Source organism: Callithrix jacchus, chromosome 5, assembly GCF_049354715.1.
Source record: "Callithrix jacchus isolate 240 chromosome 5, calJac240_pri, whole genome shotgun sequence".
Taxonomy (NCBI): Eukaryota; Metazoa; Chordata; class Mammalia; order Primates; family Cebidae; genus Callithrix; species Callithrix jacchus.
In genome coordinates, this window is record NC_133506.1 from 71,113,003 (window position 1) to 71,356,795 (window position 243,793).

Here is a 243,793-nt window from a genome sequence, read left to right on the forward strand (position 1 = left end):
CCAGAGGTCCAGGCTACCTCTCTGCCACTCAGACTGGCAGCTTCCAGTCTCTTGGCCTCAGTTACCCCATCTGTATAATGGGAGGGCCTTCCCGCCAGGGTTCTGAGACATCAGTGAGAAAGAAGAGGGGAGAACAGAGGTGCCTTGACCTCAGCTGGAGATGAACAGGGTACACCCATGACCCAGATTGCCACCTGCCAGCCCGGCTGCCCTCAGCTGCTGGCCTTGTGCTGCCTACCACTGATAAGGGTCTGGACCCAGATCGCTGCCCCAAGTTTGGAAGTGCACCAGACACCTGGCTAGCCAGCCAGCTGGCCAGGGCCAGGCCAGATAAGGGTGAGCAGGACATCTGAGCCTTGAAGGTATAGCACAGCTAGGAAGACCCTGGGTGGGGGTGGTGGTTAACCAGATGACAGGGACAGCTTCCTAGTGGAGTGACACCACCTTTGTGTAATCAGCCTGAACCACACAGAGAACTGTGCTGCCTTAACTTTTAGAATCCGCAAAGCTCTCTGTGAAGTGGTTTGGGTATTCTAAGAGGAAGAAGAGTAATGTCCTTAGTCCATTCTCCAGATGTGAAAGCTGAGGTTCAGGGACATTTGCCTGTTTTGGCCACCCAGCAGGGAGGGATCAGAGGCAGGTTACAGCCTGGCCTAACTGACTCCGCCACATCCCTAAGCACTATGCTGAGTCGCTTCCCAGAAAACAACTGTTAGCCGGTTTAGAGTTAGTGGTTAAGAGCACAGATTCTGCAGCTGGACTGCCTGGGTTCAAACCCAGCCCTGTTGTTTACTAACTGCAAGTGACTTCAACTCTCTGTGCCTCAGTATTCTCATCTGTAAAACGGGGGTGATAATAATGATGGCCACCTGATAGACCTGTTGTAAGCATTAAGGAAGTTTACATCTGTGAGGCGCTCAGACCAGTGCCTGGCATCCAAGGAGGTCCGTGACAAATGTTGCTGTCTTCATCCTTCCTGCTGGGGTTAGGGGCAGCCTTGCCATCTTCATTCCCCCTCTGATCTGGCCTCAGTTCCCATGGAATTAGCCTGAGCTAAGGGTTTTGAGATTCTCAGGTGGTGGGAGGCTCCATAGTTCCCTCCAATATTGATTGCTCTGGACATGGAGCCAGGTGCCCAGGTAGACCCCTGGAAGTGTCCCAGAGGGGATGCTGTGTCAGCTGACATCCTGTTTCCTAGGTGGGAGGTGGGGTGGCCTGAGGACCCCGATGAGGAAGGAAGGAGGAGTCTGGGGTGGATGAGACCTGAGCCTGTGGGATCCAACAAGCTGACAAGGACCCACACCTGGAGGGTATCAGATACCTCGCCCCCTACAACACACACACCAGAGCCCCACACACCTCTGCTGCCGTGAGCCACCTGCCACCCTCCTCCCTTCAGGTACCAATGGACCTGTTCCCCCTTAGGGCCAGCATGGGAATGGTAAAATTCTCACCCCACCCACCTGCACCCTTTTGGACGCCAGGAGCCTTGCCCACCTGGGCATAGATTCAGGCTGGGCACCTGCAGAAACCCTCAGGGCAGGCACCGAGGGACCCTCCCAGCCCTTCCCTGCCCTGCCCACCTGCTCACGAGCCTTAGGGTCCCTCGGCGAAGTCCTGCAGCCGCCAGTGCCCTCTGCGACCAGTTACGTTCCCACTGGTTCTGACAGCACCAGAGCCCTGGGGGCAGCTCACAAACCCCTGACTCATTCCCCCGCCTCCTAATCTGCCCGCCCCACTGGCCCTGGGAGCCCCTTCCCACCCCCCACCCCCCGCCCCACTCCCACCGGGTGCCCAGTAAACAGAGTTATCTCTCACCCACATCTGGACAGCTGTGAGTGTGGCCCACCCCACCCGCCTGGCCAGCCCCCAAGGCCTCCCGGGGCCCTTCTGGTCCCCAGGGTTCTCTCCGCTCTTCCTTTGCGGAGGAAGGTTTTGATCACTGTGTCCTCAGAGCTCCCAGTTCCCCGGGCAGGAAGGCATCGGCCTCTAGAAGTCCCTGTCCTGCCTCTGTCCATCCTCCACTCTGGCCAGGCCCTTCTGCTCTGGTCCCAGGGTGCAAGGGCACCTGCTCCTGTCACCTCTCTTGGTGTCTATGCTAGGACTCACTCCTCCACTGCAGTCTTCTCCACAAGGACCGGCTCAGCGCTCACGGGGCACAGGCAGCCCCTCCCCTCCTTGATCCAGACCAGGACTCCCTGGCCACACTCTCCCCAAGACCCTGACTGGCTCTAAAGAGCTGGCTCCTGGACACTAAGACACTGACATTCAGTCAACCTGAAACAATGTCAGCTCAACAAAACAACCATCCCCACACCGAGCCCTTCAGCTCACAAAGCCCTAATGTCTGGGCACACTGGCTCCTCTGTAGGCAGCCCAGCCCAGGCCCCCGGGCCAGAGCAGTGGCATTCTCAGCCCCTGCCGTGCCCCTCCCCTCCAGTCTCCACCCCCACACCCCCAGTTTCTCTGCTCCTGGGGGGTGACCAGGGCCTGGTCACCTCTTCATAGGCTCTGGTTTCCTTTTTTTTTTTTTTTTGAGACGGAGTCACTCTCTGTCGCTCAGGCTGCAGTGCAGTGGCGCGATCCGGCTGACTGAAACCTCTACCTCCCAGGTTCAAGCGATTCTGCTGCATAGGCTCTGGTTTCTAAAGAGGCAGAGACTGAAAGATGAGCACAGACCAGCAAGAATGAAGAGGGGTTTCCAAGCAGACAGGAAGGGGAGTTGTGGCCATGAGTCTGGGCACACAGAGGAGAGTGTCCCAGCACAGCTCCGGCATGGACGGGCTGTGGGAACCTGGGCAAGTCCCTAGCCCTCTCCAGACTTCGGTTTTCTCATTTGTAAAGCCAGAGTGTTGGGTTCTATGGGCACCAGCCTGAAGTTCAGACTCAAGTAAAAGAGACTCAAGGACAGGGACACAGAGGTGGGCATATTCCGCCACCGCAAAGCCATTCACGGTCTCTGATACAAGCCTGAAGGGGGCTGAGCCCTGTGAAAAGAGAAAAGGGCAGGGACTCAGAATCCGAGCCAGAATCCTGTTTAGGGAAGACCTCGGTTCCAGGAACTATGCTGAGGCCTTCACCTGGATCCCTACAAACCCCCACTTTGCAGAGAAGAAAGCAAAGCCACAAAGAGACTTTCCCAGGAAAAAGAATGCCCAGCGGACCAGCACCTGCCCCGGGCGGCACACTGCCAGGGCTTCACGTGCACTCTCTCGCCAAGCTCCCTGCGCCCATCTGAGGACAACACTCTTTATGATGTTTATTCACTTCTCACAGAGAAAGGGCAGTAAGAGGAGAACAGCGACTTCCCCAAGGCCTCTGGGCTGGTACAGCCAGAGCAGGCACTCCGACCTGGCAAACTGCCTTCACAGCTGGCATGCCGCCAGATCTGAGCCCCTTCTGCCACCCAGGCCTTCGTGCTGGTCAGGAACAGAGAGAGGCCCTGGCCAGAGGGGGCTAGAGGTGCCTTCTCCTGCTCCAGCCGGTGGGATCTGTCCCAAACCCTGGGCCCACACTGGGTTGGCTTCCTGTGACCTGTGGCGGTGAGTGCCAAGTGAAGGCCTTGACTCTCTGACCCAGCCATTGCGCCCTGTTCCCTTGCCCCTTTGTCTGCCCCAGGAGTCAGAGGCAGCTGAGTGCAGGGGGCACTAATGGGGCACCTCTCCTGGGGAAGCACTGACAGCTGGCTGGGGGTGGGACAATAGATGGCATCATCTAGCTTAGGAGGAGAATCTGGCCAGCTGTTTGGCTCTTCTGCAGGCACCACCCCCTGGCAGCCCACCAGATACCCAGGCAGAGGCACAGCAGCTTGGATGCTGGTCCTTTCCACTCACACCACATGTTCTAGATCATTCTTGTTGCCCTGGCTGCATGTGGATGTTTCTTTCCTAACCCTGCCCAATGTCACTTTTTTTTTTTTTTTTGAGACAAAGTTTTGCTCTTGTCACCCAGGCTGGAGTGCAATGGCACGGTTTTGACTCACTGCAACTTCTGCTTCCCAAGTTCAAGCAATTCTCCTGCCTCAGCCTTCCAAGTAGCTGGGATTACAGGCACGCACCACCACACCCAACTAAATTTTACATTTTTAGTAGAGATGGGGTTTCTCCATGTTGGCCAGGCTGATCTCAAACTCCTGACCTCAGATGACCCACCTGCCTCAGCCTCCCAAAGTGCTGGGATTACAGGCATGAGCCACTGCACCTGGCCTCTTTTATTTTTTGAAATGGAGTCTCACTCTGTCACCTAAGCTGGAATGCAGTGGCTCAATCTCAGCTCACTGTAACCTCCACCTCCCAGGTTCAAGCGATTCTCCTTCCTCAGACTCCTGAGTAGCTGGGATTACAGGTGCCCGCCACCATGCCCAGCTCATTTTTGTATTATTAGTAGAGTTTCACCATGTTGGCCAGGCTGGTTTTGAACTCCCAACCTCAAGTGATCTGCCCACCTCAGGCTCCCAAAGTGCTGGGATATCAGGTGTAAGCCACTGGACCTGGCCTGACTTTCTGAGTTTCAGTCATCCTGGATGTAGTCAGCCCTCAAGTGAGAAGTGAGGACTTGGCAGTGGCCTTAGAGGGGCCAGCTGCTTTCTGTCTCTTAGTCTAAGGAGCTGAAGCTGTGGGACAGGCGTTCAGTGGTGGTTAGGGGAGCAGTCTTTTGCAATGAGCTTGGCAATGAGGTGTCAGCTTGGCCTGTGCTGAGTGAGGGCAGACCCATCCCATGTGAGCAGACCCTCATATTCGCTCTTCCATGTCCAGCCGGTAATTCTCAGCTGCTATCCTGAAGTCCTCAGCAAAGCTTGCTGGACTGAATCAGCTGCCTCTGCTACCCCATGGGATGGCGGGGAGGGTCTCAGACCATGTTTGGGGCAGAGCAGGCCATGGTTTGTGGTGGTAGCTAAGGTGAGTGGATGTCCAGATGGCATGGGAGAGCCACTGAAGGGAAGCTTGGTGACTGGAGCCAGGAGGCTGGAGGAGGGGATGTGAACTGGCCAAGGTGGCCTGGGGGACCTATGTCCATTGCCTGGTGAAGATACGGCTTCCTGTGCTCTCGTAGACTAGGGCCTCAGACCCCTGGGATTTTGCATTAAAAGAAAGTGTCCTGCCAGGTGTAGTGGCACATGCCTGTAGTCCCAGCTACTGGGAAGGCTGAGGCTGGAGGATCGCTTGAGCCCAGGGGTCTCTCTATGTTGCCCAGGCTGTAGTGCACTATGCTGACCGGGTGTCCACACTAAGTTCGGCATCAATATGGCGACCTCCTGGGAGCGGGGTACCGGCCCCAGGTTAGAAATGGAGCAGGTCAAAACTCCCATGCTGATCAGTAGTGGGATCGCGCGTGTGAATAGCCACTGCACTCCAGCCTGGGCAACATAGAGAGACCCTGTCACTTTAAAATAAATAAATAAATAAAATAAAATAATAAAAAAAGGAAAGTGTCCCAAGGCTGGGACACATGGACTCTAGAGGACCTACTGGGGTTGGAAGCCCTGTCCCTGGGCTGTGTGACCTTGGGCTGACTACACCCTCTCTTGGTCTTTTTTCCTCCCTGGGCTGTTGTGACCAAATGGGATGACAGGTGGGAAGGTGCTTGAAAACAGCGTTCTCTGGATGCAGGCAAGGGGCTGAAGTGAAATGGGAGAAGGAGCCACAGGGCTCGTGCATCAGGCGGCCTGCGTCAAGGCAGCAGGGCAGGGGCCACACAGCGATAAGAGTTTCATGTTCAGCGGGGAGCATATACAAACCTCAGAGGGAGGATAAGGGATGTAAACAAAGGATGGGTCTGGAGGGACAAGTAATGCCGGAGGCGTGAGATGTCCCCAGGGAGGCCATGCTGGTAGAGGGCCCAGAGGTGTGAGGTGCAGTGCTGAGCAGTCCGGTGGTGGATGGAAGTGGGGCAGGGTGCACACACTTTAGGAATAAGCCAGTCATCACTATCACCTGGTGAGGGACTGGGGAGCTGCAGTGTTGGGCAGGAGAGCCGGGGTTTGGGGCTGGGACTGGAAAGGCCCTCAGAGCTGAGCCAGTCCAGGCCCCCTACCCTCAGAACCCTGTGCCCGGTGATCCTCATCACCAGCACCCTCCACTGGGCCCTGGGGAGTCCTGGGAGGGAGGCTTCTACAGTCTGGGGGCAGCCAGGCCAGATCTGTGCAAAAATAACTCACCCTGAGCATCCCTCCAGAGATGCACACTGGGAGTTCCACAGGGTCCCCTGAGAACTGAGGAGGAGGAGAGGGGAAGTGGGAGTTCCAGCAGGGCTTTGAAGGATGCGGGTGGTTTCTCCAAATGGGAGGAGGAGGGAGGTCAAAGAGCAGATTTGGGCCAGTGTGGTAGCTTAGGCCTGTAATCAGCACTTTGGGAGACCAAGGTGGGAGGATTCCTTGAGGCCATGAGTTCAAGACCAGCCTGAGCAACACAGCAAGACACCATCTCTACGAAGAGTAAAAAAATTTTACTTTTTTTGCTGAGTGTGGTGACACAGGCCTGTAGCCCTAGCTACTTGGAAGGCTGGGATGGGAAGATTTCCTGAGTCCAGGAGTTTGAGACCACAGTGAGCTATGATGGCACCACTGCACTCCTGCCTGAGTGACTGAGTGACACCTCGGTGGTCCATGCCTGTAATCCCAGCACTTTAGGAGGCTGAGGCAAGCAGATCACTTGAGGTCAGGAGTTCGAGACCAGTCTGGCCAACATGGTGAAACCCTGTATTCTACTAAAAATACAAACATTAGCTGGGTATGGTGGCAGGGATCTGTAATCACAGCTCCTCAGGGGGCTGAGGCAGGAGAATCGCTTGAGCCCAGGAGGCAGAGGTTGCAGTGAGCTGAGATCGTACCACTGCACTCCAGCCTGGGCAACAGAGGAAGACCCTATCTCAATAAATAAATGAATAAATAAAATAATTAAACAAAATAACAACGCAGGTTTGGAGAGCTGTGGGGTGAGCTGGCCCTCCGGAGAGTTGTGTATGGGATGTCCTGGGAGGAGCATCTGTTTGAGGGGCTCAAGGCAGGCTGTGAGTCTCTGAGTCTTGACGCAGCCCTTCTCTGAATGTTCTCTGTTGTCTTCATTGCTGGGTCTTTCCACACATGGTTCCCTTGTCCTGAGACGCCTTTCCTTTCCAAACTTGCTGGACCAAAGCTTTGACCTTCAAGGTTCACTGTTTGCATTCTCAACACTGTGAATTCCTTCTCTCACACCAGCCTTCCACCCCGTGAGGATTGAGAGGGCTCAGCCCAGCGCCCGCCTGTGTCACTGTCTCTCTGTGCCCTACTGGGATGGCCCATGGTCCTGTGTGTCTCCTCCACAGATCATGTTCCCAAGGACAAGGACCATCACTCAGGCCCTTATACCTGACCAGGGCTCTGACAATAGTTGATAGTTTATATGGTTTGTTGACTTGTGTGAAATCAATACAAAAATCCTTTCCTTGGCCAGGTGCAGTGGCGCATGCCCGTAATCTCAGCACCTTGGGAGGCCAAGGCAGGAGGATCACTTGAGCCCAGGAGTTTGAGACCAGTCTGGGCAACATAGTGAAACCCTGTCTCTGTTAAAACAAACAAACAAACAAAAAACCTCTGTCCCTTACCCCACTGCCAAAAGTATAGGTGAGAAAACTAACATTTGGGCAGGACGCAGTGGCTCACATCTGTAATCCAGCACTTTGGGAGGCCAAGGTGGGCAGATCACTTGAAGTCAGGAGTTCAGGATGAGCCTGGCCAATATGGTGAAACCTCATCTCATCTCTACCAAAAATACAAAAATTAGTCAGGCATATTGTCACACACCTGTAACCCCAGCTACTCGGGAGGCTGAGGTACGAGAATTGCTTGAACCTGAGAGGTGGAGGTTGCAGTGAACCAATATTGAACCACTGCACTCCAGCCTGGGTGACAGGGCAAGACCCTGTCTCAGAAAAAAAAAGAAAAAGAAAAAGAAAACTAATGTTTGAGAAAGGTCATACAAGTGATACATTAACAGTCTTATTTAATTCTGATCCTTTCCCTAAACACAAGCAAGCAAAGAAACAAGCCCGGAGCCTCCTCCAGTCCTGTCCATCCACCTGGTTCCTCAAGTCCCCAAACCCAGTTGCTTCCTTGGTTCTTATTTTTCCCTCACTCCCAATCCCCACATTCAGTCACAGCCCATTCTACTGGATCCAGCTCCGTGCTTCCATCCTCTTCTATTTCCACTGCCCACCCCCAGAACCCCCATCATGCTCCTCCATCATCCCAGGAGTCTCTCACCTGGCCTTCTGGCTTCACTGAGGCCCCCTACAATGCCGTTGCCACAGAGCAGAGTAGTGATCTTTTTTTTTTTTTTTTTTTTTGAGATAGAGTCTCACTCTGTCGTCCAGGCTGGAGTGCAATGGCATGATCTCAGCTCACTGCAACCTCTGCCTCCCAGATTCAAGCGCTTCTCCTGCCTCAGCCTCCCTAATAGCTGGGATTATAGGCACGTGCCACTGTGCCCAGCTAATTTTTGTATTTTTAGTAGAGATGAGGTTTCACCATCTTGGCCAGGCCGATCTCAAACTCCTGACCCCTCAATCCACTCGCCTCAGCCTCCCAAAGTGCTGGGATTACAGGCATGAGCCCTCGTGCCTGGCCCAGAGTGACCTTTTAGAAACATAAATCAGGGGCCAGGCGTGGTGGCTCACGCCTGTAATCCCAGCATTTTGGGAGGCTGAGGCAAGTGAATCACCTGAGGTCAGGAGCCTGCTAACATGGCGAAACTCCATCACTACTAAAATACAAAAATTAGCTGGGTGCGGTGGCAGGTACCTGTAATCCCACCTGCTCGGGAGACTGAGGCAGGTGAATCACTTGGACCTGGGAGGCAGAGGTTGCAGTGAGCCAAGATCTGTGCAAGATCGTCTCTAGCCTGGGCGATGAGAGTGAGTCAGTCTCAAGAAAAAAAAAAAAGAAGCTTTTAGTCTTGGAAAAAGCCCCAGCCCAGAGTGAGAGGCTGAAATCTCTCCCCAACTAGCAACATCTGACCCTCAACTTCCTCATCAATACGAAAGATTTAATCACACAGCACAAAGACCATCCTCAGTAAGGGGCTCACTGTCTTTGCTCATTAGCCTGTACTCAGTTAATCTTCCTAAAACTTGAAGAAAGTAGGGTACAGAGAGGTGAAGTAACTTTCCCAAAATCACACAGCTCATAAGCAGCAGGATGGATTGGGACTGGGGATTCGCTCACTGAAGCGTGGGATGGGGGTAGGGAGGGGAAACTCTCCAGGAAATGGCTTTTCTCAGTCGGTGAGAGTTCGAGGTCAAACCGGCCAGAGGGAGCCAGGCTCTGGCGGGGCTGCAGCAGCCCGGAAACCGCAGCCGGCTAAGACTGACCTTGGCCTGGAGGGCTGGCTGGCTAGGGCGGGGTGGCCTTGGTTCCCAGCCTGATTCACTACATCATCGGAGTCCATGACTGAAGGCCTCATCTTTGCCGACTCTGGCTTAGGTGGCTGGGACGAAGGCAGGGTGGACAGCTGGGAAAGGAGGGGTCCTGGAAGGACCTGCATGCAGGTGAGAGAATCTGAAGGGCGTGGAACCTGCGTGGGGAGAGTGGCTGTCCTATCTCTGGGAGGATCTATGCTGGGGACCCCTGTGGAGGAGGACCTATGGCCAGTGGCCCCCTCTTCCTGCCCCTGATCCTGCACTCCTGGCTCCCTCCCACTGGTGACCCTTCCAGCTATTCCATGTGGCTTCATGATAAAGTCCAGATTCCTCCTTCTGACCTGGCCCCAGCTGTAACTTGCTCTTGGTCCCCAGCCTGCCCTGCTGGTCCTGTCTCGTTGCACTCCCTTAGCTTCATTCACTTTAGAATTGAGCTCAGTCCTCTCTGCAGTCCAGCTTCCACCCCTTCTTTAACTTGGCCCTGGTGTTGATGACTGACCCTCCTCTCCTTTCTCCTGAAGCCACAAAGGCCTCCCCTTCCTCTAGGTCCTGAGGACCCACTTGTGACTCAGTCACCCTCTGCTTTCAGGTCGGCAGGCACACAGTGGCTCAGGACAAGGTGTAACAGGGGCTGCCTGTGGCCACAGCTGGGAAAGCTGCCTCTGCCCCGCCCCCGCCCCCAGCAAGGCATGATCCTTTGAAATACCCAGAACCACAGAGCAACCTCCTCTGCTGTGGGGTCCGGATAGAGGTGGCGGGGGGTCAGCCCCAGGCAGCATTCCAGGGGCCATCAGAGGGCCCCTGATGCCTGGAGCCAGAGTAGGGAGCTGCTGTGTCTAGGCACTTGGGCTCCCCTAGACAACACTGGCTGTGTGAAGGGAACCCCACCATTAAGGAGGGGTTCCCCCACCCCTGCTCTGCACTTTATTTAAAGCCAAACACTGTTAAAATATGAATCACCAGCTAGGCACAGTGTCTCACGCCTGTGTTCCTAGCACTTTGGGAGGCCAAGGTGGGCAGATCACTTGAGGTCAGGAGTTCGAAACCAGCCTAGCCAACATGGTGAAACCCCATCTCTACTAAGAATACAAAATATTCTTATATTTTGTACAATATAATGCAGGCGCTCAGTGGCAGGCGCCTGTAATCTCAGCTACTCAGGAGGCTGAAGCAGGTGAACTGCTTGAACCCAGGAGGTGGAAATTACAGTGAGCCGAGATCAGGCCACTGCACTCCAGCCTGGGCGACAGAGCAAGACTCCGTCTCAAAATAAATAGATAAATACATAAAATAAGATAAAATATGAATAACTGCAGCTGTGAATCCACATCAACCCAAAACAGCAACAAGTGACTGGACCACCCACTCTCCCGGCGAGGCCTGGGCTGGGCAATGGAAGGGTGGAGGTAAAGCGAGAGTTTCTCTCGCATCTGTGCCCGACGTGCCTGTGTGTCCTAGGGCATGTCTACATGAAAAGGCAGGGGCTGGTGCACCCGAGGGGCGAGGAAGGCGTTGCGGGCAATCAGCTCTCATCTTCCCTCTGGCTGGCCCCTATCTTATCTCCTCTACAAATCCCCTGGTTCCTGGTTCCCTGTGACTGACCACCCTTCCTCAGGGCAGGTAGCTCCTCTTGACAGTCCTGGCCTCCCATTCCAGTCCATGAGAGCCCCTTCTTTGCTGGGAAAACTTTGTGACAGCCCTGGAAGAGGGAACAGATGGTTCTCCTGTCCTCCTCCCTTGCGGAGAGGCTCCAGCCTTTCTTGATCCCTCCTATCTGCTAAGCCAGATGTTTGGGGCCTCCACCTGACAGCTGATGGCAGGGTCTGTCACAAGGCCAGGGCTATGGGTGTGTCCCTCACTGCATATGTGTTTGGCGGGGTGCGGGGGGAGTTAAGCCAATGGCTTTGAGAGGGTCTGATGTCTTACTAGCTGTGAGACTTTGAGTAGTTGCCAGAGGTCTTTGAAGTTCTTCATCCTTATGGCCGGGTGCGGTGGCTCATGACTGCAATCCCAGCACTTTGGGAGGCTGAGGCGGGTGGATCAGTTGAGATCAGGAGTTCGAGACCAGCCTGGGCAACATAGCAAAACCCTCTGTCTACTAAAAATACAAAAAAATTAGCCGGGCGTGGTGGCAGGTGCCTGTAATCCCAGCTACTTGGGAGGCTGAGGCAGGAGAATCGCTTGAACCTGGGAGGCAGAGGTTGCAGTGAGCTGAGATCATGCCACTGCACTCCAGCTTAGGTGACAGAGAGAGACTGTCTTAAAAAAAAAAAAAAGTTCATCCTTTACATCTGGCTCCTAGAGAGGTTGTGCTGGTAAGATGATGATGCACAGGCAGCCCTTCGCTCTGCTCCAGGCACACAGTTACACTTGATAAATAGTAGCTCTTGTCACTTTTAGGAGAAAATCCCAATGAGCATGGGGGCTGCTGTGGGACCCTACCCTGAGCTGGGCCCTGAGACTGGGGGCCTCTGCCACTGTCAGGGTGCTCCCGGCAGGAAGTTAGAGGCCCAGAGGCCTGGCAGATGGAGCAAAATCCCCTCTGCGCCCCACACCCCTGACCCTGGCTTCTCCTCCTTTGTGGACTGTCCCAAGTGGGGGACTTGAGATGTCCACTCCCAACCCCAGCAGGAAGGTTGAGCTCTGGGGAGAGCTCACAGGGAAAACCCCTGAAACATCTATCCTCCTCTGTGCCTCAGTCTCCCTGTGCAGTGGGAGGCCAAGCAGGCCCCAGTTAACTCCACTCAGACTCAGCCATCCCTCCAAGAGCTTGAAGAAGGACAAGGAGCCCCCAAGTCCAAGCTCCCCTTTCCTCTGGCTCCTTGTTTCTTTCTTTCTTTTTGTTTTTAGTGACAGGGTCTGGCTCTGTCACCCAGGCTGGAATGCAGTGGTGCGATCACTGCTCACTGCAGCCTCGAACTCCTGGCCTCAAGTGATCCTCCCACCTCAGCCTCCCAAGTAGCTGGGCCTACAGCCACACACCACCATGCTGGGCTAATTGTTGTTGTTGTTGATGAGATGGGGTCTCCCGATACTGCATAGGCTGGTCTGAAACTCATGGATTGAAGTAATCCTCTCTCTTCAGCCTCCCAAAGTGCCAGGATTACAAGAGTGAGCCGTCACTCCCCAGCTCCTCTTGTGTTTTCGGTTTTTGGGTTTTTTTTTTTTTTTTGAGATGGAGTCTCTAACTGTCACCCAGGCTGGAGTGCAGTGGCATGATCTCAGCTCACCACAACCTCTGCCTCCTGGGTTCAAATGACTCTCCTGCCTCAGCCTCCCAAGTAGCTTGGATTACAGGCATGTGCCACAATACTCGGCTCATTTTTTGTAGTTTTGATAGAGAAGGGTTTTCGCCATGTTGTCCTGGCTGGTCTCGAACTCCCAACCTCAAGTGATCCGCCGGCCTAGGCTTCCCAAAGTAATGAAATTACAGGTGTGAGCCACCGTGCCCAGCCACCTCTTGTTTCTTTTTGAACAGACCTTGGAGCAGCCAGTCGGGACCCAGAGCCACAGGCCTGTCACCGCACTGGTTAATTCCAACTGGCTGTGGTCCAGTGGTGTTGAAGGAGCCCTGGGTGGAGTCGGGTGGGGAGTAGAGAGTGGTATCCATGGGGCCCAGGCCTCTATCTCAGAACCCAGTGCTGTCAGCTGAGAGACTTGGGAGGGGCAACATTAACCCATCTTGCTTTGGAGGAAACATACTGGTTCTGATATCAGCCTGGAGGGGGTTGGGGTTGCCAGTCTGTGCCTCAGTTTATCCTTTGGAAATAGGAAGAATGGAGTTTCAGAGCCTGCACTTCGAGAAGGTGGGGAAGTTGGTTAATGTATTCATTCAGGTAGTCAATCGACAAACATTTATTTTGTACCCACTCTGCACCATCCATGTCAGGCACCATGCTAGCCACCTGGGGAGAGAGAAGTTGGAAACCCAAGCTGAGGGACCTGGAAGCCTCCAAGTCTAGGGGAGAGTAAACACATTCAAGCCTGGCTCTGTGCAGAGAGAAGCCTGGCTCTGTGCAGAGAGAAGCAGCGGCGCGGAGCCTGCAGGAGCCTCCCGTGCACCGAGTTACAATGTCGTTTTGGCCAGAAAACCCCAGGAGTGAGCAGGGATTTCCTCCTGTGATTTAGCAGAGAGGTAAATGCGCTGGAAGCCTGGTAGCAGATGTGTCAATGATGAAATAAGCTGGCAGTTTGGTGGCTCCTGCCATTCCTTCTTCATCTCAGACAGGAAGGCTTGAAGGGCAGATGCCACGAAGGACTGCCAGTAGGTGCGATGTATAAACACCTCAGTCTTCTGCCTCATCGGCCCAGCAGACCCTGAATGTACAGGACCCCACATAGGGGTATTTGCTCACACCAGGATTCTTTGCTACTGGAGGCCACTGTTCAGACTAAATGTGACCCCACTTCCAGATGTTAATCTCTAATACATTTCCCACTCAAAGGAAATAAGATTCTCAGGATGATAATGGATTCTCTGTCTTGGGATGTGAAAAAGAAAGTCAAGTAGGTCCTGGGGCTATGGCTCACGCCTGTAATCCCAGCACTTTGGGAGGCTGAGGTAGGAGGATTGCTAGGAGGTTGAGATCAGCCTGAGCAACACAGTGAGATGCTGTCTCCACAAAAAAAATTTAAAAATTAGCTGTGCGCGGTGGCTCATCCCTATAATCCCAGCACTTTGGGAGATCGAGGCTAGTGGATCACGAGGTCAAGAGATCGAGACCATCCTGGTCAATATGGTGAAACACCTTCTCTACTAAAAATACAAAAAATTAGCTGGGCACGGTGGCGCGTGCCTGTAATCCCAGTTACTCAGGAGGCTGAGGCAGGAGAATTGCCTGAACCCAGGAGGCGGAGGTTGTGGTGAGCCAAGATCGCGCCATTGCACTCCAGCCTGGGTAACAAGAGTGAAACTCTGTCTCAAAAAAAAAAAAAATTTAAAAATTAGCTGAGCATGGCAGGCACAGTGGCTCATGCCTGTGATCTCAGCACTTTGGGAGGCCAAGGTGGGTGGATCGCCTGAGGTCAGTAGTTTGAGACCAACCAGCCCAACATGATGAAATCCTGTCTCCACTAAAAATACAAAAATTAGCTGGGCGTGGTGGCAGGCACCTGTAGTCCCAGCTACCCGGGAGGTTGAGGCAGGAGAATCTCTTGAACCCAGGAGGCAGAGGTTGCAGTGAGCCAAGATCACTCCACTGCGCTCCAGCCTAGGCAATAGAGGGAGACTCCATATCAAAAAAAAAAAGAAAAAAGAAATGGCCAGGTGCAGTGGCTCATACCTGTAATCCCAGCACTTTGGGAGGCCAAGGCGGGCAGATCACAAAGTCAAGAGTTGGAGACCAGCCTGGCCAACATGGTGAAACCCTGTTGTATTCTACTAAGAATACAAAAATCAGCTGGATGCGGTGGCGCGTGCCTGTAATCCCAGCTACTCAGAAGGCTGAGACAGGAGAATCGCTTGAACATGGGAGGTGGAGTTTGCTGTGAGCCGAGACCGTAGCATTGCACTCCAGCCTGGGTGACAGAGCAAGACTCCGTCTTGGAAAAAAAAAATTGTTTAAGATGTTTAAAATGTTCAGATAAATCATCCATAATTTCATTACAGTGTGTAATTGAAGCAGCGTCTCAAGGGCCCATGGGACTGAGTTCAAATCCCAATGCTAACATTCACCAGCTGCGTGACCCTGGGCAAGTAACTTCACCTCTCAGGGCTTCAGTTTCCTCAGCTGCAAACTGGGAACTGGATGATAATAATCACGTGTTCTTTCTGGGGTGGTTGTGAGAATTACATGAAGAATATGTTTAAAGCACTTCATATAGTGCTTGGTGCATAGTAACTGCAGGATAGTATTTTTATTGTCATTGTTTAGGTAATTCATGCTTTTTAAAATACAAATATAAACATGAGTTCTTTTATTTATTTATTATTATTTTTTGAAACAAAATGTCAGTCTGTCACCCAAGCTGGAGTGCAGTGGCACAATCTCAGCTCACTGCAACATCTACCTGCCAAGTTCAAGTGATTCTTGTGCCTCAGCCTCCTGAGTAGCTGGGATTACAGGCATGTGCCACCATGCCTGGCTAATTTTGTATTTTTAGTAGATGGGGTTTCTCCATGTTGGTCAGGCTAGCCTCAAATTCCCAGCCTCAGGTAATCCACCCGCCTCGGCCTCCCAAAGTGTTGGGATTAGAGGCTTGAGCCACCATACTCAGCCAGGATTTTATTTTTATTTATTTCTTTATTTTGAGAGAGAGTCTCACTTTGTTGCCAGGCTGGAGTGCAGTGGCACGATCTCGGCTCACTGCAACCTCTGCCTCCCAGGTTCAAGCGATTCTCCTGCCTCAGCCTCCCAAGTAGCTGGGACTACAGGTGTGTGCCACCACACTCAGCTAATTTTTTGTATTTTTGGTAGAGATAGGGTTTCACCATGTTGGTCAGGATGGTCTTGATCTCTTGACCTCATGATCCATCTGCCTTGGCTTCTCAAAGTGCTGGGATCATAGGCATGAGCCACCGCGCCTGGCCGATTGGCAGGGTCTCACTCTGTCATCCAGGTGGGAGTACGGTGGCACCATCAACAGCTCATTGCAGCCTTGATTTCCTGGGCTCAAACAATCCTCCTGCCTCATTTTTTGATTTTTGGTAAGGATAAGATCTCACTATGTTGCTGGTCTTAAAATCCTGAGCTCAAATGATCCTCCCACTTCTGCCTCCCAGAGTGCTGTGAGTATAGGCGTGAGCCACCGTGCCTGGCTCCCAGCTGGATTTCTCTGCAGCATTTGACAGTCGCAGCCTGTGACTTCTTGGAAATGTCTGCACCCAGGTCCTCTCCTATCTCTTCGGTGGTTTCTTCTTTATCTTCCAGGCTAGATACTTTTCCTCCTATCACCTCCCCTACTTCAGTGCTCACCAAAATCAGTCCCTCCTGAGCTATCTTCTGCCTCCACTCTGTGCTTCTGTAGTGCACTCATAACCTGGCTCTCCTCCAGGGTGCCCTATCTCAGCCAGCTATGCCCTTCCAGCCATCGCTCACGCCAGAAACCAAGGAGTGACTGCCAAACTTCCTCCTTATCTGGCCAATCACCAAAGAGCCAACCATTGGCTTTTCTATAAGCGGATGACCTTCTAAAGCTCAAGCAGGAGCTTGCCACTTCCTACTAACCTTCACATGCTGATGCTCACATTCTTCTAACTTCCTGTTTCCTTCCTCTTCTTTATTCCATCCCATTGTGTGTCCATCCTGTATGATTAGCACAGGACACAGTACACAGTAGGTTCTTAATTTTTTTTTTTTTTTGTGAGACGGAGTTTTGCTCTTGTAACCCAGGCTGGAGTACAGTGGCACAATCTCAGCTCACTACAAACTCTGCTTCCTGGGTTTAAGCAATTCTGCATCACCCTCTGCAGTAGCTGGACTTACAAGCATGTGCCACCATACCTAGCTAATACTGGTGTTTTTAATAGAGCTGGGGTTTCGCCATGTTGGCCTGGCTGGTCTTGAACTCCTGACCTCAGGTGAGCCACGCACCTCAGCCTCCCAAAGTGCTGAGATTACGGGCTTGACCACCCCACCCAGCCTCAAATGTATGTTGAACATGTATGCTAAAAGATAAGAAGACTGCAGAATATATACCATGCAGTTCCCAATGGCTAAAGGTAGAACAATTATACAATTTAAAGTAAAATAACACTACAGTAGCCCCTCCTTATCTTCAGAGAATATGTTCCAAGACTCCCAGGAGTTGCCCGAAACTGTGGATAGTGTGGAACCCATATATACTATGCTTTTTCTTTTCTTTACTTTGAGACAGAGTCTCGCTCTGTTGCCCATGCTGGAGTGCAGTAGCACGATCTTGGCTCACTGCAGCCTCCGCCTCCTAGGTTCAAGTGATCCTTCTGCCTCAGGCCCCCTAGTAGCTGGGATTACAGGCACATGCCACCACAACTGGCTAGTTTTTGTATTTTTAGTAGAGACAGGGTTTCACCATGTTGGCCAGGCTGGTCTCAAACTCCTGACTGCAGGTAATCCACCCGCCTACAGTCGTGAGCCACCGTGCCCAGCCTATACTGTTTTTTCATATGTACACATACCTACGATAAAGTTTAATTTATAAAGTAGGCACAGTAAGAGGTTAACTACAGTAACTAATAATATGATAGAACAATTATACTGTAATAAAAGTTATATGAATGTGGTCTCTCTCTCTCAAAATATCTTATTGGGTTGGGCATGGAGGCTTATGTCTAACCCAGCTAATCAAGAGGCTGAGGTGGGAGGATAGCTTGAGCCCAGGAGTTCAAGACCAGCCTGGGCAGCAGAATGAGAATCCATCACTTAAAAAAAAAAAGAAGAAAAAGAAAGAACTGAAGTGTGGTAAGCCACAGAATGTTAGAAGATACTTATAACACATATAAGTAACAAAAAATTAACATCTGGACCAGTGTGGTGGCTCACACTTGTAATCCCAACAACTTTGGGAGGCCAAGGCAGGAGGATCCCTTGAGACCAGCCTGGGCAACATAGCAAGACCCCATCTCTACAAAAAAATATAAAAATTAGCAGGGTGTGGTGGCACTTGCCTGTTGTCCCAGCTATTTGGGAGGCTTAAGTGGGAGGATTGCTTGAACCCAGGATATCAAGGCTGCAGTGGGCTATGATGGCACCACTGCACTCCAGCCTGCATGACAGAGGGAGATCTATCTAAAAAAAATTAATATCTGAAATATACAAAGAACATATGAAGAACTACAAAGCAATGAAAAAAACAAAGCAAAACAAAAAAACAGCTCAATAGAAAATGATGAAAAAACTTTGAAGAGGAACTTCACAGCAGAGAAAACCCAAATGACCAATATGCATTTGATTAACTTTATTATTATTTTTTTAGAGACAGGGTCTTGCTATATTGCCCAGGCTGGAGTGCAGTGGCTGTTCACAGGTGTGATCCCACTACTGATCAGCACAAGAGTTTTGACCTCCTCCATTTCCACCCTAGGCTTGTTCACCCCACCTTTGGCAGCCTGGTCCCCTGCTCCTGGGAGGTCATCACGTTGATGATGAACTTATGGCTCTGCATTACAGCTCAGAATGGGCCTCAAGCATTCCTCCCACTTCAGCCTCCCAGTAGCTGGAACTACAGGCTCACGTCACCTCACCTGGGTCAATAAGCATTTGAAAAACCATCCAATCTCATTAACACACATGAACACGCCAACTACAATAAAATGTCTGACAACAACATTCAAAGTCAGGGACAGAAGAAGTGGGAATGTACAACATCTTTATTGAAGTGTAATTCACATGCCATAAAATTCACCCATTGAAAGTGCACACTTCAGTGGCTTTTAGTACTCCCAGAGTTCTACAACTGCTGCAGTCTAAGTTTAGAGTATTTCCATCACTCCAAAAAGAAACTCCATGCCCATCAGCCATCACTCCACATCTTGCCTCCAGCCCTAGGCAACCATTAACATCATTTCTGTCTCTATAGGTTTGCCTATTCTAGACACTTCGTGTAAGTAAAATTATACAGTATAGGCTGGGTGCGGTAGCTCACTCCTGTAATCCCAGTACTTTGGGAGGCCGAGGTGGGCAGATCACCAGAGGTCAGGAGTTTGAGACCAGCCTGGCCAACCTGATGAAACCCCATCTTTACTAAAAACACAAAAATTAGTTGGGCATTGTGATGGACACCTGTATTCCAGCTACTCGGGAGGCTGAGGCAGGAGAATCGCTTGAACCACGGAGGCAGAGGTTACAGTGAGCAGAGACTGTGCCATTGCATTCCAGCCTGGGCAACAAGAGAGAAACTCCGTCTCAAAAAAAAAAAAAAAAAAAAAAAAAACCCAATATAGGTTTTCTGGTTGCTGGCTTCTGGCTTCTTTCACTTACCATATTTTCAAGGTTCATCCATGTTGTAGCATGTATCAGTATTTCATTCCTTTTTATTGCTAAATAATCCATTGTATGCATATAACAACTTTTTAAAAAATAAAGATGGGGTTTCACTGTGTTGGCCAGGCTGGTCTCAAAGTCCTGACCTCATGATCCATCCGCCTCGGCCTCCCAAAGTGCTGCGATTACAAGTAGGAGCCACTGCGCCCGGCCATATATAATACATTTTGTTTATCCATTCATCAGTCGGTGGACTTCTGGGTTGTCTACACTCTTTGGCTACGGTGAATGATGCTGCTTCTGGGGTATTCCTGAAGAGTCTGAGCCCTGCTTTCCACATCCATTCAGATCATGGTTTTGCTGCAGTGGTCCATCAGTTAACATCACTTATGGAGTCAAGAAGAGGTGACCAGTCAATCCCGAGGTGTAGATTTATTCTTCCTGCACCCATTATATCATTATATAGCAGCAACCCTCTCTCCTCATGATAATCAGAGTTGGTTACCCTACCAGGAAAATAGCTTCTTTTATTTTGTCTGCTGATCTACTGGCCCGAGGAGCTCAAAATGATCATAAGGCAGTCATAGCTTCAGTTTTAGTGGAATCGTTACTGAATGGCCTGGTAGAAGCATCCCCATTCACCTGCCCTTAGGAATCAGGATCACTAGTCATGATCTCTAGTCTACCAAAGTATAAAGTGGCAGGAGGTGAAGCTGGACACCGTGGTGCACACCTGTAGTCCCAGTTATTCTGGAGGCTGAGACAGGAAGCTCACTTGAGCCCAGGAGTTCAAGGCTGTTTTGTGTGATGATCCTGCCTGTAAACAGCCACTGTAGTCCAGCCTGGGCAACACAGCAAGCGGCTGTCTCTTAAAAAAAAAAAAGGCAGGGCTAAGTGGCTCATGCCTATGATCCCAACACTTTGGGAGGCCAAGACAGGAGGATTGCTTGATGCCAGGAGTTCGAAATCAGCCTGCGCAACATAGTGAGCCCTTGTCTCTACAAAAAAAAAAAACGTAGTGTGGGTGAGAAACACATATTTCCCAGTGGGTCACTGGGAATGATTGGTAAGAGGGATCACTCCAATTCTACTCCTGGGTTCCTGGAACCATGTATTCTAGCTATAGGAGACACAGCACCATATAATGAGCACTGGTTCCAAGTAGATACTGTATCTTTATTTATTTATTTTAGACAGAGTCTTACTCTGTCACCCAGGCTGGAGTGCAGTGGCATGATCTCTGCTCACTGCAACCTTTACCTCCCAGGTTCAAGTGATTCTCCTGTCTCAGCCCCCTTAGTAGCTGGAATTACAGGTGAGTGCCACCATGTCCTGCTAATTTTTTGTATTTGTAGCAGAGATGAAGTTTCACCATGTTGGTCAGGCTGGTCCTGAAATCCTGACCTTGTGACCCGCCCGCCTCAGCCTCCCAAAGTGCTGGTGGTGTCACCGCATCCGGCCAATACTGTATCTTGAAGGACAGTATCCAACTCCTGGCCAGCAGATTCCCAGTGATGTGGCATATGGTAGGACCACTGTATCTTGTGGTCATGTGCCCACTGTCACATCTCCTTTGTTATAAAGTGAGTCCCTTCATCCAAAGTGGTATTATTCAGGATCCCATGTTGATAAGTCAGACCTTCTGTGAACTCTTGGATAGTGGTGTTAGCTCAGATACCGTAGGCAGAAAAAGCAAACTCATGTCCCGATTACATGTGAATCCTGGAAGGACAAATCAGTGCCCCCATCTGAAATGGAGAAGATTTGAACTCGGTTTGTCATCTCAGGAAATGGGCTTAGAGTTGTCTCTGTTGCGCGCAGGTCAGATCTGCAGCTGAGGCAGCACTAGAGCAGCTTTCAGCAGGAAGCCGGGCTGCTGCTGAACCCATGCTGAGCCTCGGTCCTCCATACTATGGCTGCTCTGCTCACAGGCACACTGAGTATGTGCTAGGGTGGCTGAGAATCGAAGCCGGATGTTGAGTGCAGTGGCTCATACCTGTAATCCCAGCACTTTGGGAGGCCAAGGTAGGAGGATCACTTGAACCTAGGAGTTCAAGACCAGCCTGGAAAACATAGCAAAACCCTGTCTCTACACACGCGCGCGCGCACACACACACACACACACTCACACACACTAGCCAGACACAATGGAGTGTGCCTGTTGTTCCAAGCTACTCGGGAGGCTGAGGTGGGAGGATCATCTGATCCCAGGGAAGTCAAGTCTGTAGTGAACCATTGACAACAGAGCGAGGACCAGTCTCAAAAAATAAAGAAAAGAAAAGAAAAAGAAAAAGAAACTGAAGGACATCTACTGGCCAGGCTATCCTGTCCACCTGGTTGCTTAGTACTCAGATCTTCTAGCCTTGCTCCTTCTAGGTCTCTGACCTAACAGAGAAGATACTGGCCTCTGCCTAGCCGTCTATGTATATCCTTGGCTCAGAGCCCGTCTCCTTCCACCTTAGTTGCTGACCAGGTGCGAATGCTGGCAGCTCTGTCATTAAGAGTGTTTCCTGGGCCGGGCGGGGTGGCTCACGCCTGTAATACCAGCACTTTGGGAGGCTGAAGCGGGTGGATCACGAGGTCAAGAGATTGAGACCATCCTGGTCAACATGGTGAAATCCTGTCTCTACTAAAAATACAATTAGCTGGGCATGGTGGCACGTGCCTGTAATCCCAGCTACACAGGAGGCTGAGGCAGGAGAATTGCCTGAACCCAGGAGGCGGAGGTTGCAGTGAGCCGAGGTCGCGCCATTGCACTCCAGCCTGGGTAACAAGAGCGAAACTCTGTCTCAAAAAAAAAAAAAAAAAGAGAGTGTTTCCCTCAGCACCACTTTTCAGGGCCACCCTTGACTGTGGCTGTGATGTGGCTGCAGTTCATTTTCAGTCCACACCAAATAGGAAGCCATTAGTGAATCAGATCTGGAGCTTTTTTCCTCCTCTGTCAACTGGTGATAGAGAACACCCCATCAGGCCAAAGGTGTGAGTTGAGGGAGAGGCATAGGTGCAACAGGAGTGGGTGACCTGGTGGTCTGGCTGCCTGTTCCTATAACTTACTTGCACCCTTTAGGCTGAGTAGTCCTCGTCTGGAATGCTCCATTTCCATGGTAGGATGGATTATTGCTGCACCTGCTCAACCATATGACTTGGTATATTTCAATAGGCAGCTCTGATCATATCATCATACTTGTCCAGTGGTTAGGTCTCTGCAGCACAATGGAAGATTTTTTTTTTTTTTTTTTGAGATGGAGTCTCGCTCTGTCATTCAGATTGGAGTCTAGTGGCGTGATCTCAACTTAATGTAATCTCTGCCTCCTGGGTTCAAACAATTCTCTGCCTCAGGCTCCCAAATAGCTGGGATTATAGGCGCCCACCACCAAGCCTGGCTAATTTTTTTGTGTTTTTAGTAGAGATGGGGTTTCACCATCTTGGCCAGGCTGGTCTTGAACTCCTGACCTCGTGATCCAACCGCTTCAGCCTCCTAAAGCCCTGCAGCACTTTGGGAGGCCGAGGCGGGTGGATCACGAGGTCAGGAGTTCAAGACCACTGTGCCTGCCTTTTTTTTTTTTTTTTTTTTTTTGAGACAGACTCTTGCTCTGTCGCCCAGGCTGGAGTAAAGTGGCAGAATCTCGGCTCACTGCAACCTCTACCTCCCTGGTTCAAGCCATTCTCATGTCTCAGCCTCCCGAATAGCTGAGACTACAGGCACACGGCATCACACCTAATTTATATATATATATATATATACATAATTGCATTTTAGGTTCTGGGGTACATGTAAAGAACATGCAGCATTGTTGCATAGGTACATACATGACAAGGTGGTTTGCTGCCTCCATCCCCATCACCTACATCTGGCATTTCTCCCCATTTTATCCCTCCCTAACTCCCTACCCCCGCTGTTCCTCCTCTAGCCACCCCCACAGACCTCAGTGTGTGATGCTCCCCTCCCTGTGTCCATGTGTTCTCATTGTTCAACACCCACCTATGAGTGAACATGTGGTGTTTGATTTTCTGTTCTTGTGTCAGTTTGCTGAGAATGATGGTTTCCAGGTTCATCGATATCCCTACAAAGGATACAAACTCATCGTTTTTCATGGCTGCATAGTATTTCATGGCATATATGTGCCACATTTTCCCTGTCCAGTCTATCATCAATGGGCATTTGGGTTGGTTCCAAGTCTTTGCTTTTGTAAACAGTGCTGAAATGAACATTCGTGTGCATGTGTCCTTATAGTAGAACAATTTATAGTCCTTTGGATATATACCCAGTAATGGGATTGCTGGGTCAAATGGAATTTCTATTTCTAGGTCCTTGAGGAATTGCCACACTGTCTTCCACAATGGTTGAACCAAATTACACTCCCACCAACAGTGTAAAAGTGTTCCTATTTCTCCACATCCTCTCCAGCATCTGTTGTCTCCAGATTTTTTAATGATCACCATTCTAACTGGTATCTCAATGCAGTTTTGATTTGCATTTCTCTAATGACCAGTGATGATGAGCACTTTTTCATATGTTTGTTGGTTTCATATATGTCTTCTTTTGAAAAGTGTCTGTTCATATCCTTTGCCCACTTTTGAATGGGTTTGTTTGTTTTTCTTGTAAATCTGTTGTAGTTCTTTGTAGATTTTGGATATAAGTCCTTTGTCAGATGGGTAGATTGCAAAATTTTTTTTCCCATTCTGTTGGTTGCCGGTTCACTCTAATGATTGTTTCTTTTGCTGTGCAGAAGCTCTGGAGTTTAATTAGATCCCATTTGTCTATTTTGGCTTTTTGTTGCCAATGCTTTTGGTGTTTTAGTCATGAAGTCCTTGCCTATGCCTATGTCCTGAATGCTTTTGCCTAGGTTTTCTTCTAAGGTTTTTATGGTGTTAGGTCTTATGTTTAAATCTTTAGTCCAACTGGAGTTAATTTTAGTGTAAGGTGTCAGGAAGGGGTCCAGTTTCTACTTTCTGCACATGCCTAGCCAGTTTTCCCAACACCATTTATTAAACAGGGAATCTTTTCCCCATTGCTTGTTTTTCTCAGGTTTGTCAAAGATCAGATTGTTGTAGATGTGTGGTGTTGCCTCCAAGGCCTCTGTTCTGTTCCATTGGTCTATATCTCTGTTTTGGTACCAGTACCGTGCTGTTTTGATTACTGTAGCCTTGTAATATAGTTTGAAGTCAGGTAGCATGATGCCTCCAGCTTTGTTCTTTTTGCTTAGAATTGACTTGGCTATGCGGGCTCTCTTTTGGTTCCATATGAAGTTTAAGGTGGTTTTTTCCAGTTCTGTGAAGAAGGTCATTGGCAGCTTGATGGGGACAGTGTTGAATCTATAAATTACTTTGGTCAGTATGGCCATTTCACAATATTGATTCTTCCTAACCATGAGCATGGAATGTTTCTCCATCTGTTTGTGTCCTCTCTTATTTCGTTGAGCAGTGGTTTGTAGTTGTCCTTGAAGAGGTCCTTTACATCCTTTGTTAGTTGTATTCCTAGGTATTTTATTCTCTTTGTAGCAATTGTGAATGGCAGTTCGTTCTTGATTTGGCTCTCTTTAAGTCTGTTATTGGTGTATAGGAATGCTTGTGAGTTTTGCACATTGATTTTATATCCTGAGACTTTGCTGAAGTTGCTTATCAGTTTAAGGAGATTTTGGGCTGAGACGATAGGATCTTCTAAATATACAATCTATATTGAATAGGAGTGGTGATAGAGGGCATCCTTGTCTAGTGCCATTTCAAAGGGAATGCTTCCAGTTTTTGCCCATTCAGTATGATACTGGTTGTGGGTTTGTGGTAAATAGCTTTTATTATTTTGAGACACGTTCTGTCGATACCTAGTTTATTGAGAGTTTTTAGCATAAAGCGCTGTTGAATTTTGTCAAAGGCCTTCTCTGCATCTGTTGAGATAATCATGTGGTTTTTTTCTTTGGTTCTGTTTATGTGGTGAATTAAGTTTATAGACCTGTGTATGTTTAACCAGCCTTGCCTCCCTGGGATGAATCCTACTTGATCATGGTGGATAAGCTTTTTGATGTACTGTTGCAATCAGTTTGCCAGTATTTTATTGAAGATTTTTGCATCTATGTTTATCATGAATATTGGTCTGAAGTTTTCTTTTCTTATTGAGTCTCTGCTGGGTTTTGGTATCAGGATGATGTTGGTCTCATAAAATGATATGAGGAGGATTCCCTTTTTTGGATTGTTTGGAATAGTTTCAGAAGGAATGGTACTGGCTCCTTTTTGTATGTCTGGTAGAATTCAGCTGTGAACCCATCTGCACCTGGGCTTTTTTTGGTTAGTAGGCAATTAATTGCTGCCCCAACTTCAGCCCTTGTTATTGGTCTATTCAGGGTTTCAACTTCTACCTGGTTTAGGCTTAGGAGGGTGTAAGTGTCCAGGAATTTATCCATTTCTTCCAGGTTTACTAGTTTATGTGCATAGAGTTGTTTATAGTAATCTCTGATGGTGGTTTGTATTTCTGTGGTTTGTATTATGTGGATATCCCCTTTATGGTTTTTTATTGCATCTATTTGATTATTCTCTTTTCTTTTTTATTAATCTGACTAGTTGCCTATTTTGTTGATCTTTTCAAAAAACCAGCTCCTGGATTTATTGATTTTTTGAAGGGTTTTTTGTGTCTCCATCTCCTTCAGTTTTGCTCTGATCTTAGTTATTTCTTGTCTTCTGCTAGGTTTTGAGGTTTTTTTTTTATCTTGCTCCTCTAGCTCTTTCAATTTTGACGATAGGGTGTCAATTTTAGATCTTTCCTTGTTTCTCATGTGGGCATTTATTACTAATTTTTGTATTTTTAGTAGAGATGGGGTTTTATCATTTTGGCCAGGCTGGTCTGGAACTCCTGACCTCAGGTGATCCACCCCACTTGACCTCCCAAAGTGCTGGAATTACAGGCACGAGCCAATGCACCTGGCTGGAAGATTGTTTTTTAAAATTGGAACAGTCCCCAGCAGTAGATTAATGTCCTTGCTCCAGAACCTTCTGGGCTTGCCAGAGACTCCTCAAATCATCCTATGAATCACAGATAGATGGCATCTGCTAGGCTATATGAGCCCAAGTGGCAGAGAACTTTGCATTTCGGCCTGGACCAAAAAAAAACCTCTTCTTGTGGGCCCCACTCAAAACCGGCAGCCTTTAGAGTTCCCTGAAAATCACTGGAGCAGTATTTCCAAGCGCGTCGTGTGCCATCTCCCATATCTGAAGGGGCCTGCCAGGCTTTGTGCATATTTCCTAGGGATCTGACACACATGGGGGTGCCAGCGTACTGGCACATTTTGCAAAGATCCTTGAGTCTTTGTAGGATTTGTCCTCCAACCTCTGGCAAGCAGGTGCCTTGCCACTTTCTGTTCACCAGGTTCCATTAGCTCAGTGTCATCAGTATGGAGGATCATGGGATGTTGTGTGGAATCCAAGATGATCAGGGTCCGCCGCTCTATTGTGACAGAAAGCAGGAGAGTTAACATAGCCCTGGGGAAAGGGGAAAGACTGTGGACGTGCACTTTTGTCTGTCTCCAGGGAAAGGAATCTCCTCCTCCTCCTCCTCCTCCTCCTCCTCCTCCTCCTCCTCCTCCTCCTCCTCCTTCTTCTTCTTCTTCTTTTTTTGAAGGTGTGTTTCACTCTATTGCCTAGGCTGGAGTGCAATGGCACAATCTCGGCTCACCGCAACCTCCACCTTCCCCGGTGAAGTGATTCTCTTGCTTCAGCCTCCCGAGTAGCTGGGACTACAGGCATGCACCACCACTCCCGACTAATTTTATATTTTTAGTAGAGACAGGGTTTTTCCATGTTGGTCAGGCTGGTCTCAAACTCCTGACCTTGGGTGATCTGCCCACTTCAGCCTCCCAAGGTGCTGGGATTACATGGGTGAGCCACTGTGCCTGGCCTTTTTTTTTTGACACTTTTTTTTTTCTGTCACCCAGGCTGGAGTGCAGTGACATAATCTCAGCCTCCTGAGTTGAAGTGATTCTTGTGCCTCAGCCTCCCAAGTAGCTGGGATTACGGTGCCCACCACCACACCTGGCTAATTTCTGTATTTTTAGTAGAGATGGGGTTCACTATCTTGGTCAGGCTGGCCTTGAACTCCTGACCTCAAGTGATCTGCCTGCCTCGACCTCTCAAAGTGCTGGGATTACAGCTCACCTGGCAGGAATCTGCTTCTAATCTTACTTCCTTCATCAAACTAACAGCCATGGACTAACTGGCGGGGATTCTGTTGATCTGCTCTAAGAAAGCTAGCACATCTGGCACAGCACTCAATTGGGGCGCCTCTTGGTTATGTTCACCCTCATTTACAATGATCCGTCTGGTTTTTGCAAGAGCCAGATTGATGAGTTAAATGGGGATATCCTGGGAACCACCACGCCTGTATCCTTTACAAATGATTCCAACCACTGCCATTCCACCTGGGCTGGTGAATTGCTTCTGATTTACTCTCTTGGGAGGGGGATGAGGAAGCAGTTTCTATTTGGCCTTTCCTATCCTAATTACTCTTATTTCATTCTTTTTTTGGAGACGGTTTCATTCTGTCACGTAGGCTGGAGTGCAGTGGTGAAATCTCAGCTCACTGCAATCTTAACTTGCCCGGTTCAAGCAAACCTCCCCTCTCAGCGTCCTGAGTAGCTGGAGCTACAGGAGTGTGCCACGATACCCAGCTAATTAAAAAAATTTTTTGTAGAGATGAGGTTTCACTATGTTGCCCAGACTAGTCTCAAACTCTTGGACTCAAGCAATCCTCCCACCTGGGCCTCCCAAAGTACTGGGATTACAGGTTTGGTAACGGCTCTTACTTCAGGAAACCAATGTGAGAGATCTGCTCTCTGCTAAGTCATGTGTTCCACTATGTATTCAGGGGCCATGGCAATAACCATCAGGCAGGCCCACGGGCCAGATCTCCTTTTCTCTCCTGGCCTCTGTATGTCCCACCCTAATACATGTCCCTAATATTAGTGTCAGCTCTGACTCTGTATCCAAAAGCCTTAAAAGATCTGAGTATTTTCCTTTCCCCAGGATGCAGTTGCTCTGATAAGCAGCTGTAAGTACCTTTGGGGGAATTCAAGACCAGCCTGATTAACACAGAGAAACTCTGTCTCTACTAAAAATACAAAATTAGCCAGGTGTGGTGGCACGTACCTGTAATCTCAGCTACTCGGGAGGCTGAGGCAGGAGAATCGCTTGAACCCAGGAGGCAGAGGTCGCGGTGAGCCGAGATCGAGCCACTGCACTCCAGCCTGGGCAACAAGAGCGAAACTCCGTCTTTAGTAAAAGGCGAAAGATTTATACTATTTGAAGAGAAACTAGAATATCGAAACTCCACCTTTTTTTTTTTTTTTTTAATGGAATGTCACAGTGGAGTTTAGGATACTGGTTTGCAGAGTCCCAGCCCACCTCCATCAGAGAGGGATCCCTTTGCTGTAGAGACTTTGCATCTCCACTTTTGGGGAAGGGGCCCCAAGCGTCTTCTTTTAAGCAAAAGATGATTGCATCTAGTAGGCAAAGGCATGAAGCTGTTGTTATTCAAATGTGATAGAAAGATGTGTAACTACTGAGTAGAACAAAGCGATAGGCTCTGCCATTTATTTGCTTATTGACTTTCAGCTTCAAATTCACTCTTGTTTTCTCTGCTCTCTGATGTTGGAAGGGGGCTGGGGCTCTGCAAACTCCTAAACTCTATTGCTGTCCTTCTGTTAGGTTCTGCTCATAGGGGCACTTGATGGAGACTGGGAGGCCAGAAGAAGGGAGAAGGGAATAGCTTCCCATTATTTTTGGATTCCTTCAGTCACTCTATCATTACAAGTTGGCTCCAGTCTTCAGCTTTTTTCTGCATTCCAAGAACCTGCCTTGAAGATGGCTCTTCAGAGGAATGAACAGCATTCCCAGTGGCGCTTCACTGAGTCTGAGCCTCAACTCTGCAGGGCCCCACCTCCCGGCTCACAGGTCCGGTAATTCCCGCTATTCCCTTTTGTCCCTCAGCCCTCCTTGCTTCTTGTAGTTACTAGTTCTGCCTTGTCTCAGGGTTCTTTCCCTTTTTCCTCTTTAGTCCTCCACCTCCTGTGCGACCAAGTTCCTGTAGGAAACTTCCTCCATTCGTTTGTTTGTTTGTTTGTTTTTTGAGATGGATTCTTGCTCTGTCGCCCAGGCTGGAATGCCATGGTGTGATCTCGGCTCACTGCAGCCTCTGTCTCCTGGGTTTAAATGATTCTCCTGCCTCAGCCTCCCGAGTAGCTGGGATTACAGGTGCACGCCACCATGCCCAGCTAATTTTTGTATTTTTAGTAGAGATGGGGTTTCACTATGTTGGCCAGGATGGTCTCGATCTCCTGACCTCGCAATCCGCCCGCCTCGGCCTCCCAAATGTGAGCAACTGCAGCCTAAATTTTTTATTTATCTTATTTTCTTAGAGATCAGTTTTGCTATGTTGCCCAGGATGGACTCAAATTCCTGGGCTCAAGAGATCTTCCCACCACACCTTCCTGAGTAGCTGGTATCACAAGTACATACCATCATGCCTGGCCTATGATCACATTATTATTTTTTTTTGAGACAGTTTCACTCTTGTTGTCCAGGCTGGAGTACAATGGCGCAATCTCGGCTCACTGCAACCTCCGCATCCCAAGTTCAAGTGATTCTCTTGCCTCACCCTCCAGAGTAGCTGGGATTACAGGGGTGCACCATCACACCCGGCTAATTTTGTATTTTTAGTAGAGATGGGGTTTCTCCATGTCAGTCAGACTGGTCTCAAGCTCCTGACCGTAGGTGATCCACCCACCTTGGCCTCCCAAAGTGCTGGGATTACAGGCATAAGCCACGGCACCTGGCGATTTTTTTTTTAAACAGATAGGGTCTTGCTCTGTTGTTGAGTCTGTAGTGCCGTAGGGCAATGCAGCCTTAAACTTGATCAGGTTGGGTGCAGTAACCCATGCCTGTAATCACAGCACTTTGGGAGGCTGAGGCACGTGGATCACCTGAGGTCAGGAGCTTGAGACCAGCTTGGCCAACAGGGTGAAACTCCATCTCTACTAAAAATACAAAAATTAGCCGGGCATGGTGGCACACAGCTGTAATCTATCTACTTGGGAGATTGAGGCAGGAGAACAGCTTGAACTCAGGAGGCGGAGGTTGTAGTGAGCTGAGATCGTGCTACTGCTCTCCAGCCTGGGTGACAGCAAGACTCTATCTCAAAAAAAAAAAAAAAAAAAACTTGGTCAAATGATTTTTGCCAAGAGTGCTAAGACCATTCAATGGGGAAAGGACAGGTTTTTTTTTGTTTGATTGATTTTTGCTTTTTAAACAAATAGTGCTGGGAAAACTGGATATCCACATGTAAGAGAATAAAGTTGGACCCTTACCTAACACTATAACCAAAAATTAATACAAATGGATCAAAAACCTAAATGTAAGATCTAAACCTTTAAAACTCTTAGAAGAAAGCATGCAGCAAAAGCTTCCCAACATTGGATTTGAAAATAATATTTTTGGATCTGACACCAAAGGCAAGGGCAGCAGCAACAACAAAATAGACAAATTAACCTTGATGAAAATTTAAGAATTTTGTGCATCAAAAAACAATATCAACAAATTCAAAAGGAAATTGACAGAATGGGAGAAAACATTTGCAAGTCATATATCTGATAAGGATTGATATCCAGAATATATACAGAGCTCCTAAAACTCAACACCAACAACAAAAACCAAGCAACCCCAAATGAACAAAGGACCTGAATAGGTGTTTCTCCAAAAAAAAAAACCCAAAAAACAAAAAACAAGCTGGGCACGGTGGCTCACACCTGTAATCCCAACACTTTGGGAGGCCGAGGCGGGTGGATCTTGAGGTCAAGAGATTGAGACCATCCTGGTCAATATGGTGAAACCCCATCTCTACTAAAAATACAAAAAATTAGCTGGGTATGGTGCCGTGTGCCTGTAGTCCCAGCTACTCAGGAGGCTGAGGGAGAATTGCCTGAACCCAGGAGGCGGAGGTTGTGGTGAGCCGAGATCGTGCCATTGCACTCCAGCCTGGGTAACGAGCGAAACTCCGTCTCAAAAAACAAAACAAAACAAAAAAAACACCCAAATAGACAATAAGCACACAAAAAGGTTTCAACATTACTAATCATTAGCAAAATGCCAATAAAAACTACAATGAAAGAGTATACTTTCAGGGATCATTTCCCTTTTTCTGTTTTTTGAGACTGAGTCTCACTGTTTCTCAGACTGGAATACGGTGGCAGGATCTCGGCTCACTGCAACCTCCGACTCCCGGGTTCAAGTGATTCTCCCCTCAGTCTCCTGAGTAGCTGGGATTACAGGCACCCACCGCCATGCATGGCTCATTTTAGTATTTTTGGTAGAGATGGGGTTTCATCACTGGTCTCAAACTCCTGACCTCAAGTGATCCACCTGCCTTGGCCTCCCAAATTGCTGAGATTACAGGTGTGAACCACTGTGCCCAGCCCATTTCTCTTTTTTATTTTTTTGAAACAGAATCTCACTTTGTCTCTGGAGCTGGAATACAGTGGTGTGATCACAGCTCACTGTAGGCTCAACCTCCGGAGCTCAAGTGATCTTCCCATCTCAGCCTTCCCAGTACCTGGGGACTGCAGTTGCGCATCACCAGCTAATTTTTTTTTTTTTTTTTTTGAGATGGAGTTTTGCTCTTGTTGCCCAGGTTGGAGTGCAATGGCGTGATCTTGGCTCACCACAACCTCTGCCTCCCAGGTTCAAGCAATTCTTTTGCCTCAGCCTCCAAAGTAGCTGGGATTACAGGCATGCGCCACCATGCCCGGCTGATTTTTGTATTTTTAGTAGAGACAGGGTTTCACCATGTTGGCCTTGCTGGTCTTGAACTGCTCTTGTGATCCGCCTGCCTTGGTCTCCCAAAGTGCTGGGAGTACAGGCATAAGCCACCATGCCCAGCCAATTTTTGTATGTTTTGTAGACACGGGATCTCGCCCATGTTGCCCAGTCTGATTGTTTCTATAGTCAATTATAAGAAAAGTTTCTCTGAATGTGTAGAGCACTGGAAACCATGAGGAGGTGGCACAGCATTCTCCCCTGGGCATCAGGCTGGCTGCTGGTGGTGCTTTCTACAACTGCCATTTGCCATTTTCTTCCTTCAGGAGAGTGAGAGAGGGCACAGTCTGGGTGGTTTCCCTGAAAAAAAAAAAAAAATCTACAATGAGATAACCACCTCTGACTTGTTCACACTTGTTGGGATGATTACCATCAAACAAGCAAATAGAAAATAACAAGTGTTGGCAAGGATGCAGAGAAACTGGAACCCTCATGCACTGTTGGCAGGAATGTAAAATGGTGCATGCAAAACGGATGGCAACTCCTCAAAAAATTAAAACAGAATTACCATGCAATCCAGCAGTTCCACCTCTGGGTATATACCCCAAAGAATTGAAAACAAGGTCTCAAAGAGATATTTGTACACCATATGCATAGCAGCATTATTGGAAACAGTGCAAGTGTCCATGGATGGACGAATGGATAAGTGTCTTAGTTGCTTTGTGCTGCTCTAACAGAATACCTGAGACTGGGTAATTTATAAAGAGCAGAGATTTATCTCTTACAGTTCTGGGGGCTAGCTGGGAAGTCCAAGATTGAGGGACCCACCTCTGGCAAGGGTCTTCTTGCTGTATCATCTGATGGTGGTAGGCAGAAGGGCAAGAGAGCACGAGAGAGAAGGGAGCCTGATCCTCATCCTCTTATCAGGAACCCAGTATCAAAACAATAGCATTCATCCATTCATGTGAGCAGAGCTCTTGTGATCTAATCATCTCTTGAAGGTCCCTCCTTTCAACACCATTGAATTGGAGATTAAGTTTCTTATACATGGCCATGTGTGGTGGCTCACATCCATAATCCCAACACTTCAGGAGGTTAAGGAGGGAGGATCATTTTTGCCCTGGAGTTCAAGTACAGCCTAGGCAACATAGTGATACCTCATCTCTACAAAATAAATAAATAATAAACAAATAAAAACAAAAATTAGCCAGGCATGGTAGCATATGCCTGTAGTTCCAGCTGCCTGGGAGGCTGACATGGGAGGATCGCTTGAGCCTAGGAGATCAAAGCTGCAGTGAGCCATGAATGAACCACTGCTCTCCAGCCTGGGTAACAGAGCGAGATCGTGTCTCAAAAAGTAAGAAAGAAAGCTGGGCATGATGACTTACGCCTGTAATTCCAGCATTTTGGGAGGCCAAGGCAGGTGGATTGCCTGAGGCCAGGAGTTCCAGACCAGCCTGGCCAACATAGCAAAACCCTATCTCTACTAAAAATACAAAATTTAGCTACGCATGGTGGGCGCCTGTAATCCCAGCTACTCAGGATGTTGAGGCATAAGAAGCACTTCAATCTGGGAGGCAGAGTTTTCAGTGAGCCAAGATCGTGCCACTGCACTCCAGCCTGGGCAATAGAGCAAGACTTTGTCTAAAAAAGAAATTAATTAATTAAAGAAAACAGAAAAGTTTCCAACACATGAACTTTGGGGGACACAGTCAAGCCATAGCAATAATCAAAATGTGGCAAACCCCTACAAAAGAATATTAGTCTGTCTTTAAAAGGAGAGAAATTCTGCAATGTGTTAAAACATGGATGAACTTTAAGGACTTTCATGCTAAGTGAAATAAGTCAGTTACATAAAAAATAAACACTATATGACTCCACTTATATGAAGTACTTAGAGTAGTCAAAATCATAGAGACAAAGTAGAGTAGTAGCTGCCAGGGGGTTAAGGGAGTAGGGGATGGGTAATAATTGCTTAATGAATAGTTTCAGTTTTTCTTTTTGAGATGGAGTTTCGCTCTCGTTACCCAGGCTGGAGTGCAATGGCGCAATCTCGGCTCGGCGCAATCTCGGCTCACCGCAACCTCCGCCTCCTGGGTTCAGGCAATTCTCCTGCCTCAGAATTGGCTCAAGCCTGTAATCCCAGCATTTTGGGAGGCCAAGGCTGGTGGATCACCAGGTCAAGAGATCGAGACCATCCTGGTCAACATGGTGAAACCCTGTCTCTACTAAAAATACAAAAAAGTAGCTGGGCATAGTGGTGCATACATGTAATCCCAGCTACTCAGGAGGCTGAGGCAGGAGAATTGCCTGAACCCGGGAGGCGGAGGTTGCAGTGAGCCGAGATCGTGCCATTGCACTCCAGCCTGGGGGATGAGAGCGAAACTCCGTCTCAAAAAAAAAAACAAAAAAGAAAGAAAGACGTTGGATAATGGTGATAATTGCACAAAATTATGAATGTATTTAGTACTACTACATTGTACACTTAAGAATGGTTAAGATAGGCCAGGTGCGGTGGCTCACACCAGTAATCCCAGCACTTTGGGGGTCTGATGTGTGTATGCAGCAGTTTGGAAACCCTTTCTGTGGAGAATGTAAAAACTGACATTTCCAGCAAAATCCTGGCATATAACAAATAGCAGTAAGACTGCATCTAAAACACAGAAGAAACGTGGAAGCGTTTCTGGATGGAAGCAAGCTTTGTACAGACCACCATGGCTCTGGGGCTGTCCTCCAAGAAAGCGGTGGGTGGATCACTTGAGGTCAGGAGTTCGAGACCAGCCTTGCCAAAACAGTGAAACACCATCTCTACTAAAAATACAAAAATTAGCCAGGCATGGTGGTGCATGTCTGTAATCCCAGCTGCTTGGGAGGCTGAAGCAGAAGAATCACTTGAACCCGGGAGGCAGAGTTTGCAGTGAACCAAGATCGCACCACAGCACTCAAGTGTGGACTACAGAGCAAGACTCCGTCTCAAGAACAACATAAACCCCTAAAGAACATCATGTGCCCTAATTTGGAGAAAGAGCAAAAAACTCATCATGACTGCCCCTGGCAGTCTGGAGGCAGAAGAATGGTAAGCAGGACGGCTACGTGTGAGGCAAGAGCAAGATGACGGAGGAGGGACTGAAAAGCCCGAGGTTATACTACAATTGGATTATGCTAATATGCTAAAAACTTCAAACGATACAGAGAAGATTAGCATGGCCACTGTGCAAGGATGACACACACACACACACACACACACACACACACACACACAAAAGTAAAAATAAAAATACCAAGGTTGAGGTCCCAGCAGCCAGTAATTGAGGCTGAGGCTGTGTAAACATGACATCCCATGCTAGGAGTCAGGACCTCTCACCAGTCTCCAGGGAGTCAGACCCAGCTCTTTTTGTTGTTTTTTAGATGGAGTTTCACTCCTGTCGCCCAGGCTCGTGTGCAATGGCGAGATCTCAGTTCACTGCAACCTCTGCCTCCTGGGTTCAAGCTATTCTTCTGCTTCAGCCTCCCAAGTAGCTGGGATTACAGGTGCCCACCACCACATCAGGCTAATTTTTTGTATTTGTAGTAGAGATGGGGTTTCCCTTCCCCATGTTGGCCAGGCTGGTCTCGAACTCCTGGCCTCAGGTGATCCATCTGCCTCGGCCTCCCAAAGTGCTGGGATTACAGGCATGAGCCACCATGCCCAGCAGACTAGCATCTTTCATCTCCTCCTCCTCCACTTGTGCTAACAGAGGGTCCCTGCCTGCTGATCATTTTCAGATGTGGGTGCAAATCTGAATCAGTGTAGAGATGTTGGCAATCCACTGGTAGAGGTGAACTGAGAGGGTAGGCAGAGTTGGAGAATAGGTGTGAGTGAGTCCTGGAAGGGATGTTCCTAAGGGCAGATGGAGAAATTGGGTAGAGGCCCTTTAATAAACACAGAAAGGCTTTATGTGGGAGTTGCAGATTCCAGCGGTTGAAGGGGAATGCCCGCTGAAAATCCTGGAACAGGTTGAATAGAGGAACTGAGCAGGTGGGAGTAGGGATGTGAGAGAGGAATAGGAGGCCAAGGGCAGGGGGGACATCAGACTGCCTGCATTTCCCCCCATCCCTGTGGAGAGCTGCAACCAGTTTTACAGGACACTCCTGGCTTTGCCTGAGATCAATAACCCCATTCAGAGAGGGTTGATGGCACCATGCGGCAATGCCGGCAGCCAAGGGGTTAACCTTAGGCCAGCTGGCTCTGGGGTGGTGTGAGGGGGTGGGCCGCCACCCCCTCCGGTTGCCTTGGCACCAGTGTAGGCGCTTGCTCTGCTGCTGGAAACCTCCGCAGAGCCCAGGGCCCTTCGCTGCCAGTCTGCTCCCCACTCTTGGTCCCGAGTCAGGCGCTGGGCCCTTAGGCTTGGTCCGGATTCCCATCCTCCACCCCAGGAGAGGTTTGCTCAGCCCGGCTGGTGCAGGCGAGTCCAGTCCAGGCACAGATAGACACGCAGATGCGCAGTCTCTAGGGCTGCTCCTTAGCCTCCTGGGTTAGCAGCCGGGGGCCACCTGCGCTCTCCGCACGCAGCCCTCGCCTCGCGGAGAAAGCCGAGGCTGAATGGGTGGGGGGCGGGGCAGGGACGAGGGTCCCTGAGGTGAGAACCTCCTTTCTTCAGGCGGCTGGGGAGATCAGAGACCCCACGGAGCTCAGGTCAGAAACAAGGGAATAGAGAGATCGGAGCCAGACTCGAGGCCAGGCGAGGCGAAGCGAGGAATCTCGGGCCCTGAGTGTGGGGGTGAAGGACAGGCCCCTTGCTCCTCCTTCCAATCTCTGCTCTCCTGGGGACCCCCTCCGCCCTCCCCGGGGCCCCGGCTCTTCCCCCTTCCCCGAGACCCTGCACCCTCTGCGGATTGGTCCTCAGACTGCTGGGGGCGGGGCCTGAGGGCCCTGACGTCACTGGCTGAGGTGGGGCGGGCGGCTGGAGGAGGGGGTGACAGGGCCGGGCTCAGCACCTCGGAGAGCTCCCTCCCTGGCCTTGTTTTGCTCTGGCATCGCCGCCGGGGGAGGGAAAGAGGGGGCCGGCCGGACACTGGGCGCAGAGGCAGGGGGATGGCCATGGAAGGGTCGAGGGGCACCGGTGGGCAGAGGGCCCAGCCGTGATCCAGCGACGGGTTTGGGGCGCCGGGCGGGGTGGGGGGCAGCGGGCGGCGGCAGCAGTGGCCGCACATCTGGATGGAAGCGAGCTTTGTCCAGACCACCATGGCTCTGGGCCTGTCCTCCAAGAAAGCGTCCTCCCGCAACGTGGCCGTGGAGCGTAAGAACCTGATCACCGTGTGCAGGTGGGCACCGCTGGCGGGCGGGGGCTGGGTGGTCAGGTAGCGGGGTTGGGGTGGACTGCGGAAACCCGAACTGAGCGCTACAGTGGAGAAAAGGGAGGGGAGCAAAGGGTCCAGAAGAATGCGTCCACTGTCCCTCCCAGGCCCAAACCCAAAGTAGGGCTGCAGTCTGGTCCCTATCTTTCTAGGCCAAGCCAGGCCTAAGTTGGGGCCTGGCCCTGGGGGGGCGGGGGCGGGGGCGAGTGAGGGGTGTTTAATTGGCACTGCAGCTTCCTGTGAGAACCAGGAAGTGACACTGTGTGAAGAGGGAGGGGTGGGGATGCCTGGCTCCCTTGCTGGGAGTGGGGCAGGATGGGCACAGGGGACCCTGTGGGGGGATAAATGCCCTCCAAGCATACCCTCATTGCCACCCCTGTCAAACTGGCCTCTTTGCGGTGGGGCTCTCCAATGCTGAGATTCTGGAGCAGGGATGGCCTGGGTCAACTGGGCATGGGGGCAGAGCCCATGAATCCCTCCAGGGAAGGTTGAGGGGCACCGCCCAAGACATGGGAAGGACAAGAGCCTGGGTTCCGGGTTCAAGGGGAGAATATCGGGAGGGCAGGGCCATTGATCTTTGAGGGGGGAACAGTTGCAGGGTTGGAAAGATTCTCCACATTGTGGGGCCCAGGAAGTGATCCTGTCCACTTCAGCCCTGCAGTGACTCACCCTCCCTGTCCTGCCCTAAAACCTGGGCATGGCCAGCTACTCAGCCACTCCCCCTGCAGCCCACACCTGCACTCTCCTCTGGTGCTGGGATGCTTTGCAAGCTGCAACCTCCCCTGGCCCCCATGCCTACCAGGTATTGCCCTCTCAGGGCAGGGTGCTTCTGGGGGCAGGGCTCAGTCTTCCCTCACCAGCCCCATCTGCCTACACATAGGCCTCAGCAGAGCTGAAGCCCACCTAATGCCCTGAGGTGAATTAGTGCCCACCTGATATCCTGACTCCTGGCTCCCATAGCTCCTTCCAGGTTCCTGGGCACACACCCAGCCATGCCGCATCTGTCTCTCAGCATCTTATCCCTAGGGCCCAGCACAGTGCTGTGCACATCAGACCTCTACAGAAATGCCTGAACATTAAGGAAGGAGAGAGTGCAGCAATGGCCCAGCCCACAGTGCAGGGCACTGCCGTGACCCTCATTCTCCACAACCCCTGACAGTGTGCTGTAAAACAAAAATTTCTGTCTTTGGGGCCAGATGGTCCTAGGTTCAAGCTCTTACTCTGTCAGCTTTAGCTGTGCAACCTTGGGGAGGTCTCTTAACCACTCTGGGCCTCGGGTGCCCTGTCATCCCCATTTTAGCTGTCACAGCCACACCACAGAATGGTAATGGCATCATCCATGTAAAGCCTAGCTCAGTGTCTGGCCCACAGAAAGAGCCCTGTCCTAATGACATGCTTCCTGTCCCTCTCTGCTCTTGACTTGCTAGGCTCCTCTTTTTTCTCTTGCCTGCCAAGGTAGCTGAGCCTCTTGAGTATGTGGGGAGAATGAGGGAACTCTCCTTGGCCTAGGGGGGAGAAGCTTGAGTGGGTTGAAGGTGGCTTAGGGCTGGGGGGAAGGATAGAGTTTTGGGGGATCAGGGATGTGACAGACTCCATAATCCCCAGGCCCGTCCTGCCTCATCACTGTCACATGGTTTGCCTCCAGTTCCCAGAACAGTTCCCTTTAGCAGGCTGTGGGCTCCCCTGGGCCCTGGCCTCCCTGTTTCCATGGTAACCTGCAGCAGCCACTGCACCTCCTATCAGAAAGCATGCCATGGGGCTCCCAGGGCCAATCTGTGGCACCCCTGAAGGCAGATACCGGATGGCTGCCACGCTGAACCCAGTCCAGGCCCCATCAAGGTCTGACCCAGATGACCAGGAGAAATCAAGCCGCAGGAGGGTGGGTATAGTGAAGCTGGGATAATGCCCCAAACACAGGCTGACTCTCAGCAGGGCCAGCTTTCCCAGCCACAGCCCTGTTCCTCATCATCCCTGCCCAGCAGCCTGTAGGCACCTACCTACCTTCTCCCAGCCCTGCCTGGGCTCTCAACCAAAATTTGATGAGGCAGGTACGATCATTCCCATTTGCATTTGGCAAGAGGGCCTCCAGGAGGGGCCCAAGGCCACATGAGTGTCACAGGGGAACAGGATTTGAATCCAGCAGGCCGCCTCCCTTCAGTGCAACCCCAAGACTGACCTGGCTCTGATCTGAGGCCAGATCAACTCCAAGTCCAAAAGGAAGGAGGGCAAGGGCTCAGATGTGCAATTGGCCTGATAGCCGCAGAGGTCAGTGCTCAGGGGCTGGAGATTGCAGAGTAGAGGACGAAGGGCAGTGGAGCAGGGGCTGCTCCAGGCCTTGGTGATCATGACAGCTGCCAGGAGGCCACAGATGTAGCAGAAAGAGCAGGGGCTTCAGAATCAGAATTAGACATACTTGCTTGAGTCCTCATAAGCCATGTGACTCTGAACAGATCAGTCAACCTCTTGGACTGTCAGTTTCTTTACCTGTACAATGGGGATGAGAGTGATAATAACGGGACCTACCTCTCAGGGCTGTGGTGAGCATGGGCAAGGTAATGCATGCAAAGTACTGTGCTTGGCATATTATAGGGCTTGATAAATATAAGAAGAAAAAGACATTTCCAAGCAGCTCCCATATCCCTGGACACCCCACCCCTGCTCTGCCACCCACAATAGGGAAATCATGGGATGTTAGAAACTGTCCTCTTCCCTGCCCCACTCCACTGCAGGGATGGCAGGTGGAGATTGCAGGGGTAGCAACTGCAGAGGGAGCCTGAGGTTTAGACAGGATTGGAGAAGGGGGCGCTGCATGGCTTCGGTCCTTCAGCCCCACAGGCTTCCCTTGGCTCCTTTCTCCCTGAGAAGCCAGGCCACCAAGCCCCTTCCAGGGATCTGCTGCCAGTGCCCCCTCCTGCCCAGTGTCTGTGTCAGGCCCACGCCCTGCACCTCCCTGCCCTGCCCCCGCCCAGCTCTGCACTGCCTGGTTCTGGGCAGCTGGTGTGTGGGAGGCCAAGCTGGGAAGGAAAAGGGGGAAGGGGGTATCTGTGTGCTGGGAGCCCACCTGGCCACGTGCGCACGCCCACACTCCACGTGCACAGTGCCAACTCACATGCCCTGGCACAGGTGACCCCATCCCCAAAAGGGACTGAAGGTTGTTCCAACAATCACAGAAGACAGCTCAGGGTGGGGCACACACTGGCTTCTAACATGTAGTTGGCCCTGGCCTCGAACACACAGACTCTGAAGGGCAGTCCAGGGGGAAGGGTCTCGGGGACTGCTCCCAGCTTGTGGCACCTCATCTTCCTATTTTTTCAGCCCCTCTCACCCCTTGCTCCTGAAGCTTCCTTTCTCTGGCTGTCACCTCTCCTTTCACTCATTTTGTCAATCAGTCTCCCACCTGTCACCCTCCCTCCCCACCAGCCACCCTCTCACTCCATATGACCCAGTACCTCTGTGGTCACTGTAGCCTCACCTGTCTCCCCGCACTCTCTGCCCACCCCCACATCCATGCCCTTCCTGACCTCTGCTCTGCCGGTGTTCCCTTCCTCTGCTTCCATCGCCTGTCTCCTCACCTGACATCCCACTGCCCCATCTCCCCACCATGCCACCCAGGTTCTCTGTGAAAACACTGCTGGAGAAGTACACAGCGGAGCCCATCGATGACTCATCAGAGGAGTTTGTCAATTTTGCAGCCATTTTAGAGCAGATCCTCAGCCACCGCTTCAAAGGTGGGCCCAGGTTCCCTCCCGCCATGGTCCAGCCCTCCCAACTCCCAGCGTTTATCTCCCAGCTGCCCCACTCTGATATACTCCATGGACTCTGAACCCTCTGATTGACCCTGGCCCCCACCTGGGCCATGCAGAGAAGCTCGTGTACAGATCTGGGAAGAGGGAGAGGCCTTTGGCCTATAATCCCCTTCAGTGGGCAAGCTATGTGCTGGGGTGCCCGCTGCATGTATGCATGTGAGTGCACATACCTTTGTCGGGGGAAGCTGCTTATACTTATGCATGGGAGACCCCCGATACACAGACCCTCTCCAAACTCCCTGGTCTTGCTGAGTCCCCTCCCTGCCCTGGCTCAGCCTGTGCCCCAGCAGGTCCAGTGAGCTGGTTCAGCTCAGATGGGCAGCGGGGCTTCTGGGACTATATCCGGCTGGCCTGCAGCAAAGTGCCCAACAACTGTGTGAGCAGCATCGAGAACATGGAGAACATCAGCACAGCCCGGGCCAAGGTGAGGGGCCTGGAGCAGGCAGCTGCTCTCTGCTCTGGACACAGGGGGCCTGCCTGATTCTTGGTCCTCACCCCCTGTCCACAGCCCAGGGTAGAAGGGCCACACCTGATGCTGGATACATGAGTCCCTCTGGGGCAGCAAGTAAAGGTGAACATACTTTCCAGGGCCGGGCATGGATCCGGGTGGCACTGATGGAGAAACGCATGTCAGAATACATCACCACGGCTCTGCGGGACACCCGTACCACCAGGTCAGACTTCCCAGGCAGCTCGGACCACAGGTCTCAGGGTGCATCTGCATTGCCCAAACACAGCTGATCCTTAAGTTCTTGCAGCATCCTTCAGTTCCTGGACTGCAAGTCCCAGCAGCAGCCTGTACAGCTGATTTCCCCCTTCCAGGCTGGCCTGCAGTCCCAGGGCAAACTACTCACCACCACCATCACTTGCAAGTCAAATCTGATGCCCATTATCCACCATCCTTGCCCAGCACACTCCACCCTGGCATGCCTCTGGATTAGCCTCAGCCATGAGCCATCACATGTGCTGGCTTGCTCCATGACCTACAACACAACCCTTCTGGCTCTCCAAACAATGGCAGCAGTTCCGTACTTGCCATCCACAGACACGGAGTCCCTGCGCAGGGAGTTCAACTCCTGCACTGCGGGTTCGAAGGGAGGTTGGCTGCCTGAGGCAGGGGGTTACAAGGTGAAATGTGCCTGTGTGTCCAGGTGCATCTGAAGCTGGGTATGGTGAGGGGCATGTACCTCCCCCTCCCAACTAGCCACACTCAGCCTGATGTTTTTGCTGCATTTGATTCCTCAGTCTACACATTTCAGGGCTCAAGTCAACACGTTTTTTTTAGGCACCTACTATATACCAAACACTAAGATTAAGACTCACTTCCAGATGTGAAGAATCTGGGTAACCCAGTACTTGATGAGGAAAGGGTAGCTCAGGGGGAGGAGTGGACTCAGGGAACACCCATTCTAGGTGATGGGGCCACGGTTCGAGCCCTAGGCTGAGGGGCGAGAGAGGCTCCAGGCCTGCAGGGTGATCAGGAAGGAGAATCAGCTTTCCTTCAAGAGGGGGTGGCAGTAAGCCAACAACAGCAACTTGAGGGGGCTCCAGCGCCTGCTGCACCATCCTCTGCCTTCCCACAGACGGTTCTATGACTCTGGAGCCATCATGCTTCGGGACGAAGCCACCATCCTCACAGGAATGCTGATCGGACTCAGCGCAATCGACTTCAGGTGGGGTCTGCCTGGCTGCGGTGGAGGAGGGGGCTGTTTTCCCCGCAAATCTCCTACCCCAACCCTTCATACCCACCCCCAATCCTGTGGCTCCTCTGCCCCAGCTTCTGTCTAAAGGGGGAAGTCCTGGACGGGAAGACCCCCGTGGTTATCGATTACACACCTTACCTAAAGTTCACACAGAGGTGAGCGGCTCCACGACTGCGGCGGGGCGGGGACCGGCCCCCAGGGACTTCCTGGGGACGTCCTGGTCCCACCGCCCTCGGGGGCCAGCGCGGACGCGCGGGGGGAGGGGAGGGACCGCCCGTGCCCACTGTTCCCTCCCCCAAGCTACGACTACCTGACCGATGAGGAGGAGCGGCACAGCGCCGAGAGCAGTACGAGCGAGGACAACTCGCCCGAGCACCCGTACCTGCCGCTCGTCACCGACGAGGACAGCTGGTACAGCAAGTGGCACAAGATGGAGCAGAAGTTCCGCATCGTCTACGCGCAGAAGGTTCGCGACACCCGCGGGCCTTGGGGGGGGGGTGGGCGGGGCGGGGGAGCCTGGCATCCCAGGGCGGGGCGGGGACGGGGGCCGCGGCCGGGATGTCCTCCCCGCCGCCCGAGCTGAGTCGGCGCTTCGCAGGGCTACTTGGAAGAGCTGGTGCGTCTGCGCGAGTCGCAGCTGAAGGACCTGGAGGCGGAGAACCGGCGGCTGCAACTGCAGCTGGAGGAGGCGGCGGCGCAGAACCAGCGGGAGAAGCGGGAGCTGGAAGGCGTGATCCTGGAGCTGCAGGAGCAGCTGTGAGCGCACGGCCTGCCCTGACCCCTGACCCCTGATCCCGGCCGCCCCGACCACATCACCGGGTGAACCCCATCTTCATCTCTATCGACTCTAACATCACCCGACACGAGCACCCACCTCTCCAGCATCAACCCACTGATCCAGCCAGCTCCACCCCGAGATGACCACAATGACTTTCTAACATTGCCCCCAGCATAGGATCCAGTGACACCAACGGCCAGAGCCCCACTTCACCCTCAGTTACTCTTCAGCTAGAGTGGCCATCTGCCCTTTACTGCAGGAACCCCGACATCACTCACCAGGACCTGCAGTGTTGCTCTGCAACCTTCAACACGACTGCACACGTCCCAGAGTTCAGCGCTTCACTCACCTGCACCACAGGCTCACTGATCGTCATCACCCACTGTGACCCCCGGCCTCACTTCTCCTTTAAGCCTTTCCATCACCCTGATCTTGTGGCACGATCCCCAAGACAACCTCACCCTTCAGGGATTCCCACACTATTCTCCACTGACACCCCCATCACCCCAACTGACCCTACAACACTGCACCATTCTTTCCAACACCCAATATTTGTGCACAAATCCCTGTCACCCCTCCACTCCAGTACCACCTCCACTTCCTCCCGGGATCCCGGGATCTGCCCCACTCACCCCAACACTGTATCCCCATTTTTGCCACTCAGAATTCATTCCTTGCCCCTCCCTCATCCCCATGTTGAATCTCCCTTCCTCACTTCTCCTACTTCCAGCCAGGCCTGACTCCTCCTCCCTCTCCCAGGACAGGTCTGATCCCCAGTGACCACGCCCCCCTGGCCCAGGGTTCCAAGGAGCTCACTACACTCCTGGTCAACCAATGGCCTTCATTGGGAACACTCAATGGGGCCGAGAGTGCCAGCAACTCCAAGCCCTACCGGAGGTAAGCCCCAGCCAGGTGCCATAGGGCCTGAGAGCGGGTCGGCCTGGGGAGGAAGGGCTTCCTCTACCAGCGCACCAGCTCTCGCTCTGCCGCAGACACAGCTTCATGAGCACGGAGCCGCTGTCAGCTGAAGCCAGTCTGAGCTCAGACTCCCAGCGCCTGGGAGAGGGCACGCGGGACGAAGAGCCCTGGGGTCCCATCGGTGAGCTCCCCAACCCAACACCCAGTACCCCTCCAGGAACGGCTAAGGCAAGGCCCTGGGGCCTGGAGGCAGGTCCTAGCCCATTTCTTCATTCATTCTCTCAGCCTTACTTTTCTTTTTAAGATGGGGGATTCACCATGTTGGCCAGGCTGGTCTTGAACTCCTGACCTCAGGTGATCCGCCCGCCTTGGCCTCCCAAAGTGCTGAGATTACAGGCATTAGCCACCACGCCCGGCCACTTTTTTTTTGAGATGGCATTTCACTGTTGTCCAGGCTGGAGTGCAGTGGCGCAATCTCAGCTCATTCCAACCTCCACCTCCTGAGTTCAAGCAATTCCCTTGCCTCAGCCTCCCAAGTAGCTGGGATTAAAGGTGCCCACCACCACACCCAGCTAATTTTTATATTTTTAGTAGAGACATTTTACCATGTTGGCCAGACTGGTCTCAAACTCCTGACCTCAAGTGATCCACCCGCCTTGGCCTCCCAAAGTGCTGGAATTACAGGTGTGAGCCACTGCACTCAGCCTCGCTCAGCCTTTCTTGAGGGATTAGCACAGCAATTAAGAGCTTGCTTTGGGGTGTCATGTAGAACCCAGCACAAATCCTGGCTGTGCCTCCTCTGACCATGTGAGCTTGCTCCATCAGTTTACCTCGATGTCTTATTTGTAAAATGGGGATATTGGTAATCACCAGTGTTGTATGTTGAGGGCTCAGTGGCTTTTTGTTGTCATGACATCCTCAGGGGGCTCATAAACTCTTGAGGAACCCCTCAAACTAATTTGCTCTTATCTCATGCACACTGTGAACTACTTGCCTGACCCTTGTTTCCCCCTTCTCTTTGGCTGCCAGGAAGCTCAGAGCCAAATTAGTGGCTCCCTTCAAGCGAATGACCAGGACTTCAACGCATGCACTTTGTGTTGACCTCATCCCTGGCTTCACCTTGGTTTTTCCCATCCTAGTTTTCTCTGTGCCTGGATTGCCTGTCTTTTCTTTTTTATAAGCAACCACACTGTATTGGATGACCCTAGATCTTCTTTGAGAAAAGGCCGGCTGTGGCCATGTAGCCCCATCACACTGTGTTTGTGATTGTCTGTGTGTCTGTCTCCCCTACCAGACTGTGAGCTCCATGAGGGCAGGGACCGTGTCTTGTCCATTCTCTGTATCCCCTGTGCTTGGAACAGAGCAAGTGCTCACTGCGTATTTAATAAATGGACAAAGAGAGAGGATGACCCTCAGGGGGAGACACAGACATTCAGTGACAATTACAATACAGTGTCCCCAGCACCATCCCTGGTCCAGGCAGGTGCTTAACCACGATATAACTGAAAATGGCAAATGCTCCCGAATAGATCAAGGCTTCCTGGGGGGTGACTTGAGGGCTGCCCTTCCACTGCCCACCCTTCTACCAACTCCCACACATGCAGACTGGCCACCCAGCCTCACCTGCCCTCTCTCCCCAGGAAAGGACCCCACGCCCTCCATGCTGGGCCTCTGCGGCTCCCTGGCCTCCATCCCCAGCTGCAAGTCCCTGGCGAGCTTCAAATCCAACGAGTGCCTGGTGAGCGACAGTCCTGAGGGCAGTCCAGCCCTGAGCCCCAGCTGAGGAACGGCATGGGCAGTGCCAGCCCCACCTGCCCGGGGCCATGGACACCTGCCACCTTTCTTCAACAACAGTCCCCCAGTCCAGGCTCCCCTTCCCGAGAACGCTGCCCGCCCAGCCAGGGCCCTCTTGGGGAAGATCCCCTCCGCTTGCCTTAGCTTCCTGCCTGTGGTGGCAGGGGCTGCAGAGGGAAACCAGCTGCGCCAGGAGGCAGGGGTGCCCAAGCCACAGGAAGCCCCTGGGGAAGTCTACTCCATTCTTCCTGTGACCCTGGCACTCCTTCACTCATCCCCCCCGAACCTCTCCACCAAGGCTGGTGGACCAGCTTCCACACCACCCATCTCCCAGTCCCTAGCCTCTCCGTCTGTCCGTGTACGCTCTGGAGTCACTCCTTCCCGGCCCCCAGCAAGAGCTCTTCGGGGGATCAGGCAAATAAAAACCAGAGGACTGAGGGCAGCCTTGTATGTGGGGGGGCTGCGGCTGGGGCAGGGCCCAGTCCTGAGGTCGGAAGGAAGTACAGCCAGTGCCTGGCCCACAAGCAAGGTCAGGCAGCATAGCGTGTCCTGTGGGGGCAGGCAGGCCAGCACTCAGGGAGTGGGTTGCTTCTGTGTTGTGTCCGAAATACTAGGTCTGCCTAGGGCAGGCCCAAGACTTGCAAGTGCCCCTGAAACCCAATGGCCTTTATGAAATCAATCAACCCCAGGCTGAGAAGAGGAGAGCCCACCGGGGCAGGATGGAGGCATACCCTGGTGGGGCCAGTGCCCTGTGCTGGCCTCAGCAATGGCCCTTTGGCCCAAAGCTGCAGACCCCTCGGTTAGGCCAGAGCCTGGCAGTTCAGCAGCCCTCACTCCTCTGCTGCCGTTTAAGGTTCCCCTAAGCAGAGGTGTCATTATCCCCATTCTAACCCTAACATGGGGGGTCCCCAAAGGGACCTCACCCCCAGAATGTCTACCTGTGGTCCCCCACACTCTAGGTCTTCACCCCGACTGACTCTCACTAGGTTGGAGGGGTCCTCTTCATGGGTGCCTCCCTCGCCAGCCACCCCAGGCCCCAGAAGCACAGGCACCAGGCAGAAGCTCATCATCTTTAGACTTAGGAATTAACAAGGGTCAGGGAGACTACACCAGGCTGAGGGTTTCTTGGCTCCTGGAGACAGGCCCACCTACAGCAAACACAAGGAAACACGAAGGGGGCAGCTGCAAGATTTGGTCTTGAACTTGGGGGTGGGAAAGTCATGATCCCCACGACCGGGAACAGCAGGAAGAAGCTGCGTCTGAGGAAAGCCAGGGCCACCCAGAGGGGCAGCCCTGCCCTTGGGCTTGTCGCCAGAAGGCTAGGGAAACCAGCCCCCTCCCTCAGTGCTGGGGAAAAGGCACTTGGCTGGGTCTCCTCCTGCCCTCTCCCCATCCGTGGAGAGCTGGGGTCCTTGCTTCCTTGCCCCTTTCAGCCCAGAGGCCGGTCCTGGTTGAGCCTCTGGAAGAACCTTTTGCCAAACTCATAGGTGCTGATCATGATGGCGCAGGAGGGGGCAGCCTTGATGATCCGAGGAAGGAAGCCTGTGGTGGGAGGGAGCCCGGGTCAGGGGTCAGGGGTCAGGGTCACAGCCCTTGCCCCACCCCTAACCCCAGCACTACACACTGACCTGCAAAGAGTCCCCTGGTACCCGACTCGGCCCGGATCCTCTGCAGCAGCAGCCAGGTGGAGTCCACTTGCAGGGGTGTCACTGCAGACACGAGGCTGGCTTAGTGAGATGCCATTCGGGACCCCGCCTGCCCCCTGCCATGCCAGTCTGGGCCCTCACCTCTCACAGCCTCCATCGCTCCTAGTGCAACCTGGCGTTGGGTCTTCACCACGTCAAAGGGTAGAGTCAGCACGGCAGCCACCTGGTCGGAGGGCAGGGGGAAAGCTCAGCTCCACTCCCAGGTGGCTCCTGCGGCTGGGAGGGACAAGGGCCTCATAGGGCCTGCTTCTGGTATCTCCAAAAACCCTCAGGCTCCCCCTGTTCCAGGGAGACCTCCGCTGGCCTCACCTCCAGCCCAGTCCACTCACCGTCCCTGAGATGCCACCAGCCACAAAGCTCATGCCCACAGAAGTCTGGTCCTTTGGCCTGAGCCCATTCAGCCATCTCTTCACCAGCTCATAGTTGAACCAGTACAGGGCTTAGGGTGGGGGGGTGCATTGATTAGAGATGGGGAGGGCAAGGAGGTGGGCCCAGACCTTCCATCTTCCACTGCCACCACTCCCTCCCAGCTGAATCTTGTCTGCTACATGCAGCTTGGGAGCAGGCTCTCTGTAGGAATTGCCTCCTCACAGCCTGGGTAAATCCTCACAGATGAGAAACGCACAGCTCAGAAAAGCTATGTGACTTCACGGTCACTAGTCACAAAGCTGGGACTTGGCCGTAGACCCTCTGTGCCTCACCCCAAGGTTTCCTTACCCACCCACTACACCCCGGGTGCCTACCTGAGAAGGGCACATCTCGAAGGGCAGTGGGGCCCCAGCCCAGCCACAGGGAGCGCCAGCCACCCTGAGCCACAGCAGTTCTAACACAGGCACCCAACTCCCGGTATGACACGTGCTGAGCCTGCAGCTTTGTCCGCATGAGCTCCAGGGGGCTGATCACAGTCACGGTGCCCACTGTGGGGGGCGTGGAAGTGACAGTGGGGAGAAGTCAGGTCACCTAGAATATTCCTCCCACCCCCAGGCTGACAGAGGTTGGGGCTGGGAGCTGGGACTGACTGGGCTTGGGAAGAGGTGGGGACAGAGGGAGGTCAAAGGCCCAAGAGTATGCTCACAGCGGGCCAGCGCGCCAGCCACCATGGGTGCGTAGAGGTCAGAGGTCAGGGCTCGACCACACAGGAAGGCCTTGAGTTGGTCATAAGCAGTGAAGTAGATGGCAGTAGCTGGCACAGTCATCACCCTGGGGATATGAAGAGAGGTTAGCAGGGACTCCCAAGGGGACCCAACCTTTTGAAGCATCGCCTGCCCCACCCAGCCATTCAGCAGGGAACAAGGGGTTAGGAGCTACCAGAAGAGAGTGGTGTGGGACCTGGCTACTCACAGGGTGGCAGGGAGGCCGCTCCAGAGGGTCCGGGTGCCCTCGTGCCTCACGATCTTCACGAAGGCGTCCTGGCCAAGCAGGCACCAGCCCAGGGGAAGAGAAGGGACACAAATGAGGTGCCTGTGATGGGGCTGGCCTGGGCTGGGCCTCTGCCTGATGCCCTCAGCCTCTGCCCACAGCCCTCAGGCCTCCCTGCCTATACATATGCAGTACCCCAGTTGGGTCCAGGTGGACACATGGTCACCCTTCAAAAACCTCATGGAGCCCAGGGATGGTGGCTCACACCGGTAATCCCAGCCAGCATTTTGGGAGGCCACGGCGGATAGATCACTTGAGGCCAGGAGTTTGAGACCAGCCTGGCCAACATGGCAAAACCCTGTCTCTACTAAAAATACAAAAATTAGCAGCAGGTGGTGGTGCACACCTGTAATCCCAGCTACTTGGGAGGCTGAGGCAGGATAATCACTTGAACCTGGGAGGCGGAAGTTACAGTGAGCCAAGATCACGTCACCGCACTCCAGCCTGGCTGACAGAGTGAGCCTCTGTTTAAAAAAAAAAAACCTCACAGAGGTGCTGCCTTCTCCAGAAGCCCTTCCTGACTGACAGGCTACCTCTGCGCGCCTTGCCCTACCCCTTCTTTCCTGGGTCTGCTGCCCAGCCAGACTCAACTCCTCAGGACACCAGCGAACCCCTATGGACCCAGCTGCTTCTCACCACGGTGCCAGTGAAGCGGGTAGGGTCTTGAAACCAGGTGGCACAACGGGCACCATTTGGACACAGGTACAGGGGCTCCAGGACACCATTGCAGTACAGGAGGCACTTCCCTGTGGATTGGAGAGAGGAGGGCACTGGGGAAAGGCAAGGGGGCATTACGACAACAGGACCCTAGAACCTTGCAGGAAGGCAGTGGGCCCCCATCCCTGGAAGGCAGTAGATGCCAGGTCCCTGTGTGGTACAGGTCACAGGACTGGCTGGCGTGACCTGGGGGTGTGTGTTAGTTCATGGCTCTGGAGCCCACTGGTGCCCTGGGGACAGGGACAGGAATCCTCTCTCCCTTGCACCCTCCCAGGCTCCCTGTGGCTTGGGGCACTCACATTTGGTATAGGAGAGGCTCCACAGTCTGGAGGAAGGCGTCAGTTCTAAAATACAAGGCAGCCCCACGGTCAGGAGAGCCCCCACCTATCCCAGGGGCTCCATCTCTGGGAGATCTTTTTATTTTTTTTGAGATGGAATCTTGCTCTGTCGCCCAGGCTGGAGCACAGTGGCACAATCTCAGCTCATTGCAATCTCCACCTCCCAGTCCAAGCGATTCTCCTGCCTCAGCCTCCTGAGTAGCTGGGACTACAGGTACGTGCCACCATGCCCAGCTAATTTTTATAGTTTTAGTAGTGACAGGGTTTCACCATGTTGGCCAGGCTGGTCTTGAACTCCTGACCTCCGGTAATCTGCCCGCCTCAGCCTCCCAGACAGAGTGCTGGGATTACAGGCATGAGCCACCTCATCTGGCCTCTGGGAGATCTTTCTTTTGCCCAGGTACCACCCCTCACTAGCCCCGGGTTCAGGTACTCACCGCTGGCCATGGAAGGCCGCTGAGACTGCAGGCGAACCTTCACCACGTCCAGGGGTGTCACTGAGGGAGGAAGTAGGTCTGAAGGCTCCTTTCAGGACCCCACCCCCAAGACCACACTGCCTCCAATCTCGGGTCTGCGCCATCCCCACCTGCCCACACCCCACCTCCCCAGGTCTTACTGAAGAGGGAGGTGACCACCGCCCCAGCGCCTGAGGCCACCATTTGCTGGAGGGGGCTGATGCCCCCAGGGTCCTGGTCAGTCATTTTGAAGCTTCAATCCTGAAAACCAAACCTTAGTCAAATGGAGCATCACTCCAGGGATGCCCTGGAAAGGAGACGAGGCCACCGTGAGACTTTTTTTTTTTTTTTTGAGACAGAGTCTCGCTCTGTCCCAGGCTGGAGTGCAGTGGCCCGAGGTCGGCTCACTGCAACTTCAGCCTCGTGGATTCAAGCAATTCTTCTGCCTCAGCCTCCCGAGTAGCTGGGACTACAAGCGCGCCACCAAACCCAGCTAATTGTTGTATTTTTAGTACAGACGGTGTTTTACCTTGTTGACCAGGATGGTCACAATCTCTTGACCTCGTGATCCGCCCGCCTCGGCCTCCCAAAGTGCTGGGATTACAGGCGTGAGCCACTGCGCCCGGCCCACTATGAGACTTAAACCCGACTTTCACCCACCGCCCTCGGAACATGCGCTGCCTCAACAACCCTGGCAATGACCTGTAAAGCAAAGACTTTCCGCCCCCATCAACAGGGAAAAACTAAGACTCAGAGAGACGAGGCGGCCTGCCCAAGGTCACTCGGGAGTGATTCCGAAGGAAGCTGGGGTTTGAGACCTACCAGGGCCATTCCCTGGTCCGCCTCGCACGTGTTCACTGCGCACCTCCTACGTGCAGGGGCCGGTTGGGCCCTCGTGGCCCCCAAATTAAAGTACCTGGGCCGCCCCCACTCCAGCACAAAGGCCCCGGGCGGGCACCTGCGAGCCGAAGTCACCGGGCGTGCAGGTGCGACCGGGCACCGAGAGTGATGTGTAAACAGATCTGATGACCACGAAGGGCCCGTCGCCTCCTCGGGACTGGGGGCTGGGGTGCTCGGCCCTCCCCGCACGGCCGGACGGGCCAGGCCCGGGGTCGGGAAAAGAAGAGCAATCTCCGGCCTCCCGACACAAAATGCAGGCCCGAGGCGCAGCCGGGAGAACGGGAAGTAGGGACAGGGAGCCAGGATCTGCTCCCGACACTCGGCTACACTCCGGGCCCCGGACCGCGCAGAGCCGCCGGGTGAGGAGAATCACCTCGGCCCGACTGCCCCCAGCACCCGCCGTGGCTCGCAAGGCCGCCGGGAGACGGCCTCGCTTCCGTCTCCGCCCCCAGCCCCGGCCCAGCCCCGCCTACCTGGCTCTAGGCTGGTGCTCGTGCGACGCGGCACCCAGCGCCGGGCGGGCCCATACCGGCTCCGCCGCCTGTGCGGGATCCGCGCGCACTCGTCCGCACCGAGGCCGACGCGGAAAGCAGCGGGGTAGGCCCCGCCCCCACAACGCGCCGCGAGGCCCCGCCCCCCGCGGGCCTACCAGCCGCATGTCCGGAGTGCCTCCGGCTCCTCCCATTCGCGCCTCCACCGGGACCTGCGGCAGTCCCGCCCCCTTGCCGGGGCCGCGCGGGTAGATTCCTACCTATCCAGCGCTGAGGCCTGCGGGCCAAGATCGCGGTCTCCACGTTGCAGCACTTACAGCATCTTTTTCAGCCTTGCTCTGTCGCCCAAGCTGGAGTGCAGTGGCGCGATCTAGGCTCACTGCAGCCTCGACTTCCCGGGCTCAAGCGATTCTCCTGCCTCAGCTTTCCGAGTAGCTGGGACCACAGGCGCGCGCCGCCATGCCCGGCTGATTTCGTGAGTTTTATTTTTGTCTCTCTATATTGCCCAGGCTGGTCTGGAACTCCTGGGATCCAGCGATCCGTCCACCTCGGCCTCGGAAAGTGCTGGGATTCCAGGCATTTTCACCAGCCCCGCCCCGGCCCCGCGCGGCACTGGGGGCCCCAGCGCCTTCCGGACGGCGAAGGAAACGCACTAGCCCCTTCCTCCGGGTGCTCAGGTGCGTGGCGGCGGCAGTGAGGGTGAATTCTTCGAGATCGCAGGGAGAACGCACAGTAACGACCAAGTTACTTGCAGGGCTCCCCGCCGAGACTTTACAACTTCGCGGCGACTTCTCTAGCCCGCCTTCGCATCACCCCCATTTTGCAGGTTACGGAACAGGCCTGCAACTGCTAAACCGCGTTATAAACCACGGGGCCCCGCGCGCGTGTGGGCCCCTGGGTTGGCCGAGCTACAGCCCGGGCCAGGCGGGCTGGGACGGGAGCAGGTGCGGGGAGCCGTGGGTAGCGAGGTCCCACCTCCGCGTGACCTTGGACAAATCACAACCCGCCTCGGTCCAGAAGAGTCCTGCCCAGGGAGGAAGAGCACAGAGAGGGCACCGACGTTTTGGTGTTGGTTGCTCTCGCGTTGTGATTTCTTCTGAGCCTCAAAACTTTGCAATAGGTTATTGTCGAAATAGATTGCCCCAGGCCGGGCGCAGTGGCTCACGCCTGTAATCTCAGAACTTTAGGAGGCAGAGGCGGGCGGATCACCTGAGGTTAGGAGTTCCAGACTAGTCTGGCCAACATGATGAAACCCCGTCTCTACTAAAAATATAAAATTAGCCGGGCGTGGTGGCGCATGCCTGTAGTCCCAGCTACTCGGGAGGCTGAGGCAGGAGAGGAGAATGGCTTGAATCCGGGAGGCGGAGGCTGCGGGAAGCCGAGATCGCGCCATTACACTTCAGCCTGGGCAACACGAGCGAAATTCCGTCTCAAAAAAAAAAAAAAAAAGGAAGGAAAAAAGAAAGGAAGAAAGAGAGAAGATTACAGAAGGTGAAACAGGATCGACGTGAGGAGCCCGGGATTCGAAACGGCGGGTGCTTTCCCGACGGCCCCACACTGCCTCCCCGTGAGACAGAAGGACTTAAATCCAGCGCTGCCGTTTCCGTTCCCGCTTGTTAGGGAGACATTTTCTGCAAGCCAGCCCCGTACCCCAGGCCCTACCACGCACCTTAGAACTTTAGCGCCACCGTACTTACTAGTCCTAACAAACCAGAGCGGAGTCCTAGCCTGCGCCTTTAAGAGGGGTAGGGCGCGGCTTCAACGTCACCGCCTTCCCCGCCCCTCAGGCCCCCACTGGTCGCGTCCGGCGCAGGCCGGGTTAGCACGTGGACTCCGAGGGGCCAACTATCAGCTTTCCCTGAGACAATGCCTTTGGCCTCCCCCACAGCTCGGAAACCCCAGCTTGGGGGCGGGGACAGTGCAATCTGTGGCCTGTAAAGTAGACGCTGGGCAAAAGTACCCGAGAGCAGGCGTCCTTTCTATTCCCTTCTTACCTCAAACTGAGTTCAGAAATGACACGACATAATTTTATAAACTACAAGTTAAGGCCGGGCGCCGTGGCTCACCCCTGTAATTCCAGCACTTTGTGAGGCCGAGGTGGGCGGATCACCTGAGGTCAGGAGTTCGACACCAGCCTGACCAACATGGCGAAACTCCATCTCTACTAAAAATACAAAAATTAGCCGGGCGTGGTGGTCTGTGCTTGTAATCCAAGTTACTCGGGAGACTGAGGCTGGAGAATCGCTTGAGCCGGAGAGGTCCAGGCTGCAGTGAGCCAAAAACGCACCACTGCACTCCAGCCTGGATGACAGAGGGAGACTCCGTCTCAAAAAATAATAAATACGTGAATAGGTCAAGGTAAGAACCTACTCTCCACCAAGGCTCTTTACAACTTCAGAGTTCTGGTTTACTGAACAGAGGAGGAAACTGAAGGCCCTTGTGTGAAGTGGCTTTCCTTGTGTAGAGTAAAACCCAGACCTTCCCCACACACAGTCTCCCATTTTACAGATGGGAAAAGAGAGGTCCCAGAGGTCAAATCGTCCCAAGGTCACTCAAAGAAAGAGTCAGCATTAGACTGCCCGTGTTGCTGAGCCAGATGGGCTTCCTCCCACCCTGTCCAGCGCAGACACTCTATCCCAGCAGCGCCCTGACCTGGCTTTCCATCTCGCCTGCCTCTTAATAGCAAATGTCTTAAGGCCTCTAAGCCTTTGTCTCCCCATTTACAAAACGAACTAATGGTGATGATAACCCACCTTCCTCTAGGGATTATGTGAGGATTTAGTGCATTAATAGCTGTGAAGTGCAACCCTGACACGTGGCAAGCATTCTATGACGACTACTACTGTTGCTCTTACTGTATCGTTCTTGTTTTTGTTTTGTTTTGTTTTTGAGATGGAGTTTTGCTCTTGTTGCCCAGGCTGGAGTGCAATGGTGTGATCTCGGCTCACTGCAATCTCTGCCTCCCAGGTTCAAGCAATTCTCCTGCCTCAGCCTCCCTAGTAGCTGGGATTACAAGTGCCTGCCACCATGCCCAACTAATTTTTATATTTTCAATAGAGATGGGGTTTCACCATATTGGCCAGACTGGTCTCAAACTACTAATCTCGGATGATCTGCCCACCTCAGCCTCCCAAAGTTCTGGAATTACAGCTGTAAACCACAGTGCCTGGCCAATATGGCTTTATCAGTGTTAAAATCTCTGGAGTGTGATAACAATACTGTGATTTTGTAGGAGAATGGGAAACTGTAGTGTTTAGGAGTGAATAAAGTGTTATCATGTCTGTAACTTACTCTTAAATGGCTCAGCAATGAAAGAAGCCAGGCATAGTAGCTCCTGCCTGTGTAAGGGAGGCCATGGCAGGAGGATGGCTTAAGCCCACGAGTTTGACACCAGCCTGGGCAACCTAGGGAGACCCTGTCTCTTAAAAAAATAAAAAAATTAGTTGGATGTGGTGTTAGGCGCCTGTAGCCTCAGCTACTTAGGAGGCTGAGCTGGGAGGATTGCTTGAGCCCATTAGGTGGAGGCTGCAGTGAGCAGTGATTGTGCACTGCACTCCATACTGGGTGACAAAGCAAGATCTTACCTCAAAAAAAAAAAGCCAATGTAGCAAAATATTAACTCTGTCTCTACTACAAATACAAAATTAGGCATGGTTGAGGGTGCCTGTAATCTCAGCTACTCAGAAGGCTGAGGCAGGAGAATCACTTGAACCTGGGAGGTAGCGGTTGCAGTGAGCTGAGATCGCAGCACCACTGCACTCCAGCTTGGGTGACAGATCGAGACTCTGTCTCAAAAAAAAAAGAAAAAAAGAAGGGGGCCGGGCGCGGTGGCTCATGCCTGTAATCCCAACACTTTGGGAGGCCGACGCGGGTGGATCACAAGGTCAAGAGATCGAGACCATCCTAGTCAACGTAGTAAAACCCCGTCTCTACTAAAAATACAAAAAATTAGCTGGGCATGGCGTGTGCCTGTAATCCCAGCTACTGAGGAGACTGAGGCAGGAGAATTGCCTGAACCCAGAAGGTAGAGGTTGCAGTGAGCCGAGATCGCGCCATTGCACTCCAGCCTGGGTAACAAGAGCGAAACTCCGTCTCAAAAATAAAATAAAGAAGAAGAAGATATATATATATATATGTGCACGTGTGTGTGTATGTGTGCATGTATATATGAATATATGTACATATGTGTGTGTGCATATATACATACATACATATATATATATAAATAGCCAAGATCAGCCCAATTTGGGAAAGTCCTCCCTGTCTCCTCCTGCCTCTGTGGCCTGAGAAGATGGGCTGGGAGAGTCTGGACACCCAAGGCTTTATTAGGGGGGGCCTGGGTGTGGGCCCCTAGAGGGAGAGGGTCCTGGCTAAGACTTTCCAGAATGTTCCCCAGCCTGGGTCCCAGAGTTCTGCTCTGCTGGGGGAGCGTGGATTAATATGGAAGGAGTTTTAGCCAGAGCTATGAAAATTTTAAATACCCAAACCCTTGACCCAGCCAGCCCCACACCTAAGCATTTCTCTAGTCGTCAGCTCGTACTAACTGTGCTAACTGATGGCACCAGCTCAGCCTTGATGGCAGTCTTGGTTGTAACAGCAAAACAACACTTGAAAGGGAACTGTTGCCGGGCGCGGTGGCTCAAGCCTGTAATCCCAGCACTTTGGGAGGCTGAGGCGGTGGATCACGAGGTCAAGAGATCAAGACCATGGTGAAACCCCGTCTCTACTAAAAATACAAAAAATTAGCTGGGCATGGTGGTGCACGCCTGTAATCCCAGCTACTCCGGAGGCTGAGGCAGGAGAATTGCCTGAACCCAGGAGGCAGAGGTTGCGGTGAGCCGAGATCGCGCCATTGCACTCCAGCCTGGGCAACAAGAGTGAAACTCCGTCTCAAAAAAAAAGGGGAACTGTTAAGTGCATGACAGTATCTCCATGTGACAAATCCACACAGCCTTGAAAGGGCAGCATTCCTTGACCTATCCGGGTGGGGTTGGGGTGAGTGCTGCAGATCTCTATATCATGATGTAAAACAATCTCAAAGACAGAGTTAAACAGCTGGCATGGACAGCGTGCCGCCGGACAGCTGTCCAAACAGCAGCGTCACTGCCCCCTAGGGGACATTTTTTGAAATTTATGAGGCCACTGTCATTTCTGGTTGTCACAAGACTGGGGCTTCTGGCATTTGATAGATGGCAGGTCAGGGACGATAAATGCCCTGGAAGGTGTGGGATGTTCTGATAGATAAAACAGGGAATTTCCAACACGAAGACATCTGTCAGTTTCCCTCTGTCTCTCTGGGCAGTTACGTGCATGAGGAATGTTTGCAATACTCAGACCTGGAAGATGGTTGTTCTACCGCACTGCCCACACTGTTTGTTTGTTTGTTTCTGGGACAGGGTCTCTCACTCTGCTGCTCAGGTTGGAGTGCAGTGGAACGATCACAGCTCACTGCAGCCTCAACCTCCCCAGCTCAAGAGATCCTCCCACCTCCCTCCCGAGTAGCACACCACCATTCCCGACTAATTTGTTTGTGTTTTTTGTAGAGTCAGGGTTTTTCTATGTTGCCCAGGTTGTAACCATACCTCTTTGGAATACTGATATTCTGCTGTGGATTGAGTTTTCCAGGAATAAAACCACCTTGCAATCATGGGGAAGGCTGAGTTTTGTCTTTAAGAACTTTTCCAAAGGTCATTTCCCATTTCATTTTTTGTTTTTTCTTGTTTTGTTTCATTTTGTTTTTTTGAGATGGAGTTTCGCTCTTATCACCCAGGCTGGAGTGCAGCAGCACGATCTCAGTTCACTGTAACCTCTGTCTCCTGGGTTCAAGCAATTCTCTGCCTCAGCCTCCCTAGTAGCTGGGATTACAGGCGTGTGCCACCAAGCCTGGCTAATTTTTGTATTTTTAGTAAAGATGAGGTTTCACCATGTTGGCCAGGCAGGTCTCAAACTCCCAACCTCAGGTGATCTGACCTCCTTGGCCTCCCAAAGTGCTGGGATTACAGGCGTGTGCCACCCTTGCCCAGCCTAAGTGTATGTTCTTTTGTGTGGCTAAGCCTGAGCTTTTGCATTCACAGATATATTATTTTGTTATAAATTACTTTCTTTTTATTTGTCCTCTATATGACAGACTGAACTTTATACAGATGTCTAAAAATGTATGTAGGACACTTATATTACCTATGAATTTCATTTTTGAATCTTAGAGGAGGGCTACAAAGCAGGTATTACCCAAAGCACACCTTGAATCTGATCTTGTTAAGAAAGTTGCAGAGGCCAGGTGTGGTGTCTCACACTTGTAATCCCAGCACTTTGGGAGGCCAAGGCAGACACTGAGGTCAGGTGTTTGAGACCATCCTGCTAACACAGTGAAACCCCGTCTCTACTAAAAATACGAAAAATTAGCTGGGCGTGGTGGCACACACCTGTAGTCCCAGCTACTCGGCTAAGGCTAGAGGTTGATGGAGCCCACTGCACTCCAGCCTGGGCGTGATCTCGGCTCACTGCAACCTCGACCTCTCAGGTTCTAGTGATTCTCCTGCCTCAGTCTCCCGAGTAGTTGGGACTACAGGCGCGTGCCCCCGCACCCGGCTAATTTTTTGTATTTGTAGTAGAGACAGGATTTCACCATATTAGGCAGAATGGTTTTGATCTCCTGACCCCGTGATCCACCCGCCTTGGCCTCCCAAAGTGCTGGGATTACAGGTGTGAACCACTGCACCCGGCCACCCAAAAAAGTTTTTTTGAGTGTTTGTCATGAGCCAAATACTGTTGTTGGCCCTGGGACACAGCAGGAAGAAAGCCAAACAAGCCACATAAAGTCCACACCTGCCGGGCGCGGTGGCTCACGCCTGTAATCCTAGCACTTTGGGAGGCCGAGGTGGGTGGATCACCTGAGGTCAGGAGTTCAAGACCAGCCTGGCCATCATGGAGAAACCCTATCTTAAAAAAATAAATAAATAAAAATAAAGTTCACACTCACACTGTCTAATGTAGGGACCCAAACAAATGAGTAAATAAAGAAGACAATTTCAGACAGCAAGATGTGTGCGGGCAATAAAACAGGGTCATGTGACAGAATATCTGGGGTGGGTTAGAAAAGGGGCAGCTAGGGAGTCCAGGAACATGATGGAGATTAACCAGTGGTGAGAGCCAAGGGAGGGTGGAGCAGGCTGGGAGGAGGGGAGCACTCATGTTAGAGGCAGGGTATGTCACATGAGCTTACATCGGAAAAGCCTTCTGAGGCCGGGGAGATGGCTCACACCTGTAATCCCAACACTTAGGGAGGACAAGGCAGGATTAAGCCAGGAGTTGACGACCAGCCTGAGCAACAAGTGAGAGCCCTGTCTCTACAAAAAATTAAAAATTTAGCCTGGTGAGGAGGCTGAGGCAGAGGATCACCTTGAGCCCAGGAGTCTGAGGTGACAGTGAGCTAATTTCACACCACTGCAGTCCAGCCAGTGATACAGCAACACCTTGTCAAAAAGAAAAAGAAGAGAAAAAAAAAAGAAAAGGAAGGAAAGAGAAAGCATAAAGAAAGAGAGAGAGAAAGAAGAGAGAAAAAGAGCCGCTGGGCACAGTGTCACGTACCTGTAGTCCCAGCTACTTGGGAGGCTGAGGCTGGAGGATCGCTTGAGCCCAGGAGTTCTGGGCTGTAGTGAGCTATGACGATCCAGTGTCCACACTAAGTTCGGCATCAATATGGTGACCTCCCGGGAGCGGGGGACCACCAGGTTGCCTAAGGAGGGGTGAACCGGCCCAGGTCGGAAACGGAGCAGGTCAAAAACTCCCGTGCTGGGCACGGTGGCTCACGCCTATAATCCCAGCACTTTTGAGAGGCCGAGGCAGGTGGATCACGAGGTCAAGAGATCAAGACCATCCAGGTCAACATGGTGAAACCCCGTCTCTACTAAAAATACAAAAATTAGCTGGGCACGGTGGTGAGTGCCTGTAGTCCCAGCTACTCAGGAGGCTGAGGCAGGAGAATTGCTTGAACCCAGGCAGCAGAGGTTGCAGTGAGCCGAGATTGTGCCATTGCATTCCAGTCTGGTTAACACAGTGAAACTCCATCTCAAAACAAAAGACCAAAAAACAACAAACTCCTGTGCTGATCAGTAGTGGGATCGCGCCTGTGAATAGCCACTGCACTCCAGCCTGGGCAACATAGCGAGACCCCATCTCTTAAAAAAAAAAAAAAAAAAAAAAAGAATAAGAGAGGGAAAGAAGGAAAATAAAAGAAATAAAGGCCGGGCGTGGTGGCTCAAGCCTGTAATCCCAGCACTTTGGGAGGCCGAGGCGGGTGGATCACGAGGTCAAGAGATCGAGACCATCTGGTCAACATGGTGAAACCCTGTCTCTACTAAAAATACAAAAAAATTAGCTGGGCATGGTGCCGCGTGCCTGTAATCCCAGCTACTCAGGAGGCTGAGGTGGGAGAATCACTTGAACCCAGGAGGCGGAGGTTGCGGTGAGCCGAGATCGCGCCATTGCACTCCAGCCTGGGTAACAAGAGCGAAACTCCGTCTCAAAAAAAAGAAAAGAAAAGAAATAAAGAAAAGAGAAGGAAGGAAGGAAAGAAGGAAATGAAATTAAAGGAAAAGTATATGGTAAGAGGTGATTACAAATTCAGGATCTGGGCCAGACCTGGATTCATTTCAGCTGTGGGACCTTCCCTTAGGGGTCTTTTTTTTTTTTTTTTTTTTTCAGATGGGGGTCTCACTGTTGCTCAGGCCGGAGTACAGTGGTGTGATCATAGCTCACTGCAGCCTTGAATTCCTGGGCTCAAGTGATCCTCCTGCTCCAGCTTCTCAAGTAGCTGGGACTATAGGAGTGTGCCACCTCACCTGGCTAATACATATATATATATATTTTGAGTTGGGGTCTCTTACTCTGTTGCCCAGGCTAGAGTGCAGTGGCACAATCACAGCTCACTGCAGCCTCTGTCTCCTGGACTAAAGCGATTCTCCCACCTTGGACACCTTCCCCGCTCCCTGCTCCAGTCACTGGGAATACAGTCATGCACCACCACACCCAGCTAATTTTGTCTATTTTTTATAGCGATGGGGTGTCACTATGTTGCCCAGGCTGGTCTCAAACTCCTGGGCTCAAGTGATCCTCCTGCATCCACCTCCCAAAGTGCCAGTATTATACCACAGTGCTTAGCCGTAGTTATTTCACTGTAAGATGGGAATAATAATTGTACCTCTCTCAAAGGATTGTGTTAAAGATGAAAGAGCCTGGCACAATATAAATCTCAATAAACATTAACAGGACCTACCTTTTAAAAACACTGAAATTGGCCGGGCGCGGTGGCTCAAGCCTGTAATCCCAGCACTTTGGGAGGCCGAGGCGGATGGATCACGAGGTCAAGAGATCGAGACCATCCTGGTCAACATGGTGAAACCCCGTCTCTACAAAAAATTAGCTGGGCATGGTGGCGCGTGCCTGTAGTCCCAGCTACTCAGGAGGCTGAGGCAGGAGAATTGCCTGAACCCAGGAGGCGGAGGTTTCGGTGAGCCAAGATCGTGCCATTGCACTCCAGTCTGGGTAACAACAGTGAAAGTCTGTCTCAAAAAAAAAACCACACTGAAATCAAGTATGCCAGCTATCATCCTAGCGGAAGAGATTGAATTAAAGTTCCCTGATATACATTTGAGTACAGGTTTCTCTGCTAATTCATCAGGGACCTTGTCTCCCTCCTGGATCTCAGTTTCTTTATCTTTAAAATGGAAAGCTGAGTGCTGTAGCTCATGCTGGCAATCCCAGCACTTTGGGAGGCCAAGGTGGGTGGATCATGAGGTCAGGAGTTCAAGACCAGCCTGACCAACATGGTGAAACCCTCTCAAAATACAAAAATTAGCCGGGTGTGGTGGTGTGTCCTGTAATCCCAGCTACTTAGGAAGTGGAGGCATGAGAATTGCTTGAACCTGGGACACAGGGGTTGCCATGAGCTGAGATGGCACCACTGCACTCCAGCCTGGGTGACAGAGCAAGACTCTGTCTCAAAAATAAATAAATAAATAGCCAAATTAAAAAAATAATAAAATTAAATGGAAAGAATAGTACTCCCGGCCCCACTTCCTTCCTAGGGCTGCCAAAGTTTAAGGTGAGAGATGAGGGGTATGGCAACAGCGGCCGAGGTGGCTGCTCCTGCCCCTCCTGTGTCTGTGCAGTTGAATTCTCTCTGCCTTCTCTGAGCTCTTGGACATGACTCTGACCCGACCTCTCTGAGCTCCCTGGGCAGGGCTGTTTCACGTAGTCCAGCCCTTTAATGTACCAGTTTACAAGATGTTTTCACCTCCATCATCCCGTTTGAACCTCACATGACTGTGTGAAGGGCGTGAGGGGGTTGTTGCCTACACATTTTACAGATCAGAAGACCGAGTCTTAGAGGAGTTGAGTAATCTATCCAAGTCAGTTGGAGCAGATACCTCCTGACTCACAAAGGGCCCACCTGGAGAAAGGCCAGGGGAGCTCAGGTGGGCTGGGAGGGAAGATGTGGGAAGTAGAAAAGTTCCTTTTTAAAGTTTCCTTTCTTGTTAAAAAATAAGTGTGCTAATAACTTTGTTAAGCCCTATCCTATGTAGCTGTTAGACATGCCGTGCTCACAGGCACATGGTACATTCTGTGTCCTTGTACTTTAACCAAGATATCTGTGTTGGATGTGCTCACAGGCATGTATGTCCCAGCTCTCCACTGCTTTTACCTGTTTAGAAAAGTTTTAAGTTATTAGCCAATCGGGTTTTACTTTAAGTTGTGAGGTTTGGCTCCAGCCAACGGAGATCAGACACAGCAGCAAGGATGACCCCAGATGTGTAAGGGATAAATTTGTCTGTTTTCCTTTGTTCATTGTATTCTCACGGCATGATGGCTAGTGAGAGTATCCTTCCTGCCATCCAGGAAGTAAAAATTGCATTGCTAAAAGATCCTTTGTCTCAGTGCTAATTTTTCTTTGCGGCACCAAGCATTCATTTCCAACAGAGGATGAGGACCATGAGCTGAGCTGGCGTCGACATCCAGTGGAGCTGGTGAAATGGACAAAACTCTGGGCTCTGATTGATTTGCACTCAGGCACCGACACTACTGCTTCCTAGCTAATGATTCTGGATAAGACTTTAGCATCTCACACGCCCATGAATGAGATCATTCTCCGTAGTGTTATAGGAACTCTGCATTTGAAACACAAGCCTGATTCTTGCCGTCTCCACTCCTGCTCCCAGCTCTCACAGCCAAAGAGTCAATAGTGCCCACAACTCAAGCTGTTCTTCCATTGACACCACCCAAACTGTCTACTCGCTGCCCTTGACAACAGCTGGGCTCCAACTCCTAGAGTCCCCAGGCAATTCAGGGACCACTCAGAGGTGAAACAACCCAACCATCCTCAACCTCAGAAAAAGGAACAAGGTGGTGAAGGGTACTCCAAATACCCAGGGACACAGGGCACCAGTCAGACCACCAAATGGGGCCTGGCCCCTCCTGGGCCTTCTTGACCCGGTAGCCATCCCCTCCCAGGAGAAGGACATAGTGTCCTTAGATGTGGGCCCAGGGGCTGTGTCATGGAGGAGCTGGGAAGGGTTTAGGGAACCTGAGGTTCTGTCTTTGGTTTGCTCAGGGATTTTTTCTTTCCACTCTAGTAGGAACAGATTTTATATCATTGGGAATTTCTTTGTGTTCTAAATGCAATTTGCTGGTCAAAATTCATTCAAACATAGCAGTGAGAGAGAAGGAAGCAGCTGTTTATTGAGGACCTGTAACGTGCCAGGCACTTCACAAGGATGTTTTGCTACATCCAGGCTTCCCGAGCACCCTGGGAGGTAGGCATTCCAATGAGCCTGTTTCACAGATGAAGGAATTTAGGGTCAAAAAAATAAGCCAAAGTCACCCAACTGGCAAGAAGCCACACTGGAATCCAAGCTCAGTGGGCAGTGAAGAGCCCTGTCTGCTCTGCTCCCGGACTGTCCTCTTGGCAAGAGTCAGAAAAGCACTGACTCTTGTCCTCTGGCACCTGCCACCTGCCTGTCTGGGGTGGGAAAGGGGAGGACAAGGGTGCTGCTTTGCGTTATAATTTGACTAAAATGCATTTGTGGGTGGCATGGTGGCTCATGCCTGTAATCCCAGCACTTTGGGAAGCTGAGGCAGGTGGATCACTTAAGCTCAAGACCAGGCTGCTCTCAAACCACAGAGTGAAACTGTCTCTACCAAAACTACAAAAAATTAGTGGGGCATGGTGGCATGCACTTGTGTTCCTAGCTACTCAGGAAGCTGAGACAGGAGGATCGTTTAAACCTGGAAAGTGGAGGTTGCAGTGAGCTGAGATCACGCCACTGCATGCCAGCCTGGGTGAGCGAGACCTCTCAAAAAATATATATATATATATATATTTGCACATAACACTTTGTTAAAACAGTGATTGAGGCTGGGTCCCATGGCTCATGCTTGTAAACCCAGTATCTCAGGAGGATTGCTTGAGCCCAGGAGTTCAAGATCAGCTTTGGCAATACGGCCAGAGCCCGTCTCTACAAAAACATGAAATAAAATTAGCTGGGCACAATAGTGTGCACCTGTAGCCCCGGCTACTCCAGGGACTTAGGCAGGAGGATCACTTGAGCTCAGGAATTCAAGGCTGCAGTAAGCCACAATCACACCACTGTATGCCAGCCTATGTGACAGAGTAAGACTCTATCTCCAAAAAAAAAAAAAAAAAACTCTGGCCAGGCACAGTGGCTCACACCTGTAATCTGTAATCCCAGCACTTTGGGAGGCTGAAGCGGGCAGATCACCTGAGGTCAGGAGTTCAAGACTAGCCTGGCCAATGTAGTAAAACCCTGTCTCTTCTAAAAATACAAAAATTAGTTGGGTGTGGCGGCAGGCACCTCTTATCCCAGCTACTTGGGAGTCTGAGGCAGGAGAATCACTTGAACCTGTGTGGCGGAGGTTGCAGTGAACCGAGATCATGCCATTGGACTGTAGCCTAGGTGACAAGAGCAAAACTCTGTTTCAAAAACAAAAGTATTAATAATTTCAAGACAGTGACATCAGAACTTAAAAAAAAATCTTTTTTTCTGGTCAACATGGTGAAACCCCGTCTCTACTAAAAACACAAAAAAATTAGCTGGACATTGTGGTGCGTGCCTGTAATCCCAGCTACTCAGGAGGCTGAGGGAGGAGAATCACTTGAACCTGTGTGGCGGAGGTTGCAGTGAACCGAGATCATGCCATTGGACTGTAGCCTAGGTGACAAGAGCAAAACTCTGTTTCAAAAACAAAAGTATTAATAATTTCAAGACAGTGACATCAGAACTTAAAAAAAAATCTTTTTTTCTGGTCAACATGGTGAAACCCCGTCTCTACTAAAAACACAAAAAAATTAGCTGGACATTGTGGTGCGTGCCTGTAATCCCAGCTACTCAGGAGGCTGAGGGAGGAGAATCGCCTGAACCCAGGAGGGTTCTCCATGAGCCGAGATCGCGCCATTGCACTCCAGCCTGGGTAACAAGAGTGAAACTCCGTCTAAAAAAAAAAAAAAAAATCTTTTTTTCTAGAAGCAGAGTCTTGCTCTCTTGCCCAGGCTGGAGTGCACTGTTGCAATCATAGATCACTGCAGGCTGGAGCTCCTGGGCTCAAGTGATCATCCCACCTTGGCCTCCCAAAGTGCTGGGATTACAGGCATGAGTCACTGCGCCCAGCCTGTAGAGCTTTAAACAAAGCACAGGTCCCTTCTGAGCACAGGGCCCTCATCATGTGGTCATGAAGCCAGACTTGCCTGGAGCCAGAACCCTGGTGTGGGCACTGTGCTATAGCTGGCCTAGAGTTAGAGCCTGAACAGCACCATTTTATAAAAGACAAAGCTGTTTTCCAAAAATAAGTTGTAACGGCTGCCCCATTCTCCTCACAATGACTGCTAACCTTGGCTTCTGTAAATAAAACTGCTTACCTTTTCTTTTTCTTTTTTTTTCTTTTTTGAGACAGAGTTTTGCTCATGTTACCCAGGCTGGAGTGCAATGGTGCAATCTCAGCTCACTGCAACCTCCGCCTCCTAGTTTCAGGCAATTCTCCTGCCTCACCCTCCCAAGTAGCTGGGATTACAGGTGTGCGCCACCATGCCCAGCTAACTTTTTGTATTTTTAGTAGAGACGGGGTTTCACCATGTTGACCAGGATGGTCTCGATCTCTTGACCTCGTGATCCACCCGCCTCGGCCTCCCAAAGTGCTGGGATTACAGGCGTGAGCCACCGTGCCTGGCCAACTGCTTACCTTTTCTTATCAGTGACTGCCAGAATTGCTGGCCTTTGCTTACCAGTAATGACCAGAATAAGCAGCCCAAACTAATTCCATCCTGGCCCCTGCGACTTGTAATAAGTAACTAAGATCTGTGGATTCCACCACTGCCCAGAGGATGTAAACCACTTAGGTAACAATCGAAGTGACAACAAGTCCCCTAGCCCTTGGAATGTCCGGAGACCCGCACCTTCCTCTCTGCCCGGGAGGTGATTTACAGAATCTCCTGGCCTTCAGAATGTCTGAATCCCTTCACCCCCACCCCCGCCCCACACCCTCACCCCAGAGGTGGTTTACAAGCATAAAAGGGTCTTGTCACCCTCCTTTCGGGGCCATGGGTTGGAGAGAGTCCTCTGTGGTAGCCGGCAAAAAAGACCCTGCAATTTGGCATACTTTCGTCTTGGTGTTAATTTTAATCTCGCATTTCAATACTTCAGGCACTATATAAGCCCTCCAGTCAGAAGGCCTCAGCCTGAGCCTCCCCCTGAGCCTCAGTTTCCTCCCCTGTAATGTGTGAAAGCACTGAGTACCAATCTCCCTTCCAGGCTAGCTTTCTACACAGCTTAAAGCTCCCATTGCAAGATCTCTCCAAGTGTCCTCTTTCCCAGTCCCTGTTCCCAGCCTGGCTTCCTGGTCTCCATCCCTCTCCCCTCTCCCACCTTTCCAAAGCCCAGAAAGGACAGATGACTGAGTGACTGTCTCTGGGCTCTTACAGTGGGGGCGGTTTCCTGTGACAGGCTAGGGCTTCATGGTATGGGTCAGCCTATCCCTCACACCTCCTTGGGGCCTCCTTCGGGCAGAGCGCCCAGGCGGGGCCCAGTATGCACACCAATCAGGTGCCTGATGATGAGGGCAGGCGTCTCGGAAACTGGTTCAACAGTCATTCACACGGAGATGACTCAGGCAGCGAGGGGAAGAAGAGGTGGGGGCGGGGAGGCGGCTGTTTCTGTGCCCTCACTTGAGCCTCAGGCCTCAGGGTTGCCAGATTTATTTTTAGTTTTAGTTTTGAGATGGAGTCTCACTCTGCCTCCCAGGCTGGAGTGCCTCACTGCAAACTGCACCTCCCGGGTTCAATCAATTCTTGTGCCTCAGCCTCCCAAGTAGCTGGGATTACAGATGTGCACCACCATGCCTGGCTAATTTTTGTATTTTTAGTAGAGACGGGGTTTCACCACGTTGGCCAGGATGGTTTCCAACTTCCGACCTCAGGTGATCCACCCACCTCAGCCTCCCAAATGTGGGATTACAGGCATGAGCCACTGTGCCTGGCCACCTTCAAATTTTTTGATGATTTTTTTTTAAGTGATGGGGTTTCCCTATGTTGCCCAGGCTGGTCTCAAATTCCTAGGCTCAAGCAATCCTTTCGCTTTGGCTGGGGCCTCCCAAAGTGCTGGGATTACAGGCATGAGCCACTGTGCCTGCCTAGTATGTAACCATTTTTTTTTTTGAGACATAGTCTCACACTGTCGTCCAGGTTGGAGTGCAGTGGTGCCATCTTGGCTCACTGCAGTCTCTGCCTCCGAAGTTCAAGCCATTCTTGTGCCTTGGCCTCCCAAGTAGCTGGGATTACGGGTGCGCACAACCACACCGAGCTAATTTTTGTATTTTTAGTAGAGACAGGGTTTCACTATGTTGGCCAGGCTGGTCTTGAACTCCTGGCTTCAAGTGATTTGCCAGCCTTGGCCTCCCAAAGTGCTGGGATTACAGGCGTGAGCCACTGTGCCTGCCTGGCCTGTAACTTCTTAAGCAAAGGAGCGGGTGGTGGGAAGCAGAAGCCACAAAGGAAGATTGACCAATAGATTTCAGATGACATAACAACAAGAAAGACAAATGAGAGACAGATTGGGAGGAAACAGCTGAAACACTGCAGCTTACACAATACCCAAAATATTTAAACAGCTCCCACAGTTCAACAAGAAGGAAAATACTACCAAAAAATCAACAAATAATACTGTGATGGTAGAACAATGTATCTCCATTGCTGCTACAATGGATGATCCTCTTGGATGAGATTAACATTTGAATCAGCGAACTTTGGGTAAAGCAAATTGTCCTCCATAATGTGGATGGGCCTGAATAAAACAGAAAGACTCGCCTTCCCAAGTTGGAGGAGATTCTCGGGCAGGCAGGCTATCCTCAGATTTCAACAATCAGCTCTCCTGGGTCTCCAGCCCGCCAGCCCACACTGAAGACGTAGGATGGTTATGATAAGAAAGTCAGATGATAACAGAAGATAACTGTGTGTGAGGCTGTAGCTTCTAGGGCTTCTGATTAAAAAAAAGTAAAAGAAAATTTTTGAAAACCGTGGGTGAGGCTAGAGAGAAACTGAAGCCCTCATACATTGCTGGTGGGAATGTAAAATGGTGCAGCTGCTTTGGAAAACAGGTTGGTAGTTACACAAAAAGCTAAACAGAATTACTATAAAATCCACTAATTCCACTTCTAGGTATATACCCAAGAGAAATGAAAACATATGTCCACACAAAACCTTGTATAGGCCAGGCACAGTGGCTCACTCCTGTAATCCCAGCACTTTGGGAGGGTGGGACGGGAGGATCTCTTGAGTTCAGAAGTGTGAGACTAGCCTGAGCATCATGGCAAGACCCTGTCTCTACAAAAAACAATACAAAAATCAGCGGGACATGGTGATACGCGCCTGTAGTCCCAGCTACTTGGGAGGCCAAGGTGGAAGGATCGCTTGAGGCTGGGAGGCAGAGGTGGAGATGGCACCACTGCACGTCAACCTGGGTGACAGCAAGACCCTGTCTCAAAAAAAAAAAAAAAAAAAGGGAATGATGAAGCCAGGCACAGTGGCTCAAACCTGTAATCTGTAATGTCAGCATTTTGGGAGGCTGAGGCAGCAGGATTACTTGAGGCTAGAGCAGCCTAGGCAACATATTAATTAAAAAAAAAAAAATACAAAATTTAGCTGGGAGTGGTGGCATGTGCCTGTAGTCTCAGCTACTCAGGAGGCTGAGTTAGGAGGGTCTGAGGCTACAGTACAAGCTGGCACCACTGTAATCCAGTTTGGGCGGCAGAGGAAGGCTCTGTCTCAAAAACAAAGAAACAAAATAGAGCCAGATGCAGTGGCTCACGCTTGCAGTCCCAGAACTTTGGGAGGCTGAGGTGGGTCAGGAGTTTGAGACCAAACTGGTCAACATGGTACAACCATGTCTCAACTAAAAATATAAAACTTAGCTGGGTGTCGTGGCACTTGCCTATAATCCCAGCTATCCAGGAGGCTGAGGCAGGCGAATTGCTTGAATCCAGGAAGGAGAGGTTGCTGTGAGCTGAGATTGTGCCACTTCTCTCCAGCTTGAGTGTCGAAGTGAGACTGTCTCAAACAAACAAACAAAAAAGAAATGAGATACGGATACATGCTACGATAAGCTCTGAAAACATGACGCTAAGTGAAAGAAGCCAGTTGCAGATCACATATTATAAAATCTCATTTATATGGAATGTCCAAAATAGGCAAATCTCTAGAGGTAGAGAGTAGACCCATGGTTGTCTAGAGTCAGGGAGGGTGGGGGGAATAGTGACAGCTAAACTGTACAAGGCTGCCTTTTGCAGTGATAGAAATGGTCTTAAACTGATTGTAGCAATGCTGCATAACTCTGAAGACATTAAACACCACTGAGTTGTACATTTTATTTATCTTTAATTTTTTTTTTTTTTTTGAGATAGATGGAGTTTCGCTCTTGTTACCCAGGCTGGAGTGCAATGGCGCGATCTCGGCTCATTGCAACCTCCGCCTCCTGGGTTCAAGCAATTCTCCTGCCTCAGCCTCCCGAGTAGCTGGGATTCCAGGCGCGCACTACCATGGCCAGCTAATTTTTGTATTTTTAGTAGAAACAGTGTTTCACCTTGTTGACCAGGATGGTCTCAATCTCTTGACCTCGTGATCCACCCACCTCGGCTTCCCAAAGTGCTGGGGTTATAGGCATGAGCCACCGCGCCCAACCTTTAATTTTTTGTTGTTGTTGTTGTTTGAGACAGAGTCTCGCTCTGTTGCCCAGGCTGGAGTGCAGTGGTATGATCTCAGCTCACTGCAACCTCCACCTCCTGGGTTCAAGCGATTCTCCTGCCTCCCGAGTAGGGATTACAGACCTTGTTATGGTAACTTACCCCTCTAATTTTTTTTTTTTTTGAGATGGAGTTTCGCTCTTGTTACCCAGACTGGAGTGCAATGGCACAATCTCGGCTCACCGCAACCTCCGCCTTCTGCGTTCAAGCAATTCTCCTGCCTCAGCCTCCCGAGTAGCTGGGACTACAGGCGCTCACCACCATGCCCAGCTAATTTTTGTATTTTTAGTAGAGACGGGGTTTCATCTTGTTGACCAGGATGGTCTCGATCTCTTGACCTCGTGATCCACCTGCCTCGGCCTCCCAAAGTGCTGGGCTTACAGGCGTGAGCCACCACGCCCGGCCCCCCTCTGATGTTAAAAAAACAAAATAAAAGGCCGGGGGCGGTGGCTCAAGCCTGTAATCCCAGCACTTTGGGAGGCCGAGGCAGGTGGATCACGAGGTCAACAGATCGAGACCATCTTGGTCAACATGGTGAAACCCCGTCTCTACTAAAATTACAAAAAATTAGCTGGGCATGGTGGCGCGTGCCTGTAATCCCAGCTGCTCGGGAGGCTGAGGCAGGAGAATTGCCTGAACCCAGGAGCCGGAGATTGCGGTGAGCCGAGATTGTGCCATTGCACTCCAGCCTGGGTAACAAGAGTGAAACTCCGTCTCAAAAAATAAAAAATAAAATAATAAAAAATAATTAAAAAAAATAAAAAACAGAGAGAGAGAAAAACGTTTGTGAAGTAGGTATTTGAGTCTTAGCATTATTGACCTTTCGAGCAGGATACTTCTCTGTTGTGGGGTATTGTTCAGTGTTGAGTGATGTTTACGGGATTGCTGGCCCTACCCACCAGATGCCAGTGCCCCTCCACCCTGAGTTGTGACAACCCAGATTGTCTCCAGACACTCCCAAATGTCCCTGGCCCGTAAAATCGCTGCTGCTCAAGAATCACTACTTTGACGATTAGACTTTGTAATATTTGTTTCAGTCAGTTTAGGTGTTTTATTTATTTATTTATTTATTTTTGAGACAGTCTTGCAATGTTGTCCAGGCTGGAGTGCAGTGGCATGATCTCGGCTCACTGCAACCTCTGCCTCCCGGGTTCATGCAATTCTCCTGCCTCAGCTTCCCAAGTAGCTGGATTATAGTCGCCTGACACCATGTCCAGCTAATTTTTTGTATTTTTTAGTAGAGGTGGGGTTCCACTATATCGGCCAGACAGGTCTTGAACTCCTGACCTTGTGTTCCACCCACCTCAGCCTCCCAAAGTGCTGGGATTACAGGTGTGAGCCACTGAGCCCAACCTTTTTTTTTTTCTACCTGTATTTTTTTTCTGGTTCTGGATGGTTATAATTAATAGGTTCATTGATTGATTCACCCATTATTTCATGAAAGTTTTTTTTGTGTATTTCAATAGAAGCATAAACTGTACTCCCTTGCCTCCAGATACACAGGAAGAAAAATCAGCACAAATGTGTCACCAGGGCACAGACTAGTCCTAGGTCCTCAGCAGGCCAGGTGTCTTATCTGCTGTCTAGATCCGTTCTAGCTCCAGGCTTAGAATCCCTGCCACCTGACTCCACAGCTCGGCACCCTTTCCCCGCTCAGACTCCTGCCGCCTGGAGCTTGGCTAGCTGTGCCTCTGCCCTTGCTTCACCCTCAGCTCCAGTTCCTTGCTCAGGCTGCAGCAGTCTCCATCCCCTGTGCAGACACTGGCCCTTCCTCCTTGGCCCAGCACAGGCTTTCCCTGGTGCTCTTCTCTCTCCTGGCCCATCTCCCATCACCCATCTCTGCCTAGCCCAGGCCCTTTGGTATGGAGCAGCCTGACTCTTGTCGTTGGCTAATCTGTTCTGTGGTACATTTTCTCTCCTCACTCCCCCGTATCAATTCCTCGAAGGCAGGACCATGAAGACTAGGAAGCCACTTCCCCTTTGACAGCCCCTGCTGCACCCCAGACTGTGCCAGGCACCCAGCAGCGCCTGAAACCCACTGTCATTTGAACGTGGCATTCAATCCCTGCCAAGCCTGCCCTTCCCATCTGGTTTCCCAGGGCTCTTCCAAAAATCTCTCCCTCCACCTGCCAGTTAAAATCTTCCCAGACTCAGCTCAAGGAGATGATCCTGAAGTGGAATTAAATCTCTCTTCTCCCGGCCCGGCGCGGTGGCTCACGCTTGTAATCCCAGCACTTTGGGAGGCCGAGGCTGGTGGATCATGAGGTCAGAAGTTCGAGTCCAGCATGGCCAACACAGTGAAACCCTTGTCTCTACTAAATATCAATCAATCAAGCAAGCAAGCTGGGCGTGGTGCCAGGCGCCTGTAATCCCAGCTACTTGGGAGCCTGAGGCAGGAGAATAGCTTGCCGGGAAGCGGAGGTTGCAGTTAGCAGAGATCGCGCCACTGCACTCCAGCCTGGGCTACAGAGCTAGACTCTGTCTCAAAAAAGAAAGAAAGAAAACAACAACAAAACCGCTTTTTCCCCACTTGAAGCCAATCTACTCCGTACACCTGGCACCTGCGCACAATCTTTTATCTTAAATTAGATCCAATGCCAGGCGCTGTGGCTCACGCCTGTAATCCCAGCACTTTGGGAGGCCGAGGCGGGTAGATCACAAGGTCAAGAGATCGAGACCATCCTGGTCAACATAGTGAAACCCCGTCTCTACTAAAAATACAAAAAATTAGCTGGGCACGGTGGTGAGTGCCTGTAATCCCAGCTACTCAGGAGGCCAAGGCAGGAGAATTGCCTGAACCCAGGAGGCAGAGGTTGCGGTGAGCCAAGATCGCGCCATTGTACTCCAGCCTGGGTAACAAGAGCGAAACTCCGTCTCAAAAATAAATAAATAAGATCCAGCTTGAGCCTGTCTCCTACCAACCCCTGCCCCCCGCTCCCGCCCCGCTGACTCCTTGAGGAAAGGGCTTGGGGCTGCTTATCTTTGTCTTCAAATCCATCCTTCAACTCCGTCTGGGGCCTGCCTAGCATGTCATCCGAGTTTGCAGAATAGGGCAGGACGGGACAGGGCAGGGCAGGGCAGGATAGAATGGGAGCGAAGGAGCCAGCCCGGTAGCTCACGCCTGTAATCCCAGCGCCTTGAGGGGCTGCAGTGGGAAGATCGCTTTGGGATCAGGAGTTGCAGGCTGTAGTAAGCTATGATCAGCTAGGGCAACCATCACTCTAAAAAATAGAAAGGGGAAATTAAAAAAAAAAAAAAGAAAAGAAAAATAAAAAGGAGAGCACAAATATTCCCAATGCCCCACACACGCTATCATCTCTAGCAAACTCCCCCAGGCGCCTGCAGGATGGGTGTGGGAAGGCAGCAAGGAGAGCACCGGCTGCCCTGTTGAGGCTGGCCCGGCGTCACATGATTCCCCAATCACATGATCCCTAGAAATGGGGTGTGGGGCGAAAGGAAGCCGGGAGGTGAGTGATTTGAGTAGAAAAAAAACACAGCATCCCAGGCTGGCCCCGCCTCTACGTCGATAAGTAGCCAATGGAAGCGTCGTATCCCGGACCTCTGGCCAATGGAAACTGAGGTGGGCGGGTCATCGCGCTGGGGTTTGTAGTCCGTGAGCTGCTTGACTGGCTGCTGCTACCCAGGGACCGCGGACCCGAACGCAGGTAGGAGGGCGGCCGCGCAGACCTCTCCTACCCAGGGGCCTGGCCAGGGCCATGTGCGCTTGGGGTTACCCTGGAGTATCAGCCGGAGACGACAGAATACCCGCTTATTGAAACTCCTTTGGGCGTTCCTATACACTGGAAGGAGTTATATGGGGGAGAGGAAGCAGTAATTGCAGTGACCCCCGTTAGAAGGGGGCTCTCCCTCCCCAGCATTCCGGGAAGCTGAAGTCCTTTCCCCCAAAGCAGGGACCACGCCATTCTTGCGCCAGATCTACCGCTATCGGTAGGTGCCGGCGTCTTCCCCTCTCGCGGTGGTGCTGGGTGGTCCCCGCGGCAGCCTGGAGCCAGAGGGGCGCGCGACCCTGGGCTGGGAGCTCCAAGGGCCTGGGAATCGGACCTGAGACTTTGGCTTCTCGAAGGTAGTAGGGACTTGGGAGTGGTGACAGAACCTGGTCTGGCTCCTCCTTACTTCCTCTTGTAGGGGGTGGGACGAGCTAACTTCCGCCTCTCCCAGCCACCTTTTCCTGCTCATTTGCAGCGAGGTTGGCTCCCCTTTTGGGAATTTCCTCTCCGCTTGGCACTCGGAGTCGGGGAGTGCCACCTAGTGGAAGATAACAGAGCTAGGGCTTGAAGAGGCTGCTGTCCTTTCTGGCTGTTTTGGTGGTGTAGGGTGGCGATGAGAGGGTGTGTTTGGCTCTCCTCCTCATCCCTGCTTCTGTATGCCCGTGCATGTATTGAGTAGAAACGTACAGTATACTCCTTCAACTCAGTGTAAACAGGAGGGGGCACATGCACAGGTAACTCACCAGGGAGCCGAACAGTCCTGTGCAGACAGGCTCCCCTTCCCAGCAAGCCAGGGCAGCAGACAGCCTGCTGAGAACACCCAGGAAGCATGTGGTGCCAGCTGCAGGTGCTTTGCCCAGGAGCTGTGAGGCTGAGGAGAGGGTCCACTGTCCAGTACCAGTCAACTTCACCCTTATCTGGCCAGGAGGTGGCCTCTTGGGGATGTTGACTTAGGGGAGGGGCACTTGAGGAAAGCCAGGTGGAGCAGAGGGTGTGAGTGACTGGGTGGGGAGATTTCCTGCCACTCCCCCACAGTGGTGTCCACACAGAGACTCCTGGGGGAACTGAGGCACAGACAGGGAGCAACTTCTCAGGCCATCACAGTTGGCAATTCTAGGATTAGGACCCAAGTGCGATTTCCAGGCAGTCCCTGTACCGTTTTTGTCCTACCTGATGCATCTATCCCCCTGGGGCTTAGGGTCCATTTCCAGGCACTGTCCATCGTGCCGCTAGTAATATGAACCCAGGTCCAATATGTTCTGGGCCCATCAAAGCCTGTTGTCACAATGACCTGATGTGTGACGTGTTATAGGTGTCCCTTCATGGAACTGGGTTCAGGACCCCAAAATCTGCAGATGCTCAAGTCCCTTATATAAAACGGTGTGGTAGCTGGATGCGGTGGCTCATGCCTGTAATCCCAGCACTTTGGGAGGTTGAGGCAGGCAGATCACCGGGTCAAGAGATCAGGACCATCCTGGCTAACATGGTGAAACCACATCTCTACTAAAAATACAAAAATTAGCTGGATATGGTGTCATGTGCCTATAGTCCTAGCTACTCAGGAGGCTGAGGCAGGAGAATCACTTGAACCCAGGAGGCAGAGGTTGCAGTGAGCCGAGATCATGCCATTGCACTCCAGCATGGGCGACAGAGCAAAACTTCGTCTCAAAAAAAAAATGAGCAGGTGTGGTGGCACGCACCTGAAGTCGCAGCTACTTGGGAGGCTGAGGTGGGAGGATTGCTTGATCCCAAGAGTTTGAGTCCAGCCTGGGTAACATAGCAATACCTCATCTCTAAAATAAAAGTAAAGATGTTAATTACTACTTTGGATGGTGGTTGCACAGAAATAAAATATGAAGTGTCTTGTAACTGGCTTAGAAGCCAGTTACAAGACTGTTTTCACTCCTTCAGGCTGTGTAACCTCTCTGGCCACCCCCCTGAGCTAGCTGGGCTAGCTGAGCCTGGGAGAAGAGTTGTTTAGGAAGTGAGAGGCTGCTCCCCACAGAGACTCAAGGCTCAGTTCCTCCTGGTGACTCAGATGGGCAGCCCAGTGGTCACACGTGGTCTCTCTCCACATGTGGCTGAGTTTCACTTCCAGAATAGAGGGAGAGGCAGGGATGGGGATTAGCATGCTTGGGGAATCTCAGAGGGCCCTAGAGGTGTGGGGGACCCTCAGAACACAGGTGTCTCAAAGGCTGACTCAGCCTGTGTCCCTTTCCCTTGGCGAGGAGGGGACATTAATGGCAGGTGGTGACTGGCCTCTGGGGAGGGCAGCCCAGACTCTGCTAGCCACCATACTTCCTTTTTCACAACCTTCTCACCCCTGTGGTTTCTCATGTCCTCATGTGGCTGCTTCCCGCAAGCCTTACTGGGGTACAGGTATGAACATGATGTCAGGCAAGGAGGCATCTGGAGGGGAACCCTGGTTTTTTGGGGGGGGACTCCCTCTCTGCCCTCCAGCCCTGTCCTCTCCCATGGCTACTGATGCCTTCCCCTCACCTCAGAGATATCCCACATCTGCACAGATCAGACCCCCAAAAATCACATCTTCCTGACTTGTAAGCCTGCCCAGCGAGGCCCAGCTGTTAGACCATGCGTTGGGGATTCAGACGCACAGGTATACACATGTCAGCATTCATGCTCACAGGTCCGCACGCGCTGAGGCGTGTGTCACACACAGGGCGCTGTAGTCAGCCGACTTAGCCCCTGCAGCTTTTTGCCTGCCTGGACAGGGAGGTGTTGAAGAGGCTCAGGCAGTCCCAGGCCAGGACCTTGGCCTGGGGCTGGGGGACTGAGTGGCCTCAGAATCAAGGGTGGAATGGGCTTAAGCAGTTGCCAGATGCTCCTTGGTACTTTGCAGGCAGACCATGTGGACCCTGGTGAGCTGGGTGGCCTTAACAGCAGGGCTGGTGGCTGGAACTTGGTGCCCAGATGGTCAGTTCTGCCCTGTGGCCTGCTGCCTGGACCCCGGAGGAGCCAGCTACAGCTGCTGCAGCCCCCTTCTGGTGAGCGCCCCTCAGCCTAGGCAAGAGCTGGAAGCCTGGGTTTTCCCAAAGGGTCATCTTGGATTGCCGGAGGAGGATGCCAGATGCCAGTCTGTGGTTTATCATCTCCCCTGTCTTTCCAGGATAAATGGCCCACAACACTGAGCAGGCCTCTGGGTGGCCCCTGCCAGGTTGATGCCCACTGCTCTGCCGGCCACTCTTGCCTCCTCACTGTCTCAGGGACTTCCAGTTGCTGCCCCTTCCCAGAGGTAAGCGTGCCATCAGCCTGATGGAGGGACTCATGTTTTCATTTATGCTTTTCCTGCACTCTCCTACCTGCAGATAAAAGGGCCTTGCTAATGCAGGCTTCTCTGTGTCCCACAGGCTGTGGCATGCGGGGATGGCCATCACTGCTGCCCAAGGGGCTTCCACTGCAGTGCAGAAGGGCAATCCTGCTTCCAAAGATCAGGTGCAGCCAGGGTGCGGGTGCAGGGCAGACGGGCAGCATGTAGAGCCTGGAACCCAGGAGCCCAGCTGGCTGGGTAGCCCCGATTCCTGCTCTCGTGCCCTCATTCATGTGTGGCATCTGTACTAAGCAACACCCCTGCTGCGGATAGAAGGGCAGCACTGGGGACAGGAGGGGGCAGGAGAAAGTGCAAAACTCCAGGCCCAGGCATTGTGGGGGTGGGGGAGGTTGGGCTGGGCCAGTCTAATACCAACATGGTCAATGGATGCTCCTGCCCCATGCCACCTTGCTGAGGGAGGGGCTGGACCGTGAGGAGGGTGAGTTAGGCATGCCTAGATTACTGAGCCCTAGTGTCACCCCCAAGCCCCAGTAGCTGGGCCTGCAGACTCTGGTGCCACTAGCTCTTGCGTGATGGGGGAGTCACTTTCCCTGAGTGGATTGGTAGAATCCTGGGTCATCTGGTCCACAGGTAACAACTCCATGGGTGCCGTCCAGTGCCCTGATAGCCAATTTGAATGCCCTGACTCCTCCACATGCTGCATTATGGTTGATGGCTCCTGGGGGTGCTGTCCCATGCCCCAGGTACAAATCTGGGGAGATGGGGGTATGTGGAGGGAGGTAGGGGCAGAGGGTGGGGGCTGGGGGCAGGGGGGTGAAGACAGAGTCAGGACCGTCTTTCCTCAGGCTTCTTGCTGTGAAGACAGGGTGCACTGCTGTCCGCATGGTGCCTCCTGCGACCTGGTTCACATCCGATGCGTCACACCCACGGGCACCCATCCTCTGGCAAAGAAGATCCCTGCACAGAGGACTAATAGGGCAGGTGAAGAAGTGGGAGAGTATCAGGTCGGGGCTGGGGCGGTGCCTCACTTTGACTCCAAGTGTGGGAAAAAGTCCCCTCCACCCTGGGTGCCCGTCATGCTTGCTCCTCTTCCAGTGGCTTTGTCCAGCTCGGTCATGTGTCCGGATGCACGGTCCCAGTGCCCTGATGGTTCTACCTGCTGTGAGCTGCCCAGTGGGAAGTATGGCTGCTGCCCAATGCCCAATGTGAGTGAGGGGCTGGAGCCAGCTTGGCTGTGTGCCCCCAGCCACCTGGCCCTGACATGCACCTTACAGGGGCTCTGGGGCCTAGGGCTGGCTGGCTCCTTGCTGGGAGCCTGGCTGATGCTGGACTCATGCCACCCCCTAGTGGGGGATTGGGGCAGTGCCAGCCATCAGACTGGCTGCTCCCTGTGCGCTACTGAGCCTAGAAGTGACAAAAACCCACCCCTGTCCCACTCAGGCCACCTGCTGCTCCGACCACCTGCACTGTTGCCCCCAAAACACTGTGTGTGACCTGATCCAGAATAAGTGCCTCTCCAAGGAGCATGCTACGGACCTCCTCACCAAGCTGCCTGCGCACACAGGTACCAGAGGCAGGCACAGATTCAGGGGAGGGGCCCCTTTCCTCCATTTTGGGCCTGGCAGTAAGATCACTGCACGGTGGCGTAAATGGTACCCTCCATCTTCAACACCTGGTTCCAGCTGTGGAGGTGGCAAAGGGTGGATACCCCTGAGGGTCCTCTCTGCCTTCCTCACAGTGGGTGATGTGAAATGCGACATGGAGGTGAGCTGCCCAGATGGTTACACCTGCTGCCGCCTACAGTCGGGGGCCTGGGGCTGCTGCCCTTTTACACAGGTACTCAGGGGTGGTGGGTGGGTGGACTGAGCACTGTGGCAGCCAGCTGGACCCCAGTGCCCACTGGCCCTTCCTGTCTGCCATAGGCTGTGTGCTGTGAGGACCACATACACTGCTGCCCCTCAGGGTTTACGTGTGACACACAGAAGGGTACCTGTGAACAGGGGACCCACCAGGTACCCTGGATGGAGAAGGCCCCAGCTCACCTCAGCCTGCTGGACCCGCAAGCCTTGAAGAGAGACGTCCCCTGTGATAACGTCACAAGCTGTCCCCCCTCCAATACCTGCTGCCAACTCATGTCTGGGGAGTGGGGCTGCTGTTCAGCCCCAGAGGTACATGGGAGAGGACAGCACCTTGGCCTGGGAAGGTGGTGGCCAGACTCCTCTTGCTTTCTGCCCTCTGCTTCACCCATAGGTGGCACTCAGCTCTGTCAGATTCATCCCCAGCTGGAGATGCTATAAGCAGCAAAGGCGGGCTGGAGAGGTAGGGGCTCGACGCTGTGCCCCACATGTGGCTACCTAGAATGGCCTTTTCTGCCCACCCCCAGGCTGTCTGCTGCTCGGACCACCAGCACTGCTGCCCCCAGGGCTACACGTGTGTCGTTGAGGGGCAGTGTCATCGGGGACCCAAGATCGTGGCTGGGCTGGAGAAGATGCCTGCCCGCCGGGCTTCCGGATCCCACCCCAGAGACATCGGCTGCGACCAGCACACCAGCTGTCCAGTTGGACAGACCTGCTGCCCGAGCCTGGGCGGGGGCTGGGCCTGCTGCCAGCTGCCCCATGTGAGTGCCTCCCTGCCTTCCCCTGGATAAGGGAGCTAAGCCCGGCGAGGGGACAGGAACATAATGCCATTCTGCACCCTCTCCCCACCAGGCTGTGTGCTGTGAGGATCGCCAGCACTGCTGCCCAGCTGGCTATACCTGCAACGTGAAGGCCCGATCCTGCGAGAAGGAAGTGGTCTCTGCCCAGCCTGCCACCTTCCTGGCCCGTGGCCCTCATGTGGGCATGAGGGACGTGGAATGTGGGGCAGGGCACTTCTGCCATGATGACCAGACCTGCTGCCGAGACAGCCAAGGGGGCTGGGCCTGCTGTCCCTACCGCCAGGTCAGTGACACCCCCCACCCTGGGGCTCGGTATGGCCAGGGACCCAGTCCCGCCATGTCCAACCCTCTTGTTCCACTCTGACCATCCAGGGTGTCTGTTGTGCCGATCAGCGCCACTGCTGTCCTGCCGGCTTCCATTGCTCAGCCAAGGGCACCAAGTGTTTGCGCAGGGAAACCCTGCACTGGGACACCCCTTTGAGGGACCCAGCCTTGAGACAGCTGCTGTGAGGGACAGGACTGAAGACTCTGCAGCCCTCAGGACCCCACTTGGAGGGTGCCCTCTGCTCAGGCCTCCCTAGCACCTCTCCCCAACCAAATTCTCCCTGGCCCCCATTCTAAGCTCCCCATCACCATGGAAGGTGGGGCCTCAATCTAAGGCCTTGCCTGTCAGAAGGGGGTTGTGGCAAAAGCCACATTACAAGCTGCCATCTCCTCCCCGTTTCTGTAGACCCTGTGGCCAGGTGCTTTTCCCTATTCACAGGGGTGTGTGTGTGCGTGTGCGCGTGCGCGTTCCAATAAAGTTTGTACACTTTCTTAACAGCGTCTGATTTGCCGCCTTGCCTGCATTCCCCAGGGCCCCAGAGCCAGAGTTCGCTCCACTGCCAGCACTCCCCTCCCCTTCCCCACAGAAAGACACACACGGCCTTAACCTCACCAGTTTATATTTGCTGCTGCCCACAGCCGCCGTCATCACATTACCCCCTAGTCCCCAGAGCTGCCCCAGCCACCAGCCCTGTGACATCGTAGCCCAGAGGTGGGCTAGTCAGCAAGCAGCACTCCCAACCCCTCCCAGGGGGCCATAGAGAACGCCCCCGCCCTTCCCAGCCCTCACACTAGCAGCTGAGGCTGGGTCACCCCTCCTGCTTTCCCACAATAGAGCTTTCTATATACAGCCACACTACACAGGCACTGCTTCCCCCCAGCCCTCCTCCCCGGCACCTCCCCATGAGGGCTGGACCCCCCTCCTCCCCGGCTTGGAGGCAGACACAGGGTCCCTTGTAAGACACAACCCGGCACCTACCACGGAACGGCTCCGAGGCCCCTGGGCCCCTCTCGGGCCTAGGGCTGGGGGCAACGCATGAGGGCCCCACAGGCCCCCAGGGCGCGCACCCGCGCAGAAGGGGCGGTGCCAGGCCCGGCGCGGGCGCTACTTGACATTGAACACCATCAGCGGCCGCTCCTCCCGCCGCTGCCACGGGCTCTTCTTGTCTCCAGCCTCGTCGCCCACCTCTGCCCCCAGCTCATCCTCCGGGCTAGTGAGCGAGTCGCGCCGCAGCTCACTAGCGCTGCTGCGGGAGCTGTCCCCGCGGCTGCGGCCCCGCCCCCGGGGTACCGTGGCCGCCCGGCCCTCGGGCGCCGCCACCTCGTCCAGCAGCGGCGTCAGCGAGTTGTCTTCGGGAGAGCAGAGGCCCGTGCGACTCTCGCTGCTGCTGGGCTCGGTATCCTCGCTGAGCGCCAGGCGCGGGGGCGCGGGTGGCGGCGGAGGCGCGGCGCGCTCTCGCTCCTCCCTCGGGGGCCGGCGGCGCGCGGGCCGCGCCTCGTGCACGTCGACACCCGAGTCCAGGCTGGCGTCGGTGCTGCGCCCCCCGCCGCCCGCCTGCAGGTCGATGTAAGAGTGACGCACTTGCGAGTTGGAGCGCCCGTCGAGAGACACGAACCATGCTCGCGGGTGCGGCTTGACGCCCAGTTCCAGCAGCTTCTTCTCGGTCAGCGCCTGCAGCTCCCCGTTGAGCTGCGCCATGGTGGACTCGTTGAACAGCACCGGGATGGTGACCGAGCCGCTGACTGGCGCCGCGCGCCCGCCCCCCCAGCCCTCGCCGCCGCCGCCGCCGCCGCCCTCGCCCCCCGCGCCCGAGTGGCCCTGCATCTGCGGGCGCTGGGGGTCGGGCTGGGGAAAAGCGCGCGCCGGGCCGGGGGCCGCGCCCTCAGGCGGGGCCGGCTCGTCGCCCACGCCCGCGGCTCCCGCCTCGCCGCCGAGGCGCACGTAGTGCGCGGGGATCACCAGGGTGGGCATGACGTTGCGGTAGACGTTGTCCTTGAGGTGGTCGATGGAACCGCAGAAGATAAGCTGCCCCGCCTGGCCCAGCGACGGCGGCCGCGCCAGCTGGTCCACTGACTGCGACAGCAGGAAGTCGGGGGTCTTGCTCTCGGCCGCCCCCTTGTGGCCCAGGTAGTGGTCGAAGGGCGGCGGCGGCGGCGGCGAGGGCGGCTCGTGCAGGAAAGCCGCGGCCCCCGAGGGCCCCCGCCGGTACTCCTCCAGGCCGGGCTCCAGCCCGCCAGGGCCCTCGGCCGAGCGCGCGCCCTTGAGCCCGGCGCTCTCGCCCCCACGGGCACCCGAAGGCTCGGCGGCCGGGCGGCTGGCAGAGCGCGGCTTGGCGCGGAAGAAGTCGTCTCGGGAGGAGGCTAAGTCCCGGGAGCTGGAGAAGGCCGAGTGGAGGGGGCCTGGTGGCGGAGCCTCCGGGTCCCCCGACGGGGCGGGCTCCAGGGGTCCCCCGCAGATGAGGTGGAGCTGGGACATCGAGGTGGCCTGGTCTCGTTTGTTACCGTCTGAGGGCCCCGAGAGCTGCAGCTTGCGGTGCTGTTGCCTCGGCTTCAGGCAGCGCCTCCTGGAAGAGAGGGAGCAGAGGGGGCCTCTCAGGAAAGGGTGAGGGCCAGAGTAGGCCTCGAACCCCCTCAGATGCAAGACAAGGGATGAATGTAGTGGAAGAGGTGGGGAGAATGCCTGGGCACTCAGGAGAGATGGCGGGGAGCCGTGTCCGTTTGGGGTTCCCCTGGAGGTAAACTCTGCACTTCTTTGCATGTAGGCGTGCTGTGAGAACCGGGAGGAGCACCGAAGCTGTCTGTGGGTGTCTCCGGCCTGGAGTCCTCTGGGAGCGAGAGCAGGGCTAGTAGGGGCAGTGGCAGATCTCTCTGGAGGGGCCCTGCCTCCCCCCCACCTCCCTGCTATCTTCAGCCACAAGCACCAGCCCCTCAGGTCCTTCATGTGTGCAGGAAGTTTTCCTGTCTGTCCTTTGAGGACCAGAAGTGGATTTTATGCATTTTTGGGGCCCCAGGGCCCTGTACAGGTGCAGGCCTCAGTCAGAGGAAAGGAGAGGAGAGGAAGGTGGGGTAAGCCTGGTGCTCACCGGCAATAGTAGATGAGCAGACAGAGCAGGATGAGCACCAGCAGGGCCAGGGCTGCCAGGATGGTGAGCAGGAAGATGGTGTGGTAGGTGCCAATGTCCTGGATGCCCGAAGTGATGGTGACCAGCCCTGTGCCAGGTGAGGGCTTAGCGTCCAGGTGTGGATGCCCTTCCTGCCTTTCAGAAGTCCAGTCTCCCAGTCCGCTCCCCCATGCCTTGTACCCCCACTGCCCCACCACTCTTACCAGCCATTGGAGAGGCCATGGCGGCCACCCAGTACCCCAGCTGGGGGGAGACAAAGGTCCAGTAGAGCTGCCGGCCTTCCTTCCGGATTACACCAGTGCCATTGCGCACCCACAGCCCTGGGAGAGGTCGGGGATTTGTCACACTTGAGTCCCTCCCACTCAAGTCCCACTTTCTGCTCTCAGCTCCAGCACCTGCAACCCCCTGAGGTACTTACCACTCTTGGGGTCGAATCTCCAGGCTGGAATGCTGGTGCCCACGGTCAGGGCACGAGTCTCAGAGGGCACAGGCAGGGACAGGTGAATGGGGCCTGAGAGTGGCACCTCTGTCCCATTACCTGTCAGCAGGTGCACACTCACAGCAGCCAGGGGCATCAGCTCCAGCCAGGAGCCATTGCCTGAGGGATGAGGGCACAGGGCTGAGGGCTGATCCTGGGCCCAGGGAGACCCCATCCACGCTGGGCACCCAGGTTACCTGAGCTGGAGGCCTCAGTGCCCAGGAAGGCAGGGAAAGCCCGCATTTCCTGCTGGGTGCTGGCAGGCGTGAGCGAGGCCCAGAGGTGGCTGTAGGTGGAGCTGACAGGTAGGCGAGCAGCCCGGCGCTGGAACTGCACCAAGGGTTGGGAGCGGGCCCCTGGAGGGAGAGAGGGGCTGCAGTGGCCTGACCAGGGACAGGGATCCCCAGGGACCAGAGCAGAAAGCCAGTTTCCAAGGAGAAGGGGGACACTGGGTCAGGCCACTTCGGAAGGCCAGGGAGGGAGATGCCTTGGGGAGAAAGCTGGGCAGTCATAGAATGTTCACTTGGAAGGGACATGGACCTGAAATCTCTGTGTGACCCTCAGCAGTTTACTTGCTTTCTTAGAAAGTTTCCTTACAGAACCTATAAAATTATGCGATCCAGATGCTCATACAGTATGGTCTGCTATGTAGCAGGCACCAGGTTAGACACTGGGGGGCCCAAAGATGAGTGACAGAATTCCCCACCTTCAAGTTCACAGTCTAGTGGGGTGCTTCCTTTAGGGTACCCACTGGAACTGTCTGCTGTGATGGGAATGTTTTCTAGCTGTGCTGCCCATTATGGTACCCACTGGACTCACGTGGCTGTTAAGCATTTGAAATGTGGCTAGTGTGACTAAGGAACTGGATTTTTAATTTTTAAAAACTTAATGAGGCCAGGGATGGTGGCTTACGCCTGTAATTCCAGCACTTTGGGAGGCTGAGGCGGGATGATCATCTGAGGTCAGGAGTTCAAGACCAGCCTGACCAACATGGATAAACTCTGTCTTTACTAAAAACTACAAAATTAGGTGCTGTAATCCAAGCTACTAGGGAGTCTGAGGCAGAATCGCTTGAACCCAGGAGGTGGAGTTTGCGGTGAGCCGAGATTGTGCCATTGCACTCCAGCCTGGGCAACGAGTGAAACTCCATCTCAAAAAAAAAAATAATTTTAAATTTAATTTACTTGAATTTAATATATAGATAGTGGCTACTGGAGTAGACAGTTTAGGTTGCGTGTGTGTGTTGGGGTGGAGGGGACAGATGTATAAACAATTCCAATACCATATGGCCAAAGCTAACATTTATTAAGCTTTAAGCTATACTGGGCACTGTTCTAAGCAGGTTACCTATATTAACCCCTTCAGTTAGGAAAATAGCCCCTGAGGGAGGTGCCTTTATTATCAGCCTCGTTTTAGAGGTGCAGAAATGGAGGCAGGCAGGGGTTTAATAGCTGGCCGGAGGTCACAATCCTCAAGCCCGATTAAAGCCCACGGTCTGTCCTCTGACGTGCCATTCCTCCTGGGTTGCTATTCAAATAGAGGGATGCAGAGGACTAGGGGAGCCGGGCTCATCCTGCTCAGGGGAGGCCCTGTGGAGTCTTGCAGGATGTGGAAGACTCAGCCAGGAAAGAAAGAGGGAGAGGACATCCAGGAGGACAGGCATGGGAAAAGCCCAGAGGCTAGGGGCAGTGGGCAGCCCGGGTTCTGGAGGGCGCTGTCAGCTCTGAGACAGCACCTGGGCTTTATATTGAAAGCAGTGGGCGCCATGTGGGGACTTCAAGCTAGGGGGCCACAAAAGGTCCACTGCCATCTTAGAAACCTGCAGGGGTACTCGGAAGCCTCTGGTTTGGGATCAGAGTGACAAAGGTGAACAAACGTAGCTCAGTGAGGCCGGGCGCCGTGGTTCATGCCTATAATCCCAGTACTTTGGGAGGCCAAGGCAAGTGGATCACCTGAGGTCAGGAGTTCGAGACCAACCTGGCCAACTTGGCAAAACTCCATTTCTACTAAAAATACAACAATTAGCCAGCTGTGGTGACATGTGCCTGTAATCCCAACTACTTGGGAGGCTGAGGCAGAAGAATTGCTTGAACCCAGAAAGCAGAGAGCCAAGATTGTGCCACTTCAGCGTGGGTAACAGAGTGGGACTCTTACCTCAAAACAAAAAAAACTCAGTGATGAAGGCTCCAGCTGAGACTACAACCTGGGAAGGGGTTCCTTGCACTCCGAAACCCACCTCGGCTAAGTGGAATGGAGCCCTCGCACCCTCACTGTCCTCTACTGCCCTGTACCCCGATGTTCCCCCCTGGCCTTCCTCCCCAGTGGAGGAGCCTCTGCTTCCTCTTCACTCCTGAGTCCACAAGGGCCGACCGCTCCATTCCACAAGCTCTCGCCCAGCTGGGTCCCCTTGCAGGTTAGGGCCACCTCAGCACTGAAAGCAGCTGCCCTCCACTCCACTGTCCTGCCTTCTCTGGAACTATTTCAGGGCTTGCAATGATCTGTCTTCCTACTTGTCTGTGAATGTCCAAAGGCAAGGAGCGGGTCTTCTTCCTCACCATGGTTCCCAGCACTGGCCACAGTGCCTGGCATGGCCTAGGAGCTGAAGTAAGTACTAGCTGAGTGAGCCTGGGGGTAGGCAAGGACTGCTGCAGGCTCGCTCTGGGCCTTGCACTTCCTGTGCACCCGGGGCACCCAGCAGGTGTGCAACAAATATGTGTAGACCCACGGAATATAAAGGTGGCAGGGGAGGTAGGAATAGATGGAGAATAGAAACCACGAGAAGCCCCAATAACTATAAACATTTATTGAACACCTTCTGTACTGTTTTTGCATGTTTGATGTAATTCTCACTCCAATTTGATGATGTAGGCACTATCTTTCCATGTCTTACAAATGAACAAATTATGGCTCAGAGAGGTTAAGTGACTTGCTCAAGGACACCCAGCTAATATGGGAGCATGGAGGTCTGTACACCCAGGTCGGGGGAAGGAAGAAGAGTTGGCATGGGTGAGGGGGAGCCTTACCCGGAGAGCCTAGGAGGATGTGCACCAGGTCCTCATAGAGGATGAGTGTGGCCGGCCGCTCAGGGAGCAGGTAGAGGCTGACGGATGCGTACACTGTGGGAGGGGTAGCTGGTCAGCTCCAGGAAAGGCGGGCCCCCCACTCCCTGGCCAGGCGCCTGTTCCATCTGAGTCCCAGTGGCTTCACCCTCCCTCAGCCCCCTCTGCATACCCCAACCCAGGCAGCAGCTGCTAGAAAGCCTCCCCCTCCACCCCCAAGGAAACTATTTTGGGAAGGGGCTGATGGCAGGTCAGCTGCTGTCCCCACTCCACCTGCCCCTGCACTCACAGGGCAGCTTGTCAACACGCCAGGGCACAGAGTTGGTGAGAAAGCCAGGGCGGGCAGCAGTGACCAGCACCCAGGTGCCCAAGCGGTAACTGAGGGGCAGGGTGGCCACGCCTTCTGAGTCTGTGGTGCCAGCCGCCAGCAGAGTCCGGTTCCCAAACACATCCACTGAGGCCCGGGCCAGGGGCACCAGCTCCCCGCTTACATACACCTGCACCTTGATCAGGATCTCTGTAGGCAAGATGGAGTGAAGGGAGTGAGGACGAGGGAGGGAGAAAGAACTGGGGGGAGGCCCAAGATCACAGGAAGGGGTTGTGTTTTCGAGTCCTTGGGGCTGAGGCTAGAGAAGGCACGATCTAAGAGCCAGCATTCACAGAGCACTCACTGACCCATGAGGGAGGTGGGACTCTTCCCACATTTCATTGTCTAACACATGCGCTGTGTCACATTTTCATATTTCTAAGCTCAAGCTATGCCATCATCATAACTGGCAGCATTGTTTCCTTTCTTACTGGTACCTGAACTAATGGGGCATCTTACAGTCAGTGGTGTATTAGATTCGATAAAATATGCTGTTAGTCCATTTTACAGATAAGGAAACGGAGGCTTAAGAGTTTAGATACTTGGACTACAGTTAAGTGGAGATCTAGGATCCAAACCTGGCAGTCTGCCTCTAGAAGTGACATTCTTAACCCTGGGCCTGGAGAAAGAAGAAGGACGGGAGGGCTGGGAAAGGCTAAGTAAAGCTGGGTCCACAGGCAGAGAGGGGAAGGGACAAGATTGAGCAGTTTGAAAGGGAGGATGGAGGCTAGGGCAGAGTTTGGGGTCTTGGGGAAAAATGGACAGGGGACACTAGGAAACTGGTCATTCCCATCATTCATCCTTTTCCCAGAATCCTTCGCATAAGCCTATTTTCCTTCAGATTTAGGGACTCACCCCAACCCGATGCCCAAACAAGTAACTCCTGCCCCCTCCCAGCTGGTCAGCTACAGTCAGTCACCATGACAACGCCCTCATTCCTCCCAGGAGATCAGGCAGGGAGTTGGGGCCCTGGCAAGGGGAAGGAGATCTGGGAGGGGGCAACCCAGGCCCAAGGGAAACCATTGTGGAGGGGCTGGGGAGGAAAGCCCAGGTCTTTTGCTTTCCAGGGATGCCTCTGACTCCAGCCCCAGGAGAGTTTGGCCAGGCCATCAGGCAGGCATCCTGCCCTCAGATGGGGTGATGGGGAGGAAGCAAGCTTCGAGTTGTTCACATGGATTTCCCAGGCAGTCTCTCTGATCCGGGGCACCCTTTCCCACAAAAGGGTGTTCCCACAGCCCCTCACTCAAGAACACACACCTCGACCCTCCCCTCCTCTAACAAGGTATGTCACGCTTGTGCGGACGCCTCAGTGGGGGGGCCCAGGAGGCAGGTAGGGAGTGGGCTGAGTTCGGAAGGAAGAGGCTGGTGCTGAGAGCAGCAGGGCGCTGTGGAGACTTCGAGGAAAGAAAGCCTTAAAGTGGAGCCCGACACTCAGCAGTGACAGGTGTCTTAGCTCAGGTTCCCAACCCAGCGCCACACCTGCCCTAGGCATCCCATCCAGCTGTTCCCCTGAGTCCCCCTCCCCTCCCAGGCCAGAGCCCAACCCCGCAGGGTGGGTGCACACACTCCACCCACTCTCACTCCAGGACGCTGGTACCCCTCTACTGTTCTTTTGCACATTTGATATGATTTAATTCTTACTTCAATTTGGATCTTATCCTTCCATGTCTTACAAATGAGCAAATTACGGCTCATAAAGGTTAAGTGACTTGCCCAAGTGAACCCAGCTAATATAGGAGAGTGGAGGTCTGTGTGCCCATGTGGGAGAAGGGAAGAGCCTACGAGGAGGTGCACAAAGTCCTCATCCACCCCCACCACCATCCAGTAGGAATTCTGAGAAGCCAGAAGGGCCTGGCTACTCCCACCCCCATCCTGGGCTTAGGAGCAGCTGGATAGAGCAGCTGGGGAGAGGGACCCCAGTCTGAGATACCGTCATTTGAGGGAATGCCTTGGGTTCAAGAGTCAGAGTCTCAGAAGAGGGAGGGGGCTGGGGAAACAAAACTTTGGTAGGCAGGTAAGGCCTGAAGGAAGCATCTATATCAACCTTGGGGGTGGTGGGGAAGGGGGCCGGTGCCTAGCAGATTCCCTTCCTCCTTCCCCTCAACCTGGGCTCCCTGCCAGCTGCCCCAGAGAACCCCCTATCCTGGCTCTATTCCAGCCAATTCCCTGGGCCCTTTCCCCTGGGGTGCAGGGACTTGAGGGGAGGGGCGTCCTAAGAAACTAGGGCTTCTTCCTGCTAAGCAAAAGCTCATCTCCTCCCCCAGAGAGCTGGGGAGACTGAGGCAGAGGGCGACCCCTCCCCATTCCTCAAAGCCTGACATTCCATACAGTATTCACTGTATCCAGTATCCAGCCCTGCCTCAACCCAAGAGGAAATCCGAACCCTCCCTTCATCCGGACCCCACTTCCCTCATCCAGACTCCCCCACGCTGCTTTTCCTGCCAGCTCCTTCGGGTGGGGGGTGAGGAGTGAACACGGCTTCAGGCGGAGATGGGGCCCACAGGCAGGGGAGGGAGAGCAGGAGCCGGGAGGTGGGCACAGGGCTGGAGTGGGCGGAGGCCTCTAGGCGTTCAGGCCTGCCGGTGGGGTGCGGAGTCAGGGTCTCGCTCCCCCATCCTTTCCTGCTGCAGGAGCCGGCCCCACCCCCACCTCACACACCCACCTGGGCCCGGTGTGTGGCTGGGGAGGGTCTCCTCCACTGCGAAGGAGATGTGAGACGAGGCGAGGGTGATCTGGGGGCGGGCAGGGGACAGGAGTGCCAGGAGGCCTGCTGAATGGGGACCCAGGCACCTGCCCTCCCAGCCGGCACTGCCCAAAGCCAGCCAGCTCAGCATGGCTTCCCGACCGCGAGCCTGCCATGCGCCCTGAGCTGGGAATCACAATGTACCCCCTTTTCTCAGAGCCCCACAACTGCCGCTCGTCCTCCGTCACAGGCTTACCAGCATTTATTTGGTGTACCCCAAATTCTAAACCAGGGGGGCTGGCTGGGAGCTGTCAGGCTCCAGGGCGAAGGACCCCATTAGCAGTCAATCCCGCCCACAGCCTCACCCACTCCCCCTTCTCCCCTCCCCCCTTCAAACCCAGCTCCAGGCGCCCAGCCTCCGGTCCGGGCCTAGGGTGGCACCCGATGCGGGCGCCCCCATCCAGCCGGGGTCGGGAGCGAGGAAACCGCAGGGGGCTGCGGAGCGGGCGCCCTCCCTAGCCCGCCCCTGGGCGGGTGTCTTGGGTAGACAATGGCTCAGGCAGTAGCGCCTCGCGGACCAAAAGGGAGAAAAACAAATCGGGATGGGGAGGTGGCGCCGAGCCTGGGGACCCTCGCCCTCCCCATTGTGTCTCCCCGAGACCCCCGCCCCGGCCAGCCTCCCTCTCCCCGCCTCCACTTTCCCCCAGAAGCGGCGACCCCAGATTGCTCAGCTCCCCCCACACGAATCCCGGGAACAGAATAGCCCCGAATTCACGAGCGTCGCAAAGTGGGGGCTTACGGGAGGGAGCCTGATCAGGGGGCGCAGGCCCGCCATCGCGGCCCCTCCCGGCGGAGACTCACCCTGCGGGCTGGGGGGCTCCGGCGGCGACTTGCCCGGAGCCCGAGAGGCGCCGCCGAGCAGCAGCCCCAGCAGCGGCAGCAGCCGCGCGAGGACGCTGGGGCCACTCGGCGGCGGCATCGCGGGGCTCGGCCGGGCCCTAGCGGTCCATGGCTCCCGCCTGGTCCCGCTCGCCCGGCCCCGCGCAGCCCGAGCTCTGCGCAGCTCCGGCTCCCGCTCCCGCTGCGGCGCCCGCTCAGCGCAATTGTCTCCGCCCGGAGCCGCCGCCGGCGCCCCCTGCAGGCGGCGCGCCACACCGCGGCCCCCCCGGCACCGCCCCCTCCAGGCCCGGCTCCGCCCGCCGCCCCGCAGTACTGCCCACCTTCGGCCCACCCTGCAGCCCCGGCTCTGCGCTCCCAGACTCTGGGCTGCAAGGGAGTGTTGCGATTAGGATCCCATCATTCGTGTTCTTGGGATTCGAGAGTCCCCAGAATTTGGTGCAAAAAAATTTTTTTGTGTAGGTGGGGAGTGACTATTGCTTACAACACACTCTCAAGAAGCACGGTCATGAAAGTCTCAGAAAAGTGTAAGAACTCCCTGCTCGATGGCCCCCTTCTCCGGGCAAAACACCCAGGCTGTGCTAGGGAGACAGCATGACCTCCTGTCCCTCCTAAGTGTCTTCTTTCTTTCTTTCTTTTTATTTTTTACGGCTACAGTAACTTTTTTTTTTTTTTTTGTAGCGACAAGTGAGCGTTTATTTTTGGGCCTTTCTTCCTATGTGTATTTCAGGTCTTTTTCAGAACAAGGCCCCAGGAATCTCCAGATTCAATTATGTCCCTGGGCTTGGTCGACTGCTGCAGGAGTCTTAGGGAGCCTTGTACAAATGCTAGAGTTACTCATTTACCAACATGAAACCCTAGGATAGAAGGTGCAACAAAGCAGGACTCCTTCCTCCATGGAATGTGCTGATTTCAGATGAGGCGGCAGCCAGTGAAGAAAACGCTGTCCAGCCTGGCCAACACGGTGAAAAACCGTCTGTACTAAAAATACAAAAATTAGCTGTGTGATGACGGATGCCCGTAATCCCAGCTACTTGGGAGGCTGAGGCAGAAGATTCACTTGAACCCGGGAGGCGGAGGTTGCAGTTGAGCTGGGATGGTGCCACTGCACTCCAGCCCGGAGACAGAGGGAGATTCTGTCTCAAAAAAAGAAAAGAAAACACTGATATTTTTCCTTGGAATGGACTGTGATGAGAGGTGCTTGCTATAAACATAAGCTACTGTCTTTTCTTTTACTCTTTCCAGTTTTTGAAGATAAAGCAGGAAATAATCTTCTCTGAAGATACTTGATAAAAATTCTCCAAAAAACAAAAACATATGCTTCCACTTCATAGATAAAAATTTACTGCAGTTTGGCACCTGGGTCTAGTTCAGCTGGCAGATGAGCTAATTGATGCGTTCACCTCAATCCCCAGGTGTGCCGATCTCCTTGAGGAAGCCCACTCTATTTTTTGTAGCATGATGGGCCACTGGAGGAGGAAAAGATGCAAGAACCATAAGATCCCCTGGAAATGCTTCCCTGGGAAGGCAATTTCATGAATGAGGTCTTCCAAGCAAATGACACCAAACTTCCCCAGGTGCTCCTCATCGTGGTCTTATCTGTCAGAGGGATGGTCTCATTCTTGATCTTGGCTTGTCCACATTTCAGACTTTAGATTTGGAAATCGCCAGGTCATGTAAGGTTCCGCTATACGCAGCATTTTAGGTTCTGGGCGGTGACATTTACAAAGACACCACTAAAAATTTTCTTTAGGCAAAGTCTTGCAATGGTTCTCTGCACCACTAAACTCTCACCATCAATTTCGATGCAACAAAGGCCAAGGAATGTTCATCTGGCAATTCCAAGGCATGAGGTTTCACTTCTAGTTGTCTGAGTCACACCTTGTCATGTTTCTGCCTCCAGGAATCATGAAGGAATGATTCCAGTCACTTAAACCTGGGCCCTCTTCCTTTCCTCTGCTCCTTTGCCACAACTGCCTGCTTTGCCTGGTGGCTTTGAGAGCTTGGTGAGCCGTCCTCTTTGTCAGGAGATTTTCTGGAGCCAAAGAAATTTTTCTTTGCTCTTCCTCTGCTATCTTTCTAGTGTTGCAGCTACTGATCATCGAGATCAAATCTTTCGCTGTCACCCAGGCTGGAGTGCAATGGTGCAAGCTTGGCTTACTGCAGCCTCCACCTCCCAGGTTCAAGAGATTCTCATGCCTCAGCCTCCCAAGAAGCTGGGATTACAGGCGGCTGCCACCATGCTCTGCTAATTTTTGTATTTTTAGTGGAGACGGGGTTTCACTGTGTTGGCTAGGCTGGTCTCGAACTTGTGACCTCAGGTGCTCCGAATGCCTCAGCCTCCTACAGTGCTTAGATTATAGGCATGAGCCACAGTGCCTGGCCCTAAGTCTCTTATTAAGCCATTGGCAAGTTACTCAGCCTTCTGATCCTCAGTCTTCCTTTAAAATGAGAGTTGTCATAATCTCTACCTCATAGGGTTGCTATAACGCCTAAATGAGGTGTAATGACCAAATAATGACGTAAAGAGTCTAGCACAAGCCTGACAGGAGCAGGGGCGTAATAAATGCTATTGTTGGCCCAGGGTATGGTGGGGATTCACCTGTACCCAGGTAATATGATCCATTGCTGGGCAGGGCTAATGGCTAAGGAGTGTTTCCAGGGCTGGCAGCAGCCTTTCTCTTCCACCAGTTGGTGATTCTCCGTGGTTCTGGTTCTGGCTTCAAGAATGATAAACTGGGTCTCTCCTTTGTCTTCAGCCATTTAACCCCATATTTGAGGATGGCTATTGGCTTGCCCTAGTCCCAGCCAACCTTTCTTTCCTTCCAGTTCAATATTTCTGGAATAAATTTCATCATCAATCAGTTTCCACCTGGCCAAATCCTTATCTGGTGTCCCTTCCCTGGTTCTCTCTAGTTTGTCACCTTCTCTTTCTCACAATATGGTGGCCAGGAGGGTACTGGATACCTAAGACAAGGACTCCATTTCCCAGAAAACAGCAGGCTCCCCTCCTGGTTGGGTCCTCTGATTTGGGGGAAATGATTGTAAGCTCTTGGACAGAATGAAAACTGCCAGTGTATCTGTCTCCTTTCTATCTTTCCCCCAGCCTTCTCACTTTCATTTCTCTATTTCTCTCTTTTCAACAGAAAATTTCCATCTCACCAGATTTCCCAGTACTATTCTTATGTAACCAATATTTTGGAACCTCAACACAGGACTTAGCACTCATCCCTGGTGAATTTCATGTTGCTGGTTACCACCCAACTTTGCAATCTGTCAAGGATGCCTTGAATCTGCTTCAGTCACCCATTGTATTGGAGCTCCCTCCCAGACAGCAGCCATCTGCCAGGTGAAGGGTGGCTTCCTCTGCCTCCATTCAAGGGACTCATGACAATGCTGGGCAGCCCAGGGCCAGGATGGAGCTTCATAGAGATCTCCTTCAGCTTCATCAGAATTGTTCAGTTCTAAATCCGACTCTCTATGATCCAGCTCACATTTATGTCTTATCTATAAGGACAAATGCCAAACGCTTTGCCTGATCAAGATAAGTTGTCTGGAGTCATCCAACTGCAGTGACAGAATGAGGAGGCAATTTGACTGGTGCTCAAGGATCAAGGCTTAATCTTTTCTTAAATGCATACAGTCACCCAAATAGAAACCTGTTCCTGAAACTTGCCATGCATGAATGTCAAAATATTCTTTTCAGAATTTACTATTTACACCTTTGGGTAAAATCAAACACCAATGGCTCCTGCTGTTGTGTTGTTCATCAATGGCTTCCCCCAGCACTTCGTGTCAAGTCCAAAGTCCTCCCCATGGCCTCAGGGTGTTCCTGCCCCCATTTCCCATCTCCTGGACCCTCACCCACCTGTTTCCAGCCACATGGGCCTCCTTGCTTTTTTTGAACACACTAAGCCAGCTCCTACCTCAGGGCCTTTTCACTGGCAACTGCATGGCTCAGTCATTCGGTTCCCTGCTTATCTCATCAGAGAGGCCTTCCCTGACCAACCTACCTAAAAGGTCAGCACCCCTCCAAACTCCCACATACTTTTTTTTTTTTTTGAGATGGAGTCACGCTCTGTTGCCAGGCTGGAGTGCAGAGGTATGATCTTGGCTCATGGCAGCCTCCACCTCCTGGGTTCAAGTGATTCTCCTGTCTCAGCCTCCCAAGTAGCTGGGATTACAGGCATGTGCCACCATCATGCCCAGCTAATTTTTGTATTTTTAGTAGAGATGCGCTTTCTCCATGTTGGCTAGGTTGGTCTCCAACTTCTGACCTCAGGTGATCCACATGCCTCAGCCTCCCAAATGCTGGGATTACAGGCGTGAGCCACCGTGTCTGGCCACCCACATACAATCTATCACTCTCTCCTCCCCTTTATTGTCACTCACAGCACTGACTGCCACTGACCGTACATTTATTTATTTGTTCACTTTTTACCTCTGAAATGTAAGTTCCAGGACAGGGACTTTGCTTTGTTCACTGCTTCATCCCAGCACTGGAATAGGCACGTGGTAAGGTGCTCCATGAATATTTATATATATTTTTTAAATTCTTTTTTTTTGAGACAAAGTCTCGCACTGTCACCCAGGCTGGAGCGCAGTGGCATGATCTCGGTTTACTGCAACCTCCGTCTCCTGGGTTCAAGTGATTCTCCTGCCTCAGCCTCCAAAGTAGCTGGGATTACAGGCACCTGCCACCATGCCCAGCTAATTTTTTTTTTTTTTTTGGAGAGACAAGCTTTCACCATGTTGGCCAGGATGTCTCAAACTTCTGACCTCATGATCTGCCTGCCTTGGCCTCCCAAAGTGCTGGGATTACAGGCATGAGCCACCACACCCGGCCAAATGTTTATATATATATAATATATAATGTATATATATATATACATTATATATACACATATATGATATACTATATATACATTATACATAATATATATAATGTATAATGTACATATATTATACATTTTATATATATATATATATATATTTTTTTTTTTTTGAGATGGAGTTTTGCTCTTGTTACCCAGACTGGAGTGCAATTGTGCAATCTCGGCTCACCACAACCTCCATCTCCTGGGTTCAAGCGATTCTCCTGCCTCAGCCTCCCGAGTAGCTGGGACTACAGGCGTGCACCACCATGCCCAGCTAATTTTTGTATTTTTAGTAGAGACGGGGTTTCACCTTGTTGACCAGGATGGTCTTGATCTCTTGACCTCGTGATCCAGCCTCCTCGGCCTCCCAAAGTGCTGGGATTGTAGGTGTGAGCCACCGCGCCCGGCCATGTTTATATTTTTAATTAAAAAAAAATTTTTTTTTGAGCCAGGGTCTCAGTCTGTCACCCAGGCTGGAGTGTAGGTCAAGGCTCATGGCAGCCTGGACCTCCAGGGCTCCAGCAATCCAACTCCCTCAGCCTCCTGAGTACCTGGGTCTACAGGCACACACCACCACACCTAGCTAGTAACTTTTAATTTTTTTTTCTTTTCAAGACGAAGTTTCACTGTTGTTACCCAGACTGAAATGCAATGGCACGATCTTGGCTCATCGCAACCTCCGCCTTCTGGGTTCAAGCAATTCTCCTGCCTTAGCCTCCCAAGTAGCTGGGACTACAGGCGTGCACCACCATGCCCAGCTAATTTTTGTATTTTTAGTAGAGACGGGGTTTCACCTCGTTGACCAGGATGGTCTCGATCTCTTGACCTCATGATCCACCTGCCTCGGCCTCGAAAGTGCTGGGATTATAGGCATGAGCCACCGCACCCGGCTGTAACTTTTAATTTTTAAGACAGAGTTTGGCTCTTGTTCCCCAGGCTGGAGTGCAATGGTACAATCTCAGCTCACTGCAACCTCCACCTCCCGGGTTCAATCGATTCTCCTGTCTCAGCCTCCTGAATAGCTGGGATTACAGGCACCTGCTACCACATCCAGCTAATTTTTTGTATTTTTAGTAGAGAAGGGGTTTCACTATGTTGGCCAGGCTAGTCTTGAACTCCTGACCTCAGGTGATCCGCCCACCTTGGCCTCCTAAAGTGCTGGGATTACAGGTGTGAGCTACTGTGCCCAGCCAATTTTTATTTTTTAGAGACAGGGTCTTTCTCTGTTGCTCAGGCTGGAGTGCAATGGTATGATCATAGCTCACTGTAGCCAACAACTCCCGGGCTCAAGTGATTCTCCTGCCTCAGCCTCCCAAAATGCTAGGATTATAGGCATGAACCACCATGCCTGGCCAAAAAATATTTATTGAACCTGAGAATGAACAAACCCTGCAGGACTCCAGGGAGACCTCCCCACCTCCGCCGCTCACCTCCACCCACTCACCGAAGCTGGAGAGCTATCTTCCATCCTCATCCTCTTTCCTGGCTGAAGGCCCTTCTTGGTGGGGAAGAAGGGACGGCAGCAACGAGGTATGCTTTCTCCTTCCTGGCATGACACTGCCTTCCTCAGGCAACAGCTGAGCCAGCCTCCCTCTGCCCCTTCTCACTCCAAACAGCTTTAAAGGGTTGTTTTTTTTAATAGCAAGGCAGGGAGAAGGTGTCATTTTTCCAAGCCTCAGGTCATTGTGAAATTTACCTCTCTGAAATTGTAACAAATACAATATTTAAAGCTGCCCTGGCTGGGCAGGGTGGCTCACCCCTATAATCCCAGCACTTTGGGAGGCTGAGGTGGGTGGATCACCTGAGGCCAGGAGTTCAAGACCAGCCTGGCCAACATGGTGAAACCCCATCTCTACTAAAAATACAATTAGCTGGGCATGGTGGCGTGCCTGTAATCCCATCTACTTGGGAGGCTAAGGCAGGAGAATTGCTTGAACCTGCGAGGTGGAGGTTGCAGTGAGCCAATATTGCGCCACAGCACTCCAGCCTGGGCAAGAGTGAGACTCTGTCTCAAAAATAAATAAATAAGGCCGGGCATGGTGGGTGTAATCCCAGCACTTTGGGAGGATGAGGCGGGCAGATCATCTGAGGTTAGTAGATGAGACCAGCCTGGCCAGTGTGGTCAAACCCCGTCCCTACTAAAAATCCAAAAATTAGTTGGGCATGGTGGTGGGCACGTGTAATCCCAGCTACTCAGGAGGCTGAGGTAGGAGAATGTCTTGGACCTAGGAGGCAGAGGTTGTAGTGAGCCAAGATTGAGCCACTGCACTGCAGCCTGGGTGACAGAGCAAGACTTTGTCTCAAAAAATATAAACTATCAATCAATCAATCAAGCTGCCCACGAGGGACACAGCCTTCCTTCTCTGGTGCTCCCACCTCCATCTTACCCGCCGCCAGACATGTTTATCCCCCTCCCATCTTCCTTGAGGTCCTGCCATCCTTTCTCCCTGTTTTCCCTTACACCTGCCACCCCAACTCCGTATTCCCTGACACTCCCCAAAGAGCGATTTGCAAACTTTTCCTAGCAGAGACCCTCTCTGCTCACACTTCCACCAGCCCTAGGTCCCTGTCCCAAACATTCCTTTGGTCCCCTCTCCTCTGGCCCCAAAAGGAAGCAGCCCCTTCAGCTATTATTGGCATCAGCATTGGGCTCAGCCTCTTTATTAGGCAGCAGGAGGGGGTGGCCCAGCTTTGTCAGGAGGGGAGTGACACCACGAGGCCCTCCAGAACAGCTCCATCCCAAAGCTTTCCGGCTAGAACAGAGGACAGGCTGCACCATCACTCCTCCTCTTCATCATCTTCTTCCAGGGGTGGCCGTTTCCGCTTGAAGAAGCCAACCTGGGGGTGCACAGGGCCAGGGTCAGGGTAGAGAGATGATCTGTAGGCCCCAGAGCACATGTGAGGAAGTATGCTAGCCACGAGGACCTCCCTGGACCAGCACAGAACTCGAACCCCACTGTACTCACAAATGGATGCCTTTTGACATTTAGAGATAATGCATGGAACAAATTGTTCAGTTTTTATTTCCCCTGAGTTTTTTCTTTTTCTCTCTTTTTTTTTAGACGGAGTCTCACTCTGTCACCCACGCTGGAGTGCAGTGGTTCAATCTCAGCTCAATGCAGCCTCCACCTCCTGAGTTCAAACAATTCTCATGCTTCAGCCTCCTGAGGGTTTACAGGCGTGTGCCACCACGCCTGGCTAATTTTTAGTAGAGACAGTTTCATGAGGTTTCGCCATGTTGGCCAGGCTGGTCTCAAAACTCCTGACCTCAGGTAATCTGCCTGCCTTGGTCTCCCAAAGTGCTGGGATTACATGTATGAACAACTATGTCCGGCCTCTGAAAAAAAATTTTTTTTTTTTTGAGACAGAGTTTCGCTGTTGTTACCCAGACTGGAGTGCAATGGCAGGATCTCAGCTCACCGCAACCTCCGCCTTCTGGGTTCAAGCAATTCTCCTGCCTCAGCCTCCTGAGTAGCTGGGACTACGGGCGCACACCACCATGCCCAGCTAATTTTTGTATTTTTAGTAGAGACGGGGTTTCGCCATGTTGACCAGGATGGTCTCGATCTCTTGACTTCGTGATCCACCCGCCTCAGCCTCCCAAAGTGCTGGGATTATAGGCGTGAGCCACCGCGCCCGGCTGAAATTTTTTTATTTTATATTTAGAGACAGGCTCTTGCTCTGTCACCCAGGCAGTCCTATCACCCCCTAGCCTCCCAAGTGCTGGGACTACAGGTGTGGACTACCACACCTAATTAAAATTTTTTTTTTGTAGAGATGGGGTCTTAGCTGAGCTCGGTGGCTTACACCTATAATCCCAGCACTTTGAGAGGCTGAGGCAGGTGGATTACCTGAGGTCAGGAGTTTGAGACCAACCTGACCAATATGGTGAAAACCCCTCTTAAAAAAAAAAAAGAAGGGCTGGGCACGCTGGCTCAAGCCTGTAATCCCAGCACTCTGGGAGGCCGAGGCGGGTGGATCACGAGGTCAACAGATCGAGACCATCCTGGTCAAAATGGTGAAACCCCGTCTCTACTACAGATACAAAAAATTAGCTGGGCATGGTGGTGCATGCCTGTAATCCCAGCTACTCGGGAGGCTGAGGCAGGAGAATTGCCTGAACCCAGGAGGCGGAGGTTGCGGTGAGCCGAGATCGCACCATTGCACTCCAGCCTGGGTAACAAGGGCGAAACTCCGTCTCAAAAAAAGAAGAAGAAGAAGGAGAAGGAGAAGAAGAGAGGCTGGGCGTGGTGGCTCACACCTGTAATCTTAGCACTTTGGGAGGCCGAGGTGGGTGGATCACCTGAGGTCAGGAGTTCAAGACCAGCCTGGCCATCATGGTGAAACCCCATCTTAAAAAAAAAAAAAAAAAAGAAAAGAGATGGGGTCTCGCTATGTTGCCCAGGCTGGTCCCAAACACTCCACCGCACCGGGTCCCCACCTGGAATTTTTCTTATACTGAAGTTTGTGTCTCCATGGCTCAATCCTATGATGATATGGAGTTGATTACTGTGGGTCCAGGGTGTGATTTCCCTAAAAGCACCATGTCTCCCCAGGGCTTGAGCACGTCTCCAGGTGCAGAGGAGCAAGTGACCCTCCAGAGCCACATAGGAAGGGAGGAGTAGAGTCTAGACCAGTCCTTGGGCCTCTTGCATCACTCAAGGGGAAGGACAGGGCTAGGAGGATGTGTGTCTTTTCCCTGGGAGCAGCCAGATTTTCCTGAAGCAGGACTTACACCCTCTATACCCTCTAAACTCTCTGACTCCTCCTGGTGGTGGGGGTGTCTAAAGGCTTCAGAATTCCAGGTGCTATCCTTTCCAGGGCTATGTGCCTGTAAGGGTTCCCTGGAGAATGATATTTTTGTTTATTTTATCTTTTTTTTGGTCTTTTTTGTTGTTGTTGTTGTTGAGATGGAGGCTTGCTCTGTCGCCCAGGCTAGAGTGCAGTCAAGTGATCTTGGCTCACCGCAACCTCTGCCTCTCAGGTTCATGTGATTCTACTGCCTCAGCCTCCCAAGTAACTAAGATTACAGGCATTTATCACCATGCTTGGCTAATTTTGGTATTTTTAGTAGAGACAGGGTTTTGCCATGTTGGCCAGGTTGGTCTTGAATTCCTGACCTCAGGTGATCTGCCCACCTCGGCCTCCCAAAGTGCTGGGATTACAGGTGTGGGCCACCGCACCCAGCCGAGACATAGATCCCTGGTCCCTGGATCACCCACTTGGGTGGGCCACCCTCTCTCCTTGACTCCCTGTGCCCCACTGGGGACTCCACCATCCTTCACACCTCACCTTCCACATGGCCAGAACAAGGAGGGTGAGCAGCAGCAGGCCACCCAGCACGCCTACCAGCACCCACCAGATCGGAATGGCCCTCTCCTCCAAGGCCCGGAGCAGCTGAGTCCGAACCTGGGGGCAAACCCACGCGTCTCCTCAGTCACCTTGACACCTGCCCTTCACGAAGACTCAAACCTCGGGCTGGTGACCTCCAGCCACACCCAACCACCCCTCAGACCCTCCTGGCTGGGCACTGACTAGGGGACAATGGTTTAGTCAGGTGTGGTCTCTGCAGGTCTGGTCTCTGCTCCATACCCCCACACTCACCTGAGCTTCCCCTCGGGGCAGGCTGAGCGGGGGCACAGCGTAGGGGAGGGAGGACACGTTGAACCATGCGTGCGACTGCAGCACAAACTGATCCAGTGGCCTCTGGACGGGTTGGGGTTGAAAGCCATTTACACCCACAAGAGGCCTATTGGTTGCAGGAGTCCAGGCCCCATACTCCTGGCAGGGAAGCCCTGCCTCTGGCCTAATCCCGCTGCAATCCCCCAAAGTAAACCTTTGCTCTCCTCCTGTCCTCCCACACCAAGCCCCCGCCCCTCCCCAGAGCAAAGTGGTCCCCACCTAGAAGGCCCCGCCCCGCCCCCCACACATGCCCCACCTGGCGGAGGCTGGGGAGCCACAGGAAGGCCAGTATGGTGACCATGGCCCGCTGCCCGCGCGCCATCTCCTGCAGGTCACACTCCACCACAGTACAGGTCTCTGAGTCGCAGCTCTGAGGAGAGGCGTCGTCAGTCCCCAGCTTGTCCTGGCCCATCACCCCATCATCCCATCACTCCCTCACCCCCTTACCCCCTGGACCCAAAGCAGAGGGGGCTGGGGGTTCAGGAAGCGGTGGCCTTCCCATCAGGAAGGGCCTTGGAACCAAGCTTTGCATGCCATCTCTCCACGGGCTTGCTCACATAGTCCCAGAGATGCAGGGAGGGGTCATCTCCCCTAGCGCAATGCCCAGATCTATGATGACCTTGCATTGTTTTTATTTTACTTAATGTACTGGAAAGCTTTAAAAAAATGCTGCTGTCTCCCAGCTCCCCTCAGACACAAGCCGGCATGCTCCTACACTTTCACTTGAAGTGTTCCCTGGGACCAAGCATGACCCACAGAGGCTCACAACACACCTGGACTCCTCACCCTCCTCCCATCCCCTCTGCCCCTTGGCCCCGGGGAGGCCCTGCTGGAGACCAGAGAGCCTGCTCACCACGAGAATGGGATCCTGAAGCCTTGAGGGCTGCCCAGGCTCTGGTAGGACGATCTGTCTGCGATCCCGCTTGTGATGGGCCGGGTGGATGGAGGAGGGGCTGGTGGTGGGCAGCCCCCAGTCCACCTGGTGGGGCAAAGGAGCTATCAGGCCCAGGTCTCCCCAGACCCCAGCCCACAGAGGTGCCTAGTGGCTAGTCTGGGCCCCCCCTCACAGCTCTTTCTTCCACCCAGCTCTCACCTGGAGGGGGTTGATGGGAGGCTGTGGGGAGCACTGAAGGCCCCCCTGGGGCTGTAGATCCAGGATGTAGAGCAGGTCTGAGGGCTGGGACTGCCCAGGGAGGTGGATGCGGAGGCGAAGGCCTTTCACAGTCCCAGGGCCATTGTTGTGGAGCTGGCAGGTGGTGGTGACAGGGTGCAGGAGCTGGGCGCCTCACCCACGGCTCTGAGGACCCATGCAGCCCAGCCCAGGACGCGAGGCGCTTCCCTACCTCATAGGTGTGCTCCACTTTGGGTCCCCAGCTGACCAAGCTGTTCTGCTCCTTATCACCTTCTTCTGCCGCCAGCACCAGGGAGGCTGGAAAGGAGTTCCTACAGGTGCCCAAGACCCCCAGAGAGAGTGTAATGGCCTGACTGGACTGTTGGGGTCCCCAGCGCCCCCTGGAGTTTAGAGCCCTTCTGCCACCTCCCTTCTCCACCCCTGGCCTCTCACCCTCGAAGCTCCACTTGGGCCTCTGCCCAGACTGGCACCTCCAGCAGCACCATCTTGCTGTTTGGATTCTGGCTGTTCTTGCTAGAGGGGAGGGGATGAGGAGAAACCGGGCCATGGACACCAGCCCAGTGACTCTCTGGGGATGAGGCCAGAATTTTAGAGTTCCGAGAGAACTAATTATACAAACAGCATGCCACACTGAGTGAGACTTGAGAAAGAACTTCCTGTAGGGCTCTAAGACTCAGACACAGTCTCTGAGGAAGAAAGGGAACCGGGCTTTCTCAAAAGACCCTTTTTTTGAGATGGAGTCTCACTCTGTCACCCAGGCTGGAGTGCAGTAGCCCAGTCTCGGCTCACCACAACCTCCACCTCCTGGGTTCGGTTCAAGTGATTCTCCTGCCTCAGCTTCCTGAGTAGCTGGGATTGTAGGCACACACCACCACGCCATGCTAATTTTTGTGTATATATATATATATATATATATATATATTTTTTTTTTTTTTTTGAGACGGAGTTTCGCTCTTGTTACCCAGGCTGGAGTGCAATGGCGTGATCTTCACTCACCGCAACCTCCACCTCCTGGGTTCAGGCAATTCTTCTGCCTCAGCCTCCTGAGTAGCTGGGATTACAGGCACATGCCACCATGCCCAGCTAATTTTTGTATTTTTAGTAGAGACGGGGTTTCACCATGTTGACCAGGATGGTCTCGATCTCTTGACCTCGTGATCCACCCACCTCGGCCTCCCAAAGTGCTGGGATTACAGGCTTGAGCCACAGCGCCCGGCCCCTTAATTTTTGTATTTTTAGTAGAGATGGGGTTCCACCATGTTGGCCAGGTTGGTCTCCAACTCCTGTTCGCCAGTGATCCGCCTGCCTCGGCCTCTCAAAGTGCTGGGATTACAGGTGTGAGTCAATGTACCCATCCTCGAAAGACCCTTCTGTATGGAAGGGACCTGAGGGGCTCTGCTTGGGGTCAGACAGGGGAAGGAGGTGGGTAGGCGTGCTTGCCAGGTCAGTACCTCCGGATCTGCAGCTGGAAGGACACAGACTCTACAGCCTCTTCCAGATTCCCCACACTCAATAACATCGCGATTCCTATCTGGGAGACAAGGAGAGCCAAGATCGATGACCAAATGCCCACTTCAGGGAGCCCTGCCCTGAACATGGACTCCAGTCCTCACCCTCCAACATCACCATGAGTATTTTTTTCTTTTTCTTTTTTTTTTCAAGATGGAGTCTCACACTGTCGCCTAGACTGGAGTGCAGGTCTCACACTGTCGCCTAGACTGAAGTGCAGTGGCATGATCTTGGCTCACTGCAACCTCCACCTCCCAGGTTCAAGCGATTATCTTGCCTCAGCCTCCCAAGTAGCTGGAATTACAGGCGCCTCCCACCACAACCAGTTAATTTTTGTATTTTTAGTAGAGATGGGGGGGTTTCACTATATTGGCCAGGCTGGTCTCGAACTCCCAACCTCAGGTGATCCGCCCACCTTGACCTCCCAAAGTGCTGGGATTACAGGAATGAGCCACTGCACCCAGCAGGTCACCATTATTATTTCTATTTTACTCGGAAGCCCACTGGGTAAAGGGGCTCAGAGAGGGAAAGTCATTCACCCAAGGACATGTGGCAAGGGGGTGTGAGGACCAAGGTTCTGGCCCAGAACTATGGCTCTAAAACCTCACCCCTAAAATCTGGTTGTTCATGAGTCCCCAGTGGAGACTTGGCACCATGACCCAGCAGCCTCACCTGAGCGTTCTTCTTCATGGGGTTGCCCAGCTCACACAGTACCACGCTGGTCTCATTCTCCTTCTTCTGATTACAGATGAGTCTCTCAAAGCCCTTCAGGAAGGCAGTCCCAAGAAAGAAGTTGGTTACAGAGCATCATATATATATTTAAGCTCCCTTGGAAGGTCTGGAGAGATTTGTGTGCCAAGGCAGGGAGGCAGGTTTCTTGGGGTGAGATCTCAGGGGACTGTCACATGCTAGTGTATGCATTGCTGTAGCACTATTACTTTTCATGAATTTTCATTTTGAAAATAAAAAACACAAAACATTAGAGTATGTCCCCATTATTATAAACTTCATTAACAAACATAAAAAATAAATATATACTTATGTGAGTGCCGGTCAATATTGAGAAAAAGACTGGAAGGAAATCCACCACAGGTGAACAGAGGTTCCTGTTAACATTTGGTTCCTAAGCCTTTTTTGTTTTTCTGGTTTTTATAGTAGAGTTCTGGAATTCTGTGCCATTAGCAAGGATTCCTTTTCCAAATTAAAAAAATAATACATTAGATCTTTGACAGCAAAGCAAGAGAGAAGAGGGACTCTCAGGGAGGGAGATGAGAGAGCCGAGGCTGCAGCACTCCCCCAGGTCCCAGGTACTGCTCCAGGGTGGGGGCCTCACCTCGACGTTGCTGAGGGCCCGCATGTAGTGGGCCCCCTGGGGCAGGTGCACAGTGAGCTCTGCTTCATAGGCCCCCTCGCCCTTGTTGGCTGCGTCCATCTGCAGCTCCAGGACGTTATCTGCTCCAACTAGGAGTGGGGAGCCGGTCCTGTGGGGAAAGAGGAATGAAGCCAGGGACCCTGGGTCCAGGCCCAGGGCCTGGGAGGAGAGGGCGACTCAGGTGGGGAGTGGGTATGACGGGCAGAAAGGGCCAGGGTTGGGCAGAGTGGGAGGCCTCCTCACATGTTGGCAGTGAGCTGAAGCTGGGGCACACACACGTCATCTTCCCCGCAGTCCAGGATGATTCTCGTCTAGAGGGGCACATTGGGGTGTGTGAGTAAGCTGGGGACATGTGAGGTTTGGGGATTACATCAGGGTTAGGAAAACAGTGAGCTTGGGGGTTCACATAGGGGCTTACGGAGTAAGAAGATCTGAGGCCGAAAAGGGAGTTTGGAGATGGTATCAGGGCTCTGGGGTTTATTTGGAGGTTTGGGATAATTTTGGCGTTTATCAATTTACATCAGAGCTTAGGAGATACTGGGATTTTGAGGGTTTTTTTTTTTTTTTTTGAGACAGTCTCACTCTGACACCTAGGCTGGAATGCAGTGGCACAATCTCTGCTCACTGCAAGCCTCCCAGGTTCAAGTGACTATCCTGCCTCAGCCTCCCAAGTAGCTGGAATTATGGGCATGTGTCATCACACGTGGCTAATTTTTTTATTTTTAGTAGAGATGGGATTTCACCATGTTGGGCAGGCTGGTCTTGAACTTCTGACCTCAGGTGATCTGCCTTCCTCGGCCTCCTTAAGTGCTGGGATTAGAGGTGTGAGCCACTGTGACTGGCCAGATTTTGAGGTTTTCATTAGGATTTGGAATGACATTGAGGTTTTGGGGTTCACAGTATGACATGGCACTAACCCTAATCCTGACTTGCTGTCAGGGGTCCTGCACCTCTCTTGCCTGTCCCTGCCTGTCCCTGTCCCTACCTGCTCCTGCACGTGGGTGTCTCCATGCAGCATGACAGCAGGGGCTATTCCAGCCTCCTTGGAGGGCAGGGACACGTTGAGGCTGAGCACAATGGGGCTCAGCTTGTCCCGGAAGTCTGCCTCATCCTAGGATGGGAGCAAGAATCAGGCCATCTTTTAGTAGAGATGGGATTTCACCATGTTGGGCATGGAATGCTGCCATGCACATCCCACCTTCTCCTGGCCAGTAGGTGCCGTGTCCTGACCATCCCCGGACTCACAGCACCCAGCTCAATGCCCCAGGGCTGGATGAACAAGTCCAGCAGGTGAGCTCTACACACCCAGCCCCGCCAATCCCTGCCTGGGCGTACTCGAAGGAAGGCCATGGTGGTTTGGCAGATGGGGCTGTGCCTTCCGCTCAGGTCCAGGTTTAGGGTGGTGCCCGCCTGTTGAGAATCCAGCAGTAGCACCCGCCGGCCCTGGCGGGGCTTCTGCCGATCCAGCTGCAGCTCAGCATTTAGGTCTGACAGGGCAAATGGAAGAGTCAGGAGCTCCCTGGTCAGCCTCTGGGGAGTCCAAGCCCCCCTCCTCCCCCTCCACACCACTCACACAGCTTTTGAGGAATGTTGTGTCCGGTGGCTCCAACACATATCTGGATGTTGAAGCTGCAATGACATAAGTGGGGCTCAGGGGCTGCGGCCTTTCTGAGGTCCCAGGTCCATCAAGGCCCACGCCCTCCGCCTCCTCACCAGCTCACGGGTGTCTTGGTCTGGGGTAGGACACAGCTCTTCACAGCAGGATTCAGTGAATCTTGCACCAGTAGCTGGACAGAGGCCTTCACCACTGGCTGGGCTCTGATGGGATGGGGTGGTGGGGTAGTCTTGGCACTATGGCTCCTCCTGGCCTGGCCTCTGATGGCACGGGCCTCGCCCATCCTGCCCCTGGAGCCAGCGCTCACCTGTACACAGCCACCTGGCTAGCCCCGTAAGCTCCCACGATCAGGTCTACAGACATCAGGGAAGGGGTCAGAATCGGCCGTTAGAGAGGGCATGGGATCCTCATCTCCTTCCCAGGGGTTCCCCACACCACCTCCCCCACTGGAGCTTTGACCTGGCCCCTCTGGCATCCCGTAGTGGGACACCAGGCCAGGCATGAGCCCCTGGCCGTATCTCTCGGCACTTCCAGCGAATGTCCAAGGGCCTTTCTTGGGCATTTCTAGCTGGAGGCAGTCCAGGTTACCTGGGTATCCATTGTCATCAATGTCTACGGCACCTCGAAGGGAGAAGCCAAAGGCAGAACCTGTGGGGAAGGGGCTGTCCAGGACCTGGGAGGGACGTGAGCTCAGCCCCTCACTCTGACCCAGGAACACCAGCACTTGGCCACGGCCACTGGGACCCCCGTAGGGGGCAGCCACTGCAACGTCTGGAAGGAGTAACAGAAAGGGAGTGGCTGCTTGTTATTCAGTCTCCCTCGATGACTGTAAAACTTCCCTGAGTACATCGCAGGAGATCAGGAAAGGGGTGCAAAGTCTGGGTGAAGAAGACACTGCCCTGCCCCCCAGGAGGTGACAATCAGGTGTGAGAGAGACCTGACAAGTCGGATTGTTATAAAAACAGCGACAACTCTCACTGTCTATTGAGGAAAGTATATTGACTATATTTCATTTAATCCTGAAAATTCAGCATCATTATGCCCTTTTCTAATTTTTTTTTTTTTTTAGATTGAGTCTCACTCTGTAGCCCAGGCTGGAGAGTAGTGGTGTGATCTTGGCTCACTACAACTTTTGCCTCCCCTCTTCAAGTGATTCTCATGCCTCAGCCTCTCCAGTAGGTGGGATTACAGGCGTGAACCGCCACATGTGGCTAATTTTTGTATTTTTAGTAGAGGCGGGGTTTTACCACGTTGGTCAGGCTGGTCTCGAACTCCTGACCACAAGTGATCTGCCCACCTTGGCCTCCCAAAGTGCTGGGATTACAAGTGTGAGCCACTGCGCCCAGGCCCCCTTTTCAAATTTTTTAATATTTATTTATTTATTTATTACCCATAACTCCTGAGAATATACCAAGTAAAAAATTTTTTATTTTTAAGATAGGGTCTTGAGCTATCATTCAGGCTGGAGTGCAGAGGTTCGACATGGCTTACTGCAGCCTCAACCTTCTGGACTAAAGCAATCCTCCTACCTCAGCCTCCCAAGCAGTTGGGACTACAGCCACTATGCCTAGCTAACTTAAAACGTTTTCTGTAGAGGCAAGATCTCCTTATGTTGCCCAGGCTGGTCTCAAACTCCTAGGCTCAAGGGATCCTCCTGCCTGGGCCTCCCAAAGTGCTGGGATTCCAAGCATGAGCCACCATGCCTGGCCATCTAGCATCTATTTCTAACCTTCTCCATTCCGACAAGCTCCCAGCCGTCCACTCCCTTCAGCAAGTGACATCATCTTACTTCAGGAAGAGAGGCAGCCACTGTTATGCTATAATCCCACACTGACTTTCTTTCCCCTTTCCCCATTTGACCCTGGAAGAGGTTTCCCTCCTTAACACTGACACCTGGCCAGTCACCCTCCCACCCCCGAGGCATCACAGGGACCCTCCGCCAGCTCAACCCCACATTTCCCCACAATATCATTTTCCTCCACATTCAACCTACTCCACGTTCTTCCACATTGAAATAATCTTCTTTTGACCTGTATCCCTTTTCTGTGATCACCTTTTCTCTTTTTCCTCTCATAGTCAGACATGTTCTTTTTTTTTCTTTCTACTCCTCAAATTCCTCTTTGCCACAAACCTGTTGAAAGAGCTGTCTACATTAGCTGCTTCCAAGTTTTCACTTCCATTCTTACTTTAATCAGTTGCATTCTGGCTTCTGACCCTACCTTGGCCTGAATCAGTTTATGTCACTGTCACTAATACCTGCCCCCCCCTTTTTCTTTCTTAGTTTTTTTCTTTTTCTTTTTTTTTTTTTTTTAAGACAGAGTCTTTAAAAAGTCTGTTGCTCTGTTGCCTAGGCTGCAGTGCAGTAGTGGTGTGATCTTGGCTCAGTGCAACCTCCACTTTCCAGGTTCAAGCAATTCTCTTGCTTCAGTTTCCCAGTAGCTGGAATCGAGGTGAGTCATGCTGGGCGTGACTCATCTTGCCCAGCATCCCCTTGCTAAAACCCATGGACTCTTCTCTAGCCCCATCTAATTGTACCTTGCAGCAGCTGCAGGAGCCATGGCACTCACTTCCTCCTGTGCATGCTGTTTAATGCAGCTCTTTCTTGAGTCCCGGGATATCAGACCCCTGGGTTCCCTTCTCCCTCTCCAGATGCTCCTCCATCTCTTCAGACTTATCTGTAGGAGTCACCTAAATGCTTTTGCTCCTCGGCCCTATCCTGGGACTCTTCTCATTTCACAGGCTCCCAGGACCTCATCCACCCTCCCCAAATCCCTGTCTCCCATTCACATCTCTCTTGTGGAAGCAGGGGAGGCCACTCCCAACTGTTCTTTGGATATTTCCACCTAAAGCACCCAAGCCCTTCAAGCTCAACAAGTCCAGAGCTAATCTGCTGATCCCCCACCTCTCCTCAACACCGGCTGCACAGCCTGAGTTCCAGACAGTGGAGGGCATCACAGGCACCCAACTCCAACCTCTCCCTCCGCCCCACATCCAGTCTCCCAGCAAGTCCTAAGAATCCAGGTTCTAAATATCTGTGAAATCACTCCCATCTCTAACTCTACCACCAGAATAAATCCACATCCAAGTGGTTGTTGTCTCTTGCCTGGATTAAGGCAAACACATCCCAGTTAGTCTCCTCCATATCTCCCGCATGCGCTCCCTCAGCGGGCCATGTGTCTAAGCCACATACATACTTATATGTTGAAAGCCCATCCTGATTCTGGCTGCCCTAGGCCAACTCCATGCTTTCTGTGTGGCTGTTAACCCCTCTGCAGTAAGTATGCTTCCTCTCTTCCCTCACCATTGTAGCCATCCCGGTCGAGGTCGCCCAGGGGTGCGATGGCAGAGCCGAATCGCCCATAGAGCTGTGTGCCAGTCAGCAGGAGGCTGGGGGCACCCAGCAGTTGGGAGCCTCGGGGCTGCAGGAACAAATACACACGCCCCACTTCTGCCAGTTTTCGGTCTGCTCGGCTCTCCATGTACAGTGGAGCGCCCACCAGCAGGTCATGCCTCCTGCAGGCCAGATGGGTGGTTACATGGGACTAGACCAGGGCCATGTTGGGGCTAGGGCCAGATCTCCCCCACCCTTGCTCTCCTGTTCCCCCGGTGGGCGCCTGAGAGTAGGGGCTAGGAAAGGGCAGCTCTGGGAACTGACAACCCAACTGGGTTGGAGTGGGGCATGTCCCTCCTCACCCATCCCCGTTGACGTCAGTGACAGCCACTGAGTGCCCAAAATACGAAGCCATCTGCAAGATGAGGAGCACCATCATTCACGCCTCTGGACCAGCATCCTTTCTAAGAAATGGGCCTTCACCTCCTGTGAAATAGTCTGAAGTCTCAGTTCCCCATCCACCCAGCCACTCCCACTGGGACCTGGCCCCCACCTGCTCTCCGTGCAGTCGGTGCAGCCTCTGGTAGTAGGAGTCCAAAATTTCCACCTGCAGGGACAGTGCAGGCGAGAGCATCATTCCTGTTCCCAAAGCAGCCTCCCGCTCCAAGTGAGAAAGGGTGGTCAGAGGACTGGGATAAGGGGCTTCGGGATGCCCAGTGGGTGGGCACTCACGGCTCCCATGGTCCAGCTCCTAGTAGGGGCACCGACGACATACTCTGGGGAGAGGGAGAGCCAGGCTCAGGGAATGAGAGCCTTAGAACCTACACACTTCCCGCTCCCCGTTCTGCACCCAGGGAAGATTCATATGCAGGAAGATTTCCCTACACAGGGGAGATTTCAGAGAGGGGCTCCTCCCCGGGCTGGGCTCCCTAGCCCCCGCCCTGACTACGTGGATTTCTTGCCTGTAGTATTGAGATCCCCGTCGAAGTCGCCCACAGCAACCGAGTACCCTGAGGACACGGCCCAAATTAGTCTTTCCAGGGGGAGGAAGCAGGGAGGGTGCGGAGGGCAACCAAGGAGGAAGTTAAGGCTACTCAGCTCCAACTCTGCTTCGTGCAGATGGAAAAACGGAGGCCAGCGAGCGAATCAAGCCCGGCCCAGTCCGCGGCGGAAGGGGGCAGTGGGCGCAGGGGAGGTGGGCGGTTTGCGGGGAAGCGACCTAGGTGGTGGGCGGGCCAGCCGGGGTGGGCACGGAGGCTCCCGCAGCGGCAGGACCTGACTGTCTGAGGTGGGCGGTGGCCCTTGGGGTGCTGGAAGTCTGGAAGGGCGGTGTTACCCCAGTAGCCGTCGAAGTACTCTGGGTTGCTGGAGTCGAAGGAGAAGCTCTGGGAGGACACGTGCCACAAAAGGGTGCCCGGGCGGTAACTCGAGAAAATATTCGCAATTGGAGCCTGGGACAGGAGACCTGGTGCGGGAGGAACAGGGGGTGTGGGGCCCAGACACCGGGGGTCTCCCCGGGCCGCGAGAAGGGAGGGAGGTGTACGGATGGGCACGTACCTAAGAAATAATAGCCGCCAGGAGCCCCAAGCACTAGCTCCCCAGCCTGGAAGGGAAGCCCTGACGGTGAGAGGGGGCCCTGTGTGCGGGCCGCCCCCACTCCACTTTTGCTCCCTACTTGCCTGAGTGACCACGGAGCTGAAGCCCGCTTCACAGTAACGCCGGTCCCCGCCTGCGGGAGGCAAGGAGAAGGGGACAGTCAGCGCAGGGGTGGAGGGAGGCGCGCGAGTCTGGAGGAGGGCGGGAGGGATCCTGCAGGGGCGGGTCCTGGGACCGGCGGGGCCCCGGGGCGAGGCCAGATTTAAAGCCCGGGCTGCGGCGCCGGGGGCAGGATCCGATGTAGGGCGGGGCTAGGGCGTCGCGAGTGGGCGGGGCCAGGTCGCGGGGGGCTCTTACTGAAATCATTTTCCAAGTAAACGCGGCTCAGGGTGTTTCCGCGACACGGGGAATACTCGGCTCGGCGGCCGCTCTGCGGCTGAGCCAGAAAGCAGCCGCCTACCGGCGTCTTTTCAGCCTCCTCAGTCTTTTCTAGGACGTTCCAGTGCTGCCAGGGGGCGCAGGCCTGGAGAAAGGCCACAGAAGAGTGGGGACGGGCGCGAGACTTGGGCTCATCCCGGCCCCACGTGTTCCTGCCCCCGACCTTTCCCTGTGCCCTGTACGGCGGGGCCCACCACAATGGTGTCGCTCCAGCTGACGACCGACGCCCCCAGTCCTTGGCAGGCCTTGAAGGTTTGTAAAGTCTGGGAGCCTACATATCGGGTCTCATCACCTGGAGGGAACAAGAAGGGGTGGGGCGCTGAAGCCGGACAGTCCACGTCCCTCTGGCCCCTCCCTTGCCCTCTTTGCCTGGGACTCACGGAGGTCAAAGAGCAGCGAGGAGCACTGGCCGCCCTCGGCCCTCCAGGGGCACAGGAACACGCCGCCCGTCTCCTCCTGGCTGGGGCCCAGGGTCCGCGGGGCGCCCACCACGATGGCCACTCTGCACAGGAAAGCTGGGTGAGCGCCGCGCAGATTCCGGCGTGTCCCGGGCCCTGGCGCCTGCGCTGGGGGCACGGCCCTGAAGGCGATGTGGCATGAAGGCACTGGACCATCTTTCCTCAGTGACACTTCACAGACCACCGAGACATACTTCTTCATCTTATGGACAGTGAAACTGACTCTCAGCGAGGGTACTCTCGTGCCTAAAGTAACCCAGTGAGTTGAGAGTAAAGCTGGGACTATATAACCATTTGAACACCGGGAGTTTGAGATCTTTGCTGAAAAAGACCTAAACTCTGTACACTATCTCCATCATTCCACCCACAAGAAAAACCAGGCGTTCACATGATCCCCTGAACGCCTGTCTAGCCTGTTACCAGATTCTCTCTTTAGAGCTGGTTTTAATGAGGGAAGGTAGAGTGTATCTCTAAAGCGGGGGTTACTTGTGTGTGTTGATAGAGATGAGGACTACCAGATCTAGGTTTAAATCACAATTCTGCCATACCTGCAATAGGAATACCAACTTCACAACCAATGACTGGTTTTCACAACCAATCAATGCTGTCAGGAGTAAATGTAATAAATATGAGTGATGGTTAGCATGGTCTCAGACAAACACATAACAAACGCTCTTGAAACAATGTTATAATTTTTTTTTTTTTTTTGAGATGGAGTTTCGCTCTTGTTACCCAGGCTGGAGTGCAATGGCGCCATCTCAGCTCACCGCGATCTCTGCTCACCGCAACCTCTGCCTCCTGGGTTCAGGCAATTCACCTGCCTCAGCCTCCTGAGTAGCTGGGACTACAGGCACGCGCCACCATGCCCAGCTAATTTTTTGTATTTTTAGTAGAGACGGGGTTTCACCATGTTGACCAGGATGGTCTCGATCTGTTGACCTCGTGATCCACCCGCCTCGGCCTCCCAAAGTGCTGGGATTACAGGCTTGAGCCACCATGCCCGGCCTCAATGTTATAATTTTTAAAAATAATTTTGTCGTTTTGTTTTGAGACAGGGTCTCATTCTGTTGCCCAGCTGGAGTGCAGTAGCATGATCATGGCTCACTGTGGCCTTGACTTTCAGGACGCAAGCGATCCTTTCCCCTCAGCCACCCGAGTAGCTGGGACTGCAGGTCTGTAACACCATGCTTGGCTAATTAAAAACAATATTTTTGTAGGCTGGGCACGGTGGCTCACGCCCGTAATCCTAGCACTTTGGGAGGCCAACGTGGGCAGATCACTTGAGGCCAGCAGTTCAAGACCAGCCTGGCCAACATGGTGAAACCCTGTCTCTGCTAAAAATATTTTTAAAATTAGCCTGGCATGCTAGAGACTTTATGGCAGGATGTTAAAAAAAAGAAAAGGAAAAAAAAAAAAAACAAAATTAGCCTGGCATAGTGGTGCATCCCTGGAGCCCCAGCCACTCAGGAGACTGAGGCAGGAGAACAGCAAGACTCTGTCTCAAAAAATAAATACATATATATATATATGTGTGTGTGTGTGTGTGTGTGTGTGTGTGTGTGTATATATATATATATATTTAGAAAAGAGGTCTCACTATGTCACCCAGGCTGGTCTTGAACTCCTGAGCTGAAGTGATCCTCCTACCTTGCTCTCCTAACGTGTTGGGATTACAGGTGTGAGCCTCTGTGCCTGGCCTATGATATATGTTTTAGCCTGCAGGATGTTTAAGTAGTGTCAATGGGATCACTACTTACAGGAGGGGAAAGAAGCAGGAGTGGGCACAGGAAGAAGTTGAGCTGATTCAGGCCCAATGACAATATTTGCCAACACCCCACAAGCTCTGGAGCTAGAATGATGCTTCAGAATTGTTAGAGTTGGCTGGGCATGGTGGCTCATGCCTGTCGTCCCAGCACTTTGGGAGGCCAAGGTGGGCGGATCACCTGAGGTCAGGAGTTTGAGACCAGCCTGACCAACAGGATGAAACCCATCTCTACTAAAAATATAAAAATTAGCCAGTCATGGTGGCACATGCCTGTAATCCTAGCTACTCAGGAGGCTAAGACAGGAGAATTGCCTGAATCCGGGAGGTGGAGGTTGCAGCGAGCTGAGATTGAGTCATTGCACTCCAGCCTGGGCAACAAGAGCAAAACTATGTCTCAAAAAAAAAAAAAGAGAGAAAAAAGAAAACATGAAAAAAAATAATAAGAATAAAGAAAAAGGACTGGAAAATATAAGTAGATAATAAACCATTGAACGAGGAGAGATTTAAAAAGTAATTTCCTATTTATTACAGAAGGAGCAGAATTGAAAAAGAAAAGAATCGTCAGAGTTGATGAAAGAGGGCTGGACCCTTATCAAACACCTCTCCCACCCCCGCCTCCACCCTCCCCACTCGCCCACTTCGAATTGATCAGTCACTGTATGTGGGCCAACTTGGGAGCGGACTTTGAGGGAATGGGCTCTATTCAGCAGAGGAAATCTAAGTGGCTGACACTTGAAGACTATCTGCCATTGCCACCCCATGAAGCTGGGCACAGTGTCTTCTACAGTAGCTCAGGATACATGCTGTGAAGAGGAGGGGCCAAGACTCTAATCTTGGCACTCTTGATTCTGAAGCCTGATCAATACTAACCATTAATGACCAATTGCTTCTTTTCAAATACCTATAACCTTGATGGAGATGAGGGAAATGGAATAGAAAAGCAAGGTGGGGCAGGGCAGACAACTTTAGTTCTGCAAATTAATTTAGGACGTGTGCTCCTTTCTGCATTTCAAGGTGCTGAAGGTGGAGTGGTTCATAGAACTGACCCTTGGGGGGGAAAATAAGGCATCTTGCCTTCCCTTTGTTCTTGCTGTAGTTTCAGTGCCCATTGCCCCACCTGTGTTCCGCCCTTACACCTTCACCTGAGCCAGTCCCCTTGACCCCATCATTCTTGACAAGAAATCAACCTGAATAGGCCCCAGAAGTCACCTGGCTCAACTGCTATCACAAATGGGAAACTTGGAGACCCAGCAGAAGTGACGAGAGGGGTCCTGCTCTATCCCAATACCCGAACTGCCCTCACAGCTCACCTCCCATGGCTGTCCTTGTGGAAGTCCAGTGAAAATCCAAAGTGGCTGCCATTGGGGCCTGCATAGTAGGTGAGCTGCACTGGGTCCAGGTTCAAGGCCCAGGCTGGAGGGGAAGCACAAGGCCCCAAGAGCAGCAGCACCCATTCTAGAAGCCAAAGGGCTTGCAGTGGACACAAAGCCATCTTCCTTCTTCCACAACCTCCCAGGCAGGAATGGGCCAGCTCCTCCTTCTTCCCTTCAGATTCCTCCACAGGAAGTCTTTTCTTATCAAACTGGAAACTGAAGTAACTTGCTGAGCAGTGGGCAGAGTAAAGGGTTGTAGCCCCTGGACTCATGGTCGCTAGGATCGCCAGGAAGTGGGTGAGGCCACCCAGAGTGTGGGTGTTCATGGCTGAAAGTCATGACTCCTCCTTTTTCCTGAGACTAGTTTATTACCAAGTCCTGTTGGTTCTGTCTCTCAATGATGTCTCTTGAGTCTTTACCCCATCTCTACTACCACCATGCTAGTCCAAGACATCGTCACTTTCTGCTTGGGATAGCATGACTGTGAACTAGTCTGTACCTGTCTAGAATAGCCTGCTAGGTTCTAATCTCTTCCCTTCCCCCATCTGGCTATACAGCTGTGGTGCTTTGTGACTTGACCAGAGGTTGGGGAAGGAGAAGGAAACTGCTGTCCCTGATAAAACCTGAGGCTGCTTTATCTTTTTAGATATGGCATTTACCCACTTCCTCCTTCTAGGACCTTGGGCAGCCTCAACCAGCCATACTGGCGCAGTAGCTTCCTCACTCCTCCTCCATCTTGAGCCAAACTTTAATGTGGTCACAGCAGTGCAGTCAGTGCTGGGGACAGGGTGGTGAGTGGACCTTGGTGGAGGTGGCAGGAGATTGGGGATAAAGTGGAGTCATTCCAGGGAATTTTGGCTCACAAGCTCTGAGATTATGCGTTAGCTGTTCAGTAGGCCCTCACTCCTTTTTGGGTGACGGAGTTCTTTTCTAACCGTTAAGACTTGATTCTGGTTGGGTTCTTTGCCTAAGGGAGCCTTTCCCAACTCCTCAGGCTGGCCACGGGGGCTAACACACTTAGGCACAGCATTGAGCCACTGTTTACACATGGTCTGTTCACAGGATTGAGTCCCTTGAGAGCAAGGCTCCTTGCTACAGCCCTAGAGACTACCCAAGAGTCCAACGTGTCGTACGTATGTTGCTTAAAGACTGAATAGAAACGCACTAAGGATGGAAGATGCAAACATAGGGTGACAAAGTGAAGAGATGAGTTTTGAGCAGAAAGGCAAAGTCATTTTCTGTGGTTAAGCGGAAAGAGGAGGAGTGCCAAGTCTTACTGGCACTCATGCCTTCCCAAAAAAGCAGGTTCTCAGGAAGATTTAAGGTCTGCTAGGGGTAAGGGACCATAGCCACATTTTCCTTTTGATTTCTATTTTCTGACCAAACTTAACTATTGCCGTATCCTGCTCAACCAACCTGCGCCATTTTGAAGTCTCCTCATACTCACTGCCTCAGCATAGAGCTAAGAATCTTAACCTTTTTATAGGACAGGAAGCTAAAACTCTGAACTTTGGTCTGGGCCTTTTTTTTTTTTGAGACGGAGTTTCGCTCTCGTTACCCAGGCTGGAGTGCAATGGCGCAATCTTGGCTCACCGCTACCTCCACCTCCTGGGTTCAGGCAATTCTCCTGCCTCAGCCTCCCGAGTAGCTGGGATTACAGGCGCGCGCCACAACGCCCAGCTAATTTTTTTTTTGTATTTTTAGTAGAGACGGGGTTTCACCATGTTGACCAGGATGGTCTCGATCTCTTGACCTTGTGATCCACCCGCCTCGGCCTCCCAAAGTGCTGGGATTACAGGCTTGAGCCACCGCGCCCGGCCGGTCTGGGCCTTCTTCATTGCTGAGTTACCAGTGTCAAGTTCATGGAAGACATGTAATGTATCTGCTAGAATAAACCAGTTCTCTACTTACCCTCCATCCTCCCCCTGTCCTCAAGTGAGTGACTGCTGTATTACTGGGGTATTCTATGAGCCCATATATTAACTCACATGTCACTCAAGTTTTCAATAAGTATTTACTCTGTTTAAGGCACTGTGTAGATAAAGGATACAAAGATAACCATCAGGCCAGGTGCGGTGACTCTTGCTTGTAATCCCAGCACTTTGGGAGGCTGAGGCGGGAGGATGGCTTGAGCTCAGGTGTTTGAGACCAGCCTAGGCAATACAGTGAGACCTCGTATCTATTTTTAAATTGTAAAAATAAAATATTTTAAAAACTCTGGGCCAGGTGCAGTGGTTCATACCTGTAATCTCAGCACTTTGGGAGGCCAAGGCAGGCAGATCACGAGGTCAGGAGTTCAAGACCAGCCTGACCAACATTGCGAAACTCCATCTCTACTAAAAATACAAAAATTAGCCAGGGGTGGTGGTGCCTGCCTGTAATCCCAGCTACTCCAAAGGCTGAGGCAGGAGAATTACTTGAACCTGGGAGGTGGAGGTTGCAGTGAGCCGAGATCTCACCACTGTACTCCAGCCTGGGCGACAGAGCAAAACTCTGCCTCAAAAAACAACCAACCAACCAAACTACCCAACGATAACTATCAAGGAGCCTTAAGAAATAGCCCAGAAAGAGTTAAGACATGAATACACATAACTGCAGCAAAAGGACAGTAAAGCATGCCTTGAAAAATATAGATTATCAAAATCATATATCATTGTTCCTCATAACAACCCTAGGAAATAAGTACTATTTTGCCTATTTTATAACACAAAAACTGTGGCACAAGAGTTTTTAGGTAAATTGCCCATATTTACACAGCTAACAGCTGGCAAAACTAGGATTCAAACCCGGGTTGCACTTGAACCCATGTTCAAGTTGCCTTTTGTCAGAGAATGAATGGGTTTTTAGGCATAGAGAATACATGAGAGCAGCAAAGGAACACAGAGGTCAATTATGGGGAAGGACAAGTAGTTGACTCAGTGTAGTAGAGTGCTTAAAGGGGTGGACTGAGGTGCAAGAGGGAAAGGAAGGCTTCACTGGAGGTCCTTCAATGCCATATTAAGGAATCTGAATTTTAATCCATGGGAGATGGAAAATCATAAAGATTTTGGCTAGGCAAGGTGGCTGATGCCTGTAATCCCAGCACTTTGGGAGGCCGAGGCGGGCAGATCACAAGGTCAAGAGATCGAGCCCAACCTGGCCAACATAGTGAAACCCCGTCTCTACTAAAAATACAAAAATTAGCCGGGTGTGGTGGTGCCTGCCTGTAATCCCAGCTACTCCAGAGGATGAGGCAGGGGAATCACTTGAACCTGGGAGGCGGAGGTTGCAGTGAGCCGAGATCTCACCACTGCACTTCAGCCTGGGCAACAAAGTGAGACTCTGTCTCAAGAACAACAATAAAAAAAAAAAAAAAGCCCAGGCGCAGTGGCTCAAGCCTGTAATCCCAGCACTTTGGGAGGCCGAGGCGGTGGATCACGAGGTCAAGAGATCGAGACCATCCTGGTCAATATGGTGAAACCCCGTCTCTACTAAAAGTACAAAAAATTGGCTGGGCATGGTGGCGCACACCTGTAATCCCAGCTACTCGGGAGGCTGAGGCAGGAGAATTGCCTGAATCCAGGAGGTGGAGGTTTCGGTGAGCCGAGATCACGCCATTGCACTCCAGCCTGGGTAACAGCAGCGAAACTCCGTCTCAAAAAAAAAAAAAAAAAAGAAAGGAAAAAAAAAAAAGAAAATCAAAGATTTTTAGGGCAGGTGTGGTGGCTCATGCCTGTAATCCCAGCATTCTGGGATGCCAAGGTGAGGACTGCTTGAAGCCAGGTGTTTGGGACCAGCCTGCACAAGATAGTGAGACCTTGTCTCTACAAAAAAATAAAAATTAGGCAGCCATGGTGGTGCACACCTGTAGTTGCAGGTACTGCAGAGGCTGAGGGAGGAGAATCACTTAAGCCCAGGACTTTTAGGTTACAGTGAGCTATAATCTTGCCATTACACGCCAGCCTGGGCAAGAGTGAGACTATATCTTAAAAACATTTTTTTGAGGGGGTGGCTCACACGTGTAATCCCAACACTTTGGGAGGCCAAGGTGGGCAGATTGCTTGAGGCCAGGAGTTCAAGACCACCCAGGCCAACATGGCGAAAACCCATCTCTACTAAAAATACAAAACTTAGCCAGGTGTGGTGGTGGTGTACACCTATAATCTCAGCTGCTTGGGAGGCCAAGGAAGGATAATTGCTTGAACCCGGGAAATAGAGGTTACAGTGAGCTGAGATTAGGCCTCTGCCCTCTGCCTAAGCAACAGGAACTTGGTCTCAAAAAAATATATTTTTTTAAATATCACAGGGTAAGAGATTTAATGATCAATTATGCTTCAATGTGGAAGATTACAGTGGCTGCCTGCCTGTGGATAGAATGAACTAGAAAAGGAAGGACTTAGTGGGAAGACCAGATGGGTAATGACTGCAGTTCTCTGGGTTCAAGGTGGTGAGGCCAGGGTACTGGTGGCAAGAACAAAACAGCAGAGATTATGGAATCAGTAAATAGATTTAGAGGGAAGGTGTCAAAGGTAATTTGAAGCTTTGGTGCCTGGCTGGCAGGACAGTGGTACTACAAACTACAATTGGAAACAGGTGGAGGGAGGATCAGATTTGGGAAGGGAAACGAGTTTGCTACCCAATACGGATTGTGTTCCTTTGTTGTCAGAGCTGTGTTGATCTCCCTCCTGAAACTGGGCAGAGGAGTGTTGACAGAATCCTATAATTCTACAGTGAGTTCAGGTAAGGCTTCATCTAGTCAACAATTAGTGAGCTTCTATGATATGCCTGGCACTAAGTGATGTGAAGGTTAAATTTTTAAAAATAATTAAAAAAATTTTTTTTGCCTCAATCCTGAAGCACAATCTTCAGTTAATGGTATTTGACTTGGTTTATATTCCTTTTTTTTGAGACAGGGTCTCGCTCTGTCACCCAGGCTGCAGTGCAGTGAGCTGATCACAGCTCACTACAGATATGACCCCTAGACTCAAGCAATCCTTCCACCTCAGCTTCATGAATAGCTGGGACCACAGGAATGTGTCTCCATACCTAGCTAATTTAAAAATTTTTTTGTAGAGATGGGGTCTTTCTATGTTACCCAGGTTGGCCTCGAATTCCTGAGCTCAAATGATCTTCCCACCTTGGCTTCCCAAAGTCCTGGGATTATAGGCATGAGCCTGGCCACTTTGCTCATATTCTTGATCATATAATCAAATGTTTACTATTTACTCAGTGTGAGATACACTGAGTATAAGTGAATATAAGAATCACTCCCAGCTGGGCGCAGTGGCTCAAGCCTGTAATCCCAGCACTTTGGGAGGCCGAGGTGGGCGGATCACGTCAAGAGATCGAGACCATCCTGGTCAACATGGTGAAACCCCATCTCTACCAAAAATACAAAAAAAAAATTAGCTGGGCATGGTGGCATGCGCCTGTAGTCCCAGCTACCCGGGAGGCTGAGGCAGGAGAATTGCTTGAACCCGGGAGGCGGAGGTTGCAGTGAGCCAAGATCGCACCACTGCACTCCAGCCAGGCTCCTGGCGACAGAGCGAGATTCTGTCTCAAAAAAAAAAAAAAAAAAAAAAAAAAAATCACTCCCTGTTCTCAGAGATCACAATTTTACTGGGAAGCAGTGAATACAAAATGAGTTGCATTCAGATTCTGAAAAGCCAGTAAGCTTACACAGAACAGGGAATTAGGTCCTAGTCAGGGAAGCCACCCAGAAAAATGCTGCAATAATTGAGATATGAGTTGGTAGAAGTGAGTGAAGCTATCTCTGGCAAATAAAAAGGGAAATGGCTGATAAGGCCTGAATTAGTCAAGGGTGTAGAAGAGGGAGTACTTCATGTTTCAGGCCAAGGTGGATGAGGCCTTGTCAGAATGCAATTCATTGCACATACCTTCACATAACACTCTATACAGTTCAGTCTGTCTCTGACTTGTCACCTCCCCTGCTCCCAGAAAATCATTTTTTTTTTTGAGACAGAGTCTCACTGTCACCCAGGCTGGATGTGCAGTGGCATAATCTCAGCTAACTGTAACCTTCACCTCCCACATTCAAGTGATTCTCCTGCCTCAGCCTCCTGAGTAGCTGGAATTACAGGCATGCACCACTATGCCCGGCCAAGTTTTTTTTTTTTTTTTTAATTTTTAGTAGAGACGGGGTTTCACCATGTTGGCCAGGCTGATCTCAAACTTCAAGTGATCAACCCGCCTTGGCCTTCCAAAGTGCTGGGATTAGACATGAGCCACCACCCCTGGCCTCATTTTTCATTTTCTAATGTCATTGTGTGTGTGTGTGTGTGTGTGTGTGAGAGAGAGAGAGACAGGGTCTTGCTCTGCTGCCCATGCTGGAGTTCAGTGGTGCGATCCTGGCTCAACCTCCGCCTCCTGGGTTCAAGTGATTCTCCTGCCTCAGCCTCTCAAGTAACTGGGATTACAGGTGTGCACCACCATGCCCGGCTAATTTTTGTATGTCTAATGTCACTTCTTTCTGGGTAAGGATCTTTGCTATTTTGGGAATACAGGCAGATCTGAGCATTCAACCCCAGGTTCAAGTTGAACAGCTTCTCTTTAATCAAGGGGAGAACACAGGTGTATGAGAGAGTAGAAAAGAAATGTATCAAAAGAAAGAAAGGCTTTCCTTCTTGAAGGGCTGAAGTTGAGAGGGAAAACTCATTTATCACTACAAATCTATGGTAGCTTTCCATGCTAAATTTTGCCTGCCTCTTTTGTGATTTTTTTTTGAGATGGAAGAAGAGTAGGAGCTTTATCTTCTTAGTAACAATTAGGCCGTATTTCTTTTCACCAGGTAGAGGTGCTCAAACATTGTAGTGGTATTAAAAGGCTGAGGAGAGAAATTGAAGACTGGCTTACAGAACTCCACCTGGAGGACAAAATCCTGGCAGATGATTCTTCTCATCTCAGTGCTTTTAAAGTAGTTCAAAATCCTAAAATTCAATGCCAGAAATTCCACACCCATTTAGTAAGCACCTATATATACACTACTACACACAGATTAGCTATCTAAAATGGAAGAAAACTCTTGTGTGAAAGACGAAGTGGAAAGGAGGTGTACATTCCAAGACATCTACCTACAACTGAGAGAAATTAACTACTATTACCTCCTCCCACACCAAGATCTTTCCTCTCTTTGTGTAGCCTAAGCTTTCAGACGCACAACTGCAAACAACTCAAACTGGTTCACAGGATCTGTTCCTTGGTCACTTCAAACAAGATGTTATTTCTGACCCACACTTCCAACCCTACCCAGTGCTGAGTGGATGGGGCAACAATTACGACAGACACTGCTAAGTTTCCACAAATCATTGGTTTATTAGAAAGTTCCTTTCCCTCATTTTACAGCATATATCTCTATCATATGTGATAAAGTTAAATACAATCTGTTATGCTTGTAAGTAAGGATAGGTTATTTTGTTTGTTTTTTTAAGTTTTAAAATCACTATTCTGGAAGTTAAGGAAAATGCCCCTAGGAAGGCAAAGAGGCAGCCAGAGTATGGCTCAATCTACAAGCTAATGGGAAGCAGCACAAAATGTTAATACTGTATTATTTAAATATTTACATGGGCTGAAAGCAAAGAAAAATGAGTCCCTTCAATTACACAGATGATGTTGCTTTTCCAGTGCTAGTTATCCAAGAAGTGATGCTTCTGAATCAGACGAGGAGCACTGAATAGGTAGGAGGGTGGGAGGGCAGTCAAGAGTTGTGTTTGCCTGGCACTTTCTTCTCATAAACTCAAAACCTTTCTCTTTTGAGAATTTGAGAAGGCAGGAACACAGAGCCTTAGCCCAGGTAAGTGAAGTTTTTCTTACCAAGTGACCACCCAGCCAATTCTAGCTACACGAATAGTTAGGAAAATGCCACAGAGGGAATTGTTAAACTCATCAAAGGAGATGGAACCTGCAATACAAGCACCTTTGGGTCAGTGTGTTAATTAGGGCTGAGGGCCTGGATGAAAGGCAAGGAGAGGGGTGAAAGAGGCTTAGGTGGTAATTACGCTGGTCAGTGTCATGGGAGAAAAGAAACAAGGAACGTTTACTGCTTAAACTGAGCTGGGCAGAGGACGTGGAAACTATGAAGCAAAATAATTTGAAGTATCTATAAATGTGCTCACCTCCCAATAAAAGGAAGAAGACTGTTCCAACTCATCCTCCAGTCTACTTCTACTTCGGTTTCTAACAACCCAAAAGGCACATTAAAAAAAAAAAAACTGTCAGAGGAGGCTAAGTACTAGGAAGGCAAACAGACTGACTGCCTGGAACAAGTTACTCAGGGAAACCCAGGATCCCCCCAGAAAATCACGGCATGTCACTGCAGTGAGATTCAGTCAATAAAGCTGTTGAGTCCCCTCCTTCTCTTCTGTGGGGTCCACTGGCTTCTCTGTGTAAAACAACAAAAGTACCCAAGGGAGACTGTCAAAGATGAGCCTCCCTTGGAAGCCCCAAGCTGACCGCTGCCCATTAGCTCAAAAATCCCAATACTGGGGGCACTACTTACTACAAATTACTTAACATTTTGTCCCAACAAAAAATGTTTTAACATTTTATAGTTCTTAACTTCAAAAAATACAGGAGCTTGGTAAAATATACATGCTTAGTCACTTTTGCACCTAGCAGAAAACAAATACTTTTATTTTTTGTTTTCATTTTATAACCTTTAAAGTTTCTTAATTCAACTAAGGCAAACATATTTACACAAAGCCACCAGAACGAGGATCACTTAAAGAGCTGGATGTAAAAAATATTATTGCAGTATACTACAAATATGGAACCTTTCTTATATGAGCTACAAAAAGCAGCATTTACGTTTATAGAGTTCAGTGCAATTTTTTACATTAAAAAATCCTATAAATTAAAAAGGAAACATCAACACAACAAGAAAATATACCCTTCACTTCAGACACATGAACTCCTCTCTGGGAAAGCACATGGGCAACTGTATATTCCGCAGAGCTTCTATTCATGATAGGATCTCCTTTTCTGGGATATGGAGATGCCTCCTCTGGAGTGAGGGACATCAGGATAACAGTGCCAAATGTGTGGCTCCATTTATGTGGGGCTGGATCGAATTGCAGCCTGAGTTGCATCAGGTTCCAGGTCAGACTCCCTTTCCATCTCACCTGGGGTAACATAAGGTCACCAAGGATGGTCAAAGATACTACCCCAAAGTGGTGGCACTTTCACCACGAGAACAACTTGGCCTTCCTTGTGGCACTGAGAAGGCAAGATCAGACGGGCCCACAGCAAGTGCTTTGGTGACAACCCACTGCCCAGAGAGGAGGAAAATGTTTAAAAATTTACAGAAGGGAAGAGCAGAGGATAAAAAGCAAAAGGAGGAAGGAATTATCTAAACTTGACAGTTAGGAGATGTTGCTGCAGAGGGGTGGGTAGCACTTACTGGTGTTCCCTAGCTTGGAAACACAGGAGAGGGAGAGACAAATTGAGAGGATGACAGGAAAAAAGAAATCCCTGATAGTAAACTCAAAGCAAACTTCAAATCTAAACCCACCCCTGCAAGCCAAAACTCAATTCTTTGGCTGCCAGACACTGCCCATCCCAGCTTCTATTTGCTGGTATTAATGGCTCAACACCCCCAAGGGAACATTTATGGTTCTCCTTCCCTGGCCCTACATAGGATCCCATCCCCAACTCATGTGCCATGGCTGGGAGGATGCTGCAGGTCCTGACCTGAGAAGATGGGGTGAAGTAGTGGGTGAAGGTGGAGGGCGGTGGCAGCTGCTGCAGCAGGCCGTGGGGCAAGTAGGGTGGGGTAGAGGGCAGCATGTGGGACAGGGTGAAAGGTGAACGGCCCAGGATGGATGGCTGAGGCAGGAATGATGTGGATGGGATGGCTAGCGAGAAAGGTGGCAGGGTGGCCAGGGATGATTGAGTGAGTGAGGTGGGACAAGGAAATGGGAGTCAGATGGGGCTGGGGAATATGATGCACCTGGGCAAGTGGTTGGGGATGGGGGTGGGGGTGAATGCCAATGGCAGCAGCAGCTGCTGCAGCATGATGTTGTAGGATGGCATGCTGAACAGTTGTGATGGAGGTGGCAGAGGCTGTAGCTGGCTGCTGAATGTGGATGGGCTGCAGGGCTGGTGTGGCTGGGGCCAGCGCAGCTGAGGCTGGAAAGGCCTTTACTTGCTTGGCCAGAAGCTGCTGTTGGATGTGTTGCTGTGCAGCCTGTTGGAGCTTGCTGTACTTCTCCATCTCCTCAGGGGTGAAGGTGATGGGCTGGCTCTCCAGGGGGGCCAGTGAAGCATCCTCAGCCCCATCTGTTGACTCAATACTAGGATCTCCACTGGGAGGCACATAACTGGCAAAATGCTCAAGGTCTGGTGCTATAGGCAGCAAGCTGGATTCCAGAGGGCCTGGTTGACTGCTGCTATCCAGGGACTCCAGGGTGTCTCCGTCACTGGGCTCGGGGAGGTAGTTAAGGGAGATGGTTGGGTCCCCAGGGTAGCAGTCAGAGTGTGCTGGGGTGCCTAGCGGAGCCACAGGGTGATCAGCAGTAGCTTCTTCAGACTTTGGCTCTTCTGGAGGTGGCTCTGATAAGGGGCCAGTTGTTTCCTCTGAAGGGAACTGATGCCCAAAAAGGGGATCACTACTCCCTGGGGGCCCTTCTTCCATCTCTGACTGTTCTTGCTCTTCCCCCCTTTCCAAGCCAGACTCTTCACATTTTTTGTTGGGCTTTCGGGTAGCTGGGAGCTTCCCTATCAGTGGAAGGATAGGTTTATTGCCAAGAGATGGGGGGAGCTTGGGCCCAAAGTAACCTTGTGGGGGATCTTTGAGCTTGGGCCCAGCTTTATTAGGGGTGGTCTGCACCTCCTCACTCACGCTAGGTTTCCTCTCCACTTTCTTTGACTGGATCTTCTCCAGTAGCAGTTTGGCAGTGACAGAGTTCTTGTCTTCAGGACTGCAGTCGCTTTCTGACCCTCTTCCTGTGCCAATGTTGCTGTTTTGGGTAGGTGGACCTGTCCCTTTACTGTCATCTCCTCTGCCATCATCTTTCTTCCCGGGACCTTCTCCCCGGCCTGATCGGAAATAGTGGGGGGACTGGGAGCGATAGATCTTAGAACGAATGAAGTCCCGACGCCCAGAATGCCTCTCCTCAGGGCTCTCGTGACCCCACGATCCCTTCCTGGAGCCTGATCTCTGGGAAGGGCTCCTGGTGCTGCGGCTGCGGTCCCGGCTATAGCTCCGGCTCCTTTGCCAGCTGTGGGCTGTAGTGCTACGGCTTCTCCGCTTGCTCCGACTACGACTACAACTACTGCTGCGGCTGCGGCCCCGGGATCTTGAGCGCTCTCTGGTATGACTCCGAGATCGGCTTCGGGACTGGCTGCAACTGAGGCTATAGTCATCATCAGAAGACGAATATTTGTGCCGTTTGGATCGGTGTTTGGAGCTGGCATAGTCTGAGTCATCTGAGTCATGGGAACGTTTGGAGTGCCTTCGTGATCGGTCACTATAGTCACTGTAGCTGTCATCAGAGTAACTGCGCTGTCTACTATAGCAGCTCTGGTCTGAGGAGGCATCTGAGCTACTTGAATAAGAACGCCGGGAGGAACGATGTGAGGAATGGCGCCGGCCAGACCTCGAGCGGCTTCGGGAATGCTCACTGCCTGAATCTTCCTCCTCTTCCTCACTGTACTGGGATGGAGACTTCTGGTGTAGCCGGTGTGATGAAGCATCATCACTATCTTCATCTCCACTACTGGGTTGGCTCCGATGGCTAGACCGGCTGCTCCGTTTGGTGCCTGCTCTTCGCTGGCAGGATGAAGATGGAAGTTCACCTTTGTGTTTCCTCCCACCATGGTCTTGGGAGCTGCTACCGCCCCCACCTTCATCCTTTTTGCCACTGCTCCCCTCTTCAGCTGGGAGGGATCTTCGCTGGGAGTCATCTTGAGCTCGCCGCCGTCTTCTTGGTGGTGCAGGACTGCCACTCCCAGGGGGTTCTGGTTTAGGTCCTCGTTCAGACTCTGCTGGGGCTGATGACTTATTCTTCTTTCGTTTTCGTTTCTTGCGCTTCTTAGATTTCTCCCCTGATTCTGCCTTAGAGCTTTTCTCTTCTGTGTCAGCCTTGTGTTTACGTTTGTGTTTGCTGGATTTTTTGTGTTTCTTTTTCTTTTTATGCCGGTGGGACTTCCCAGATCGTTCTTTCTTGCTGGGAAGGCTTCTCCCTGTGTCTTCTGTCTCAGACCCATGGCTACCCACAGGCTCCTGCTTGTTCAGGCTGCTACAGGCAGACCCTGAAGCAGGTGCATCCATTCTGCCTCCTGAGGAATGTACTATTTTCTCTCCACCCCCTTCCTTGTTTTTATTTGGCTCACCAGGATCTAGGCCTTGGAGATGATCCTTTGAGGAGCTTCCAATATCCTTTGGCTTTTCTGTCCCTTTAGTTCTGGCATCTTTGTTCCTTGAAAGTTTAAAGTCAAAATATAAAGGGTTACAACTGTATGAAATGGATGGTTCTGCCTTGGTGAAAATTAATAGTTCTGATGGCCACTGGAGGGCAGTGCTTTCATCTTTGCTCAAAACTGGGAAAAAGGGACCAGTAGGATGTTTGGGTCCTTCTTGGCTTTCTTTCCCTGCTGGGGTGGCCAGAGAGGTTTCTTTGGAAGAGTTGGACTCACACATTTGGGTCTCTGAAACCTTCTGACTATGACTCTCTGAACTTCGATTACTTAAATCCCCTCCTAAGGCTTTCTTTGCCTCAGTTTTGCTTCCCGGTTCTGAGGGCTCGGTCATCCTGGTTTCCTTTGGCTGCTCAGAGACTTCACTAATAGTCTTTTCTGCTTCTTGGCTTGCTGCCACCTTGATGCAGCTTTTAGGCTTGGGAGAACTGCCTTTTTTACTCTCTGGGGCATTCTTTGGGTGTGTACTATTATCACCTTCCATTTGTTCACTGGCTCTCATAAAAAGCAGGAAGGGAAAATTAGGTTTTACTTTGCAGTGTGCTGGGGGGATGTAGTGGTAATACTCGGGCTCTGTAGCCCCAGCTCCTTCTTCTCGCTTCATCCTTTTTAATTTGGATAATGTTGAGGCAAGGGACCCTCCATCCTGAGGGTCTTCATCCTCTTTTTTACCATCAAGATTACTGCTACCATCAGAGTCTCCTACCTTCTGCAGTACGTGGTCAGAACCCTTCTCATCAGGTTTTGTTCCATCTTCAGAGGTCCCTTCCTCCACGTGGTCCTTGAAAACTGATGCTATCGATTCAAGTTTGACAGGAGCCTTCTTGGCAAAAGAAAATGACACTCCCAATTTTTGCAATGGGGTCCCCAGATTATTCTTAATGCCAAAGCTGATGCCTTGGGAGGCTGACCCAGGAGGCTGTGCCAATCCAGTGGTATTAGTGATTTGTACTGCAGTGAAAGGGCCTCCTTTATCTGTGGAGAATTCAGATCCCAGGGCACAAGAGGCAGTGGCACCTGTGCCACTATTTGTAGCTGATTCATCCTTATCATCTTCTCCACCTTCTTCATCTACAGCCACTGTGGTTGGTCTGAACATGGGACCACTTCCAGGTGCACTACACGACGATTTATAAAAATAAAAAACAAACAAAAAACAGGTTTAGGAGTACATTTCATAAACCTTATAAAATACTCATCTCTTATATACTATCATTCATTATAGGGAGGTCTCAAAGACAGTGAGTGGTGGTTATATTCCCGAGCCCTATACTAACAAATGCGATTTTCTCAGAGAAGGTTAGGCAAAGACTCATTCTGTTAACCTACCAAACTAAATTCCCAGGGCCAGCCAGTTATTGCTGTTTCATCTTAAGCTGTCGAATGTACAAAAAGCAGGGCTTGGTGGCTCACGTCTGTAATCCCAGCACTTTGGGAGGCCAAGGTGGGCAGATTGCTTGAGGTCAGGAGTTCGAGACTAGCATGCCAACATAGTGAAACCCTGTTTCTACTAAAAATACAAAAATTAGGCCAGGAGCAGTGGCTCACGTTTGTAATCCCAGCACTTTGGGAGGCTGAGGTGGGCAGATCACTTGAGATCAGGAGTTTGTAACCAGTCTGGTCAAATGGTGAAACTCTGTCTTTACTAAAAATACAGAATTGGCCGGGCGTGGTGGCACACACCTGTAATCCCAGCCACTCAGGAGGCTGAAGTAGGAGAATTGCTTGAACCTAGGAGATGGAAGGTGCAGTGAACCAAAAACGTGCCACTGCACTCCAGGCTGGGTGACAGACCGAGACTCTGTCTCAAAAAAAAAAAAAAAAGTACAAAAAGATTTACATCATGACTCAAATAGTCCATCATTACTATGTTTCTGATCTCATTTCTTATTCTATCATCCTATCCCTCAGTATTTTACCCAATGTACAATGTATGGCTGTATATGTATTCACAAAGGTTTTGTTTCATTCAATTAAGGAAAAAATCTCGCTGGGCAAGGGTGGCTCACATCTGTAATCTCTGATTTAGGAAGCTGAGGTGGGAGGATTGCCTGAGGCCAGGAGGTCAAGACCAGTCTGGGCAACACAGTGAGACCCCACCTCTAAAAATAACAAAATCAATAAAAATTTCCCTATACTTTCAAATTTCAGTTTTAAAAAATGTGGGTATTTTTGAGTTAAACATAGAAAAGTCCACTGTGCTACTTATGGCAGGTCTGTGGTATGTCTGTCATAGAAACTAAAAAGTAAGTCCATGCCTATCTCCTGGGTACCATAACAAGCATTTGCTTTGGTTTTGTGGCAGTTTCTGGGCATTCAGTACTATGGTCACAATGTCACTGAGCACTTTCATCTTTGACAAAAGGAACACCAAGGAGCCTCGATAGTTTTAAACTGCTGCTCTTGCCTGAAAGTTTTATTTTTTAGAGATGGAGTTTAAATGTGTTGCTCAGGCTGGAGTGAAAAGTGGCATGATCATAGCTCACTGCAATCTCAAACTCTTGGCTCCATCATCCCACTTCAGCCTCTTGAAAAGCTAGGACTGCAGGTGGACATCACCATACTGGCTAATTTTATTTATTTATTTAGAGATAGTATCATTCTGTTGCTCAGGCTGAAGTGCAGTGGTGAGATCTCAGCTCACTCCTACCTTTGCCTCCAGGGTTCAAGCAATTATCCTGCCTTAGCCTCCCAAGTAGCTGGGATTATAGGAGCCCGTGCCACCATGCCGGGCTAATTTTTGTATTTTAAGTAGAGACGGGGTTTCGTCATATTGGTCAGGCTGGTCTCGAACTCCTGGCTTCAAGTGATCTGCCCACCTCGCCCTCCCAAAGTGCTGGGATTACAGGTGTGAGCCATCATGGCTGGACCATGATGGCTAATTAAAAAAAATTTTTTGTAGAGACAGAGTCTTGCTATGTTGACCAGATTTGTCTTGAATACCTGGCCTCAAGAGATCCTCCTGTCTCTGCCTCCCAGAGTGCTGGGATTAGAGGTGTGAGTCACCGTCCATCTGGCCTACATTTCTTCTTTTTTTAAACAGTTTTGCTTTGTCACCAGGCTGAAGTGCAGTGGCACAATCTTGGCTCAGTGCAACCTCCGCCTCCCAGGTTCAAGCAATTCCCCTGCCTCAGCCTCCTGAGAGCTGGGACTACAAGCACACGCCACCAAGCCCAGCTAATTTTTTATGTTTTAGTCTAAGGGGTTTCATCATGTTGGCCAGGATGGTCTCGCTCTCCTGACCTCTTGTTCCACCCACCCCGGCCTCCCAAAGTACTAGAATTACAGGTGTGAGCCACTGTGCCCGGCCTTTATTGCAATTTTTATAGTGTGTACACTATACAATGCACACTATACCCTTAAATTCCAAATCAAGAACTAAATAGCATTAGATACCTATTTGTATGATGTCCTTGTTACCTGAACCCTAGCTACTAGCTGTCCTCAACTCAGGGATAAGTATATTCAGACAATGTGTAATCTCTTGCTATCTAAATTGTTACTACTAGAAAATGGGAACTCAACAGATTTGGAGAGCAAGAGATACTTACACTTATGAAACCTACTCCATAGCAAACAAACAAAAAAATACCCGCCTTTAAACGGAATAAAAAGGGGATTCTGTTTTTTGAGACAGGGTCTTGCTTTATCAGGCTGTAATGCAATGGTGCGATCACAGCTCACTGCAGCCTTGATTTCCCAGGCTCAAGTGATTCTTCCACTTTAGCCTCCTCAGTAGCTGGGACTACAGGCATGTGCCACCATGCCCGGCTAATTTTTAAGATTTTGTTTTTAGAGAAAGGGTCTTTCCTATGTTGGCCTGGCTGGTCTTGAGCTCCTGGATTCAAGTGATCCTCTTGCTTTGGCCTCCCAAAATGCTGGGATTATAGGTGTGAGTCACTACGCCCAGCATGTGCTTTTTAATATAAATGTTAAAAAATGGGAATAATTGTAACAGTGCCATCATTTATTTATTATCTCTAATGTGCTAGGCATTCCTTCAAGCATTTCCAAGTTAATAACTCAATCACTCCTCACAACTGTAAGTTGTTCTTGTCTCTATCTTACAGACACGGAAACTGAGGCATAGAGAGTTTAGATATAACTTTATTAAGTCAAACAGTAAGAAGAAAATGGCCTCAAAAATATACATACTTAATCAGTATATTATACTGCAAGTATACAGATATACTTTTAGTTTGAAAGAAGGATCAATTAAACATTCTAAGGAACTGGAGAACATTATGTTAAGTAAAATAACCCAGAAACAGAAAATTAAACACTGTAGGTTCTCACTCCTATGTGGAAGCTAGAAAAAAAAAAAAAAGTTGATCTCATAGAAGTAAAAAGTAGAACAAAGGATACTAGAAGCTGGGAAGGGTGGGAGAGGGAGATTTATTACAAAATTACAGCTAACTAGGAAGAGTAAGTTCCAGTGTTCTAGACCACTGTAGGATGACTAGAGTTAACAATACTATGTAGTTTTGGCCAGAGGGTGGTGGCTCACGCCTGTAATCCCAGTACTTTGGGAGGCTGAGGAGTGTGGATCAAGAAGTCAGGAATTCGAGACCACCCTGACTAATATGGTGAAACCCTGTCTCTACTAAAAATACAAAAATGAGCCAGATATGGCGGTGTGCACCTGTAATCCCAGCTACTTGGGAGGTTGAGAAAGGAGAACTGCTTGAACTCGGGAGGCAGAGGCTGCAGTGAGCTGAGATCGTGCCATTTCACTCCAGCCTGGGAGACACAGTGAGACTGTCTCAAAAAAACAAAAAACAGGCCGGGCGCGGTGGCTCACGCCTATAATCCCAGCACTCCGGGAGGCCGAGGTGAGTGGATCACGAGGTCAAGAGATCGAGACTATCCTGGTCAACGAGGTGAAACCCTGTCTCTACTAGAAGTACAAAAATTAGCTGGGCATGGTGGTGTGTGCCTGTAGTCCCAGCTACTTGGGAGGCTGAGGCAGGAGAATTGCTTGAACCCAGAAGGCGGAGGTTGCGGTGAGCCGAGATCGTGCCACTGCACTCCAGTCTTGGTAACAACAGCGAAACTCCGTCTCAAAACAAAACAAAAACAAACCCAAACAGACAATACTATGTAGTTTCAAATAGTTAGAAAGAGGATATTAAATGTCCTGCACAAAGAAATGATAAATGTTTGAGGTGATGGATATGGTAATTACCCTGATCTGATCACTATACATTATATGTACTGAAGCATTACTACATAACCCGTGAATATGTACAATTATTATTTGTCAATTAAAAAAATTCAAGGTTTATAATTCTTAAATCTTAATTTAATCATTAAATTTAATCTTAAATCTATAAAATTTTAAGGATTATATTTATCTGTACAACCCTCTGAGAAAAAATATACTCACCATTCAGCTTGTTTTCTTTGCTCTGCCAGCTCATGGAGCCGCCGAAGGGCTTTTTCCTGTTTTTTCTCATCCTTGCGGGATCTTGAAGAGACATTTCGAGCAAACTCTCTCTGCTTGAGATCTTTTAATCTCTGGGTTAAAATAAAGAAAGATATAGAGGGTGGATGATTTAGAGTAACTTAGGAACCTGAAAGCAAAGCCTTAGGACACGACCCTCAACCAATAGTTACAGTATTAGTGTAGAATACATTATCATATTCTCTTATGGCAATTGAAAACACAATGGCTGATTACTTTGGGTATAGCACTTGCAGTATCTGCATTTCTAATTAGGACAACGCATCATTTGCTTTATTAGGCGAAATAAAATGATCTCAAATGCAACAAGGAAATTTTAGAACACTGGGAGGAAAGAAAAGGGACTATTTAATCACCTGCTCCTCCAGGATGCAAAACTAGACAAACAGAACATGAGATAAATTGCAATATCACAAGCCAAAGAGAACAGAAAGGGGTTAGGCTAGTACAGAAAATTACCCAGGTGTAAGATCTTGAAAAGCAATGTACAGCTTACATGGGGGGGGTTATTAAAATTAGAACAAATAGAAAGCATACTTTTATTTCACCATAAAAAGGTGTTGTTATTTTTTTTCAGCATGAATAGAGGTTTCCTGTAACTACTGAATAAACCCAAGAGAGGTCTCCCTCTCCAAGAGAGGTCTTCCAGTGCTAGCATGTTTAGAGCTCACCAGTCTGACCACTTTTATCTGGTCAGCCTGCTGAAAGTAGTATGTGAGGCTTTGCATTCCTTCATGGCCCTGAGAGGAATATCCAGGGGATGAGGAGGGAGAGCAGAGATAAGTCAAAGATTTTACTTAAAATCCAGATAACAGAATGGGTCTTTTATTTTCAGAAGCTACTGTATAATTTTCCTTAAAACAAAACAAACTATAACCAAAAAAGAACAGTGTTATGACACACTGGTGACAGAACCCAGACATATCTATCTGCAATGAAGACACAACTAAAATTATTTTCAAGACATTAGATAACACAAGAAACAAACAAAACGAAACATATACATTAGCCTATGCTTTTACAACAGCATTGGGAAAAGGAATTTGACCCAGTATAAAGTGGACATTGCTTTGTGGAAAGGCATGATGTTTAACAGACAGAGGAATTTTCTTACCTAATATTTATGAAATGTGTTTTGAATCTTTTTAAATTGGAAGAGGGGAAGGGTAGAAAGACACACACAATAAAAGATATACAGCTAAAGACACTAGTAGAAAAACTCACTCTTGTGATCTGGGCTCCCAAATTAGAAGGATTTGCTTTCAATACATCAGCTGAAAATGTCACATCACAAAGAAAAAAAAGTAAAAAATAAAACAAGAGTGGAAGAGAAAAAAAAAATAAAGCAAGCATTACTACACAAGCTCTCTTAGTGAATCTGTAAACTATTATACTGAACAATCAGGGACAAAGCCATCAATTCTAAAAGGGCTGGGGAGAAGGGAAGCACCTGTACAACATATATATGTGTACATACACACAGACTGACATAGTAATCCCACCTAGAAAAATGAAACTACCTGTATTTCTTTCAGAAAAATGGTTCCAGAACTTTGGAAAAGACCATTGTGGCATAAAAAAGCAGTCTTGTTTCCATTAGCCCTTATTTTGGGGAAGTTGAAGCAATGAACAGCTGGCAAAACTATTAGTGCCCATAATTAAGATTTTTTTTTTGAGACACAGTCTCTCTCTGTCGCCCAGGCTGGAGTGCAGTGACATAATCCTGCACCTCCCAGGTTCAAGCAATTCTCATGCCTCAGCCTCCCAAGTAGCTGGGATTACAGGCGTGCACCCCCATGCCTGGCTCATTTTTGTATTTTTAGTAGAGACGGAGTTTCATCACGGTGGCCAGGGTGGTCTCAAACTCCTGGCCTCAAGTGATCTCAAATGCCTCGGCCTCCCAAAGTGCTGGGATTAAAGGCATGAGCCAACACGCCTAGCCCACAATTAAGATTTTTATAATGTCACTTCAAGATAAAGGATCAACTATTTTAAATAAATATGAATTCCAATTTCCTTCTCCTGAGGTGAATGGGCAGAAATAAAAGGCTTATCAGGCCTATTATATGATTACCTTTGGCCACAAACCTAATTTTTTCTTCCCCAACCACATAACAGGTTTTCTAGCCAAGATTTAGATAGAATGTATCTTCTTCTCCTATCTGCCATTTTCTCCCTCTCTCCTCTCAACTCAAGGCAACCTCCGCCTCCTGGGTCCAAGCGATTCTTCTGTCTCAGCCTCCTGAGTAGCTGAGACTACAGGTCCCTGTCACCATGTCTGGCTGATTTTCTGTATTTTTAGTAGAGATAGGGTTTCATCTTGTTGGCCAGGGTAGTCTCTGACCTCAAGTGATCCGCCCACCTTGGCTTCCCCAAGTGCTGGGATTACAGGCATGAGCCACCATGCCCGGCCTGCCATCTTCTCTCTAGCTACCTGCTAAGACTGGAAAATCTCCCTATGCCATTTCTCCCCCTCTTACAAATATTTCATTACTTTTAGAAAGCATTTTTCAAACTACAGGACATTCTCCAAAATAACAATCATTTTGTCAAAGTATGGAGTCTCCAGGCTGAGTTGAGATTAAGCTTTCCGTTCAGCAGCCACTCTGTACAACCTTGAAGTTGAAGGAACAGAACCATGTCCACATCATGTGGAAGACATCCTATCTCAAATTCCCACCACAGGAATATGGTTGGAGGTAGAGAAGGAAGAAAATGGGATGATGTAATAAAAGAATCTAAATTGCAGGCTCCCTCTGGGCATATCTATCCTAATTAATACCCCCATAAGGCTTAGAAAGGCTCCCAACATCACATTTTCACACTACAAACTTTATAGTTAAGTCTGCAGTCCCAAAAGCAGAATTGAGAACCCCAGAATTCTAACCCCAACCTTTGAGGCAGGACTCAGCAAATGCTCTGAAACTCAGTATGTGTACTTGAGGTTTCTCTCAGATGAGGACATTCTGGTGACTTTTAAGAGACAAAGTCTCACTGTGTTGCCCAGGCTGAAAGGCTGGGGCTATTCACATGTGTGATTCCACTACTGATCAGCTTGGGAGTTTTGACCTGCTCTGTTTTCGCCCTGCACCAGTTCACCTCTCCTTAAGAAACTTGGGTTGGTCCCATGCTCCTGTGAGTTTGATGTCTACTTAGTGCAGACACCGTCAGCCTAGCACACATAGCCCAGAACTTCTGGACTCAAGTGATCCCCCAGTCTCAGTCTCCCTGTAAGTCAGGACTACAGCAATGCACCACCAGACCTAGCCAAGACATGGGTTATAAGGTTCATATTCTCCTTTACCTAGAATGAATGCCTAACTCCAAGTGTCTCCTGCCTACTGAAGGTCAAACTAAATTCTCACAAAGTCTCTACTGATCCTTCAAAAGAGGGAACTGTTCTTTCTGAACTGTCCTTAGTGGTGCTTTGTCATATCACTCACCTAGCAGCTATCGTATTTTGTTCTTTGACCAGTTATTCCTGTCTTTTAGAAAGACAGTATGTGTAGAGCTTCAGAGTCAGGAAGCCTGGGTTCAAATCCATTAATTACTAGCCAATCCACTTATTACTAGGTGATTTCAACTGAGTTCCAGTTCCCTCATTAAAAAACAGAGCTATTCACCTACAGATTTACAAGATTAAATGTCAGAATAAATGTAAAGCATTTAATAAGTCACAACTGTTCAATACTGCCTTTCCTCTGTGTGGGGCTGGGACTACAGCTTATCTTTATAATCAACCCTGCGTAAGTGTAGAGAGGGCATATGATAAATGTCCAGTGAATAATTCAGTTCAAACATTAGATCCTTCATTTTCCCCCAAATAAATTTTTCTACCATTTGTAGGAAGGGTTGATATAAAGTATTCTTATATTTCTATTAGGGACATATTAAGGTTATATGGTACGGTCCACCTAGCTACCACTGCGGGTATCCCTTATTTTTAGACAGAATTAGGCTAAATGACAAAAGATACTGGCCAGAAACTTCTCAGCTTCCTACCTAAAAAGTTAATTTTTATAAAGGCAAAAGGCCCTAATCAGAGTCAGGTTTTCCAAAGTTGCCTATTTTATTCCAAAAGGCTACCAAGGTCTGGCTCATTTGCCATGGAATGCCCATGTGAAATTCTGTGAATTGTACCTGTACTTTTCTCTTAAATTCTAAAGAGGAACACAACTTTACATAATTTATTCAGGTAGACTAGAGCAACATGCCTGCCTATCAGAGTAAAGACAGAGTTTACAAAAAGATAAAAATTTGCAGATACGTCATCAATCTGTTGTCAAAGTCTGAGCAAATTTCCTATCATACACAAAAATTCAAGTTAGATTCCAAATTGGGACATTCTCATTTGAATAGATTTAATTATCCATTTAAGCTGACTCAAAAGCTATGAGACGATATCCTTATATCTGAAGATTATACAATATGCTTTCTGAAGAGCTAATAAATTAGCTTATTTTACTGAACTACTAATGCCTAGTAACTAGTAACAAAAACTTAAGCCACATAACACATTTTTAGTTGGGAAATATCTTGATTCAAGAAAAGGAGACTGAACCCTGCTGAAAAGAAAAAGATATGAAGATCCTGTTTTCCTGAAAAATCAATAGCATTTTCCCAAAACCACATACATTTGCAGCACAGTACAGAATGGAAGAAACATTTCCTACAGATCCTTAATCACACGGTGGCTGGAATTTCCTTTAAACTTTCCAGAAGACCAGAAGAAAGGCAATACCTTAACAAATGATCCAGTACTTGAAGTACCCATCCACATTAAATGCTGAAAGATTAAGCCAAAGAAATGAGAATCAGGTAAATCTGAATGCAGATTATAAATGTGCAGAAAAGGTTCTCCCCAACAGCCACCCACTTATCTTTAAATGTAGACTTCAAGAGCAGAAACATTTTGCCTCACAGTGTCTATTAAAACAAGCCAACTATGGCAATCAGGCTTTGTAGAGCATCCGTAAAGTGGTTATCAAGAAATATGGCTTCTTTCCATAGCGAAGAGCAATAGTGTTCCTGCTCAACAGTGACTGAGTTTAATAAGACACATATTTCTGTACAGTGTTCCCTAACAACAAAATACAAAGGTTTAATAAAATCTTTTCTGTATCTTTTAGTGCAATGCTTCTTTCTTCTATCAAAATAAAATTTGACACTAGGAGTTTATATTTGATGGAGTATACTAAGAATAATTCTGACTACTATCTTTCTCAAGTATTTCAAATTGATTATCTAAATTTAAAGAATAAAACCCGTTTTTATCATGTGAACGGAAATCCAGGCATCAGAAAACAGGCAGAATTTAAGGCAGATTATTTCCTATTGCTACTAAAGTCCCATGTTCTACATTTACTCAGCTCTGAAGAAACTTGATTTTATCTCTTTAGGTTAAAAAAATTATCCATGGTTTCTTTCTCTCACCAGATAGCAACTCTGCTCTCCCAACAGGGACTGAGGCTTAGTCTTCCTTTTTAACTATGCAATGCAAACATAGTTGTCTATGGCACAAAAGAGATGCTCAGTAAGTATTAATCAAACTGGGTTGTGGCTCACACCTGTACTCCTAACATTTTGGGAGGTTGAGGTAGAAGGATTGCTTGAGGACAGGAGTTCAAGACCAGTCTGGGCAACATAGTAAGACTGTCTCTCAAAAAAAAATTTTTTTTAATTAGCTGGGTGCAGTGGTGCGTGCTTTGTAGTTCCAGCTATTTGGGAGGCTGAGGTAGGAGGATTGCTTGAGTCCAGGAGTTCAAGGGCACAGTGAGCTATGATTATGCCACTATACTCCAGCCTGGGTGACACAGCAAGAACCTGTCTTTTTTTTTTTTTTTTTTGAGACAGTCTCCCTCTGTCACCCAGGCTGAAGTGCAATGGCGCAGTTTTGGCTCACCACAACCTCCGTCTCCTGAGTTCAAGCGATTCTCATGCCTCAGCCTCCCAAGTAGCTGGGACTACAGGTGCGTGCCACCAAGCCTGGCCAATTATTTATATTTTTAGTAGAGACAGGGTTTCACCATGTTGGCCAGGACGGTCTTGAACTCCTGACCTCAGGTGATCTGCCTGCCTTGGCCTCCCAAAGTGCTGGGATTACAGGTATCAGCCACTGAGCGAGGCCGAACCTGCGAAAAAACAACAACAAAAAAACCCCCCACAAGAATGTGTTGTATCTTGACTACTATTTCTGGCTAAGGATAATCTGGCCTTCTTCAAATTTCAACCACTCCTTTTCCTCTTATGTCAACAATCCTGTATACCAAAACAACAGCCTCTGTGGAAATACCCAGGTTTTTTTTTTTTTTTTTTTTTTTTTATAAAAAAATACAAACAAAACATTAACAAAACCTTAACGTGGTCTCTTCTCCCCTTCCTAACTGAAGCGATCATGCTGTAGTTGTTGTTTGCCTAGGTAAGGCTAATTCATGTCTCAGAGTTTGATGTTTATGGGTAAGATCACCCAAGATGGTGGTGGGTAAGAGAAAAGACCAGGAGGGACTATAGAATGTTTCAGTATTAAACTACCCAGGAAAGGAATATTATATATGAATGGTTAGGAAAAGTCAAGTTACCGAACATTAGATGCAAATTATTTCTTTTAGTATATGCCTATTAGTGATGAAAATTAATTTTATTCACTCACAGAGAAAAACAAATAGTTGGTAACAGAGAAAACTAGATACTAATGCCAATTACAGATAGTGAAAAAACGAGAGAAAAAGAAAAAAAATTATTTTAATTTTTACTGAGATACAGTATCCCTCTGTCACCTTGGCTGGAGTGAAGTGATTTTGGCTCATTGCAACCTCCACCTCCCACTTTCAAGTTATTCTCTTACCTCAGCCTCCCAAACAGCTGGGATTATAGGTGTCCAGCACCTTGCCCACTAATTTTTTGTGTTGGGATTACAGGCATGAGCCACTGCACCTGGCCCCAATTTTTTTTTTCTTGAGACAGAGCTTCACTCTGTTGCCCAGGCTGGCGTGCAGAGGTGTGATACTGGCTCACTGTAACCTCTGCCTCCCAGGTTGAAGTGATTCTACTGCCTCAGCCTCTTGTGTAACTGGGACCACAGGCCTGTGCCACCACACCGGGCTAATTTTTTTTTGAGATGGAATCTTGCTCTGTCCACTCAGGCTGGAGTACAGTGGTGATCTCAGCTTGCTGCAGCCTCTGCTTCCTAGGTTCCAGTAATTCTCCTGCCTCAGCCTCCCAGGTAGCTGAGACTACAGGCATGTGCCACCATGCCTGGCTAGGATAGTTTTTGTATTTTTAGTAGATATGCGGTTTCACATGTTGGCCAGAATGGTCTCAATCTCTTGACCTTGTGATCTGCTCACCTTGGCCTCCCAAAGTGCTGTGATTATAGGTGTGAGCCACTGCACCTGATGTATGGTATATTCTTTTTTTTTATTTTTTGTTCTTCCAAATTCATGTTGAAATCCTATGGTATATTCTTTAACAGCACCAAATGTGCCTGCTTTAAGGCATTTATATATAATCAACATACACATACACACATGTACGTATGTATATGGAGTATATATTTTCACCACCACCATGAAAATTTAAACTGGTTAATGAGGTTTTAAAAATGACTTTTGAGATAGAATTCCTATACCCTAAAATTTACCCCCACCTTTTTTGGAGATGGGGTTTTGCTTTGTCACTGGAGAGCAGTGGCACAATCATAGCTCACTGCAGCCTCGACCTCCCAGGCTCAAGTGATCCTTCCCATCTCAGCTTCTCTCTTTTTTAAAATTTAGTTTAATTTTTTTTTAGATGGGGTTTCACCATGTTGGTCAGGCTGGTCTCAAACTCCTGACCTCAGGTAATCTGCCCACCTTGGACTCCCAAAGTGCTAGGATTACAGGCTTGAGCCACCCCATCTCAGCTTCTCAAGTTGTTGGGACCACAGATGCACTCCATCATGCACAGCTAATTTATTTTTATTTTTTGTAGAGACAGGATCTCCATATGTTACCCAAGATAGTCTCAAACTCCTTGGATCAAGGGATCCTCCTGCCTTGACCTCCCAAAGTGTTGAGATTACAGGTGTGAGCCACTGCTTCTGGCCCAAATTCACACATCTGAAGTGTCAAATTTAGTGGGTTTTAGTATATTTTTAGAATTGTGCAAGTATCACCACTATCTAATTTTAGAACGTTTTCATTACTCCCAAAAGAAACTTCATACCCATAAGCAGTTAGTCCCCATTTCCCCTCTGCCTAGCCCCAGGAAACTACAAATCTGCTTTTTGTCTCTATGTATTTGTTTATTCTAGACTTTTTATATAAATGAAATCGTACAAATATGGGGTTTTTTACAATCAGCTTCTTTCACTTAGCATACAATTTTCAAGATTCATGCATGTTGTATATATTAAGCCCTTCCTTTTTATTGCTTAATAATATTCCATTGTACAGATGTATCACATTTTATCCATTTACCAGTTGATGGACATTGGGGTTATTTCCCTTTTTGGCTATTATAAACATTTTTATGCAAGTTTTTGTGTGGACATATGTTTATATTTCCCTTGGGTATATACTAGTAATACGGTAACTTTGTATTTAATGTATTGAGGGAGTGTCAAAAACTTTTCCAGAAGTGCTGTATCATTTCACTATCTCATTAGTAATGTAGGAGGGCTCCAATTTCTTGATATCTTCTCTAATACTTTGTTAGTGTATCATTTTTGTTTTAGCCATCCTAGTGGGTATGAAATGGTATATATAATATTGTGGTTTTGTAGATAATGAGTTTTATGTATACAGGCTAAGTATCCCTTATATTAAATACTTAGAACCAGAAGTATTTTAGATCTTGGGCTTTTTTAGATTTTAAAATATCTGCATTGTATATATTTACTGCTTGAGCACCCCACATCTGAAAACCCAAAATGCTCTAATAAGCCTTTCCTTTGAGTGTCATGTTGGCACTCACAAACTTTTGAATTTTGGAGCATTTTGGATTTTAATTTTTTGAATTTAGGATGCTCAATCTTCATTTACATAGCACTTCAGAACATATGTGGAGACAAAGATTTGCCCCATAAGTAAAATTTGAAGGTGCGTAAGTCATTAGAGCTGTTTGGTCCAAAGAAAACGGAACAGCAACAACCCAGTTCAGAGCTCTCTTTACAGCGCTGTCACTAAATAACGTATTATTTCTTAGGTTGTTTTAATCTTTCAGACTGCAATAGAACAAAGAGTCTAATCCCAAAATCTCTACCATATTGTATCATTGCGATGAATTAAGTGTAAGAGGCAGAAAGGTTGAAACTGTAGAACAAAAGTAAGGCAGAATCATTTTAGTCAACTGGGATTGTATGCCAAGATGAAGAACAGTTAGAAATACATAACAAGAGAATGCCTGGTTTGCCTGGCAATATTAGGTCCTGAAGGGTCTGTTTGAAGTCACCCCTACTCACAAAAGCAGACAGCTCCCCTAAGCAGAGGGGATTTTTTTCAAGATTTTTTTTTTTTAAGATGGAGTCTCACTTTGTCACCCAGGCTGAAGCAGTGGCATGATCTCTGTTCATTGCAACCTCCGCCTCCCAGGTTCACGCAATTCTCCTGTCTCAGTCTCCTGAGTAGCCGGGATTACAGGTGTGTGCCACTACACCTGGGTAACTTTTTTTGTATTTTTAGTAGAGAAGAGGTTTCACTATGTTGGCCAGGCTGGTCTCGAACTCCTGACCTCAGGTGATCCACCTGCCTCGGCATCCCGAAGTGCTGGGATTACAGGCATCGGCCACAATGCCTGGCCTTCAACAGATTTATTTCAAGGTTACCTATATTGTGATTACTAGGTCTAAAACGTTTACTCCCAACATAAGCAGAGGGGGTGAGTACATAAGACTTAAGAAACATGCTAAATTTTTGTAAGACTAGCAAAACGATGTCAATTTTCTAATTAAGCAAAACAAACCCCAAGAAAATGGTATAAAGAACCACCGAAACCAACATTTTCACCCTGCTGCTATAAGTTATTAAAATAAAACTACAACACGTTCAAGTGCTGAGAAGCATTCCTTTCTTCAAACCTGTGTTGTTTCTTAAAGTGTAATCTCTTTAAAGAGCTGTGCTAAGTTGACATTTATAAAGCCTTGACATTCGTGATAATTTATAATTTCCCAAATGGATTTCACATCTTTGCCAATAACCACTTTTTTTCCTCTCTCTCTCTTTTTTTTTGAGAAGTTTCATTCTTGTTGCTCAGGATAGAGTGCAGTGGTGTAATCTTGGCTCACTGCAACCTCTGCCTCCCAGGTTCAAGCAATTCTCCTGCCTCAGCCTCCTGAGTAGCTGGGATTACAGGCATGTGCCACTACACACGGCTAATTTTGTATTTTTAGTAGAGATGGGCTTTCTCCATGTTGGTCAGGCTGGTCTTGAACTTCTGACCTCGTGATCCACCTGCCTTGGCCTCCTGAAATGCTGGGATTACAGGTGTGAGTCACTGCACCCGGCCCACTTTTTGATTTTCTAAGGATAAAACATTCTGTAAACATCCAAAATATAGAGTACCTAGGGAGTATCTTCATGGGTATCTGATCTGGATGATTTCACTTCTTAGAAGTGTCATTCTTTTTATGTTAGCCCTAGAATTATCTTTTCTCACTTTCCTTTTTTATATAATTCTGTTTTTTCCCCACTGACTAACAACACTGCACTGAAAAAGGAACCCAGTATGCATTTCTTCAAATATGTATTGGCTTGGGAGAGGTCTAACTGATTTGATGTTCTTACTGTCCTGATGCTGTATGTAGCAAGCTTACAGAGGGAGGATCACATGCTGTAAAATATCTTGACAGGCAAAAATTTAATCAGTAAACAGTGAAATTTTCAAGTGGAAAGTGACCACGTCAAACTTCAATTAAGTCCTTGTGAAGTCTAAAAATGATAATTCCTTTCATCACCAAGGAAATTCTCAGAGAATACTTCAATTTAGAACCTGTTTCGTTTTTGAATAACAAGAAATAATCTAAAATTTCTGTTCCTTGGTAATATATGTTATCGGGTAACGAAACAGTCAACTAAGAGTAAGTAATCCTGTCAAAAAGGAGTTGCAAACAGTTTAGGTAAATGTTAACTAAATCATTAACAGAGTCTATTCTGTACAAATCAGAATAGTCACTGGTGGCTGCTAGAGGCTTCACTGTTTTAGTTTAGCTACTTAAAGCTCAGGAACTCTGCTTTTGTTCACAACTAAAACAGACCTTGGAATTAAATAAGAGTTCAGTCCTTTTAGAAAATGTAAAAAGTATAGAAGTTTTCATATGAAGGGTATTTTAGCAGAAAGAAGAGGAAGGCTAAAAGTATCTTCCTCTGACTGAGATACTGATTCTTTCTGCAGTTAAAGGATTTTTCTTTTTCTTTTTTTTGAGACAGGGCCTTGCTCAATATATTGCCCAGGCTTGAGTGCAGTGGCATGATCTTGGCTCACTGCAATGTCCACCTCCTGGGCTCAAGTGATCCTCCTACCTCAGCCCCTCCAGTACCTGGGATCACAAGCAACTGCCACCACATCCAGCTAATTTTGGGGGGGGATTTTTTTGTGGAGACCGAGTTTTGCCATGTTGCCCAGGCTGGTCTCGAACTCCTGGGCTCAAGCGGTCTGTCTGCCTCAGTATCCTAAAGTGCTGGGATTACAGGTATGAGCCACCGCATTGGCCTAAAGAATTTCTGAAGATGCTTTAAAGTACCAGATTTTGATAATCTGGATCAGACTCCCAGAGACTGAAATTGCAAGGAAGTTGGTCCCAAAACTATTAGCAAGGAGGCAGCTTTTCAATGTGCCAGTTTCCCATCATCAGTCAGAACCCATGGGAACTTGTGTGGGAAGAAGGGAAAAACATAGTCCTGACTCACAAATTCAAATGTTTAGAGGAGTTCATCAGGTAACTTAATGAGTCCAGATTGGTGTAAGAGGAAAGATGACGTGGAGATCGCAGCTTGGTTGGAGAGTGAGCAAATAGACAGCAACTGTTCAGCTTTAGTCCACTGTTATGTTGAAATGTAGGCCCAAAGTTGTCAGATAATTTTAATTTTTCAAGATAAACCAAAGTCTAAATTTTGTAAAATCCAATTTTTAACATTTGGGAATTTACTGAAATTAGAAAGGGAAAAACTAATAACATGGAGGCTAGATAAAATGTATCTGTGAGATAATTGGTGACCTCTAGCTTAAGTACTAGAAAGACCTTTAGTGGCACAAACAAGAGGGTAAGAGTAGATAACAAAGTACAAAGGAAACAGCCAGAGAGTGAGAGAGAGAGAGCGCACGCAAGAGAGAGAGTAAGAAAGAAGAGAGGAGAGGGAGGGAGGGAGGAAAGGAGGGGAAAAGGAAAAGAAGAAAGAAAAAGGGGAAGGAAGGAAAGAAGGAAGGGAGAAAGGAAGGAAGATTACTAAGGTGCTGCTATTAATTTACTTTTGGGGAAGAGAATGTTCTTTGGAGTCTGAATTTTAGGCCCTTGAAATGCTAAAGATGATTTCCACTGTCATATCCATTAGCAGACAATTTTTTAAAAAAAGATATATAAAATAATTAAGGAGGCAAGGAGGTAGGAACAGAAAAATCTTTAGTTTCAAATTTGTCTGTAACTTATACTAAGCCAACAAAGGTAGGAGATGATCAATGCTCATGTCTACTGAGCAGTCAGGTGTATCAAAATGAACTCATTTAAAAAGGAATCATCTTTGGGTTTCTTCAGAAATAGAAAGACCTACTCTTGGAGATTTCAAAATGTATTAACATTGATCACTTGAAAACTAGGGTTAAACTACTGAAAAGAGCCAAAATATCTAATCGGCTTCTGTATCTCTGAAGATTAAGCTGGGTCTTAATATTTTGTGTTACTGACTCTTCATAAAATATTGGAAAATATGAGAAAAATGAGTGAATAGGGAGAGGCATATAACACCCCCGCATCCTGTCAGGAAAAAATCTAAACCTTGAATGAAGGTGACCATATAGCTCCTTTTTGAGAGATTATTTGTGCTTATTAAAGGTAAGGGTATGTTTAGGATCCTGCCCCTACTATAGTTGACCACTAACATAATACATTATTTCCCTCAAAAATCTTAATGGTGAAAATCTGATAGAAGATAGAAACTAGGAACTGCTAATACAGGGTTGAAAGTACTTACCTATTATCTCAGATTCATAATAATCCTGTGTGCCTTCCTGGAAGACAAGACAGGGTGTCTTTATGATTTTAGAGCAAGAATTTGGAAAAATGGTAGGTCCGTTTGTATGGTAAGTTCATGTCCATCAAAGAGGAATGACAAATAGATTCTTCTTCCTGTTAGGGGCTATTTAGCTGTGTTGTACCAAGGTCAATTAAAGATTCCTTAGAAATTATTTTTTTTTCTTTTCCAAGACAGGTTCTTGCTCTGTCACCCAGACAAGAGTACAGTGATATAATCACAGCTCACTGCAGCCTCAAACTCCTGGGCTCAAGCAATTCTCCTGTCTCAGCTTCATAAGTAGCTGAGACTTACACTACACTGTGCACGTCATCACACCAGAGTGTTTACATTTTTTTTTTTTAGAGAGACAGAGTCTTGCTCTGTCACCCAGGCTCAGGGGCAGTGGCACAATTATAGCTCACTGCAGCCTTGAACTCCTGGCCTCAAGAGATCTTCCGGCCTCAGCCTCCTAAGTAGCTGGCATTATAGGCATGAGCCACTGAACCCAGTGGGTTCCTCAGAAATTCCAAGTTCAGGGAAGAGATGAACTATGAAAAATTTAGTGCTGTGCTTCTTTTGTTTATCTATTTATAACATTCTGTTTTGAGATTTTACTGTTTATATTAGAACAGCAGTATGAAGAAAGGTGAAGCCTACCTTTCAAGCAAATGAAGAATATTCCACCAAAAAACAAGCTTGTACTACATTTTTTTTTTTAAATACCTAAGATGAGCTTTGGTTAAGATGAAGAAATAAACTCACATGCATTCATTAATCATACCAGCTAAAGATTTTTCTCAGACCAGGGATCATAGATCTATATACTCTTTATTAGTGAATGAGTCCATGAGTTCTCCATGGGTATTCTTAATTTTGTATTTTTATTTTAATAATACTCTAAAAAAGAATAAGTGAATATTCTGGATCATCTAGATGAGCACTTTATAAATGTTTACAACGTAACAGACGACGCAAAATGATAATAATTTGTTTGTACTAAGAAAGACCAAATGACACAACATCATATATATATATATGTATCATATATATATATATATATGTAAGTTTTTTGTGAATTCTGATAGAACAGAGTTTTCAGCCTCAGCAATATTCACTGCCATTTTGCCTCTTTATTTCAAGGGGCTTTTCTGTTCATTGCAAGATGTTACCAGCATCCTTGGCCTCTACCTACTAGATGTCAGTAGTATCATATCACACCCTTAGTTGGGACAACCAAAAATGTCCAGAGACATTGCCAAGTGCCTCCTGGGTGACAAAATCTCCCTAGATTGAGAATGACTGCAATATAGAAAAGTGGGAAGAACTGAGGTAACACAAGATGTGCAGGGGAATAAATACGTCAAATTCAAATGAACCAAAGATATAACAATTTCTACTACATTCAGGCTGAAGATAATGTCACTAAAACATTATCAAAGATCACATTAACGTTGTTAATGTCAATTTTATTAAATTGTAAATCTGTTTTGCTTTGATATAATTTTTCCCTTAAAAGGCAAATCTATACATTATTCAAGTTTGAATTACACTTTTTCCTGGTTTATGTTTTCTTTTTTTTTTTTGAGATGGAGTCTTGTTCTGTCACTCAGGCTGGAGTGCAGCGGTGCCATCTCGGCTTACTGCAACAACTTCCACCTCCTAAGCTGAAACAATTCTCCTGCCTAGAGTAGCTGGGATTACAGAAACACGCCACCAGGTTTGGCTAATTTTTTTCTTATTTTCAGTAGAGGTGGGTTTCACCATGTTGGACAGGCTGGTCTTGAACTCCTGACCTCAAGTGATCTGCCCGCCTTGGCCTTCCAAAGTACTGGGATTACAGGCGTAAGCCACCACGCCCAGTCTTCTTTCTAGTGAAAACTTGACTCAGAAGTCATCCACCAACTAGTGTGTAATCTTTCCTTTTTTTTTTTTTAGGCAGGGTCTTGCTCTGTTGCCCAGGCTGGAGTGCCATGGCATGATCTTGCCTCATTGCAACCTCCACCTCCCAAGTCCAGGCGTTCTCATGCCTCAACTCCCCAAGTAGCTGGGATTACAGGCGTGTGCCATCATGCATGGCTAATTTTTGTAGTTTTAGTAGAGACAAGGTTTCATCGTGTTGGCCAGGATGGTCTCGAACTGACCTCAGTTCCAGATCACTGATAACAAATTATATCAAAGCAAAACAGTGATTCTGTACATCTCAGTCTTCCTAAGTGCTGGGATTATAGGCGTGAGCCACCGTGCCTGGCTAACCTTTCTAAATATCCTTTTTCTGCCTAAGGTATCTTCTGTTAATATATCACAGATATTTCTTAATTGAAAAAATTCTCAAGAGCCCGAAAACTTGGGTATATACTTACATACTAAATGTCTGTCGTTAACTAAATAAAAATAAGTTAACTAAATAAAAAAACCTGAGAGAGTTTTTTGTTTTGTTTTGTTTTTTTGAGACAAGGTCTTACTCTGTTGCCTGGTGTGAAGTGCAATGGCATGATCATGGCTCACTGCAACCTCAAACTCCTGGGCTCAAGTGATTCTTCCACCTCAGCCTCTGGAGTAGCTGAGGTCACAGACATGTGCCACCACACCCAGCTAATTACATTTTATGTAGAGACTGAGGGAGGGGGCAGGCCTTGCTACATTGCTCAGGGTGGTTTTGAACTCCTGGGCTCAAGTGATCCCCCTGCCCTGGCCTTGCAAAGTGGTGCGATTACAGGCGTGAGCCACTGTGCCTGGCCTGAAATTTTTTATTTATAAATACACTGAAAAACTGGAAAAGGTCCTGTATAGGAAGTACTCACTGTTGCATTTTTCTTTCCTGAAAAACGAGTCTTTGAGAGAGTAAAAAAATAACTGTCAATACAGCTTGTGTATGTACACGTACGTACACACACACACACACACACACACTCACTCTCTCTCTCTCTCTCTAAATTTCTCCTTTGAATCAAGCAAAGCTGACAATATATTAAAAGAATGTCCAAAGGTATATAGTAAGTTGAAAAGCTGTCTTGAATACAAGTCTATCAGTGGAAGAATCTTAAATTGGTTAGTTGTAGTTAAATGTGGGAGACTGTTCCAAAAGAGTATATCACAGCCAACTTACAATTTCTCCCCATTCTAGTAAGAGTAAAATTTGGTCAAAATTGCCTTTTACCTGTGAATGAGGTATGGTTGGCTAGAGGATGAAGGTTAAAAAAATCTTAGTTCAACAAGTCTAGCTTAAGTGATATCATTCCAATGCTCATAAATTTACAAGTTTAACAAATATGACTACTGTACCCCCCAAAGACCTAGTAAGTTTTGCTAAAGTCACCCAAGATCAAATAGCTTGAAATTCTTTAATAAGCCAGAACTCTCCTATAGGTTGTAACAATTTATTTTCCCCTTCTAATCTCCCAGGGAGATTATTGCCACCTCCTATATATCAGTAACTAGTTAGGTACAATTTTCTTTTCTAAAATAATGGGGTGGCAGCCAGGGGGTGAAGGCAAAGACTGCAAAGAAAGGGTAATTCATTTATCAATTCTTCAACATGCAGCATCAGAGATTTTTGCTAAAGTTAAAATAGTACCTAATTTTATTTTCCTTCTCAAGATTTATCTAACTTCCAAGGTATACTGAATAACAAAATGACTTAATAATAGAAAACAGTAGCCAATAAAGCATGAACTCTTATGTAGGGAAGTTCAAAAAAACACTGTCTGCTGAATAACTCTTAAAAGTTTAACATGTTAAGAGCAGAAATGGAAACAAAGCTCCCAGTGACCCTCAGCTGAATTACAAAATTAAATAAAAACTTAGAAATCAATCAAAGGCAAAAACATTACGTAAGATTTATAAAACACAATTAGTCAAATAATAGTGTATATGTGGGGGTGGTGGGCTGGAGAGGGTGTCTATGTCAGGATTTCTGCTACTAAAAAAATGAAGTGTGTCAGATGACTGCAGATAAAGACTGGGAGACACAAGAAATCACAGACACCAAGCTTTTGGGGGTATACTCATAAAATTCAATCGTTGTAACAATAGATAAGGTACCTTCTTCTCTGTTAGCAAGTAACTATAACTTACCTGCTTGTGTGCATGATCATAGGAGTTGATATGGTTATCAAATTCCTGATGTTTCTGATACTGCTTATCACAGAGTTCACAGTAAAAGTTGGCTCTGAGGTCTTCCAAGGCTTTGGCAATTGCCTTCTCTTTGTCAACATAATCCTGCAAGAATCACAAAATACAAAGAAACAAAAAAACGAACTTCGTAAAACTTTAACTGAACGTTATAATATTCCAAAACCTGAAAAAATCTGAAATCTGAAATACCTTTGGTCTCAACCAGTTTGGATAAGGGATACTCAACCCGTATTAATATTCTAGTTTTTAGACACTAAGGCAAAAAGCATTACCTAGTTTGTAGCCAATGATGGAGTTAAATATTCTATGGCCATTCTCCATATAAGCTGCACTGGTTAGAAAGCCAATCCAAGGATGTGTTATCTGCTGGTCTTAGTGAGATTTAGAACTGTGGGATTCTTACATGTGAGAGGAGCGTGGAGAAAAACAACAACAACAACAACAAACTGTGGGACTGACTCAAAGGCAGTCCAATTTGCCTCAGCAGTTCCACTTAAAAACCAGACATCAAAAGATACCTCAAGTGAAACACATTCTGTTTTTGGGGCAGGAAAAATAAAAAGAAAAAAAAAAGGTACCTTAAAAAGAAAAAATGAGAAAAAATTGAAAAGATACCTCAAAGCAAGTTGGGTATATTCATTTGCCAATGTTGCACAGAAGGATGAGAAAGGGAGAGGAATGCTAGGTGACTACTTGCTAGACTTTTAGAGCATGGTATATATATTACTTTCATAATGAGCAACTCCTTCTAGCAGACTGATCTAAGAAAAATAGGTGTTATCTTACAGACTAGCTATACAGGACTATATCTATAGTTTCAAAGCAGCTCTATCATCTCCCAAAGGAACTACTTAATCAGTAAGCAAGAACAGGTTGTATTTTCTGGAGTGGCAGCACTGAACTAATTTGGATAGACTTATTAAAACTGAAAAGTGAATATGTATAGCATATTTCTATTTTTGTCCTATCTAATCCTTCACAATAATTTTCTCTGAGAGTCCTGGACAGTTCCATGTTGTTTGGCTATTAAACAACTTATGGCTTTTTTTTTTTTTTTTTTTTTTTGAGACAGGGTCTCTCTCTGTTGTTCAGACTGGAATATAGTACAGAACACGGCTCACTGCAGCCTCCACCTCCTGGGCTCAAGCAATCTTCCCATCTCAGCCTCCCAAGTAGCTGGGATTTGGGACTATAGGCATGTATCAGCAAACATAGCTAACTTTTGTATTTTTTGGGAGATGAGGTCTCACTATGTTGCCAAAGCTGGTCACAAAGTCCTGGGCTCAAGTGATCCTCCCACCTTGGCCTCCCAAAGCACTGACATTACGGGTGTCTGACCCCACACCTGGCTGCAAATTTACTTTAAACAACAGAACTAGAGTTCATAGTATGAATGTAGCAGTATAAGAAAACAGCTTTGATTTTCTTTTTGAGTATCATACAAAAACAAAATTGTGAATTAAAAAAAAAAACACCAACTGCATTTTCAGAAGAACTGGGCAACAGATATAATCTGGAGAATGAATAACACTCAGAAAGAAAGTTAAGCTCTTTATAGAACCCAAATGAGAGAAATGTAGCAGAAGCCACACAAAGCAAAATTAAGCAGTATCAAAAAAGCCAAACGTGGCAATTTCAGAAAATAGCAAAACATATGACCTATATATAAAAGGGTCCTCTGAAGTAATATACCTGTATCTTTTGCACTCATCAAGAACTTCTGAGATCTGGGAAGAGCAAAGGGGTGAGCTTGGGTTGAGGACGATGAGGAAACATTTGCAGTTCAAAGAATGCACATAGACAAAAACAAAAAGTTCTGCCAATTGTGGCAGATTTAAGAAAAGGCTGGGACCAGATGCGGTGGCTCACGCTTGTATCTCAGCACTTTGGGAAGTGAAGGCAGGCAGATGGCTTGAACTCAAGAGTTTAAGACAAGCCTGGGCAACACAGTGAAACCCTGTCTCTACCAAAAATACAAAAAATTAGCCAGGCATGGTGTCATGTGCCTTTGGTCCCAGCTACTTGGGAGGCTGAAGTAGGAGTATCACTTGAGTGTGGGAGGTGGAGCTTGCAGTCAGCTGAGATCACGCCACTGCACTCCAGCCTGGGTGACAGAGCGAAACTTTATCTCAGAAAAAAAATAAAAGGCCAAGCACAGTGGCTCATGCCTGGAATCCCAGCACTTTGGGAGGCTGAGCTGGGTGGATCACAAAGTCGAGAGATTGAGACCATCCTGGCCAACATGGTGAAACCCCGACTCTACTGAAAATAGACAAATTAGCTGGGCATGGTGGCAGGCACCTGTAGTCCCAGCTACTCAGGAGGCTGAGGCAGGAGAACTGCTTGAACCTGGGAGGCAGAGGTTGCAGTGAGCCAAGATCACTCCACTGCATTCCAGCCTGGCAACAGAGAGAGACTCTGTCTCAAATAAAAAAGGGGACAACCAGTGTGCCAATGAATATGGTCCCAGAACAGTCAGTGACAATCAATAGTGTAGTAAAGTTACTGAATCTTGAAGATGGACTCCTTTCAGCAGCTAGGCAAAAACCATCAAGGAGGAGAAGATCAGGCCAGCGTTTGATCTCTTCAGCAACATACAAACACTCAAACTCACACACTCTCTCAATTCCAGAAGACAGTGGTACAGTAAATACTACAAAATATCTAAGGAAAGTATCAACTGAGGCTTTTATATGTATCTTTCAAATATAAGGGATACACACATGTATATATGGAGTTATATGCATATGTACCTATATACACACATACACATATGTTGATATATATTTGTAATTGCCTAAATTAATACTACTATTCTTATTTTCTTGAGATAGGGTCTTGCTTTGTTGGCCAGGATGGAATACAGTGGCATAATTACAGCTCACTGCAGCTTTGACCTCCTGGGTTCAATTAATCCTCCCACCTCAGCCTTCTGAGTTGGTAGAACTATAGGGGCATGCCACCATGCCTGGCTGATTTTTGTATTTTTCGTAGAGACAGGATTTCATCATAGTGTCCAGGCTGGATTGGAATTATTTTTATAGGCTTAAGGTTATATAAAATACATACAGACACACACACACACACACACACACAAATAATTCAAGAAATACTGTTTGCACAACCCCCTTTTAAATAAGTTAATTGAGTACAAACTTCAGAAATGATTGGAAAAAACTCAGCAAAAGGACTGGCAGACTGCTTCAAACCTATTTACTCCTATAACTGAGGTTAAAAGAAATAGGGCTACTATAGTATATACATATATACATATAACTAACATATACATATAACTGTGTATGTTTTATACTATCAGAAAATAGAAATGATCCAAATAATACAAACACTGGTGGGCAGGCAGAAGCAAATAGGAATTTGAGTTTGTTTACTGCTGCAAACTCAACAGAAGTAAAAAAAGAAAAAAATCTTTACAATGAAAATCAAGGCTGGGTGCCATGGCTTACGCCTGTAATCCTAGCACTTTGGGAGGCTGAGGCAGGCAGAAAACCTGAGCTCAGGAGTTTGAGACCAGTCTGGGCAACATGCCATCTCTACTAAAAATACAAAAAAAAAAATCTGGGTGTAGTGTCATATGCCTGTAACTTCAGCTACTTGGGAGGCTGAGGTACAATAATTGCTTGAACTCAGAAGGTGAAAGCTATAGTGAGCTGAGATTGTGCCACTGCACCCCAACCTGGGTGACAGAGTGAGAATCTGTGTAAAAAAAATTAGCCGGATGTCGTAGCACACACATGCAATCCCAGCTATTCAGGAGGCTGAGGCATGAGAATCGCCTAAACCTGGGAGGCATCGGTTATCATGGTAGTGAACCATGATCATGCCACTGCACTCCAGCCTGGGCAACAGAGCAAGACTGTCTCAAAACCAACCAACCAACCACCACCATGTAAAACTAAGTGATACATGTTTAAAATACAAAACACATTAAAAAACCATTTTAAAATGCAAGGGAAAACAGAAGAGGAAGGAACACTTCGTAATTACCCTGATACAAAGACATCAGAAGAAAACTACAGACTAATATCTTCTCTGTGGACAGATGCAAAACTGCTCAACAAAACGCTTTCAAACCAAATTCAACAGCATATTAAAAGGCAAAGTGGGATTTATCCCAGGAACTCAATGTTGGTTTAACATACAAAAATCAATCAATGTAATACACCATTACAATGTAACCATTACAATGTAATACACCATTGTTAACAGAATATAAAAGGAAAAAACCCACAAGATTATCTCAATAGATGTAAAGTAAGCATTTGACAAAATTCACAACTTCTTTTATGGTAAAAACACTAAACAAACTAGGAATTTCTAGGAATTTGGAATTCTTCTGTCTGACAAAAATAAACTACCAGCTAACATCATAATGGTCAAAGACTGAAATCTTCCCTATTAAGATCAGAAACAAGACAGAAATATTCACTCTTGTATTTCTTTTTTTGAGACGGAGTCTTACTCTGTCTTTTGCCCAGGTTGGAGTGCAGTGGCATGATCTCAGGTCACTGCAACCTCTGCCTCTTAGGTTCAAGCAGTTCTCCTGCCTCAGCCCCCCACCACCCCCAGTAGCTCAGATTACAGGCACGTGACACCATGCCCAGCCTGTTTTTTTTTTTTTTTTCCAGTAGAGATGAAGTTTCACCATTTTGGCCAGAGAGGTCTGGAACTCCTGACCTCAAATGATCCACCCGCCTTGGCCTCCCAAAGTGCTGGGATTACAGGTGTGAGCCACTGCACCCGGCCACAGTGGTAATTTTACAACACTGTAAATATGCTAAAAATCATTAAATTGTAGTATTGCTATAAAATGATTAAAACGGTAAATTTATGTTATGTGAATTTTATCTCAACAACAATTTTACCTAAAAAAGTTGTGAGGGGACTCAGTCAGGACTTTTACACCAGCCAACAGGGCGAAACCCCATCTCCACTAAAAATACAAAAATAATTAGCCAGGCGATAGATAGTGCGCACCTGTAGTTCCAGCTACTCAGAAGGCTCGGGGAGGAGAATTGCTTGAACCCAGGAGGCAGAGGTTGCAGTGAGCTGAGATCACACCACTGCACTCCAGCCTGGGTGAAAGAGCAAGGCTCCATCTCAAAAAAAAAAAAAAGTGATAAACACAAAATTCAGAATAGTGTTTATCTCTAAAGAAGAAAGAAATGGGATGGAATAACAAAGTTATTGATAGTGCTCTTTTTCTTTTTTTTTTTTTTTGCAGGAAGGGAGGGAAGGAGGACGGCAGAGAGGGAAGAAGGAAGGAAGGAAGGAAGGGAAGGGGGGGGAGGGAGGGAGGGAAGGAAGGAAATCAAGCGATGAGAGAGACATTGCCGACCTGGATCTAGAGGTTTACAAGTTGATTTCTTTTTTAGAGAGAAGGAAAGGAAAAAAAAAAAAAAGTAAAGGAGAGAAAGAAAGAGAAAGAGGGAGAGTAAACGGAAATATTGATTTATTCTGAAAAAAATTGGGTATTAATAATGGCCAATCAATGTTTCATTTAAACTTATGAGTAGGTGTGATGTGGTATTGACAAGAATGTATATTTTGTGTATTTGAAGTGAGGAGCTCTATAAATATTTACTAAGTTTACTTGTTCTGGATCTGAGTTCAAGTCCTTGATATCCTTATTAATTTTCTGTCTCATTGAGTCTAAGTCTCTATGTATCTTGGTGTTAGGATCGTTAGCTCTTGTTGTTGCATTGATCCTTTTACCACTGTATCTTTGTTGCTTTAAAATCTATTTTATCCGATATGAGATTTGCAACTCCTGCTTTTTATTTATTTATTATTTATTTTTGCTCTCCATTTGGTTGGTAAATCTTTCTCCATCCCTTTGTTTTGAGTCTTTGTGTATCCTTGCATGTGAAACAGGTCTGGATGTAACATGCCGTTAGGTTTTGGCTGTGTCTTTTGATTGGGGGATTTAGTCGATTTAAATTTAGGATTACTGCCATTTGATGTTAACTGGCTGTTTTATCCATTCATTGGTGTAAATTCTTCTTTATGTTGGTGCTCTTTACTTTTTGGTATATTTTTAGAAAGGCTAATACTGGTTGTTTCTTTCTGTGTGTAATGCTTCTTTCAGAAGCTCTTGTAAAGCAGGCCTGGTGGTAATAAAATCTCTGAGTTCTTGCTTGTTCATAAAAGATTTTATTTTTCCTTCAGTTGTGAAGTTTAGTTTGGCTGGATATGAAATTCTGGGCTGAAGGTTCTGTTCTTTGAGGATGTTGAATATTGACCCCCACTCTCTTCTGGCTTGTAGTTTCTGCTGAGAGATCTGCTGTAAGTCTGATAGGCTTGCCTTTGTGGGTAACCTGACCTTTCTCTCTGGCTGCCCTTAGTATTTTCTCCTTTGTTTCAACCCTGGTGAATCTAACGATTATGTGCCTTGGGGTTGCTCTTCTTGAGGAATATCTTTGTGGTGTTCTCTGTATTACCTGGGGTTGAATATTGACCTGCTTTGCTAGTTTAGGAAAATTTTCCTGAATAATATCCTGAAGGGTATTTTCCAGCTTGGATTCATTCTCTCCGTCGCATTCAGGTACACCTATCAAACGTAAATTTGGTCTTTTCACATAGTCCCACATTTCTTGGAGGCCTTGCTCATTCCTTTTTATCCTTTTTTCTCTAATCTTTTCTTCACGTTTTATTTCATTAAGTTGGACTTTCACCTCTGATATCCCTTCTTCTGCTTGAACAATTCAAGTGTTTAAACCTGTGCATACTTCTTGGAGTTCCTGTATTGTATTCTTCAGTTCCATTAATTCACTCATACTCCTCTCTAAGTTGTCTATTCTCAATAGGATTTCATCAAACCTTTTTTCAAAGTTCCTAGTTTCTTAACATTGGGCTACAACATGTTCTTTTAACTCACCGAAGTTTGTTATTATCCATTCCTTGAAGAGTACTTCTGTCACTGGGATGCGCTAGTTCTCCATCAAGCCTTGTTCCATTGTTGATGTGGAACTGTGATCATCTTTAGAGGGAGAGGCGTTCTGACTTTGAGTATTCTCAGCTTTTTTACGCTGGTTTCTTCCCATCATTGTAAATTTATCCTCCTGTCGTCTTTGAAATTACCAACTTTCAGATTAGGTCTCTTGAGTGGGCATCCAGGTTGTTAGTTCCCAGGGCCAGAGCAGCTGCGTTAAAACTGATGGTGCTTTTCTTCCCAGGATTCTCCTGTCGGACTTCCTTCTTGTGTCCTTAGTAGGCGACTCTGCCTTCCCGGGGCTCCAAACCTCGGTCAGAAGGGGAACCGGTTCTGTTTACTCTGCGCCGAGCGCTGCCACACCAAGGTGCTGTCACAGCCGCTGCGCTGGGCTCTGGTGTTGTGCTGGTGGCCCATGCGGGTCCTCCAAACCTGTTTACTCTGCTCTGAGAGCTGCCACGGCGAGGCGCCGGCGGAACTGCTGCGCAGGCCATGAGAGTAGCGCTGGCGACCCAAGTGTTTCCTCCACTGGGGATCTTCTGCTCCGTGAGCGACCAGAATTTGTCTGAAAGTGTGGCGTCCTCTAGTTCTCGGCGTCCTCTAGTTCTCGGCGTCCTCTAGTTCTCGGCGCCTTCACTGAGAGCTGCAATCCTGGGATGTTAGCAATCGGCCATCTTGGATCCTAATCTCTCTCTCTCTTTTTTTTTTTTTTAGATGGAGTTTCGCTCGTTACCCAGGCTGGAATGCAATGGCGCAATCTTGGGTCACCGCAATCTCCGCCTCCTGGGTTCAAGCAATTCTCCTGCCTCAGCCTCCCGAGTAGCTGGGACTACAGGCACGGGCCACCATGCCCAGCTAATTTTTCTATTTTTAGTAGAGACGGGGTTTCACCTTGTTGACCACGATGGTCTTGATCTCTTGACCTCGTAATCCACCTGCCTCGGCCTCCCCAAGTGCTGGGATTATAGGTGTGAGCCACTGCACCTAGCCGGATAGTGCTTTTTTTTTTTTTTTTTTTTTTTTTTTTTAATGAGACGGAGTTTCGCTTTTGTTACCCAGGCTGGAGTGCAATGGGGTGATCTCGGCTCACCGCAACCTCTGCCTCCTGGGTTCAGGCAATTCTCCTGCCTCAGCCTCCTGAGTAGCTGGGATTACAGGCACGCGCCACCATGCCCAGCTAATTTTTGTTATTTTTAGTAGAGACGGGGTTTCATCATGTTGACCAGGATGGTCTTGATCTCTTGACCTTGTGATCCACCCGCCTTAGCCTCCCAAAGTGCTGGATTACAGGCTTGAGCCACCGCGCCTGGCCTGATAGTGCTCTTTTTCTTAAATTGAGTAGAAGACACCTAAATGTTTATAGTTTTTCTTTATATCTCACATATATTTAATAAAATAACAGGATTGTCAAATGAGTGTCGTTTTTGTTTTTTCTTTTAAAAGTCTGGTAGCACTACTTGGCTCTAACATTATATATAAGTATAACTTTAATAAAAATGAAAATGAAAAAATAAAAGATGGGAAGCTGAGGTACGGGGATCACTTGAGGTCAGAAGTTTGAGACCAGCCTGGGCAACATAGTGAGACCCTATTTGTTAAAAAAAAAAAAAAAAAAAAGATTAGCCAGGCATAGTGGTGCACATCTATAGTCTCAGTTATGTGGGAGGACTGTGTGAGCCCAGGAGTTTGAGGCTGTAGTGAGCTATGACAGCACCATAGAACTCCAGCATGGATGACAGAGTGAGATCCCATCTCTATAAAAATAAAGAAGAGACAGCAATTAAAAAGAAGCAGTCAGAGTAGTGACTAAGAATTTTGGTTCTAAAGACAAATAAAAAGAGAAGATGGTAGCTATATGGAGTGTAAATCAGAGTGTTTTTTGTTTTCATTTTTTAAAATTTTAGGATTCCCCCTCCCAACACATGTTCAAGTATGTTTACTGCTGATAGAAAAATAATAAATAAAGAGAAAGGTTGTCCATATAGGAAAGAAGTAAAAGGTCCTTGATAATACAGGGAGAACTAGGATCCAGAATTCTGATGTAGGTATGAACTATCATTTGACAGATGGTGAAATAAAAGAGAAATATTTAAGTATGAGAGCAGGTGAACCCCGGTTTGATGTAGGAGATTATATGTAGATGAAGGCATTCCTACCTGATGGTCCAAATTCTCTTTGTTAACTAAGAACATAAGTGAAGGCAGAGATAAGGCAAGGGTAGTTAAGGAAAGATGAAAGCTGAGAACCAACATTTGAGAATGACAGCTGAGAGGACTAACAGGGACATGACACATGAAATGATTAATTAGCAACTCTGAGGGCCCAGTGAGGTTAGTACAAAGGGTATAGAAATGAAGAATGCAAGTAATGCATTTTGTACTGACTGCAGATAGGCTTTTGGTGAGTAGGTATGACTAAAGGACTAGGAGAAAAGGGAGTTGGGATCAAAGTGCTGTGAGAGGTAAACATGAGAATGTGGTACTAGAGAGGAAAACTACAAATTATGGAGGCACTAAGTTACTAAAGTCAAGGTTCCAAAATCATGTAAAGCTGAAGAAAAAATATAGTAGAATAAAGGAGTGAAAGCAGGAAGGAAAAAAGGTCATGGTCATGTAATAGGATATTTAAGAATTTAGAAAGTGTAGTTCAGACTTGACAAGGTTTCAGAGTAAATATTTTGATCAGTAAAATGGGGAAAGTAATTGTTGCTCTTGCCTAGGCTGGAGTGCAGTGGTGTGATCATAGCTCAGGGCAGTCTTCAACTCCTGGGCCCAAGTGGTCCTCCCACCTCAACTTCCCTGGGTAGCTGAGATTTATAGGCATGTAGCACCAACACTTGTCCATTTTTTTTCTTTTTGTAGAGACAGATTCTTGCTACAATGTCCAAGCTGGTCTCAAACTCCTGGACTTAAGCAATCCTCCCAAAGCACAGGCATGACTCACTGCACCTGGCTGACGAATAATTTCATTAGGAGGGAGAGAGAGTCTCAAAATACTATGCGTAATCTTATGAGGCTGTGAATTACTGAGGTATTTCATTTTTTTCACTTGATAGTGTAACTTTTACTTGAAAAATAAAAATGTATTCTTTACAATGTTTGTATTTCAGACAATATATAAAATGAATCTGGCTCTCCCCATTATTTCAAAATATTTATTCATTCAACTAATATTTACTGAGTATTTCTGTGTTGGGTACTCTGCTGGATGCAGGATATATATTGGCAGACAAATAGACATTCTCTCCTGAATGCCCTTTCTGACTAGTACGGTAAGCTGACTATAAATTAGTGAATAAAAATTTATAACTAAAAATTATAAACAAGGTTGTTGCAAGAGGATAAGGCAGAGTGGTTAATTATTTAAATGAGCTGATTAGGGAAGGTCTACAATGAGGTAATATTTAAGCTAAAATCTAAAGGACAGTAATTAAACCAACTGAAAGATGACAAAACATGGTGTCATGACCATTCTTGTGCCTAGAGAGAGAATGTAGACAGAAAAAGAGGGCCCAGGTCCGAAGCTGAGGAACTCCAATATCTTCAGTTCAGGCGAAGAAACAGCAGCCAGCAAAGGAATCTACATAGAAGCAGCAAGACAGATAAGAAGCAGTAATCTAGGAAAGTGGAAACTCTTCAAAATCAAGAGAAAGAACATGTTTTAAAGAGGAAAGAGTGGGCCAGGTGCAGTGGCTCACGCTTGTAATCCCAGCTCTTGGGGAGACTGACATGGGGAGATCACCTGAGGTTAGGAGTTTGAGACCAGCCCGGCCAACATGGTGAAACCCCATCTCTACTAAAAATTCAAAAAAATTAGCCCGGTGTGGTGGCTCACACCTGTAGTCCCAGCTACTCGGGAGCCTGAGACATAAGAATCACTTGAACCCAGGAGGGGGAGGTTGCAGTAAGCTTAGATCATGCTACCGCACTCAAGCCCGGGCAAAAGAGCGAGTCTTGGTCTTAAAAAAAAATTAAGTAAAAAATAAATGAATAAAAGATTTACTGGATTTAGCAAACAGAAGTGTTTGGTGCCCTTAAATAAAGTGGTTCGGTGAAAACTGCTAAAGTCAGTGTAAATAGATTGAAGAGTGAATAAAGAGAGAGGAAAGGAAAAGAAAAAGGGGAAGGAAAAAAGGGCAGGAAAAGATGAGTTAGTTGTATTATAGGTCTGGATAAAATAAAATACAAAAAAATTTAATATATAGCTAAGTTCAAAAACAAGAAAGGGGGCCAAGTGCAGTGACTTACACCTGAAATCTCAGAAAATCGGGAGGCCAAGGCTGGTGGATCACCTGAGGCAAGTTCGAGACCATCCTAGCCAACATGGCAAAACCCCTTCTCTACTAAAAATTACAAAAATTGGCTGGGCACAGTGGCGCGTGCCTGTAATCCCAGCTGCTCAGGAGGCTGAGGCAGGAGAATTGCCTAAACCCAGGGGGCGGAGGTTGCGGTGAGCCGAGATCGTGCCATTGCACTCCAGCCTGGGTAACAAGAGCGAAACTCCGTCTCAAAAAAAAAAAACCAAAAAATTAGCCGAACATGGAGGTCTGTGGCCCATGCCTGTAATCCCAGCTACTTGGGAGGCTGAGGCAGGAGAACTGCTTGAACCCAGATGGCGGAGGTTGCAGTGAGCTGACATCGAGCCACTGGTTCTCCAGCCTAGGTGACAGAGGAAGGCTCTGTCTCAAAAAACAAAAACAAAAAGCCAAAAAAACCCAAAACTGAAAAACAAGAAAGGGCAATCTAGAGCCTGAAGATAAGGAAGGCCTCAGCACCTTGAATGATAGAAAGCTAACTAATAAGCTGTCCCTCAAAAAAGCTTAGATATTTAACCTTCCTTGAAATGGGGACTAGAAAAACTAGACTGTGTCACCCTCCTCTGCTTCTTCAAAGTATTAAGAAATTTGCTATATTGTACCAGCACATCAGTGGAGTCATGTACAGCAAGTTAGAATTTCACACCAGAGTTACTTGTGGACCTAACGAATTTATGCTTTCCACTCACAGCAGAAATCCTTGACTTAGATATCAACACTGTGAAACCAGTATATATGAAGTAAGAGACCTGAGATTTTGGGGAAAAACATACAAAACTGAACCATAAGGACTTCTTCCAAAATATAAGATATGAGGAATTCCCACAGAGAATGAAATGACAATCAAAAATTATTATACAGGCTGGGCACGGTGGCTCACACCTGTAATCTCGGCACTTTGGGAGGCCAAGGTGGGCAGATCACCTGAGGTCAAGAGTTTGAGACCAGCCTGGCCAACATGGTGAAACTCTGTCTTTACTAAAAATACAACAATTAGCCAGGCATGGTGGTGGGCACCTGTAATCCCAACTACTCAGGAAGCTAAGATGGAAGAATCCCTTGAACCTGGGAGGCAGAGGTTGCAGTGAGCTGAGACCACACCACTGCACTCCAGCCTGGGCGACAGTGAGACTCTGTCTCAAAAAAAAAAAAAAAAAAATTATACAAACCACAAAGGAGAAAAACCACTTGAGGAAGTCAGGAGAAGGAAGAGTCTTGATCAGGTAATAGTAAAATAGAAAAAATATATGTAAAATGGCTGGGCACAGTGGCTCATGCCTATAATTCCAGTACTTTGGGAGGCCAAGGCGGGCAATCACCTGAGGTCGGGAGTTCAAGACCAACTTGAACCCTACCTCTACTAAAAATACAAATTAGCCAGGCATGGTGGCACCTGCCCGTAATCTCAGCTACTCGGGAGGCTGAGGCAGGAGAATCACATGAACTCGGGAGGTGGAGGTTGCAGTGAGCCGAGATTGCACCATTGCACTCAAGCCTGGGCAACTTTTAGAGCAAAACTCCATCTCAAAACACACACACACACAACAGCATTTACAATGTTCAAAAACAAGAAAAAGCAGGAATAATAACTGAGAAGAGTAGGGGATTACTGAAGAAAAACAAAAAAAACCCAGGCAAATTAGGGGAAAAAAAGCAGGAAATGTTAAGAATATAGTAGTACCCCTTATCTATGATTTTGCTTTCCTTATCTCAGTTACTCACAGTCACTCACTGTCTGAAAATAGGTGAGTACAATACAAGAAGATACTGGTGGAGGAAGGTGGCAGGAGGACTACATTAATATAACTTTTATTATAGTATACTGTCATAATTGTTCATTATTAGTTGTTAATCTCTAACTACTGTGCCTAATTTATTAAAATTAAATTTTATCCTAGGTATGTACATATAGGAAAAAACAGTATATACAGGATTGGCCCTATCTGCGGTTTCAGGCATCCACTGGCAGGAAGGTCTGATAACTATTCCCTGTGGATAAAGGGGACTACTTTTTTTAAGGCATTAATTCTCAATAAAACTTTTTTTTTTGAGATGGAGCCTCACTCTGTTGCCAGGCTGGCGTGAGCTCAGCTCACTGGAACCTCCGCCCTCCAGGTTCAAGCAATTCTCCTGCCTCAGCCTCCCAAGTAGCTGGACTATAAGCAAGCACCACCATGCCCAGCTAATTTTTGTATTTTTAGCAGAGATGGGGTTTAACCATGTTGGCCAGGTTGGTCTTGATCTCTTGACCTTGTGATCTGCCCACCTTGGCCTCCCAAAATGCTGGGATTACAAGGTGTGAGCCACCATGCCTAGTTTAATGATTTTTAATGTTTTAGAATTTTTGCCATAAGTCTTCCATATCTCATTAGCTCTATGCCTAGGTGCTTCATATATTTTTATGCTATTACAAATGGTAACATATTGGTAAACATCATTTTCTAACTCATTAATATGCAGATATACTAACATAAATATATTATTTTTTTCTATCCAGCATCCTGATAAACTGGTTTTTGTTGTTGTTTTTAGACAGGGTCCTACTCTGTCACCAGTGCATTGCAGTGGCACAATCATAGCTCATTGCAGCATCCAACTCCTAGGCTCAAGTGATCCTCCCACCTCTGCCTTCCAAGTAGCTGTGATGATAGGCACATGCCACCATGCCCAGCTAATTTTTTGTTTTTGTTTTAGGAGAGGGTTTCACTATGGTGCCCAGGCTGGTCTTCAACTTCTGGTCTCAAGTGATCCTTCCATTTCTGCCTCCCAAATTGCTAGGATTACAGGTGTGAGCCACCGCACCCAGCTTATGCTATATGTTTCTGAACTCCCCTTTCATGATTCCATTTGTTTTTGCCAAGCACTCAGGAAAGCTACCAGTCTAGGATCACTTTAAACTAAATTAACAACTTGAGGTTTTCAGAACCATCCAGTGAATGTGGATCTCAAATCCAAAGTTGAAACTGGCCAGGCACAGTAGCTCACACCTGTAATCTCAGCACTTTGAGAAGCTGACGGAGGATCACTTGAGCCCAGAAATTCAAGGCCGACTTGAACAATGTAGTGAGTCCCCCCATCTCTACCAAAAGAAAAAAAAAAAAAAATGAGCCAGGTGTGGTAGCACATGCCTGTGGTCCCAGCTACTTGGGAGGCTAAGGTGGAAGGACAGCTTGAGCTCAGGAGTTCAAGGCTGCAGTGAGGCATGATCAGGCCACTGCACTCCAGTTTGGGTGGCAAAGCAAGATCGTCTCAACCACACACACCCCCCACCCAAGAACAACAACAACAGAGAATGAGGACTGCTTTGTTGACAATAAAATCTGACAAAAGCTGCTCTGACTCCTGTTCTGCTTAGAGACAATGTTGGCCAGTATGGTCTTGATCTCTTGACCTTGTGATCCACCCACCGTGGCCTCCCAAAGTGCTGGAATTACAAGGTGTGAGCCACCATGCCTGGTTTAATGATTTTTAATGTTTTAATTTTTAATCCCAGCACTTTGGGAGTCCCAGGTGGGCGGATCATGAGGTCAGGAGTTCCAGACCAGCTTGGTCAGTATGGTGAAACCCATCCCTACTAAAACTACAAAAATTAGCTAGTGTGGTGGCATGTGCCTGTAGTTCTAGCTATTTGGGAGGCTGAGGCAGAAGAATCACTTGAACCCAAGAGGCAGAGGTTGCAGGGAGCTAAGATCATGCCACTGCACTCCAGCCTGGGCAAAAGAGTGAGACTCCATCTCAAAAAAAAAAAGAGCCCAGGCGAGGTGGCTCACACCTATAATCCCAGCACTTTGGGAGGCCAAGGTGGGTGGATCACCTGAGGTCGGGAGTTTGAGACCAGCATGACCAACATGGAGAAACTCTGTCTGTACTAAAAATACAAAAAATTAGCCGGGCGTGATGGCAGACGCCTGAAATCCCAGCTACTCAAAGGCTGAGGCAGGAGAATTGCTTGAACCTGGAAGGTGGAGGCTGCAGTAAGCTGAGATTGCGCCATTGCATTCCAGTCTGGGCAACAAGGGCAAACCTCTACCTCCTGGGTTCAAGCAATTATCTTGCCTTAGCCTCCAAGTAGCTGGGACTACAAGTGCCTGCCACCACACCTGGCAATTTTTTTTTTTTTTTGTATTTTCAGTAGAGATGGGTTTCACCATATTGGCCAGGCTTGTCTTGAACTCCTGACCTCGTGATCTTCCCACCTCAGCCTCCCAAAGTGCTTGGATTACAGGTGTGAGGTACTGTGACTGGCTGACAACTCTTGTTTTTTTTTCCTTCTTCACATGTCCTTGAATTAACTGCTTGACAACTGATTTTTATAACCCAGGTTGGCACATCACTCCTTTCCTTCTTCTTTACCAATTTGGGAATTTCAAGATACTGAGGCTAAGTTTACAGACAGTTCAAAGTAGTTGTGAAACTTTATAAGGCCTCAATATATTCCTGGGTCACTCACACAACTGACAGGCTATAGCTTCGCTTCTCCTCCTCCTCTTTATGGTAGAACAGATTTTTAAAAATAATCTCTTTTCTCTTTTTCCACCTTAAGTACCATCACCAAATCTGTATCTAAATGATAATCTTAACTATGCCTGTTTCTTATCTTCACATTTACCTATTTAATGGAAAAGATTGGACATATAATGTAACACTTTGAAAGGCATGTTCCCTGGCCAGCCTTTTTGAAAGCTAATTTACTACATGTTCTAAACTACAGTTTTTAGCTTTTGGCCTCTGTGCCAGGTGTGTTGTTAAATGCTCTAAGTACTGTCTTCTAGTGACTGAAGTCTGTTACTGGTTTTCATTTTTCATAATTCCAACACAAGGGAGAGGTTGAGAAGAATGTATTTTTGGTCAGGTGCAGTGGCTCACACCTGTGTTTCCAGCACTTTGGGAGGCCGAGGTGGGTGGATCACAAGGTCAGGAGTTCCAGACCAGCCTGGCTAACATAGGGAAACCCCATTTCTACCAAAAACACAAAAATTAGCCAGGTGTGGTGGTGGGTGCCTGTAATCCCAGCTACTCAGGAGGCTGAGCCAGGGGAATCACTTGAACCCAAGAGGAAGAGGTTACAGTGAGCCAAGACTGCACCACTTCATTCCAGCCTAGACAACAGAGTGAGATTCTGTCTCAAAAAAAAAAAAAAAAAAGAATAAGAATGTATTTTTGAAACATTTCATAATAATATGTCAAGGACATTTCAAACCTGCAGTTTCTAGTGATTAAAGAATTATTTAAAAACCCAATTATATGGTATTAGAATGTAGTTATTCTGCATAATTATTATGCTTACTTATGAATATAAAATAATTCTATTATAATTTCAAAAACAAAAAAAGGAAGAAAACACTGAAAGAATAAATTCAACTTGATACCTCTATAGGACAAGATGAATAAAATCTCTGCTTTAGAATTAAGTTTAATTAACAATGAATGAAAAAAATAGTTCTTGATATGTTCTTCTTAAAATACCTCATCTATTTAAAAAAACAAAAAGGAGGGCCAGGTGTGGTGGCTCATGCCTATAATCCCAGCACTTTGGGAGGCTGAGGCGGGAAGATCACAAAGTCAAGAGTTTAAGATCAGCCTGGCCAACATGGTAAAACCCCGTCTCCACTAAGAACACAAAAATTAGCTGGGTGTGGTGATGTGTGCCTTTAATCCCAGCTACTCTGGAGGCTGAGGCAGGAGAATTGCTTGAACCCTAGAGGCAGAGGTTGCAGTGAGCTGAGACTGTGCCACTGCATTCCAACCTGGGCAAATGAGCAAGGCTCCAAAAAAAAAAAAAAGAAAGCCTTATCAATTGGTATCAAGCTCTCAAAGGCACACACCAACCCAGTTTTTTTTTTTTTTTTTTTGAGACGGAGTTTCGCTCGTTACCCAGGCTGGAGTGCAATGGCGCGATCTCGGCTCACCGCAACCTCCGCCTCCTGGGTTCAAGCAATTCTCCTGCCTCAGCCTCCGAGTAGCTGGGACTACAGGCGCAGGCCACCATGCCCAGCTAATTTTTTGCATTTTTAGTAGAGATGGGGTTTCACCATGTTGACCAGGATGGTCTCAATCTCTTGACCTTGTGAACCACCCGCCTCGGCCTCCCAAAGTGCTGGGATTATAGGCGTGAGCCACTGTGCCCGCCCCCCCGCCCCCCCCCCCCCGCCTTTTTTTTTAAGAAAGTCTTGCTGTTGCCTAGGCTGGAGTGGTGCAGTGCTATGATTTGCAGCCTCAACCTCCCGGGCTCAAGTAATGTTCCTGTCTCAACTCCTCAAGTAGCTGGGATCACAGGCCATGACTGACTCATTTTGTGGAGATAGGGTCTTCTTATGTCACCCAAGCTGGTCTTGAACTCCTGAGATCAAGTAATACTTCCGCCTCAACCTCTGCAAGTGCTGGGGTTACAAGTGTGAGCCACCATGTCCAGCCTCAAAGGACTTTTAACAATTTTTACTGCTACCACTACTTGATTACCTACTGTGTGACAGGCACTGTGCTTTCAAACACTAACTAATATAATCTTCCTAACAGACTTTTGGAATAGATATTATGTCTATAGTTTTTAAAGAGTCAATAATAGGAATGTAATAGAAATCTGAGATCTACTACTAATCACCACCAAATGTCAAACAAAGGCTATCAACAGTGATAGACTTCAAGAAAATTTGAGTTATTTTTTCTTCAGTGAGCACCTCCCCACCTGCCCAATGAATAGCTTTGTTTAAATACCTTGTACTTTTGTCTCAGTTCTTCTGTGTCTTCTTTTTCCACTTCTAGGACACGGCGCCGTTCGGTAGCATCTTCAGCATAATCAAGCTTGACAGAAATAGATGATTAGACTTAATTCCTAACGTACCCCCAAGATTAACTATGAAAAAGTTATTTATATAACTACAGTATTATCTGAAAACAAAAGAACTTTTGTATTTTGCTCAGCTTGCTTTACTGTCACCCCACAGGGAAAATAACACGCAAAATCATTTGTTAATCCTTATATGCTGGCAGTTTCTAAAAGGCACATTTGTTGAAAATAGACTTTACTTCAATGTTAATTTTCTTTCTTTTTTCTGAGATAGGGTTTCACTCTTGTTGCCCAGGCTGGAGTGCAATGGTGTGATCTTGGCTCACTGCAACCTCTGCCTCCTGAGTTCAAGCAATTCTCCTGTCTTAGCCACCCAAGTAGCCAAGATTACAGTGCCCACCACCACCCCCAGCTAATGTTTTTTGTATTTTTAGTACAGATGGGGTTTCACCATGTTGGCCAGGCTGGTCTCGAACTCCTGACTTCAGTGATCCACCCACCTCGGCCTCCTAAAGTGCTGATATTATAGGCGTGAGCCACTGCACCCAGCCTCAATGTTAATTTTCAAATAACTAGGAGTCAATGAAGAAAATATTTGAGGCAAGGAAAAGCAGATATTACGAATGGCAGCTGTACCCAATTCTACAAGGGCAAAGCTTTTATCACAGCGACATTTTAAGAGCTGAGCAACACTGCCAACTGAAACAAGCACAAAGGTCTGGATCTAAGTTAAAAATTGCCTTGCTGTATAACCCTGAGCAAACCATTTAACTTCTTTATGTGCCAGTTAAAACAGGGGCATTGTTTATATTCTATTAGTCTCAAAAGTAGCACTGAATGAAAATGTAAAATATATTTTTTAGCTGTCCAAAGAAAAATATTAAAACTACAATTCATCTGATAAATGTATTCTTGCATGGACATCTGAATTTGGGATTGGTATCATTTAAAAATATCCCATAAACATCAGGAGTTAATGAGATCAATTTACCTCCATTTCCATGCGACCCATGCCCATGACATCATACTTGACAACGATTGGAATGGGATCTGTTCTCCCTGTAACAGGAACACATAATCAAGGTAAGGTGCAAAGCCCAGCCAACAGCTCATTTTACACATTGGGTTTGGGTGGTTAGAGATCTTGCCTTGGAGTGCAGAGACCAGAAAGCTACAGTGAACCAAACACAAGCCATTCTCACAGCTTACACTCAAGACCTTCCTTTCCTAGTTGAAATCCAACTAACTACCTTGGCTGACCTTCCAGTTGGGATTAATTCCAAATTACTATGGCAAAATTTCATTAATAAGTAATGCAAAGCACTTTTAAGCAATGGCATCAGAAGGTTTAAATTTTAAAGCTTTAAAAATGTCTTTTAAGATCCCCAAATAGCTTCCCATCAAAAAGCACTTCACTCTGTCCATTGATAATCCTCCTACACAACTTTTTTAAACTGGTTAAAAAAAAAGTCTCAACTGGCATGGTTAAACAAAAGAAGTACATTTTCAAACATGATGCAGTAAAACTTCATAATGACAACTCAGGATGTTAAAATTTGTTTTCAGAAGATGCTTTACAGTTTTTTTTTTTTTTTTTTTATGATCCTCATAGACAAGGAGATGCTTTACAATCTAATGGGGCTGTGAAAAATTTAAATTAAGAAGCAACAATTAGTTGCCCTTAGAAACAAAGAATAGTTTTCCTTTTAATCTGGTGCTCTAAAGTCCCATTTCCTAGGGTGGATTTAACACTGACTGCAGGGTTAACTGGTAAGCTGTGAAAAGGACTAGTTGCGAAGAAAATTGACTTTAAACTAATTGATCTATGCTGGAGAATTTTTTTTAATAAATATATATTTAATCCACTCATAACCAGCCAAACAAAGCAAAATGGGGCAGACAAGCACTTTACTACCACAGCTGTTTTACATCACAACTTGCGCTTTTTATTGTGATGTAAGCCCACTGAAAAGAGGACTTACCTTATCCGTTGTACACCTTTAGTGAAAAAACACAATGTTTACTTCCCTCATCATTTCACTCAGGCTGGTGTAAACAATTGGTTTTTTTGGTTGTATTGTTGTTGTTATACACACATATATATATTATACCTTTGGGCTAAAAATGGAGTTTTCTTAGGCTAAATCTGAGGCATTACCCCCCCAACCCCAAAAAAACTTAAAAAAAAAAAAAAAAAAGGCTGTGACCACGACTGGTTTTGGTCCTGAAAAATAAAGAAGAAACCATGTTCAAAATGCCACAACCACTTGTATTCAGTGTCTCTGTATCTGTGGAATTAATTTTTGCCTTTAAGACGTAATGAAAAATTCGTAAGTTTAACTACTTATGTATCCTATTGTTGTTTTTAAACAATAAATAGAAAGAATTAGAATTATCACAGTACAAAACAAAACTGTTAAAGAACGAACACCTCATGTCATGTCAGAAAAAAAAAAGGAAAACTTCTAGAATACAGCCTTCTTTTAGATACAAAGACTGCCAGTAAAGCAAAATGAAAATGCATTACTACCTTATGCCCAATGGTATAATAAATAAGCAGTGACTGCAATCTTTAGCAAAAGGACCAAATTAAAGACAGGTTATAAAAATGACTTCCTAGGTGCAGTATCACTTTCATAACGTCTCAATCAGGGATTTACTGGTAAAAACAAATAGTCCAATGAAAGAATTAAAAAGAAATATCAAAGGAATTTATTTTGGTATATTTTTTGATTTTTCAGAATTTGTTTTGCAAGAATCAAGAAGTTTTGGTACAAATTCATTACCTCTGTAAACCCCTGTTTATAAACTCTGCATTAGTACTTTTGCCTTCTAAGGCAGTCAAAGTTTGTTTTAATTTATTTATAAATTGCAGTAGCAAGTGCTAGTGCCCATTACATTGTGGGGAAATCAAGTTTTTTACAGTATTAGAATTTAATGTTTTAACTGATTTTGTGGCAGTTCTAACACAAACAGATACATCCCTTCTTAACATTACCCTTTAATGAACAAGGATCAGACAAGTTGCATAAGGAAAGGAAAGGAAAATGAAAAAGACCAAGCAGAAGGATGAAGGCTACAACAGAGAAAGTAAGCCTAACATATTGGTGCACTGATGACAAAAGGAGTAATTCAGTCTGAAAATAAAAAATTACCACTGCTAAGTTTACCATCACCACAACAAGTCCAGGATCATAATGCTGTAAAAAAGAAACACCATTTGTTAGGCAGAAACCATTAGGGTAGGAAACAGGCCTTCTAGCAGGCAGACAGGATGGGGTAAAGTAACAGTTGGGCTTTGTCCCTCCCCCAATCTCAGCTGGGGACAGAAGAAGGACATTTTGTGCTCCAGCAGCTGTTTTCATACTAGTCAGACTAAGGTGTGAGATTTTTGTACTGCTACTTGAGAACATGAACAACATCCTCTTGAATAAGGCAGGGGGATAGGGTGTCAGTTTACAGTAAGAGAACTAGCTCTAGCTTCCAATCTTTCATTTAACTATTCATTCTGGTAAATCAGTATTCAGGGCCCAAGGTGGGACTTTTAAAAGAAATAACATCTAAGACTCAATCAGATCAACTAACTAGACAGTAATAAAGTTGAAGAATTCTAGGAGGCTTGGAGTATGGGTGAGACGTCCTCAAGACTTCTCTAGAAATATTTTATATATATATTATATATATATATATATATATATATATATATATATAAAACAATTAAGAGATCTAGAAAATAATCTTAGATCTTCAGTGCTTGAAGAACTTTGTGCATTTCAGTTCTGTTATGAATGAATACAACTCTTTAAGTGGCTCTCCTCAGAACTTTCCTTCCTGTTAACTAAAACTGTCCAGGCTGCCCAATATCTTTCTTTCAGCACAAAACAAAACCATCTTTCAAGGAGTGCTCCAGAGAAACTGACATCAAAAGAGCTGTCACACTGAAAATTACTCCACTCAGAGTTAACTCACGGAAAATAAATAGCATGACTTTCAAAGCAATCTTGAAGGTGACATTATTGCCTGGGCCAGGTAGCAATTTCTTAACATTATTAAAGAGGCTACAGACCAAGGAAAAATCCCAGTGGGAAAAGACACCAAAAATTACATACAAGAAGAGGTTGCAGCATTAAAAAACAAAAACAAAAAACCCTCAATTTATTCAGTTGCTATCAATGATAAATCTGAATGAACATTACTTAGAATACCTGAATACCAATTTGTAGTGATGACTTCAAAAGGTAGGTAGCAACAGAGTGTCTGCTAATATGCATTCTCTAGAAAACTCAACTTTTTCTGAGATAAGAGTTTCACTCTTGTTGCCCAGGCTAGAGTGCAACAGTGGGATCTCAGCTCATCGCAACCACTGCCTCCCAGGTTCAAGCGATTCTCCTGCCTCAGCCTCCTGAGTAGCTGGGATTACAGGCATGCACCATCATGCCCGGCTAATTTTGTATTTTTGTAGAGACAGGGTTTCTCCATGTTTGTCAGGCTGGTCTCAAATTCCTGACCTCAGGTGATCCACCCTCCTCAGTCTCCCAAAGTGCTGGGATTACAGACATGAGCCACCGTGCCTGGCCTCAACTTGTTTTAAAAATAAAAGCCAGTTTCCCTACTTCTTGGTTTCTTTTAAAATAGGGCAAATATTATTTAAAATATATTAAATTAGTGACAACATTTTTTGTTGCTTGTTTCACTCCAAAGGAGGCAACTTCAACCAGAACACTAAATAATCTTGTTAAAAGAAATTGATTGTTGCTCAGCATGGTGGTTCACGGCTGCAATCCTAGCACTTTAAAGAGGCCGAGGTGGGCAGATCATGAGGTCAAGGGATGGAGACCATCCTGGCCAACATGGTGAAACCCTGTCTCTACTAAAAACACAAAAATTAGCTGGGTGTGATGGCGTATGCCTATAGTTTCAGCTATTTGGGAGGCTGAGGCATAATTGCTTGAATCCAGGAGGCGGAGGTTGCAGTGAGCCGAGATCGTGCCACTGCATTCCAGCCTGGAGACAGAGTGAAACTCCGTCTCAGAAAAAAAAAAAAAAAAAAAAAAAAAAATCATATTCCTCAGGAAAAAATCTATAGACACTTGCTATACTTTGGCCAAGTGGAAACACACGCAAAATCAAGAATGTGCCAATATCAATGTATTCATCTGATGGGAAAAAACTGACACTCATATTTTCTAAATCAAAACTTTAAATGATGTTTCACTAACTGAAATTTTATATATATATATATACACACACATATATATACGTATATATATATATATATACACACACACACATATATATACGTATATACACATATATATATACACACACACATATATATATGTGTATATACGTATATATATGTGTGTGTGTATATATATATTTAGAGACAGGGTCACTCAGGCTGGAGTACAGTAGCACGATCCGTTCACTGCACACTATACCTCTCTGCAGCCTATACCTCTCAGGCTCAAGTGATCCTCTTGCCTCAGCCTCCCAAAAGTCTGAGATTACAGGTGTGAGCTGCACACCAGCCTATTGTTTATTTTAAAAGGTAGTTTTACTTCTGCAAAAACAGAAATTTCTAAATGCTCTCATACATATGCATGTCTTACTAAAATGTGAAAGCATTATGACATAACTAAAGAGAGAATACAATCAAATATAAAAACTCATTGATTATCAGAGTTACCCTGCCACTGAGAACAATCCTTCAGGAATCAGTTTTGATTTGAAAATGGTTAACGATACACCAATCTACAAAAGTTTTCCCAAGACTTTAACTACAGAGAAATAGCTCTTTTGTTGCTTTTTGGGAAACACTATTTTTAAAGAAACAAACTCTAGGAATAGAACAACTGGGGACAACCATAATCTAGTAATCAGCCATATTTTAGAAACAGAGGATATATGACTTCCTTGCAGAAATAAATTAGCAATAAAGAAGCTTCTACAGTGATTAAAACACTGGTTGAATTGTCAACAGATGTAAGAACACCACAGTGTATCTCTGCTGCTTTTCCCCTTAGAGATTCAACACAAATATTTACAACAAATACTGAGTTTTGGCCGGGAGCAGTGGCTCACACCTGTAATCCCAGCACTGGAGGAGGCTGAGGCAGGCAGATCACTTGAGGTCAGGAGTTCAAGACCAGCCTGGCAAACATGGTGAAACCCCGTCTCTACTAAAAATACAAAATTAGTCAGGCATGGTGGTGCATGCCTGTAATCCCAGCTACTCAGGAGGCTGAGGCAGGAGAATAGCTTGAACCTGGGAGGCAGAGGTTGCAGTGAGCCGAGATCGTGCCATTGCACTCCAGCCTGGGCAACAAGAGCAAAACTCCATTTCAGGAAAAAAAAAATTGAGTTTCTACCATATTCAAGGCGCTGTTCTGGGCACTGCATATAGTGATGATGTAAAAAAAAATCACCACCAGCCAGGTATGGTGGCTTACAGCTGTAATCCCAGCACTTTGGCAGGCTGAGGCGGGTGGATCATGAGGTTAGGAATTCAAGACCAGTCTGGTCAAGATAGTGAAACCCGCTACTAAAAATACAATAATTAGACAGGCATGGTGGCAGGCACCTGTAATGCCAGCTACTTGGGAGGCTGAGGCAGAGAATTGCTTGAATGCGGGAGGTGGAGGTTGTAGTGAGCCAAGATCATGCCATTGCACTCCAGCCTGGACGATAGGGTGAGACTTCGCCCTAAAAAAAACAAAAAACCACCACCACAGAATTACCAACGAATAGGCAAAATAATCTGACCAGCATGACAATGAGAGAAAAGAGAATTTGTGGTTAATGCATAAGTAGTCAGAAAGCTTAAAAATGCCTGAAATTGTCCTTTAAAAATACCTAAAGTTGTCTTTAAAGACTTGATCTTAATAAAGTACAAGTAAATATAAAAGCCATTAAAAAGTCACAAAATCCACTTTTTTTTTTTTTTTGAGACAGGGTCTTGCCAAGTCACCCAGGCTGGAGTGCTGTGGTGCCGTATCAGCTCACTGCAGACTCTACCTCCTTGAGAAATGCTCAAGCAATTCTCCTGCCTAGGCCTCCTGAGTAGCTGGCACTATAGGTGCCTGCAACTATGCTGACTAATTTTTGTATTTTTAGTAGAGATGGGGTTTCACCATGTTGTTAAAGCTGGTCTCGAACTCCTGAGCTTGAGTGATCTGCCCACCTTGGCCTCCCAAAGCACTTGGATTACAGGTGTGAGCCAATGCATCCAGCCTAAAATTTACTTTCAAAAGACAATTAAACTGGGCTGGGCTTGGTGGCTCCTGCCTGTAACCCCTGCATTTGGTGAGGCCTAGGCAGGAAGATGGCTTGAGGCCAGGAGTTTGAGAGCAAGACTCCATCTCTCCAAAAAATTTTTCTTAAAAAAATCAGTCAGGCATGGTGGCATGCACCTGCAGTCCTAGCCACTGAAGAGATTGAGGCAGGAGAACCACTTGAGCCCAGGAGTTGAAGTGAGCTATGACTGCACCACTGCACTCCAGTGTGGGTGACAGAGAAAAACCCCGTTGGGGAAAAGAACAGAAAGAATGGGAAGAACAGAGAGAGAGAGAGAGAGAGAAAGAGATCTATATATATATATATAGAGAGAGAGAGACCATTAAACTGATAAAGGCCACTGACATCTTTAAAGCTACTTATTTCTTATTTTTAATTAATTCAAATAGATGTGAAACTCAAGAATAAAAAATTATGAAGGTAATGATTCTCTGATTTGCAAAAGTATTCAAAGTAGGGATTCAAGTCATGTTAATGCACTTAAATCATTTCATTTATTAAAACAGTGATCATGTGAAACTTTCAGAAACAGTGAAAAATAGTACATCTATTCCCAAACCAAAGCTTAATTTTTAAAAAAATTTCTCCTGAAAATGAGTCTTTAAGTGGCTCAGAAACAATTACTTTCAGCATCATTTAGATATTTTTCTAAGCAACTCTAACATATAATATCCTACCTCTGAGAAAACACAAGCACATTATTCCCTAGAGAGTTTTTAAGATTAAAAACAAAACAAAAATGAAAAAAAAAAAAAAACCTTTCTACCTAAAATAGAGTTCAAATTATCCAGTACTACAAAAACTAACTACATTCTTGCCATGGCCTATTTATTGACCTACACAACAACCAGATTAATTTGATATTCTTTCTTCCTTATTATTATTATTTTTCAAACAGGATCTCACTCTGTCACCCAGGCTGGAGTGCCGTGGCTCACTGCAGCCTCATGGCTCACTGCCTCAACATCCTGGGCTCAAGTGATCCTCCCATCTCACCCTCCTAAGAAGCTGAGACTACGGGTGCAAAAAACCACATCTGATTAATTTTTGTTATTTTTTGTAGAGACAGGGTTTCACTGTGTTGCCCGGCTTGTTCTCAAACTTCCGGGCTCAAGCAATCTGCCCACCTTGGCCCCACAGGGTGCTGGGATTACAGACATAAATGAGCCACAGCACCTGGCCAATTTGATTTTCAAATACAGATGTTTTCTAAGGCACAAAAGTTTAATTACAACCTAAAGAAATTTCCATCTGATCCTTTACATCTAGGATAAAATAGTTTAATATAAACAGCGACAAAGGTAGGGCAAAAGGCAACACTTTAGTGAAAGTGTTGTTAAATCAAAATGTTAAGCCTGGAAAGGATATCTCATCCAGGGATAACATGATATTCTCAAGCCCTTAGAAGAGATAATAAAGAAAATTCATGAGTTACTTTCAATTAAAAAAAAAAAAAACTAAAGAAAATCATACTTTTACTTGAGATACAACTGTTTTAGCTAAAATTATATTGACTCACTAGATATTGTCTAAACATAACCACCAAACTAAGATAAATTTATTTTTTAAACGGGAAAGCCAATATAATAAATGGAATTTTGGGATAAAATTGGGGGTTTTACAATTCAGGCTAAAACAGGGGGCTTAGGAGATATGGGAAAAATGGTAAGTCTTTAGATTAAAAAAAAAAAAAAAAAAAAAAGGACGGGTAAGGTGGCTCACACCTGTAATCCCAACAATTTGGGAGGTCGAGACGGGCAGATCACCTGAGGTCAGGAATTCGAGATTAGCCTGGTCAACATGGTGAAACCCCGCCTCTACTAAAAATACAAAAAATAGCTAGGCATGGTGGTACACGTCTGTAATCACAGCTACTTGGGAGGCTGAGGCAGGAGAATCACTTGAACCCAGGATGCAGAGGTTGCAGTCAGCCGAGATCGTGCCATTGCACTCCAGCCTGGGCAACAAGAATAAAACTCTGTCTAAGGGAAAAAAAAAAAGGTGGTAGCACTTTTGTGCCTTGAGTTTTACTTATGTTTGTATCCATATCTGACACTGTATGCAGGCCAGAGGAGTATTTAGTTAAAAAGCATTTGTTGACTCAGAGAATGAAGATGTTCATAGTGGGTCTGAAACTTGTTCAACTGTAAACACTTAGTTACCATGATGTACTACACTTAATATCACAAAATACTAATGATTTGACTCTCATAATCAAGAAATTATTTCAAGTAGAACATATCACTGTATTAGGTCTCCATGTATCAAAAATATGCAAACTTTTATAATGAAATATTTAAGTTTTACATTAATGGTCATTAGAGGCTTAAGGCTTGTTCAATTTCGTTTATCAATCAGGAGTCAAGGAGAAGGAGGCATCAAATGTTTAAGGAAAAAATATGAATAAATTACATTCAGTATCTATTGACAAACTTTTTAAAAACAGAATTGGAAAATTGGCATAACCAATTTCAGTGAAGAAAAACCTCAAGTTAGTCCTCATAATGATGGTGTTTTCCAGGAAATTAACTTAGGGTAAGTGGTCTATTAGAAATTCTGAAAACATTTTTCCTCTTTCTAAAAAACAGGTCCAAGTAAAAATTAATTGCTTCCTTCAAGTACCCAGTACACTCCTATACATGTAGGAAGAGCAAAAATTACCAGTGGACTCCAATCTATGTGATTATTTATTTTTCATTTTTTCTTTATTTTATTCTGAGATGGAGTTTTGTTCTTGTTGCCTAGGCTAGAGTACAATGACTCCATCTCGGCTCACTGCAATGCTTTCCAGTTCAAGTGATTCTCCTGCCTCAGCCTTCTAAGTAGCTGGGATTACAGGTGCCTGCCACCATGCCTGGCTAATTTTTTATATTTTTAGTAGAGACAGGGTTTCACTGTCTTGGCCAGGCTGGTCTCAAACTCCTGACCTCAGGTGATCCGCCCACCTCGGACTTCCAAAATGCTGGGATTACAGGCATGAACCACTGCACCCAGCCTATATGAATACTTCTTGATTAACAAATTCCAAAAACATATATATACTTGTAAAGAGTGGCAACATGAAACTCAGGGGATCTGAATTACGGTTCTGTAATTAATTGGACATGTGACCCATTATTAGCTATTAGTTTCCTTTTATTTTTAGAGACAGTCTCACTCTGTTGCCCAGGCAGGATGGAGTGCAGTGAAGTCATCATAACTTACTGTAACATTGAACTCCTGGGCTGAAGTAATCCTCCCACCTCAGCCTCCTAAGTAGCTAGGACTGCAGGGACTCACTACCATGTGTGGCTAATCAAAAAAAAAAAAAAAAAATTATAGAGATGGTGTCTCACTATGTTGCCTAGGCTGGTTTCAAACTTCTGGCCTCAACTTACCCTTTTGCCTCAACCTCCCAAAGTGCTGGGATTATAAGTTTGAGTCTCTACGCTGCTATGTTAGTGTAATCCAAAAATAAAGGAGTTAGACAGACAAGTCTATAAGGTTCACTTCAATTCTAAAGTTTGAAGAGTGGAAAATATTTGAGTAGAAAATATCTGGGGAAATTATGTAGATAGTGGCCGGTCTTGTGATAATATAATAAGCCAAAAATCAAAAATGCCTTCTTAGACTTAGTATTGTTTCTCCATAGCTACACTGAAAATTTTACTATTCCAGGATCGCTCTATAACCACCCAAAAAACTTTACAGACTCATTTAAACTTTCCATTTTTAACTCCATTTTATCTTTTTGTTTTTTCCTTAGAGTCTCACTCTGTCCCACAGGCTGGAGTGCAGGGGCACAATCTCGGCTGACTGCCACCGTGCCTGACCTCCATTTCATCTATAATAAATTTCTTTTTTTTTTTTTTTTGAGATAAAGTCTCAAAAAAAGTTTGGAAAATTTTGGGGGGTTAGTGATCCTGGAATAGTAAAATTTTCAGTTGCCCAAGCTGGAGTGCAGTGGCACAATGCCTGGCTAATTTTTGTATTTTCAGTAGAGACAAGGTTTCACTATGTTGGCCCGGCTGGTCTTGAACTCCTGACCTTGTGATCCACCTGCCTCGGCCTCCCAAAGTGGTGGGATTACAGGTGTGAGCCACCTCACCCAGCCAGTAAATTTCTTTCTGTATTTTTCTAGGTAATCCCTAAAACAGACTGGGCTGCAAATATTAGCTCTCTAATAAGAGAATATCTAAACACTTGTGTGACTTTTGGCAACCAGAGCCTGAGTCTCAGCAGTCTCCCCTGCGAAATGAAAATATTATCACCACCTTTTTTTTTTTTAAATTTAAACAGACAGGGTCTAGCCCTATGGCTCAGGCTGAAGGTTAGAGTGTAGTTGCACAATCTTAGCTCACTTGTAGCCTCAAACTCCTGGGCTCAAGCAATCCTCCTGCCTTAGCCTCCCAAGTAGCTAGGTCTACAGGTATAAGACACCACACCACACCCTACCCTATTCCCCTTTCTAGGACTGCCATACAGACAAACAGAGACAACAAATGGAAAGTGCTTTGTAAACTTTGAATCACTATACAGAATGGTCAAGGGTTTAGAAAATAAAGAAAGAAATCAGTCTTCCTTTTATTTCCAAATTTGGCATTTTTGGAGTGTTTTTTTTTTTTTTTGAGACAAGTTCTCAGTCACTCTGTTGCCCCAGCTGAAGTGCAGTGGCGTGATCTCAGCTCACTGCAACCTCTGCCTCCTGGGTTCAAGTGATTCTCCTGCCTCAGCCTCCTGAGTAGCTGGTATTACCGATGCCCACCCACCATGCCCGGCTAATTTAAATTTGGCATTTTTGAAAGTAATACCTTAAAATGAAAAGATACTCTAAAAAAGAATCTGTGATAAATTCTAAATGTTTTACATACAATTTGATGATAATGAAACAACCCCATTTACAGATGAAGAAAGTTATTATCTATGATCAATAATCGAAGTATTACTGTGGCTCACGCCTATAATCCCAGGCTGAGCCTTGGGAGGCTGAGGCAGGATGACAGCTTGAGCCCAGGAGTTCAAGACCAACCTAGGCAACACACAGGGAGACCCTGACTCTATAAAAAAAATTTTAAAACTAGCCAGGCATGGTGGCAAATACTCACATTCACAGCTACACAGGATGCTCAGGTGGGAGGATTACATGAGCCCCCCCACCCCCCCAAAACAAACAAACAAACCCAAAAACAAACAAAGAAACAAAGAAAAAGAAACCACTATCACTATATACTCTTTTGGTCACTTAAGAAGCTTCCTGAACACTCCACTGTCTTACCTAAGTATTCTACTAAAGCAGTGTCATTTTAATAAAACAAATTAACCTAGGTCCAAAAGTCTATAAAGGTAGGAAACAATGTAAATCAGGCTAAGGCTATAAAAAAAATAGCACTATACTACTTCAGTATAATCAATACATTTAGGATAAATAAATAAAAATAAAACTGTCTGCCCTACTTATTATAATAAAGGTAATTTTCTTAGAAGCCTGTTTTATTCATATGGTCCAAAAGAATGTTTTTCTAGCCACAGTCCATTCTATTTGCATTAAAAATAGGGCAAGGAGGTAGCTAAAATATCATTCCCTGACCAGGTCAAGCAGCTCACGACTGTAATCCTAGCACTTTCGGAGGCTGAGGCAGGTGGATCACCCGAGGTCAGGAGTTCAAGACCAGCCTGGCCAACATGGTAAAACCCCATCCCTACTAAAAAATACAAAAATTAGCTGGGCGTGGTGGCGTATGCCTGTAATCCCAGCTACTCGGGAGGCTGAATCACTTGAACTCAGGAGGCAGAAGCTGCAGTGAGCAGAGACTGTGTCACTGCATTCCAGCCTGGGCAACAAGAGCAAAACTCTGTCTCAAATAAATAAATAAATAAATAAATAAATATTTCCTGAACCCTATCACAGACCTGCTGATTTATGCTGATCAGAATCTACATTAACTTTGTTTTGTTTTTCAGTAGAGACGAGGTCTTGCTATGTGGCTCAGGCTGGTCTTGAACTCCTGAACTCAAGTGATCCTCCCACCTCAGCCTCCCAAAGTGCTGGGGTTATAGGTGTGAGTCCCTGTGCCCAGCCTCAGAATCTGTATTTTTAACAAGTACCCAAGGTGATTCTGCTGAAAGCCATTAACACTAATAATGGAAAAAGCACTGGGGTAGAAGTTAGAAGACTTGTACAGTAAAGGTAGCTCCTATCCTTAGCAGTTTCACCTGACATAAACGCTTAAGTTTCTCATTTAAGTGGCATTATGTCTCATTCTATATAATGGAGAGAAAAATGAGAAATACATAAGCACATAAAACATATTTGCCATATTTAATTCCTGACACCCCCAAATCTTAAAAATATGGCTATATGGAGGGTATAGAAAGGTCACACTGCTGAGCTAGAATTGAACCCAGGTGAAATTTCAAATGTAATAACCTGTGGTTCAAATACAGCATTGTATAAATTTTGTTTAATTTCATTATTTTAGACTTCAAGCCAACATTTTATCAATTAGAACATTTCATAGAAATCTGAATTTCTGGCTCCTTTTAAAAATCTTAGAAGATCCAGCAACACTGAGACTATAGTATTAGGTGGCAACAATCAGCCTCTCTGAACAGAGCACAACTCACACTACTTGCTATTGTCTCACACTCAGTCAATTACAACTACGTATGTATCACCAAGCCCCAACTCCTAATTCAGATCTACATTCTTTGCTCTCTCTTTTTGAACCAAATGGGAGTTACAAGAAAATCCTGTGGAAGTTCTATCTACTGGTTTGGGAAGATTTAGTGAGAAAGGAAGAACTGGATTTAAAACTAATAAACTACATTTGAAAAGATATTACATTACATGAAAAAGATATACTTTGTTCTCTTTTCCAAGTGTTTAAGTGCCATTACTTTGAATTTTGGTGGTAAATTTTAAATGAACTTTTAAAAGACTGTCTTTAATAAAACAGATTTCTTATAAAACACTTTATACTTTGTGTTCTTATCATTTTCAGATTTCATCCCACTTTAAAATACCAATGCTTCTCATGGAAGAATAAAGAGATTCCACTAATTCACAGACACCTATGCTCCATGAATCTATAGCCAAGTATAGATGCACAGATAGAAAATAGTTGCTTGCTTCTTTATTCTCACAATCTGAGGCTTTTCACTTGTTGATTATTACAAAAAATAAATCAGAATTCTAAGTTACATTGCTCAATTCTCTATTAAGCCTCTACTGTACCTTTAACTTCACAATTACAACAGTCATTATCCTGTATTAAATTTGTTACATCATTTGTCTCCCTATTAGAAATAAGCCTCTGGAGGGCAGAGGTTATATCTTATTCACTCTTAAAGACTTAGTACATATCTAGCACATTCTTTTTTTCTCTTTTTTGGAGACAGAGTCTCGCTCAGTCGCCCAGGTGGCTCACTATAAACTCCACCTCCTGAGTTCAAGCAATTCTCATGCCTCAGCCTTCCAAGTAGCTGGGATTACAGGTGTGTGCCAACATGGCCAACTAATTTTTGTATATTTTGGTCGAGAGGGTTTGTTGGCTAGGCTGGTCTTGAACTCCTGGCCTCAAGTGATCCACCTGCCTCGGCCTCCCAAAGAGCTGGGATTACACTTGTGAGCCACCACATCCAACCCAGATATGGCACATTTTAAGCACGCAATAAACATATGCAGAATACAAAAGAAGAAAAGCAAAAATAGAGAATACGTATATGCACAGTAATTGCTATCCTTTAGGAATTACAGTCTACCGAGGGTAAAAGAGACACATCAACAAAAATTATACAAGATAGAATATTTAAAATGCCACAGGAGAGAAATATAAAGCACAAGAAGAAATCAGGGAGGAAATTATTGTATGAGATATAAAGTTACAGTATTTTCTTTTTCCCTGGACTCCAATTTCCATCCCCAAATATTTGGCGAAAGTTCTTACCACTCAATTATAGTCTCAGGGTTTCTAGTGAATTTATACTCATCATGAAGAATATATATCATCACTTCAAGTACCCTCAGAAAATATATCACATTCAGAATTATCTCTACTTTTTCTGGCCTGAATAACTACTGTGTACTTTAATTCAGTTGCACTGTATCACCACCATCATCTCTCTCCAGGATAAAGAAGTCAGTCAGCACCTGCAGTTTAGGTACATTACAGCATATTGGTTAAAAGCATAGGTTTTGGTACCACGATTCTACCACTTAACTGCTGTAAGATCTTGGGCAAAGTAATGCCCAGAATGTCAATCTCCTCACCTGTAAAATGTGAATATCTACCTCAAAGAAGATTTAAGTTAGATAATACATGTGCAAACAAACACTCAGTAAACACTTAATAAAATGATAGCTATTAGAAAGGATTAACACTAAATGTAGTGAACAGGGGCTTCTAGTCAAACACATGCATAAACTGACCATATAGTGGCTTTATAGTTGACTTGTTTTATCAACCTTCATAGTTACACCTTCCTTTCCATTTCCAATGCTATTACTCTTTCAAGTCCTTATCTATACTCAGACCCAGACAACTTCTTAAATGGTTTTCCATCTCCATCCTCAGACATACTTTGACCAGACTATTATTTTATTTCCACCATTAATGCCTAGCTGGAGTAATGAACAGAGCTTTAGATTGCAAATCAAAGAATCTGGGTTTGGGTTTCAGCACTATCACTAAAACATTATAGAACCCTAAAATAAACATCAACTGTATAATGAGTTTTAGATTAAACTATCTTTAATCTCTTTTTTTGTTTTTTGAGACAGGGTCTCACTTCGTCACTCGGGCTGGAGTGCAGTGGCATGATCTCAGCTCACTGCAACCTTCACCTTCTGGGCTCAAGCAATCCTCCCACCTCAGTCTCCCAGGGAGCTGGGACTACAGATGCACGCCACCACGCCCAGCTAATTTTTTTTGTATTTTAAGTAAAGACGGGGTTTCACTATGATGCCCAGGCTGGTCTCAAACTCCTGAGCTCAAGTCACCCACCCATCAGGGTCTCCCAAAGTTCTAGGATTATAGCAGTGAGCCACCATACCCAGCCTCAGTATCTCTTCTTGCTCTAAGTCTATACCTCTCCTCTGATCAAAGTGCTTCTGGTTTACAAAATACAATTCCAGATTGGAGGAGCATTAAAGCCTTCCTCATTCAGTGTGGCATGAGTTTTGTAGGCAGAAGGACCAAGATCTGAGTACTGATTCTATAGTTTACTGGTTGCTTATCCTTGGGCAACTTATTAGACTTCTCTAAGACTCAGTTTATTCCACAAAATGGGAACAACAGCAATTCTCTCAGGGGCTTACTATAAGATTTAAATGAGCTATTTGTTAAGTGCTTACAACATAGCAAACAATAAATAAGTATGAAATTTGTGCCTATTCTAATATTTCCCATTTCTGCTTTCTAGTTATAGTGTGTGTGTGTGTGTGTGTGTGTGTGTGTGTGTGTGTGTGTGTGTGTGTTTTGAGACATGGTCTCTCTCTCATCCATGCTGGAGTACACTGGCACTGACAGGGCACCCTGCAGCCTCAACTTCATGGCCTCAAGTGATCCTCCCACCTAAGCCGCCCAAGTAGTTGGGACTAAGGGTGTATACCACCATAGGAGGCTAATTTTTTTTTTTAAGAGATGGGGGTCTCACTATCTAGCCCAGGCTAGTCTCAAACTCCTGAGTTCAAGAGATCTTCCCGATCCAGCTTCTCAAAGTTTTGGGGATTACAGGTGTGAGCCATCATGTCCAGCCTAGTTAGAGTTTTTAAACTGTTCCTAGAGACCTAGAACTCTGCTTCAACCAAAAAAGCTGGTGGGTTCCCCCCTCTTTCATATACTGAAGTTTAACATTTAAAATAAATATATTTGAGGTGGTTTATTCTGTTAAAAAATGCATAAAATTCACTACACCATGGACACAATCTGTTCCAGTTAGGAGCAGAATGCCATGCCTACTCTTTGTCAACTGCAATTACCCTGAATACATTAGTATCTCCTGTTTTTGGCAATACCTATCCCTCCCTCCTCAGGACTTCTTAGTGAAGTTATCCCTAACTATTCTTGTTTTTGAACCCTATGGCATTTTATTTTTATTATTATTTAGAGACAGGGTCTTGTTCTATTGTCCAGGCTGGGGTGCAGTGGCACAATCATAGCTCACTGTAACCTTCAAATCCTAGACTAAAGCAATCCTCCCACCTCAGCCTCCCAAGTAGCTAGGACTATTAAGTGTGCACTACCTTGCCTGGCTAATTTTTTTTTTTTGAGACAGAGTCTCATTCTGCCACCAGGCTGGAGTGCAGTGGTGCGATCTTGGCTCACTGGCACCTCTGCCTCCCAGGTTCAAGCAATTCTCCTGCCTCAGCCTCCCGAGTAGCTGGGACTACAGGCGTGTACCACCACACCCGGCTAATTTTTTTATATTTTTAGTACAGATGGGGTTTCACCATCTTAGCCAGGATAGTCTCGATCTCCTGACCTCGTGATCCGCCCGCCTCAGCCTCCCAAAGTGCTGGGATTACAGGTGTGGGCCACTGCATTCAGCCAAAAAATGATTTTTCTCAAGAAATTAGTCCAATATTTATATGACTGATTGAGACAGGTCTTGCTTATTTATTTATAGAGACGAGTCTAGCTCTGTTGCCCAGGCTGGAATGCAGGAAATGCGGTGGCACATCACAGCTGACTATAACCTCCAACACTAGAGCTCTAGCAATTCTCTCGCCTCAGCCTCCCAAGTAGCTAGACTACAAGCATGTGCCATCACATCTGGCTAATGTTTCTATTTCTGTTAAGATGGGGTCTTGTTATGTTGCCTAGGCTGATCTCAAATTCCTGGTCTCAAGCTACCCTCCTGCCTCAGCCTCCCAGAGTGCTGGAATTATAGGCATGAGCCATCACACCAGGCCAGAAGTTAGTACAATATTAATTCATATTCTAACAATAAAGCCTAAATTGTAACATTACACATTTCTATTCTATTGTATTAAATTCAAATCTAGCTTTCTGCCTTTGATCCTAGCATTTGCGAGGCTGAGGTGGGAAGACTGTGTGAGGCCAGGAGTTTGAGAACAGCCTGTGCAACACAAAGAACTCATCTCCAATGGAAAAAAAAAGTCTAATTTTCCTTTAGTTATAAAATGTAGTCTAAACATAGTTGAGACTTACGTAACGCAGGCCTTATCCTACTGTATTCACCATTTATTTCCTAATTGAAACAAGACTGGGAAGGAGGTATACATAAATAAAACAAAGGAAATACTCCCAAACCTACTCTGCTTTCATTCTGCCTTCTTTAGGTCTTTTCTAAAACAATTATATTTTTTGAATAGCAATACAAGTACATGATAATCAGTTTTTTTTCTTTTTGAGACAGGGTCTCACTATGTTGCTCAGGCTGGATATGCAGTGGCGCAATCTCAGCTCACTGCAACCTCTGCCTCCCAGGTTCAAGCAATTCCCCTGCCTCGGCCTCCCAAGTAGCTGGGACTACAGGCACACACCACCACAATGGCTAATTTTTTGTATTTTTAGTAGAGAAGGGGTTTTACCATATTGGTCAGGATGGTCTTGACCTCCTGACCTTGTAATCTGCCAGCCTTGGCCTCCCAAAGTGCTGGGATTTACAGGCATTACAGGCATGAGCTACCAGGCCTGGCCAAATTTTTTTTTTTTTTTTTTTTTTTAAGATACAGCCTCACTGTGTCACCCAGGCTGGAGTGCAGTGGTGTAATCTCAGCTCATTGCAACCTCCCCCTCCCAGGTTCAAGTTATCTCCTGTCTCAGCCTCCAGAGTAGCTGGGATTATAGGTGTGTGTTTACATGTCCAGCTTTTTTGTGTTTTTAGTAGAGAAGGGGTTTCAGCATGTTGGCAAGGCTGGTCTCGAACTCCTGACCTCAGGTGGTCTGCCCACCTCGGCCTCCCAAAGTGCTAGCATTACAGGCGTAAGCCACCACACCTGGCCCAAATTTTTAAAATACAATAAAAATGCAACTTAGTTTCCCTTCAGAGAGTCTGTCTTTACAAAAAATTTAATCCTCATAGTCAAGCAAATACAAACATAAATATACAGGCACACTCCTGTATACCCACAGAATGCACCGTTTCACAACAAAATGCCTGTTTTACTATCTAAGCTATAGAGAATGTTCATCTCTCTCAAAACATTTTTTCAGCTAATGATTTTATAAAGTAAAATATTCATTTATTTATTTCAATCCCAAAACTTAATACAATGTTCTTGAAGAGATGTGTGAGATGTTTGGAGATACATTCCAAATAAAACTAGCAAAACTTTGAAAAAGCTGCTTCAGTATCAACAAAAGGAATGTACGTTATAACACAGGAAGCACCTGCGTGTTAACAATCATATTAATTATTCAGTAACCAGGAAAAATGCTTAAAAATTTTATATCCTAAAAATTTTGTTAATTACATGAATAGGCCAGGTATGATGGATCATACCTGTAATCCCAGCACTGTGGGAGTCCAAGGTGGGAGGATTGCAGAAGCCCAGGAGTTTGAGGCCACCAGAATGGGCAACATAGTGAGACACCGTCTCTACAAAAAATATCTTAAAAATTAGCCAGGCGGCCGGGCGCGGTGGCTCAAGCCTGTAATCCCAGCACTTTGGGAGGCCGAGACGGGTGGATCACGAGGTCGAGAGATCGAGGCCATCCTGGTCAACATGGTGAAACCCCATCTCTACTAAAATACAAAAAATTAGCTGGGCATGGTGGTGCATGCCTGTAATCCCAGCTACTCAGGAGACTGAGGCAGGAGAATTGCCTGAACCCAGGAGGCGGAGCTTGCGGTAAGCCGAGATCGCGCCATTGCACTCCAGCCTGGGTAAAAAGAGCGAAACTCCATCTCAGGAAAAAAAAAAAAAAAAAAAAATTAGCCAGGCATGGTGGCGTGCACCTGTAGTCCCCACTACTCATGAGTCTAAGGCAGGAGGATCACTTGAGCCCACGAGATCAAGGCTGCAGTGAGCTGTGATTATGCCACTGTACTCCAGCCTGGGCAACAAAGCAAGACTGTCTCAAAAAAAAAAAAAAAAAAAAAAAGCAGGATTCAAGAATATATTCGTTTTAACTTTTAAGTATTCCAACTCATTCTCTGTAGTGGTTTTCACCAATTTATACTCTCATGGCTATGATGTAAGTACCTATTTCACCATAATCTTATCAAGCTAACTCTGGTCTTTCTCAAACTGATAAATACCTGAAGGGAAGTTGTTCTTTGCCTAAAATGAGATATTACAGATATTTTCCCCAGTAGGTTTTGTTGACTTTGCTTACGATGAAATATAGCCAAATTTATCCTTTCCTTTTTTGAGACAGGCTTGCTCTGTTGCCCAGGCTGGAGTACAGTGGCACGATCACAGTTCACTGCAACTTCAAACTCCTGGGGTCAAGGGATCCTCCTGCCTCAGCCTTCCAAATAGCTAGAAATACAGGTGTGTGCCATCATGCCCGGCTAATCTATTTTTTAATTTTTTTGTAGAGACGGGGTCTTGTTGTTGCCCAAGCTGGTCTTGAACTCCTGGCCTCAAGTGATCCTCCCACCTTGGCTTCCCAAAGTCCTGGGATTATAGGTGTAAGCCACTGTGCCTGGCCTTATCCTTTACTTAATGGCTTCTAAGTTATGGGTTAAGCTTAGAAAAGCTTTTCTTATTCAAATATTATTTTTAAGATAATAATTCTACCATTGTTCATCCTAATAATTTTATGATTTCATTTTTTACATTTAAACCTCTCATTAATCTGGAATCTATGTGGGGTAAGGAACAACAATGGGGATCCAACTTTTAAAATTCTGGGCTGTTATTCAGTTATCCCAACACTGCTATTGAGTGAGGCTCTTTCTAGATGTTAGATTTTTCAGAAGACTCACAAGTAGAGATGACTAGCGAGCTCAGAATTAGTGCAACAGACACCAAAATTAGGGATTTAGGGGCCCTAAAACACATATAACATCAAAAGCACAGATCCTGAAATCCAGCATCTATCACATATAAAGCATATTGACGACTCCTGCTGTTAATCTTGGAAGTCCTAAGGATGGATTATCTCTAATTCAGTTAAAATAACTATGTACTACAAATAGGTGTTAATAAACAAGCATAGATGGCATATTTACAGCTTGTATAATGTGAGTTCACTTACTTTGTCTTCATAACTACTCTTTAAGAAGATAAGCAGCTGAGATTTTAATTGCCATTTATTGCTGAGAACAAGGTAATGGTACCCTGTTCCTTTACTTATAGGAGATAGTAGTGCCAAACTCAAACCGAGATCTTACATTTCCAAATGTTAACAAAATGCCATTATACCCTGTACCAAGTACTTTTACACAAAAATTAGTGAGACTCCCTACTCACAAGGAAGTTGAAACAATTTTTAATTCAATATTTAGACTGATCGCATACTTAATTTAAGCATGAAAAGAGTACACAGAAGTAGAAAACATCATCCTTGGCTTCGAGGAAACCTCAAAGGTTTATAGTAGTTAAAAAAAAGCAAGACTTAAGGTAACAGAATAAGCCTGAAGGTCAGGAGCCATGTCTTATCATGTCTTATGGTATTTACAGCTGGTATAACTAGAAGGTAATGTTCGGTCAGTAAATATTTGTTGGTTGACTAAATGTACTGATCGAACCTTCTAGATAGGAAATAATATTAGATCCCATTCATTTTCCCCATGAGCTAAACTTTTGTCTGTGACCAAATAATCAGCCAAATCATCAAATAGCTCTTAAACAACGTAACCAAGAAAGCTCAGACACCACTTCTGGGCTACACCTATGACTAAACATATTTCACAGAAAAATAAAAATTTTTAACTACATTCTATTACAAAGCTGCCAAAAGGTTATGAAACAATTTCCAGAAATGAATCCAATCCAAATGCTACAAAATATAACTACCATTTACTCTTGCTTTATTCTGAATTGAACATATCCTCTGCTTCTATAATAAATAACTGTTCACAACATTTCTCATTGGTAGTGTTTTTTTTGTGTGTTGTTTACTTTAGCTATCTTGTCAGCATTAACTTTTCTTAAGGTCTTTTATTTTTATTTTTTTAGTATCACTCTTGACTTTGAGGTCTTTTATATTTTAATACTAATAATCACTTATCTGCCACATATAACACTAAGGGAGAACAAAACATGAATAAGAGAGTACAAAAATAAACTCAGTTTACAAAGTACAATTTTATATCCTGCCACAGACAACTTCATTCCAGAGTCTGCATGCCCTATTATCCAATCTATTCAGTGACAAGACATTAGCATTGGAGCCCCAAGGACTGCAACTTTTGTTGGCAAAAGCCTTGCATGGGTCAAAATAATTTTTCAACCTTTGATTAAAAAAAAAAAAAAAGCCCAAAAGGACCAAGCTTAAAATTTTAGTGGGTGGTTGCATGTTAGATATGTTTAGCCCTAAACTCAAATAAAAAGGAAAGTTGGCAGTAAACTAGTCAATGCAAAGAACTTACAAAAGCATAAGCCCAGAAATTACATGCAATGCCTAGTATATAAAATACCAAGGAGGCAATACTGTTTACACCAGAGTGACATGGCTTTCTTGAGTGGTTATATATACCAAAGGTTTAGTACAGTTAAAGAAGTCTGTCATAAATTGCCTCAATATGCAATAAATGTGGATATATTCTAGGTTAAATTATGTGGGTACTACAGAAAGACATGTGAGAGAAACCAGCACAATGCCTGCACATTGTCGCATCTGACAGTAGGAAATAAACAGCCAGTTATGAAACAAACTCAATTCTAAATGCTGGAAACAGAACAAGGCTGCATTCTTTTTGGAGAATAAAGATACTAATCATTTAAAACAGATGGACTTTGCACCAACAATGTGAATATGTTTTATAGAACTGTATATTTAAAAATGGTTAAGATGCTAAATTTTATGTTATATGTTTTGGAAAGGATGAACTGTTGGGTTTTTTGTTTTTAAACAGAGACAGTGTCACCTAGGCTGGAGTGCAATGGCCCAATCATAGCTCGCTGCATCCTTCAACTCCTGGGCTCAAGTGATCCTCTCACCTCAGCCTTCCTAGTAGCTGAGACTACACAGGTGTGTGCCACCAAGCCCAGAAAATTAAAAAAAAAAAATTTGGTAGAGATGGGGTCTTGCTATATTTCCCAGGCTGGTCTCAACTCCTGGCCTCAGGTAATCCTTCTGCCTCAGCTTCCCAAAATGCTGTGATTACAGGTGCAAGCCGCTGCACCTGGCTATGTTACCTGTTTTTTAACAATTAAAAAGAAAAAAAAGGCCAGGCGCAGTGGCTCAAGCCTGTAATCCTAGCACTTTGGGAGGCCGAGGCGGGTGGATCACGAGGTCAAGAGATCGAGACCATCCTGGTCAACATGGTGAAACCCTGTCTCTACTAAAAATACAAAAAAATTAGCTGGGCATGGTGGCGCTTGCCTGTAATCCCAGCTACTTGGGAGGCTGAGGCAGGAGAATTGCCTGAACCCAGGAGGCGGAGGTAGCATGAACCAAGATTGTGCCATTGCACTCCAGCCTGGGTAAAAAGAGCAAAACTCCGTCTCAAAAAAAAAAGAAAAGAAAAGAAAAAAAAGAAACCCTTTAAATTAGTTTTAAACTTCCCTTGAATTTTTAAATGAACAGATATGAGTTACTGACTACTTACTATATATACCTGTTACCATGGAGATGGAGATAAAATATAGATAAGACCTAATTCCTCTCTTCAAGAAGCTCAAAGTTTAAAGAGAACCCTAAACTGTTTTTTTGTTTTGTTTTGTTTTGAGACAGGGCCTCTGTCACCCAGGCTGGAGTGCAGGGTGCGATCACAGCTGACTGCAGCCTCGACCTTCTGGGCTCAAGCAATCCTCCTACCTCAAACCTCTTGAGTAACTGGGACCACAGGCATGGACCACCACACCTATTTTTTCTTTTTTTTTTGGCAGGGAGTGCAGGGAAAGATAGAGATCATGTCTATGTTGCCTAGGCTGGTCTCAAACTCCTGGATTAAAGTTCTGCCTCAACCTCCCAAACTGCTAAGATTACAGGCATGAGTCACAGCACTCTACCTAAAATCTCCTTAAAAACAAAAATTGATAATAATTTGGATCACCCAAAGTAGGTGGGTAAGCAGCCATTTACCTATCCTTTCTTAAACTCATTAACTATCTCTTCCCCCTCCTTTCTCTCTGCAGGTTCTAGTTGAATTTTACTTTATTTTTTCTTCTCTTCTTTTTTTTTTTGGAGTCTTGCTCTGTCACCCAGGCTGGAGTGCAGTGCTGTGATCTCAGCTCACTGCAAACTCCACCTCCTGGATTCAAGTGATTCTCCTGCCTCAGCCTCCTGAGTAGCTGGGATTACAGATGCTTAATTACCCATAATTTTTGTATTTATGGTAGAGATGGCAGTTGTTGGGGGGGGCGGGTACGGCAGGAAGGCGGTTCACCATGTAGGCCAGGTTGGCCTCAAACTCCTGACCTTGTGATCCGTCCTCCTCAGCCTCCCAAAGTGCTGGGATTACAGGCATCAGCCGCTATGCCCGGTCTCTAGCTGTACTTTAAAGTCTCTGATGCTTAACTTGTTCTGGGATTCAAACAGATTTGTTAGCCACTATGAAATGGTGGCACCTTGTGTGCCTGAACAATTGCTCCTTGAACAGAAGAGGTATTTCAAATTGGAGGGAAAAGCAAATCTAGTCTTCTAGCCTTCTCCTAAAGCAATCACCTCCATTCAATTCAACCCAACACTTAAAACTATACAAACCACTGGGACAAATTCTGTCAAAAAGCCATCTCAATTTTAGTCCTGATTATCTCCTCTTTTCTGGGCTCTTATAAAACCTGTGGTCTATGCCCTATGAATTACTCTTAATCAGAGTATTCTTTGTATTGTTTGCAAAGAGTTCTTTCTTGTGTTACTGGAAAAAAAGTTTAAAAATAATCAAATCTTCCTATTTGCCCAAAAGAACAGGTTAATGCTTAGTAATTCTGCTACTGAATGAAATATATTTCATTAAAATATATTTATTGAGCATTTTCGATGTGTCACCAATGAACAGATTTGTAGAAGTAGAATTTTAAAAGTAAAGGTTTTAATAATGGAATCATCCTATTTCAAGTCCTGTCCTCTTGGTTTCACTCTCTTTTAATTAATTAATTTATTCTTTTTTTTTTAAAAAACCGAGGTGGGGTCTCTATTAGCCCAGGCTAATCTTGAACAACTGGCCTCAAACAATCCTACAGCCTCAACCTCTCAAACTGCTGGGATTACAGGAATGAGCCATTACACCTGTCATTGTGTTCCTCTCAACACACTCGAACTGATCAGACTTTGGCATTCAAACTATGAAAATCCATTTCCAAAATTCAAAGAATTAGTTAACAGTAGCACACATCTCCCCAAAGATGCCCTTATACAATAAGCTCCTGCATGATCAGATGTAGAGGCACAATGATTCCTATTTCTTCTCTTTTTTTTTTTAAGACAGTCTCACTCTGTCACCCAGGCTGCAGTGCAGTGGTGTGATCTCAGTTCATTGCAACCTCTGCCTCCTGGGTTCAAGCAATTCTCTCCCTCAGCCCCAAGCTGGGACTACAAGCATGCGTCACCACATCCAGCTAATTTTTATATTTTTAGTTCTGACAGGGTTTCACCATGTTGGCCAGGCTGGTCTTGAACTCCTGACCTCATGATCCACCTGCCTCGGCCTCCCAAAAGTGCTGGGATTACAGGCATGAGCCACAGTGCCTGGCCGATTTCCCCAATTTCTGAGGTAGCATTCACATCACATCTGCAAAGAACAAACAGTAGCTCTTGAATCTAAAAGAGCTAAAAAATGAACGCAGTTGGTTGGTTTAAAACTAGCAAGAACTCAGAATACAAAATATTAGTATTTTTTTTTTAAATCCAAATGACTGGAATAAATAGAGTAACAAATGCAATGGAAATTTTAAGCCACACATTTTCTATACCTTTATAGGAACTGAGAAATAACCGTTCTGCTCACAGAGCCCTCAGAAACCTCCGCTTTCATTTTACGTTTCATGGGGGTTAATTTTTCTTTCAACCACTACATAGATTTCTTATCACACAGCAAGAGCCAGGGCAATCATCAGCTTCAGGGAGAATTTAAAAGGACAAAAATTAAATTCTTCTACTGAATGATTCTCTTTATAATACTGAAGCCACAATACAACATTACTAAATAGCACAAAGAAAGCACACTCTGATATTTTGCATTCCTTTTACTCCACCCACCCATCACCTCCACCCAAAAAAAAAAAATTTTTTAAAACAGTCTGAGCCACGCACAGTATGTTTGACTTGAAAGTTTCAACAACATAGGAGCTTACTCTTGCAAATTATTGGCATATATAGAGGCTTAACAGTGACTTAAAATATAGTTATAGGAAAAATAGACTATTCTAAGGGGAAAAGCCAGGGGGGAACCCAAGCACTATTAAAAAAAATGTAACAAATATATTCAGGTACAAGACCCGCATCAGAAACGGTTTTCTTTCTTTTTCTTTGGTAAATGTAAACACTTACCCTGAAGAGATTTTCCCAATCCCTGGCCCAGCTTCCACCCATGTTTCTGGAGTAAGCGGTGTCCAATATTATCCTGACAGACAGAACAGAGAGACAAACCAAAAATATTCCAATAATATATTCTTCCCTTCCTAGAGACATTAAAACAGATGATGAGCAAGAGATAATTCTACATATATGCATGCAAAAAGGTGCTAATAGGGTAAATGTGCCCAATAAGAGGGGCATTAATGTAAAAAGAAAAGCTGGCTAGTATTTTATATGGGAAGAACATATGGGGTACGGGTCCTTTCTGATGGTGTGCTGGGCAACTTTTGCACATAACATTTTAAAATGGAGAAAAAGGGGAAAGGGAAAAGGGGAAGAATACATTTATGAAGTTTTAAAATAACATTAAAAAGCATAAAATCAAGGTACTTATACAGTCATATCCACCACCTAAACAGCACCACTTTAAGATTTTTTTTTTTTTTTAAGAAAATCTACATTGTGTTTAGTTGTTTTGTTTATGTGTCAGGCTTTCATGATACAAAGTAAGTTGTAAGTGTAAGACTGCCCCACCACTAGAAATGAAAAAACAATCAGAGCAAAATCCAGGCTAGACTTGATTGGTTTAAAAAATAATAATATATATATAATATAAATATTTAACTAGCATGCAGCCAATATTAAACTGAAAAAACAGTGAGGTTAGTAAAACAAGAAATTAAGTTGATTAAATAGAAAAATAAAATGAGCTCAAGCACAGACTGAGTGATGCATTTCAACACGTAGTCTAACAAAAATGCTAAGATGTTAGAATGAAACAGGCCTAGCAATAAGTTAACAGTAAAGAACCATTAGTGCAGGTAGGGGGAGAAACCAACATACATAATGTCTCATCTTCTCAGGAGCGCACTGGAAAAGGTATTTCAATGTAAACTGCATGAAAAAAATGCTAGAAACAACAATTAAATGTCAGCTTTTGTTTAAGGGGTCAAGTTATTGGAAACATCTGCAGCTTTGTCCAGTTCTTTACTTTTTACAGTTACTGTGAAGTACTAAGACAAGGCTAAAATAAACACTAACTGTACCTGAAAAAATGATGATATTCATCCAAAGGACAACACTGAAAAATTCTAAACATAAAGTATTCTATATGTATTAAAATGTAATTTATAGTATTAATCTAGAAAAGATTAAAAGTTGCAATATAAGTAATGTTAGCAGAAAACGAAGGTAAACCATTTGAATATCTTATATTTCTTGAAATCAATTTATAAAGCTGACCAAACCACAAATTTCTGCATTAAAACCAAATATTGCACATTAAACTGTCTTGTATCTCCACATTCAATGATAAAATGCTCTGTGGACTCATAGAGGAAAGAAAAACATATTTTTTTAACTGTTATCTTCTCTAACTAGAAGTTAGAAGAAGATTAAAGCTCCCAAATGCTCTGGGGGTTTGTTTGTTTTTTTAAGGACAATTTTCTTCTACAAGTTTATGACAGCATGCAACCTGGAAAACTGGGTTAAAAAGCTGATTATTTCACTGATGGGGCAAAACCAGGACCTTTTTTTTTGGATACAGGGTCATGCTCTGTTGCCCAGGCTGGTGTACAGTGGTAAAATTCTCCTGGGCTCAGGCAATCCTCCCACCTCAGCTTCACAAGTAGCTGGGACTATGGGCACACACTACTGTGCCTGGATAATTTTTTTATTTTTTGTAGAGACAAGGTTTCACTATGTTGCCCAGGATGATCCAGAACTCCTGGGCTCAAGCAATCCTCCCTCCTCAGAATTCCAAAGTCCTGGGATTACAGGCATCAACCCAGGATACTTTTTTAAAAACAAAAACTGGAGGCAAATTATAATGAAAAATTTGTTTGTAAAACAAAACATATATTGTTTTAAATATACATATAAATCATTATGGTGCACAAAGTTTGCTGCAAGTTATTTTTGTGTCATATGATCTGAAAGAATTAGAAACACTACTGATTCCAAGGGATGACTTCCACATTACTACACATCACAAAAGCTTAATACAACACTACTGCTGCTAAGGCTTCCTCCCTTCTCCCCGACTAACTGAACTGCCAGGAAAAGCATTTCCTTACCCAGTGCTCAGTGTCTATTTATAACTTTATTACCCCCTAAAAAAGAAAAGATTAAAAGTCTCAATATAAGTAATGTTAGCAGAAAACAAAGGTAAACAGGCCCTTATATTGCTACTATAAAAACAAACTTACCTGTGCAGAAAATCCTTATTTCACATCATAATTCCTACAACTGAATAATTCTAGAAAGGACAACAATGGCAGAATGACTGAGAGTATACGGTTTATTAAGTAATTGTTTAATCTCTTAATAGATGCATGTTGTAACTATATTTGGCACCAAGATTTAGGTATTAAACAATGCTGACAAAAATTGTTGCTTCCCCCCCACTTTGTTTTCTTTTTTTTTTTTTTTTTTTTTTAAAAGAAAACTCAATCTTTGGCTAAGTGGAGATGAGACATTATGCTGACTGTGTTATATTATGAATGCACTAAAATAAACAGACAGATGAAGCAGTATGCTATTTCCAAAAGCAGTGCAAGTGGAGTGAAAGCATTTCCATACGAACCTGGCTTTAAAAACTGGGCTGTCAAAAGAACAGTTAAATGTAACACAAAGTAAGAAACTGTCCAATCACTAATGGTCGTTTTTTTTTTTTTTGTCGTTTTCAATTCACTGCTTGCAAGTAATGTATTTATTAAAGAGTGAAAGCATAAGTAAATTCACGAGTCAAGACCAGCTGAGAGATTCAAGAGCAGCGTGTTGTGACTGACAACAGTGAAAGGAAAAGCAAATGTTAAAGGGAGAGGGAGAAAAAAAGGAAAAAATTAAAGTTATACACATTAGCACCACTTTTACAAAACCACTCAAGAGGATGGCTGTCACCTTCTCAGAAAAAAATTATTGACAGAATATGGTAGTGGCATTTCTCTTCTATTTAGGTTAAAACTGTTCTTTAATTAAATCCACTTTCTCAGGGACTATAATAAAATATTTAACACACCACTGTAAATCCTTCCAATCACAATAAAGGCAACAGAAACAATAGACACAACTCCCAGACTCTCCTTCCCTCACCAGCCTCCTGGGGTAAATAAATGACCAACACAGAAAATCTGGACCCTTCCTATCATTTCAAGCTACCTGTTTTTGGAGGAAAAAAGGTAGCTCTGTGACTCTGCAGAAGGCGCTAACATTCAGTATGGTCCCTCTTCCTAAGAAAAAAGGTTTTATAAACACTCATCAAAAATCTAACAGGCTTAAGGATGATGGGTAACACAAGGAGGCACAACAAAATAATTGTAACAAAGTAAAACAAACCAGACTTCTCTGCCTTTGAAATGATCAACACTTTCTCTGTGAAAAGAACAAGAAATCCAATAACCAGTCAGTGGGAAACAAGCAATCTATTCTCTCTGTTTAGGACTGTGATTTTTGCCAATTATTTCCATGAATGCTTTTTTTTTTCTTCTTCTTCTTTTTTTTTTGAGATGGAGTCTCACTCTGTAGCTCAGGCTGGAATGCAGCGATGCAATCTCAGCTCACTGTAACTTCTACCTCCTGAATAGCTGGGACTATAGGTGTGCACCACCACACCAAGCCAATTTTTTTTTTTGTATTGTTCGTACAGACAGGGTTTCACCATGTTGGCCAGGCTGGTCTCAAACTCCTGACCTCAAGTGATCTGCCTGCCTTGGCCTCCCAAAGTGTTGGGATTACAGGCATAAACCACGATGCCTGGCCCATGAATGCTATTTATAACATTAAGTTGGCACGAGTAGCTTATGGCTGAAACAGGTAATCTAGACAGAACAAGGGAAATGAACACTAAATTTTTTTGTTCCTTTTCTTTTTCTTTTCAGACAGGGTCTCACTCTGTCACCCAGGCTGGGGTGCAGTGGCACAGTCAGAGCTCACTGGATCCTTGACCTGCAGGCTTAAGTGATAGTCCCACCTCAGCTTCCCAAGGTGCTGGGATTACAGGTGTGAGCCACCATGCCCATTCAATTTATTTCCAAAGTAATTATTTTTAAAAAAGTAACCTTTAATTATTATAATAACGACTAAAAATCTTTTGACTTTTGTTTTTTAAATAAAATATATAATTTGGGATTTAATTATAATCTCATAGAACCAAAAATAAATTACAGAAATTTTTTTCTTTGTAAAAACTCTGGTTAACAACTAACAAAGTTGCATGATAGACGTAGGCTGCTTATATTTTTTTCTTCTTCTCAAGTCAACTTGATGTAATTTTAAAAAGCTGGTTTTCTACATAATTATGCATTCTCACAAACCACCTATTTGTTTTCTTTCTCTGCTCAAGACCCCAAAACGATGGTTGTGTGGCTTGTTCTTTGGTTGGAAATGAAGTTCTTCTAATTCTGATTAAAACATGAAGCTAAGCTAAAAACTCAAACTTTATCATCTTTTCTCCCCCTATTTCTACACATAAATATATCATTAAAATGCTGCATTTTTATCATTTGTTCTTCTCTAATAAACATGTGAGAAAAGGGATATAATTTTTAAACGGGAAGATCTTTGAAAACGAGAAATCTGTATTATAAACAACTACCAATATGCTAAAAACACAATACCAGCAATTTAAAATTACTTCACTATTAACTGTTTTAGACATTCCTCAACATTTTTATTTGTTAATTAAATACCAAGGAGAAACTTTCTGCTCCATGAAGCTGTATGCCACCATGGTTAACAACGACCATTTTGGCAACAGCACCACCAATGTACATGATGGCAGGCTGCCAAAATACAACAAAAAATTCACTTTATTGTATAAAGCTGGCTGCAACTTTTAGGGTAGGAAACAGCCTATTATGTCTCGAGAGAAAACCATGCTACAGGTATGTCCATGACTGGATGAATATTAATTCTATACTCAATTTTGTTTTAGTTGACAGCCACATTTAATTTACATCATTTAGCCCAATTTCAACAGTGACAAAATAGTAAGTCTCTTGAGTGGATTGTAAGCTTTGCTGATTGTGTATTAAAGACTATAAGCAAGAACCAATGCTACTAGGTGAACCCATGCAAACAAGTTGTAAAAATTCCCAAAACAAAAAAATCTATAGCTCACTACAGATGACACAATGAAGACTAGAGAGAAAAGCTATATAGTAATGCTACACCATTCAGCTCCAAGAAGCACATTATTTATAGGGCAGTCCACATATGGTCACTGCTAAATGTCAAATCAGCAGTCTTATAGACTTACAGTTTGGAACTAGTGGAGTCCACAGATCTAGACAGATATGCAACATGACAAAACCCAATTATATATATACTTCCAAATCCTTAAGATGTACATATGAAACATCAGCAACTGGAGCTTGAAGCTTACACTAATTTTTAAACCTGTTAGGTCATTCTGACAACCATAAAGAAAGAATTTTAATCAGTCAGGTAGAGCAAGGACCGACTAATGGCTGATGGGTAGTTGCACTTCCAATCACAACAGTAACAACATGTTTTAAGTCTATGATGCAGGCACTTTGCATCATAGTTTATATAGTTTAAGGTCATTCTTCAGTCTGATTCCTCATATTTTTCTTTCTTTCTTTTTCTTTTTTTTTTTTTTTTTTTTGAGATAGAGTCTTGCTCTGTTGCCCAGGCTGAAGTGCAATGGCACAATCTTGGCTCACTGTATCCTCTGCTTCCCCAGTTCAAGCAAATTCTCCTGCTTCAATCTCCTGAGTAGCTGGGATTGCAGGTACACGCTACCATGCTGGGCTAACTTTTGTATTTTTAGTAGAGACAGGGTTTTACCATGTTGGTCAGGCTGGTCTTGAACTCTTGACCTCGTAATCCACCCGCACAGGCCTCCCAAAGTGCTCGGATTACAGGTGTGAGCCACTGTGCCTGGCCTGATTCCTCAGCTTCTAACTATGATAAAGGCCATAAAGGACCATATATCCTAAATAACACCAACTAATTCTTCTGTGATAGACTCCTAGATGGAGCTATGGCTTTAGATCAAGTTCTGTTTTCCAAATATTTTGTCTTTAAATATGTGGAGGTTATAATATTTGAGACCTAAATATCTCATAAAGCAATAACAATTTTTAAAACTCAAATTCAAAAAATTTTTCATAATAAAAATAAAATGTTAACACTTTCCAACTTGTTTTTAATAGAGATAATCAAGTTGTTTAGCAATTCTTCCATAATTTTCTTAAAAAAATATTTTTCTTGTGAGGAAAAACTTCATTGAAAGGTATGTGACTGAAGTAAAAAAAGGAAGACAAACTTCAAAAAATATGATGAAATGCTTTACAAATGCTGGATTTTGATGTACTTTCAACATTTACCTATTAAAATTGAAATATCAATATCTCAAGGCCGGGCGCGGTGGCTCACGCCTGTAATCCCAGCACTTTGGGAGGCCAAGGCGGGTGGATCACGAGGTCAAGAGATCGAGACCATCCTGGTCAACATGGTGAAACCCCGTCTCTACTAAAAATACAAAAAATTAGCTGGGCATGGTGGTACGTGCCTGTAATCCCAGCTACTCAGGAGGCTGAGGCAGGAGAATTGCCTGAACCCAGGAGGCGGAGGTTGCGGTGAGCCGAGATTGCGCCATTGCACTCCAGCCTGGGTAACAAGCGAAACTCCGTCACAAGAAATAAAAAAACCAGAAATATCAATATCTCACTAACAAATCTAGGCTTCAGAAGTTCACTAAAAGCATAACACATTATTGCATCTTCATATCTCATTTCCCATCTTGCTGGTTTGCATCAAATTTAGCCTACTACAAAAGAAAAAGTCCTTAATCCTATACTCACAATAACCCTTCACACAGGCATATTCTTGGCACAAACCTGTGCAGAGACTTCCACGGTTACCAGCTGCTGCAGATTACCTTTGGTTAAAAAAAAAAATGACTAGACCTTTAGCTCCTGCAATGATCTGTAGACTCCCAAAGCTGCATATTTCCAGCCACTTTTGAGTTGCATGCTGTAGCAAAACAGTCAGCACCTCTCAATAGATATTGCTGCAGAGAAAGATTTTAATTCAGCACTCTTTCTGTGTTAGAAGCAATGCCATTTCCCCCTAAAAACAAAACCATTTAACAGAGCCAGCCAGCCATATAATTAAATATTCACTTATTATTTGGTGGGTATTCCTTAGGTGATGGGGGCTTCTTTTGCTTGGTGGACGGGAGGGAACACTACCTACTTTGATGCCAATCACTTAGGAGTTTCTCTTAAAACTTTTAAATTTTCTGTGACCAAAAAAATGTTCAAAAAAAATGTTAAAGAAAGAGAAGAACATTTAAAATGTTACTCCCAAATGATCAGGCAACAGAAATAAGATTCCTCTTATCTTGTGTGTCCTACTTCTTTTTTTTTTTTTCTTACATCTGTTTATGTCTCCCAGACACAGGTGTCCCACTTCTATTTAACACAATGTAGGCTATGAAGCTGTCTCCTACAACCTAAACCACCACATCACAAATAATGCATATATTTATCTTTCAGAAGTAAATTTTCATTAGAAGTGTAATGATTAATATACATTTCTAAACATGCATTTATTTATTTTAAAAAATTAAATACCCAGCCTGTACTATATACTATTTGCTATTTTAAGTGCAGAAGGTAACTCTATTTAATAAATAAGGCATATATCAATTCTACTCCTACTTAAGGAAATTATTCAACAACGATTACTCAATTAGACTGCCTCTGATAGTGTTCTCCCTAGGATATGTGCTAGAAAAAGTCCTGGACATTGTTGAGAGGTAAAGTAGCATTAGCCTCATGTGCCACAGGAACAAATTTTTGAAAAATCAGTAATAATGAATACTAGGTTGCAAATTTCATCTAAGTAAATTTCCTGCTACTATTGAGTATGCACAGAATTATAGCTTGCATAAGAATATTAACCAACCATGCACTTTGTAGAATATGGTAATGGGGAGTTGATTCTGACAGCTCTGTTCTTAAACTGTGACCTTCCAATTTTTTAAATTAAAATGAAAAAATTATTTTTCAAATATAAGATACTGTCTAGCCTACATATTTCATTACAAAATTTTGCCTTTTTTGTGATAATCCCCAAAATAATACAGAACAAGGCACAAACCACTGATTTTTAACTTAGTAAAGTGGGCTTAGCATTTTATCCTTATATCAAAACACAAGACTAGGCTTTCAGTGAAAATCAGATGAGAATTCTCCCTCTGCAGCATTATCACATGCGTCATCAATAACTGCCATGCCTAAGTCTAGCATCATGCCAGCACATTAAGACAGAAGGTACTATATGCAGTGTTCACTGGACCAGAAAGACAGAAATAAGAAAGGGAGGTGGGGAGAAAGAAACCCTAGAGAAGAAATTAAAAAAAGGCAGACCGTGCAATACAAACCAGATCATGGCTGCTTAGCTAATATGGGCCAACTGCTGTGGAAGAAAAATGTCGAACACCCCAAGTTGTGTAAATTTCTGTAAACGTCTAAACACACATACAAACACACACAACACCAACCTAATTAGGAACATAAATATATGTTGATCCTTTACTATATTACAGTTTTAAAAATAAAACCTAAAGTTAAAGTATCTATATTCTCTAAATTGCCTTATTTTCCTGAGAAAGAAGCTAGTATTTCTTAAGGAGAAGGGGGGCTTGTCATGATAGTTATAAAGATTAAGATTCCCTCTTTGACTTTTTTTTCCCCACTCAAGTTTTACCAATAACTCACTGAAACCCTTATTAAATATGTACACTTAAGCACAAATAGTAAATGCTGACAATGACAAGTTTAGACATTTTAACAATGGACTGTGTTATTTAAAAATAATGGCTTTCTCAAAATGAAAATAATGTTCAAAAATTAAGAAGTTTTTTTAAAACTAAGAGCCCAGTAAATAAATCTCCTTGTTCTATTACTTGATATCACCAGTGTCCAAAACTAAGCAGTGTGAAAAGACAGAAAAAATCAAGTTATTGACAAAAACCAGACATTTCTTAAGCTATAGAGACCAAACTTGCCACGTTTCACAAGAGTCTGGTAAATAAAACGCATAATTCCTTAACTGTTTCTAATATAACTTAAAAAAATTTTTTTCCATACATATTCTATTTATGTAGGAACATTTCATACATAATTACACTGCCTGGGAAAGGTGAAGCTATAAAAGGATCAAAATACATTTTACTCCTTTATTCAATTCACAAAATGCTAAACTTTAACTTGCTACCTTCAACAAAGTATCAGTATGGGCCAAAAAGATATTTTTCCATCAAAATTCTCATGTGTTTCTAGATTGTTTTGGACTGATTTCCCAACATATTAAATATCAGATTATATCCCAAACTCTATTTGGCATGCAAGAAAACAACTCTAAACTGTACTACTGATTATTAATAAGTTTAACTTCATTCACATCAAGTGTCACACAAACGCTACCTAACTAACTGGCTAAGACCCGAAATTAAGCACTGATTATCTTACCGATTCTATAGGCTTGTCAAGTGATGCTTGTTCAATTTCCAAGTGTCCTTCCTCATATTGATCAAAGTGATTGCCCTGAAAAAAGACGTTACAGTTATTTTTCAAAAGCAGTAACTGTCAAATTTATTAATAGCCTAACCAAACTAAGCGTTATTTTTAATGTTTATTTATTTATTTACTAAAAGGATACTGCAATCATTCTTTTTCAGTAGACAATCAAAACACACCACAAATTCCAACTTTTTAAAAATTTATAAAAATGGGCCGCGTGCAGTGGCTCACACCTGTAATCCCAACACTGGGAGGCCAAGGTAGGTGTATTACCTGAGGTCAGGAGGTCGAGACCAACCTGGCCAATATAGTGAAATCCTATCTCTACTACAAATATAAAAAATTAGCTGGGCATAGTGTCATGAGCCTGTAGTCCCAGCTACCTGGGAGGCTGAGGCAGGAGAATCGCTTGAACCCAGCAGGCAGAGGTTGCAGTGAGCCGAGATCAGGCCACTGCACTCCAGCCTGGGTGACGGAGCAAGACTCTGTCTCAAAAAAAAAAAGGAAAGAAAAAAAATTATAAAAATGTATTAGAGCCAGACACAGTGGCTCACACCTTCAATCCCAGCACTTTGGGAGCCTGAGGACAACAGTTCAAGACCAGCCTGGGCAATACAGTGAGACACTGTTGCTACAAAATAACAGTTTCAACAAATAGTAGTTGAAGACAACTAAGTTCTCTCTAATCATAGTTTTCACAGATCTCCCTGCTTCATTAGGAAGGAATAGTTCATAATTTGGTTTTAAATCAAAATACCAACTTTCTAGCTCCCTTCTTGTCATATAGTATAGGGTATGACGATTTGTCACAATGACCTAAATCAAAAAGACTGAAGACTCTGGTCTAGCCTAAATGAATTCAGTGTGTGGAATGATATGACAACTTCAATGTTAACCTAACAAAAAGTTACTTTGCTTTTTCAAGGTAAAATTAAAATTCTAATCGAATAAATGAAATTAAATGATGGGGAGCTCTAACACGTAATTTGCCACATTGTAATCCTAAATATTAGGTTTCTCTCACTAGACTGTGAAGTCCTTGAGGACAAGAACTGAGTCTTGTTTACCTCTTATAAACCTAATATTTAATACGCAGCTGAACACTAGGGAACAATTAGGTGCTAAAATGGTGTGGCAGTAATGAACAAGTTCTAGAACAAGATGGCGGTGGTGATGGTCATATAGTCTAGTTAATGTACTTAATGCCACTGAACTGTACACTTTTATTAAGAGAAGGCGGTCTCGCTATGTTGCCCAGGCTGCCTTCAAAGCCCTGGGCTCAAGGAGCGCAGCATCAGCCTCTTGACCAGCTGGAACTACAGGTGCCACACCACTACACCTGGCTTGAACCATATGCTTTAAAATAGTTAAAGTGATCAACTTTATGTTACATGTATTTTACCACAATAAAAATAATAAAATTAAAATTATATGGCAATGTCTACCCAAATAAAGAAAGGCGGAGGGGGCGGGGAGAGGAGAAAATGGAATAACAAGGGACAGGAGTAAGTTTTCCAAAAAAAAAGACTTACGTGTGGGTATTTCAGGAATAAAGAAAAAGCAGTCAACAAAAATTAAAAAAAATTTTAAAGCAGCTATTAATCCTGAAAGTCTGTCTTTTTTGTTTTGTTGAGTCGGAGTCTTGGTCTGCCACTCAGGCTAGAGCGCAGTGGTGTGATCTTGGCTCATTGTAAACTCTACCTCCCAGATTCAAGGGATTCTCCCACCTCAGCCTCCAGAGTAGCTAGGATTACAGGCACATGCCACCACACCTGGCTAATTTTTGTATTTTTAATAGAGACAGTGTCTCACCATGTTGGCCAGGCTGGTCTCAAACTCCTGACCTTAAGTGATCCACCCGCCTTGGCCTCACGAAGTGCTGGGATTACAGGCGTAAACCGTGAGGCCCAGCCTGAAAATTTGTCTTAAATTAGCCTCCAAACACCTGCTTCCTGGCATTTTAATTTCTACTGTAATATTTAAAAATTTAAGTTACTTTAAAGGTGCTAACTGCAAAGTACTTCTAAATTAATAAATAATAAATATCCAAATACTAAGATCAACTCAAATCTCATCATATTACAGAACACCAATGTACAGCCAAATAGCAATTATTTCACTCTACAGTGAAAGATAAAAAAATAGACCAGGCACAGTGGCTCAAGCCTGTAATTCCAGCACTTTGGGAGGCTGAAGTAGGAGCACTGTCAGAGGCCAGGAAGTTGGACATCAGCCTGGGCAACATAGTGAGACCTTGTCTCCACACATAAAAAATTAGATGGGCATGATGGCATGTGCCTGTCATCCTAGTCCTACAGTCCTAGCTACTTGGGAGGCTGAAGCAGGAGGATCACTTCAGCCCAAGGGTTCAAGACTGCAGTGAGCTGACTGAGCCACTGCATTCAGGCCTGCGTAGCAAACCAAGAGTCTGTCTCAAAAAAAAAAAAAAAAAAAAAAAAAGAAGTCACTCTAACAACATTGATTGTGTATTACTTTTTTAAAGTAATTAAACCTTTAGTGAGCTACCAAGTAGTTCTACAAAAAAGAAAATGGACACTTTCTAGGAAAAACCATTTTGGCTCATCCTTGATGCATGAAAAAACATACAAGTTCTTCTAAACAGATAATGAATCATTAGCACAATCTTTTTTAATCTTAGGCTTCAAGTTATTTTAGAGAACCCTTCTGTATGATTACAAACTACTGTCAGCAAATGCCAGGTTCCAAATAAGACACTTAACAAATTTCTAAATACAGTAAGCTAATTAACTTTTCAAATCATTCTGGATTTGTCAGATGCAATACAAATCAGGATTAATAATATAGACAATTCAACAGAGAAATTATAGCGTTTTCAACAAATGGCACTAGAACTAGGTGTTCATATGCAAAACAAAAAAAAAGAGCCTCAATCCATACTTTGAATAATAAAAAATGGACTCGAAATGCACTGGAGACGTAAATATAAAGCTGAAAATGATATATTCTAGAAGAAAAAATACAGGAGACGCTCTTTGTGCCCAAAGCTAGACAAATACTTTCTTAGAGACAACCCAAAAGCACAATCAATATATGGAATAAGAAATTGATAAGCTGGACTGGGAGAAAATATTTACAAATCATATTCCTTTTTTAAAAAAAAATCAGAAACCAATGAATGCTAAACAAACCCACACCTGATTAAAAAAACTTGTATCCAGAAAGTATATGGAATATTCAGAAGTGGGGGAAAAACCCCAATTTTTAAAGTGGGCAAAAGATTTAAATAGACACTTCATCAGATATAGAGGTGGCAAGTATGCACATGAAAACACATTCAAGATCATTAACCATTAGGGAAATACAAACTAGAACCACACAGTATTACCACCACATGCCTATTAAAATGGCAGTAAAAAAAAAAAAAAGTGGCCCAACACGGTGGCTCACATCTGTAATCCCAGCACTTTGGGAGGCCAAGGCGGGTAAATCACGAGATCAGGTGTTCAAGACCAGCCTAGCCAACATGGTGAAATCACGTTTCTACTAAAAATTACAAAAAGTTAGCCAAGTGTGAAGGCAGGCACCTGTAATTCCAGCTGCTCAAGAGGCTGAAGCAGGAGAATCGCTTGAACCCGGCAGTAGAGGTTGCAGTGAGCCACTGTTCCAGCCTGGGTGACAGAGTGAGACTCTGTCTCAAAAAAAAAAAAAAAAAGCTAATACCACTTCTTTTTTATTTGTTTGGAGACAAGTTCTCCCTCAGTTGCCCAGGCTGGAGTGCAGTGGCACCATCATGGCTCACTCCAGCCTTAACCCTCCAGGGCTTATGTGATCTTGTTACCTCAGGCTCCCAAGTAGCTGGGACTAGAGGTGCACACCACCACATCAAGCTAATTTTTGGTAGAGATGGGGTTTTGCCATACATCCCAGCCTGGTCTCAAACTCCTGGGCTCAAATGATCTGCCCATCTTATCCTCCCAAAGTGCTGAGATTACAGGCTTAAGCCTCCTCTGATAAAGTTTCAGATGAGCAACTTTCATACATTGCTGGTGAGAACATAAAACATTTTAAAGCTTAAAGTCACAGACTACCTAATTTTCCTACCTGTCTTCTTAAAATGACACCAAACAGAGTCACCTTTTTGCTGCTGAAAAGTTGGCTATAAAAAACATGGGCAGACTAGGTGTGGTGGGTGGTTCACACCTGTAATCCCAGCACTTTGGGAGGCCAACTCTGATACATTATTATTAATTAAAAGTCCATGCTATATTCAGATTATCTTAGAGTTCCCCTAATGACCTTTTTCTGTTCTAGGATCCCATAGAGGATACCATATTACATTTTGTCATCATGTCCCTTTAAACATTTCTTGGCTATGACAGTTTCAAAAAACTTTTAAAAAGTAAAAACTTAGTAATTGTCATGTTAAATTTCAGCTTAATTGAATATTTCAATTTACCATAAACGCTATGATGTGTCCCACAGCATAGTGGGACCCTTTATCTAATTTTTATTATGTATTTGATTTTTCTTTTTACAAACTCAGAAGTTCTAATGTCTTGTTTTTATATGTATTTACCTTTTTTTTTGAAACGGGGTCTCACTTTGTCATCCAGGCGGAGTGCAGTGACTCAATCTCAGCTCACTGAAGACAACCTCCCAGGCTCAAGTAATCTTCCCACCTCAGCCCCCCAGGTGCTGGGACCACAGGCACATGCCACCATGCCTTGCTGAATTTTTTTGTAGAGATTGGGGCCCAGGATGGTCTCTAATTCCTGAGCTCAAGAGATTGCCCACCTCAGTCTCCCCAAGTGCTGGGATTACAGGTGTGAGCCTCCATGCCCAGTCTGTTTTTATTTCATTTTATTTTCTGACACAGGGTCTCACTCTGTCATCCATGCTGGCGTACACTGATACAATCTTGGCTCACTATAACCTCCGCCTCCTGGGCTCAAGCAATTCTCCCACCTCAGCCCCCACAAAAAGCTGAGACTACAGGCTTGAGGCACCACTCACAGCTCATGTTTTTATTTTTTTGTAGACTTGGGAGTCTTGCTATGTTCCCAGCATGGTTTCAAACCCCTGGCCTCTGGTGATCCCCCTGCTTTGCCCTCTCAAAGTGCTAGGATTACAGGCTTGCGCCACAGTCCCTGTCCTTTACTAATGTTTGATTTTTTGTTTTTGAGATGGGGGCTCTCTCTGTCACCCAGGTTGAAATGCAGTGGCACAATCTTGACTCACTGCAGCCTCTGTCTCCTGGGCTCAAACAATCCTCCTGCCTTGGCCTCCCAAAGTGCTGGGATTGCAAGTGTGAGCCATCCTGCTGAACCTCTAATAAAGTTTTTAAAAGCAAATCTGGCCAGACTATCACTCTCTCAAGGAGACTGTCCCCACATTCTTCCTGTGCCCCCAGTCCTTAGACCAACTCACTTTTACTTTGTAGTCTTATCTGACACTCCTACTCTTTGCTCCTTTAGCTTTATGTTTATACTTGTACTTGTATTGTGATTCCCTGTTTACTTATCTCCTCTACCATAAAGCATGTTCTTTTTTAAGTCCAGGTACTCTTTCTTCATCTATGTGCCCTATATAAGAACAGTTTCTAGTAGATTAGTGAATGTTATGTGTTGATTTAGAATAACCAAGGGTCTCCCTGTGACCCAGGCCACAGGATAGTGGCGCAATCACAGCTCCTGCAGTCTCTACTTCCTGGCTCAACTGATTCTCCCACCTTAGCCTCCCAGGTAGCTGGGACTACAGGTGTATACTAACACGCCTGGCTAATTTTTGGGTTTTTAGTTTTTTTTTTCTCTCTTTTTTGGTAGAGATGAGATTTCATCATGTTGCCTATGTAAATAAAATGAAAAGAGGCTGGTTCTAACAAGACAATTTTTATTTTATTCAAGTTAACCACAGTAAAGACTCAGTTCTTTCACATTCTTGTTCTTGCCCACTCCCCTCTCGCCATTTTTTCATTTCTTTTCTTTTTTTTCTCCCCCTGTAACAGCCTGTGTTGCTCAGACTGTTTTCAAACTCTTTGGCCCAGGCAGTCCTGTGGCCTCAGCCTCCAGAATAGTTGGGATTACAGGCACACAGTCTTTTTAAAGTGATTTCCGCTGTTAAAATAATGCTCACTAAGGGCATTTTTTGGTAAAATGCTTTCTCGAGACTTTGTTAGACTGAACTCACAGGTAGAACTTAAAAACTGAGGTTTTTGCTTGTTTGTTTGTTTTATAATTTTTATAGTAACTTTTATCTTACCTCTAGATATGTTATCTAGTCTGAGAGCTGGTCACAGGTGAGGAAAGGTTGTGCATGCAATGTTTTTAATTTTTAATATATTGTGGCCCTCTATATCAAAATATATGACTAAACACAAATAATACAAATATAAAATGGATATTGTTAAAAGTTCAGGCTATACTGTAACAAGTAGAAAAGTGAAAGAAAGCCCTCCTTTGTCCTCTGTTTCATTTCTTAGGGGTAACCATTGTTTTCAATTTGTTACCTTTCAGTTTTTTAGTAAAGTTTTAAAATACACATGGTGTTTGGAAAAAGTGCTTTAGAAATATTGAATATGAGTTTATTGTAATTATTAACTTTTGTGTTTATTTTTAGATAGACTTTTTTCAGGTAGTTTTAGGTTCACAAAGTTGACCTGAAAGTATAAACACAGCCTCCTGAACATTTATTATAATACATTTGCTAAAATAGATGAACCAACATTGACACATCATTATCAGCCGAAGTCCATAGTTTACATTAAGGTTCACTCTTGGTGTAGTTCTATGAGTTTTGACATATGTACAGTGACATTTATCTACCTTCATAGTATTACAGAGAATAATCTTACTGCTCAAAAAATCCCTGGTGACTACATGTTCATCCCTTTACTTTCTTCCCCTCAAACTCCTGGCAACCACGGATCTTTTTACTGTTTCCACAATTTTGCCTTTTCCAGGATATCATATATTTGCCATCATTGTGTAGCCTTTTCAGATTGGCTTCTTTCATATATTCTTGAATATGTATCCAAGGTTCTTCCATGTCTTTTCCTGGCTTGATGACTCATTTCTTTTTAGTGTTGAATAATATTCCACTGTCTTGTATATCATAGTTTACTTATTCATTCACCTACTGAAGGAAATCTGGGCTGCTGCCAAGTTTTGGCAATTACAAATAAATAATGCTATAAACATCATGTTTTGGTTTTTTGTGTAGACTTAAATTTTCAGCTCCTTTGGTTAAGCAGTAAGGAGTGTGATTGCGGGATTGAATGGTACAGATAGGTTTAGGTTTGTAAGAAATTGCCAAACTGTCTTTTCTCTTTCTCTTGATGGTGTCTTCTGCAGAACAGTTTTAAATTTTAATAAAGTCTAACCTACCAATTATTTCCTTCATGGGTGTGCCCATTTCCTTTGGTTTTCCATCTGAAAAGTTATCACCAACCCCGCTGACACTCAGTATTTTGTTTACTTTCACTTGGTGTTCCTGTCATTGTGATGAGACTACATTTATTTTGGGGGTAGGTGAAAAATGTTTTGCACTTCACTGCCAGGGATTACTGTGGTGGTTGTTAATATCTTACTTTTGTGAGAATTGATGGTGTTTATGTTTTTGTGTTAACATTAAAGAAACAGGCTTTTTTAATAGGGTAACTTTAATTCAGCTTAAATCTGCAAATTTGTGTAATTTTAGACCAAGAAATGACATGAAAGAGTGTCTAGTTCAAGTTCTTCATTTTCCAAATGAAAGTACAAAGAATGAGAAATATGACATGATCTGCATGAGGTCATACAGTGAATTATTAATGAAGACAGAACTTAGAATTGCTAACCATGTTAAAGAATTGAGATAGGCATGGTGTGGTGGCTCACGCCTGTAATCCCAGCACTTTGGGAGGCCAAGGCGGGCGGATCACGAGGTCAAGAGATCGAGACCATCCTGGTCAACATGGTGAAACTCCGTCTCTACTAAAAATACAAAAATTAGCTGGGTGTGGCGGTGTACACTTGTAGTCCCAGCTACTCGGGAGGCTGAGGCAGAATTGCTTGAACCTGGGAGGCGGAGGCTGCAGGGAGGCACAGGTTGCAGTGAGCTGAGATTGCGCCACTGCACCAGCCTGGCACCTGGTGATGGAGCAAGACTGTCTCAAAAAAAAAAAAAAAAAAAAAAAAAAGAAAAGAACTGAGATAAAAGATGTAATGATAATTTTTTCTTGTATAATAAATACTTTTGATGATAGATGTTTATTTCTTAGCCTTTTAGACTTGGTGTGTGGCTCCTAATTTTTAAGAGAGTAAGTTTTAAAACAGTGAAAAATATAAACCGTTTTTACACTTTTCCAATGTTGCAGCTAATTGACAGGTTTGTTTATTACGGCAAACCAAACAAATAAATGTTGAGAGTACTCAATTCATTAAGTTATTTGTGGAACATTTCTTTTCAGGGTTTTGTTTTTTTTTAGATGGAAGCTCACTCTGTCACCCAGGCTGGAGTGCGGTGGTGCAATATCAGCTCACTGCAACTTCCACCTCCCGAGGAGCTGAGACTACAGGTGTGCACCACCACGCCCAACCAATTTTTTTTTTTTTGGTATTTTTATTTATTTACATTTTTTTTTTTTTCTTTTTTGAGATGGATTCTTGCTCTGTCACCCAGACTGGAATGCAGTGGGATGATATCAGCTCACTGCAACCTTCACCTCTGGGTTCCAGTGTTTCTCCTGCCTCAGCCTCCCTAGTAGCTGGGATTACAGGCATGCGCCACCACACCCAGCTAATTTTTTGTATTTTTAATAGGACAGGGTTTCACCATTTTGAGCAAACTAGTCTCGAACTCCTGACCTCAGGTGATCCACTCGTCTTGGCCTCCCCAAGTGCTAAGAGTACAGGTATGAGCCACCACACAAGGCCTGACAACTGTATTATAGTTATTGTATGCATACTGTGGAAGGGAACATAGAACATAGGTGAGTGATATACCAAAATTATCTGTACTATTTTTGCTACTATTCTATAAACCTAAAATTACTTTAAAATAAAACAAAAAACGGGACTGGCGTGGTAGCTCATGCCTGTAATCCTAGTTCTTTGGGAGGCCAAGGCGGGTGGATCACCTGAGGTCAGGAGTTCATGACCAGCCTGGCCAACATGGTGAAGCCCTGTTTCTACAAAAATTAGCCAGACACAATGGTGGGTGCCTGTAATCAAATAGCTTGATCCCAGGAAGCAGAGGTTACAGTGACCCAAGATCATGCCATTGCACTTCAGCCTGGAGAACAGAACTCAAAACAAACAAAACAAAAAACCTTCTAGTTATGGAATAATTTCCAAGACATACAATTAAGAGGAAAAAAATGAAACTGCTAGAAAATGTGCTTGCATGTTACCCCTAGGGAAGGTTAAGAGTGCAGAATGCGGCCGGGTACGGTGGCTCACGCCTGTAATCCCAGCACTTTGGGAGGCCGAGGTGGGTGGATCACGAGGTCAAGAGATCGAGACCATCCTGGTCAACATGGTGGAACCCCGTCTCTACTAAAAATACAAAAAATTAGCTGGGCACGGTGGCGCGTGCCTGTAATCCCAGCTACTCAGGAGGCTGAGGCAGGAGAATTGCCTGAACCCAGGAGGCGGAGGTTGTGGTGAGCTGAGATTGTGCCATTGCACTCCAGCCTGGGTAACAAGAGCGAAACTCCGTCTCAAAAAAAAAAAAAGTGCAGAATGCTTAGTATATGGGTAATATACTTATTAAGAGCGCAGAATGCTTATTATATGGGTAATATATTATATGGGAAATAGTATATGGGTAATATACTTATTAAGAGCGCAGAATGCTTATTATATGGGTAATATATTATATGGGAAAGAACTGCCACACAATTGAAAATAGTGGGGTTGTCTTTGAGAAGGTTAACTAAGTGGTTTTCTTTTCACTCTGAATCCTTTTGTCCTTTTTTTTTGTTTGTTTTTTGGAGACAGAGTTTCTCTGTCACCCAGGCTGGAGTGCAATGGTGCAATCATGGCTCACTGCAAGCTGCCCCTCCTGGGTTCATGCAATTCTCCCACCTCAGCCTCCCAAGTAGCTGGGATTATAGGCACCCACCATCATGCCCGGCTGATTTTTGTATTTTTCAACATGCTAGCCAGGTTGATCTTGAACTCCTGACCTAGGTGATTTGCCTGCCTTGGCCTCCCAAAGTGCTAGGATTACAGGCATGAACCAGGTGCCCAGCCGCCTTTTGTCTCTTTTGAATGTTATACTAGCAAAACAAAAAGAGGAAGGAGGAAAAATATGATTTCAACCCCCCAGGACACAACTGTAGTACTAGTAGCAGTAGTAGTAGCAGCAGTAGTAATGACGATAACAATAATGGTGGTATTTTATTTTTGCCTCTCAACCCACCTGAGTCATTCTGATGAACTTAAACCCATCAGGCTCATTCTTTCTAAAAATAGTCAGTATGGCATCTGATTATCTGAAGGCATCGACAGAACTTGAAAAGTATTTTTTGCTGCTGTACCTTTCCTTCAAAACCTCACTTAGATCTCTGAAATTCTTTAGATCTAGATGATCATGTAACATACACAAACCAGGGCACTTTGAGAATAAAAAAGGTGCTAAGGCTGGGTGAAGTGGCTCACACCTATAATCTCAGCACTTTGGGAAGCCAAGGTGGGAGGATTGCTTGAGCCCAAGAGTTCAAGATCAGCCCAGGCAACACAGTGACACTCCATCTTTACAAAAAATTTTTCTTTTTTTTAAAAAAAGTTATTTTATACTTAATGAGATGGTTAATACTGAGTAAAATTTTCTTTAAATGATAGTGTGCACCTGTAGTCCCAGCTACTCAAGAGGCTGAAGGAGGAGGATCTCTTGAGTCCAGGAGTTGGAGGCTGCAGTAAGCTATGATCCAGTTCAGTCCAGTCTGGGTGACAGAGCAAGACCCTGTCTCAGAAAAATACAAAAAACAAAAGGTGCTAACAGCAGTTATTCCAAGACAAAAGGTATAAATCAAAACTCGTGGTCATCCTAGTACCCTATATTACATTATTCCTAAAATTTAGTTTTAATGACTGCTTGTAGGTATGAGCTAAGGAAGGTAAAAAAGAAAATTAAATTTAAAAAAAAGATGACTGCTTGGAACACTTATGTCATTATCTAAATAACCTCTTCCTTTCTCAATACTAAATACTTTCAAAGTTGAAAAATAACTTTTCATTTATGCTGATCAGAAATTCAAGTTCAAAAGGGTGGGACTGGAAGCAATCTAGCTTTTCTTTGAAAAAAAAAAAAGTATTAGTTTTGGTGGGTTTTTTTTGAGACTGTTGCACAGTCTGGAGTGTAATGGCGCAATCTCAGCTCACTGCAACCTCTGCCTCTGGGATTCAAGCGATTCTCCTGCCTCAGCCTCCTGAGTAGCTGGAATTACAGGTGCGGGCCACCCACGCCCAGCTAATTTTTGTATTTTTAGTAGAGACGGGGTTTCACCATGTTCGTCAGGCTGGTCTTGAATTCCTGACCTCATGATCTGCCCGCCTTGGCCTCCCAAAGTGCTGGGATTACAGGTGTGAGCCACCGCGCCTAGCCAAAAGTATTAGATTTTAAATTACATGTACACACCCAACTGACTTTCCTTCAACAGCCTCCACTCACAAAAAAAAATTTCAACTTGTGGTAGGTCTAATGGTAAATGAATACAACCTGGCTGATCTGCTCTGAATGTTATTAAAACACAGAGTAGCTCTAGTTCCTTACAGGGTAAGGATTCTACTTTGAAACACACGGCAAATGTGGAAACTTCTCCCTTATACATTTGGTTATGGTGATCATTTAAGTATAAATAAAGACAGGAATTGCCTTAAATGTATCCAGATAAATGAAATCTTATTATTTGCTAACTGGTGCTGATTCTGGCATCCACATAATCCCACAGATATACCCTTTACGTAATGAAACTATACAGTAATTAGTAGAGAGAAATTAGAGCTGGAGAAGGAGGAATTATTAGGACAAGTCAAAGATCACAGTCAACAGGCTATAATCTCAAAAAGCAAAACACAATAGTGAAACTCTAAAGAGTTGTTCTTATGCTCTTTCCTCTTCCTATAACTATTAAAATTTAATACAACTTATTTGAAAAACATTTGTAAATGAACATTACTCAAAGTTGGCAGAAGCTGGCTGGGCATGTTGGCTCACACTTGTAATCCCAGCACTTTGGAAGGCAGGAAGATCACAAGAGGTCTGGAGTTCAAGAACTGCTTGGGTCAAAAAGGAAGACCTGCCCCCATCTCTACAAAAAATACAAAAAAAAAAAAAAAAAATGAACTGAGTGTGGTGGTACACACCTGTAGTCCCAGCTGCTCAGGAGGCTGCAGTGGGAGGATCACCTGAGTCCAGGAGGTCAAGGCTATAGTAAGCAGTGATCACACCACTGTACTCCATCCTGGGCAAAGAGTGAAATCCTGTCTCAATAAGTAAACGTATGTATGTGCCTTTAAAAATGGAATAAAAAAAAAAATGTCCTGGTAGAAAAAGCCTATCCAAAAAGAAATGGACATCCTGAAGATTATTAGTGTCATTTCACTAGCATATTTAAATTTTCTTTCAATTCAAGGCTGGGTGCAGTAGCTAACGCCTGTAATCCCAGCACTTTGGGAGGCCAAGGTAGGTGGATCACCTGAGGTCAGGAGTTAGAGACCAGCCTGGCCAACGTGGTGAAACCCCGTCTCTACTACAAATACAGAAATTGGCCAGGTGTGGTGGTGAGTGCCTGTAGTCCCAGACACTAGGGAGGCTGAGGCAGGAGAACTGCTTGACCCCAGGAAGTGGAGACTGCAGTGAGCCAAGAGCATGCCACTGCACTCTAGCCTGGGCAGCAGAGTGAGACTGTCTCAAAAAAATTTTTTTATTTCAATTTATGAGGTAGACAGAAACACTAATGTGACCAATTCCTAATGAACCTAATTCTTCACTGTTGCTTCCATAATCATATAGTCTGATTTACAACAATTTCCAGTATATTATTATAAAAAACAAAGCTCTCTGAAGTCAGCGACACCAGAAATCAAGTCATTACCATTTGCTAGTTGTATAACCTTGGGCAAACTACCAAACCTCTCTCTAGGCCCATTTCCCCTGCTGTAAAATCCAGATTATTACACTACAGTATTGTACACATTGTGAGGCTTAAAGAGGCGAAAAGCAATAGATTATTATTTTAAAACACTGCTGAGGTCGGTCACTAACCCAGAGGAATAAATTTCACTTACTACATAAATTTAATTCTATGTTAATTGGTAGGAAAGATAACTAGCCAGCAATCTCAGCAAATAACTAAGAACTTGAAAACACATCACACTGGGTCAAGGGTATAGGAATATCACACACTCATCTAAAAATACATGTACACCTGTTTGACATATCAAATTTTTCTGGATAATTTGATTAGGACAAGAAAGAACTGATTTCCCAGAAAGGCACTATACCAAAAAAAAAATTTTTACTTTATTTTTAATTTAATTAATTAATTAATTAATTTTTGAGACAGAATCTCAATTTCTCACCCAGGCTGGAGTGCAGTGTGGTGATGTTGGCTCACTGTAACCTATGCTTCCCAGGTTTAACAGGTTTAAAAAATTCTCATGCCTCAGCCTCCCAAGTAGCTGGGATTATAGGCACCAGCCACCATGCCTGGCTAATTGTTGTAAATTTTTTTTTGAGACAAAGTCTTGATCTGTCACCGAGGCTGGAGTACAAAGGCGTGATCTTTGCTCACTGCAAACTTTACCTCCCGAGTTCAAGTGATTCTCCTGCCTCAGCCTCCCAAGTAACTGGGATTACAGGCATGTGCCACCACACCCAGCTAATTTTTGTATTTTTAGTAGAGACGGGGTTTCACCATGTTGGCCAGGCCGGTCTTGAACTCCTGACTTCAAATTATCCGCCCTTCTCGGCCTCCCAAAGTGCTGGGATTACAGGCATAAGCCACCGAAACTAGCCTAATTTTTGTATTTTTAGTAGCAGACGGGGTTTCACCATGTTGGCCAGGCTGGTCTTGAATGCTTGAACCTCAAGTGATCTGCCCACCTCGACCTCCCAAAGTGCTGAGACTACAGACGTAAGCCACTGTGCCTGGCCAAAAAACTAACTTTTAGCCAGGAGCAGTGGCACACGCCTGTAGTCCCAACTACTCAACAGATTGAGGTGGAAGAATCACTTAAGTTCAAGTTCAGCCTGGGCAACATAGCAAGACCCTGTCTCTATTAAAAAGAAGAAAAAAAAAAGTATTAACTTTTTAAAACTTCACAGAAGACCAGCCTGGGCAACGGGACAAAATTTTGTGTCTACAAATACACGGTGTGTGCCTGTGGTCCCAGGTGTGAAGGAGGGTAAGGTGGGAGGATCATGTGAACCCTGGGGAGGCAGAGGCTGCAGTGAGCCATGATCACATCACTGCACTCTAACATGGGCAAGAATGAGACTTTGTCATTTTTGGGCTCTCTTTTTTTGACTCTGTTTCCAAAAAATAAAATAATTTTTTAAATTAAAATAATATATAAACTCCATAGGAGAAATCTATGTTTTTCAGAAATCCATGCAAAATACAGAAAACAATTCTGGAGGCATTCAAAAAAGTAGGGAGGCCAGGAGCAGTAGCTCACAGCACTTCAGGAGGCCAGGGCAGGAGGATCACTTGAGGCCATGAGTTAACAGACACCAACCAAGGCAATACAATGAGACCCCATCTCTATCTTTTAAAAAAAAAAAAAAGTAAGGCGATAATAACTCCTCCAAGTAAGAGCTCTGTGCTCTGTTAGCTGCACTACTGCTAAAACAAAACAAAACAAAAAAAATTGCTGGGTGAGTGTGGTGGCTCATGCCTATAATCTCAGCACTTTGGTAGGCTGAGGCGGGGTGGATCACCTGAGGTCAGGAGTTCGAGACCAGCCTGGCTAACATGGTGAAACCCCATTTCTACTAAAAATTAGCTGGGCGTGGTGGCACACGCCTCTAATCTCAGCTATTTGGGAGGCTGAGGCAGGAGACTCACTTGAACCCGGGAGGCAGAGGCTGCAGTAAGCTGAGATTGCGCATTGCACTCCAGCTGGGCAATAAGAGCGAAACTCTGTCTCAGAAAAAAAATTCCTTTGGTACCCATTGTAATGACATATTATTTATTTCACCACTGGCTGCTATGCTAGATTCTTGTCTATTTAGATGTTTTGACAAAATTCTGCTCTAGTCCACAGAAAAACAAGTATATGTGCAATGTGTCACACAAAAGAAAACTCACAACTAAAAGGTGACTGTTGTAGTTTTACACAAAGTGTGATTATAACTATTCGTAACACAACTTCCATATTTGAAATATTCCTCAAGTGGTTTTTTTTTTTTGAGACAGAGTTTTGCTGTTGTTACCCAGACTGGAGTGCAATGGCACGATCTTGGCTCACTGCAACCTCCGCCCCCTGGGTTCAAGCAATTCTCCTGCCTCAGCCTCCCGAGTAGCTGGGACTACAGGCACGCACCACCATGCCCAGCTAATTTTTGTATTTTTACTAGAGATGGGGTTTCACTCGTTGACCAGGATTGGTCTCGATCTCTTGACTTTGTGATCCCCCCGCCTCGGCCTCCCAAAGTGCTGGGATTATAGGCGTGAGCCACCGCGCCCGGCTCAAGTGGTTTTATAAGATATCACAGAAACTAATAATTCAGGCTGGCTCATAATCCCAGCACTTTGGGAGGCCAAGGCGGGTGGATCATGAGGTCAAGAGATCGAGACCATCCTGGTCAACAAGGTGAAACCCCGTCTCTACTAAAAAATACAAAAATTAGCTGGGCATGGTGGCGCGCGCCTCTAATCCCAGCTACTCGGGACGCTGAGGCAGGAGAATTGCTTGAACACAAGAGGCAGAGGTTGCAGTGAGCCGAGATCGTGCCACTGCACTCCAGTCTGGGTAACAACAGCGAAACTCCGTCTCAAAAAAAAAAAAAAGAAACTAATAATTCAACCTAGATATTCCACAGCATAGCAGAGAGTTGAGCTCCCAAGTCCGAACATTCTCCTCAGACTCTCTCAAGCCTCTGCTTCCTATGTACTCGCTTTTATTCAACTATTAATTCAAACATCCAAGCAACTTCTACGTGTCAGACACTGACTCAATACTAGAAAAATGAATAAAACAAGAAAGACTTTGCATTCAAGGAATTCTAAGTCCAGTTAGATAAGACAAATTATAAGTAGTTTACAATAGGAGAGGAAGAACAGCACAGTGGTTAAAGGTTAAGACTGGTTCAAAATGACCTGAAACCTAGCTTTTTTATCTGCTAGCTGTGTGACCTTGGATAACTTTCTTGATTTGCAAAATTGGAATAATAATAAAACTTACTTTCTGAGGTTACTGGGAGATTATGAGAAAACAGTGCATAACATAGTGTAGGCAGAGTAACACAGTAAGTGCTGTGAGCTCTGTTAGCTGCACTATGCCTGGTAAAGTGCTATTACTGAAATATGACCAAAGTACTGTGGGAGCACAGGAAATAAAGCAATTAGCTATGCCTAGGGAAGATGTCAGAGGTGACATCAAATTGAGTCTGGGATGAGAAGGGATTTGTTAGAGAGGAGAGCATTCTAGACAGGTAAAACCATGCAAATGTAAGAATAATGAAGGAGCCTAAGATTTCCAGGTAACTACAGAAACCGCGTACAGCAAGACAATGTGGAAAAATAAAAAGAGATGGAGCTGTTACAAGGGTACCAGATGGTTAAGAGTTTTACAAGCCAAGTTCGTAAGGATGGATCTTGAGACATCAGGAACCACAGGGAAAGTCACATCTTGGGAGAGATCCAAGATTCAAATCTGAGTTTACTAAGTGTGTGGCCTCAATTTCTCTAAACTCAGGTTTTTTATCTTTAAAATGGGAGAAGCTGGGTGTGGTGGCTCACACCTGTAATTCCAGTACTTTAGGAGGCCAAGGTTCGCAGAACCCCATCTCTACCAAAAAACAAAAAAACTTTAAGGAAAAAAAAGGGAGATAACCACCACCTTGTTTAGAGAGTTACCTGGATTAGATAAGTATCTCTAAAATGTCTTGGCACCAGTCCTGGTGTTAATACAGCTGGCAACAAACACTAGCTGATACTATCCTCACCATATATCATAGTAGTCAACTTTTAAAGGTGTAATGTTCAAGAAGGAGCTTGTAGCACCCTAACTTAAAAGTGTCCAGTAGAAATAGCCAATCTATTCTTTTACTGGAACAAATGAACAAAATGGACTTTTGTCTTATTTTCATATCCTTTTATGATGCCAACATAACAAACAGGTATTCATTAATGTTTGGAAAATGGAATGGAATTACCTGCTACACCCACAGACAGTGAAAACGAGCAAGAAGTCATAAATGACCAATTAAACTACTGGTTTAGAACCAATTAAACCAATGGTGGTAAGCCATTGGTTTTTCATTTTGTTTTTTTAGACAGAGTCTCACTCTGTTACCCAGGCTGGATTAAGTGGTGCAATCATGGCTCACAACAACTTCTGTCTCCTGGGTTCAAGAAATTCTCTTGACTCAGCAGCCTCCCCTCCCCAGTAGGTGGGACTACAGGCATGTGCCACTATGCTTAGCTAATTTTTGTATTTTTAGTAAAGACAGGGTTTTGCCATGTTGGCCAGGCTGGTCATGAACTCCTGACCTCAGGTTATCCACCCACCTCGGCCTCCTAAAGTGCTGGGATTACAAGCATGAACCACTATGCCTAACAACTATTTGTTTTTAATACTAAGATGTTTCTGAAACAAAATTATAATATTTAATAAGCACATGAACTATTTCCTACCAGTTTTATTAACTGGTACAAAACACTGCCGTGTATTAAAGAAAAATGTTTTGCACACTGGAGATAATACGAACAATCTATACACCACAATCTATATACCACAGTACATATACCTTAAAGAGAAGCCAATCTATATACCACAGTAAACACAATACTATACAAGGAATCAGCCAGGCGCAATGGCGTGCACCTGCAGTATCAACTACTATGAAGGCAGAGGTGGGAGGATGGTATACACCCAGGAGTTCAAGTTCAGCTTGGGCAATGTAACAAAATTCCATCTCTTTTATTTAAAAAGAAAGAACAAAAGACATGAAAAGATCAAAGTTCAAACTTCAGTTCTGCAGTAGGCAAAATAATTTATCTGGGCCTCGGTTTCCTCATCTACAAAATAGGGTTAGTACCTCTTCTATTTGCTTCACTAAATTATTAGAAGAGCCAGAAAGAACATCATATAAAAGGCATTTATTAAACCATGACAGTATACAACTATACCATATTACCATTCTCATAACCAGGTCAGTTTATCTCGTAACATCCTGGTGCCTCAGTTCCTTAATTTCCTTTCCTATAATGATCCTGCTCTCCATTCTGCCTTAACCATGTACTCTCATGGTCATTAACAATAATCTCAACCTTCTATTAATATAACTGCTATTTCAAACACTGTGTTTTACAACCACCTTTTATCCTTCTAGCTCATTTCCTCTAGTACTCCCACTCTTACAATTCTTAAACCCCATAAGAATCTACAACCCATTCAGCCTACCAATTTTTCACCCTCTCACTACCCTCACTGCTGCTCCACCATGTAAAACATTCATGTCTTTACCAAGCTTAAAATCACATGGTTCATTATTGTAATCACTCCTTGTATACATCCTCTACTCCTTTGCCCCTATTCACATGCAATCACACCCTTCAAGATCCAGCTTAAATGCTAACTTCTTCATAAAAGCATGCCCAGGTGGCGCGGTGGCTCATGCCTGTAATCCCAGCACTTTGGGAAGCCAAGGCAGGCAGATCACTTGAGGTAGGAGTTCGAGACCAGCCTGACCAACATGGTGAAACCCCATCTCTACTAAAAATACAAAAATTAGCAGGGCATGGTGGTGGGTACTTGTAATTCCAGCTACTCAGAAGGCTCAGGCATAAGAATCATTTGAACCCAGGAGGTGGAGGTTGCAGTGAGCTGACATCATACCACTGCATTCCAGCCTGGGCGACAGAGAAAGATTCTGTCTGAAAAATAAATAAATAAATAATAAATTAAAAAATCAAAGCATGCCCAATCATCCCACTTTAATGGTTCTTTTCTAGAGTTTTGCATTTATTAGCTATACAGTTCTTCTGATAATCATGCTGGTCTTATGAATAACAAATTAAACTTTATTACTTTTATTATCTCTCCAACTAAAGCAAAAACTCCTTGAAACCAAAAACACTTGTTAACTAACTACCCATAAAGAAATACTGATACTATAATACATACTACTTAGTACAACCACTATTCAAACACTTTTATTTAACTGACTTTTCAGAAACGAGTCTATATTCTAGAAACTATTCTCAAGGTAAATATACCCCTTGTTATTGCTTGCACAGAGAACCTAGCACAATATTAAGCCAATTAAACTTTCAACCACGTTTGCCCTTTCTTTAAAGACACCTCAGCCAGGCATGGTGGCTCACGCCAGTAATCCCAGCACTTTGGGAGGCCAAGGCGGGCAGATCACAAGGTCAATAGATCAAGACCATCCTGGCCAACATGGTGAAACCCCGTCTCTACTAAAAAATACAAAAAAATTAGCTGGGCATGGTGGTGCACGCGTGTAGTACCAGCTACTAGGGAGGCTGAGGCAGGAGAATTGCTTGCAACTGGGAGGCGGAGGTTGCAATAAACTGAGATCACGCCACTGCACTCCAGCCTGGCGCCTGGCGACGGAGCAAGACTCTGTCTCAAAAAACAAAAAAACAAACAAAAGAAAGACACCTCATAATTTTACTCATAGCTCTATTCACAGCAATAAGGGAAATTACTGACACTACAGCATACAATCCACAAGCATTAGAGTTAACTGCTTTTTTGTTTTGTTTTGAGATGGAGTCTCACTCTGTTGCCCAGGCTAGAGGGCAATGGCATCATCTCGGCTCACTGCAAACTCCACCACCCAAGTGGCTGGGACTATAGGAGTGCACCACCACACCCAGCTAATTTTTATATTTTTAGTAGAGATGGGGTTTTGCCATGTTGGCCAGACTGGTCTCAAACTCCTGACCTCAGGTGATCCACCTGCCTCGGCCTCCCAAAGTGCTGGGATTACAAGTGTGAGCCACTGCGTCCAGCCTACCTTCAACTTCTTCTATAGTCAAGACTTATAGTATCAAAATAATTTCTTGATTTGATCAGCACTGCCTACGAAAAAAGGATGAAAATTAAGCTCCTCTTTTCTCATTAACTCTGCAAGAATGTTATGTGAGCTATATGACAGGTACTGACTTTTCCAACAATGTCAATATTAAAATGTCAGAAAACTCTATGACTTTTTCTTATCATAACTTTAAACCTGTAAAACTATTTTGTGTTTCAATTCTCTTTTTTGAGACGGAGTTTCGCTGTTGTTACCCAGGCTGGAGTGCAATGGCGCAATCTCGGCTCACCACAACCTCCGCCTCCTGGGTTCAGGCAATTCTCCTGCCTCAGCCTCTTGAGTAGCTGGGATTACAGGCACGCGCCACCGTGTCTAGCTAATTTTTTTTTTATATTTTTAGTAGAGACGGGGTTTCACCATGTTGACCAGGATGGTCTCTATCTCTTGACCTCGTGATCCACCCACCTTGGCCTCCCAAAGTGCTCGGATTACAGGTTGTGTTTCAATTCTACGAAACACTAAGATGAATCAGAATTCCTTTTTGAAATCAATGTAATTGCTAAAGAGTGGCAAGGATGATAAATAATTGGAACTTCATGAGATGAAAACCAATGCATATTACAAAGACACTTTCTGGTTGCTTGAGTGACACACACACAGGATTGATCATACCTCAAAGCTATCATAAAAAGAATTAAAGCAAATGGCAGGATACGCCTGTTTTCCTCACTAACAACTTTAATTCCTTACTATCTATAGTGATTACTAAATAGCAGAGTTATGTGCTACTAATCTATGTACAATGTCAGAAATCATTAGCTGCTTTTTCTTCCTAAATTAGGAATAAAATACTAAACACATTTGTTTAAATTCCAAAGAAATCATTTGGCACAGGAATGACCATACAGTATTATGCCTTCTTTCAGCCTGGGCATATTTAACTTTTTGCATTGACTAACACAATATAAATTAAGTACATTTGCTTAGACTTCCACAGTTAAATGGACAATTCACTTTTTATAAGTGGAAAATCATTACAACGTCTTCTGGTATTCACTGCAATATCAAATCAATGACTTCTTTCAGTATTTGTGGTGGTCATTTGTAATTCCTTTGGTAATTACCATGAATCTGCTTTCACTTAATGTAAACGGCAATGCTAATATGAAAAGAAAATTAATGCCAGACACACAAGCAAAAGTACCAAGTGGTTTCAGTGAAGGAATTTTAATAGAACTCATGAACTGAAATCTACGTCAAGCTAGAAACCATTTTCTTTAATAAAATACCAGAAACTAAATCACAAGAACAAAAACGAAACCTTTACATGGGTTTCAGATTCATATTCAAAATCTCATGAACTTCTGCCACTGCTTTTCAGAAAATGGTAATCTTGGCCAGATGCAGTGGCACATGCCTGTATCTGAGTACTCTGGGAGGCCAAGATGGGAGGACAGCTTGAGCTCTGGAATTCAAGACCAGCCTGGGCAATATGACAAAACCTCATCTCTATAAAAATGCAAAAAAAAAAAAAAAAAAAGGCTCAGCACAGTGGCTCATGCTTGTAATCCCAGCACTTTGGGAGGCCGAGGCAGGCAGATCACGAGGTCAGGAGTTCAAGACCAGCCTGGACAATATGGTGAAACCTTGTCTCTACTAAAAATACAAAAATTAGCTGGGCGTGGTAGTACACGCCTGTAGTCCCAGCTATTCAGGAAGCTGAGGCAGAATTGCTTGAATCCGGGAGGTAGAGGTTGCAGTAAGCTGAGTTGTGTCACTGTTCTCCAACCTGGTGACAGAGCAAAACTTTGTCTCAAAAAATAAATAAATAAATAAAATAGCAGGGAGTAGTAACATGCCTCCCGCTACTCAGGAGGCTGAGGTGAGAGGATCACTTGAAGCTGGGAGGTCGGGGCTGCAAGGAGCCATGATCTTGTCACTGCACTCCAGCCTGAGTGACAAAGTGAGACCTTGTCTCAAAACAACTTATTTTTTTTTTAATTTTAAAAAATTAAATTAAAACAAATCTTGACCACATCAACAAAACAGTCTGTCAGCTGGGTATAGTGGTACATGCCTGTAATCCTAGCACTTTGGGAGGCTGAGGTAGGAGGATTGCTTGAGCCCAGGAATTCAAGATTGGCCTGGGCAACAAGTTGAAACCCTGTCTCTAAAAAAAAGCACAAAAATTAGCTAGGTGTGGTGATACGTTCCTATAGTCCCAGCTACTCGGGAGGCTGAAGTGAGAGGATTGCTTGAGCCCAGGAGGTGGAGACTGCAGTGATCCAAGATCCCACAACTGTACTCCAGTCTGGGCAACAGAGCCAGACACTGTTTCCCCCCCCACCAAAAAAGAAAAGAAAACAGACTGTCTTTTTAAAAATTTTTATCAGGCGGGGCGCAGTGGCTCATGCCTATAATCCCAGCACTTTGGGAGGCCAAGGCGGGTGGATCATGAGGTCAACAGATGGAGACCATCCTGGTCACAAGATGAAACCCCGTCTCTACTAAAAATACAAAAATTAGCTGGGCATGGTGGTGCGCACCTGTAGTCCTAGCTACCTGGGAAGCTGAGGCAGGAGAATTGCTTGAACCCAGGAGGCGGAGGTTGCAGTGAGCCGAGATTGTGCCACTGCACCCCAGTCTGGGTAACCACAGCGAAACTCCATCTCAAAAAAAAAAAAAAAAATTTTTTTTTATTATGTGCTCAGATAGACAGAAATCACATGGAAATGTATCTCAATTATGAAGTAGCACAATCAGGATAGCTTATTATATATGTGTCTTAAAATATTTTTAAGTCACAAATTTTATCTTTGGTTATATAATTTATCATAAAGACATGAGAAAATGTGATGAAAGAATCCCTTTGCAGTACTCTAATGAGACTGTGTTACATGTATAAAAGAAAAGGATACAATAGAGATACCTGCCCTTTCTATCATTTTGACTGTAGTGTAAGAGCTCTCTGAAATAATACTCAGCTTAATAGTATACTTGTCCAGATCTGTTTCTTCCTGCCTCCCATGCCTACTTTGAAAACAAATAATGAAACACATCATCACATAAAGCCCAATGATCACAATTCTTCCCAACTCCAATCTTTCCTATTTGCAACTTACGTCTTTCTCTGTGATGTTACTCTGTGATATGTCACACACTTAAAAAGTGATTACATGTACTTTACCCTTCAAATCACCTCCAGGGAAACTTCTCTTATGCTGACTTTACTTTGGTAACTCTTGATCTCCTGAGAATATATTAACTAATATCAATATCACTTTGCATTTGCTAATAATCATGTCAATTCAGCATCAGTATTTTGAAACTAGTACAACCCTGGTTCTAATCCTTTTCACCTGTCATACTATGAGACTGGGAAGAGTAATGATTTTGCATTAGTTTCAGTATCCCAAGCCAAACTGATATGAATTTTCATAGCTTGTGGCATTTCTTCCAAATTATGGAAAAGAGACACAGGAAAAGACGTTTAGAACACTTACCCATATGTCATATCTGGCATACCTGCATTACAATGCCAACTTGATTACATACAGAAAATAGACTAATATGGCCGGGTGCGGTGACTCACACCTGTAATCCCAGCACTTTGGGAGGCCGAGGCAGGTGGATCATGAGGTCAAGAGATGGAGACCATCCTGGCCAACATGGTGAAACCCCATCTCTACAAAAATTATCTGGGTGTGGTGGCGCTTGCCTGTAGTCCCAGCTACTTGGGATGCTAAGGCAGGAGAATAGCTTGAACCTGGGAGGTGGAGGCTGCAGTGAGCCAAGATCATGCCACTGCACTCCACCCTGGCAACAGAGCAAGACTCTGTCTCTTAAAAAAAAAAAAAAAAGAAAAGAAAAAGAAAGAAAAAAGAAATATACTAACATGCTTCTGTGACCTAAATATCTTAAAACTTAAAACAACCAACCTCTTCACTTAATAGTCTCCACTAAGAATTTCCTGAGGGTCACATCCTGGTTCATACAGGAAACACAAAGAGGAATCCTACAAACACACTGCATAAATGTAATACATGACTAGCTTATTGTATTTACCATTATGATTACTTACATAGATTATAGAAAGTTCTTGGGCAATTTCTGTATTTTTATTATGACCTTTTAAGATAGCATGTCTTGTTTCTCTTATCAACTTATCACTCACTGATCTATTACTATAGTTCCTTTTCATTAGAAATAAAATGCAGAGATATTCGGAACACAAATCATCAGTCCTCTGCAGGTACATATACTAAAGAACATTTCCTCACTAGCATTCAGCTGCATCACCAATAATAACTGTGCAACCATAAAATGCTAAGCATTGTATCTTAACGGCATCATATAGCTGGCTGTACATCACTGAACAAACAAAACTTTCTTTAATGAACCTGCAATCCAAATGCTGATTATCTTAAGCTACATATTTTCCATTAGTTTGTCTAACACTTCAATCATGAACGAATATATCTTAATCTGGTAAATACCGGCAGAAGTAATATCCCATTCAGAAATTGAAGTCAGATTCTTAAAGTAGTTAAAACTCTTAAAATATTTTTTAAATAAATGCATCAGCTTAGATTACAAAGATTTCCAAAGATTAAAAAAAAAGACTTAAAAGGCTAGACAAAAGAATGTCTAAACTAAAACAGTTAACAATCTATCCTCTATGACACAATGTAATTTATCACTGTTGAAAGCCTCCCTAGAAGCCCTTGAGAGACCAGAAAGAAACAGATTTGGACAAAGCTGAACAGATTAAAAACTGGAATTGTACCACCTTTCTAAAAGCTCCCTTGTTCTTTGCCACCTATAAGTTTATCTTCCACATTTGATGACTCAATTACAGCTATATAAAATATATAATTGCCAGCAGCAAACAGAATGGTCATGAGCTCAAGTTCAAGAGTCCAAAAGCCAGTTATGAATCTAGGCTCTGCCATTTAACAGATGTATGTACTTGGCTAAGTTACTTAATTCTGTGTCTCAGCTGAAAACACCAGTAACAACAGTACCTACCTTCTAGGGTTACAGTGAAGACAATGAGATAAGACACATAAAGCTTGTGGAATAGGATCTGTTTGTTATTATAATAAAGTTACCAATTTAAAAAAAGTTAGGTGCCTGATAATGATTAATCTCTATATTTATAAGTGCTTCAGGTGGCATCCACTGTTAAACATAACTTTTCACATTATACAAAATACCTTTGAAACTCCCTGACTCCATATTAATTTCAAGAGACATCAAACTCTCCAAAATTTGCACTTGATGAACTGGTAAAGAGTGAAGTTCTACAACTTTAAATCACCCTGCCAAATTAAAGGCAAAGAAAATGACAGTCATCTCGAACTTACCAGAAAAGATGAACAGAGAAATGTCTAGTGCTACAAGATCTGTTGAAAGCAACAAGATCTAGCCACTAGGTTTGGAAACCTACTACGGATTTGTTTTCAAGTATAGTTAGTGGCTTCACCTCATTTATCACTTAAACCCTTTAAAGGAGGCCATGTTTAATTTTGTTTCAGATATATTATTCACAGGAGCATCCAATTACATTACATTCTCTTACCAATAACTTTGAATCAAAAGACATCATTAATGAAAATCAATCTGTATTTTTCCCTTTATTAAAACATCCAGAAAAATACCACTTTATTTTTAAATAAATGCATTTCAGAAACCTTAACACAATTTATAAAAGTTTTAACATCTTACAACTGTCTAAAAAGGTTTCCATTCTTAATCCCCTATTTACCCAAAATTCTAGGACATCTGAATTTTAAAAACCAACATTTTCCTGGCTGACTCAATTTAACAGAGGTTGGTTCTTTCAACATAAAGCAGAAAATAAAGTTGAAGTATACGTATCATCTTCAAACGACTACCATGAAACCAAAATCGGATTTTGCAATACCCAACTGAAGCATCAGAAGAGAGGGTCATCTTACTTAGAAACCGACTATTGAAAAAGTAGAGGCTAAGTCCCTCGATTTTTTTCAGGAAACAGCATTCACACTCTGCTATCCACAAATTTTCAAAATTTTCCTTAAAGGCCCTGAAAATCCTGTTTGTTAAGCCTGCTGGAATTCTGTGGTTCACAGTCATCTTTCCTCAAAACTGAATTGTCCATAGTATCCATTTTCAATTTTATTAGGTCACCTTGAGATTCTCTCCTCTGAAAAGCATTTTCAGGCTTTGGTTATCAATATGTCTCTATTAGTAATTTAAAAATCAATAAAGCTCATACACCTTGTAACCTGATCATATTTTACGGTGCTTGCTAAAATATACGTATATTTCCCAGGGATCAAAAGGCTAACATGAACTGCTTCCAAACTTCGGTGAATCTGCCTTACATCCTTAGAACACCTTGAGATTCTTCCGTATTGTGCTGCAGCTATACAGCAAGCGCATGATCACAAGGCTTTTCAACAGCCCCCAGATCGCTTACTGCTGCAAAACTTCTCATAAGCCTTCTATGTACTAGATAGACCGCTAACAGTGCTGGGTAAAATTGTTAAACTGCTTTACCTATTTATTTACCAATCCTATCATCTCAGGGAATCCAAACCCTTTAAACTGCCTTATAAAACACAGCTGGAGTGCTTTCGTATTGCTTTGAGTAGGATCTGCAGTGGGATAAAAACTTGAGTTCTGAGATTCATCCCTTGACCCAAATTGCAGTTGCCAGGATATGCGGTAGTAATGCAGTGGTTTCTCTGAGACTACGGATGTATTTTACCTACAAATAGCCAATCTCTACGAAATCCCTTTTAGTCTTCGAGATTTCCGCGGTAACAATTTCAACAGCAAAGTATTTTAAGCGAAGAAAAAACGAGCTATACGAATTTGGCCTTTATTTTTTACTCAATAGAGGTTGCCATCATAAGGGCATTTTTCCATACTAACATTCGCAACTGGAGAAAGAAAAAGCAAGCTGTTGGCACTAGTGACCATTATCATTACGGAAGGCCCATTACCATTACGCTTCTTACAAATCTTTCGAGATAGGATTTGAGGTTAAGCTTACATCGGACCATAGTCCAGTAACTACTGTTTTCCAAGCCCAATTAACAGTCTAATAACAGCAGCAACACTTACGCCCAGGGAAATCGCAATGTTTCACTAACCAATAAGGCGTCTGATAACGAGGCAGTCAGTGAAACACTGAGATTCTTGTTGTTCTTCCTCCCAGTGAAGGAAGAAGAGAGAAGGACCCCAAAAGGGTCCGTGAGAGCAAAATCCCGGGATTCGGAAGCCCTGGCCTCAGCAACACTGGCCCCGAAAGCCTCCCAGCCCAACCCAAGCACCCCTTTTGTCCCCTGGGAGCCAGCCCTTCGCTGGCACAGGCCGGGCAAACCCCGAGGGCACAGACCCCCACACAACGCCCAGGCCCAGTCTTGGAAATCCGACGCCAGGAGGTGGAAGCCCCAAGCCCCGCGGCCTGAGTTTCAGAGGTAAGAGAATGAGGCTGAGAGGAGATGGGGCCTCCCTCACGCCGGGAGGCCCCTGGAGAACGCAGAGACGAGAGAAGAGCGAGCCGGTTCGCAAGGTGGAGCAAAGCCTGGAAGGAAAGAGGGCTGGGAGCCGGAGATGAAGGAGATCTGGACTCGATCAGCGCATTCCCCGCATCCTTGGCGACGCCCGTGTTTACCTGAAAGTCTCGGTCCTCGTTGAAGCGGGAGAAGCGGTCCGCCATTTTGCCGCCTTCACTCCTCTCAGGACGACGCTCTCCGGTTTGCTCCTTCTGTCCTGCGACACCCACCCCGCCCCGGTTCCCCGCCTCCTCCCACGCCCACCGGGCGCGCGCAGCTGAGGGAGGGTACGAGAATGCGCGTCCTGACGGGAGCCCCGTAGCGCAGGCGCTGGCCAGCCCTGGAGGCGGACCCTTCCCTCCAGCCCCTGCTCCGCGCGCGACCCGGAGCGACCCCAGAGGCCGCGCGTGCGCATTCGCTCCCGAGAGCCGTGAGTGCTTCCGGAGGGAAAGGTCAGAGGGGCCACCGTGGGGATGACTCTGGATGGTTTGCTGTCGCTCACTTCCGGGTATCTTTCGTCAGTTTTGCTTCCCGTGTGCTCCGAAGTCCATCGTCTTCACTAAATAGCAGCATAATGTTGGGCTGAAATCGCGACTTTAGATCCAGACTACTTAACTTCGAATCTCGGTTCACCCTGAGGATTAACGGTGAACGAGACAGGAAGGATCTCCTCTAGGGGGGCTTTCATTCCGGTGGAAGTCACATAACTCGTAAAATAATTAAAAAAAAATTTTTTTTTTTGAGACAGTTTCGTTCTTGTTACCCAGGCTGGAGTGCAATGGCGCGATCTCGGTTCACCGCAACCTCCGCCTCCTGGCTTCAGGCAATTCTCCTGCCTCAGCCTTCTGAGTAGCTGGGATTACAAGCACGCGCCACCATGCCCAGCTAATCTTTTGTATTTTTAGTAGAGACGGGGTTTCACCATGTTGACCAGGATGGTCTCGATCTCTTGACCTCGTGATCCACCCGCCTCGGCCTCCCATAAATATTTTTAAATATCAACAAGTGCCACAAAAAGATAAAGCTGGCCGCGGTGTTGAGAGGGACAGGCTCTGAAAGCGCCTTTGACCTGAGGCACAGCATCGAGGCCTAGGGAATGTTAGACCCAAAGACCCAAAGACTGCAAGGAGCTTGATATTGAGCCACCTTTTGAGAGAATTATTTCTCAAGGGAGCAAAGTTGATCCAAATCGACTAAAGCTCTCTGGGCTTCAGTTTCCTTTTTATACAATAAGGAAATTGGATTCCGTAATCTCTGCTGCTCCTGCCTACTGCTGACTGTGAGAGTCGGGAATCGGATTTTTCCATCCCTTCTGAGGACCTGCCCCAGCGCTCCAGCACTCCTAGCCAAGATACAGAAAACACATAGAAGGGTGGCAGGACTTCCTTACTTTTGAAGAGTAGTTGACAGAACTCACACGATGGAAAAATAGCTGTTACCCTGCCCTGAAAAAGTCAAATGGAATGTAATTTTTTGCAGGAAGGGTGTGTGTTTTCTATTTGTTACCCTTTGCGGCACCCATGCTTCAGCCTATGCTTCCATCTAAGGGGAGGCAGGGCACACAGAATTCAAACGTAAAGAGACTTTAGGGGTAATGTGGCAGATTGAATCATGGGGGTACACACCACATTGACCTTCCTCTGAAAAGCCCACTGAAATGACAGTAAAGGAATAAGAAGCGCATCAGGCCGGACGCGGTGGCTCAAGCCTGTAATCCCAGCACTTTGGGAGGCCGAGGTGGGTGGATCACGAGGTCAAGAGATCGAGACCATCCTGGTCAACAAGGTGAAACCCCGTCTCTACTAAAAATACAAAAATTAGCTGGGCATGGTGGTGTGCGCCTGTAGTCCCAGCTACTCGGGAGGCTGAGGCAGAAGAATAGCTTGAACGCGGGAGGCAGAAGTTGCAGTGAGCCAAGATCTCACCACTGCACTCCATCCTGGGCAACAGAGTGAGACTCAGTCTTAATAAAAAAAACAAAAAGTGTTAGGTTTCATTTTGGGGTCTCTTCTCAACCCTTTATTCCTGGAGCCCTGTCTAGTCAAGTCTCCACGTCCATCCTACCTGCCCTTGACCTCAGGGGGGCCCTGCCTGTGACCCCTTCATCTTTCCTTGCTCTTGCAGCTCTGCCTGGCCCCTCTCTTTGAGCCCTGGGCCGAGCAGTCGGCCCTGACCTCCTCCTACCCACCCTTCCACATGCTGCCCCAGACTTCTTAGCTCTTTCATACTGGCCTTCCACCTGCACTCTGGAACCTTCCTCTCTCCTGCAGCTGCCTCTCCTTTGAGTGTTCCCACTCCATCATAAATATATCAAGTCTCTTCTTTCTTACAAAATCATCCCATCTACCCATCTCCTCATCCAGCCCCACTCTGGCCTCTTTGCACGTGTGCTCTTGGCCAGTCTCTTCTTTCTTAACAAAATCATCCCATCTACCCATCTCCTCATCCAGCCCCACTCTGGCCTCTTTGCATGTGTGCTCTTGGCCAGAAAGTCAACATTGTGTCATTTCCTTTTCTTCCGGTAGCAGTCGGGCCTCTGTTCTAATCCTTTTAATCTGCTCTAGGAAAAGTTGTCAGTGATCCCTTCCTGCTCCTTCCTGGCTGGGGACTGTGCCTCCTAGGTTTCCATCTTGAGCCTTCCTGGGCTCTCCTGCCACCTATCTGGTGGTTGCCTACCTTCCTTGCTCCCCCACCCCTTCTGTTTTAAATGTCTCCAATTTGTTGGTGTCCCCCAACTCCGAATCTCCATCCTTGACCTGGGATTGCAGCCAGGACTCCTCCAGCTCAGAGTGCTTGAAGGAAGCTACGCCCGGGAGCCCCCAAGACACTTCCCTGTTTTTACACCCAGAGCGCTATCCTTCAGCAAGCCCTGCTAGCTTCGTTTCCTTAAAACCACTCCCTTTCTTCTCTTTCCCACGACCACTCACGCGTCCTTTCTGCTCCCTTGTTCCCATATCCTGTGCCAGCTCATTCTTGGCCCTTGTGGTACAGTTTCTCTCGCTGACCTGCAAGCTCATACTTAACTTTTGCTGAGATTGGTCCCTGTGCAGATGTGGCCCAGCCAGATATTTCTGAGAAACACCTATTCCAGATGTGCTGCCATCCCAGTGAACTCTCACCTGGGTGTCTCCTGATTTTGTCTTTGTCTTTTTTTTTTTGAGACAGAGTGTCGCCCTTTTGCCCAGGCTGGAGTGAAGTGGTGCAATCTTGCTCACTGCAGCCTCCCTCCACCTCCCCGGTTCAAGCGATTCTCCTGCCTCAGACTCCCAAGTAGCTGGTATTACAGGCGTGTGCCAACACACTTGGCTAATTTTTGTATTTTTAGTAGCGATGGCATTTCGCCATGTTGGCCAGGCTGGTCTCAAACTCCTGACCTCAGGTGATCCACTTGCCTCAGCCTCCCAAAGTACTGGGATTACAAGTGTGAGCGCCTGGCCGATTTTGTCTTTTTCTTCTCTCATCCCATTTCTCTCCCCTTTTCCTTCTGTAACACGGCGAGGGGTTAAAACATTATGGTTATATAATTGTGTAGGTTTCTGTGACTCCTATTCTTTCATTTGTTTCATTTACATTATTTAAAAATACATCTTGGGGGAAGAAACTAACTGAAGATTTTATATGTGGTTTGTGGTTTCTCTCTGTTTCTCCCCCAGATCACCCAACGATAAGAGGGTAAAAAAGATTTCCCAGTTTTCAATGCAGAAAGAACAGGAATAGAGTAAACACAAATCCAAACTTATATAGAAAGGCCTGAAGACGGTAGGTGGGAAGGCCAGTGTGTTGCAACCCAGGAATTTCTGGAGCCTGTTCCTGATCAGGGGCTCCTGATCTTTGGCCAAGGGCAGTGGTATTTCAGCTAAGTTGTAACTAGCTCCTAGGAAGACAATGGACTGATTTTGAAGGTAACTATTTGTGAAAGCCAAATACATTAAACATTTTTTACCTTTTGAAAAATTTTCATAGTATAAAAGGATTAACAAAAGTGTGTGTGAGTGTCTTTTCTTTTTTCTTTTTTTTTTTTTTTGAGCCATAGTCTTGCCCTGTCACCCAGGCTGGAGTGCAGTAGCACAATCTCGGCTCACTGCAACTTCCGCCTCCCGGGTTCAAGCAATTCCCTGCCTCAACCTCCCCAGTAGTTGAGATTACAGGCACCCACCACCACGCCCAGCTAATTTTTGTATTTTTAGTAGAGATGGGGTTTCACCATCTTGGCCAGGCTGGTCTGGAACTCCTGACCTTGTGATCTACCCGCCTCTGCCACCCAAATTGCTGGGATTACGGGTGTGAGCCACTGTGCCCAGCTCAAGTGGTTTTTGTTTTGTTTTGTTTAAATAAAAGAACATTTATATTCCACCTTGGTCCACAAAGAATTTGAACTAGTTTACAAAATACTTCCCTAAAAGAAGGATATATAAATAGCTGTTAGAATTGGGTCAAAGGAACATGGGTGGGAAAGCCTGGAGCCGGGGGTGAGGATGGCAAGGGATACACTGGAAATCATGCTGAGGTTTTGTGGACGCCTTGATTTGGGTGAAGGGCAGGCCTGGGTGCTGAGGCACAGCCACAGTTCCCTTGACTTTCCGCAGGTAGACACCACGGCATGGAGCATGGTGTTCTGGGCAGCTTGATGCCAGAGACAGAGTAGCAATTTTTGTTCCATCTTTTGTTAAGTTGTGTGTTGTAAGCGAGAGGTCTAACGTCAGAGCTGAGGTTGATAAAAGCTCAGGACAGCGGAAGCGGCAGGTCCCAAGGCCATGGTCCTGCCTACATGGGTAGACTGAGCCTGAGGGGAGAGTAATATATTTCTCATTTCTTTGTGTTGGAGGCATTCAATATCATCTTTTCTTTTCTTTCTTTCTTTTCCTTTCTCTCTCCTTCCTTCCTGTCTCCTCCTCCCCTCCCCTCCCCTTCTTCAGGAGCTTGCTCTATCACCCAGGCTGGAGTGCAGTGGCACAATCACAGCTCACTGCAGCCTCAAACCCCTGGGTTCAAGCGATCCTCCCGCCTCAGCCTTCCGAGTAGCTAGAACCACAGTTGTGCTCCATCATGTCCAGCTAATTTAAAAATTTTTTTGTAGAGATGGAGTGTGGTCATGTTGCCCAGGCTTCAGTATCCTCCTTCCAGCTATTTGAAGCTCTCTGTGGTAACTGCAGTCTTCCTGAAGTGAGGTGGAACACAGGAGCGTATTCCCTCTGTCTAACTGTAACTTTTTTTTCTTTGACACGTCTCTCCCTCTCCCCCATCCCCCTACTCTTCTGTGTGACTTTATTATTATTGTTTTTATTTTTTGAGACAGAGTCTTGCTCTGTTGCCCAGGCTGGAGTGCAGGGGCATGATCTTGGCTCACTGCAACCTCTGCCTCCCAGGTTAAAGCAATTCTTGTGCCTCATCTTCCTGAGTAGCTAAGATTATAGATGCATACCACCATGCTCGGCTAATTTCTGTATTTTTAGTAGAGAAGAGGTTTCGCCATGTTGACTGGGCTGGTCTTGAACTCCTGGCCTCAAAGTGATCTGCCCACCTCATCCTCCCAATGTGCTGGGATTACAGCTTTGAGCCACTGCACCCAGCTCTGTGTGACTTAAAAACACAAAACTTTTCATAAATTGGGATGCTTAACCTTTCCATTTTCCTGGCAGCCTGAGGTGTTTGGGAGCTTTAGTCATGCCACCCCCCTGGCTGGAGTTGAGTGTCGCTGTGTGGTGTGTCTTCGTTGTGCCACAGTCCTCCTGCGGCACGGTTAGATGGAGACCCTGGTGTCATGGGGTCCTGCTGGGCAGTGTGTGTGTGGCCTGTCAGTTCCGTGGTGAGGGCCGGAGTTTGTGTTCACCAGGCCAGAGTTGTGGTCTCTGGAGAAACTAACTCACCTGGGGCTGCCATCGCCTCTAACTGTGAGACCCATGATGAAAATGAGGGTCTTTCGGCCTCTCCTCCTGCGTGCCCCTTCGCCTTACCTTTGGGCTACTCTCTATGCCCTTGGTTGTCAGGGACTGGGTGAGGGCTGGTCAAGAGGGTGACACGACTAGTCCTGTTCCTCCCTGGAGGAGGAAAGTCTGGGATCTGGAGCCAGGCTTCCCAGCCTCAGGTCACCATCTGAGTAACCTGGGCAAGGGACATACACTTCCTGTAAGTCAGGTTACTCAAAACAAAAAATTATACTAGTGGTCCTAGCACCATGTACATGAGGGGCTTAGGGCAGTGCCCGGCACATAGTATGTGCTCAATAAAAGTTTGCTATTGTTACTAAATGCACATCCTACTGGCAGATCAGGGCATCACCTTTAGGTGTTAACCACAACTTTATTTTTTATTTTTCTGAGACAGGGTTCACTCTGTCGCCCAGGCTAGAGTACAGTGGCATGATCTTGGTTCATTGCAACCTCCACCTCCTGGGTTCAAGCAATTCTCCTGATGAAGCCTCCCAAGTAACTGGGATTACAGGCACCTGCCACCAGGCCTGGCAAATTTTGTATTTTTAGTAGAGATGAGGTTTCACCACGTTGGACAGGCTGGTCTCAAACTCCTGACCTCAAGTGATCTACCTGCCTTGGCCTCCCAAAGTGCTGAGATTACAAGCATGAGCCACCACACCTGCCCAGCCCACAATTTAACTTTAAATATAGAAATTATAATATGCTGTACTGTTTAAGAAAAACTAGTTTTCACATTTCCCCAGTTGACACAAGGTAGTTATCGTCCTTTAGTTAAAAGGCACTCTTTTTTTTTTTTTTTTAAGACAGAGTCTTGCTCTGTCCCCCAGGCTGGAGTACAGTGGTGTGATCTCAGCTCACTGCAACCTCCACCTCCTGGGTTCAAGTGATTTCTTCCTCAGCCTCCTGAGTAGCTGGGACTACAGGCGACCACCACCATGCCTGGCTGATTTTTTTTTTTTTTTTGTATTTTTATTAGAGATGGGATTTCACCGTATTGGCCAGGCTGGTCTCGAACTCTTGACTTTGTGATCCACCCACCTTGGCCTCCGAAAGTGCTGAGATTACAGGTCTGAGCCACTGCACCCGGCAAAAGGCACATTTTTTTCAATAATCAGCATAGCTGTAGACACCCATTTGATCTAAAATATAGAGCCTTAAGCATACATCTGTGAGTTGCCCTTTAGAGACAAGCTTGTTGAGGTTCCTCCATAAGAAGGGAGCTGTCTGATGTGACCCTGAACTGGTGTCATCCCCTTAATGTCTGCCACACCAGGTCTGTGGTTCTCTTGCAGGTGGTGAACATTACTGGGATTGCAGTTGGCACTGGCTTAGCCTCAGCTTGTGACACCCTCATGTCTCACGTGAGGACCACCCTCCCCCACATAACTATTTTTTGGCAGTTACCTTTGCTAATTGAAACTGTCTAGGGAACCATCCACCCTGTGGGTTTTGTTGCTTTTTATTTGTCAAATACAGACGGTCTCCGACTTAGGTTTTTCAGCTCTGCGATGATACAACAGTGACACGAGTTCAGTAGCTGCACTTCCAGCCCCCACCCAACCATTCTGCTTTCCATGTTTAGTACCATCCAGTAGATTCCATGAGATAGTCAACACTGTATGACAAAACAGGCTTTATCTGAGATGGTTTTACTAGCTACTGGAAGGCGGTGGGGGTTGGCGCTGGGGTGGGAGGATATCTGGAAGCCAGGAGTTCAAGGCTGCAGTGAGCCGAGGCTGCACCACTGCACTCCAGCCTGGGTGGCACAGCAAGACTCTGTCAAAAAACAAAACAAAACAACAAACCAGTAAACAAAAACCAAAGTTGGGTGCAGTGGCTCACATTTGTAATCCCAGCAACTCAGAAGGCTCATCAGGCAGGAGGATAGCTTGAGGCCAGGAGTTCAAGACCAGCCTGGGCAACATAGTGAGACCCTCCACCTCTGAAAAAATTAAATATTAATAAAAATAAAATAAAAAGGAACTCTAGTACCTTCAGTCTTTGATTCTTCATCCCTCATTTCAACCCCTTGTCTTCTGGCAATAGAATTTCCTTCTTCTTTTACTTTTGGGATGAGCCACCTGGGATTCTGCTTGGATTGAATTAACGCCTTCCAGGCTCAAGCCATTCTCCCACCTCAGCCTCCCCAGTAGCTGGGACCACTTATGTGAGCTCATGAGAGCAGAGAGATAGCAACAGGAGCTAAGAAACTCTAATCTGTGAAAAAATATTAAATATGAAATCATGATAGCTATTAGCAATCCCAGACCCAGCCCGGAGAGCCATGGGTCATCACTTTTTACAACAAGCTCTAAAATCTTCCACTTATACCATAACCAAGGCACATCAAAACAACCCAAGGCTCCTCACACCTCCACTTTTTAGTCTGGGCCTGAGTTAGTTGGACATTGAATAGTCAATTTTGGGGGCTGGTGGAAATAACTTACCATGAGTAACTGCCCTAAAATATACTACCAGCCACATGACCCATGCCTGGCATTCAATAGTGCCAGTGGCATTCTTTAGGGTTGATCACAGCTCTAAGTGGTTCTCCTTTAAAGAGCAAAGTCTCCTGGGAAAGGTGGCCATTAAGCAGAACATCTGGGGCCGATCTTGCTTTTGACCTGATGAGAGGGGCCAAGGGGCTTTGTAGGGCAGCATAGGCTGTGACCGTGAACCTTACTGTTTTTAAAATTGTTCTTAAGAGGCCAGGTGCATTGGCTCACACCGGTAGTCCCAGGACTTTGAGGAGCAGAGGCAGAAGGACTGTCTGAGTCTGGAAGTTCAAGATTAGACTAAGCAACTCAGGGAGACCTCATCTGTACAAGAAATTTAAAAGAAAATTAATCAGGCATGGTGGCACATGCCTATGGTCCCAGTTACTCGGGAGGCTGAGGTGGGAGAATCACCTGAGCCCAGGAGGTTGAGGTTTGCAGTGAGCCGAGCTCACACCACTGTACACCAGCTTGGACGACAAAATGAGACTGTCTCAAAAAAAAAAAAAAAAAAATTTGTCCTCAAGTCTTTGTGGATCCCTGGCTAGGTTTGTGCCCTAGACAGACTTCTCTGAGGTTATTTTAGGTGGTATGATTCTTTCCAGCTTTAAATAACCTCTAGAGAAATTTCACTAACCTGTCTTGGTGTTGACCCTGTATAACCCCTTTCTTCTGGAGGTCCCTTTGGGTGGCAGTAGATATGGGATTTGGTGTCTGACAGATCTGGGGACAGATCCCAGCTCCAAATGGCAGTCTCTTTACAGCTGACAGGGCATATACTTGGCGCTATGTGCTGATCTTTAGGAAGTCAGTCTGTCACATGGAGATAATAAAGGAACGGCCTAAAATGCTCTTATTCATATTCCTGAGTCATCCCTGAGGGCCAGGCTTGGTGTTAGGCATGGGGCGGGGGAAGGGAGCAGGGCTGTGTGCAGGAGGATGCGATTCTTGCCTTGTCAGGATCCCTGACCTGATGGTGTCCCGGGGTGGATTCTTCATAGTGACAGACAACTGTAAGAGCAGACTCAGGCTATGCAACCCCCAAAGCAGGGCTCCTCACGCACCGGGATAGATAGAACCATTGACCCCAATTCCTCAGCCCTCCCTGCACCCACCGCTTGCATGGTTTTGTGGTGGGTGGAGGGTACTTTCTGCCCCCTGGCTTGGGGCTTGCCCACGTGGCTTGCTTTGGCCCAGAAATGAAGTAGAAACGAAAGCCTGACAGTTCCGAGCCCGCGGCCTGAAGATGCTTCAGGTGGCTCCGCGGGCCCCGTGCGCTTCCCCCTTCACCCAGAAGCCCTTCTCTGGTGCAGCCGCTGCTTCCTCAGCCTGGGCCCAGAAGGAACGGCTCCTGGCCGATCCGCAGGCCTGCAGGGAGCCGCAGAGCCGGCCCAGCGTTCAAGCCGAAGAACAAGCCTGCGAGAACCTTATTC

The 243,793-nt window shown here is 46.6% G+C and overlaps 7 protein-coding genes, 1 long non-coding RNA gene, 1 other non-coding gene and 1 pseudogene across 59 annotated transcripts in view; 4 read left to right on the forward strand and 6 right to left on the reverse strand.

Annotated features, from left to right (window-relative positions):
- SLC4A1 (solute carrier family 4 member 1 (Diego blood group)) overlaps window positions 1-1,665 on the reverse strand; it is a 20,375-nt gene extending 18,710 nt beyond the window's left edge. The window contains exon 1 of the mRNA XM_003732920.7: window positions 1,584-1,665. The gene's annotated coding sequence lies outside the window, so the exon portion shown is untranslated. The remainder of the gene's footprint in view (window positions 1-1,583) is intronic.
- Window positions 1,666-32,261: 30,596 nt separating this feature from the next.
- Window positions 32,262-32,440, forward strand: LOC118154133 (small nucleolar RNA U3; annotated as a pseudogene).
- Window positions 32,441-35,235: 2,795 nt separating this feature from the next.
- On the forward strand, window positions 35,236-35,340 carry LOC118154279 (U6 spliceosomal RNA). Its single transcript, XR_004744159.1, has one exon. It is a non-coding gene; the product is annotated as a U6 spliceosomal RNA (small nuclear RNA).
- A 1,689-nt stretch (window positions 35,341-37,029) lies between these two features.
- On the forward strand, window positions 37,030-46,857 carry RUNDC3A (RUN domain containing 3A). 18 transcript variants are annotated; one of them, XM_078372640.1, is made up of 11 exons: window positions 37,030-37,388; window positions 40,737-41,149; window positions 41,503-41,651; window positions 41,816-41,901; window positions 42,811-42,900; window positions 43,005-43,085; window positions 43,231-43,396; window positions 43,529-43,686; window positions 44,468-44,605; window positions 44,701-44,807; window positions 46,267-46,857. In XM_078372640.1, exons 2-11 carry the CDS (start codon window positions 41,023-41,025, stop codon window positions 46,407-46,409), a joined length of 1,245 nt encoding a protein of 414 aa, XP_078228766.1. In that variant the 5' UTR covers window positions 37,030-37,388; window positions 40,737-41,022; the 3' UTR covers window positions 46,410-46,857. The 18 variants fall into 18 exon arrangements, with proteins under 18 accessions (XP_078228766.1, XP_078228769.1, XP_078228771.1 ...); XM_078372643.1 differs by having other exon boundaries at window positions 41,515-41,651; XM_078372645.1 differs by having other exon boundaries at window positions 41,518-41,651.
- Window positions 46,858-47,478: 621 nt separating this feature from the next.
- Window positions 47,479-54,206, reverse strand: SLC25A39 (solute carrier family 25 member 39). Of its 11 annotated transcripts, none has more exons than XM_008996741.4 (12): window positions 54,144-54,206; window positions 51,217-51,316; window positions 51,038-51,097; window positions 50,562-50,606; window positions 50,182-50,315; window positions 49,468-49,535; window positions 49,202-49,326; window positions 48,870-49,043; window positions 48,456-48,565; window positions 48,208-48,289; window positions 48,049-48,129; window positions 47,479-47,962 (listed from the first exon to the last, which is right to left on the reverse strand). In XM_008996741.4, exons 2-12 carry the CDS (start codon window positions 51,299-51,301, stop codon window positions 47,850-47,852), a joined length of 1,077 nt encoding a protein of 358 aa, XP_008994989.1. In that variant the 5' UTR covers window positions 51,302-51,316; window positions 54,144-54,206; the 3' UTR covers window positions 47,479-47,849. The 11 variants fall into 11 exon arrangements, with proteins under 11 accessions (XP_008994989.1, XP_008994992.1, XP_008994987.1 ...); XM_008996744.4 differs by having other exon boundaries at window positions 50,182-50,291; window positions 54,116-54,158; XM_008996739.4 differs by having other exon boundaries at window positions 54,116-54,158.
- Window positions 54,207-60,126: 5,920 nt separating this feature from the next.
- LOC144582552 (uncharacterized) lies at window positions 60,127-60,616 on the reverse strand. Its single transcript, XR_013535471.1, has 2 exons — window positions 60,544-60,616; window positions 60,127-60,229 (listed from the first exon to the last, which is right to left on the reverse strand). It is a non-coding gene; the product is annotated as an uncharacterized LOC144582552 (long non-coding RNA).
- A 13,762-nt stretch (window positions 60,617-74,378) lies between these two features.
- Window positions 74,379-81,239, forward strand: GRN (granulin precursor). 6 transcript variants are annotated; one of them, XM_054256993.2, is made up of 14 exons: window positions 74,379-74,411; window positions 74,655-74,694; window positions 77,335-77,479; window positions 77,602-77,727; window positions 77,843-77,927; window positions 78,394-78,506; window positions 78,609-78,744; window positions 78,859-78,968; window positions 79,204-79,327; window positions 79,502-79,599; window positions 79,686-79,931; window positions 80,147-80,380; window positions 80,472-80,702; window positions 80,792-81,239. In XM_054256993.2, the coding sequence occupies exons 3-14, from the start codon at window positions 77,342-77,344 to the stop codon at window positions 80,927-80,929; spliced, it is 1,779 nt and encodes a 592-aa protein (XP_054112968.1). In that variant the 5' UTR covers window positions 74,379-74,411; window positions 74,655-74,694; window positions 77,335-77,341; the 3' UTR covers window positions 80,930-81,239. The 6 variants fall into 6 exon arrangements, with proteins under 6 accessions (XP_054112968.1, XP_035158956.1, XP_078228785.1 ...); XM_035303065.3 differs by having other exon boundaries at window positions 74,658-74,694; XM_078372659.1 differs by having other exon boundaries at window positions 78,609-78,968.
- Window positions 81,240-81,346: 107 nt separating this feature from the next.
- Window positions 81,347-91,560, reverse strand: FAM171A2 (family with sequence similarity 171 member A2). The gene is made up of 8 exons (XM_054256987.2): window positions 91,314-91,560; window positions 87,692-87,919; window positions 87,367-87,459; window positions 84,541-84,699; window positions 84,284-84,463; window positions 84,069-84,185; window positions 83,827-83,953; window positions 81,347-83,307 (listed from the first exon to the last, which is right to left on the reverse strand). Exons 1-8 carry the CDS (start codon window positions 91,429-91,431, stop codon window positions 81,849-81,851), a joined length of 2,481 nt encoding a protein of 826 aa, XP_054112962.1. The 5' UTR covers window positions 91,432-91,560; the 3' UTR covers window positions 81,347-81,848.
- A 7,299-nt stretch (window positions 91,561-98,859) lies between these two features.
- Window positions 98,860-116,968, reverse strand: ITGA2B (integrin subunit alpha 2b). Its single transcript, XM_035303039.3, has 30 exons — window positions 116,435-116,968; window positions 113,282-113,403; window positions 113,096-113,193; window positions 112,821-112,986; window positions 112,547-112,596; window positions 112,425-112,470; window positions 112,204-112,332; window positions 111,830-111,877; window positions 111,600-111,643; window positions 111,421-111,474; window positions 111,230-111,282; window positions 110,838-111,049; window positions 108,125-108,307; window positions 107,844-107,889; window positions 107,635-107,739; window positions 107,495-107,550; window positions 107,257-107,408; window positions 106,907-107,032; window positions 106,165-106,232; window positions 105,883-106,030; window positions 105,222-105,314; window positions 104,492-104,571; window positions 103,473-103,553; window positions 103,252-103,351; window positions 103,002-103,154; window positions 102,762-102,887; window positions 102,165-102,278; window positions 101,831-101,932; window positions 101,519-101,635; window positions 98,860-99,064 (listed from the first exon to the last, which is right to left on the reverse strand). Exons 1-30 carry the CDS (start codon window positions 116,821-116,823, stop codon window positions 99,005-99,007), a joined length of 3,321 nt encoding a protein of 1,106 aa, XP_035158930.3. The 5' UTR covers window positions 116,824-116,968; the 3' UTR covers window positions 98,860-99,004.
- Window positions 116,969-123,788: 6,820 nt separating this feature from the next.
- GPATCH8 (G-patch domain containing 8) lies at window positions 123,789-234,328 on the reverse strand. Of its 19 annotated transcripts, XM_035302991.3 has the most exons (13): window positions 234,052-234,328; window positions 206,136-206,210; window positions 205,046-205,080; window positions 199,217-199,234; window positions 196,606-196,678; window positions 172,915-172,959; window positions 170,751-170,818; window positions 169,687-169,773; window positions 151,649-151,792; window positions 147,533-147,569; window positions 135,597-135,646; window positions 134,295-134,425; window positions 123,789-130,026 (listed from the first exon to the last, which is right to left on the reverse strand). In XM_035302991.3, exons 7-13 carry the CDS (start codon window positions 170,775-170,777, stop codon window positions 126,144-126,146), a joined length of 4,359 nt encoding a protein of 1,452 aa, XP_035158882.3. In that variant the 5' UTR covers window positions 170,778-170,818; window positions 172,915-172,959; window positions 196,606-196,678; window positions 199,217-199,234; window positions 205,046-205,080; window positions 206,136-206,210; window positions 234,052-234,328; the 3' UTR covers window positions 123,789-126,143. The 19 variants fall into 19 exon arrangements, with proteins under 19 accessions (XP_035158882.3, XP_035158886.3, XP_035158884.3 ...); XM_035302995.3 differs by lacking the exon at window positions 205,046-205,080 and having other exon boundaries at window positions 234,052-234,125; XM_035302993.3 differs by lacking the exon at window positions 199,217-199,234 and having other exon boundaries at window positions 234,052-234,125.
- Between the last annotated feature and the right edge of the window lie 9,465 nt (window positions 234,329-243,793).

What these genes read in the sequence shown, in the direction of transcription:
- GPATCH8 (XM_035302989.3), bottom strand. Translation starts at nt 234,096, where the DNA reads ATGGCGGACCGCTTCTCCCGCTTCAACGAGGACCGAGACTTTCAG. An exon ending in ATTGGGAAAATCTCTTCAGG is followed by an intron (nt 170,819 to 196,605) that starts GTAAGTGTTTAC and finishes TTCCTGTTACAG; the next exon opens with GGAGAACAGATCCCATTCCA. An exon ending in TGGGTCGCATGGAAATGGAG is followed by an intron (nt 169,774 to 170,750) that starts GTAAATTGATCT and finishes ATTTCTGTCAAG; the next exon opens with CTTGATTATGCTGAAGATGC.
- SLC25A39 (XM_008996741.4), bottom strand. Translation starts at nt 51,301, where the DNA reads ATGACTGACCAGGACCCTGGGGGCATCAGCCCCCTCCAGCAAATGGTG. An exon ending in CCCGCTTCACTGGCACCGTG is followed by an intron (nt 49,536 to 50,181) that starts GTGAGAAGCAGC and finishes CTGCTTGGCCAG; the next exon opens with GACGCCTTCGTGAAGATCGT. An exon ending in AGCGATGGAGGCTGTGAGAG is followed by an intron (nt 48,130 to 48,207) that starts GTGAGGGCCCAG and finishes TCGTGTCTGCAG; the next exon opens with TGACACCCCTGCAAGTGGAC.
- ITGA2B (XM_035303039.3), bottom strand. Translation starts at nt 116,823, where the DNA reads ATGAACACCCACACTCTGGGTGGCCTCACCCACTTCCTGGCGATCCTA. An exon ending in TGGCGGCTATTATTTCTTAG is followed by an intron (nt 112,333 to 112,424) that starts GTACGTGCCCAT and finishes CTCCCGCACCAG; the next exon opens with GTCTCCTGTCCCAGGCTCCA. An exon ending in CGACCGGGATGGCTACAATG is followed by an intron (nt 108,308 to 110,837) that starts GTGAGGGAAGAG and finishes TACTCCTTCCAG; the next exon opens with ACGTTGCAGTGGCTGCCCCC.
- GRN (XM_078372659.1), top strand. Translation starts at nt 77,342, where the DNA reads ATGTGGACCCTGGTGAGCTGGGTGGCCTTAACAGCAGGGCTGGTGGCT. An exon ending in GCTGCTGCCCAATGCCCAAT is followed by an intron (nt 78,969 to 79,203) that starts GTGAGTGAGGGG and finishes TGTCCCACTCAG; the next exon opens with GCCACCTGCTGCTCCGACCA. An exon ending in GCTGCTGCCCTTTTACACAG is followed by an intron (nt 79,600 to 79,685) that starts GTACTCAGGGGT and finishes TGTCTGCCATAG; the next exon opens with GCTGTGTGCTGTGAGGACCA.
- RUNDC3A (XM_035303071.3), top strand. Translation starts at nt 37,282, where the DNA reads ATGGAAGCGAGCTTTGTCCAGACCACCATGGCTCTGGGCCTGTCCTCC. An exon ending in TCAGCACAGCCCGGGCCAAG is followed by an intron (nt 41,652 to 41,815) that starts GTGAGGGGCCTG and finishes CATACTTTCCAG; the next exon opens with GGCCGGGCATGGATCCGGGT. An exon ending in AGAGCCCTGGGGTCCCATCG is followed by an intron (nt 44,808 to 46,266) that starts GTGAGCTCCCCA and finishes CTCTCTCCCCAG; the next exon opens with GAAAGGACCCCACGCCCTCC.
- FAM171A2 (XM_054256987.2), bottom strand. Translation starts at nt 91,431, where the DNA reads ATGCCGCCGCCGAGTGGCCCCAGCGTCCTCGCGCGGCTGCTGCCGCTG. An exon ending in GAGATTCGACCCCAAGAGTG is followed by an intron (nt 84,186 to 84,283) that starts GTAAGTACCTCA and finishes GACCTCTCCCAG; the next exon opens with GGCTGTGGGTGCGCAATGGC. An exon ending in CATGGCCTCTCCAATGGCTG is followed by an intron (nt 83,954 to 84,068) that starts GTAAGAGTGGTG and finishes CACCTGGCACAG; the next exon opens with GGCTGGTCACCATCACTTCG.